The 288,358-nt window shown below is 45.5% G+C and overlaps 4 protein-coding genes and 1 non-coding gene across 12 annotated transcripts; 2 read left to right on the top strand and 3 right to left on the bottom strand.

Annotated features, from left to right (window-relative positions):
* Positions 1-59,710: 59,710 nt before the first annotated feature.
* Positions 59,711-59,782, bottom strand: TRNAP-CGG (transfer RNA proline (anticodon CGG)). The gene has a single exon. It is a non-coding gene; the product is annotated as a tRNA-Pro (tRNA).
* Positions 59,783-59,969: 187 nt separating this feature from the next.
* Positions 59,970-62,308, top strand: LOC119170079 (reactive oxygen species modulator 1). The gene is made up of 3 exons (XM_075880172.1): positions 59,970-60,080; positions 61,006-61,143; positions 61,980-62,308. Exons 2-3 carry the CDS (start codon positions 61,013-61,015, stop codon positions 62,086-62,088), a joined length of 240 nt encoding a protein of 79 aa, XP_075736287.1. The 5' UTR covers positions 59,970-60,080; positions 61,006-61,012; the 3' UTR covers positions 62,089-62,308.
* A 1,957-nt stretch (positions 62,309-64,265) lies between these two features.
* On the bottom strand, positions 64,266-70,217 carry LOC119170078 (tribbles homolog 2). Its single transcript, XM_037421114.2, has 4 exons — positions 70,034-70,217; positions 68,822-69,460; positions 65,582-65,874; positions 64,266-65,134 (listed from the first exon to the last, which is right to left on the bottom strand). The coding sequence occupies exons 2-4, from the start codon at positions 69,089-69,091 to the stop codon at positions 64,672-64,674; spliced, it is 1,026 nt and encodes a 341-aa protein (XP_037277011.1). The 5' UTR covers positions 69,092-69,460; positions 70,034-70,217; the 3' UTR covers positions 64,266-64,671.
* Positions 70,218-71,341: 1,124 nt separating this feature from the next.
* LOC119169263 (extracellular sulfatase Sulf-1-like) lies at positions 71,342-233,370 on the top strand. Of its 4 annotated transcripts, none has more exons than XM_075880159.1 (18): positions 71,342-71,481; positions 72,481-72,823; positions 73,503-73,742; positions 74,434-74,755; positions 77,979-78,129; positions 82,971-83,146; positions 83,814-83,942; positions 86,114-86,182; positions 88,720-88,831; positions 89,807-90,161; positions 100,374-100,507; positions 102,246-102,739; positions 108,603-108,772; positions 109,204-109,346; positions 109,965-110,082; positions 115,740-115,782; positions 118,884-118,954; positions 120,259-121,098. In XM_075880159.1, the coding sequence occupies exons 2-17, from the start codon at positions 72,490-72,492 to the stop codon at positions 118,909-118,911; spliced, it is 3,018 nt and encodes a 1,005-aa protein (XP_075736274.1). In that variant the 5' UTR covers positions 71,342-71,481; positions 72,481-72,489; the 3' UTR covers positions 118,912-118,954; positions 120,259-121,098. The 4 variants fall into 4 exon arrangements, with proteins under 4 accessions (XP_075736274.1, XP_075736268.1, XP_075736259.1 ...); XM_075880144.1 differs by lacking the exons at positions 71,342-71,481; positions 120,259-121,098 and adding exons at positions 71,685-71,968; positions 119,900-120,002; XM_075880139.1 differs by lacking the exon at positions 71,342-71,481 and adding an exon at positions 71,686-71,968.
* On the bottom strand, positions 153,385-169,417 carry LOC119169336 (inverted formin-2-like). Of its 5 annotated transcripts, none has more exons than XM_075880112.1 (13): positions 169,120-169,415; positions 165,150-165,396; positions 164,321-164,744; positions 163,810-163,944; positions 163,136-163,462; positions 162,513-162,673; positions 161,849-162,013; positions 160,513-160,770; positions 158,643-158,821; positions 157,826-157,946; positions 156,917-157,081; positions 156,125-156,206; positions 153,386-153,589 (listed from the first exon to the last, which is right to left on the bottom strand). In XM_075880112.1, exons 1-13 carry the CDS (start codon positions 169,164-169,166, stop codon positions 153,480-153,482), a joined length of 2,421 nt encoding a protein of 806 aa, XP_075736227.1. In that variant the 5' UTR covers positions 169,167-169,415; the 3' UTR covers positions 153,386-153,479. The 5 variants fall into 5 exon arrangements, 4 of the variants coding, with proteins under 4 accessions (XP_075736231.1, XP_075736227.1, XP_075736223.1 ...); XM_075880108.1 differs by having other exon boundaries at positions 165,150-165,421; XM_075880116.1 differs by lacking the exon at positions 160,513-160,770 and having other exon boundaries at positions 153,385-153,589; positions 165,150-165,421; positions 169,120-169,416.
* Positions 233,371-288,358: the final 54,988 nt, after the last annotated feature.

Here is a 288,358-nt window from a genome sequence, read left to right on the forward strand (position 1 = left end):
GGGGAGAGCGTGTTCGACTCGTAGTAAGCGTGCAGAAAGTAAAGAGAAAAAGAAAGTGTCCATCAGTGCAAGCCCTCAAGTTGCGACATGAGTACTCGAGACTGAAATGCGTCGTGCCTTATTAAAGGGCCACCCGGTGACAAATTGCACTTCTCTAAGAGGGTGCTGGAGAAATGGAGAGAGAACGGAGAGAGAAAGAAAAGGCGATCATTTGAACCCGCGAACGAGACACGAAGTAATGAGACGCTCGGAGTACGACGACTTAACTCGTCGGCCGTTTTTTTTCGGAGCAAATCGTTTTCGGATGTAGGTCGTTCTGTCGCGGAGTGTCAATTGGCTCTCCGGCGGCAGTACTGTCCAGACCGCGCTGAGGACAGCCGTGCGCGGTGAAATTGAAAATTGCCGCCAATGTGAACGGAGATCTGTCTCCTGTATGTAGGACAGAAGATGGAAATGAAACGCTTACGACGAGGGTTCTTGAAAACGGGGGACACCGGTGGCCCTACGGTTCTCGTTCGATAGAATCGAAATAGCCCTAACTGCGCGCGCCTCGAACGGTGTTCGCCTTTCGTTGACCGTCCGAGTATAAAAAGCTGCGTGGTTTATCAATAATGGCGGGCCGCGGAGGAGTTCGATTGCATGCGTCTGCATTGGACTTGCAGTTGCGTCAACAAAGACGCTCTCCGATCAGACAGGCGCCGGCCGTCGTTGAGCTAGCGCACTGGTCACGTGTTAAAAGATACGGAATCAGAATGCGCGCCTGGTTTCGTATGAGAAAATGTGTGCGTTTCTTCATCTGTGGAAGAATGAAGAAAGTCACTTGTGTGATGCAGCAGTGAAATATGAAGACAAAGAAATAGAAAACAATAGGTGCCACGCCGTGGTGGTCTAGTGGCTAAGATACTCGGCTGCTGACCCGCGTGTCACGGGATTGCATCCCGGCTGTAGCGGCTGCATTTTCGATGGAGGCGGAAATTTTGTAGGCCCGTTTGCTCAGATTTGGGTGTACGTTAAACAACCCCAGGTGGTCTAAATTTCCGGAGTTCTCCACTACGGCGTCTCTCATAATTATATGGTGGTTTTGGGACGTTAAACCCCACATACCAATCAATAGAAAACAATATGTGAGTGCTGTCCTCACCCATCCTCGTTATTCGTCTTTCAGCACTGCGTCAAACATGCTGACATTCCAACAGGCCCAGCTTTTCATACTACTGAACAACAGTAATGATTCATTGATCAATAGATCGATTTGTATATTTATTTATTTATTTTTTATTTATTTATTCATAAATACGTAGCACCCTAAGGTTCACCACTACACAGCCTCTGAATCGTTTTTAGCATCGAACATCAAGCTGGCTATCAAATGTTCATATACATGTACGAAAGCCTTTTGTGGGCTCAGCATGGCCCAAAACCTATACTATCGCTTTCTGAAATATATAGTAACATAACTGTAAATGCAGTACGGTGGTGCAAGGTTACACACGTTCTATTTGTTGAATGTTCTGCGCGCATCGCATAAGAAGAAGAAGAAAAACTGCAAGCGAGCTCGTTCGAAGAAGACAACGAGAGTTCCCTTTTACGTTCTGGGCTTATGCAGATGCTGATAAACGTCGGCTTCAGCTTTTCAGTCTGTGTCGGTGGTTCAGTTGGCCACATATTTTACACTATTCACGAAGCCTGGAAGAGCCTCGGTCCCTTAGGGGTCCTTAGATGCGACCTTTGTAGTGCGAAAGCGTAACTATCAAATGGTGTTGCTTGCTGCAATGACATCAATTATGCTCATGGTCGTAAGATAAAAAGCACTTATTAGGACGAAGACTTTGGATGCCCCATCAAACACCAAAATTTACCGTTGGTGGTGGTGTCAACATGCGCGATGCAGAAAAAAAATACCATCGTCACGGGATGGCATGACCATACGACATCATCATGACGACATTCACCGTCAAATTTTGTGGCTTCGTCCTGACGTCACATGATGATATCGTTGGATGACATCGTCACTCGATCAAAGGTTGACCATTCCTTCAGCAAGTGCAATATCAGCTGAGGTGCAAAAACTTGCAATTCCTACGATTTTGGAGGCAGTGCACTGCAAAACAACATGATTGATTGATTGATATGTGGTGTTTAACGTCCCAAAACCACCATATTATTATGAGAGACGCCATAGTGGAGGGCTCCGGAAATTTTGACCACCTGGTGTTCTTCAACGTGCACCCAAATCTGAGCACACGGGCCTACAACATTTCCGCCTCCATTGGAAATGCAGCCGCCGCAGCCGGGATTCGATCCCGCGACCTGCGGGTCAGCAGCCGAGTACCTTAGCCACTAGATCACCGCGGCGGGGCACTGCAAAACAACATTAGGTGCAGAAAATTACCAGGGGGGTGGGGAAGGAAGAACGGGTACATCGACTAAGAAGGCGAAAAAGACCGCTCTCACCTGCTAGTTGTCTTAGGCAAACTCGTAAGAGACTCCGTAATTTTGTGCTACTTCGCTTCACAAAATTTTCGATGGATACAGCGGAACGACACAATTTCTGTTTGCCATACCATTGACCCCACTGCAGTAACATCGGGTTGCACATTTGTGACAGATATGGGGCAACAAATAGCCACGGGAAACCGCCGTGTCAACCAACTGGACGCGCTGGCCGCACGTGCTTGACACCATTTGAATGCGGGCAATCAAACAAACAAAAAATATACCGAATCACGTAAAGGGGTTACCGACTCCAGCAACAATGCCGAGAACAGGAAAAAGACTACAGCATACAAGCGGAACTTCCGGAACCGGTTTTAAAACTGTCTACAGCCGCGCTTCCGCCATTGGCTCGCTTCCGCACATCACCCGTGATAGATCCGGAAGTGATAGCGCGAGCAGGCATCAGGCGAATCGTACCTCTCTGCAACGGACCGCTCCTGATTAATAAGCAGTAGAGCATGCGCTTACGTTTCCAAATGTAAGAGGCTTATTGCCGATTGCACTTTTATCTGTCTGTCTGTCCGTCTGTCCGTCCGTCTGTCTGTCTGTCCGTCTGTCCGTCCGTCCATCCGTCCGTCTGTCCGTCCGTCCGTCCGTCTGTCTGTCTGTCTGTCTGTCTGTCTATCTGTCTGTCTGTCTGTCTGTCTGTCTGTCTGTCTGTCTGTCTTCTCGGTGTATGGGTTGGTAGGTTAGTTTAAAACGAATGTCTTTATGCTTACCCCCCCCCCCCCATAATTCATGGGGCTGTTGCGTCTTGTAGTCAAAATACATATGCATATGTTGTTTATAGCCCTCGTAAATTTCAATGTTGACATTAACGCCGGGGCTTAACCAAAGGTGTCATTGACAATGTTAAGACACTGAGACCCTCAAAACCCACCCCTTAACTCACACGGGCTCACTGATTAGAGGAGTGAGCTCCCTTCTCTGCCTTTGCGCACCTGGCGCATGTTGTGGTCCATCAAAAAGTAGTACTCAATACCAGAAGGGTCCACCAGGGCAAGTATTTAACGCCATGCCTTCGTCTTCGAACTGCTCCTTTCCGGTGTCGGCGTCGGTGTCGGCGTCGGCATCGTTAGTTGTTATTTTCCGTGAGCGTAAATTTGAGACAGATGCAAATAAAATAAAAAAAGTTTGTTTGAGTGGGAAACAAACCCAGGTCATCTGCACTGCCCTGTTGTTACTTGGAACTGCTTGAGAAAAAAAACTATGTAAGAACGTCTTGTAATGCGAGGAGCCTCCTTTGCACATAATAATATTTCGTGGCAGAAACGTACAAGCGTGCCAGGTGCCCAGACATGTGAATCACCCAATGAGCGAGAAGTTTTGCAGGCCCATAGCATTCTCTCAGACAAATTTATTCATAGACTACAAAATTATCAACAAAGTGAGCGGCTGAGCAGAATTATTGTGTAGTGGGCATTGAACGACTGTATACTTGCAGTCGGAATTGTTGGATATACTATAGCTTGAAAATTGTAATGTTAAGCGTACCATTGTTCTCTTCCTTGCTGCGAGGTTGACGTGTTCGAGAAGCGAAGCGAGTCTATAGCGATTGAGAAGGCCATTCGAACGGGACCCGATTAGGCTGTGTCGTTCGTCCTATTGTGAGGTGGCCCAAGCGCCCTTCAATTATTTCTCACTCTGAACCAGGCCAAATGTTTTTAATTTATCTCTCTCTCTCTCTCTCTCTGAAACACAGCCAGCGCAAACAGCTACTTTGGTCTAAGGAAGCCGTCCATCGAAGGCGATGAAAGAACCCTTCGCGGTGTTTTCAGTTCATCTTGACTCACCCACCCCTTCCCGCTCTCTCGCTCTCTACTTCCATTCTTTCCATAGATCTACACTTTATGCAATGTGCACGTATACGCTGTGTTTTAGGGCTCTCATACGAACCTGGACCAACGATACCGACTCCATAGTCTCCTGCAATATCACGCTTGCCCATTCAGCCACCATTACATTGCGGCCATCGCAACGCGTGGAATGGAAGCTGCGACGTTGAGGGAGTCCACTCCGAAAATTTGCTTTAGGTACACTCCCTTTGTATTTACGACTTGACACTTCGCTGCTGCCTCATCAGATAAGTACGGCCCAGACTGGAAACGCATCAAACACGGCTGTCTACAATATGCGCTATTAAACGCTCGTGTGCCACAGACCAGCAGACTATTTATAGTAGCACAGTGTAACTCAATTACACTAAGAAGCATTAGGAAAAAAACATACGGAATCAGGTGATGATGACGACTCTCATTTGCATTTATATGAACTAGTGCAAAAATGTCTGACGGAACCTAAATTGTTTATTCCCGCTTCGCATGTGAACTGTGGATGGGCGTATACTGTTGATGCTAATATTGTCTGGAGTCGTCCCTTTGACTGTCATATTCAACGTGCATTGCTCTCGATTCTGAAGATAGTAGACCGGACACTAAGTAGATATGCTCCTGCTGGTCGCCATAATTTATTGGAGGCATATAAGCGAAAGTACCATGGGACGCCATTTTTTCCCGGCCTGATCTGAATGCAGACTTCAGAGGCTAACTGGACCAGACGCTTGACGTTACTGGCATAGAGTTTCCTAAAATAACTAGAGGGGGCTCTGTCGCTGCGATTGTTCAGCGACAATGGAATGATGGGTAGTACACACATTTGCCTAGTCTTCGTACTTGCGGGCGCCGAATCGTACTTGCGGCTTCGCTTGTTGCTGTGTTTCGGTTTTGTTTTGAAAGAAAGATTCAACCCTTTTGAACTTCGTGACCCCATTTGGAAAGGTAAGTTTTAAAAAAATAAGGCTGTGAAGCGCAAACGCTGACCACTTGCTGATTTTTGTTTCGTGAGAAAACAGCTCCAAGCTACACGAAGACACACGGAGCCCAAAGCAGGCCAGAAGTACAAAGATTAGGCATATGTGTGTACTACCCATCATTTCTATGCTCGCTGAAGCGCCGTAAGTTGCAGCTCCCATAAACACTAGCGCCAGAGTTCCCTCTAGTGTATATTAGGAAACTCTATGCGTTACTGGACCAGGAATTCACCCACCTGCTCCTCGAGGTTCACTGGATCATTGAATAAATAATAAGGTGAGAACCTGGAACGCCTCACCAAACAAAATTTACAGTCAGTGGTGTCGGCGTTCTACATCGGCGTCATCAACATGAGTGATTAAAAAAAGCACCAACAAGTGATGACCCAACCTTATGACGTAAGGAGGCTGTCACACATTCCAAACTTTGCGACAACATCATGATGCTATATAACGTGGCGTCACGTGATCAAAACTGCTGAACTGCACAAAGAGGATAGCAACTAAAGAGACAGACAACGGCACCGAGAGCACTGCTAACGAAAGAAGTTCATTTCCTTGAACACAGATATTATACAACCGCACAAACGTGAATACGCATGTACTAAAAATCAACGTCTTAAAAATTGGCTGCATGTCTGCGTGCTCCTCTGCAAATGTCGTTGAAAGACGAAAGTCTTTTTCTGGCCAAGTGGTCATTTATGTTTTGCCTTGCCTCAGACAGTGCTTCCAATTGTCTGCATCTGGCTGGCATTGATAAAATAGAGAAAGCGCTGCATGAGGCACGCCATCTGGCCGTGCCATTGGGAAACATGAGCTTGTGCAGAAGCCAGGGCCACTGGCAGGTGGTAGCACCGTATGGTCGGAAAAGCTCTTTTTCGTTCATAACGTCGCATTTTTAACGCAACGTAAGAAACATTGTAGGGCCTTTAGAATTACGCATCTATGTATTTTCAAGTAGGGAGCGCACAACCAAATACTTAAGTATTTATGTTGTGTCTCACATATGCGTAATATTTGCTTTTTAATGACCGCAGCGCCGATTATGACCGAGTATGACTGCAGCCGCCGATTCAAGAAGGCTGGACGTTGAGCAAGTGCTTAAATCTTGACCATGCTGCTGAATCGGGTGATAGACAGACAGCTAAATCAGAATTTCGGCATTCAAGTATCCCAAGAAAGACGGTAAGTTGGGCCAGTTGGTTAGGATCCATCGTGAACTTACTTACAGCGCAACACCAGAAAAAATACAGGACAGGGAAGGAGCAAAAGAGAAAGAAAAGACGGCGCCGTTTTTTTCTTCTTTCTCTTTTGCTCCTTCCCTGTCCTGTATTTTTTCTGGTGTTGCGCTGTAAGTAAGTTCACGATGTATCCCAAGAAAAGCTACCGTCTTTTAAAAAAAAGTTCTTTTCTAGATAAGTTAATAGACGGCGTGGTGACGCATTCAAGACCTAATCTGAAAATGTTTTCAGCTTCTATAACCTATCTCGTCAACTTATCATTTCTGATGAAACAACAGTACACACGCTGAAAGGAGGTTGATGGCTGCTGTATCTTACTGTGAACCACAAGCCATCCATACGTTCTGTTGGTAGTTTGCGCTCTGTGTGTCATCGTCTCTTCCTTTAGTCACTGTACCATTTGTGCAATTTGACACTTTTCATCTCGAAACAACCGTCAATCTAAAGGCCATGCTATGACGTCATCACATGACATCCTCGCTTTGTGAAAGGTGGGCCGATCACTGAGGCAATGCAAAACCAGATGATGAGAAGAAAGCTCCCAATGCCTCCAATCACAGAGGCCGTGCGAAACCACGCTATGCAATAAAGCTTTCGTAGGTGCACGGTAAAGGAACGGATACTTCAGCTAAAAAAAAATGGCTTGAACCTTTGAATCTTCTTACGCCAATGACGCACCGTTCACACGGTGACAACTCGACGACACCAACGTCAACAGCGAAGAAGTGCCTCCGGTTATGCCCGTGATGTTGCTACCGCAATAACGGTTAAGACGCCCCTTTTTCGATATCTCATCGGTTGCACTTGCATTACGGCAGCAATGTGATTCGAGGAAACAATGCTTCTTCGATTTCATGCCGCCCCCTCGAACGATCCATAGAGAGGAAAAAACGAAAACGACAGCAGTATAACCGTTACGTGCTAAATATAATTCTGGACGCCAGGGCAACGACCGTGTATTTGAGATCGTTGCGTGCACTGTGATGTTTGTGTGTTCGGTACGGTACGGGAGGTACCAACATCGAAGAAGTCACTGCACCAGGCTTTTTTCCTTTTTGTAAAGTAGGTGAGGGTAGGAAGGAGATGGGGACGACGAAAGACATTATTCAGCTAAGGTTGCGGCCGAAGTTTCATCACGCAACATAATAATGGCGTTGAGCAACTTCTTTTGCGTAAGAATCGATCACCGGGGCAAGGGAGACAGGGCACGTTTGGTTAAGTCCAGCGCACTTGTTGAGCAAGTACTGCTTCAAGTCGTTTAAAGCACACATAGCTGCCTGTAACGAGAGTTCGCCGCAAGTTCCCGCAACGTGTCTTTTCTCTAGGGCACGCTGCCTCTGTGACTCCATAACTCCAAAAGAAAGCAATAAATGTGGAGGAGTTAAGCAAAGCAGATGAAGTAAATAGAAACAAAAGACGGGGCATTGATTGCTTGCCCTCTCATCGCAGCAAAAGCGGAGCTTCGATGTAAAAAAAGAAATGTCCGTCTCACATAGTTTAAAGGAATGACCGACGCAACGCCTGGTTACTGTCGATGCCGCGCTGTGTCGTTATACTATATGTCCGAAATGCGAACGACGATACCTCTATCACCTGCTTCAAACGTAACCGACCTCCGCTATGGACTGATTTTCTTATACGAATATATTGCATTATATAGCAAGATAAGGGGGGAGGGTATAACCGTACGCTCGCCTCACCCTCTCCCGGAATTTTCTACCTCTTGGTACAATTCCACCCACTAAAATATAACTGAACGAGTCCCTCAGTGTCCATTCAGCCTTCTTGCTGCGCCTCTTCAATCGTGTGGCGGCACTGAGCACGCCCGGGTCACCATCTTTATAGCGTAGGTCAGAGAGCGAGACAGCAAGACGTTGTTGCAGCCCTGGAGTGCAATCCCAGCTGCTCTTTTTTATTATTCGTATTTCTTGTGGCCGAGAGTCGCCGCAGAACCACAGACCCCTCGCCTCTCGTGGCCTCGCGTTGTCATCGCGTTGATGTCAATGGCGCCACTGTGATACTCGAGTGTCTCCTATGCTTTTCCTTATTTTGAATTGTTGACATACTTCTAGTTGTGTTGCCATGCGAAAAGGAGTCGCCAGTGCCGATGACTATGCCAAGAATTTCCAAGAAAACTCTCTCTGAGCAGGGCTGCGTAAGGTCCATTTAGTAACGCCATTGTGCACACGTTACATATATATATATATATATATATATATATATATATATATATATATATATATATATATATATATATATATATATATATATATATATATATATATATATATATATATATACTGAAGAAGTTTTTTTCAATGAGCCAAACGTACTTGGGAAGGAAGAAACACAACTTAGCGGTTGTCTTAATTTTATTACCAACGGTTTCGACCGGTGGACCGGTCTACGTCAGGGTTTGCGAACAAGTGCATTTGTTCGCAAACCCTGACGAAGAGCGGTCCACTGGTTGAAACCGTTGGTAATAAAATTAAGACAACCGCTGAGTTGTGTTTCTTCTCTTGCCATATATGATGAAGGCCAGACTCTAGGCCGAAACGTCGAAATGAACCACGTTGTGACCGCTCACGGAGTATCTACTTGACTATATGCAACACTACGGCAACAACTCAATCCATGCCTGCATATATATATATATATATATATATATATATATATATATATATATATATATATATATATATATATATATAGTCTAGTAGATCCTCCGTGAGCGGTCACAACGTGGTTTATTTCGACGTTTCGGCCTAGAGTCTGGCCTTCATCAGGAATATATATATATATATATATATATATATATATATATATATATATATATATATATATATATATATATATATATATATATATATATATATATATATATATATATCAGTGTTTCTTTCAGGTTTTCTCAAAGACAAATGTCATCACAGAAAAGTGTTTTCCACCACACACGTTGTACAATCTGATATAAAGCAGCTTAAAAAAAACACCTGGCCTGTGCAGAACACGTGGTACATCCTAGAGAAAGCTGGAAGAGCGGCCTTTCATGCCCGTTCTTCTTCTTGACCTCCGCATGAGGCACGCGTCCACTAGAGGGGATTGGCCTAGTGTAAACTCTTCAGGATGCAACTAATACAAACGCACTTGCCAGCTATTCACTACGCCACAAATCATCATAATGTTAGGTGCGGAACACCTTACGCGAAACACCTTAAACAGGAAACGCTGACAACCGTCAGCGTCTCCTGTCATCGTAGCTCTTCGCGGTGTCTGCTGTCATCGCCTGTCGCGGTGAAGCAAGCGGCAAATGGGACGCCCAGGGCGTTCGCTAAGCAAGAGCTTGCGAAGACAGCTGCTCGCACGCGAGAGACAACACAACGTCGCTTTTCCGATTGGCAAATACGACGACGCGTTCACTCGAAAAAAAAACCCTGTTTCTGCGATGAATGCTGGCTGCGAAGCTGTCTGTCCTCTCTGGACAGACATGGACAAGCATGGCAGCACAAAGTGCTGATACAAAAGGTCGTTCCGCTACAGAGTATTTCATCGTATATGCAGCATATGCCAGAGTAGTAGTAGTAATAGACTTTTATTTAGCCAGAAAAATCTACCGACTTCAAGGGAGAAACACCAATATGGATGTGCATGTTGGGTGACCTGGTTTCTTAAAAGTGGTTTCAAATCTGTGACAGGTTCAGCGAGTCTAAACAGTGCTATCGTTATTGTGACTGTATTTTTTGCGTTAAATTTGTGTTTCTGACACAAAATTGAACGACACGAATTTCTGACACAAATTGATTATAAAGAGAGAGAGAGAGAGAAAATTCATCATTTTCACCCGTCCGAGAGTCTGGGTGATAGGTGAGAGACGCAGCTCCTTCTTCACTGTCTACTTCGCCCCTATAGATGGTTGATTGATTTGTGGGGTTTAACCAAGGAGGTTATACTAAATAACCTCCTTGGGTTTAACGTCTCAAAACCACCATTTGATTATGAGAGACGCCGTAGTGGAGGGCTCCGGAAATTTTGACCACTTGGGGCTCTTAAACGTGCCCCCAAATCTGAGTACACGGGCCTACAACATTTCCACCTCCATCGGAAATGCAGCCGCCACAGCCGGGAATCGAACCCGCCACCTGCGGGTCAGCAGCCGAGTACCTGCCCCTATAGACGGAATCAGTTGGCTGTTGACAAAAAAGAAGAAAAAATAATCCCCGCATTTCCAGGTAGTGAATTACGATGAGTAGAGAAGCAGTTGGGTAAATCGCCTACTTTACTAGAGTAAATCGCCTGCTCACGCTCGTAAATGAATGACAAAGCATTGTACAGTTATATACAATATTTTATTGGTCATATATATTATGTTGTGTGAGTCCGATTGGCGTTTTAGATGCGGAGCATCTAATACTCGAGGCTTGTAGTGCGGCGCCGTCCGCAAGCTTCCTCCTCCTTCTTCCATCATCTGTGCATCCCTTCCTCCTCCACACACCGCGCGCGCTTCACTCCTCCACCATCTGTGCACCCTTCCTCCTCTACACACCGCGTGCCGGCAGCTGACGCACGCGCATGCGCCGTCGCGCTTCGAGAACATCGGCAGCTGACGCGCGCGCATGCGCCGTTGCGCTTCTTCCCCTTCTCGAACATTCGACAGCTGACAGTGCATGCGCCGTCGCGCTGTATATATACTCCAGGTCGGTGCTCGCTCGCTCAGTTGCCGCTCGTCGGTTGGTTTGTACGGCGCGTCGACGTCCGAGGTCGCAATGATCGACGTCTCTTCGACCAGCGCCGGCCAAAGTGTTGGCGGAACCGCAACCAAGTCGTCGTCCGAAGACAAGGCAGCGCGGAGAAGAGCTCGCGACGCCGAACGTAAACGTCGGCGTCGAGCGGAAGATGCTCAACTTAGAGAACGTGAAGCCGCTAAGAGACGTCAGCGTCGAGCAGCAGCACCGGATTGGGCCGCTTTGAAACGTAAGCGTCGACAAGAGGACCCGGACTTTCGAAAACGGGAAGCCGAGTGCAAGCATCGGCGACGAGAGGCCGATCCCGATGCTGCCCGCGAGCGCAAGCGCGCCGAGGTAGCGGCGTGGCGCGCCAAGCAGTATGCCACGCCCAACGCTCGCTTCAAGCGCGACATCCTCGACCGAAGCTTCGGCCGCACCTGCAAGGTGTGTGATCGTCTTTGGTTCGATAACAACTTAACTCGGATCGGCAACATTCAGAACAACTCCAAAGCGTTGTCGGTTCTTTGCGATACGTTTGGAAAGGGCACCGACTATGCCGACTACGTCGTGTGTGCTACGTGCAAGCAGTCGTTGATTGCCGGTCGAGTTCCCTCGGCTAGCGTGAGTTACGCTCCGCATCCTCCTCAGTGTTCCCCCGAGGGAAGCTGCGGGCAATTTTTTTGCTGTTCAGCCACCTCTTGCCGAGCTCTCACCCCGGGGTAACAGCTTGTTGTCAGCGTTGCCATCGAGCCGCCGCTTCCAGCGCCCTCAACTATTAGGGCCGCTTGGCGCTTTTGTCGTCGATTAGCTTGTCGTCGACATTGCCGTTGAGCCGCTGCGCGCCTTACGTTCGTTTTTTATCTATGGCAGTAAGATATTGTTCTATGGGCATCATCATCCTCATCGGAATTGAGTCCTGGAAATTTGGGTTAACAGCCGAGTACCGCAATCACTGTACCATCATGGCAGCCACGGTGCAATTTGTCGGGTCAACGCACCCTCATGAGCTCTGAAGTGTGAAAGATACTCTCCATCAGGATCTGAACGGAATCCGCCTATTTGACGTCAGGGACATGCAAGTTGCTTCATGCGTCCACCACTGCAATAGTTGGAACTCGCTTATCGCTCATTGACTACAGAAAAGCGATGAAAGCGGATGCTCTGGCTTCTGCAATCGAATGGCAGTTCGATTGCACAAGCAAGATAGTTGGCACATCCCGATATCGTTTCCTAGTAATCTCTGCAAAAGGCGCAGCACCGAGCCTCGATAACTGCAGCTTTACATTTATATGCATAGCTGTTGCAAAATCTCCCATTCAAGAAGTTCCGGGAAAGTCCCAGATATCATTCTACTCTGTATCGCTGCAACAAGCGTCGAAGATGATGACGTTATATCTAGTGTATCAGTGGTAGCGATGAAATGCTATAGATGATTGAGCGAAAATGGGGTGTCTCAATGCAAGCAAGTGTGATATTGATAATGAAATACCAACCAATCACTAAAATCGGATCACCTTTGTCATCGTATATGTATCTCGCGTCCGAGTTTCGTCCTGTGTGATTTACGTTTTGTTACAAACATGTACTTCCACCTAATCTGCAAAATCGTCAACTTGTATTACAGTTTTCCGACTTTCGTGCGAAATTTTGCTTTGTACTCATTGTACATTGTTTCCAGCTGAGAAAGCGTGGACAAAGTACACCATAATTTCTCCAAGATCCCGCCGTATGCAAATTATCAGGGCAAGATGAATGCAGCCCTGTACAAAGCAGTCCTCCTAGCAGTAGAGGAGAGCCATTGTTTCGGTCAATAATGCGCGTGGAAAATCGAAGTCTCCGAGTGCTTCAGTGTGCTATAATTGGAAAGCGGCGAACGGGGCCAGCCTACTTTCGAGCGCCTTTTGAAGGTCTGGGCGCACTTATGTCAACATTCCCTAAACGCAAGCAATACCGGATGGTCAATGAGGACTTCTCTGGCAATTGTCTTCACAGCCAAAGAACAAAATAACGCTAAATATATGCTGAGGAGCGAGGGTTGTATGCTTAGCGCAGGTGCGGGAGTGCTGGTCCATAATGACATCTAGGGATATTAAAGAGGCAGTGCACTCACTGTCGCGGTTATATTGACGAGACACGTTCGATAAGCTTGGCTCAGAACATGTGGCACATACACTTAGCTTACAGTTGTGGCTATTCCCAACTGAAGTATCATTATATCTTTAGATCCGGTTGCCGACAGCTGGGCAATGCTTGCACGACCAGTACGCTACGTTGTTTCGCGATTGTGATAGTTAGACTATACCGTATGTGAGGCGCGTGGTTTTCATAATCACCCTTGAGCCGTCATATGCGCATCCTATCTTTATGCCTGCGGTACGTGGTAACTTGGTGAGTTCCAGAGGTTGGAAAGACCTAATGACCAAAAGCAGTAGATAACGAGCTATGATTAGATTAGGAAATATACCAGTGCAGAATGGACGTGGCTGACTCAACGTAGTCAATGGGTGAGTCTTTCGTATAGTACCGTGAGCAGGAAAGCAGAGATTATCAAGTAATGATCTCGTGATTACAGCATCATTAAGATAGAACGATTCAAGAAATGGGCTCTTTCATTTTCGCGGTCTACAGTAGCGTCACACAGCGTTGGCGTAATCATGTGATTATGAGGAAACTATACTCTTGATTTGCGCGTAAAATAAAATATAAGTGGAGGCAAGGCAAGGTAACTGAGAGACTGAACATTTTCCTCTGGCAGGATAAAAAGAAACGGGGAAAGAATTTTTCGATTTCACATGCACGGCAGCTTCGTATAGGCGTGAATTACTTCAACAGCAAAATATTTTAACAATACTGCTTATTAATTTATGATAACATTTACAATTACTAACTTCAAAAGTATACCCACCAATGTGTGGATGCGTCTACATCTAGGGCTGTGCATCATATTGGCACACACTCTGCTACGCTGGAGTTGCCAAGTTTTCACATTTCCCCCCCTTTGATGTATCCGCCAAGAATAGATCTTGAAAGGATAAAGGGACTCGCGGGGTGGACTAAACTGACAATGTTGCGCCCAGTAAACTCATGGTCATACCGACACTTACCACTCTGCGTGGATCTTCGAGTTAAGAAACCAGTGACGAAAAAAAAAGGACAATGATTCAACGAGAAGAACAGCGTTATTCGTGCTTGAACACAAGCCGGATCAAGAGGAGGACAGCGCGGACAAAGGTGGATAAAGGATGCCAGTGACAACCACGTCGCACCGCGATACCGACCGCTCCCCGTGGACATTTCAGTCAAGAGAATAAAAAAAGGAGTCAAATGGCATCCTATCCTGTGTTATTGCTTTTTTTCTTGTTTTTGAACTTCGCGCAGCGAATCTTTCTCTAAGGTGTGTCAAGATAAACAGATCAAATAAAGCTATATTATAATGCAGGCTGCACACCTTTCATATCAAGGCACAGAGTAAAGAGAAGCCTTGTTCTACATCTGCAGCATGAAAGTGAGGTGCCTGTTTGTGACAAGGTCTCTCAGAAGCTGCACGTTACGTTCAGAAGCCACAAGAAACACTATAGCCTGTAGTGATACAAGTTTAGATGTCTGCAGCCATTTCTTCCTCACAGTCGGATGCACACAAGCCTGTCCCATTGGGCACGCACTCCCAACTGCCGTTATGAGCCACATGGTTGGTAAACGCGCATTCAGAGAACGCTGCCTAGTGCCTGGGTGGGACTATCTCTTTATAGTCACTGAGGCGACCGGTTTCCACTCTCTGGTCACATGGATTTCTCCGGGCATCTTAAGTTGTGTCCTACTAGAGAAGCAAAATTCGCCAACGATTACAATAATCCCTAATGCGAATTCTGAGCATGGCTTCGTGTTTGGACTGAGGTTTTGGTTATTCGCAGTTGTAGCAATGATACATACGTTCCATATTGGCACCGAAAATGCCAGCGCAAGATACGCACGCCTTTTTGTGCATTACAGGCATCATGAACCAAGTGAAACGTCGATAGCCATGTTATGATTAGCGAAACCCAGCCGCAGTGCTCCTGCCAGCACTGCATGCCCACGAGCTGTGACCAGAGAACCAGCGTGCATAACGGAGGAACAAAGCGAGGTTAGGGTCTAGTGGCTCGTGATACCGGGAGACTCCGCGTTCGCTCTCTTTCACCCTAGCTCGCTCTATCAGTTACGCCAACGTCAACAACGCAAACGGTGACGCTGCTCAACGATGGATCGAGAGCTTATAAGAGCTGCGCTCCGAAACTGCGGAAGAAAATTTCGGAAGACTTGGTGCAAAATTAAAAAAAGAGAGAACGGCGACTTTGGTAGGTGGTATGAAGCAGCAGTTCAACACTATGAGAACTGGAGGAGGAGAGAGGCAGTGTCATAAGGGAGAGACAGTAAGGTTGGCTATGTCGATTTTGCACCTCCCCTTCTTAGGCGACTAAGGGAGGCGCCCTCCCCTTTCCCCCCTTGTGTACCCCTAAGGTCGTGAAGCTTATTACAAGAGGTCGAATGGTTTGCTTGATGCGTTTCAGGAATAGCTTCAGCGCTTTCGTACAACATAACACACCACAGACTCTAGAAGTCCTGGTAAGAAGTTCTGTTCTGTTAAGTGGTGGTCATCTATAAGCACACTGACGCTGTGCTAAAAGCAAGTCTCTCATCTTCGTGTGCTGTGCAGTCACATAAGATGCGTTTAATGGGTTTTTTTTTTCACGCTTCGACTGTCGCATTTAATTGTCACTGCCCGCCGTCCAAATCAGGAACCAGTAGGCATTCCTTAAACGCACCTATATACTAGTCGGAGGTATAGGTGGCGTATTAGCGTAATACTCGACAACATGGATAGTATTTCACAGCAAGGCCAATTGAGCAAGCGTGTTGCACTGAGATCTCAAAACAAGCGACAGCTAAATCAAGAACTCGCACAAGGTCTCTGTATAGAAGCAGGACAGATGAAGCAATTCGCCGCTTTCTAGGTCAAGTAAACAGGCACGCTGCCAATGAGCTCAAGCTCGAGAGAAATCTGGCGGACGGGTTTTAGAGAAAAGCAACTAAGTATAGTTGAACGCAGAAATAACAGCCCCATTATATCTGCGTTAAGTGCTCAACATGCAATGACGTTTTATTCACTACCATTGTTAACCGAGAAAAAAAAAATTGCGGGAATCTCCAGCAGAGGCTTCCGGCTGGAGTCGCGTCCAACGTGCTTTTATAATACGCGAAGGAAAAAAAAAACAGACGCCTTCTTTCTTATTGAAGTAGTTGAGAGACTCCTTTCGAAATACCTCCGTCAACGTTTAAACATTGCCAACGTTCCGATTAGCGGTTTGGCAAATTACTGGCAGTGCGCTCTACGTTTTTCAATAATGAGTTTTGCGTAACGATAAGGTTGGCGGAAAGATGGGCTTTCGAAGTTACCTGTAGTAGTTTGTGGTTCTGAGAGTTTTGCTGACGGCCTGACAGTAGTCAATAAACTGTCCTTTTGTGATGACATGATGACACATCGTGACAGGGTTTACCACAAGCTGGAAGCAAAAAAAAAATGTCAAAAGATTGATATTTATTTACAGTATTCGCACCCTTCCCTTTCGTCCTTTCATTCTAGTTTGCACAGTGCAGGTTTAAGATGCACAAACATTTGTCTTGGAACACCAAGACAATGTTTTGAAAAAGTGGTTAACGATTTAGAGTACTTGATACTCTACTGTGGGATGGCATAAAGCCGGCCGTTTTGACAAAAATTACGCAAGAACTTCTGTTATGTTCAAAAAATATGGTTGATTTGATATGTGGAATTTAACGTCTCAGAACCACCATATATATGATTATGAGAAACGCCGTAGTGGAGGGCTGCGGAAATTTTAACCACCTGGGGTTCTTTGACGTGTAGCCAAGTTTGAGCACATGGGTCTACAGCATTTTTACCTCCATTGAAAATGCAGCCGCCGCAGCCGGGATTTGATCCCGCGCCCAATGGGTCAACATCTTCAAAACCATAATCACCCATACACCAATAAAAAATTATGTTAAAAGCAGTAAAATAAACCTGTCACAAAATGTCTATAGCGTATAAGTTTTTTATCGTGTAAAGCACGACGAAGCATATTCGCCAAACTTAAATACATATGGATAGATAGATATTGCAACCCACATTTGTTGAACACGCACGCACTTCACTTCACACAAGCACTGTCATATGAACAATGACGATGCGTCCCTCTAGTATCAATACATTTATTAACGCGATAGTGTTAAATAGATTGTTTAGCTCAAGTTTGGTGTCGGCGCCAGCTTTGGTGTCAATGATTGAGAGTGTATATCAGCTTTATCCGTGAGCGACAATTCGAGGTGGATACAAATAAGGAAATTATAAAAGAACCCCGGTTGTAGTGGCAATTGAACAAAGAATTTTTTGTGCCAAGCAGGTGTTCTGTCACAGATCTACGCCCATGGTTGAAATATCTTATTTAAAATAAAAGAATATAAATGTTGTGTAGTGGGAAGATCGTCATTAAGTGACGTAATACTGAGCGGTCAAAGCGTATATAGAATCTTACCATGCGCCAAAACATGTGGCTGTCGCCACGAGTGGTTGGTTCAAAGGCCTGTCAATTACAAGGCTTACAGGCATAATTATTGTCATTAACAACAATGTGTGCTGCTGCGTGTTGTTGGACATGTTATTTCTGGCGCAAAGCTTAGAACATGAAGAAAAGAAAGGTAGTAAAACAGATGAGCGCGAACTATCAACTGTTCATTGCCAGCAAACGCTGCACGCCGAAAAAGCTTCCGAGGATGCGCAGCTGCGGGAAGACGGGACTTCATAAATGTCTACAGGAAAGCCATGTATGAAAAAGATGAAGTTCAAGCATGCTCAAGTTTTTTTAAAAGGAGTTTGCAGAGTACGCAGTATACTTGAAACCTAACGTTACTTCCTGTGTCTAGCAGCCGGTAAAACTTGTTCTCTCTGTAACTTTCCTGCAAACTTATTCAGCCGTTGCCGACGAGCTTCTGTTATGTGCATTTTACACGCATCTTAAAAATAAAATATTAGAACTGTCACCTAGGGGCGCTTCCGCGATACTAAGCTAGTGCACAAGGAAAATTTGATCGTTCAGAACAAGCCAGATTTTCCCGGATGCTGTCATTGTCATCTTACGCATATTGTAAGCGAAGGAAAGAGATATACGCGAGCTCCCATTAGAATTTGCAGCAAACTACAGTGTTGGGAGCCAGTATAAGTTACATCGTCATTGCACGTGTAGCCCAATTGAGAAAAAAATATACAGAAAAAGATTTCAATTGGGTAACATACGCGTGTAGACATTTCCTAACCACAGCCCTGCGAGGTTTGCCAACTGGTGCGTAATCTCGTCTTGCTCTTCTTACGTAACGAAAAAAAAAAAACCGTAACTGTAGAGTGTGCTTTCCAGCCAGCAAGGCTGGCATCGAGCCATTTCGCCGCAAATGAGGCGAAACCGCTGTTCTGGACCGAGCCGGTCGTAAAACACACCTCAAGAGCAAATGTCGCAAAGAATATTTGCATATGTGCAAGCTGTTACGGCGATCATCCCGTCACCTGAAGCGTTAGGGACACCTTCAAAAGCTTGCCCCCTCAAGTGGCGACTGTCGCAAGATATACGCGTGGCAAAACGCAGACTCAGCTATCATTTGCATCCCAGTGAGGTTATCTTTCTTTTTTTGCTTTCTTCAAAGCTTATCAAACGAGCGAATGTCTCAAGGGAGGCTCTTCTTGCTGCACTGTTATCTATAAGAATGACAACGTTCGTGCACACGCTATCTTCTGACGTCGCAAACCTTGCCGGGAAGGCAATGTCGATACGCTTGGAACTCAACGGAGCACAATCACGTCCCAGACCAGGTTTCAGCGATAATAATCTTAATTGTAGGGGTTTAACGTCCCAAGACAACCATATGATTATGAGAGACGCCGTAGTGCAGGGCTCCGGGAATTGAGACCAGCTGCGGTTCCTTAACGTGCACCTAAATCTAAGCACACCAGCATCAAGGATTTCCGCCTCGATCGAAAATGAGGCTACTGCGGTCGGGATTTAATCTCGCGACCTTCGGTTGAGTTGTCCAGAGTATTGGGCATTATTAAGTCAAGCAAGCAGGTGATCGATAAATTCTGCTGCACACAGAATCTATAAGGTGTACCTCAAGCCCGAGTAGTAGGATTGAAAGGTGCGTGAAAAGGTGCGAATGAAGGCATGCATGTTCGCATCATGTTTGCATTAAACCGAATGTTTACATACAACGTCCATGCTGTTTGTTTTCTTGTCTTTGGTTAATTGCCGCACTGGCTGAAGCATCAACAACCGAAGCACGCTAGACTGCATGTCAAACAAAACCCGCGGCCTTGTCTAAATATATATATATATATATATATATATATATATATATATATATATATATATATATATATATATATATATATATATATAGCTTGGTATTGTATGGCCGAATGCGTCATGCTAAAACGGTTACTGCATGATCGATACCCTATGCGCATATCGACATAGACGCGCGGGCTTTCATTCTTCTAGCACTATATTCTGTGCGCGCCCACCACGAGTATATGCCGCTGTCTGCGAAGAGACGCTCATGAAAAGCTGCCCTCTCTCACCCCTATAAATACTATGAAACCTGTTGGGACAGGTCTGTCGGTGACGCATTTCACTTTTCAGAAGTGTTCCAGACGCCCAACCATGACAGGTTTGCCTACATATTTCGCGTTCCGACGCATTGCATCTCCTTTCCGGTACATTGCATGTTCTCCAAATGCTGTAATTGTTTGACTCATCAGTGACATTTTGGCGCACTTGTTTTAAAGATATCGTGATTTGCAGTAGCACGGATAACTGGGCTAGTTGGTATTGGTTCATCTTTTAACTGAATAAGAGCACGCACTCAGACAAGAACACTATAGAACAGGAAATTGGACAGACCAAGAGTGCCTAAAGAGCTGTCGGTTAGTTAGACAGACTGAGGCGCTCTTGGTCTGTTCAATTTCCTGTTCTAGTGTCCTTGTCTGAGTGCGTGCCCTTATTCAGTCAAAAGATATCGTGATTTGATGAAATTAATGAGCCTATGCTCGTGAGATATATGTCGATAGTGTACGCCCTCATGTGTACAGGATGTCAAGTTATTGCATCTATTTTATAATTGTTGCGGCCCTTTGTCATAGGAGCTCTGCGGTTCATGCACGAGCGATAAGAGACGCCAGGTTGCATCTGAGCGGAAATGTGATATTGAAGATAAGACACCTCAAAAATGCAAAAGCCGCGTCAAATGCACATCGCGCTATAATACTTGATGTCCCACTGTTGTGAACTTGAATCTGACGCTGGACATTAAAACCTCGTGTTATGTATTAAGTGAAATAGCCGTGACTTACCCGGCCCATGTGCTTAGCATTGGACACCAGAGTTGAAGAATCATTCGACGTATATGACACTGAAGACCCCCTCGAGCGTCAACGTCACACTCTCCACTGTATGACCAGTTATTTGCGAAGACAAAGGTCGTCGTTCCATAACCACAACGTCACCTCGTTTATACACGTAACGGTAACCAACGCACCTTGCCCTAAGACATCGTCAGAATCAACACAAGCTGAGAGTTTGCTCCGCCACGGTGGTCTAGTGCCTAAGGCACTCGGCTGCTGACCCACAGGTCGCGGGATCGAATCCCGGCTGCGACAGCTGCATTTCCGATGGAGGTGGAAATGTTGTAGGCCCGTGTGCTGTCATAGGCACCGGACAGTTGATGGCGTCATTTTTCCTGGAGTACCCGCGGCAACTAGGAGGAACGTGCAACAAATTTTGTTGGTCTTCCTGCGAGACACTGGGCTGTCTGACACGTGGTGACAAATTCCAAATTCAGGCCGTGCAGGCAGGGCTAATCCCGCCTGCTGCAACAGCACCACCACCACCTAGGCCCGTGTGCTCAGATTTGGGTGCACGTAAAGAACCCCAGGTGGTCGAAATTTCCGGAGCTTTCCACTACGGTGTCTCTCATATACTACGGTCTCATCACTACGGTCTCTCTCATATATGGTGGTTTTGGGGTGTTAAACCTCGCATATTTATGAACACAAGCTGAGAAGCCATTGTTTATATGCGCGTAAGCTATGCTCCCTTCTTTACGACCGCTATCTAAGTTGCCGAAAGCTAACCAGCGGAAAGCGCGTGGTTAACCGAACACACACACACACACACACACACACACACACACACACACACACACACACACACACACGCACACGCACACACACGCACACACACACACACAGTAGAGAAACACAATCTCAGCAACAGCGCAGTACTAGTATTTTGCGATGGTCTAACAGCATTGGATGGTAGAAGGTAAGCAGACTGACAAGGCAGGCAGAGAGGTTAGCCAGAATAGCGTTCGGTTGGCTACGCTACTACACTGGAGGATTGGTAAATGCGAATATAAAAATGAAAGATAGAAAAAGATGACTGTGAGAGAGAGGGGCAGGTATCATTGAAGCATCACTTATCCCAATGGCCCTTACAGCCTTCTCATAACATTTCACAACAGTTATCATCGCAGGATATCCCGCTAGCGAACCTATAGCAAACATTGTTGGCAAGCGGGGTGCCAGGCACTTTGTCCATTTTCAGTATTTTATTATCCTTACATCACTTGTCCAAGGCGTTCCTCTGAAGCTAGACGGACCCAATTCAATATTATTTCTTTGGTCATTATTTTTTGGCGTGGTGACATCAACCGTGCCGTTGAAGGTGGATCTGATACGCAGATGCAGAATGGTGACCGACTCACGCGGCCCTAGAGATAAGCGTGCAAGCACATTAAGTTGCATGCGTAATAAGAGCCAGCGACACCCTTTAACGATGCTCTATACTGGACGCTTATCGACAAAGACGTGAAACGAACTTCCTCCATCCTTGCGCCAGACCGTACACGCTGTCCCTGGTTTTTCAAGGTGTTTTTCCGAAGGTGAAATTTCGAGATAGTCTTTCCAGTGACGAGAACAAATGCACAGGTGATAGCGCTGAAATGGTAGTCGCTGCTTATCTATATTACGTAATCGCGTACTTCTCATCCCACCAATGACGTCATATAAGCAACCGACGTGTTCCAGCGGGGATTCACACCGGAAGTTGGGGTGCACGCGCAAGCGCGCACCGTCGGCCAAGCTCTCCTGCGCAAGGACGATTTAACAAAGACATTGAAACAGCAGCCTGGCACCTGCGGCCGTTTTTCGAGTTTGTAGCACACCTTAAAAAATAAACGCTCACCAATTGTTCCAGATGTACAGCCCTCAGGGTTTACTTCGGCGACGAATCGTGACCTTCGCGGAAATTCACCTTCAATGTGTCTCCGTTAAACGAAATTTCAACATGCATACGTCACACACACGAGTTCACTTGGTAGCGTTCAGTTCGAAATCGTGTGTAGGAGTTAGAGTAAGTGGCGTGGGGAGCTGTAGTAGACGTGCGAACGCAAGGCAGAACCAGTAAGCGTGAATGGACGTGACTATATATGAACGTGACTGGGTGCCGGTTAGTGTGAATGGACGTGAGTATATATGAACGTGAGTGATGGCGGGTGTTAATGGGTGGGCGTATGAGTGTCACAAATACCCATTGTTTGTGAATAGACCAGTGACAGTGGGTGGATGTGATCATTAACTTAGTGAGAACCTATGAGTGACTGTACAAGTAAGAACAAACGTATGAAAAGTACGTACCTCGTGAATGCCCGCATGGGCAGGCATTTTTTTTTATCTCTGTTCGTGCCCGCCATGAAAACCTTAGTATAAAACCGCCATGGAGTACTCGAAACTTTGAAGTTTCCGATAAACGATTTAACTACGCCACCTTTATCGATGTCCCAGAAAACAGGCCGAACGCGGCGTATCTGAAATAAATATCCGCCACGTCGACCACGAACACAAACACCGACGAATCCCGGCGTTCGAGCCCCCGTTTGAAGAATGCCACGATTTCATCGATGTTTCATTTCAAGCGCTTCTCAATTTTCTGCCAGCAAGCCGGACGCAATTGGCTGCCCGATGTGACACACCGGAAAACCCGCACGATCCTTTCGCGAAGGAAAAAAAAAGTTGCGCGACTGCCTTTTTTTGTAAGAAAGCACGGCGCGCCATCGTGAGCGGTTCGTGTTTATTCGAACGCCGGTTGATATGTCCTCCCGCTGCCATCACGCTTCTGTAAAAAGCCGTGCCTAAGCTCTGTTGTTTTAAGTTTCTTTTATTTATTTTCTCCTTAAGGCGAAAACGATTGCTCTGACATTGCTGCTCTTGTGATAACAGCATGTTCACATACGCTTGGAAGAAAACTTTCAGTCGGATGCTTGAACCGAACTCTTGAGTTTTCTATTATAGTGTCCACCCTATAGGTTACGAATGAAGTGATTCGAATGAAGCCTGTTTGATTAACTATATCTGGTTTAACTATTTGATCTTGTAGAAGTCGTAAGTTTGGCTGGGAATGTCCCACACCTAGAAAAAATACCGGCTACGAAACGTTGATAATATGCAAGAGCCGGCACCGTCAACCAATAAAAAGTTTATCGTCCTTGTGACGCAGACGAGGGTGGATATTCTTAACGTTTCTGAAATACCATAGTCTCAATACAACTCCTTGAAAATAACACAACTCTTTGAAAATAAATCCGGCTAATTATCTTAAAGTTAACAGTCAGCGCCAAACACGAAATAAACATTGTCACACACTTGAGTATCCCTTCAAGAACAATGTTTTTGGCCACTCTTTTTTTTTTACGAGCCATACGCGCTTGAAATGCCCTGCACCCCACCGTATTGACACAGCCTACAGTTGATGAATTCGTTAATTGAGCGAGTGAATGTGTGCTGACTTTTATTTAGCCGTGATTTCCTGAATCGATGATGTCGCAAGTTTTAACTCTGTCTGTACAATTTCGTTTTGTATTTGTTTTTTGCTTGCCCCAGCATTTTATCTGATGTTTATATTCATAAAGACTCTTTGCCTATCGCTACGGCGAATTTCGCACTATGTTTGAGATATTCGCTTCAAATTTCAAGTGCTTGCAACATGTATTTTTAGTCTGTGTATTGATTGTTTTTACTATGTACAAAGTGACACCACTCCTGTAATAATCCCATCACGGGATTGACAGTATTCTGAGTAAATAAATACTATACGGCGCTCTATTTCTGCTGTCGCCAACCACCAATTGAGAATATAAATTGCCAGCTAGCTTACACCCACACTCTTCTAAGTAACTCTGACGAAACGCTGTTGTACAATACGGCTATTCCTGAGGTTTCTGAAATGGCATTGCATCAGTATTAAACGACGCTCTATTTCTGGAGTCTGCAACTACCAACTGAGTATGAATCGTCAACTGCCTTACATCTTCTAAGTAACTTTCACGAAACGCTGCAGTGGCATTCACGTAGTATACCGTCGCCTTTGTCCACGGCGTTTATGCTATCGTTCGCCCCACTTTACATACAGACGCCACTTAAGTATACAACCATGTGGAGGAGGTTTATACTTACACTAATGGGTTCGAAATGGGCCAACGCAGCCGTTCGGGGGGGGGGGGGGGGGGGCTGCACGCTCTGTAACGAGAACAGCTGCCAAAACAAATATTGTAATCGATAGTATCCTCAGGGCCGCAGTGACTGCATGCAACCATATATCTTCAACTTCGACGCCGAAGGCAAAACATTTCTTCAAAGCGAAAATAATGCAATGTCGACCTAAACATTAGTCCCACCGGAAATGGGTTGATGCAATACTGAGTTTTATACGCGTGTGGCCTGTTAGAGAGACTATAATTTTCCCATAACTCAACAGCTTGGGCTTTTATGCGAGGCTTCTGTAACTGACAGATTGCGGTGGCGTGGTATATACGCGAAAAACTCAATGCCGGTGAATGTGAAAGAGATTCGGCCATCAGAAGTGCGCCAGTCACAGGCGTAAATGTATGTGCCACTTTTCCAATAACGGGTACTCTCTCCATCATCGGCTTGTCGGTGATCGGGCGTTTTTGATATCACAGTCTGATGTCACTTGTCATTCCACGTAGCCGCTCTAGATTGTTGTCTGGATATGAACCGATGGCCGTCTTTGTTCCCCAAAGTAATTGAATTGCTGCGCTGCTAAGCACGTGGTTGATGGTAAATTCCTGTCATGGAGGAAGGGAACCAGCACAGCTCATTGCGCAATGTGAAAGAAAGAAAGAATGATTGAATGAATGAATGAATGAATGAAATTGGGCAATCTTTAGCTTCACTTTAAGAGTTTAACGCGGTAGCAATATCCTGTCCCAAGTCGCGTCCTTCAGATACTTCGTGAATTATATATTTTCAAACTTGCTACGCATCCTCTGCGTGGCCAATAGGCGCAGTAACGTGTGTATGCGTTTTGTAGGGGGTGATCGACTTTAAACCATGAAGTCTTATGATAATAACAGGTTCTCAGGCCCGATGGCAATTCACGCTTGTACCACGCATTATAACAGCTATATGTCATGTTGCACTGTGAAGCATGTATACAGGATGCAAGCAGAGGAAGTTGTCTTCGCTGTGTTCCCCAGCAAACGCGTGGCTGTTTGGTAGAACGCCCGCTTGCGTCACAAGCGACCCGGGTTCAATATCCTCTCAAACGCATAATTTTTTATTTGCATCTTTGTTGATTTTTCGGTCACGCACAAGATTATCATTTTTCGCTCAGAAGCGACAACGCCGACGCCGGAATTTTCGCGAAACAAGATTTTCAACGATGTACCGTTAGAATCCAAGTAAGAAGACGCGAAGCTTTGCTTGTCCCGATTTTCCCGACAGGGCAAGGGATGCCGAACCCTCTTTCGCACGCCTGCTCTTTATCGCCACTTTTCTTTCCCCCATATTGCTTCACCCTAATGCAAGGTAGCAAACCAGAAATTTGCATTTCAGTAAGAAGTTCGCATCTCTGCATTTCTCTCATTCATGTCCACGGCGGTGGTGTAGTGGTCACTATGCGCACAGCTTCTGGCCCGAAGGTCATAGGTTCGACCCCGACCTTGGCGGTCGCATTACGATTGAAGCACTATGCTAGAGGCTCGCGCGCTGTGCGATTTCAGGGCACGCTAAAGAACACCGGATGGACGAAACCTTTGCAGCAGTCCACTGAGGCAGTCTCTATCATATCGTGGTTCTAGCGCGTAAAACCCCAAATACAGTTTATTCTTCGTTGATCCCTCTTTCACCGAGGTGCTGTACTGACATTGTGCAAGAGGACTTTGACAAGGTGCCAGGTATACGGGGTGCCGGCTCAACGTCGCCAGGGCAGTCGTTTCGCCAGACATCCGCAGTGCATTCTCCGCTGCGGAGTTCCGGCACACGGCGATCGGTTTGCGCTACCGGCGGGATCTTTGTTCTCGTGAGGCGCCCTGTCATCTGCGGCGCGCGTGCGTCACTCGGGCGCCGGCACACGCAAGATCACGCATCAATAGTCGCCGCGGTGTGTGCTTGGCGCAATCGATTGACGTACATTACACGAATGGAGGTGCCGCACAGGCCGTCTCATTTCGAGGGGAGGGAGTGGCACGCTGGGATTGCGTGCCCCAAGTAAATGCCTGCGGGTAATAGGCAGGCTCCAACGTTACTGGTTGTGATAGATAGATAGATAGATAGATAGATAGATAGATAGATAGATAGATAGATAGATAGATAGATAGATAGATAGATAGATAGATAGATAGATAGATAGATAGATAGATAGATAGATAGATAGATAGATAGATAGATAGATAGATAGAAATGGTGCGCGTATGTGTGTGTCACTTTAGCGACAGCTCTGGCATGTAAGTTCAGGCAAGATGGTGATGAATGAAATAAATCGCATGCTACGAGAGACAGAGCACATACAAAGAAGCATTCAAAATGTAAGCTCATAATTTAACTAATCCAAGAGTTGATTGCCTTGTAAGTGCTTTGGAAGACCATGTAAGGTCTGTAAGTGAAAGATGTAAGGGCTTTATATAAGGGAGGGAAATAGGTATAGTTATTTTCAGGGCATGGACAGTCAAGACTGACAGCTAATAGCGTTGGCATACACTGATTGATTGATATGTGGGGTTTAACGTCCCGAAACCACCATATGATTATGAGAGACGCCGTAGTGGAGGGCTCCGGAAATTTTGACCACCTGGGGTTCTTTAACGTGCACCCGAATCTGAGCACACGGGCCTACAACATTTCCGCCTCCATCGGATATGCAGCCGCCGAAGCTGGGATTCGAACCCGCGACCTGCGGGTCAGCAGCCGAGTACCTTAGCCACTAGACCACCACGGCGGGGCCGTTGGCATACACTGCATTGAAGGTGACACTACCGGGTGAATTCGCTGCAATGCAGCTAAGATTGATTGATATGTGGGGTTTAACGCCCCAAAACCACCGTATGATTATGAGACACGTCGTAATGGAGGGCTGCAGAAATTTCGACCACCTGGCATTTTCGCCTGTATCGAAACTGCAGCCGCCGCAACCGAGATTCGATCCCACGACCTGCAGGTCAGCAATCGAGTACCTTAGCCACTAGACCACCGCGGTGGGGCGCAACGCATCTCAAAAACGTTGAAGTACGCCCGCGACACCGTTTTCTTTTTCTCTCCTCAACCGATACAATCTGATGAGTCATTCATAAGGCCGAATCCAGATGACGGCATCGGCCGCTTCCGGTGAGATCCGGACAAGAGCGCACGGATCAGCGAGCGCCTTCGTCCCGTGCACATGACTCGGTCCGTTAACTTGTATCCCACTGATTCACACATCGCCCGCGTGTCCGCGTCCTCGTCCAATTAACACGCTTGTGCTTCTATCGCGCGTCCTTCGCTCACGTGATGTACACAAAACGTAGGCAAATGCGGCGAGCCCCCTCTCCCCCTGCAATCGCCTTTGCCCGTCCTTGCCTCAGCCCTAACTTCCAATCGGTTCCGCTCCATCAATATGCGCATATACGCCGCAAGAGCGCGCCAACGTTCCGAAGGCTACCACCGGGCAGCTCCGCACGTTCCCTTCCCCGACGTTGGTGCGCCCCGTCTGGCAACCAATTGAATTGAAACTCGCGTGCGCGTGAGTGTATAACGAGCGCAATTCCTGCGCCGTTGCAAGGTTGCGTCGATACGCTGCCACCTGCTGCGGCGGCGGAGCGATGACTTTAGCGTGCCGCGTCGGCGACATTCGAAGCGCTCCTCTCTTGGGCGCCGCGAAACCTTGTCCTCGTTTCCGTGACGTCCTCGTCCTCCATTCCGCGTCGCGAACGCGAATCCAAGTTTTCGCACTCCTCTCCTCCCCCCTTTCTGCCATCCTACCTCCCTGCCTTTACCTTCTTTTGTTTCCCGCCAGTATGGGAGAGACACAATTAGCCGTCGACAAGTTTTCGGTGGCGTCACCCAGCCAGAAATGATTGCCAAACGAAGCTGTACGCTTCGCCAGCAGTATGTACCGCGTCAAGGCAGTCAGCCGATGATTCTTGTGTACACAGGCGTGCGTGTGTGCGTTGCCGCCCGGCGGAGGAGCTTCGAAGCGAGACACGAGCCAAGAGAGGAACGTCGCAATCAACGATTTGATATCGGCGAGCGCGACAGGAAGTCGGAGGAATCGCGTAAGCGCGGCTTCTGCGTCGGAGCCTTTATACTATACATGCAGACAGCGAGCGCATAGCGAGAAGCGCCCTGGAGATGAAAAGAGCTCCTTATATACGCCGAGCCCGGAAATAGCAATTTAGCTCTCGAAAGCCCGCGTGTACACAGTTGATAGTTGAGCAACTGAGAAAAAAACACAGCGGAGGATTATGTTGCTGGAGTGTTAAGTGTGGGCGAACTGCGGTATTTCCGAACTGCGGCGTGTCACGAATAAAAAAATATATCGGCAGATCTCACGTACACTGGAAATCGACGTTATGCGAAGCATGCGGAGGAAATGGGACTGTATTGTAAAATTTTATTGAGCGACACATTATATATGACGCTAGAGATAGGTGCAAATAATGCACGCACAGACATATGTTGAAAGTTGCAGATGTTTATATAACCAGTGGTTTGCACTTGCACAACGATGCCAACACGAACATGAGTATCAGCAACACCAGGGGTGACAATCTCACACATTATGAAGCTCTGGTTCTCACTAGGATGGCAGCCCTGGATACTGCTACGTAAATCAACTTCACCGGATGACACCTAACTACAATAGACGTTGACCCGACATGACAGCGGTGTCATAGGAATGCACATGTACTGTTTATGAAATTGGATAGCCAGCACTGCAACCACAATGGGCGTTTTATGAACATTAGCGTCTATTTGAAAAGTAGTTCCGAGACCTGTCATGGCTCTGTGGTACAATACATGATTGTTAGGCAGAATGCTGGGGTTCGATTCTTGCTGGGACCATGACATTTATTCTTTGAATTCGTCGGTCAATGCTGCCAATTTCAGCTTTTTTCTTAGTGCTCCAGCGTTAAAATTACCCCAGTGTGTTCTCGCCGTTCCTGGGTAGATACTAAGTGTCGATCACGTGTTGCACATACCCGCCCGTGGGTAGGTGTCACTGTCTGACGGAAAGTGTTTGACGACGTACGCGACGGGATTGTGAATTTATTCATGCCTAGACCAGCGTTCACGCGTAGTTAAGAAGGTGATCACGAGAGCACCCAGACGTAAGCGGATAGATAGATAGATAGATAGATAGATAGATAGATAGATAGATAGATAGATAGATAGATAGATAGATAGATAGATAGATAGATAGATAGATAGATAGATAGATAGATAGATAGATAGATAGATAGATAGATAGATAGATAGATAGATAGATAGATAGATAGATGCCAAAAGTGCTTGCGGTATACGCGAAAAAATGCCTCGCCTTTAGTAAGAGAAAAGACGACATCTATCATGCGTTTAAGTCGATTAGGTGATAAACTTCTACTAAACGGGCGGTGAGTTCGTAAGTGAGATGGAGTAGCTCGTTCCCCATTCCGCTCTTAACTGAAGTGTTGCTCACCGTCTGGCGCACTTTTTCTTTCTAGTTGAGTGGAACTATTCAATCAACGTTCCAGCGTACGGTATATTTTTGGCTTTTATGTAACATCCTGCCCTGTGTGATGATTCGTGCAAATGCCTGAGGGTTAACAAAGTTAAAGCATAAGAAGCACCCGCCTACACGACCTTCAACCTTCCGTTGCTGCTCCAGTCCCCTGTGTCCGATTGCAATGGCGGTGAAGTGCAGGAAACACTGGTGTACTTTGGCTTAAACGAATATGTTAATAAATTCCAGCTTGGTCACAATTACTTCCGGGTCCACTGCTACGGAGTACTTCATCATTATAAAACGCGTCGCAGAATCCCACTGAACTTCATTTCGTATTGGTACCAAACTCGACATTTATGCATATCATGCTAGAGGGACGGATACTGCTCAATATTAGTACGCGCTGAAGGACACTAGATTGTCAAAATTTCTGCAACCCTGCACTACGCCATGACTCCACATCACAACGCGGTTTTAACATGTGAAACCCAGGAGAGTGAAAGAGAGGAGAGGATGTATTGTGAGAGAAAATTGTTAGTTGAATCCCTTGATATGATTATGTATTCGTATCAAACGAGTTTCTTTTTTCTTTCTGATATTTCTTTTCCTTTTCCTACGGGAGAACAATGAAAACAGGAAGAAATGATTTATAATGTTTTTGTTTGTTTGTTTGTTTGTTTGTTTGTTTGTTTGTTTGTTTGTTTGTTCCTCTGTCAGTTATGCACACCTATTTCTCTCTGGAACATCATGAAGTTCACGATGAAAGAATTTAACCATCAAAACTTCTAGTAAATCTTTCTCGTCGACGCGGTAGACTTTTCTATCACTCTTTTGTTTTTGTTAAAATGCAGTTTCATTATTGACATACCGTATGAGTTATTGTATACCAGTTAAGCCTTCACGCAGTCCTGCGCCAGTTAAAAACATGCGGTCAGTAAATTACGCTCTAAAAAATGTGGCATTACACCTCGGCATATCTCGTTATTTCTTTTATAATGAACCCAAAGTTTTTCAAAATTTTTTTTCTCAAGTTTTGCTTTCTATACTTCGAAAACTCTGAGGCTCTACCCCGTATTCACAAACGCTCCTCGACTCAGCTTCCACCCTTCACTTGACAGAGTTGAGCAATGCGCCACCGCTTGGCTGAAAATGACGCTGCGCTACTTAAAAATCGCAGCGGACTATCACTGATATGTAGTGATTTGCCGTGCCTAGAGACGGCGCTCCCATCGGCTTTCTCAAGCGAAGGTGAAGGACGTTCTAGAATGTAGGGGTCTGTCTGTTATATTCAGGGTTGCCACGTTGGCCACAGGTCAGAGAAAAGTTGGAAAGCCGGTCTGTAAACGTATTAAATTGCTTAATGGGCAGCTCATTCACTCGTCGATTGATTATTAACAATAATAGGTGGTGGCGTTTAACGTCCCAAAATAATGATATAATCATGAGGCACACCGTAGTGGAGGGACGCTTAAACGAAATTTCACTATGTGGTGTTCTCTAATGTGCATCTAAGTACAAGAGCCTCAAGCATATTGCCGCCATGGAAGTACAGCCGCAACGACAAGAATCCGATTCTGCGACCTTCGGTCAGCAGTCAAGCTCCATAACCACCTGAACACAATGGTAGACTGATGGATTGTCTGATTGACTGATTGATCGATTGATTGACTGATTGATCAATTGACTGACTGATTGATTCAATGATTGGTTAATTGATCGAAAGATAGATTGATTGATCGAATGATAGATTGATTGACTGGTTAACTGAATGACTGATTGAATGATTGACTGATCTAGTGATTGATTAAATAATTGATCGATTGATTGATCAACTCATCGACTGACTGACTGATTGATTGATCGACTGATTGATTGATTTTTCTGGTTTGCTAACTAACCTTCGCAGAAAAATTCTTATGCATTGCGTGCAGAAGTTTGTGAGAACAGGTCGTATACGTAGCGAAGCAATCATCCGTCAGTTTAGTGTCGCCCCGTGGAATTTCGCAAGAGCCCTGCTTTTGAAAAGGGCAACTGCTTCAGAGGATGCTGCTCCCGCACCGCCACGTGTACCTCGAGGCGATGCGAGGTGCAGCAACGTCAAGCGGATTCTGCGCTCATGACTCGGTCGGAAAAAGATCGACATTGTTGCGACATTGACTGTGCGCAAAGTCGGTGACTCGGGTTTAACGTCATGCTCCTGTTCACTCGTTCGATGAGCACTCGGCTCCAGCTGTTTCCTCGCCGAGCTCCCTCTCGAAGTCGTTCCACCGTATAGAAACCTGTACATGCGTGCGCCGAGCGGTTGCTCAAGATGAAAATGCGACCGAGTTATCTGCCGGCGAACGATGAGGAAACTGCGCTCCTCGTGATCGTGTGGGAATTTTGTCCTCTCGGGCAATTGGCCCGGCCGTTCTAGTGGCATTTCCAAATTGTCCCCGCTGAAGCGCTATTCCGTAGAAGTCTAACCAAAGCGATCACTGCCGCTAAAACTGCCGTCATACTTGGTACGATATTATTTTGTTGCCCATACCATTGTTAAGAAACACCGATGTTGAAATAGTCTTTCTGCAACAGCTGTGTCCATATTAATAAAAATATGAAGTTTCGTTAAAACGCGATAACCTTAAATCAAAGCATACAGCGTACTTGCGTCGTACAGGCCGCCATGTTGTTGTGCCAACACAAGGGGAAAGCTAGGTTCGTAGCGTGACGTCAATATCATCAGCTCGCCTATGGATCGCTTTATGGAAGGCACGGGGGTTGCCCCAACATTAGGCTGTTAAATGAATGTCTTCTTTCTTTCTTTTTTTAGATGTCATGACGCGAAATAAAAAGGTCGTAAAATGTCTAATGCAACAACCCAAACGTAGCGTGTGGGTCTCCCGTATAGCACTGCTTGTTTAGCTGTTAAAATGCAAAACGGTCCTCCACGCCCAATATGGAGGTCCTGAAGCACATTCGTAAGAGTTTTATTCCGTACAACACAGTACCATTCCATTTGCTCTATGTCTGCACGCCTAGCTTGCCGTGTAGGAGGCCCTGGCGTATTTCGAAATCGCTAATCAGGAAAGGCCAACAGTGAACAGTAGCCTACGGTATGGTATAGGACAGTCACACGGGGGTGGGGCCCCCGAGATGGCGCCATTATCGGAGTGGCAGAGCGTTTATCTTAGCGGTCGCCGCGTATAGGCACATAACCACATTCTATCCGTACACATTACAGCGTCATACACACAGTAACGCACACAGCCTCTCATCGGCGCCCACCGTTTCGACAAAACCCGTAAAACCAGAGACCATCTGCGCCACCATGGACCGCAGAGATAGCGGCAGACGCCGCTATAGCGCCCCAATGAATGACGTCATTTGCAACCCTTCTATAGACCCGCAGTGCTTCACATGCAGATTGTGTACTTATTCTGACAAAGGTGTAAGAAAAAAATTCCCAGCCACGTCTTTATCGCATGATTCGCACCGCGAAACAGGCTAACCACAGCCGCGAATATTCTGCCTTCGCGTCATCGTGGCCACCACCTTGTGGTCTCAATACGTCAAGAAGTAGCGTCTGTAATGTTACGCATGCAAGTTATCAACATGGTTTCCTAGAGGTGCAACACACATGACTCAGCATTCGTTATAACGCCGCGTAGACTTCACACATCATTGATTCGCATAATTTGGTGGTTTTATATCAGCTTAGCTCGAGAACGGTCAGATCGGATCAAAGTACATACATAATCAACGTGCAAAATGGGCAAACGCTTTCGTGTCGGATCATCGGCATACTTGTGCACCACCTAATTTCTAGAGTATGGCTTCGTAGTACATTGTAGCGTGTGTGTTGAAGTTGTACAACTTTTTGCTGAACAAGCTTTTGGTGGAGCCCGCGCGGACAGAAGAATTGCACCAGTAACGCTTAATATGAATATTGATTAACAATATTTTCCCCATCAACTTCTCCATCTAATAATTTTGGAACGATATATCTCCTCTGCACTGTAACTCTCGCCTTCTAATTCCCTCACACAAGTCTGGTAATTATTTTGATCAACTGACGACACCAAGGTCACCGAATTGAATGCTGGCCTCGGCTGGGGAATTTTTGAGGACGTAAAATGCTACAGGCTCGTGTAATTGGAATTAGGTGCGCGTTCAAAAACAGCACGTGGTAGAAATTTCCGGATTCCTCCACTCTGGCGTCTCTCATGATCATATCCTGGTATTGGGACGCAATACTCCGACAATTATTATTATACCGTAAAGTTGGAACACTGTCTTTCAGCCCAATTTTCGCTGGGCTTGACGACGCGAAAACGATGTGTTATGCTGATTGACCTTTCGTTTCCTTGACGCCAATTTTAGGCCTGTCTTCTTTATGGCGGCGTCACTATACTTTGAGTGCCGCCTCGCTTACCGTGGTTGTTACGTTGGACGATGCACAGACGTGTCCACCTTGAAGTTTCCCGAAGGATGAAGAACGGGCAACTGTCGTTTACTGAGTACACCAACGAAAAGAGCGCAGGCAGTGACGTGAAAGACACTCACGTCACGTGCAAGTGATTCTTACTGAGACACGAATACTCCCTTTGATGTCGGTAGCGCATGCGCAAAGCTACGTTTTGACAAGATTATAGCCGGCAACAGATCTTCTGCGCATGACCCCACCGCAAGGAAAGTTGTGGAAGTTGATTTATGGCGATTGACACGTTCGTAGCAAAAAAAAAAGGGGGGGGGAGGGGGAGTGCGACGTAAACAAATAAGTACACCCTCTATATCATTTCTACAGGTAAGCACTTCCATAACTATTCCGCAGCGGAATGACTTATGCAGTGTCATACCATCACGTTCAAGTGATGTCGTTTCATCAACAAGTCTATGGCAAATTTTGTAGATAATAAAATGCGAAATTTCGCAACATATACTTATGACTGGCGTGTTCGGCAAGAATCGACCTGGAACAGCACGTGGATGCCGAGTTATGGCCAACAAGCGTGGGATTTGTTGTGTTATAGCGAAAAGACTACTATTCGCGTATTGAAAGTATTTTATGTACACTGCAATGCATCGTACCGTTAATGCCCTTCATGATGGGGCGTACTGGTACTAAAAGTGATAATCACTTCGATTGTTCTGCGCACCATGATGGTACTGTATATATGCAGACGAAAACTGTGGTCACGCTTTTTAGCGATCTTAATTAACCACCGCTCATACGGTCAAATCTGGGTTACAGTGAATGCCGTAGCCTGGGTGAGTGGGAGGGGGTAACCATTGCGGGGTCTGAACTTTTCGTCAAGCCACCTCCTTACATGAATTCTAGTGACGCCCCTGCTGAGTAGCGTGCTAACAAAAAAAATTGATCTCATTGATGTATAGGCATTGCCTTCTGTCTAGCACCGCTGACCACAGACACAGAACGCGTTGCTGATCGTTCGGTGAACATACTCGGCCTTGGTTTTGACAATTAACCTTGCGTAGCAATGTTTCGGTTACTTCCACCTGTCTCACCTAATTTATCAAGTTGTAACACGTTTTGATGTCACGTGTGAAGTACTTAAATGTTCGAAATGTAAGAGAAGAAAAAACACGTTTATGACAAGAGACCTTTCGGTCAAATAGGTCGGCTTCCTGTGTTTCCTAGAACACTGTTTATAGCAAGTCCTGATGTGGTTACACAAACTTACTATTAATAGCAACACCATTCATTCATTAATTGAGAGAGTGAGTGAGTGAGTGAGTGAGTGACAGTCTTCCTATAGCATGACCGTGAGTGGCCCTGGCTAACACTGACCGGACACTATAATACCCACGAATGCGTTGTGGGCGAGGGAGAAGCCTTTCAAATAGCTCAACTTTTAGTACAACGCACCTGTAGGTGATGCCCATACTACTTATGAGTTCGCCTCCCGCCGGCACCTGGTTGTTCTATCTCAACCATCCAGTTTGATCACCCGTTGTCTCGTTATTCTACAGTACAAGTAGAAACATCGAACAGCCTGTTCTATGCTTTCTTTGCCTTCGTTATCCACTCAATACCACTGTGACTGCGACGAAAGACGGGATTCATCGGTTACCACTCTCCTCATTCATTGCGAGTTGTTTCCGTTTCAAGAAGTCATGACTCACAGTACGCACACACGCTTGAGGCCATGCTATTAATGCTATACGAATATTGCGAAATCATTTTTGCAGGTGAGCGCATTCACCGGATGAGATCCAGTTGTACGGTCGACATTGCAGAACCAGCCGTAAAACACTTCATACCAACTTCTAGCGTCGCCATATGCCTATCATCCTTTTCGTGCTTCACACATGAGCACCGCTGCTGTACCTGCGGAAGCTGAGTCACATCTCACCGGAGGAACGCGCGTTGTCACAAATCGCGGCAACAGTCACGTTCGCATATGCGCCAAATGCGCTGCGAATAAGTAAGAAAACAGATGCAGCAGCAGTGTTTTTCAGATGTATCTGCAATGCGCGACCTTTCGCACGACGCACTGAGTCACGTACGAATTCAGCAATGATGCCGCTTAGAAGTGTTTGAGTGTAATTGCGGCGCACGGCTGTTTACTTTAAGCGCTCAGAGCAAACCGGCGTGAAAATTAAGGTCAAGGAGATCACAGAAAACAAATGATCTAGATAGATAGATAGATAGATAGATAGATAGATAGATAGATAGATAGATAGATAGATAGATAGATAGATAGATAGATAGATAGATAGATAGATAGATAGATAGATAGATAGATAGATAGATAGATAGATAGATAGATAGATAGATAGATAGATAGATAGATAGATAGATAGATAGATAGATAGATAGATAGATAGATAGATAGATAGATAGATAGATAGATAGATAGATAGATAGATAGATAGATAGATAGCGTCTACCATACCACCGCCATATCGAATCTCGGTCGAATCGATCCCACGACATTCAGTGGTCAAGCACCATAACCCCTATGCCAACACGGCAGATTAGTTAGTTAACTGGTAGTTAGTTAGTTAGTTAGTTTGTTTGTTAGTTAGGTAGTTACTTAGTTAGTTAGTTAGTTAGTTAGTTAGTTAGTTAGTTAGTTAGTTAGTTAGTTAGTTAGTTAGTTAGTTAGTTAGTTAGTTAGTTAGTTAGTTAGTTAGTTAGTTAGTTAGTTAGTTCCCACCATGTTTAACGTAGCAACATGCTCTCTGCGCGCAGCCACGTTACAAGTGGTATGAAATGAACGGCACTCCGGTCCGTTGTGCCAATGCAACTTCCTCGGCGAATTGAGTGCATGGACGGGCGCTCACGGCAACGTACTGCGAGTCCGGTGTTGTTGTCTATTGCAGTGGAAGCACGTCACTCACGCTTATCTTGAGAGAAGTTCTGAGTTTATTCAACACCAGCGGGAAAAGCTGAGAGCAGATATCAATTGACAAAAAAGATCAAATGTCATAACAATGATTGCCAAGGTTTTGCATGCCAGAACCACGATATGTTTGGGAGCCACGGCGTAGGGTGCAACAGTGGATTAGCCTCTGCCCTTTGGGGTCCTTTATCGTGCCACTCAATCTAAGAATATAGACGTTCTTTGAATTTCACCCCCATCACAACAGAAACCGGTGCCATCGAGCTACGCCGCCCGACATCTTACGTGCTAAGCTATCATGGTTGCTGGTGCAGCAGCTGCTGCAGATAGGGTGCGTATGCTGCTGATGATATAGGGTACTGCTACTGCTGTTGATGTTGTTCTTGTTCTTGTTAATTATGGTGATGACGATGAAATAGACACACCGGATGGCTTTTGTCTTCTTGTCATCTTCGACGAATTCCTAAAGGACCCGGTTGGTTTTTATTAAGGCGAAAAATTTAGATGCCTCATCAAGTGCGAAAACTGACCGTATGCGGCATCGGCGTCCACGCGAGCGACGGAATAAATAAATAATCGCCTGATTACTTCATAATAACGTTCCCTGGCGTCATAATTTGTGACATCATCATGACGTTACATGATGACGTTCTGACAAGGCATCGTCGATTGGGAAAGAAGTGCCGATAACGGAGGCAGTACAAAACTAGGGGACGGGCAGAAAGCTTGCAATGCTTCCGATATTGAAGGCTGTAGAAAACCACGTTGGTTGCAGATTGATTGATTGATCTGTAGCGTTTAACGTCCCAAAACCACCATATGATTATGAGAGACGCCGTAGTGGAGGGATCCGGAAATTTCGACCACCTGGAGTTTTTTAACGTGCACCCAAACCTGAGCACACGGGCCTACAACATTTCCGCCTCCATCAGAAATGCACCCGCCGCCGCCGGGATTCGATCCCGCGACCTGCGGGTCAGCAGCCGAGTACCTCAGCCACTGGACCACCGCGGCGGGGCGTTGGTTGCAGAAAGCTTTTGGAGGTGGGTGGGGGAGTACCACTATACTTCTACTGAGAAGAAAAAAAAAAGAACCTGCTTTTTGTCTACGAGTCGTGTTAGACGAATGCACACGGACCCTCGTGGGCTTTTAGTTGCTGTATTATCATGATTATTGATCGAACACCAAATGTGAAAAGCTTTGATTGATTTATATGTGAGGTTTAACTTCTCAAAACCACCATGTGATTGTGGGAGACGCCGTAGTAAAGGACCCTGGAAATTTCGACCACCTTTAGTTCTTTAACATCCACCCAAACCTGAACACACGGGCCTACAGCATTTTCACCTCCATCGAAATTGCAGGATTTAAAAAAATATATATAAAGATGTGATATAAAGAAAGGCAGGGAGGTTAATCAGAAAGCAAGTGTTTGGTTTGCTACCCTGCACTGGGGAAGGGGAAATAGGAGACAGAAAAGTAAGGAAAAGGGAATGAGAGAAAGAGAGCGGGACGGAACCGAAAACACACAAACACACTAAAACGTCACAAACGTTCGACGAGGCGGGTCGATGGCAGAAACTTCGGGAAAGCCTTCGTCTCTTTTCAGCATGAAGCTCGATCTTTCGGTCATTCCAAAATTAATTTTTCAGAAAGCAAGGTTGTGAAAAGTCGATAGGGGTATACGCGGGATGCCTACGTTGCGGCTAATCCCGTTGTCGTTGTCTATCAATTAAAGACCGAGCCCCACAACACTTAGTTGGAGTCAGTATACTTTGTTAGACAAATACTACTACTACTACTACTACTACTACTACTACTAATAATAATAATAATAATAATAAATTTGGGGTTTTACGTCCCAAAGTCACGACATGATTAGGAGAGACGCCGTATGGGAGGGCTCCGGAACTTTTGACCATCTGGTGTTTTTTTTTTTTTTTGAACGTGAATCGACATCGCGAAGTATGCGGGCCCCAAGCGTTTCGCCTCCATTGAACTGCGACCGCTACGGCCGGGATCAAATCTGCGGTCTTCGGGTCAGCTGCCGAGTAACCTATAGTCACTGTCCCACCAATGCGTACATTTGACAAACAAGACACTCGATGGCTCATGTTTCAATGCCATTACACTTCCGCTTGCCCTCGTGCTGTAATAAACTATGAGTACAGTTCACGACATCAGAAGGACTCGTACGGCGCAGCGCTGACAGATGCGTCCGGAGACAACAGACCCAACAGAATGACGGCCTCTCTTGGCATCCGGTCTTTCTGACGTCGTCGCTAAGCCATGAGCAGGCAACGTGCACGAACTTCCTCTTCGTTCGCAACTGCACATTCCTCTTCAATAGAGTTTCCCGGAAACAGCTCACATTTCTGCAGCGCCACGAAATACGTCCCAAATAGCGCAAGATGCCTGAGACAGTGGGACGCAGATAGTGAGCTAGCGTATCTTCTTTTCTATCTGACTTTCCTTTTTACTCGGCCTTTTGTAATAGCAGGCGTCATTTGCGTTATGGAGATCACAATACAGACATAAGAAGATAAAAACTACCCCCGTGCTACATGGCGATTTGTAGGACAGGGTATACTCATAGGTTACTCTATAGTTAAAACGTCTTAACACTTGTCAGATGGTTCACGACTGCAACAAAATCGACACTTGAGCTAGTTGGTTGAGATGAAGACTGCAGTTGAAACATTTTTTTTCTAGCAGTGAGTGAGTGAAAGAGTGAGTGAGTGAGTGAGTGAGTGAGTGACACCCTTTGGTTTTAACGTTGATCGACTGTGACGCAAACCACTGTTTTTCCTCCACCAAAACTTAAAAAAAATAGGCTATAAAACTACGTATTCAGAAGGGACGATTCATCCCATCCTTCAGGAAAGAGAAAATTCGCGTAGCATAAAAACGAAGTCAGCCTTGAACCTCCAAAAGTCTCACTTGACTCATCAACATGGGTCACTTCGCTCTGAGGCATGTGGGCTCCAGTCTACCTTCAAAGAAAAGAACCGCCCAACACACGGGGCTGATGACATCAAATGAAACAATAAATGAATCATGAGCTCTCGCTCGGCGTTTCTACCGGTTGACAGATAAACGACAACTTGCGCTCGGGGGTGGGTCTTTCAAATAAAAGACACCAGGCTTAATTTGAAGTGCGTGGTTCTTTGTTTCTTTAAATCTTCAACGAGGGGGGGGGGGGGCAGTAGATAATTCCTCTTCGCCTCTCGGTGCATTCCAGCTCATCGAATTTCCAGAGAAGCGCAAGCTCATGTTTCCGGGGAAAGCCGCAAAATACACGCCCAAATACCGCAAGAAGCCCGCGAAGGCGTGGCTGGCGGTCGTCGTGCGAGGCCGCTGTCTCTTCGTCCGTTTCTCATTCTTTTCTTTGTTCATTTGTTTCAAGCCTTTCTCCTCGAAGATCGGCGCATTGTACGTGCGGCAGGAAACGGTTCGCCGCATTCTTGCCTGCCCGGTCGGAAAACGCGAAACGCACCTCACAGCTTGTAGGTACATGCGCACACACGCACACACTCGTTCGTAAGTCTAAGAAAGAAGGGAGAAAGAAACCTTCGAGAAAGCGCGCGAAGCAACGAGACCGCGTGCAATCAGCTGTACAGAAGCGTGGGGGTCACCTCACTGTGCGAGGGCTTGCCCGTCTGTCTCCGACCTCCGACGTGGAAAGTTACCCCTGAGCAGGTGCTGCGTCAACGCTCGAAACGTACCAAGCGGAAGGCGGGGGCGAGGACGCACTTCTAAGCGGTCTCTCTCTCTCTCTCGCTTACTCCGCGGACGAGACGAGATGGAGCCTTTTGATGAGAGGGTGTGTGACGTATCCGCTACTCCGAGAGTTCAGTGACGCGTGTAAAGAGACGCAGTTTTTCTTCATAAGGTGCCGTATAATTTGCTACATACTCATCATCCTTTTTTTTTTGTTTCTACGCCGCAATCACCACGGTGTTCTTTTAAGATGTGTATGTAGGTGCAAGGTCTCAAAAGAAACTTGCGAGTCGTGGCATGGAAGTTCAGTTTCCATCGGCAATGCTCCTAGTCACAGAAAAACAGAGGGGTCGGAAGGGGGGAAGTCTTATTTACTGTTTTTTGTATTTTTTACGCGATAAAAACATGCAGAGAGCTTTGAAACATGCTCTTCCTACATACCTCCATACTCGCAGCCGACACTAAATATTCTCCGAAATTTATGCCACTTAGTGACATGTCAGTGAATATAGGCGGTCGGACAAGCCGACACGACGCGAATACGACGAAAAGACAAGAATTGGGCACAATACGAGTAATGTACTGTGTTATGGTACTGTGTTGTGCAGCGCTAGGACGTCCTTCTCGTCTAGTGTTTCCATGGTGCTCGCACAGTTTTTTTTTTCTAAGTATCCATCATTATAAACTCACTCACCTCTCTACCTTACTACAAAACTTCGATCTAGAAATCATAGATACAGTAGACCATGTAAAATAAATGGCTTTAGCGTCACCGTTGCTGATTGCTTGCCCTCTGTGGCGATTTCAGCAATGAGAAGACAGATGCTGAAGCAAAAACAGCTTTAAGCGATGTCTATCTTAACTATACGTATTGTATTAATAACAGACAGGAGTGCTCTGCTTTGTTGCTTCATACGAAACTCTGCATTGGTGCGCACTGAGCCCATCCAGGTTAACGCCGCAACAACGCCCAATACGTATATATGTACACAACTACTTTTCCAGACGGAAGCGATGTTATCAGCTACAACAGAGTCCGCGAAGTGGCTTTTCATGTACAGGATGCACTGCTATAGAGCGAGACACAACTGCGCCATTTGTATACGGGCAGCGCTTATGCCTATAACTATACACACTATAGCTTCGTGCCAATGGGTGCCTTCATTGTTCACAGTGCGCATAACTTGGTGAGTTAAGAATCATTGTTATAGTATATTCACGCACAAAGTAGTCTATTTTAGACTGAACTATATGTGCTTATTTAGGCTGGTTGGTACATGTGCATAGACTAAGCGACAGAGCTCAAACCGCAGGACAGAGCTGGACTGAGCACTGCATTGCAAACGAAAATTCATCGCGCACAATGCTGTACATATACGCACATTTATCATGACAGAATGGTAAGGATACGGCAGTTGTTCCAAGTGAGTACGCCAAACAAGGTATCGCTTAACTCGTCTCTGTCCTGTTGCAGATCTTGATGTTTCTCGTTTACTGTTGTAATGCGCTAATACTTCTTTCCACCTCATTCATCTACTCTATAATTTACATACACCCTTCAATATATCCGCGATGCGTCCCTTGGATCCTGAAGCTGCTTCTACTTAGAGATTTTCATGTGCTTCCAATTGCACCGCATACCGAGGTGCAAGCGAACCTGTGTCAAACGCGAGGGTCATTCGCAGTGGTTGCCTATGAGGTCAACGCGAACGTATACCGGCCGTCGTTTCGGTGAGACACCCACACAGGTGACACGTCACGCAAAAGTGAAAGAATTCCTGGACGTTGTCGAGAACACAGCTCCAGGATTTGGGCGCACGTTAAAGAACCCCAGGTGGTCGAAATTTCCGGAGCCCTCCACTACGGCGTCTCTCATAATCATATGGTGGTTTTGGGACGTTAAATCCCACAAATCAATCAACACAGCTCCAGGTTTCAGGCTTGCCAAAGTGCGATACCCATTTATTTATTTTTTTCCCTCGTAATCCAAAATGCGCCGAACGAATTGATAACGACGTGGCTGTGAGTGACGCTTCGTTTCGTGCACTTCTCATCGTTTTATGGGCAGTTTCGCGAGTTCCCAAGAACAAAGGACGCAATATGCAAAACTCTCGAGTGGAGCGAAGTTGCGAAGCCAGGACGACATCCCGACGCGCAACCACTCTTTTTTGTTTCGCCTACCTTCTTCGATCGAGGCCACCGCGCGAAATTTGTTGCCTATGGCGTCACTGTCTGGCCAGTCATATACGGGAGGTCCGCATTTCGACGGCGACGTCATAGAGAAACGCTAACGCTTCCCTCTAAGACCTTGGATATTGCACACAAATAAGAAACAATTGCGATGGCGCTCAGTGTACCCTGCTCCCGCAATCTAAATGCACGTGACATTGCTTCATGTGTCTGTGTTCCTTTCTTTCTTTTTCTTCGCATGCCTGCTTTTAGCTCTCAGATGTCCTTTTCTGTCTTTGTGTTCCTCTTTCGTTTTACCTCCTGCTGAAATGCAGCTTTTGGGGAATTACGCAGCAAACGCGAAGAGCGCTCTAGAAGATTAGAAATTTCACTACCTTCATTGCTTCTCCTTCAATTATATATCCCTCTCTCCTTCTCCACAGACTGTTCAATTTTCAAATAGTGACGTCACGCCTCTATACGCGGGGTCCTTCAATGCTTGTTGAGAGGTGTCGGTCATATATGCCAGAGTGCGATCCTGCGTAGTTCGCGATCATCAAGGCAATTATGAGAACATTTCAATTCTTGCAGCGCGCTATCCCTAACTAAGACAAGATAGAAAGGGACCAATCATAAGCGTATAGTCCCTCCATTACATTCTACTTCTTTTCCACCTTCCGTTTAAAGAGATATCTTTTTTTTTTTTTCTATTCGCTCGTTCGTTTTTTTTATTAAGACGCTCAGACAAAATAAGCGCGAAAACGACACTCGTTTTCGTCTCATGAAAGCTACATGAGGTCACATGCGCGCTAAGCGATTTCTTATGTGAAAATTCATCACTGCCGGTGATGTTTGTGCCCCCTCACCTGGCTTAGCAAGGACAGCGTGAAGGAATGAAGTAGCCGATGCGCTCTTAACCCTCACCAAGCAATTCATTTAAAAGAGGACATATAAAAACAACGTATAATAACCAACGTCAACTAACTGGCTCTTCCTGTATTGACGCAGCGCAATGGATCAATTCGAAGGAATCTTCTCCGTTTCTCTATGAAGCGGCTCTCTGTGGAACGCGAAGGAGGCGCGCATGTTTAGTGCAACAGAGCGCAATCCTGCGTATTTGCCGATCGTAAGGCCAATTCTGAGACAGGAAAAGGGGAGCCCCGCATCCGCGGCCCTTGCACGTGTGCGTTCGAGCGTGTCTCTCTGGTTGGGAGGAGCGAGCGATCCGCATCATCCGCTGGTCTTGCAAAACGTTTCGACGGAGGGGAGCGGCGCCGCCGGCGTGTCCCGTAAAGAAGAAAACGGAAGCCGATATCGGAGCTCCCGGCCGACACACGCAGCGGCATTCCTCCGGGGAAATATGCGCTCGGCTTCCCCCGTCGTCCGTCCTCTTCTTCTTCTTGCTCTCGTGAGCTGTTTCGCACGCGACCGGCAAGGTCAGGTAATCGGGCGAAATGGCGGGCCCCGCGGCGAGGAACGGCGCGCGTGTGTATGTACTGTGCATACGTGACCGATCGGATCATTCATCGGTGGTCTGTCGCGTATCGCCCGAGTGCTTACTCGATGACTACGCAGAGGATATGCCGTGAAAGTGAGAGGGATTGCGAGCTGAGAAGTAGAATTATAAGAAATGAAACGTAAACGGATTAGGGCGTTTTTTGGTGTACCCTTCCCGGAAGCCTTTCCGTAAGAAACAACAGCGAACACTGGGCGAGTAGAGAGAAAGATAGAGGGAGAGAAAAAAAAGGACAATAAGCTGTGATGATCAGAAACAAAAAAAAAAGCGATGCAAGTATAACCACATGAGACCATGGTTTCCTTAAGGTTCTCTAGTCTAGCCCAGCATAAAGGGTAGAAACTTGGGCATGACACAGCGCTGTCTCTGTGTTCTTTGGTAGTCCTTGTTTGTTGCGCTGGTCTTACACTTGATTGATATGTTGGGTTTAACGTCCCGAAACCACCATATGATTATGAGAGACGCCGTAGTGGAGGGCTCCGGAAATTTCGACCACCTGGGGTTCTTTAACGTGCACCCAAACCTGAGCACACGGGCCTACATCATTTCCGCCTCCGTCGGAAATGCAGCCGCCGCAGCCGCGATTTGAACCCGCGACCTGCGGGTCAGCAGCCGAGTACCTTAGCCACTAGACCACAGCGGCGGGGCTGGTTTTACACTTAATAGTCCGGTAATTTTTAAATAATGCTTGAAAAACTATCGTTGATAGTTCATGTTCGCACATTGCGTGTTGCAATCGGGTTTGTATTTAGGAATGATGTCACTGCTAGCAACACGGCGCAATCACCCTACCCATGTGCGCACGCGCACAAGAAGCGCGTCGTTTTCCCTCTTCCTATATTTTGAATTTTTTACATATATACCGTAGGTCAGGCTGGTGCTGCAAACGAGGATGACTCTCTCTTTCTTTATCATTCATTTCGTACTATCTCTCTTTCTTTATCATTCATTTCGTACTATCTATGAACTCCATTTTCCGTTATGTGTAAACGTGTGCGGTCAGCCGAGAAGGTCAAGATGGGGGCCTCTGCGGGGTTCCCGTATACCGACATGTCATCATCTTTATTTTCTATCACTCCTCGGCCGAGTGGCCGAGTAGTTCCTAATATAGCCACTTGCATCGTTTTCCGCCCCCACCCTCATTTTCTTTTTTCTCTCTCGCTCTCTCTCTCTTTCAAAAATGTAGTGAGAAAAAAAACGCGCGCTGCATACTCGACGTCAGTTTGTGGCCCAAGGGCGACGGGTGGCCTCCAGACTACATAGCGGTCATCGTTGCACAAACACCACTCGAGTATATACAAACCCGGCTTTGGCACGGGCTGAGCAATCACGCGGTGGTAATTTTCCCCGCTATACGAGAACCGTTTGGCCCCCGAACCGGTTCTATTGCTCTCCCTCTTTCCTTTACTTCTCTGATTCCTCCTTCTGGAGTGGCTCGGCTTAGGACGGTGTCATCGCACCTGTGGCTTTGAACAATGTCTGTAGCATTGTAACAACGCCTGTGCTTCCTTTTTACTTGTTTAGGCGCGCCGTAATATCCTTGGTTTGTACAAACGAGTACAAAAAACTGTCATCACCATCATCCCACTACTTTCCGCTGGTAAAAAAAATGGAGAAGGCAACAGACGGGTTATATGTGATACTGTTTCAGTTAGTCGGGTGTAGAGCACTCTGTATATATCATAACAAGGATTTGTTATTCTAGTAATGACGCGACACCAGCATGTCTTCCCCACAGTTAGCTCTGCTGAGATGCACATTCCAGTACCGCAGCCCCAAGTATATACAATACGCCCGTCTACGTTTAGGTTCGTAGCAGTGTGTTAATGATGACTATCTTTTATTTCGATTCATTGCAGCGCCAAAATGATATTGCTTAAGATGTCTAGTAAGGAAAAAAGAACCAATACGTTAGATATATCATGAGCAGGAGCACCTAGCCAAATGTCAAAGAACACTATCGAATGAAGATCTTCGTATAACCCCCTTTGTATATAAACATTTATTGAAGCTAAGTATCACCGCTCGTTAGCCTGCGCACTTTAGGGCAAGCTTCACACATGCTTTTCTAATAAAGCTGCGCATGTTTTGCAATCATCACCATCGAGCTGGACAGTACTGCTTGCTAAACTAACAATAAATGAACTGCCGATCCCACTGGGTGCAATGCGGCAGCGCAACGCCTTTTACATTTATGACGGCAAGGAATTCGCATAACGACTTGTTTTGATGTCGCGACCAAACACTTACTTAAGAAGATAGAGAGAGCAAAAAAGAAAATATTTTCTGTTATCTTGACGAGCTCCAGTTCATCAAGGTCTGCAATCCGGAACATTCCGGGTCGCCCATTGAGCGTCAATGCGTATCTCCGGGGATAGTATTAGCACGCATCTCAGGCAGATTTCAATGTAAAGATGTGTTAGAATGTTTCGAAAAACGAAAAGATCAGCAACTGGGAGTCTTCAAGGGAAAGTTGGTACATGATACTGCGAGTGAACAGTGCGAAGGCAGGACTAAGACGAAGGAACAAGCAACGCGAGTGCTGATGAACAACTGTGCGACAGCTTAAATCTATGAAGCGTTTCAGGTGAAGAAAAAAAGTAAACACGTGCGTCAGCGAACCTCCAATTACCCTCCTAAATAAGGAAGTAATGTTTTTGTCAAGTTAAATTGTTACATCGTGACTCGTGGTGGACGTACGTTTCATCACTATGACCATAGTGACAGTTAATATTGGCAGGTCGTGGGATCGAATCTCAGCTGCGGCGGCTGCATTTTCGATGGAGGCGAAAATTCTGTAGGCCCATGTGCTCAGATTTGGGTGCACGTTAAAGAACCCCAAGAGGTCGAAATTTCCGTAGCCCTCCACGACGATATTTGGGACGTGGAGCCCCACATATCAATAAATAAAAAAATAAATAAATAAATAAATAAATAAATCGACAGGTAATATTGCAGCGAAAGCTGTATATGACTAAGGGAAGCAAAAAAAAGCATTCAGCATGCCTGAATGGTCTCCATTGGACGTCTGCATTAGCACTCAGGCTTCGGCTGCGACGTCTATGTGTGGCATGTGAAAAAACACTGCTGTAAACCCAAGCCAGACGCGTGTCTAATTCCATAAAGAAGCACGAACTTGCAACTAATAATAGTGAATGGCTTCAGTGCAGCGTTGAGTTGAACCCACTACTGTACAACAGGGGCACGCGCTTCAGTTTTCACTGGTGAACCATTTGTACTGAGTGCGTGGGCGGTGACTTGTTTTTCTTTCTAGCTCTTATTTTTTATATGCATCTATCGAAATAAACTTGCACACAGTTGTCCGTCAGCACCTGTGTTGTCTGTTCCTTTGTCTCAGCCCCGTTTTCGCACTTTTCACTCGCAGAATCACCAACCGGACGTTTACATTGACCCAAGTGGACATGGGTGTGCCTGTCACACAGGCCACTGTGAAGAGTCAACTGTGCGCACCGAAGTTTGTTTTATCTTAAGACCTGTCTCACCTGTCAAGGTGCTCTATAATAGTGGTTACAGTGCTCGACAACTGGCCTGCAGGTCGCAGGAACGAATCCCGACCCCGGCGGTCACATTGCGATGGAGGCGAAACGCTCGGTCAGTGCACTTTTTAGTCGCACGTCAAGGTTGATGTTTCCTGAGCCCTGCGTTACGGATTCTCTCATAATCATGTCGTGGGAGGCAGAACCCCAACAATTATTATTACTAGAACAGCTGTTTCACATATCGAATGCTATACACGGCAACTTGTAGCTTCACTCTTTCTCTATTGATGCAAAGCATCCAGCCTGCTCAGAGAATTCGTAATTCACCTACGTTTTGACCTAATTTTTATCTCAACTTTAATTTTATTGTGAACAAAAGTAAAAACAATCATGAAACGTTGCGTAACCTTTTATTTTTATTTTTTGTTTTGGAACAGAATCGAAATGAAACTTTTATAGGTGGGACAAAATTAAAACCTAAACGAAAAACAATTCGTTCGGACAACCAGCCGGGAAGAAGACATCTCCTATTTAAAGTACGCTGTTACAGGAAGGTGCCTCTTGCCTAGCCGGATGTTAAGCCTCACTTAAATACGAAACGCCCCGAGTAAAAAAGGATTTCCTCATTGGCCTAGGTGCGAATGAAAGAAAATTTTCGCGAGGCGTGTCGTCGGCCTCTGAAGGGCGGAAAATTATGCTTCAGCCTTGTGAGAAAAAAAAATTTAAAAAAAACGTAAAATTAAAGTGAAACTGGAACAACGTATACACAAACTAAGGGTTTCAGCGAGTTCTTCACGTGATTATTTTCAAAAGCCAACAGATAAGCAGAGAAAAATATATATGAAAAAGCAGAATAGATGAAGGCGTTATTTCTTCGGAGACATGTTATTGGCGCCAGTGCACATAAGTAATAGCCAATTTTATATTGCGCTAAATATACGCTAACAATAATGCTTAACGAAATCAATGTTTATTCGTTGCTGTTGCACTTACTTGGCGTTTCCTCTTTGCAGAAGCCATAGTCCTACCGCCAAAGCTTTCAAAAATGTCCCTCCAAAATCTGCAATATACGTGTCTCGGTCCGTAATGCACAATGTAGCCTTCAAGAAGAAAAGAAAGAAAGAAAGAAAAAGAAATAAATAAATAAAGACAAGTGAAAAGTATGTGCATATTTCTCTATGGCGTTAGTTTAGTCCTATGACATCAATTTGCCATGCTTTTCTTTTTTTTTTCGTAAATAGTTTAGCTGCATATGTCATTGTTTTGATTATTATATATACGGTAAAGTGGTGCGTATGGCTCGTAAACCATGTCTAAGAGTGTAGGCATCATACCCTGTGTTTGCGTACATGCTACAACCTTCAAGGAGTTTGTCTGAAAAGTAATTAACCGCTGCAATCACTCCGCATTTCTCGGTCGTTTTACGCGTAATTGTTACGCTTTTCTATTTTGTTCTTGTGTATCGTACGTTCGTTGCTCGAAACCCCCAAAGTGGTTGCGACCAAAAAGTCATCTCGATTGTGAAACGCGAACGTATCAGGCTGCTCGCTCTGGTCAGTGACTTCTCATCGAGCGAGAGTTTCAAGGCTTCGAGCCTGCATTTGTGCAGCTCGACTGCTGTGAACAAATAGCTCGGAAGTTGAGTTGAGTTGAGTTGAATAAACTTTATTTGCCCAACGGTTGTTGCTATGCCCGGGGCTAGGCTGCCAGGGACACATCGTTCGAGGAACATCTTTTGAGGTCCTCAGTGACGGCCCTGGCCCGCTGGACGGCCCACACCTGGTCTTCGAGGGCCTCGCTGAGAAGGGCGGCTTGCCATCGCTCATCAAGGTGCCCCATTTCGGTGGGTTCCTCAGTAGACGTTATCCTTTCTCGTGGCCTATCTTCATCTCTTTCGCATTGCCAAAGTATATGTGCCATATCGGCCCTTTCGTGCGCGCACCACGGGCAAATAGCTCGGAAAAATTGCACCATATTGCGCTAAAGGCACGAAATTCGTTATCAGTGGAGTAGGCGGTGCGGTGCTTCTTTGAGAGCATGGAGCAAAACGTCACGCCAAATGTCGGTCGGCGAAGAAATTTTACGTAGCTCATTCGGGCACTAACCCGACACGTTAATTTTTAGTGCCACGCTTATTGTGTACGCACGTACTTCAGTAACGAATCCACATTTCGACAATTTTTCAGTACCGTCTGGTGTTTTAAGACACGCACTGACATCGCACACCAAGCAGGCTTCTGGCGTTCCGCCTCCGTAGAAACAAGACCGCCGCGTCCGGGATCGAAGCCGATGCCTTCGAGTCAGCAGCCGATCGCCGTAACCACTGCAGCACAATGGCAGACTATTCAAGGGAACTGTTCCTGAAAATATGGTCTCAAGAATATGCACAGCAAAAAAAATGATAGCATATCCACGGGGTGAATGATGGAGACTGAGGCGAAGCTGGGTCCGCACGCCACTGCCACGCCGCTTCGGCCTCCAGCTATTGTATGCCGGGATCTTCTCAGCGCCACCGCGCAGCTTCACGGCACGCTTCTGCCTCGCGTGCTCGCACATCAAGGTTCCGTCTTCGAGCGCAAGCCACCGCCGCCATGCGCGCACGCCGCTCTGCAGCCTTGTCCATACGCTGACCTTCTGAACACGCGCGCGCGTCAGAACGGATTTTATTTTACTACACTACTCCTCCTACCGTACGGCACCACCGACGAATTCGTGATCGCCATCTTCGTGAGACTTCATTCCTATTTTTTCGCGCGCAGGCACATCGGGGTTCCGTCTTCGAGCGCGAGCCACCGGCGCTTTGCGCGTATCATAATTTTTATCGCTAAATCGTAAATCGTCCACTGACCGCGTCCATCCATCGGCTGTCTGTTTGATGCATGGACGAATGAACGCATGAACCAATGCAGGGACAGACCGATGGACACACGGATGGATGGACATGCGGACGGACGCATGGACGAATGAAGGGGTGGATGCGCGGGCAGACGCACAGATGGACGTGCGGATAGACGCACGAGAGGATGGATGGACACACGGATGAACGGATGGACGTACGGATGGATGGATGCATGGATGGAAGGAAGCAAGAACGAACAAACGGACGGAAGCGCGGACGGACTAATGGACGCTTCGCCCCACTCATAATCATTCACTCCATGGATATGCTGTGATTTTTATTATTTATTACTACAAGTAACGACCTCTAGTATCATATCATTTGCTTTTTTTCGGCGTATATGAATTTCATTATATTGTCGCGGTACTGCGCGACCCAAAGGCAGATAAACGTTGACACAGTGACTCTCAGCACGCGAACAGCAAGATTACCTTTATCTTCGATCAGCCAGAGCTCCACTACCTGGTGTCCGCCACATTCCCTTATCGTCGTTTTGGTCCACCAGTACACACGTGCCATTTGCCCCCCTCTTAACGAGCATCGCCCCGATGCTAAACCAGTAGTGCAGTTTTTTGTTTGTTCTTTAAGAAGTGTCTTGCGCAGTCACTACCTTTCATAAGGCTTCATGCGCACAACGTGAACTAGTTCAGGACGGTGCTAGCGAAGCCTCGTACTACAAGAACTGTCGGGGACGACCTCAGTGACATCACTCAGTCGTCGCAGTATTAGGTATGGCCCAAAGTATCTCCTTAGGAGCTTTTCAGAGAGTCCTCGTTTCCGTATGGGCGTCCAAACCCATACTCTGTCACCGGTCTGGTAAACGACTGTTCTGCGGCGGGAATTGTAGCGGCTCGCGTCGTACTCTTGTTGTTGCTGGATTCGCAGGCGTGCTAGTTGCCTTGCTTCTTCCGCTCGTTCTGTAAACATCTCGGCGTCCGGTTCGATGTCGTCGAATTCGTGCGCTAGCATCGCATCTAACATGGTTCGTACTTCCCTTCCGTGAATTAGGCTGAACGGGGTCATCTGGGTTGTTTCTTGCTTGGCAGTGTTGTATGCAAACGTGATATATGGCAAGACTTCGTCCCAATTTTTGTGTTCGACGTCTACGTACATTGAAAGCATGTCTTCAATTGTTTTGCTCAGATGCTCTGTAAGCCCGTTCGTTTGCGGGTGGTAGGCGGTGGTATTACGATGGGTTGTTTCACTCAGTATGATGACTTGATCTAAAAGAGCTGTCGTAAATGCGGTTCCTCTGTCTGTGATTACGACACTTGGTGCACCATGCCGCAGGACAATGTTCTCGATGAAAAACTGTGCCACCTCCGCTGCTGTACCTCTCTGGACAGCCTTTGTTTCAGCATAACGGGTAAGGAATCTGTCGCGACCATATGTACAAGTACCGCCCTCTACGGCCGGTTCGAGAAGTGACGAAAGGTGGCTATACATACGATTGCTACGGGCTGCTCAGCCCACGCCTAAGGAGCTTCGCCCCTAAAAAAGCAAGCAGCATGTGTTGTAGGCTAATAGATTCGAATAATAATATTCTTTGGGAAGACGTGACAATGGTGAGAATAAGGAGGACCGTTATTTACGGTCGGCGAATATATTCCGTTGCGAAGGCAGGCCCCTATGGCCGATGTTCTGTATGCGTTAAGGCTTCGCATGAGATACAGCCTGCAAATATAAAAGTGACATTAGTTATAGGTGCGGTCAAATCAACAGTTCCTGAAATATTTTGATTGATAACTCACTATCTATTTACTGATACCGATTTCATAGTAGTTCATTTCTGGGAGATGATTTAGACTCTAACCAAAAGTCTTGAACAAACCCGACGTTTCGGAACCGACTTGGTTCCTTCCTCAGGTGTGACTGCGGAGGCTACGTAGGAGCGTCGTCTTCAAAGCCCTCGCGGTGTGACTAATGACCCCCCCCCCCCCCCGCCTCTCTCTCTCTCGTTTTGCCGTGGAGCGCAGCCCGTGTGAATACACTGGGGGAAGGGTTTCGAGAGAGCGGTTGATATTATGGGCTGTCCACTGTATGTGCCACGACTCGAGTAACAACATTCTCCTCTAGTTTGGCTCGCTTTCAAGGATGGCCGTTGCTTCAAAATTTATTTTGTGATCCAATGTCTCAGCATGTTCGGCGACTGCGCTGCGCTCTTTGTAGAACTTCCGCACATCGTTGGCGTGTTGCTTCAGTCGTTCCGGCAGGTTAATTCTTCGTAGCAACTTCATTAATTAATTTCTTCATAGCAACTTCGTTATGACTTGTTGAAGCACCGCTACTCTATCATGAGAAACACAAGGTTGGACAGCCGTGAGTAATGTATCATACTGAGAAGGGAATAGTTATACCGGATCTCCTTACTAATGTTAAGGTTATTTCAGCGCAAAAGCAAATAAATTCGAATACTCTAAGCACACACTCAATAAGAAATGACAACAGCCCGTTCAAATTTATTTCAAGATCGAAAGTTTACTCGTAGTTAACACACAATATAATAGCGCTTTATCGAAACCATCACTAGTACAGTCACTGAGCCCCATGTGTGTTTCTAGTCGAGTTCTTCTTTTTGACGTTTATTTTTTTTTCAATATTGAGTTTTCTCTTACACCGAAGGGTATTAGCATGAAATCCATACGCGTACACACGTAAGTACGTACACTATCCCATGTGTCGAGCTTTTAGTGCAGCAGGGGATCGCCATTGATTGAGATTTGTCGCTCCGTGATTGCCCTCCAGCGTGTATTTTGGAGTCCATATTTGCATTAACATGTCTTTATCAGCCTCTTTCTTTTACTTGTCCTCAATGCATGTATACCTGTGTGATGGTTTCTTATCTTCGACGGCGAAATCATTTCAGTATAGTTGTAAGGCAGAAACATAGCTTATCCGTTCTTGAATAAAACATTAATGAGCGCCACGTGGTCCCACTCGGCCCAGAGTCGTGCCTCTCATTACCAATACAACTCTGTAAGCCACGTATGCACCAGATAGCCGTTTATCAAAGTCCTTTAAGTACGTCACTCAAGGCAACGCCCCCTTTATTTATTTCAATGTGAGTGCAATCAAGCGCTTATCAAACGGGAGCCGTCGTTTCACCTTAGTTCAGGGAGTGGTTTGTTCCTTCGTGCTCCTTGTTCGTGGCCGCCACATCACGGCGCAGAGCATGTAGTAACGTTGTAGTGACGCTTCCCCATTGGTTGCCCGCATAGCGCCACGGACGGCGACACACCATCTCAAAACACCCGATCTTTTACAGAGGCTGCGTGACCGCCAGCATAGTGAACACGAAAAATTCAAAACGCCGCCCACGGATCTGTACACAGCTGAACAAAAATTACTTCGCATCATCTTCCTCGTGAGGCATTGCATGATAGGCTCTTTTCCCCATGACCGAAAAACACTCACGAAGGCTATAGGTGATGGACGAGAGCAGGGAAAGGCTATAGGAGAGAATGGGGAACGGCTGGATCGTGCGCATCTGGCTGGCATTGATCTGGCATTGATAAAATAGGAGGCGTTGCTCAGTGTGTCAAAATCATCCTGATCCTGCGAGATCAATATATATGGTAACTGCTGATTATATATATATATATATATATATATATATATATATATATATATATATATATATATATATATATATATATATATATATATATATATATATATATATATATATATATATATACAATATTATTGAGATCTAACATACAATAATGCCAAGCAATGTATAGGGAATGTATAAGTATATCCTGCTCACGGCTGGTTATTTTTTCACCCACTTTTCTTTCTTCTTATTTACATTTCATTTGTTCTAATACCTTTCCCTATACATTCCTTGTCATTATTGTCTGTTATATCTCAATAATATTGTGTCAAAACACGGAAAAACGAGCCCTTAGGTATACACTTCTTTCCCTTATCTATATATATATATATATATATATATATATATATATATATATATATATATATATATATATATATATATATATATATATATAGAGAGAGAGAGAGAGAGAGAGAGAGAGAGAAAGAGAGAGAGAGAGAGAGAATAAAGAAAAGGCAGCGAGGATACCCTGCCGCTCAAGCGAGCTGTTTTCATACGTTTGCTAGTCAGTAAAAGTTGCCTTGCTTGCGCTTCTAATTCGTGCTTTTGCCGCTTTTCAAGAAGACTAAAATTATGTAATGATGTCTTCGCTCAACCATAATGATTCACTTAGGAGAGAGGGTTAATTGGAAGTCATGATCACTGAACCCCATTCTATAGCTTACATGGTTGCAGGGAAGAGACACTTATTTGGTGGAACTTTTTTTGCGACTCCCGAAGCCCAGACGCCGAGATCGGTTTGGTGCTAGTGCCATTTCTCTTTTCCCACAAGTGTCCGAAGTCCATACAAGAGATTGAGGTTTTGTTTCTGTGACACAAGCATAACCGAATCCGCTGTACAGATGGTACAGAATATCCGTACCTACTGTTTTAGGCTGTTATGTACTGCCAGCTCACCGGAATGTCCCTTATGCTGATTCCGCAGTATGATGCATTTGCAGTTTTTTATTCTTATGCTTCATTTTTTTGGTGTGTAACACTTCTAAAAGTTTTCCTTCCTATTTCCTGTTATTTTATATTTGTTTTTTATTTTCAGGCACCACCTGGAAAATTGTGCAGAGGCATACAGTCGACAGGGAAGAACAGCATGCTCGAAAGCCTTGTTTTGGGGATGATTGCCAATTTGATGAAATGATCTCGTAGTAATTATAAATGTAATAAATATAATACACAACTCACTTCAACTGGATTTTTGTTTTGTTTTATGATGGTGCTGCTATGTTGCAGTCTTAACTGCTCATTATTTTAATACTCATACCCCGAGTTCTACAATTCTCAAAAAGAGTACTAATGGACAAATAGAATGCCAGTAGACATATACACGATTAATACACCAATAGACCAATATGCAATAGGTCAACAGAGCACCAATAGAGCAATACACTAATAGACAAACAGAGGTCTTATAGACACCAATGCCACCTAAAGGTTCATACGATACCAATAGAGCAATAGGTTCAATAATCCGATAGGCTATTGTTTTTCCTATAGGCGGTTTTTGCTAGGTACAACCCTTTCCTACATGTGATGAAAAAATTCAGTCTACGACGACTTTGGCCGCAGAACTGGGAATAGTAACCATTTTACCACGGCAGGGTCTGTAGTCGTACAAAAAAAAAAGACAAATCAGACAGCAAAGAGCAAGGGGAAGGAAGTCTTTCCCCCCCCCCCCCTTGCTGAAAGAAAAAAAGACAGTATTTCCAAAGCACCAGTTTTCACGTTTTGATCTAGCCGTGTCTCTTTATGGCGAAATTGTTGTACTCGACTGTTGAAAGGTCGAGTATAATTCAAAACTTGCTTTACCCTCGAATCTCGAATTCACATCTTATTGTAATCCGCCAGGTACTGTGGGGGGAGTGGTACTGCTGTGGGAGGTGGAAGACGAACACGAAAGTGCACTGTTCCTCTGCATGACGTTAGTGCAATATACTAAAACTACGAAAACAGGTTTCGCAAGCGCGAAAAGACGCATAAATCCAAACATACAAGCATGCACACACCCGCACAAACGAAAACCTAGGTGTGGCGGAGTTAACCTTGTAATTCCTCGCAAGTCGTCAGTGAAATGCCACTGATTTATTTATTTATTTATTTATTTATTTATTTATTTATTTATTTATTTATTTATTTATTTATTGAATGCTTAGAATGGTCTGGTTAAAATTTCTACTTCCAAAAGTACTGCGTTGATTCCGATAAGACAAATGCAAAGCGCTCAGAGGCTCGCATTCGCGCACCAAATTATTAGGCGCTTTGAAATCAGTCATGACAACTCTGCAAGCAGCCAAGCTCCAGTATAAAGACCAAAAAGAACAAAGAAGGATTGAGTAATACAGCACGCTCAAGATGTTGATTCGGATAAGAACTGGTTTATTGTGACAGCAGGATTACGCCGTTGTGAAGACTAATTTTTGTTTAACAATGTTTTTTTTGCTTTTCTTTTTCTTAGCCTGTCTGTCTTCTTTTAATTAATTACTTCGTGAAACTACAGTGGGATGTACAAGCTTGCTTAATACTTCTCTGCTTGTTTGTTGGAGTAGAATAGATGAATAATAACATGGCAGTGAGATTATTTCTTAAATTTGAATATAGCTTTGCAACAGCGAGCGCTTAGGTTAGCTGATTTAGAACTGCCCATCATGGTCCTCAAACGCTGCTTCGGTGATGTGTGGTAATATGCTTTCGTGGCTTTTTATGGTACGTTACCGAGACACCGTTACGATCTAGGTGGCTGCAAAATGAGCATTACTTCTCGTGCACCTAGAATCACCCATTTGTCGCATGATAAAAGCTATATAGGTTGCTCAATGTGTTACTAAGCCACCATAGCATTACGTTGAGCCCACGGCCAATCCAGTAGGACGTGGCGGCATGGTGTCTGGGTTTAATGACATCACTGCCGACCCAAGGTTGCGAAAGATGACCGCTAAGGGACGCAACACTCGTTAGTGTTGCTTCCATGCCAACCGCCCACCGCACACACACGCTTTTCTATTTTGTTCTTGTCTATCGTATGTTCGTTGCTCGAAACCCCCAAAGTGGTTGCGACCAAAAAGTCATCTCGATTGTGAAACGCAAACGTGCTATCAGGCTGCTCGCTCCGGTCAGCGACTTCTCATCGAGCGAGAGTTTCAAGACTTCGAGCCTGCGTTTGTGCAGCTCGACTGCTGTGAACAAATAGCTCGGAAAAATTGCGCTAAGCGCGAGCGACTACTACGTCACAGCTTGAGTAATATATACGCGCGTGGGCCTTTGCGCGTCAACTGCGATTTCCGCGGAGGCAATAATTGTCGCGCGACCACAGCTAACGAGGCTCTACGCCGCTCTTCAACTACCATGGGCCGATTCCATCACGCCGAGAGAGAGAATGATAAGAAAAGAAGGATATGAAGAGAGCGCGAATTTCATCGTTGGCTCGCCTGTCCTTTCTTGGGACTGCGATGCGCGTGTCTGTGAGTGCGTACGCAACGCTGGAAGCAACAGCGCTGCTGCGCACGGCGTCCGGAATTGCATCACAAACCAACGCCTCGGCCTCGCCTGCCGGGCAGCGGCGACGAAATAGCTCGAACGGTTGGTTCCCTTGAAAAACACGGCGAAAGCAAGCGAAAGAGAAGCCGTTGCAGCTCGCTTGTGCAAGCGGCGGCTCGGCAGCCGTCTACGTGGTGACGAAAGATTTCCGAAGACGACGACGCAACAACGTATGCCGACACGGGCTCTCGGTTGCGCATTGATCAGATACGCCGGAACTCTCCGCTCATTTCGATCGGATCGCGACAGCCCCAATGGGATACAGAGTCCACTTTTTCTAGACGCATCTGTCCCACCGACAGGTGTCTCGCGATTTTGTAGTTAGGCCTCACGCAACAGGTGTGCTTGCAGCCTTGCCTTCTTTGTAACCTGGCCTTCCGCGGATGGGCCACGTGGTTCAGAGCCTGGCATTTCAAAGCAAAAGGAATTCAGACCTTTTCGCTTATCAAACTAAAGGGGTAAACATGTCTCGTAATTAAGAAGGAATTTTGGCTTACTGGAACACGTTCATGATCGATCAGCGCAATGGCTCTATTTAGGTGAGAAAGAGAAAGGAACGAAGACAAGCGTGGCTGCAATCAACGTGCCCAAGGAACCTTCTAAAACGGCAGTGGACCACAAAAAAAAGTTTTTTTTTTTTTTTCGGTGGGGACGTACAGGGGGGGGGGGGGGGGCTCAAAAGTTTTCAAAGTCACTATCGCATGTATTCTTATGGGAGCGTGGTCTGGGAACTTATGAGCCCCGCTGTACTTACATGTACGTATGCCTTTTATTCTTAGCCGGTTCAAGCAGATATAACAGCTTACGTTTCCCACTGAGAAGTGTCGAAAACCCGTAGAACATAGAAGTGTGGCAGCTTTGGCTAGTTGGTATGGCATGACGATAGTTACAGCACGACAATAAAACGATGACACAGCGACATGAAGGACACTGTGCCATCGTTTTGTTCTCGCGATATGACTATCGTCATGCGTAGAGCAAACACGAACACGTTAAAATAAAAACCACATGCAATTAAAAAAAATGGGCTCAGCCGGGATTTGAACCCGGGACCTCTCGCACCCGAAGCGAGAATCATACCCCTAGACCACTGAGCCAGACGCTAGCAATGTTTGTTAATGTTTAATAAGACCATAATTGTATTTTGTAGTGCTTGTTTAAAGTTATGTTACGTATTTTGGAATAATATTTTGTAACTATTAAAAGGTTTCATACATAAAACTTTTTATGCGTAAACTTCACGTTGTTTAATGGTTGCTTTCTTTTCATAATAAGACACCATCGCGGGAGACATCACGCCATGGCTGAATGTTTACCAGCCATGGTTGTGTAGTAAAAAAATATCTTCGTTTCCTTAATCACGCTGTGCTAGACCTTCGGCTATCATCTAATAGGGTAAGTTTAACCTACGGAACGCCGCTTTACCTATATATTTGTTGTCGTTTCTTTTCGTAACTATTAATGCGTGCTTGAGCGCTGAGAATTTTGTGACCACCGCATGCTATGCCACATGGCTACTGAAGCATCCCGATTATTTCATACCGCCCCTTAAGCGTATAACACTCACTATTCTTAGATAGCTGTCAAAGTAGTTTAGGTATAGCGTTCGAGTAGCATGCTGTGAAACCAACTCATTCGCCTTTCATGGAACCACCGCGTTATGATGGGATGGTACTGTGTACCAATCTTGACGAGAGGTAAGAGAGTTGTGCTTGCACGCTGTGAAATGGCCGTTGATAGTTCACAACAGGTAGTTTACGAAAAGTTTGCTTACCCGCTAAGGTGGTCCACTGGTTATAATACCCGGTTGCTGACCGCAAGGTCGTGGGCTGCCGCATTTTGATGAAAGTGAAAGGCTAGAAAACCGCGCACCTGGATTTACGTGCACGTTAAATGAAGTGGTGTTGAAATTACCGAGGCCTTCCACTACGGCTTTTGTCATAATCATATCGTGGCTTTGGCTTGTATAACACAAGTAGTTATTACTAGCAGTATCTTTTATTGTTTCCAGTTGGCGTGTAGCGGTATACAGAACACTAACAAATCAATGGACACCAATTAGCCTTATTTATTGATGTTTTGAAGACAAATGTGTTATAGAGTGCAAGCGTTCATGACGGTACATTAAAGACATAGTGACTGCATCTGAAATCAACACTAAGCTTATTAATGAAAAGGAATGATGTTCTCCATAATCATGTCTTGGTTTTGGGACGTAAAACCATAGAAATTCTGTGCTGTGCGCTGAGCCTGTGTGTCGTGATGGCAGTCTTTCGCGAATCAAGGCGAGCTTGAGTTTTCGCTTTCTTCCATGTGGCAGCAACGAGATGCCCGTTCCGGTACAAGGCGGCTACCAGCGAGGTCCCAGCTGCTGGGATCGCGTGAAAATGGGCTTTACGATTGGTTTTTGCGTCGGAATGGCGTCAGGGGCGCTCTTCGGAGGTTTTTCCGCTCTCAGGTCAGAGGACCCTTGAACAGTTTGTTTCACTACCCATTTTCTGAGTTATATATGTGCAGTGCAAAGGGAGCACGGCGTAAGATACAATTCTTAACCATGCCATCTCCTTTGCTCGGTCCTCCAGCTTTTGATAATAGGCTAAAAGGAAGAAGTGTTCACGACCGTTACGTGTGGTTGTTTTGTGACAAACCAAAACACACAATCAGAATTCTCATTGCCACTCCTTGTTGTTTATCTTTTGTCCTCTCATTCATAATGCATTGATAAATTTTATATCCTATTTGATGCTTTACTATTGCTGTGGTGCTTCTCTAGATGCAACCTTCAACCAATATCCGACAGTCTCTTTACCTGTTGCTGATCTTATGTTTCAAGTGCATCACTGCCGAAAAGTTATTATGGTACAATCATATCATGGTGCCACATTGCCTCAACAGTTTCCATACGAATATGTTATAAGGTGCCACATAATGGAGGGGCGAAGAATGCTTGTCCAAACTAATGTGAAGTTTTCGCAATAGCTTACTGTGAGTTTAGGTCTGGTGCAAATAGATGCTCACGTGTCCTTTACAAATTGACAGTATACAAAAAACTCTAGTGCATATTGATATTTCAACAACCAGTGCTTTTTGGCTGCATAAGGAAGATAAGAGAATATGGCAAAATAGGGGTGTTCCATAACTATTTGGTTTGTAATATAGCACTACCAATCCTGATTCTCTTAACTTATGTACAAGTTATCTTTAGCCTAATAAGAGCGTAATGTAACATTTAAAGAAGTCTACTTGATTAAAATTATAGAATATTTTCTAAAATATGGTTTCTGTTGCTTTCAGATATGGCCTGAGGGGGCGAGAACTGATCCAGAGTGTTGGCAAAGTGATGCTACAGGGCGGTGGCACATTTGGAACATTCATGTCCATAGGAACTGCAATCAGATGCTGAAAGTCTATAGCCGTTTACCTACTCTATGTTTCGCCGATCTGCTCCGAGATGTATAATGAATCACAGCGTATAAAATTGTGTTTTCTTTTGCGACATAAAGTGGCCAACTTCCTTGTGGATAAAGGATTTCATACCCTTAATCAATACAGCCTTCATTCTTTTTTGGCATTTCTTAACGTTGCTTCTCAATAAACGAATAAAACTCTATATACTTCAATAAGCTCATCTTTGTATACATCTACAAACTGTTGATCTAGGGACAGGAGATATTCTTCTTCAATTATTTTGTAGCAAGCAGACATAGTAGCAGCATGGTGGTGTGCAAAGCTACTATGGAGTAGGTGAAGCAAAACCTTGTGCCTGGTATAGTGTGCAATGTTTAAATGAATATTAACCCGAATCATGATTGCTTCTTTGATATATTTGACAGATGTAAGTTTAATTAATTACCAGTTTTGGCGACTTAGAGGCAGTAGTGGCTTTGTGCGGCTGAGAGCAGTGGCCACAAAGGATCCTTAAACGTGCAGACTTGGTTTGGCACACAGCCTTGGCAGTGCATCTATTGTGGCCGGACCTCTCACGTATTTTGTAGCTGAACTTCCACAACTTGGAGCAGTGAATTAGTATATAATTGCACGTGTTACTGCTTATGAAACAAATGTTCTCATAATTACTATTGGAGAATTGCCAGAATTTTATTCTGCAACTATGGAATGGTTCACTTTGTGGCAGTAAAACTTAGGTGAATAAAAGCTGTTTTACAAGGCTTTGTTCAATAGGAAATTATCCGTGACAGCTTTATGTGCTACTATGATAACTAAGCGAGATACAAATATCTGTACTGCATGAACTTCACTTTTCAAGCATTTCTCTGTTTCTAGAAATGCTCACGAAGGCAAATGTGCTGGAATGCTTATTTTCCTGTGGATTAGAGCAGCGTACAGAATTTTCGTACATTGCTGCAGGGGCACTGTTTCAGGCAGATGCACCATTTCTTCAATTGAACATTGAGGTCTTTCAATAAACATGTGTGTAGTACAGCCTTTGGGACTGAGGTTGTGTGCCTAATGCCAGTGTTAATAGTGCCCATAAATGCACATTTTCATAATCGGCTCAAATAAAAGTACCAATACTGCTTTCAAGGGCCGAAATATTGAAACTCTGCGTTTGTATATGCTTTTTACAATCGAACAATGAAAAAGTTAGAATCATTCACAAGTCCTGCTAATCTTAATGCTAAAATTGTAGAAACAAACGCAGAACCTACGCATTTGCCTTTTTGATAGGTTTTAACAATTTGCGGCAGCACGCATTGCTTCCCAAAAAACTTCTTGTTGCTTCAATTATCATTTAAAACAGTGAATTAGCTTGTTTCTTTGAGTTGTACACGAGTAATAAGACTTTTCTGGTGTCTTCGCTTGCAGCGTGTTATTGAATGAGGTTTTTATACCTCATGGCAAAAAGTACTTATAAAAGAAAAGGTGTTTGAATTCAGCTGAAGACGTTTACTGGTAATGTAGGCTTTCCGAAACTTCAGGTTTTACTTTCTGTATTTCACCCTGCATCGACATCCAGGAGTCGAAAGAGCGGGCATCCACGAGAAGAGTATCGCGATGCTGCACCCACCAAGCCACTGCAGTAGCGAAATGGTGCCTAGCAACCATTTTAGAGTTGCTTGCTGCAGAAATGGAGAGAAAAATACTAGGAGACACGTTTTCTTGTGACGGAGGTACCAAGTTTATTTACATTCACAATGGATTCCCAACTACTACACGTCATTCAAGCCAGCATGAATCATTCACACATTGCATCCATAATGACGCTCCCCATTTCTTCGATGCACTAGCCTGTCACACGAAAGCATTAAATCCACAGGGGATTGCCAGTCCCCCTAGTATATTTAAATAAATTTAGTTGTCACAGACAAGACATAGAAGATCAGGAGAACCCACCCCCCCCCCCCTTCCCCTAAAAAAAAAAAAATCACGACAGTCACTTCGCACATTCAACAGCATTGATCATAGGCATGGGAGAGTCAGTCGTTGGTGGTTTCTGTCTGCCCCTCCCCCGACACTCACACAATTGCACGGTGCCGTAATTCTAAATTCCTGTCGGCTCTTTTTCCTTCTGCTCCGAGTTGGTGCATGAAGGCTTGTGTGTAGGAATGAATACATATCTATATTAATGAAGACGCGCTTTCTCCTCACCAAGTGAAACAACAGATGGGACAGTGGGAAGATAGCCTGTACAGTGAACGACTCGAAGCTCGAGGCTGCTGCTGCATCTGCAGCAACAAGTAATCATGAAACTGGTGAACATCCACCTCTGATGCAGCTTGGTTGCCTCTCTTTGGAAGTGCTTAGGAAGAGTCACCGGGAAAGCTAAAAGCTGCAGCTTAGGCAGTTTCGGGGGCAACGAAAAAAAAACAAACATAGCACGGCGGATGAATCAATAATGGTGCTGGTTGTAGGAATGGTCGGTGGCAACAGATGCTGCTTGCAGCAGTTTTGTTTGAGAAGTCCCCCAGGTGCAGCAGCACGGCAGTGAGATCCCCGGCCAGCAGTCGACTAGGCGGTGCGAGCATCAGTCGTGCGCAGCACTACAGGTTGGCACAATTTGGTCCACGTCGAGCCGCATAAGGCACCCATCGCGATGCGAGCTCGGAGACGATGATGTGAACCACGGGTGGGAGAGCAGCTCGTCGGCAGTGAGGCGCTCGGAAGGGTCGCGCCGGAGAAGCGACCGCACGAGGCATCGCGCTCGTGTACTCAACGATTCGGGCACGGTGAAGTGGCCCCGGCGGATCTTGGCGAACAGTATACTGGGGTCGCCGTCGTGGAACGGGTAGCGACCCACGAGCAGCGTGTACAGCATCACCCCAAGGCTCCAGCAATCGGCCGCACGGCCACTGTAGCGACCGCTCGTCGAGCTGCTGAGGATCTCTGGGCTGACATATGCGGGGCAGCCATGCTTGTCACTCAGAAGATCGTCGTCGAAGTCTTCCAAGACCACAGCATCTTCCAATGTTTCCAGCTTGATCCGTGTTCTGTAAATGAAAAGAACATACAAAAAAAAAAACATGAATAGATATGTCAGATTGTAACCAAGTAGTGTCTCAATCTCTGCTAATAGCGATTCAACTCATTCCTATAAATGTTTGCTATAAAAGCTCGCTGCCTGTCTGCTGGCAAGGCTAAACAATAGCTTCCGGTCACTGTTATGTGTTATTCACCAGCAGGAATGTCTGTTTGAAGAAATCACTACTAAGAATAAGACAGAAGTGGTGCTAGTTTATGATATGCAAGCGATTGATCCAACAGAGTTTACATAATGGGGCTGGAAGCCCTTAAGAGCTCATAACCAAACCTATTCAACATGCCCACTTCACACTAACAGTTCAGGTACGGAAAGCTTGTTTTTATACCCTCAAATGTCGTTAACAGACTCTGCAAGTGGCGAGAAGAAATATATGATCACTGTTCTCGACACTAACCGTTCAGGGTCCTCGAAGACAAACTTGCGGAGCTTGAGATCACGCAAGACGACCCCGGCGTTGTGGCAGGCTTGGACAGCCGATGCCACTTGCCGGAAGAGGCTCAGCGCCTCAGACTCCCGCAGTCGCCGCTTAGAGCGCACATACGAATGGAGATCACCGTACGACCGCTTGAAAAAGACGTAGCACTTGGACTCCCCCAAGAGCACCTCCTCAACTTGATTGACGTGGTCATGGCCATCGAGGCGTAAATGTGCTGCCAGGGCTTGTTGCCACCTATCGATAGGGATAACCTGAAAGCACAAGAAGAATTTTGCAAACAATTAGGTTTTTTTCTCTTTTTCCCACACTTTTAAGATCAAACATTCAGCAGCTTCAAAGATGTTGACAGAGGTTTGTGCAATACAATCGTAGCAATGATGATAATAAATATTACACAAGTAAAAAGCATGTTTACAGCTTCCGGCTGTTGGCAACCTAGACAGATCAGACGCTCAGACTTATTGCTAACTTGCAGAACAACGGCTCTAAAAGGCAAGCTGCCTTCCGTGAAACCGTGCTTGAAGAACGGAAAGGCTTGACAATGTTTAGATTAACTACACAACTCTGTACTACGTCATGCAAACAAAGCAAGATAATGCCAATAATAGTGAGAAATGTGTTAATATTTACATGCGCCAAGCCAATTATAAGTCATTTCAACATTAATAATTGTTGGGAGTTTTATGCCCCAAACCACGATACACTAGAAGAGTTCGAGACACCACAAACGTTGAGCAATAAGTGAATAAGTTGCAACATAGCAGTTGTGCGCCTTTCCAGTTTTGTTGTTGAGCTATTCCAGTTCATAGGCTGCGTTAATAGTGTCTTCACTTTGCACTTGTGTCCGTGTTTGCACTGTCAGCCTTGGCAAGACGGGCTTCTGGCAAATCGTCTCTATTGAAATGCGACCAGGATTCAATACCCTGACCGCATTTCAACATTGGCAAGTAATTTAGTGACACTGCAAGCTCCTAGACACCTCATGGTCAGAGTAGAGAATAAGAGATTCATCGCGCACAACGAACCGCTGTCCGTCGGCTAGCTATCCAGACGGGTCGTGTCAACCCAAGGTCGCGAGAACGTCACAGCTATAAGCCCGACAGAGCTCGAGCGAAGGTTATCGTGGAGGGGGCAGGGATATTGCGACAAAACAGCGGCGGCGCCTGTTTCCGATACTCGAGCGAGCGGACGGACGCGCAGATTGCGGCGAGCACGGTCGGCCGAATCCTGCGACTCCGGCTGCAGTGCCGCCGCCGAAGGGTAGCCAGGCTAGCACGGACGCGGCAAACGATAGCGGCGATAGGTGGATGCGGTTGCATCACTCGCCTGCAACGAAATAGCGCCAACGAAGTTGCCGCGTTTGGGCAACTCTCCGACGGCCAACGCTTTCCGTTCGGGATCTTTGGACACGTGTTCGGTTCGGCCGCACCGGTCGCTGCCAACGCGCCGCAAACAAGGTGCACGGTTTTTTTTTTTATTCTCCTTTCCGATTCCTTTTACCGTCTAATCGGTAACCGTCCCTTTTATTCTCGCCCGTTGTTGCTGCCACGCGTGGGAAACTGAAATATATAGTTTTTTTTTCTCTTTTTTTACTAAACGAAAAAGCCTTGTAGGAGTTTGTTTTATGTATTTATTGCAGGCCTGTCTCACCAAGTGCACAATAATTCGCACGCAATATAAAGTTGGGAACGAAAGTGAGCAGTGAGTGCCAATAATTGAGTACAACACCGCCACCGAGCACCAAAGGCAATCCTGGGCGCAATGAATGACGTAACGAGCGTGTCCTGTTGCGGACATCGAACTTTTCGTTTTTTTTTTTTTTTGAAGACATGGCGTAATCGCGTTACAACGTAGACGATGCCACGTTCTCCTTCATGTCGCGCCGTTGGCAACGCCACGTAGCACGGAGATGCAGACGCTTTTCGAAATATTTCGGGTCGCCAGCGTACCCAGCTGCGCCGCGGCGAAAGCCCACCAAAAAAAAACTGCGACTCGCGGACCGTGCTGCGCAGCGGTCTACCGCCGCAGCTGCGTCCGGGATTAAACCAGCTTTCCCATCGGACCTGGTGTAACGGGTTCCGCGATTTCAGTTCCGGGAGCGGCAGGCGGATTCGGCAGCGCTCTTTGTTCTCGAGACCTGGACCATTCGCGGCATTCCAACTGTCCTGAAATGACAGGCCGTCTGAGTAAGTCGAGCGACGAAAAAAGAAGCGCGCCCGAGTGAAACGCAGGTTGCGGCAAGACAGGATGCTACGTGTAAACACGCGGCGCGCGATTGGGCGCCCCGGGATGCAAGAAGCGCGCTGACGGAACGAGAAAAAAAAAAAAAAAAAAACAGAAGAAAACGTGGCTGGCGGCGCGCTCTTCCTGTCCCGATATAGTCGTGCCCGGGACTGAAAAACCAGCGGCCACGTCACAGTCGGGGTGCAACTGCGGTTCGCATTTAGCCGCTTTTCGCGAGGTCTGGAATCGGGCCAGGGGCCCTTGCTTGGCCTCTCTCGATTTATCCGGAGAAGCGCCCACACAGTCGCGGCGCGGCAAGCGACTGTCCCCACGAAATGAATCAGAGCAATGAGCAACATTCCCAAAACGACCCCGGCTTGAGCGTCTTTTAGCCCGTGGCACAACGACGCGAGCTCCGCCACTGAAAATAGCCGGCCCGGCGCGCCGGGTCGACAACCTGTTGCCTGCCTCTCAAAGGGGTTACCGCCGCCGCCATAGCGGCCAACTCGTCAATTCTTTTTCTTTCGCGCCGCCAAAGAAAAGCAAAACAAGGCGGAAGTGGCCGCTTGCCGGAGAGGTCGCCCGGGCCCCCCTTTACTTTTTTGGACAATAGAAGCCGTGCGTCGCTGTGCTGTCCGCCTGTGGCAGCCCGACACTATTTTGTGCAGCTACGGCGGAAGCTTTTCGCACTATGCGGGCTAGTTGTCTGGCGTGGTACGTATGCATGTACCGTTCGCCGCGCGGGATGGTAGTCCAGTTTTACAGCATACCTCATTCGAAGGTGCCTGGTTTTCGTAGCATGAATAACGGGCAAAAAGCGCACGGAGGCTTCGTTAAACGCTGTGATCAACAGGAAAACGGCAACAGCGCGCTCAGGGCCGGAAAGCGGGCGCCGAGTGTGAGAGGAAAAAATAACGATGTGTCGGGAGAGGAAAAAAGGCGAAAGAAGCGCGCGTGACGCAAAACGAAGCTTACCTTGCAGGAAAATTCCTCCTGCGTCAGTACATTGATGCTTCTGTACATGGCACTGCCCTCGAGTTGGTCCAGCAGAATGTACCGCCCTCCAACAAGGCTGGCGGAATAGGGCTCCCTGTTGCAGGGAAATACGGGCGGCGTAGGAGGCTGAAGGTTCGGGCTGAGGCCCCCGGCACTGCCCAGGCACGAACCATCGGGAGCCTTGTCGAAGCTATGGGGCCTTTTTTCCTGGGCCACTTGAATATCCACTGAGAGACGCGCCACACTCATTGTCGATCACCGAGTTTCACACAGGACGTTGGCACACAGCGAGGGGGAGAGAACACACGTCCGCTTTTCGATCACAAATCCGCCTTGCGTATCCGTGTGGCCACCAGCCGCTCACTGGCTCCGGCTTCAGTGCGTCGTAAGGTACATCGTTTCGGTAGCGAAAGAAACTAAATATCGACGGCTTGGCTACGCGCTGAGCGGCGCGAAGAATTCCAGCTGCTCTCTCCGAAGGGCAGCAGCGACTTGCGTCCCGATGCGGCAACCGCGCTCCCACGTCGGCGAACAATGACTCCTTGAACTAGTTTTGCGAGGTGCGGTTGGTCGCGTCGGTGGTCGTTTTTAGGCGTCTGCGTGTTGACTTCTTCAAAGCTGCGAAGAAAACGGAGAAAAGGGACACACATAAGCACGCTGCGAGTAGCGAGAATCGGGCGAACGCGAAGAACGTACACAAATACGCGGAGATGGCGGAAAAGCATACGCGTGGCAGGACCACGCAGTTTACAAAGCAGCACACGTGTCACCATACCCAAAAAGATGACCCAAACCCGGGAACGTACCGAAAAATACAGCGCTATCGTTCACAGGCTGGCGTACAACGCTTCTAACTGAGGCTGAATAACAACCGCCAAGCGAAGCCTTGTGCGCCGGACGAGAGCTTGTTTTCAAGGATGAGAGAAAGACTCGATAGAGCGCAGCAACGCGCTCGGCGCTATCTGTTTCGATCAATAACGCAATGTTTTCCCCGAGGCGCACGTTCAAAATATGGTTGATTCGACTCGCCCGAATCAGTTAACGCGACCGTGAACTGGTCACAGCAACACGGACCGATATTGTAGCACAAATGACGAACACACAACAGGAAAACGAAGCGGCAAAGGGAGGAAAAAAAATCTACTGCGACGAATTCGTCGGTAACGGGGAGGAAGACAAGAAATTACGCACCTTAATTTTCTTTGTTTCCTGGCCGGGTAGTAGCATATGATGGCTTGTAAAGTATTCCAGTGTGCAGTCCTCTTCGTCGTGTGTCGAGACCAACCGACGGATACGGCCTACGTGCCGGCCTACCCTACACAGGACCGGCTACAAACTATGGAAAGCCAACTTACGCACCGCCATTGTGCAACGCGAAGGCAGACGCGGAGTGATACAAAAAAGGAGGTGCAACGATGGTTCCCACCCCGGAAGAACCTGTGACGTCAATAAAATTTTTTAGGTATCTGTAAACTTAAGTGTAGCATTTTAGACATTGAAGTTTTAAATAAAACAGTTTTCATTACTTATTATGTGTTTATTTGTTGTAAAAAGTTACACAGCTCAAATTTTAAACGAACTATTTCTTGTAGCGCGTGACGTGTTTTGACGAATAGAGTGACGCATGTCTGATGTTACGAAATTTGGAAATCTCGAGCGTTGACGCAACTGCTTACCGGCGGTTGCCGCGCAATTTTTTCTGCGTGAGACCGTTCGAAGAAATCGTTGACTCCGTCTTCACGTTATTGACTATGAGTGTACACAAGCGGGTTGCTGACTAAAGGATCGCGCACGATGGTTTTGGTCACGCCTGTTGGCGCACGAAATGGCCCGAAAGGGATGTAAACAAGTTGTTATCACTTTTTGTTAACAAGTGTCAACTGTCCCAGTGATACGTGACTACTCATCCCGGGCAATATTTTTGCCTTTGAGCTTGCAAACATAAGATACAGGCCTTCTAAACGCCTTCTAAGTGCTGATTAAGAATAAAAGAAAGGTGAATTTTTGAAAAATGCGCTTCATGTAGTGCATGTCAAGAATGCCACTTGTCTTCTTTGTAGAAAGAGTATAAAAGTAATTTAAGGTGGTTACAATTGTGACCGTTGATGAAAAACAAATAATGAAAATTTTGTAATCAGCAGCTGCTGTTCGCAGTGTTTTATTTTTTCAGAATAAAACGGGGGTAATAAATACAACAACGTGCTACAGCTCGGTTTCGCAATCTGCAAATACGTCGATGTTTATTTAGCCTATTTAATATCTGGTGATTCAAAGTTCTAAGTGATAGCTTACACAGTAAAATATCCGCAAGTAGCAACTTCTAAAAACGAAACTTGCATACAATGGCGGCAACTTTTGAGTACCCAATCAGATTCTTCAAGGTGCCATCTCGCGAGCGTCTCTGCTCTTCACTACCATGTCCAAGTTGTATTTGGGGGATCTCATTGAATGAGGCGACCGTAGCCGTAACTTCGGGCCCACGCTTTGCGGTTATTATTGAGGTCCGCCCTTGCCTTAATAAGGGAAAGATGTCGCAATTCAAGTTATTTGTCAGAGATTACCAATAGATATTCCCTCCAGTGACTATACTCTTCACCAACATATCTAGTTCTTGTGCCCACATCCTTTGTTTAGGCCGGGTGAGTAAACAAGTAACAACCGGATAAAATTTGCGTACTCTGGGGCTGTAGGATGCCGTCGCATCACGCTTAGTAACAAAAGTGTCGCCACTGTTGTAGCTATGTGTTTGGCTTGAACATTTCGCTCAAGTGTTCATCTGTCAAAACCAAACGAAGAACTTGTAATGTCTGCTAAACTACGAGCATACTCAGCATTACACTAATGCGGTTTCATTGTTGACGCGCTTTGTAAGGGTCTCTTGGTGAATATTGTCCGGGCTTTTTGTGAGGATTTTAGATCGTTGTTTCCGATGATGGTCGCGGGATGGATCAGGGTGCTACCCTGAAAGCGTTTTTGAAATTTGCCCCTTCGCGCGCTTTCGGAGTTACTACGCCGCAGCCCTTTCCTTCCACAAACTGTTCCCTCTTTTTTTTTTCCAGTGACTTCCGCCACTTTTTTGCTAACCATTCTTCCTTGTCCAAGCACCTTGATGGTCATTACTTACTGGTCAGTCTTCGCTGTCGGCCTTTACTGTGAAGTTTCAGACCGCTCATGTGTGACCCATTCTTTCGGTGTACTGCGTAGGCGTGTCTGCCGTTGCAAACGGGTGTATGGAAGTTGCCGGTGTATTGCTTCTAACCACCGCGAATTATGGCTGATTTCTGTTCGTAAGAAAAGACAAGTCAGATGAGCGCTGAAATGTGTGGCGCTCCTGTAATGCGCAAGCGCTTCACTCATGTTTCCTTTGTAGCAAGCGTTACGTGCGCTCGCACATTTCATCCGTGCATAGTTGCTACTCGGACTCTGGCGTGGACATGCTTCACTGAAGGCAGGATGCAAACCTGCTGAACGCTTTAAATAATTGAGTGGTCGCGTCTTGCGTTCGCACAACTTGCACACCGTTGTGTGACGTCTATATCAAGGAGTTCTGTGCTGTTAGTTTTTTTCACTTGTGATAGCGTGCGACCCGTCTGTCTTTCAAGATAACTGAGCTGAAACTTATCATGGTCTCACTGCAGTTACCAATTATGACCATACCATGGACCAAGCAAGAAGCCTCAGTGATCATCATTTGCCTCGTCTCACTATTGACAAGGGCGTCATTAGGAAAGAAAACCTCGTTGCAATCTTCGAAGGGCCAAGAACCACCCATGGTCTCCGGAAGAGTTAGTCCATCGGGAAAAATCATGGCATCCGCGCCCTACGACAAGTCCTCATCTGCCTGGCGTGACACGTTTGCCATGCCCACGACACCTGCTCAACGTAGACGGGATCAACGGCTGCCAAAGCAAAATCTACTGCCCAGGGAGAAGAAGCCGAACATCATACTCATTTTGACTGACGACCAAGATGTGGAGCTTGGTGAGCAAGCTTTGCTGTGTTGTTGGCCTTGTGTTTTTTGCAACACAAAAGTGTGGGGCGAGAATATTGTAATAATTTCGTGTCTATGCTGTTTGTTCCCTTGGTTCGACTATTGTTCCATGCAAGATGGCTCAGTTGGTTTTAAATGGAGAGTAAGCAAAACAGTATTAAGCAATAAAAATATTTGAATTATACGAACTCTAGGCTGCTATATTATACTGTGCAGTACCTTCCAGCTGATTTCACTCTAGTCTGATAATCCTCTGTTCATGGCTGAAAAATACAGTTAGCGTCAGTGACCTTTCACTCTGATGCGTTTTTGAAAAGACATATAATCAGAAAAGGCATTAGTGAAATAGCAGCCAGGAATTGAATATTTTTAAATGCTTCATTTGACATTAGGTTAAATTTCTGATGGATTGCTCTGTTTATCATCTCATTGGCAAAAAGAACATTCCACAACTTCTATCATCATCTCCTTACTTTGACACAATTGTCAAAGGCTTCTGTAGCCTAGTGTGCTTTGCAACATTGTGAATGTTGCGGTTCTGCTTGACGCTACAGAATTTTTCATCTGTGAATGGGTAGCGATTATTCCCTTCAACTTTTTTTTCTTTCACAGGTTCGATGGGTTTCATGATTATTCCCTTTGTTTTTCTTGTTTTTGTTTTTTTCACAGGTTCAATGGGTTTTATGCCAAAGACGTTGCAGATCCTTGGCGAGGGGGGTGCTCATTTCCCACAGGCCTACGTTTCCACTCCAATGTGCTGCCCTTCGCGAAGCTCTATGCTCACTGGCCTTTATGCTCACAACCATCACGTGCTCACCAACAGTGATAATTGCTCCTCGCCCCAGTGGCAGCAGGAATTTGAGTCTCGCTCATTTGCTACGTACCTGAGTGCAGCAGGCTATCGAACAGGTGAGCATTTGTCTTGGCTCTTGCTTCTACTCGTAGCACTTCGAGATGCTCATAACAGCAGAACACTTATATGATGAATGGAGAAGCATATAACAAACTGGCATGAGCGATATTGTAACATAGTTGTGACGGTGAACAAGGCAGCCGCAAGTCTGGGAAGTATGCAACTCTATTTGGGCAGGGGTGTAGATGAACAGTGGTGTAGAACTTCCCTATGAAGACGATCGTGTTGGAGGCAGTTAATTCATTTAAACAGCAATTCCACTTTCTGAGAGTCTACTGTAGTTCTCTTCACTGCTTCTTCAAGCTGTTGCTATCAATTTGCTGGCCACTTCATAGCTGTGTTTTACTGCGTTTGTGTTGATGAAAACATCCCCGTTTTATAATTCTGTACAGCCTCTCGCGACACTCTCTCGATCTCTTATTCTTTTTCAGAGCTCCTGTAAGTAGTCTCCATCTGCTTTGTGGTAATGTGCTTATTTGGCTTTCAAGCTTATGATAAGGCCTTCAGGACTTCTTTTGCTCATGGAAGGGCGAAAGTGTATGGTTGTGGTGTGCAGTGCATGTTGATGGAACTTTCGAAGACGGAAACATTCAGCCATTTAATATATTTTCTGGCATCATAACAAAATATATTTGGCTACTTGTGAGTGGGTACCCTGATTGTTATTTTCTTCTTTCCCCCTTGCAGCCTACTTTGGCAAGTACCTGAATGAATACAATGGCAACCACATTCCTACCGGCTGGCGTGAATGGGCCGCTCTAGTCCGCAACTCTCGCTTTTACAACTACACTGTCAATGTCAACGGTCACAAACGCAAGCACGGTCTGGACTATGCTCGCGACTACTACCCTGACCTGGTGACCAACGACAGTGTAGCTTTTTTGCGCCAGTCCAAGCAACTGTTTCCAAATCGCCCGGTGATGATGGTTGTCTCGTATCCGTCCCCACACGGTCCAGAAGACTCTGCGCCCCAGTACCAACATCTTTTTCATAATGTCACGACGCACAGGTGAGCACTGATGCTAAAATCAAACCTGGTAATCATCATAATTGTTTCAAATTTCTTGGTTGTGCCATTCTTAAGAAATTGCCTCCAGTCCTCATTAAGTGCAACAGCTTTGATTTTGGCACAGCCTGAATGCTTTTTCGAGCTGCAACGGACATTTAAAAATTGTAAGCCACCTCATATCGTTTCACAGTCATGGGACCACAGCAACAGCATACAGCTACGCAATTCGCGTTGTGTGGGAATGAATGGGCAATAGCAAATAACCTTTTTTGAGCCAACACAATGGCTTCTTGATCGACGGATTATCCAGCTTGCAGTGCGACGTCATGCACAAGCACTAGTGATATCACTTATCTGCTAGGGATGTGAGGGCCTCTAGCACCGAATTAGAAGGTCCTTATTCATTGCACGACATGCACATGCCTTGTCAGGAAGAATACCATGCCGTTACAAATTTTTCCCCAGCAATCAATTGCATTTTCTCACAATGCTGACGGCCACTGCAAAAAAGTTTTGCGGCAGAATCGGTGTGTTGAGATGCTTCGTGCGTCTTCACAAAGCGGATGGAGTGCTAAGTAGCCATTAAGCCAGTATCATTAACAGTGATGAATGACATTGGACACTTCTGCTGTCATTTTTTTATATGCAGCGATGTATTTTATATTCTGGTTTCCTTCTTTGGGCTTGCGCGGGCTACCTCTCAAAAAAGAATGCTTTCTGAAAGCTAGAAAGAGAGCTTCGTATACACATCATTTCACAATACTGCTTTAGAGTTGCAAAGTACCAAAAATAGCATTTTCTCGACATGTAGTGCAAACTGCGATATGCTAGTTGAATAGTGTAGCCTGTGTGCTGCTGTTCCTAAACTCAGCATATGCCTTTAGAAGCAGTGAGAAGATGCGAAATCCTTTGTGACAATGCGGAGTTCTGACATTGTGCCTTGACTATGCCCTGTGTATAGTTGAGCTGACTATGCATATTGGTCACAGTGATGAACCACATGACTGTATGCGAGGCAACACAACATGACCAAGTTGAAGCAGTGCACATTGGCTAATCTCATTTAATTTCAATGATGATGATGGGCAGAAGTGTAGTCTCAGCATGATTTCTTAAAGCAGTTATGTTCCAGTGTGGAATGGAAGATGGTGGGAAAAAAATATTGGCTCAGGGTCGGTTGAAAATAGTATAGTGTTGAAAAGATTTTCAATCGCAAGTTTTGCTTGACACTATTGTTCGAAAACAGGAGAGCAAGCGTCACTTCCGGAAGCTATTCATGTTTAATGCGAAGAGACATTACTGGTGTGCTTGTTACAACTTTTGTTATGTCAGACATAAAGTGAGCTAGAAAAGGTAAATCAATTCTAACTTACTTTTCAGAACAATGTTATACAGATGAGTAGTATGCAAATAAAAATATTACAAGCGTTCACATGACTTTCACATGAAGTCTCATGTGAGCGGGTGCACTCATACAAGTTTAGAAACATTACATGTGTGCGCATAGAAGTCATTGATCCCATTGGGGGTTTGCAAAATATTGACGCAGCAGGTCACTGAATGAAGGACTAGTTCCAACTTAAGTTCATCAATGCCAGTGCTTTTGTATAAGTGCTATCTGTGTGTAGTTGCAGCTTTAAGCAGACTTAACAGCAGCAGAGTTAAAGCCACTAAATTATCTGCTGGTTAGATTAGCTGCTGTTGTGCGGCTACCTTGTTGGCCATCGACGGCAGTCGTCGTTCTACACAAAGCAACATTCCTAAGCTCGGTGTGGTGACTGTGAAGCAGTATTTCTGTGTAGTGTGAACAATAAAGCCCCGTGCACGTGCGCTGTTGCCTGTCCGACATTATGCTGATCTTGTCAGAACGGACTTGCTTCATCTAGGTGCAACAGGAACATGCAGCGAGCCATTGACTCCATAACAGGATCACTAGAGCAGTCAACAACCCACCACGTGGTCCTATGTAGACGACCGGGTATTGTCCCTTGGAAGCCCAGGGGTCGCCATCATTATGTGCCCGCAAGTGGCACTGGATTGGTAGAGAGAGAGACCAAAATAATAAGAAAGGCGAGGAGGTTAACCATGTCTGAGCCCCGGTAGGCTACCCTGCACTGAGGAAAGAAAGAGGGGAAGGAAAGTTATAGAGGAGGAGAAAAAAATCACTGACTGGGCCGATGGGTAACAGTTTCACGTTTCACATCACAAATGACGAAACAGGCAGGTGTCTTAGAGGCAACGCAACAGAGGAGCAGTCAGTTACTGTGTAATTTAGCCTATGCATTCCATAGTGTGGGCATGATGAAATATAGGCATGCAAGTGACTTTAGCTTTGATTGCAGACTTTTGTTTCTGTATACATTATCTTCATAATCATTGTATGTATGCTGTCCTTGTCATGAGGAATCAATTATAGCATGTAATGAAGAGCCATCACATTTAAAATATAACACCCACCTAACTCACAACATTTTACTGCGAGAAGATTCTAAGCTTGAATGCAAACGTGTAATGAACCTTTGACTATTAATAATGTTAAATGTCCAGTTTTAGAAAACAGAAGACAAGAATATTTTAAAGATTTTACAGAACACACACTTTTGCACCCAATGTTAATACCATCCGAAAATGCAATAGTCTACATTGAAGACGTTTTTCAGTTTCTAAAGGCCACATGCATTTTAAGCAAAATGTTTTTCGCACTCATCTTACCATCTCAATAAAATCACCTAGTATCTGGCGCATCATAGTCATTTCTGTCATTAAAATCACCTAGTATCTGGTGCATCATAGTCAATTCTACTTTTGTGCCATAAAAAACCAACATAGCTAACTACTAATTTGAATTATGAGCTGTGTTTTTGCATTTAGTTTCACTTCCAGTCAAGCTTCTGTGTGTGTTCTACATTGATGTAGAAAACATGTTGGGTAGCCTGGTTCTTGCATTCCTGTTGCAGGGGTCGTCTAAATGTTTATAGAACATTTTCAACTACATGTTTATTCAGAGTCTTGACCGTCCATTCAATATGATCAGCATGTATAATCTTTATTGAAGCAGGGAAAATTACAACAGAGCATCTTGATTTTCTTTTCACGACCTCTTTAATATGGTTATGTTGCACTTTTGCATATTTAAGAAATGAAAAAAAAAAAAATGCTTATGGCCCATATTTTTTAGCACTGCTTGTCTTGCAGATTTATCTTCTTTCTTTTTTCTCTGAAGGACACCAAGCTGGAATTACGCTCCAAACATGGACAAACAGTGGCTATTGCGGTACACCGGCCAGATGGAGCCTATTCATATTAAATTTACTGACATGCTTCACACAAAGCGACTCCAGACGTTGCAGACTGTTGATGATGCTGTGGAAAAGGTACTGGTTCTATGAGGAGATGTTGTTTGCTAGAGCTGTATTGTAGCAGAAATTTAATGCCCCACTTTTAGTGCTTCTCCACTAAGGCCATTGTATACATATCCTCACTGGAAGAGGATGAGGGCAGTGACAGCATAGCTGATTTGTTCTGCTCTGTGGTCAAGACCAAAACTGACGAGACACACTATCAGGGTTGCTGTTAGTGGCTACTTCGCAACAAATTAGCTACTTCACTATCCCTGCCGGAGTTGAAAGCTTCAGATAGGCGTTATGGCTACTTTATTGCTACATTGAACTTCTGTTTTGGCACATTTAGTAGCCATTTAATATTTGTAGATAAAATAGTACCCTTTGTTTTCTAGCTTCTATAACGTGCCAGCGGATGCGTGCACATGTCCTCCCCGTGCCAGCAGTGGTGCTCGTCGAGGCACTTCAACACAACGCCTGGTGCGCCTGCCAATATGGAACGACTATGTTTTCCTTTGCCTATTCAATGTCACTCACAGCCACTGTAAAGGATTAAACAAGAATTTGGTGGTGTTATAAACTTAAATTGTAATTAAAAAGGGGAAGCAATACAATATAACTTGAAAACTGGAGTTGGAATTTATGTGTACCTGTTTGCGAACAGCAAACTGGCAAAGTAGTGTGCATGTCGGCACACGCATGTTGGCAAACGTGGGGTTAGCATGCTGTTTACGCTGCCCATCCTCTATGCTCATTCAATGAGCCAGTTTCTAATGTTCACACTTAAACATGTACTCAGTGCGTTCTAGTGTAAACTTGATAAAAACAGAGACCTGCAAAAAGGTGAAGCTGGACTGACATTATGGCAGCTACTAATGATTTCTGGCCTGCAATTACAGTCGACGACCGATCATTCGAACTCCACAGGGAATGTAAATAAGTGTGAATTATTGGATGTCTGAAAAAACGAATGCGTCAAAAAAAAAAAAAAAACTTTAATTGATGCTTCAGTGAGCCGGAGGCGCGAAAAAGCTGTCAATGCGTTGCTGCAAGCACTTCCGCTTACGTGCGATGAAGTCTGTCGGCATGGTATTTCCCGCATGATATGCTCGCTATAGGACGACGAAAGAATTTTGAGGGCTCAATACAGGTCTGCATGCGCTGGCTCCAGAGCACATGGTGTGTCGTCATCGTCAGAGTCACTGTTGGGCGGTTGCAGAACCTGCTCAGTTATGTTGTCGTCATTTGATTCGGCACACGACACAGCGCTGCCAACGTTCGCGAAGTCTTCAAACGTAACTGCATCAGGAATCGGCACACCACTCTTTTGCATGTCGTTAATAATGTCCGCACTTGAGCTTGTTGCACTGGGCGGCAGGTCCTGGTCTTCAGTTACAGTGTTGGGTTCACTGCAAAACGAGAATCCAGCGTGCCGGAAACAGTTGCTAATCGGGCCTGCCGGCACTGCCTTCCAGGCATTGGCAAGCATGCTGACGACTGGCATCAAGTCGACGTTGTATTTCATCTGGCTCTCTAGGCGCAGCAACACGCGCTGTAGCATACGTGAACTATAGAGCACCTTCAAATTCTTTGACACCTTGATCTATCGGCTGTAAAATACTGGTAGTGTTCGGCAAGAGGTATTCCAGCTCGATGACTTTCAGGTTGCTGGTCGGCGCATGGGCAGTACAGTTGTCTACAAACAAAAGAACCTTGCGCTTCTGCAATTCAAACTTTCGGTCCAATCTTTGGACGTACTCTTCGAAGAACTTTTGCCCCGCCGCGGTGGTCTAGTGGCTAAGGTACTCGGCTGCTGACCCGCAGGGCGCGGGTTCGAATCCCGGCTGCGGCGGCTGCATTTCCGATGGTGGAAATGTTGTAGGCCCGTGTGCTCAGATTTGGGTGCACGTTAAAGAACCCCAGGTGGTCTAAATTTCCGGAGCCCTCCACTACGGCGTCTCTCATAATCATATAGTGGTTTTGGGACGTTAAACCCCACATATCAATCAATCAATCTTCGAAGAACTTTTGCATGACCCATGCCTTTGTATTGGCTATTTACAAGACAGGCAAGTTCTTTTTTCCTTTAAAACCACGAGGGTTTTTCGATTTTTCAATGACCAACAGCGAAAGCTTTTCTGTGCCGGTTGCATTGCTGCGACAATGATAGTGACTCGTTCTTTGCTGAGTTTACCGCCGTGGCAAGGTTCTCCGGAGCTGGAGAGTGTCTTCTCCGGTAGTAGCTTATAAAAAAGGCCAGTTTCATTGAGGTTGAAGGTGTCGTCCGCTGAGTAGCGCTGAAGCAGCTCCCCCAGCTTTCCGTAGCGGTAGTTCGCTGCCAGTGTGCTCTCCACGGCACCGCTCTCACCGCACATTTTCATGAAAGCGAGGTTGCATAGCTTTTTAAGTTTCGGAGCCATCGATTGCTGAACTTAAATCCATCAATGCTCAGCGCAGTGCCAAGGTCTCGGCCTTTTGCTTCAATAGGTGGCCGGAAACTGGAATTCGTTGAGCAACGGTAGTGTTAAGCCAGATGTTCAACGCTTCTTTTAACTGTGGATGAAAACCTTAGCGCACCCTTTTTGTTGACTCTGCCGTGACTAAAATTTTGTCTTATTTTTCATATAATCTGATATGGTTTGCTTTGAAATGTTGAACTCTTGGGCAACTTCGACTACCGGGCAATCACTGAGCACTTGCTGAATAATGGCAGCTTTCCTTGCCATGGTCAGCGTTGTGTATCTGCCGCGTTTTGTCATCGTCGGCGCTGCCTTTGGCGTTGACTGTGAGGGTACCATTGGTGCCATATGACGCAGATCTTTTGGGACAGCAGAGCACAGAATAAAGCGGGGTCTCGACACCAAACCGAACACGCTCAGAATTCAGCACACAGATGTGACAGAATGTTGGTGACCGCAGTACAGTGCCATAACAGCAAGGGGATACAGAAACTGGAATAGAGGATGTTTGCGATGTCGATAGGACCTCCCACAGATGAGCAGTACCTCCAAGATCGGCATTTTGTATTCGCAAATAACCAATTTTCTTTCGTTTTTCATCTTTGAGGCCATACATTGTATGGCATATGTACCGGAAAGTATAATGGCTGCCGATTCAGTGTGCGCGCATGTTTCGGAAATTGTCCGGATTATCTAATTCAGACCTAGTAGCTGTCCGAAATATCAGCCATTGCAACACATTAGTTCTATGGGGCCCTCGGGGGTGCTGCGCGGCTGTCCGAATTACCGAGCATGTCCAAATTATTGGTGTCAGATTTATCGGTCAGTGACTGTACAAGCACGACCTGCTTCTGGGATTGGTGTTCCTACTGACTGTATGACTGGAACGTCATGATCTTACTCTATCTCCTGCCACTACTCTATCTTTTCACATAGTTGTAATGTGGTCAATAAAACCTATGATTGTTCATTTACTTGCAACTAGCTTATGACTTGAAGGTTAGTTTTATTTCTGATTCTAATTGATATTATAATGGTCTTTCAATACCCTTTCTGGTCACAAAACTTCACCATCACGTTGTGAGGGAGCTTAAAAAGGCATGGACAGCTGCTGTGCCGTGGCGCTAATGTCGTTAAGAGACCATAGTTATCAGGCGTGTGGGGCTAATTCTGTAAAGGCAGCACATGTGCCCAGTGCTTGCTGGGAGTCTGCATGTGTACTCTGTATCTGATTTTTTTTTTTCGGATAAGGGCCGAGTTCAGCTTAAGCTGTACAGTTGCCTAATGATGCCATTCAGGTGTTGTTTACTAAGGTGTCATGCAAGGCTACTACTGAAAACATGTTTTTTTTTATGCCAAGTGTTCGTAGAAAGTTTGAGAACTCGAAGTGAATCATAACGCGGCAAGAAACAGATGACAGCCGCATTGATTCGAAGTATGTGCGTGTGTGTTGTGAAGCACTTTGATTTATCGGACATCATCCATGTGCACGATTTCAGGATAAACCGTGATGCCATGTCTTTGCCTCGAGACAAGCCGCACCTCAGACCTAATGCAATTTCTTGTGTGTGCGGTGGCCTACCAGCCTACCTCTCTAATTGCACGTCCTCAACACTGACTGTCTGAAAGCCACCGAAACAACTTTGAGAGTCATCGTCAGCAAGTGGAGTTTTCAGCCACGATAAAAGGGCTATTAACTACTTATTGCTGTAACAAAACAATAAGATGCAAGATTTTTGGATCAATATTTTTTAAAGCATTTTTTAAGCGTAGGCGAACATTATCTATTATATCTCTATCGTAAGCATTTGCACAGCTTTATTATCTTCAAGGAAAGATCGTGGTTACTATCTTATTAGGCATCCTAGATCACCAAGGAAGTACGGCCCTGAATGCAATGGCGCATGAATCCTTGTCACCCCGCATGTACGATATAAAAATTAAGATGTGCAATGTGAAATCAGGAGTACCTTATAATTCATTGTTTTCATTGGGGATGTTGACAGCACAAATATTTCAGACTTCCTGCGTAAATTTCAGTCCAAAACAGCATCAATTGAGCCTTCATCAATGCCACATCTTTCATCTTTATGTTGAAACCAGCATTTTTTTTTTTTCGGAGTCGATTCATTTGCGATTGTTGCAGAGTCTCAAAGGCAGCTTTGCCGCAATATGGGTGAGATGAGGTGAAACACATTGAAAATCGGAAGGTGTCACTGCCATTCGTACATTGACTGTACTTGTCTTTGGGAAGTTCGAATAGTAAAATTGTGGGGTAGAATTGAATCGAATAGCAAACACTATTAGACAACTATTCAAAAGCTAGATGATTCACTCACTCCTAATTAAATGTCATTGATGTCATTTATTCTCGTTTTACCACAGCTGTGTTTTCCCTCTGTCTTATATTTGCAGCTGTACAATGAACTGCTGAGTTTAGGTGAACTGAACAACACTTACATTTTCTACACATCTGACCATGGCTATCACCTTGGCCAGTTTGGGCTTGTAAAAGGAAAATCGATGCCTTTTGAATTTGACATTCGGGTGCCTTTCTATGTGAGGGGGCCGAAGGTTCCTCCAGGAACGAGGTACGTTGACTTTTTCACTCTTTCTTAGCAAGCGAAATGAGCTTGCATATTAGACATCTTTATAAAGGAGTACGCGATCATTGGTGTTGAGTGAGGTGGGGGAAATACAGTCTGTTAGCAGGCCCATGTGATTAAGAGTAAGGAATTTTGGCATATATCAAAGTGCATTTGTTTGTCGAGTAACCCTTTGGGGAATGGTGTGGCAATGGTATTCTGCTACTATAAACGCATAGGGTCATGATCTGGGAGCAACAGTTGCCGTCCATCTAAAGGCTCGGTGCAAATATATTCGCATGATTCAGTTTAGTTTAGTTTGAACAAGTTTAGATTGTCAAAATTATTCAAAAGTTCTACCGTGTGGTGTCATTCACCACTAACCTTTTGACGTGCAAAACCCGTAATGACAAAAAGCAGTAATGGAGGTTGGGTCCTTGCGATTCTCCGTAACATTGTAGAAATCTGAAATCGGCAAGAAAATTAGGAGGCACTTGCATGGGTGGGATCTTTTGGTCGGAATTTTACTGTAGTAGAATGTGGTAATCTGGCTGGTTTTCCCTAGCAGTGTAATTTTTTAGCATTGTGTTTAATTATGAAAGCTTTGTTGTACCTTGTGTCGTACTGCTTGCAAACCCTGCAAAGTAATTGTTTTCTCGGCTTGCACTTTCAGGTTAAAAGATATTGTACTGAATATTGATTTAGCACCAACCTTTCTAGATATTGCTGGCATTGATGTTCCGGAGCATATGGATGGCAAGTCTATATTTCCCATCTTGGAAGATGCCTACGATTCCATGAGGTTTGTTGTCTGTTGAGTGTTTAATGCATATATGATTATTTCTTTATTTTTATTCTAGTGAAGGAACAGCATGTTCAGTCATGATTCTCAGCAGAGAAGGCTTACCAAAAGTGATTGAATCATTTCAATGGGAAAGCATTTCGAAAGCATGCATTTCAGTTGTGGTCTGTCATTTTCACGTGCTTGCAATTTTAACTTCTATTAAATACTCACATCCCTGTGTTATGTATTAGTCATGCTGCAAATGCTATGCTATCTGGAATTATTAAAGAAGACACTTTAGACCGGTTGATGGTGAATCATGGGAGAGGCCTTTGCCCTGCAGTGGGCGTAGCCAGACTGATGATGATGATGAAAGTGCAACAATTAGTTTAGATTGATAAATTATACTCTGAAAATTTTAGTGTCATTAATTTAATTCCAATACTCTGAAAGCTCTAGTGTCAACAATGTCATTGCCATATTTTTGTTAATAGATGAGAAAATCACTGTAAAAAGTTTCATTTCTAAATTTCTCACCAGAAGCGTCGATGGTGACTTCGCTGATATAAAAGCGTTTTTTTTAGTATTCTGAGAACCATCGGACAGTAAAGCCAGGGCAAGTATCGGGCATTGTGCAACAAACTTGCTCAAGTGGCTGCTGACTGTGATGCCATATAGTACCACCGAAGACAGCTGCTTTCCGCTGTGACGTGCATGCTTGCTTTGTCCCCCTCTCTTTCTATCTCACTTTACACTTTCAATCTTTCCCATTTCTTTTCCCTGCGCAGGGTAGCGTACCGGTTATGCCAAACTGGTTAACATCTCTGCTTATTCTCTCACTCGTTTTCCTTCTTTCCTTCATACAATGGTATTGTTAAGAAGTAACGTGGACGAAAAGACAAATTTTCCCGTCCAGCGGCAAGTTGTCTTTTCGTCCACGTTGCTTTTTTTACACTTGCATCAAAATTACTCTAAATAACTTGCACTATGCTATCTTTTGCTTTATTTTATTGCCTGTTACTGCTTATTATTGTGTCAAACTAAAATGGAAAGGGGTCCTTAATGTTCGTCTTCTTTCATTTGAGTAATCTGGCCACATTGGACTATGGAATTTTTCGAAACTTCCTCTATCTTTCATTTCAGTAATCTGGCCACAATGGCTCCTCGAAATTTTTTGAAACTTGGTGTGTTGAGTCTCTGGCTGTTTCACAAGTACTGTGGGCTCTATAGAAATACGCGACATAACTGTGACTGTCAGAGTAACTTCAAGGAGGTGTTGCCAGCTGCATTTTCTTTTTGCACGTTGTCTTGCTTCTCACTGCAAACGGTAGTGCTTTTGGTATCTTTAAAAGTAATTTACTAATGTGAGAAAAATCGTTGTTCTTTTAGTGTCCCTTAATGTTGCATGGGCAGTGCTTTGAGCAGATTGCAGTAGCAGTTTAACCATTGATGACCCGAAGAAGAGGTCATAGTGGTCATGGCTTATTCAAAACAGCCAGCCATTACGTTAAGGGCCCAAAATAGACTTACACTTAGGCCTCATCATAACAAAGTTGCATCTTTCATGAAAGCATGTTCGTTATATCCGAAAATTGGTTACAAGTGTTTATTCCTGAACGCTGTATCTATTGCAAGACTACTTTCTATTTAGTTTGTTATAACCGGTATTTCGTTATATCGAGGTTTGAGTGTATGCATATGGCTGGCTATGCAAGGCACACCAGATTTTATTTTAGAGTTAGTGATGCATGGCGATAGTTATGGTCAGCGATATTGCATCTGAAACTGACTTGTGATGAAGCATCTCCTAATGTAAAGACGCCACATTGTTCGTAATGAATGTTTTGAAAGATTGGGAAGCTTTCATACTGGAGGGGAACCTTCATTGCACAAACTTTTTGAGGTGTGAACTCATTTCTATTGTAGCTTGCTGTTTATAACTGTAATGTAGGGACCATCTGTTAGCATCACTGCTCAAATTTTTGACAGTCTACTGTTCCTGACGGCTGTGTAAATGTGGCATTTTCTTGTAGTACTAGTACAGACACAAGTTGTAGCAAGGAAGAGTTGTTTAAAAGTAGTTCTTTTGGGCACTTGTTCATACCGTTGCTGCATTTAGGACTCATGTGTTCTGCTTATCACAAGGATCTAATTTCATCCTCTTTGCATGTTGTTGTTTATGGTAAAAGGAGTGGCCACAGGCGAGCTGAGATAAAACGGAGGAAGGCCTGGCGAGACAGTTTCCTCATAGAGAGAGGGTGAGTAGTGCGCATTGAATGTTTGATTGTAATCATGAATGCTCTAAGGCTATTTATGTTTGGTCATTTTTTGTATGTGTGTGTGTGCATTTCCTTTCTATATACGCTCCTTTACAGATCTAGCCGCTGACAGTGCTGTGAAAAAAATATAAGGACAATCTGGCCTATTTAACCAACAAGTTAATAAAAATTATAAGTTTACTCTTGCTTTATTGTGCCAGTGGCCATAAAAATTACTTTGCAGACTTCTGCTCACTAAAGTTCGCTTTTTATGCCCTTGTACTATGCAATGTCCACTTGAAAATTTAGGTTGACCATTGTAGTTGTATACAAGTCTTGCATTTGCCGATTTCTTGCATTTGCCGATTTCCCAGTCCTATGTGTATTGCATGTCGTGATGTACAGATCTCGCGTGCAAGCTTGTTGGAGGAATGCAAGGAGGCCGAGACTTCGAGTTTTCGAATAGGGGCCCCAAAGAAATAGCGCCAAAGCAACTGCGCATGCGCAAAACCCAAACTGCGTTTGGGTTTTGGTTTAGGGACGCTGTTTCTTGAATTTAGTGGGACACCAAAGCCTGCCCCAAAAGTTTTTGGTCAGACAAAGGTGACGACACCCACTGAATAGATGGCTCTCGGCCAAGACTAGAGTGACATAGGGCGAGTATCTGAAGCGCCGCAGACCCTATTCGAAAACTCTTCACTCCTGCTTAACTCAAAGCGTCCATATGCAAAGGGCTATTCGAAAACTCCCTTTTGCGTAAACTCAGCTGGCATTTTCTGCCAACGAGCGAGCTTAGCCATCCTTGTCCGATAGCCATTCAGGCTTGCTTGGTAACTTAAGGCTGCTTCTAATAAAGCGATCAATATAACCAGTGTCTGTTATCTCTAACTTGGTTACGAATAAGCCACTCATACAAACTTCTTAGTGCCAAGATACTTCATGGCAATTTGCGATTTACCGCCCCATAGGACAGGAGGGACTTTCTCACATTTACACTGGCCAGGGTCTCAGGCTTAATGATTAAGTCAATCAGCTGTTACGTGTAAATAACATTGAGTCATTGAGAAATGGTGGCTGAATATTAGTCAAGTTGTGAGCTACAATTAGATTGCGGTTCCATACACCTTGGAAGCAAATTAGAAAGGTTTTGCCTGCATAACAATTGTTGTTAAATGATACTGCCTCTCAATTCATGGTTGTCACTCGACCTGGTGTCGAAGTTTTAATAGTGCTGCACCGAATTTTCCAATTCATTGCAGTACAGTCGACGACCGATAATTCGGACTCCATGGGCAACGTAATTAGGTTGTAATTATATTGAATGTCCGAAAAAATGAAAGTGTCAGAAAGAAGCACTTTTTTCAACGCTTCAGTGACCTGGAGGCCGGAAAAAACTGTCATAATGTGTTGCTGCACGCACTTCTGCTTACATGCAACCAAGTCTGTCTGTGTATTTCGTCTGTATTTCTGCCAGTGGGGTATGCTCACTGTAGGATTACAGGTAGGACGATGGCTCCAGAGTACGTGGTGTGTTCTCATCATCAGAATCGGAATCACTTGGCAGTTGCAGAACCTGCTCAGTTATGTCGTCATCGTTCGATTTGGCACATGACGACACGGCACTGTCAACATTTGGGAAGTCTTCAAACGTAACTGCGTCAGGAATCAGCACACTGCAGCCTTGCAGCTCGTCAATAATGCCCACATTTGAGCTCGTTGCGCTGGGTGGCAGGTCCGACTCTTCAGTTGCAATGTTGGGTTCTTGAACTCTCGACCTCTCGGGCAACTTTGACCTGCGGGCGACCACTGAGCGCTTGCAGAATAATGGCAGCTTTCCTTGCCATGGTTAGCATTGTGTATGTCTGCCACATTTTGCCGTCACCGGGACGGTTTTCGGCGCTGGCTGTGAGGTTTTGGCACGGTTTTGGTGCAAAATGGCACCAATGGTGCCATTTAGCGCACATCTTTTGGGACAGCAAAGCGCAAAATAAAGCAGGGCCCAACACAAAATCGACTGCGCTCAGAATTCAGCGGTATCAAGTACCGCAGGCGCATATGACAGAATGGCGCCGATAGCAATACAGTGCCCCGCAACAGTGCGGGGATACTGGAACCAGAACATGGGGGGTTCGCGATGTCGATAAAATCTCTTACAGATGAGCAGTGCCTCCAAGATCGAAAAGCCTCACAAAAAATCGCCAGTTTGCTTTTGTTTTTCATCTCTGGGGCCATACTTTATGTTGTATGGGTACCAGAGGAGATAATGGCTGCGGATTCAGTTTGCGCTCTAGTTTCTTACATAGTCCGGAATAATGAATGCAGATCAGGGAACTGTCCGAAATATCGGTCGTCTTTACACAGTTCTATGGAGCTATTGGCGGTGCCATGTGGCTGTCCGAATTACGGAAGCATGTCAGAGTTATCGGTGTCCGATTTGTCGGTCGGCGACTGTATTATTCGCTTTTTGTGAGACTTTAGACTGCGCAAATCGCTTTGATTGCTGGCTACATTACCCATTCCTCTGCGTTTATGTTTAGCAAAGTCTCAAAGGACCATATGTTTGATGGAGCCTACAACTCGACTAAGGAACGCAACCTGCATGTCAAGTGCACGTCTGGAAGACATCCTTCACCATGTCAGCCGCATCAGGTATTAGTTTATTTAACCATGTCACTCACCTGAGAGTCACTGTATTTTGAATGGCATCATCCAATAAGGGACCCTCTGACACGAATTAAGCACGTCTTCTTCATCGCCTCTTCTGGAACCATGGAAGCACTAATGTCATTGTGCAAGTGGCAACGTAAAAAAAACACTGTTATGATAATATTTTTAGCAGATAAACCATATTAGTTTGTGATAAAAGTGGCACACAGCGGCTACTTTTAAGATCTGAAGTGTTTTCACTCCGACGTTTAATCACCTAGGAGTGTCGACATTGGCTGGTCGTTTTGATTGGTTTGACTTGACAAGTCGCATGTAATATTCATATAGTTCCTGCTAGGCCATGCTATTGCGTGCTATAAATATATAGGCACTCCTTATTTATACTTCCTCAGGCACAAAAGAATTTCCATTTTCAAATAGGAGATTTAAATCTCGTAAACGATTCCAAAGCAGTGCTAGGAGCACTGCATTACTGCCACCTTGAGGCGAGTCATCTGGTATGGAGCTCTAAGGCATTCATGGTGATTAGAAACGGCCTTTAATGTTACTGGCAGTGTGAAATGTGAAAGGGAACGTTTCTTGACGTGTTCTGCTCGAGTTCTAAAAAATAAGGATGGTTGCTTACTGGGCTAGTTGGTTCATTCAATACATGTAAGAGCACAGAACTCCAAAGGATGACAGAGACTCCGGCAGCACTCTTCACACTTTGTCTCTGTCATCCTCCCCAGTTTTGCCCCATGCTACATGGGTTGATACTTGAGAAATTTTAAAAAATGTCGGGCGAAGACAGTCATGTGGTGGTCGTGGGCCGCGGGTATTAGACCCCTGCCCTATGGCATCCCTTTGTGACCTGCTGTGCAGTTTTAACGGGTCAAATCCTCCAAGTATTTAATGTTTGCTTCCCTCATCCCTCTAGCATGAACACTGCATGTGCCAACTTTTCGTGCTATGTTTCAGAGATGGGAGTGCATTCATGATGGCTGGCATTGGCACATGCGTCGTTGTAAGCATCCCCGACTCCACCACCGTAAAAGCTGCGTCTGCAAGGCGGACAATGAGGACCACCTGCCTGAACCGGGCACTGGCGACATTCCAGTGCCAAGCGTGGTCAAGCTGAAGAAGCCCAAGGAACATCGCCGGCATCACCACCATGGCCAGCACTCCCACACAATGGAAGAGTTGCCTTCTGTGACATCATCTGCGAGTGAGACTATGCTTGCTTCCCATCGCCTGGAGCCATCTGTCAACTCTCAACTCACACTGGAGGAACGCAAGCAGCAGCGGAGGTTTCTTCGAGAGCACGTGAAGCAGTGTAAGCTGTCTGAAAACTGTGTTCTATACTGTATTTTGTGATGGCCACATTATCATGGATAATGATTCCTCAAGAACATGCTGCCGAGAAAATTTGTTCATAATGAATTTTTATGAACTAGATTGGCTTTACAACTGCAGCAGGGTACACATTTGGACAGGTTGGTTCCTGATTAGGAATGGAAAAACAGCACTAAACAAGACGGGACAAGAAAGGACACAAAAAGACGCAGACCACGGCACTACAATGCTGCAGCATTGTAGTCTGTGTCCCTTCGCGTCTCACGGTTTTTGCACTGCTTTTCCTTCTGACTTTCCTACTTTTATGTCGATACAAATACACATGTAGACACTTCAGGCAAATTTGAGCAGACAATCTCGGTGCTTCATAAGAATTTCAAAACGCGCTAAGAATGAGCAGAATGCGTATTGTATGCTTTGCGTCGGTCGAGAAGAATAATGGCTTGATGCCTGGTGTCTTCTGCCGTGCCCAACACACACATATTCAGCTCATCCCGGCCCATGTCATCCATGGCTTTTCACATGGCTGGGTGCTTTTGCAGCCTAGGCACTGTATGTTGGTCAGCTGTGGTGGATGCAGTGACCAAATGCTAGCCAGGGCAGCCGGTGACTTCATGTGTGCTGCCTGCCAGCATACCTTGTGTCTGAGATAATGCAGTTTAACTTAGATGTAGTGAAGCAAGCAGCAGTGCAAGATTATTGTGCTCCTACTTATGGCTGTCTTCATTGTGCCTGCATTACGACCTGTGTGTGTTTATAGCACGGAGTAAGATAAGAGAGGAGCACCTACTCCACTCGTCTGAAAGGGACACATCTTGCAACGCCGCTTCATGCTTTGCGATTCGTCTGCCAGGTGGCGCTACGAATGGAGGAAAGCGGCGGAGGTGAGCATGCTTTCTGCAGAGCCGCAAGTGGGGGCTCCATCTGTCATTGCCAACGGCATGGACCCGCGCTTGGCCGCGTTCATGGGTCTGCTCGCCTATCCGTTTTGTCGTTTGCTCCGCGCATGCATTACCTCTGCTACCATTTTTTTTCTGTAACGAGTGTGACTATTGCAGTTTGCGGATCGATGTTATGAGAAGAAATAACCCAAATGTATCGTTTTACTTCTCTTATTTGAAACAGGATAAATTCCTGACATCTTTAACGTGGACCACACAGAATTATTCAATGCCACTACCATGTACATACACATAATATATATATTAACCTAATACATGAAGTAACATTGCCGAAAGTGAGCTTCGATCGGGGCAGAGAGGGTCTCTGTTGTCGCCTATAGCAGTAGAGCTGTTTGCACCGCTTTCTGCCGCACATTGTTCGTTGGAAGGCGCGCTCAAGCTGTTGTCTTAGATCCTTGCTAGGCGGCCAACAAAGGAGTCCTCTCGTAGGCAAGTCTGAGAATTTTCATTATCTGGGCAAAAAAACGCGCCATCTCTGTATGCGGTTGTAGACAAATTGATGTCCCTTCTCTCTCTTCAGTACCGGTGTGTTGGTTCTTCCTGAAATTCAGCGTCATTGAGTGCAGCCACGCTTACCTCAAAGATAGAACGAATTGCTCCTTTTCGAAGTCGAGGCACTTTCTTTACGTCTAGTAGAACGTTTTCTTTGTGTTCGCTGAAGTACCTATCAAACATGAGTTGCTTCTCGAAGTGGCGAGCACATATTTTGTCCTTCGATTTCAGGTGTCGCATACTCACGGGTACTTTTTAATGCCACTGATGCAGTAGCAGCGGATCACATGGGGCCGCGAAGAGCGGTATCTTTCCCACCCTTTGTCATAACCAGACTTGCAGCAAACACTTCATCGCGCTCTGTCCAGTTACCAAAAGTCTTCACACACCAATACGAAGATATCTTGGCTTTTCGAGCATGAATAAGCTCATTCAAGATATTTTAAATGAAAATGTCCGGCCAACATTGCCGTCCAGGTGTGCAAAACAAGCGTTTGTCTGCTCTGCCGTTCTTTTACAGCAGAATTTTTCGTCTGCTTTGTCTAAAGATCAGTAACAGTGTTTCGCATATGTGTAAAAAAAGCGGTACGATGTTTATATTTCGCATTTCATTATGAGTATGCATATATACATTTCGTTTGGTTGTCATACTGAGGCAGCCAAGCAAACTGTTTTGTAGCAGACGACACGCTCCGCGCTCGCCGCTCCTTGCCGCCGCCACCGCAGATTGCCCCCAGTTCGTGCATGAGCTCATTAGCTGTACAGATGGTGCTATGCGTTGTGATACCTGTTGGGAGAGAAGGAAACATTACAAAAGCAGGGAGAGAAGCGGAACAGGAAAGCAAGGGAATGAGTTAGACCACCGTGTGCGCGTTGCATGGTGTGTCCTGCGTGAAAGCATGGGGCGGTGGCGGAGTCGGCACTCCTCCCTTATCTTACTCCGTGGTTTATAGATGCTGAGTGAGATCTTCTATTCTTTACTCGTGCATGTGTGGCACTCGCATGTTAATTAGTATGTGAATGTTTTCTGTGATTTAGTTATTAGAGCTGTGCGAATAATAAAATTCTGGATGTGAATCGAATAGGACATTTTTTGAATAGGTGCCAAATATTTGTTTAATATTTCTAGTTATCCAAAGTTTTCGAGTTTTCTAGCTACCTGAAGTGAAATTACAGAAAAAAGGTTGCAGAACACATTCTTATGAGATAGAAACATGGAAGTGTTTCTTTTGGCTGGGTTGGTTAAGTTTGGTGGCATGGTGTTTTCTTGTTGTTTTATCTAAGATGAGGCAACGCAGTGGTCAAAGTCTATTCATTTGCATGATTTGGTGCCACCAATGTGGTGTCACAACACTTTACACGTTGAAGGAAAAGACGCTATTTCCTTTGCCCCCTCCTCTCCAACTTTTGTGGAAGCCCAACTCTTGGAATTCAGAGTTGCAAATCTGGCTTGTTGATGTCGGTGTATAAAAACTCCTGAAATTCCGGATGCTGAAAATCTTCGCCAAATTTTCGTTTTACTTTCTAGCCTGAAACTGCAATAATCAAAGCGCCCCCGCCTCTGCCACCTAGGTTCAAACGAGCATTGACTCAATCTGTTTGTAGCCATAACAGAGCTCTAAAGTTGCTTTGCCACAATACCAGAGTGCGACGAGGTGAAGCGTGTGTATGGGACCAGGGATCAGCGTGACAGCAGGTGCGTGCGTCAGGCAGCTAGTGCTGCCCCGTTTATTCAGTCCGTCACATTTATAATACACTCTGGGCAACGCCCCTTTGATCAACACGGGATAGCATCAAGATCGGGCGAAGCCTCTTGAGCTTATCGTGCGTAGCGCACGAGTAAGGCGCGATACGATACATCCTTTTTCCTTAGGAAAACAAAGAAACTGTGCAGTTATTTACATATGCGGAAAACACAATAGCTTGAGGTGGCACTTCGTAACCAATGAAGAACATATAGAAACAAAGGGAGAGTTCAAGCAATTTGTTCAAAGTCTTGGTCATATTCTAGTCGTTGTGGTGGTGGTCTTTGCGTTCTCAGCGACCTTCTGAATGCTGGCGTTGGACTACTCTGTGTGCCCGCAGTAGTTGGGTCATTGCTTGGCGCTGTGTCTTCGACGTGCCGCGCAGCTGTCGAGGTGCTTGGCTCTACGTTGCTCCCGTTGGGAACAGAGTCCTGCTGGAAGGATTCTCCAGTCAGTAGCAAGTGCTTGCGGTTGCGCCGGAGGCAGCGCCCTTCCTGTGTGATTACGTGGTACGACCTTGGATATGTTGACGGCTTCAGAACCCGTGCTTTGGTGGCCCACGAGCCGCTCTGGACTCGCACAACGTCGCCTTCATGGAGTGGGGCTAGTGGGTGTGTGGACGGTCGAGACTGACGATGCTTGACGACTCGGTGGGAAGGGCCACACTGGTAGTCGGGTAGCTGCGTCCGCAGCCGGCGGCCCTGGAGGATCTCTGCAGGTGTCAGTCCACATTCCAAAGGAGAGGTCCTGTAGGCCAAAAGAGCCAACCAAAAATCCTGTTTAGCCTCGGTAGCCTTCTTAATAAGAAGTCTCCTCACTACCTGCACCCCCTTTTCAGATAGTCCATTAGAACGCGGGAACCCTGGACTTGAGGTAATGTGCTTGAAATCGTAAGTGTGCGCAAATGAAGCGAATTCACTGCTCGAAAATTGAGGACCATTGTCTGATAGCACCTCCATAGGAATGCCATAACGTGCAAAAATAGCACTAGTGGCGTTAACGACGGTCCTCGCAGTGGTGTCTCGGAGGCATTCGACTTCCGGGAAGTTTGATAATGCGTCATAGACACACAGGTAGGACTTCCCGCCATAGCAAAAGAGGTCTATGCCTACGTGATACCAGGGTTGGTCAGGCACGGACCGCATCAGAAGTGGTTCCTTCGGCTGGCTGTACGCGTATTTTTTTGCATGTTACACACCTCTCGGCGAATGCTTTAATTTCAGAGTTCATGCCAGGCCAGAGAACAAGGCGACGAGCCCTAGCTTTGCATTTGGCGATTCCCAAGTGCCCTTCATGGATCCTGTGCAACGTCTCACTTTTCACGATGTTCGGAATTACGACCTTGAGCCCCTTAAACAAGACTCCTTTAATGGAAGAGAGCTCGGTTTGAAAAGGCTCCAGCGGGCCTTCTATTGATTCACCCGTGGTCAACTTCTGCAGCACTACTTTCAGATAGCTGTCTTTGGCAGTTTCCTCGGCCAGATGCTTCCACGTTCCCTCGCTGATAAATGAGGATAACGTACTTACGGCATGCACTTCTGCGTCATTCGTGCTGACGTCATCCCTGCCTTCACTGCTGGGTGCTCTCGACAGCATATCTGCGAGCATGAGCTGCTTCTCTGGAACGAAATGCAGTTCAAAGTTATATCTAAGCAATCGCATGAAAAAACGTTGCAGTCTGGGTGGCATGTCGCCGATCGCTTTCTTTGATATAGCAATCAAAGGGTGGTGGTCCGTTTCAATGATGACCGTTCGGCCGTACACAAAATGGTCGAACTTCTCGCAACCGTATGCAATGGCGAGAACTTCTTTTTCTATTTGGGAATAGCGTGTCTCTGCTTCGGACAGCGTTCTTGACCCGTATGCCACAGGCTTCCACGAGCCGTTGTAGTTCTGCAACAGCGCGGCACCTACACCGCTGCGTGACGCGTCACATGAAATCTTCGTTTCTCTTGCCGGATCGAACACCGCCAGCAACGGTTGGCTACTCAAGCTGTGGCATATTGACGCCATTCCTGTGCGTGATTGGGAGTCCATTCGAACACCGCATCTTTCTTAATTATGCTGCGCAGTATCTTTGTCCTCTCAGCTAATGTGGGAATAAATTTGCCGAAGTAGTTCACAACCCCTAGCATTCGCTGTGCTGCTTGCTTGTCGCGTGGCTCAGGAATCTGCAGCATTGCCTGAGTGAGTGAAGGATTTGGCCTGATGCCTTCCGCAGAAATTACATGGCCTAGGAAGCTTATCTGATTGACGCCAACGATGCATTTAGCTGGGTTAAACGTTAGTCCTGCTTTTTCTGCCGCCTTCAGCACCTGCCTCAGTCGTTGGTCATGCTCTTGTCTTGATGATCCCCAGATAAGTATGTCATCGACATAGACTTTAGTTCCAGGCAAAGCCTCAAAGATGTCGGTAAGTGCTTTCTGAAAGACCTCAGAGGCTGCTGATATGCCAAAAGGCAATCGCAAAAAATGGTAACGACCGAAAGGCGTCGCGACGGTGCAGATTTTCGACGTTTCGTCATGCAGTGGAATTTGGTAGAATCCTGAATCGGCATCTAGTCGCGTGAACACCTTAGCCCCTACGAGCTCCGACTCGATATCTTCTCTCCTTGGCATTTCGAAGTGTTCCCGCTTTATGGCCTCGTTAATTTTACGTGGATCCATGCACACGCGCAGTTTCCCATCCTTCTTGCGCACTATGACGAGAGGGCTCACCCATTTTGTAGGTTCCGTGACCTTGACAATTATGCCTTCCCGCTCCATGCGATCCAGCTCCTTTCGAAGCGGCTCCCTCAAGGCCAGCGGTACTCGACGGGCTGTCTGGACGACTGGGAGCGCTCCTTCGCGTAGGACCATGCGGTAGTGGCGTTGGAGACAACCTGTGCCAGAAAAAAGATGGCAAAAGTCTTTCACTACTACTTCGGAACTGGTTTGCGAAACGGTATCCACCTGTCGCGCTATTATTCTGAGCATCTCGCATGCCTGCAGACCGAAAATCGCTTGAGTTCCCTTGCGGACAATGAAGAAGTCCTGAACGGAAGTACGGTCATGCAATGTCACTTCTTGCCTCACGATACCCATATGTTTGATCTCGTTTTTACCGTAGGAGCATAAGACAGCACTGGTGGGCTTTAACAGTGGCTTGGGGTTCATGCTTGCGTACAACGCAGCTGGGAGCAAATTAGCCTGAGACCCAGTGTCGACTTTGAAAGCAATAAGCTTTCCTCCCACTTTTGCCGTGACTATCCAGTCTGATCGACTGCTCTTACTACCAATAGTGAGAATTTCAAAATCATCATCGCTTCCTTGCAGTTCACCTACTTGCGGCTTTGTTTTGCAGCATACGGCAAAGTGATTTTTCTTATGACACGCGCGGCATGTCTGTCCGTACGCTGGGCATTTGCGCGGTGCGTGCGCCCGACCACACTTTCGGCATTTACCGCTCTTCTGCTGCTTAGCCTGTGAACTGCCACTTGTCTTGTGCACGGTATCTACTGGTTTCTGCTCTCGCGTCCAGATTTTTTGGTTTGCTGCCGTTATCTCAGCTGCCTTGCATACTTCTTCGGCCTTTTGTAACGTTAACTTGTTGTCGGACAAAAGCTTCTCTCGAGTCTTAGCTTCATTTGTGCCAAAAACAATTTGGTCTCTTATCGTTGAATCTGCTTGCTCTCCAAAATTGCACGCTCCTGCCTTCGTCTTCAAGTCTCGTAAAAAATGTTCAAAAGGCTCACATGGTTCTTGCTTTCGGGTACGGAACAGAGAACGCTGATGTACCTCATTGACTTGAGACGCACAATAGGCGTCGAACTTTTTGATTACCACGTCGTAGTCATTCTTGTCCTGGTCTTCAGTGAAACTGAAGGTGTTGTACACCTCTATGGCTTCTTCTCCAGCGATGCTCAACAGCAGCGCAGTTTTCGTCGAAGCACGTCGTGCTTTCGTAGGCTCTGTCGCTGTCAAAAAGAGCTCGAAGCGTTGCTTGAAAAGTACCCATCGCTTGTCTATATCACCTTCCAACCGCAGTGGCTCTGGAGGCTTCACTAATTCCATGCTGGCATTCCTCGGATGGGCGGCTGGGGGTATGGCCTAGATACTTCTGACACCATGTATGGGACCAGGGATCAGCGTGACAGCAGGTGCGTGCGTCAGGCAGCTAGTGCTGCCCCGTTTATTCAGTCCGTCACATTTATAATACACTCTGGGCAACGCCCCTTTGATCAACACGCGATAGCATCAAGATCGGGCCAAGCACCTTGAGCTTATCGTGCGTAGCGCACGAGTGAGGCGCGATACGATACAGCATGTGAAAACTCTAAGGGGGGCCACTTTTAAGCGGATGTTGACTATTTGTTTTCAGGAATTTCGAATACTTCGAATAGTAAAACTGTCATGCGAATCAAATCAAATAGTAAACGCTATTAGAAAAAAATTTAAAAGTTTGAATCGTCGCTCATCGCTAATTTTTATAGGTTTCAAACTTGTTTTTGCGTTCCAGACACTCTCACAGCACAGTTTTTCTTGGTGCGCTTACCCGCGCAGTTTGCGCTTGCAATAGAAATGCACACTGGTTTCTCTGCTGCAAATGAGTTTAGTGGCGATTCCTCCGAAGTGCCATTTGACTGCCGAATTGGAATATGATTTAGTAAATGTCGGCCCGTCATACGAAGAGTTATTCACGAATGAACTCATTTGTTGATGAGTGAGTGACATTTAAAAACCGTGCGCGGCAAGACGATACTGACTGGATCAGAAGTGGATTTTCTCCCGCTGCGTTTTCACCGCCTCTTCATGCACTCGTTGGTGCAAGTCTGTCGACTTCAGTCGCTTATTTTAGTACGTAATTATTTAACAGTCGTATAGATTCCTGCCCTGCCGTGGTGGTCTAGTGGCTAAGGTACTCAGCGGCTGACTTGCAGTTCGCGGGCTCGAGTCAAGGCTGCGGCGGCTGCATTTACAATGGGGGCGAAAATGTTGTAGGCCCGTGTGCTCAGATTTGGGTGCACGTTAAGAACCCCAGCTGGTCGAAATATCCGGAGCCCTCCACTGCGGCGTCTCTCATAATCATATGGTGGTTTTGGGACGTTAAACCTCACATATCAATCGTACAAGTTCCTTTTTAGAATATTTTTTGTTGCTTGCAAGTAAACCTTGTGTATGTAACTACACAAATTATTTTCTGATTACCTTACGGTCACCCAAAGATATTCTAGTAAAATTTGTTTACCTTATATTGCCGACTATAAGTCGATGTTTCCTTCATAAAATGGCCTTCCAAAGTTCGGGAGTCGACCTATAATCGGAGTCGACCTATACGCAAAATTTTGAAGTCACCTTGGAACCGTAAAGTCTACTTTTTTGAGGTGTTCGACGAGCAGTCATCGTCTTTGATTTACTGCTATTCGACACATTGATAACATCAGCTGAAGAGGCAATGAAGTCGCGGACACTGCTATCTCCCATTGCGTGCACGCCGCTTCCGGAGCCGGACATAGCTACGGTGGCTAGAGGAGGAGGTGTCGGCAACGGTACCGTTGGAGATACAGCATTTTTTTCATGACGCGTCGCTGATGGCATCATGGTTTTAATGGTACTGCCACCGCATCGGCGCGTCTGTAGAGCAAGATCAGCAACAAAACCGGCACTCGCCGCATATGGGTATGACAGTGCATTTCACTCGCGAAGAAATGGGACATGCGCTTATCCGTTGCTAAAAATGCAACATACGTTTATCTGTTGTGAAAAACTCGACATGCATCTCTTGCTCGCAAGAAACGTAATGTTTATTGTTCGCGAAAGACGTAACATGCCTTTCTCACTTTAGTGGACAGCGTTTCCTAACAGCGCTTGCTGACTAGAAAATTCAAAAATTCAGTTTTTTCTCAAAGCACCATGGGTGTTCCACTGAAAAGCTGGCAGCACTGTGTGGGCTGGCTACACTTTGCAGAGAAGTAAACCACATGACCAGCCACATGCACCTCATGCATGCGCCCACAAGCAACTTCACGTCTTATGCGGGCATTCTGTGTCTATGCACTCACGCCTGTTCGCCATTTCTGCATTTCACCTCGCTCACGAAGAGTGGTGTGCGTGATTTGTGAAGCTGCTCAGCAAACACCAAGATGCCTCCGCTACACCGGCAACAGTGCAGCGCTGTTTTCACGTGGCAAGGGATCCTCTACGCAGTGTCGGAAAGAAATGTTGAAACGTGGCGAAAGTTCGATGTGTCAAAAAGTGCGCGAGGGAGTGGAGAAACAAAGGACCAGGATCTTCGCGTGTGCTGCGACACGTCATTCTTTTCGCAGACCGAAGTATGGACGATACCCTGTTCTTGATGAGGTGGTTCAAGATTGGGTTCACGACCTGGAAAGCGAAAGCCTGAGTGTTTGTCACGATGATATTGAAGCAAAAGCATGTACTGTCACGAAGGATATGTGCATCCCGCTAACAGAGTTCTAACTGAGCTCTTTGTTTGAAGTGGTGCAATGGGTTAACGATGCCTGGTATAGACTGCCAACGGACATGGTCCGCACAGCATTTTGCACGTGCAGCATCTCAGTACCACGAGCACCCCTTCCGATGGCGAGCAGCAGCAGTGGCTCTCATGATGGCAATGACCGTGACTGCTGCATCATTTTCTCAAGTGACAAGTCATAAGCAATGTTTTTTGGTCAAATAAATCTTTTTTTTGCATCACTCGCTCTTATGAAAGTCTTACTGGTGTGCTATGACTGCAGCATGAGGCTGTGTATGGAGTCAACATTTTTTTTTTTGCAAGTTGGGGGGTTGACTTATAATCGGCAATATACGGTAAATGGATTTGTCAGAAGAATTTAATTCACCTATAATATACTTTACACACTTTTGGGGTGCATTTTGTGAGAAAAAAAAATCGACCCTCACTGAGTTAATAAGCCATTTGTTTCATTATTGAATATATTGTTTGTCTTATGCAAATAAAAAAAGGAAATACTTGTGACCTTTTTTATTCCAGCCTTCAGGCCCGTATTCATGGCAGTACGGTTGAAGCGACGTGCGGATGCAGTGGCTGAAGGCTTTGACCTGACTGATGACGAAGCTGTATCTGCTTTTTTGAGGGCAACAGCAGACGAGCTACTAGAAGAGGAGGTGAGTCAGAAGGCATCAACTAGTTAATAGTGTTACTTCAAAACAGCTCTAACTCAGTAGCAAGTCACAGCAAAGCTCCCACAAGAATGTCCATTTCTTCACTTTCCTCCCAGATACCTTTCAGGGTATTCTCACTTTGCACTGCCAATGTTGGTCAAAACCACCCAACGCAACCTCGTGGCAGCAAAAGCCTGAATGTCTATGGGGCCACAGCAGAAGGAGTGTGGTAACTGTTGAGCCTTGACACGTGGATGGCGTCGTGATTACAGGGCAGACGAGGTCATGGGCTTACCTGGAACAGTATCGGCCTGGTTGAGTTGCCTAGCACCACATGCACTTGGTTATGCACCCCTGAAAGATAGGTGGCCGTTACCATATTTACTCAAGTCTAATGCATTCTCAGATATACAGTCAACTGCCGATTTCTCGGACATGCTTGAAAGTCTAGACACTTTCTTGGCACTGTAGTAAGTCCTATAGGCGTCTGTATACCGTATTAACTCGCATAATAGGCACACTTTTTTTTTTTCAGGAAATCCGGTGCCAAGTTCACAGTGTGTCTATTACGCGGGGTAAAATTCCTGAAAATTTTATTTGAGACTGCAGCATAGACAGCTTATTTTGTAATTTGCGGAATTGATGAATATCCTCACTACAGCCGAAACGATTTTATTCATAAGCTACACAAGCACAAAACATGTTGAGCATGCAGTCTCACGTGTCCTAGAATCGAGGTATGCAATGCGATGTGCTTGCGGACATTCAAATTACAAAAAAAAAATTAGCATCGACAGGCATGTGTTTCCAACAAAATGAACGCAGAAAAGGAAAACTAATAAAAGAAAGTGCCATTGAGAAAATTCACTGATTACGTTTTGGCCACCTAGATTTTTGCGCCTTAATGCTACCGAGATTTCGTCTGCTGAATGGTACCAATTATTAACTTCACGGGCTCATCCTCTATATCCAAAGACACTGCTATCGAATCAGGAACCACCATTCGAGTGTTACAAGCTCAGCTCCTGCATCCTTTCCTTCAAGTAGAGCCACCGCAAAGAGTTACGTCAGTTACATTGGCTCCGTACAAAACCGTAGCTGACCTCCTGCGAAAATCATCATCGAAAAGCAACCAGCACTGATCAACCCTAGCCGACGGTTCGACATGTTGTTGCGAGAAGTTTGTGCAACAAAATTGGGCGCGAGCACTGATCCAAGAGTAGCGCGCGTGATACCATGTAGGTTCGCGGCCGAGAAATGAATGGTGACAAAAGTCTGCCAAGCTTGTGCAAGTCTGCGTAGTGGCAGCATAGGTGAAAGCTCGTGTCGTTAAGCTGAAAAGCTTTTAAATTTGCGGACAAGGTAGCAAACGTGATAATGACGACGCTTTTTCCAACAAAAAACTCAATGCACACTTGATGAGGATGCGGTTGCACGTCCCATGCGGAGCACACGCAGCCGGAGCCACGCCAGCGCAAAGGTCACTCTAATGCCCAGGCAACCACTCTTCCTTCTCACTTGGCGAGCCTATGTAGGGCTGTCCCGGTCTTTTTTATTTTTATTTTGCTCGCTCTAGTTAATGTAAGAAGGCGTCGAATCGCAGCTGTGCAAATACGTTACAGAACTACTGATCACGGCCGAGTTCAGGGTGCGCCTATTATGCCGGAACATAAAAACATTCTATTTCCGACTGTACGGCATTCACTTTAAATGCAGTATGTTCTTATTATTTCTCTTGCAGATGAAATCGCTAGAACACACCAATGGCAGTGGAGACCAGTCATGGGGAGGTGCTCTGGGCGATCAGCCATCTTCCAAGCACGATGGCGACAGCCCATGCGATCCCGATGATCGATGGTGTGTTGTTGCTGGGAGAGGAAGTGGTGCTGGTGATAAAAAAGATGGTAAGCCGGGGCGACCTAACCCCAATGCGAAGCGACTTTGGCGTCAGAAGAAGGAGCATATCGACGGACTTATTCGTCGGTTGCGGCAGAAGCTGGAGCAGCTCAAAGGGCTGCGAAGGACGCTCAAGAAGCACAAGACCAAGCACCGCCACCATAAGCACATGTTACCATTGCCGACCGAGGTTCCCCTGGAGACTGCAAGAGGAGGGAGGGCGAGGGACATTGAAGAAGATGTTGCAGCCGAAGTGGATGACAGAGAGTTTGAAGAAGTCTCCTCACCAAGGCAGTGCCACTGTGCTAACGGCCAGCGAGGAACACTCGTGAGAGACAGGTATTGTATACAATCGGCCATAACTTACTATGTCTATTGCGTTCATCAGCGGTGTAGGCAAAAATTTTTTTTCCCAGGAAGTTTGAATTAACGTATGTTTTGTGCACACCTTTGTATGTCTGTGGGTATATCCAAGTACAGAACTAAGAAGGTACAATAGTACAGCCCGCTAAAGCCCCTGAAACTTCATAAAGTAGTGACATACTTTAAAAAAAGTGCAGCTCCTCAGTCCTCTCAGCCTGGCACCACATCTCTGTGGGCCAACTGGTATCGCGTGGTATTGGATGCATACTTTGTGTACAGCAGCCCTCAATTGTAGTCCTTGTTCCATTCTTCTGCGCATGCTGGTGAAGAGCGTCGGTATCACATGCTTATGTAGTTGCTGCTCCATGCACGTTGTGTTGTGGCAAATTAGATTACACACATGTTGTCGTTTTTCATCGCCCTGGGTAGGTGCTGAGTTTACGGAACGCAAAACAGGTATAGCGGTGCTCAAAAGGTCCTTGGGACACTGTTCTGTAGGCGCGTGCAATGAGTTACAAAAAAAAAGACATGAATGCATGGAATTAGAATTAAAAGATTTTGTCCAATATGTTCCCCTTGAGTTTCTCAGTGCAGCATGTTTAGAGGTTTGTGCAATTTGCTGTGCACTATCACACTGTAAGCAGGTTTATATTTCACTTAGTATGTCGCTGGCTTGCTGCATCTGTTGGGCGCTCAGACACAGTTTGTGCAGGATCTTCACTTGGTATCAACAGTACACAGTCTACTGTTAGGGCTTTATGTGTTATGAGGCTCAATGTCCTGTTAGTACTTTGTGTGCCTAACATTAAAAATGCAGGCTGACTTGAACTGGTATAGCGCATTATGGGGAAGCAGAGCGCGCTTTTAGCGCTCTGTCCTCTTGTGTCGGTCTGCTCGGCCGTTTCTGCTTCCCCATAATGCGCTATACCAGTTCAAGTACGACGAACCAACTCGCCCAATCTTCAACACTGGCAGGCTGACTAATTTACAGGCACGCGTGGAAGCTTCATTACGGAAATAAAAAAATATAGCACACTTGTTTTGATGAAATATGTCTTTCAGCTGCAAAATCTTCCCTTAGGATTGCAATTTTTTTTACTTTTTGTTTGGTAATTCATTTTTACTGCAAATGGGGCTTTTTGACTGTTTATTCCTGATGGTCAGGCAGTGGACTTGAAAGATAAAGGCATGCTTTGTACAGTACTCATAGATTGAAAGAGGGCATTTTAGGGCTAAGTAATGCACATACTTTTATTTCCGCCGTTCTCAGTTTGAATCATATGGCATCATTTTAACTCGAGCAATTGTGCATGTCACCTGCTATTCAAAAATATATATTTATACATTGATGTTTGCATATGTAAAAACTGTACCTTTGCACTTGGTGCGGGTCAATGGGGTTACATGCACGGCATGCTTGTTGCTAGACTACGTTACGAGCCTTGGAAACGCATGTGCCATTTCGCAGAATATGCTGCTTTAGACCTTGACATACCACCAGTGCCGACCATTTCTGCTTTTGCATCTGCTTAGTATAAATGTTGGCATGCAAGCATTACTGCAGCTTTAACAACCCTTTGAACCATTAAAAGAGCTGCTGCTCATTCTTCCTGTCTCCTTTTGTGCATCATAACTGATACAGTCTACTCTTGCTATAACGTACCACCATAATCCGGCAAAATGAGTTCGTTTTATCTGAAGTCCGTAATATCCAATTTTCGCAGGGTTGGGGGAGGGAGGGATAGCATTGTTGTGTGACAAGCGTTCCCATTTCGCTCAGCAGTATGGGGCAGGCTAGTTCTGCTGGTGAATACTGAATGCATTCGCCAGCATGTTTACAAGAGACTTCATCATTACCAGCGGTTATGAATAAAATTGCAGCACAGTGCCATTACAGTAGATGCAGGGATGCCATGTGGCTCCTGCTCTGCAGCAAAGGTTATTCCGAGAATAAAACATACCCAGTAGGCTTTTTTATTCGCTCCTGTTGATCGGCTTTGAATGAACTCTTATTTGTGAGAACGGGAAGGCATATCGGCTGAAGTAGGGCCGGGCCGCCTTTTGCCGGGAGTGCAGCCTCTTTCCCCCTCCCCACCCTCTCCATTCCAAGGATCACCGGGCGACCCCAAGTTCATCTGAAAGTTATAAACTGAGCAGCACCAAGGCACCTCTTGCATTAATACTCATGATAATTCAAACTCTGATAGTTTGTGCTTTCGGTTAATTCAAACAAAATTCAACTTTATGGTTGGCCCTCTATTCTTTCAATACATTTAAGAGCCTCGATTCAAAGCCTCGATCATTCGGTTTGTTCATACTTTTTGGGGATCTATACCAGAAAATATCTGCTGCTTTCCCACTATTTTAAAATTTGCGTGCTCATACAACGCTAACCGTCTAAAAATGAAAAATAAGCAGCTCAGGCTTTCAAGGAAAAAGGCTTTGCTTGCAAACAAGTGTTTGAAACAAAGCACACGTATGGTACACCATGATGCTGCTGAACTGGTATAGAAGCTTTGTGCTGAAGGCACATGTATTGCAAAGAAGCAGTTAGCAATTCACGATTTCTTTAAAAGGTCTGGTCAGCAGTAAATGGCCAATAAACTTGTAGACCTTACATCTTTGCTTTCTGTTCAAAAATGCTTAAAAATTTTTATATCTGATAAAATCAATGCCTAATCATAATGCGGGGTGTCACCTCACCCAGTGTCGTATAATTGAGAACCTTTGGTAATTCAAACTTCCTGATGATTCAAACGAAATTTAGGTGTTCTTTCGAGTTTGAATTAACGAGAGTAGACTGTATTTTAATTTGAGAGTAGAACTCACCTGCTCGAAGCACCGGAACGTCTTGCTTTCAAAACATACGTCGCGATACCTAAGACATTACTGCAATGAGTGATGAACATCGAATGCAAAACACGAACTTTTTATTTACAGTTACTTCGAAAAAAAATTAGTGTTCAGCGATTGGCGAGCACCCTTGAGCGATGCTGTTATCACTTAGCACCGCATTTCATTCAGCTGCAGCTTTTCAACACTGAAAACACTGCAGTCGTCTTGCTGCAGCTGGAAGCATTCGTTCACCTCATAAATGCGGTCAATCACCTGCTGCGAAGTCAGCCTGACTGCAGGGGACTCGTCTTTGTGCTTATTGTCGTTGTCTGATGACAGCTCAGAACGGCTTTCGATTGTGACTCTCACCTCCTCGTCACTGAGCTCGTCATTATCGATGACATCATTGTCAAATGTCACGAAATCGTAGAAGCTGATGAGGTTGTCGTTCATCGAAATTTGCTTCCGCTTTCTGGAGACCATTACGGTGATTACCTCAAAATTTGCAAATAGACAGAACAGTCAAACACAGAAACACAACAAAATGGCGCCAACTCGCTATGTTCGTGCATGACTAACGTCACCAACGTGTTCTCAAGCTGGCTTGGCTTGGCCGCAAGCCAGCAATGTTGTTGGCTGCCATTTAAAATTACTGTGGCTTTAGTAGAGTGTACTAGAGTGGGGGAGTGGGTCCACACAGGGCTCCACGCTGAGGCATTTTTTTCTGAAAATTCTGGTGGCGCCTCCGTTGCCTTCAACTGAAGGTTACCATGGTTACTGCTGATGCTTTCATGGTTATGGCTATGCAGGGTGGCCAGCGGTGGCAGCTTTGCTGTCGCCAGCCGTCACGCGCATCAGTCGCATCTCAAGCATATCCCGCAGTGTTGCCATAGCAGTTTGTGCAAAGCCGTGGACGGCGTCGCACCTTGTGTCGCGAATAATTCAAGTAACGGGAGGCACTACATTAATTTCGTTTAACACCCTGCTCATAGCTAATAGCAGGGCTAGCTTCACTGTGTTCGATTCTTTTTTTCGTACTAACAAGGTTGAAAGTAGCTAGCAAATAAATGGTAAAAGTAACGCGACAGCGGCGGCGCGGCGTGCAGACGATGCTGCGCCGGACAGACTACAGCTCAGCGCTTTTGCAGTCACCACGGGCAGGGGTGTAGCCAGGAGGTGGCACACCAGGCATGTGCCTCCCCCAAAATATTTTTCCGCCATGGCATAGAAAGAGAAAGATGGCCATTTTAAAGGGGTGCCCCTCCCGAAATCAAAATGGTGCCCCCCCCCCCTCCCCCTGAGAAAAATTTCTGGCTACACACCTGACCACAGGTGCTGCCAGCCACTGTTCTAGTGTCCCAACAACCCGGAGAAGCTGTAGCTTTCGGTGAAGGCGACTGCAGCGCCGATGCAAATTTTCCAAAATTTTGCTTCACCCACGCTGCTTGTCGCTCGTTCTGTGGATCCGCTCACCCATGCTTTAGCTTGCAGAGAGCGGCGTGGTGAAGTCTGCTTTATAGGCCCAATTTTGACAAAAAGTGCCGCTAATTTCATCCGCTGTAGCCGATAGTCTGTTGTATCGCGGTCTGTTAAAAGCTAACTTTGCTTGATTAATTTAATACACAGACCAATCTTAGGCTGAACAATGGTTTGTTGTATTTGAAAGTCCGTTGTATGCGAGTCCATTAAAACTATCGTAGACTGTACATTCTGCGAATTCATGTAAGGAGATTGATGAGGACTATTTAGGTTTCAGTGAGTTCACTGTATACTGCTTCGTTAGTGTTCAATATCGAGCGTGTCACTTACAAGGATTCGCAGCAGCACCTGGCGATACAAAAGGCTCATTAAAAAAGTTGTGCGCTGTGTGGTAGTATGCAACTCTTGGACATATCATGGGCCACTGTTACAACACTAGTTTGGACACTTTCGTTTTGGAGTACTTAGCAACACAGTGGAAAAATTTGATTATTAATTTGTTTAACCCACGGGAGTTAGATCTCGCGCCGCAAATTAAAATGCTCGAGGCCAGACGACAAGCGTTAATGCTAATAGCGCTCCGCCTGACCGAGTATGCTCTAGCCCTACGAAATGTCGTCTGCCGTGCTGGAGCAGTGCTGCTGGTGCCTCAGTCGAGGAGATGAGGAGAAACGAGGAGGAATCAAAGTGGAGAAGGAGAGCGTCGCTACTTTATGAAAATTCGCGGGCTTTATGCCGACCTTCCTGCCACCTCACCCTGGTTATGCCAGTGGCCTTCATGCACTTGTTTTGCTAGAGTATGGTGCAACTAGCCAGCATAAGTTCATGTTGAAATTCTGTTAACATAATGAAAAGCAGGAACATAGTACCAGTTTTTTGTGCAGGGTACCTTGAGACATTTGCATCCCTTAATTCTTGATATAGCGAATGACATGCCACCTCTAAGTATTATTCGTTCTGTTGGAACAATGTTACATTCTGAACACCGAATTCTCATGAAAAGCTAAACTAAACAAGGGCAAACGCATCATGAGCCACAATGGATGTTTCCTCTCTCGGCTTGCAGAATTTTCAAATTGATTTCTATGCATGTGTTAGAAACTGCTCCTGTGCTGACGAGCATGAATTAATGCCGCTTCACGCGCACTGTCACTGCAGGTTTGTGGATTGCATAAGTTTGGTGGTCCAGCTGCATTTTTAAAATTCTCCTGCTAGGTAGTTCTGCTATGTGGGTTTCTTGCTGCTCGCAAGACTTCTGATGTGTAGAGATGTGGCATGTGGTGGCTTTGTAATATGCAAAATGTAATGGATGTTTTCCTTTAGGGGTTCGTCTTTGCGTGCAGGGTAGTTATGGAAAGTTCTATAAATGTGAGCCTAGCTTAAAGAACTTGCTTGCAGGTATGCAGCAGATGTCTAAGCTTGCCGTGCTGTACGAGTGTAGTTTTATGTAGTGGCATGCTATTTCATTTTCACAACTTGTGTCACATTATTGCGTGTTTAAAAATAGCGTCGGCTGCTTTTTCAGCCACGAAGAGCTCGGCAGCGAGTATGGAAGGACCAAGGAAGAGAAACTTAGGCGCAAGGAACGAAAGTTCCGCCGGAAGTCAAAGTTTGAAAACACGACATGCAATCTTGAGAAAATGAACTGCTTCACTCATGACAACAACCACTGGAAGACTGCACCCTTTTGGACATGTAAGCAGATGCTGAGATTTCAGACATGCACTTTCTGTGACTGTCAGTTCTGTTTGTAAATGCTGGTCATGTAAATTATATAGTAGTATAATGATCAATCATTACATCTCGAAGCTAATTCTGATCAGCAGTTGCATCTACATTTAATATTAACCATGCCGTTAGCCGAAAATGATTGCAAAACTCCACTTAACAGCCTTGCCCTGAAAACGAGGCTTGCATTGAAGTGCACTCGCTCAGGTGCCACTTTTCCACGCTGAGCAAATAGCTTAAAAACTACTATGCACTTGAATCAGCACTCGAGTCTTTTATACAGGATGCAGATAAGGTTCGCTTGTAAATGTGAGTCTGAGTGTTGTGAAGTTAAATTTAAAAAGTGTGATAATCCTGTAGAGTGAATTGTAACATTGCAGCTGTGGTTCTCTCTTCAGATGGCCCGTTTTGTTTCTGCCAAAATGCAAACAACAACACATTTTGGTGCCTTCGTACAATCAATGAGACGCACAATTTCCTTTACTGTGAATTCGTCACTGGCTTCATAACCTTCTATGACATGAGAACTGATCCTTACCAGGTAGGTGGATTGCATTACCTGTATACTGTGTGACATACGCAGTGTCAATGCTTTGCTAGAACAGGCCATATTGAAGTGGTTCGTCTAAGGCCCATTACAAAGTGATGTAGCTTCTCAACTTGAAAATTGTTTTATTATGAAAGTCTAATGTATTGAAGGGTTCATTATTTGCAAAAAGTGCGGGAGGGAGCTTGCGTGAGTTGTTTCTCCGCAGTTGCAGCTCCCCCTCACTCTAAGAAAGAAGTGAAGTACAAAGATAAAACACAAAAGCATTAAAGAAAATTTTGGGAAGAACTTGGAAGTGTTGCTTCCTCAAGAATTAAACCTAGGGGCCTTTTTTTTATATACACACCAGCACCAGTACATGGCATTCTTTGTTTGACCTGTTGTTTTGACCACTTCAAGCCTCTGTGTCGTAAATGTCTATCTTGATTGTACACCCCTTGCTAGTTCCATCTAAACATGCCTAGTTGCAAATTATAAGTCCACAAGCACTTGCTAGAAAAGCTGCCGAATCAGTTGTTGTTTTTTCCCCTCTCTTCGTTTTTCTGCGGTTTGTGTCGGGCTTTGCACTTTGTTCATTTCCACGGCTAACTGTAATCCTCTTGCTTCCTGCAGTTACGAAATGCAGTCCACGATTTGTCAACGCAGGAGGTTCTAGAGCTACACAACTCTCTTGAGAGATTAAAAAGGTGCCGGGGCTCTCGAGAGTGTCACTTGAAGTACAGGCCAGAGGGTGTGTATCTTTTTCCTATTTTCTTTTGCTTCGTCTTCAAGCACTACTGGGGCGTACATACTCGACATTATCAGTGTTTAGGGAGGGCAGGTCAATGTCGTACTGTGGGGTACGCCAGCATGTCTTTGCATTGATTTGTACTTCTGTGGGCTGCGATTCTTGTGTGAGTGAATAGAGGGTGTCTTTAAGAGAAGTGCAAGAACCTGTTCACAATGTTATGTTGCTTATACAACCTTCTCCCATGCCTAAGTCATTTGCTTTTATGTTTTAGAATACCGTATTTACTTGCATGAAAGGTGCACTTCTTTTTCAGAAAATCCAGCTTGAAGTTAGGGGTGCGCCAATTACGCGGGGTAAAATTTTCTAAAATTTTTTTGGTTCGGTTGTCGCCCTTTAGATCTGCACATTTGTCAAGTAAAAGGCGACTTTATCGTTTACCAATTAATTCTGAATAAAACAAACATACCTGCGTACCTTTAATGAACAAGCGAGAGCCGCCAACTGCACACACACACGTACAATTTATTTACACAAAAGTCATAGACGTTCCTCCTTTTCCCTATTCAGAGTTCGAGTTGGAGAGCACACATTCATCCTCGCTGAGCAAGGATTCCTTTTCAATATCCGAATCATCCGCACCCCACAACATGTCATCCTCACTCTCATCCAGTCCGTTCAAGATACCCGTTTTCTTGAAGCTTTTCCTGACCACTTCGTTGGAGATCGCCTGCCACGCTTCCACGATCCAAGCGCGCAGCATTTCCACAGGTGGCATCTTAATCTTACCACCTGGATTCAGCTGATGTTGTCCTCCAGCCATCCAGAAGGCGTACAGCCTTCGAATATTGTCCTTGAAAGGCTTATTCAAGGACACGTCCAAAGACTGCAGTATCGATGTGAGGTTGCCCGGAATCACTGCCAGATCTTTGCAGAGCTCCTTTAGCTCATCTCGTACGTGGTCTACTAGGTGCCCATGAAAGCTGTCCAGGACAAGTATGGATGGGAACAACAGACCACCCGGCTGCCGACCTCAGACTGTTTTTACCCAATCGCCATGAGTTCTGCGCTCGTCCAGCGTTTTTCCTGGACTCTGACATAGATGCCTTGAAGGAAATTTGCCTTTGGGAGTGCCTTACGTTTAGAAATAACGTAAGGCGGTAGCTTGCGCCCATCCGCTGTCACCACACACCAGCATTACGGTGCATCGTTGTTTATCAGCGCCCGCGTTCTGACAATGACGCTCCGTGCATTTTTCTTCTCCACTGTCGTGTTTCGCGGCATATCAAAGCAAAAGGGGGGGGGCTTGATCGGCGTTGCTCATCTGAGACAAAATGAAGTCTTTCTGCTGTCAGAGCTTTATAACGAAACAGTAGATGTCCACCACTTCATCCTCATATGGTGCGGCCAAGCGCTGGCACAAGGTCCTTCGCAGTGCGAGGCCATGGAGCCACATGATATGAGTTGACCATCTGGAGCTGTCTTTGAACTTTTTTGCTTCGATGCGCTGCGCTCAGGCTATTGTGTGCGCCTCAGTCTGCACATTATCTAATAACACAGCTGAGCCGTTTTGTCGTAGCTCCCATGTATGCCGGACCAGTTGGTCATCGACGTTCGGATACCTGCCGGTCTTGTCATCGCGGAAAGCCCGTCGTTTCTTCTTTGTCGCCTTAAGTTTTTTTTCTTGATCCCTCCAGTACCCAATACTGGTTTCTCCAACACCGAAATGCCTGCTTGCAGCCCAGTTGCCGCGCTCCAGCGCATACTGCACTGTCTTCAGTTTAAATCCAGCTGTGTAGCTTGCGAACTTCCCCATGGTGGAACCAAAGTTGAATACACGACCACAACATACGCACACCCCTTGCAAAATGGTGTTTTTTTTCTTTTTCTTTGATGGTAGTGATGGCGAGCGAGCCCCCGGCATTGTACACGTGACCTCCAAGGAGAACGGCGATTTGGGGGGTATCAGTAATTGATGGAACAGCCGTTTTTTTTTTTGCTCATGGACGCTTTCTTTTTCACGTTTTATTTTGACAAACACGTTGGTTAGGTCGTTGCACTTTGAAACTTTTTATTTGTTCGTCGATTTGTCATCCTTTTTTCTTTAGGGTACGGGGAGCGCGTTCCAACTGTACTGCTGGGGGGTAGAATCGTTTCTGATCACAGCCAAGTTCGGGGTGCACCTAATACGCGTGCAATTAAAAAAATCGAATTTTCCGCGACCAAACTAGGGGTGCGCTTATTATGTGAGTGCGTCGATTATGTGAGCAAATACGGTAGTTAGAAAGTGATTAGGTGACGAAGTTAAAGGGGAAACGCTCTCTGTTTGCGCACTCAGTAAAAGAGAAGAAAGTCTCTAGTGCATTTTGGTAACATTCCTAACTTTGAAAGCTATGTTTATGCGCAACAAAAAATAAACATTGCTGAGGAATTTGAGTGCTAGTCTCATGCTGATCACAGCGTACTCAGTTCTTCAAACAAATTGCAGTAGCTCGTAATAGTAGAAACTCTGCTTACGAAATAGAAAAATTACATACATATTTGAGGTATGTTATGTGCCTGAATTTATGGCATCATATGTGTATTTAATCTCATCAACAAGAGCTTGATTTTCGTAGCTGCTTATTTGACAGTGGTATTTGCTCTCGTGCAAATCTTCAGTGAAATATAACTGTCTGATTTAGCCATCTGAGGCAACTCCCATATTGTGACTTGAGCTGCCATGACCAAAAAGGAGCATTACCATGGCATTGTCTTAATATGTTGATGCTCCGCTAGTACACTGTAAAATGAATTAATTTGATACAACTTGTTTCAATGGCTAATATTGGGTCCCTTGGTTCATGGCTGCTATCATAGTTACACACAAAATTTAAGCCTACTGTATATGTCACAGTATTTATTACTGCTGGTTATGGTGTTGTAATCATTTTGATATTTGCATCAAGTGTTCTTTTTATGGGCAAAGCTCCTTAGGGCCTGGGTCTGTACATCCCATGGGGTTTGTCGTTGGTCCAATGGTGCCTATGTACATCACCTCTAAAGTGGGTATGTGCCACAGAGGATGCGAGATGGGAGATGGTGGTACTTGGAGTGTTCACTAGATGGATGCACGGACGGACGCATAGACGTTCCGACAGAAACTAGCAGACTGATATAAGGATGGATGGATGTGCGGATGTACGTGCGGACTCATAGATGAATCATGGACAGACGTACGGACGCATGGAAGGATGCATGGATGTATATCGTATGACCATATGAAACCAACCACGATCCGAAGAACATGCATTGACCTAGTATTTGCAAATTTTCCACTGCAACCTATACAGGAACCGCTCACCCTTCATTTCACACACCTTAAAGCCATCATAATGAAGGTACATCGCAAGCCATTCATTGTCTCTAATAACAAACAAAGGTTGCTTTCTATATATACACATACAGTGTTTCTCATGATGTCTTTATATGATGATCAACTGAACGAATTACACAAGGAAGATTCATGGTTTTACCGATGATTCTTTCTGGAGCTTCACCCACTCGTCATTGTTCGCCGCGTGGATATGCTGTGATTTTTTATAACTTCTTTTTCATGCCTCCTCTGGTTATTGCATTATTGGGGTATTAAAATTACTTATCTAGTTGGCAGCAGTTATCTTTTATTTTTATGCATAATAGTAAAAAAATGACTTTAAGGGGAGATGCGGGCAAAAAATGCGAGTTTTTTTGAAAATTTTCGATTTTTAATTTTTGCATGTTTTTATAAATTTAGTACCTCTACTGTTATAAAAAAAATAAAGGTCGAGAATTAACTGGAAATGCTTTAAAATTGCATCTAAGAGCACAAGGTGCCTGTTAAATGTCCAAAGTCGAGCACCTTGCCGCCAATAATGCGCCGCCGTTCGCCATTGTTAATCGCATTAGCCGAAGAGTCGAGCCTCACTCTTCAAGCAACAACAGTTTCCCTCGCTGATGCGGCACAAGAAATAATAAAAAGAAGCGCGCTTCTGTGCGTTTTTCGAGCGCCGTGACTGGCTTATCACATGGTACGGATCGGGGACCGCCATTGGCCGCTGCGCACCTGTATGTGCTTTAAAGCCTATGTTCGGGGTCCATTTCATGTCGAGCAGCGCAGCTGAACAATGTTTTTCTCGTGTAATTATCTCCGTTAGGAAGGAGAAAAGCATTGCTCGCAAGTGAAAGCCGTTGTGTGGCTTTGACTTGCGACCAATGCATCAAAATCAAACCATCTTGCGATCAATGCCAAACTTCCGATCAATGCATCAAAACCAAAACCAATGCATCAAAAGTCATTCACACCCGTTAGCCGGAAAGTTCGTGATGCGGCAATGGGTGACGTCGGCACCAATCTTGCGAGGTTGAAAGAACTCGCAGTGAGAGAACTTAGCAGGGACAACATTGCCATTATGTACGACGGTATGTGGCACAAAAATGGCCGCAAAATGGCATAAAGTTCGTGATGCGGCAATGGGTGACGTCGGCACCAATCTTGCGAGGTTGAAAGAACTCGCAGTGAGAGAACTTAGCAGGGACGACATTGCCATTATGTACGACGGTATGTGGCACAAAAATGGCCGCAAAATGGCATGACACTGGACTTAGTTTGGATTTCACAGTCGAACTTCTTCCTAGTTTGCAGTTGGCACAAGGCTCTGCCAGATGGAGCGGAAGTTTGGCAAGTGTTTCATGGCCCTGTCTGCGAGCGAAATGTCAGTGAGGAGTCAGCTCGAAAAAGCCGCGAGGGACAAACTAATGGGGCTGGCGTATTTTAGTCGCAGTGGCCACTACAAAAAGGATTGTTCTTTTTGGTGTGCAAATTTCATCAGATTTAATGATATCTTTCATAAATGAAAACTCAATTCTAACTTTAAAACTCGTTTTTCTCAAAACACAAATTTTGCCATTTTTTTTCAACGTGCCCCTTCTTTTTCGGGCACTTCTAGTGCTCGGATTGGCGTGAAATTTTGCCCAAATTTTTTCCGAGGTATGGCGAATGCAATTATGTAGCTAAAATTTCAATATTTTATTGTATAATAAAAAATCTATGTAAACCTTTACTAGGGTAGGTGAAATATGGACTTTTTACGTCTATTAATTTTCACGCCTATTACATATTTTGTATGTGCTTCCTAATTAGTTATTTACATTCTACACTTAATTTCAAAGATTATGAACTATGAATGGTAAAAAATTACGGAAGTTCAGGAATGAAATGAGGGGGGCAAAAGGGTTAAGGTTTTCACTTTGTCATTTGGTAGAGCTGAAAGTAAGCAACTTGCAAGAAAACTAATTATATGTTTGAAATCAGCATAAAAAGTTCCATAAACAGCTCAAGTTTCATTGCTCTAGGGTGAATATTAAAAAAAAAGTGTCTTCGAGTAGCACTTCCCCTTAATCTTACTTATTTGCATTTTACGCAGCACACCTACCTGTAATTGAGGCATTTCGAGGCTGTCACTGTGGCTAAGTTCATTGAATAGTGCCCCTAATCCTGTATAGTATGAGAGCTACATTTATAACCTGTCAAATTTGTTAATCTTGGTTCAAGTGCACTACTTCGAATTTTAAGTGTCACAATAAAGACTGTTTTTTGTTAGTGTAGTCTGTCGGATTTTATTATTATTATTTCTTTATAGGACGGCGAGATTTTTCTGGAGCAGTTCGTACGAGGCACGACAGGTGAGTTCATTGGTTCTGATTCATGCATATTACACCTGTTCGCTTGCTTGTGCAAAGACATACTGTATGAACATCTCAACACCTGTATGTAGGCAACTCGCTTTTGGTGCTAACTACGGATCACTGTGATTCTGAATGACAAGATTATAGGGTCCATGGTATATTTGTACGGGGTCTTGATTTTTTTCAGTGTGCGTCCTAGACTTTTGGCTTGTGAGTAGGGGTGCACGAATATTTGAACTTTCGAATATTTTTCAAATAGCACTTGTCATTCCATTTGATTTGTATCAAAATTTTACTATTAAATGTATTTGAACTTGAGAAAGATAAATATAATAAGGGAAAATAAATATGATGATAAAAAGTCAGCGGGAAGCATGCCTGGCCTTGCAATTTGAGGCGCCGATGTTCGAAACTGCTAGCTCTTTAGTTCTCCTAGTGGCCGCTGAGCAACAAGCTTGGCCAGTGGGTCACTGCCTATGCGTGAAATGCCTATCCATGTTTATGAGGAGCGAACGGGTGATGTGAGTCATTGTTTTCGACGAAGTACAGTGCCGCTTCGTTTTCGCATATCTGCCAGTGTGATGTCCTTGCCCACAAAGTTAGGATTCTTCTCGTACACTGGCACCCTGGGTGGAGTGAGGCCTAGACGCGAGTCGAACAGCATGATCGGTCGTAATGTGTGTGGGCAGGGTGCTTGATGTTTCAAAGTATGTTATGCTGATTGCACTTATGCATGTAGCTGATAAACTAAATCGTATATTATATTCTAAAATGCCAAACTAAAGCGTATATTATATTCTAAATGATATTCGACCCATAAACGTGGAGTGAATGCAAATATCACCAAGTAGCGTGAGTGTCAACGGCCGTGACCTCGTCAGTGCAAGCAATAGATACTCTCCCGGGGGAGGATCAGATCAATAGTGAGGTGGCTGGCACAACATTGCGGATGCAGCAGCTAGAGGCCTAGAAAAGAGCTTTAAACATTTTCTTTTTGAGCACCCGTTTCTGAATGGAAGACTTAGCTGAAGGGGGAAATTTGAAGACTTGTAAATGCTATTTATAACGAGCCCAAAATGGTGGCATCCAGTCGCAGCTGAGCTATTTACCTATTTATTAATAGCTCAGCTATTAAAATAGCTGAGCTATTTTACAGTGCCTTTTTTTTTATCGATTTCCTCAATAATTTTTGCAACCTCAGCAGGTGAAAGATATATTTTACTGTACTTCTTCTACCTAGTGAAGACATTTTGGGATAAAAAAAAAATTGCAGAAACTGAAAATTGCTTTTCAAGAAATCGATCTCGATTGTCTCTTTTCACGCTGTAAAATTCATTGGTGTCACCTGAAAAACTGCAAAATATGAAGTTATTGCGGCTCATGGCAATACTGTTGCACTTTAAGCCACTTGCGTCGCTTACAACAGTTTGCACAGTTTGATTTTCATACAGCGGACAATGCACTGCCGGGGTGTGCATGAGTCGTCATGCGAAAAAAATTTTTTCTTCGGCCATGTTTTTCACTACATCTTAATGTGAACATTTTACTTGGCCGTGTTTGCAAAAATACGCACTTGTCCAGTGTCCGCAAAAGCCATGCACAGTAATCACTGGACCTTTCTCTTCGGCACTGATGCCAGCCCCGACGTGTAGAGAGTTCTCAACATTATTTTGGTTGTACCAAATTATGTAAATGAACATAATTCAGCCATTGGATTTTCTCATTTTTTACAAGGCAGCTGAGGAATGTGGCTTAGCAGTACCCCTCCAGTGCTTCATCAGCCTTGCCAAAAAAAAGTTTTTCTGTTGCTATCTCGTAATAATATTCTTAAGAATCCTCTGCAACTTTTTTTCTGCAACTTATGGTTGATATATAGTGAAAATCGCATTTTCAGTTTCCATAGCCCATTTTATGACTACATAGTGTTTTCACTGAAAACTACATAGAACTGTCGTTAAAAATGTTTTGCGTGTGCTGAGGGGATTAAAATCATTGCAGAAGTCATGAAAAAGAGAAGGCGTTTAAAAAATTATAGCTGTGCCCACTGCCATTTTGAGCTCATCAGTGAGACCATTTCTCGGTCTTCAAATTTCTCCCATCAGCTAGGTCCTCCTTTCTGAAACAAGGGTACAATAAGTGAACGTCTGAGGTTCATTTCGAGGCTCCCGTGTGGCTAAGTCCACCATGTGCCTCCAGCATGCATTGACATTGGTCCGATCCTCACTTTGGGGCTACGCGAGTATTGTAAAGTCGCAGCTATCGAAAATCGTACTACTTAGTAACATGTTTGTTCTCATTTTATATTTATGGGGCAACGATTACTTAAATTATAATAATGGTTTAGTTTGACAGCTGCTAGTGAAAGCTGCGTAATCAAGTTGCAAGAGTGTGCCCCGCTCATCAGAAATAGGTAGGCATCCATCTTGGACTGACTGTTTTGTATATCGGCACATTGGACCTTGTGATGAGGACCATTGCGGGATGATTCTTTGTATTCATGATTGAGGATAATGTACTTTGAAATATCGGGCACCGGGACAGCATGCTGCTCAAAGTCATGGCTAGGCTTAACTCCACTACTCAGGGTGCCGCTCTATGAGACTAATCTGGACTGTGTGGGCGTGCTAGCAGAGATGAGAAGGCGAAAAAGCCACAATGTGCCTTGATCTAAGCAGCGAATCGGCCTTGGCACCTCTAAAGCATGATTGGGCATTTTAATGATCGGCCGTAGATAGCCCAACCAAGCTCGTCACGCAGTGACCGCTTGGAGCACTGGGGCAAATGGCCTGTGGTTTCATGGCGCCATGAAATGCAAGACCAAGCATGCTGCTCATCTTGTTATCGTCATTATATTTATTTTCCGGTAGTTCAATTACATCAAATGGTAATATTCCGGTGCAAATGGAATGGATTAACGAGCACAATTCGAAAAATGTTGCAGCGTTCGAATATTCGCACACCCCTACTTGTGCACTTTTTGCAGAACACCACAAACTCAATTCTGTAATACTAGACTGTGTTTGTTGACTGTTCAGGCTGTTTGTAAATGTATCAAAATGACATTTTATTATCCCTTTTTCTTTTCTCTATCATCGTAGACAATGGAAGGGTAGCCATCCTGAATGATCAAGCTGATCCCAACTGCTGCTTGACAGAATGTAGAATTCTTGTGAGTAGTTTTTTTCGGAGTTGTTCTTTTTATTCAATAGTGTATACTGTCGTCGAAAAATTTTTGGATGTGAAAAATTTGGACTTGCTAGATATTTCAGATTTCACTATTGTGTACCATCAAAGCCACCATAGAACTAATACACTTGCGCAACCAATTTTTCAGATGAACTCGCATCATTAAGTTTCAATTATTTTTTACTAAATTAGTTGTTTTCAGTCGTGCTGCTGGATTTCGACAGGGGCAGTGTTAAATTTTTTGAAGGCTAGATCAAGTTTAGCTTCCAGTAGCCACTTGTTTAGCTGCCAAGATTTGAAGCATGCACAATGTTCGGTTTTTGAGGCCATGCTCACTCTTCCTTGTCTGACAAAATGGTCTAGGGGCGCAACTTTTCTTTTCAGGTCAGTCTTGCCATAATATTTACTATGCTAGTAGGTTTTCTTTCGCACGTTTCTTTTTCCCGGTTGTAACTCTGCATGCAGTCATGTTGGTCTAGTGTCAGGCCTGTTTTTGAGATGTGTGTGCCATATGTTTTCTGCCATTGTGGTAGCGGGGCTTGGCTGCTGACCTGCAACAGGCAGATTTGATTGGGACTACTGGGGTCACATTTCGATACTGGTCAAAGGCTGAAGGCTCATGTACTGTGCGTTGTCAGTGTAGGCTAAAAGGAGCCGGCCCGCGTTGTTAAATTCCACCTACCGAGAGAGACTTTCTGTGTATCTTTCTGTGACTGGCTTCAAATTTTGTATGTTCAGTGCTATAGGCCCACCTCCTGGGCCATAGCACTGTAATGATCAGTAGCTGTGATACCCAAGGCAGTGATTTCACTGTAGCCCAAATACAATCAAATCTGCTTTTCAGCTAGTGTAGCATGAAGCAGTGTATTATAAGAAATTATTTCATGCTTCTTTATTGCAAATAAATTTTATTTTCATGTCTTACCAGGTTTTTCGAACTTGGAATTTTTGGATTATTTTGAAGTACCGCCAGGTCCGAAATATCGGTCAGTGACTTACATGGCATCAAGCATTCAAGCATAAGAAAAAGAAAAGCTCATCTCTCTGAATGAGGTCAAAAAACATTGTTCGTAATTTGAAAATGCCTATTTAATATTAGTCATGAAAATTTTTATAATTGTTTTAACGTGCAAGTGTCATACATTTAGAAGCTCTAATGTAGAGAAAGTTGTTTACACTGTATTTATCTTTTAAAAACTAGCTTTTTTGGGCATTTGATGGTCATCAGATAATGTAATCCTCAAGAAGGGATCACATGCATCTGCAAACATCTTTCTTCTGCTGCAGCTCTGCTTCTTCTGCCAAGGAAATGTGTACGAAAGACATCACAGGCCACCCGTAGATGGCACATCAGAAGTTCCTGCAGCTAATATTTGTCTTGCTGCCCTATTGTATGCATTTGTGTATTATGCGCATACTCAGCATTTACTGTGTTTTGTTAGTACGATGCGGAAGTTTGTGTGGATTCATGGCTTAAAAATTAGTACGTAAACAAAGGCGTAATTCTCTTACCTAATCCTTTGCTGGTTTGCGTGTTTATAGTATTGTTCTAGGTATACTTTTGTATATTTGAACAAACTCGATTACGGCTATCGCGTAGCATATGATTTCACTTCTGTAATGTGTGAAAGCCTGGTTGACTGTTCAGAAGTCATATCACTCAAGTTCAAGAGGGAAATCTTCTGGAGCACTGAAACTTTAGTGCAAGTTGGCTTCACCCTAGGTGAGCTGTAGAAGTTGTGAGAAGGGCCTTCTGCAAAACCAGCTATGACTCTCCAGGCAGGACATTAGGCAAACAGAGTGTCTGGTTGTCTTTTTCCTGCTGTTTCGAGCCGAATTACGGGAATGTTTTATGAAAAGAAAATGGACCTTGCAGAATTCACGATGTTGCTCAGTTTTGCTGGAGCTGGAAAGAAAACTCTGAACGAATTGTTTCATTAGTGTATAAATGCCTTACATCTGGAATTCACTTTTCTGGCCGTTCAGTTGTCACTTGGATGGACTAGGCGAGTTTCTGTGGTGTCAGTGTCGATATTTCTTGCTTCGTTCTTGTATGGTTTATGACTTGTTGGTTTTGTAAAAATAGTCAGCAGCTGCCATGGAAAAAGAATTATTTGGGTGGCAAAACGACACCTGCTCAGCTGTCCCGATAAAATCAGGGTGCTAATGTGCCAAGCGCTGTTGCGCATATTGGCTTACCGACACTGCGAAGCTCTTGCGACGTAGACTCCGCAGAGGCTCAGCGTTATGAGGTCATTTAGGCATCATTTCATTGACAAACATTGCTTGCTTCTTGTTCAGTACTTGTAGCTCATTTTAAGTGTAGTGCAGTATGTAATTAGGGCAATATTGAGTAAGCGCAACTACCTATAAAATGCACGTCACTTCTTCCTCTTCATATTACCAAATAAATGTGAGAAAGCTTGCAATGTAAGGGTCAGTATCACAACTTCATGCGTTGTGTCCACATAAAAGACGCGAAAATATGCGGGAACTGCCATCTGTCACATTGAGGTGAAAGCAGCATATCGTACTTGCCTGACAATGACCATCGCGTTGCCTGGTTTCGTGTCTGCAGCTTGACAGATTTTTTTTCAAATACTACTTTCTTCATGCCACCTGCTGTCCACACGAGACAGTAGTTGTTGTCGAATTGCTAATTACCATTTAACGTAAGACATTTTTTGTAAGGCACATTTGCTATTGCACTCTTGTTTGTGTAGCTATTTTAATTATTATGTAGGTATACAGTACTGTATGCATTAGTCAACCGCAATTCTTGTGAGCCAGCTTGAATGTATGGCAAGCATGAAACCACATTTTGTTAGGTGCTTTTCTATTTAATATATTTTCATGATTACTCCTGTACTATTGTTATATATTTCTTTTTTTAGTGTTTCACAGCCTTATTGCTGAATCTCACATTGTTTCCTTTCTAGAAGTTTTTTTTTATAGGCTGCACATCACGCTTTATATTTAGTATAGAGCTATTGCTCTGAAGTCTGTTATGCTATCTTTATTTAGGATTTCAACTTTTGATAGATGTATGTGCTCTAAATACGAACCGGCCGTGCTTAGCACTCTAAACGGTTTTTAATCTAATATTTACATTGCCGAACTCTCTACTCTACGATGGGTATTTATTGACGAGATATTTTATTATGTTATTTAGTTGCGTCTTTTGGTTTGTTGCATGTGGTACATTGCTTTAAGGACTCATTCAGTTGTGTGAAAAGTGTAAAGCATTGTTTGTTCTTCAACAGTGATTGCGAAGACATTCAGATGTAATGTTATATGAACCACAGTTGTCGCTATATAGGACGTCTACTTCACAGAAGTGTTTTCGTGAACAGGAATAGCCTGCATAAAAGTGCGACTGCCACGTTAGTTAGTCTCGTACCTAACTATGCACACCTACCTTGGCGCCAGTCTGAAGGTGTAGAATAGTGCACTCTACCTTTGCTAAACACTTTACACTTAGTTTTGGTTGTGTAACATAGTTTCGAGGTTGTGTCTGTTGTATGGTAATTAGAACTAGGGAATTGCACTGTGCTTAGCACATTGCCTAATTGTCTGTTGTGCTTGCTTTGTATGTTTGTGTCAATCTAGTTTTTTTCCATCTCTTCAAGAGAGCTGTGTGCTTGGTGTATTATGTAGTACATGCATTGTAAAAATGTCACTCTTTTGAAGATAATTTGTGATGCAACTGTTACGGTCACAAGCTGCACTTGTTGCTTTTTTGTATTGTGATCCAGATAAAAAACTGTTTTCTCTCCTTATCCTTTGATTGAAATTTCTTGTAGTGATAAAAACAATCGCCAGACCTGCATAAAACGCGCTCCACAGTCACAGCGAAAGCTCGAACAGCGGCCTTTTAAATACTTTTCTGAGCACTGTTTGGGTAACTGCAGCAGCACTCTGTATGCCATAAATAATCTTTATTTCTGTGTAGTAGGCCAACATTCACTATGCAATCTTTTGTCATTCTTTGGGAAAGCGCGGTATTCACTACACACTTGCAAGAAACTTTGTGGTAATTTTTAATGTAGTAGCTGACGGCGGTGAAGAATTAGGCCTGAAGTGAGTATGTGCCACAGTTAAAAGGTGAATGAGAACAAGATTTTGCAATGGGTTGAAGCATTGGACGACCAACTAGTTATGCCATTCGCATTGTGTGACGTGTGGTTGTTTCTTTAATGTTCTAGAACGCTTTGTTACTTATATTAATGCGATTCCTTTCCCGACATCAAGCCTGCCTAAGGCAACTTTGAAAGCTAGTTCCAAGCACCGGCGTGGCGCAGAGGTAGAATACTAGGCTCGCATGCAGGGGACCTGGGTTTCAAATCCTACTGTGTCCTTAGTGTTTTTTATTTACAGAGTTTTTTATTTCGCGCGATAGTTTTTGTGGACACCGGCAGCTGCAGACAACTACGGCTTCGCCATGACCCATATTGTGATCGCGTAACAGCTTTCGCTGTAGAAGCATCATTTTGAAGCTGCCTGGTAAGTTCGTGGTTATGCAACTTGTAATTGGCTGGCAGACTTCTATGTGAAGGGCTAGATCTGTTTGATTACTTTTTCTTATCAGTAGCACTAATGGTTCATACGTCCCTTGTTTACCGATCGATATTTAATTCAATTACATTGTTTAGGAAATAAGTTGTGAAGAGTGATGACTTCTGACATTGCATGAAGACATGGGCTCTTGATCAAGATGAATGCAAAGTCGTCCATGTAGTTTGTATTCTGACCGGTGTTGTGGAATTTACTGTGAAAGTTTTCATCAATTTATTTTAGAGCATGAAATTGGTGGAGTGGCGCAGCCAATGGTGCAAGATGATCAGTTTCTTTTATTCATCGACAACAGTCTGATAGTGTTGAACACAACTGGTGCTGTGTTGCACCTGGTAGTTGTGTAGAACCTCAATGATACAATAACAGGCTGAAATGTAAGGCTGTTTACACACATTAGCATAACATATATCTTGAATAATTGATGATGAGTCACTAATGCTTATAGCAATGCCCAAAGTTGTCTTAATAAGTACATAATTGAATAAAAGTCGAGTTCAGTTAAGAAGACATCCCTGCTTTTTGAATGTAAGGTTTGCTTTTAGTTGTAAAGAATATTGGCAACTGCAATTGGAATGGAATGCAGGTATGCTACAGCTATGCAGCTATGTCACCATCATCAGCCTGGCTACGCCCACTGCAGAACAAAGGCTTCTTTCATGTTTCGCAAAACAACCCGGTCCTGCCCTTTCTGCTGCCACGTTATACCTGCAAACTTCTTAACGTCGTCTGCCCACCTAATTTTCTGTCTCCCTCTCACGTATTTGCCTTCTCTTGGAATCCTGTTAGTTACCTTTTAAGGTACATTTCCGATGGAGGCAAGAATGCTGTAAGCCCGTGAGCTCAGATTTGGGTGCACATTGAAGAATCCCAGGTGGGCGAAATAGTCCTCCACTACGGCGCCTCTTATAATCATTATCATAATATGGTGGTTTTGGGGCGTTAAACCCCACATATCAATCTATCAGTAACCCTTTATGGGACACTAAAAAGCAAGAATCATTTGGTTTATACTGACAAACTGCACTCTGAGAACTTCAGTGCCATATGCGCCACTGTCGTAAGTTAATAACAAACAAAAAAAAATCGAGGTTGAACTGTTTTTAAATTTGGCGTTGAAATCTTCGCGCGTGACGTAAAAATTTCAAAATATATTTCTCGTATTTTCGCAACATTGGCTCGATCAAATTTTGCGAGCCTTCGTATGCTAGGTCTATGGCACCCACAGATAACAATGTATTTCTTTTTGTCGTTTGGAAGCTACGCAGAAACCACTGAACGGCTTCGAAAATTATGGCGCCATGGTGTCTGGGTTGGTAAATTTAAGGTGGTGCGCCTCCACCCGCGTTTTCCATTCGCACGTTTTTTTCGTTTACCGAGCCTCGCGTCCAGGTAAGATTGGTGTTTTTCGGATTGTTAAATTGTGCTTTACTAATTGGCGAAAAATCGTTTTGCTCTTATGTCCCTCTAATGACCAGCGGTTATCCGGCCTAGGGGCCATGTGTGCGGCCCATGTACATTTCTTCTTTATTTAAACCATGATATCGTTAACCCCCTGTTCGTTCCCTGACCCACTGTGCTCTCTTCCTGTCTTTTAAGGTTACACGTATCACTTTCCTGAAAGATAGGGGAAAGATTGTGTTAGAAAAATTGGCCACCCTCTCTACAAAGTGTCTCTTGACGGGGATGTTGCGAGACCTATGCAAGAACTCCAGCGTTGTAATCCACAAGGAAGGGGACTTGAAGGACGGGATATTTACAAAAAATAATAATAGAATTATGATGACCTTATAGTTCAATCAACCAAAGGACGTAGCAGTACTCAACGATAGATCATATCGTGTACTATCAGTCAGGTGATAGAGAAATGAGCGGAATACAACCAACCCCTATCCACAGCTTTCATAAATTACGAAAATGCATCTGACGCGGTCGAGATATCGGTAGTATTGCAGGCACTGCGGGATCAGGGCACCGAGGAATCCTTCAACTTACAGCGCAAGAATGCCGAGTGAATTTTATACGCTTATTTGTCCGCGCTCATCAGTGCTGTAAGTCGTTCCCGAGGGCAATCAAGGGAGTTCAAGCTTGCAAGAGCCCTCTGCAAGACGCGCGGGATGATCACGCGATCAAGCAAACGGTGCGAGCGAGCGAAAGAGAATAAAAAGAACGGATATTCTCAAATATTCAGATTTACTCTTATTTGTTTTCGTTCGCACAAGCAGTGAAATGAAAAATGGAGTGCGAGATCACTATTGTTATCACGGAAACCGTAAATTGCCCTCGCAGACGGCTGCTTTCACAATTAGCAAATACAAAAAACTACGCGAAAGGCTCCCCCCTTCCCACACACACAGGCACATATAGATAATGTGCTATTGTCTTGTTCCTGGGACAGCGTGTAGCTTTTGACCCGGCTGCTTTCAAAAGATATTGCAAGGAGGGTGGAAGGTGATAAATAGGCCCATAAAACAAGAGCCGTCGGGAGCCCCTTAACTTTATCCCGCTTGCCCCCCAAAAGACTCTGCTGGATGATGATGATGATGATGATGATGATGTGATGGCGGCCGGCCCCTTTGCAACGGGGGAACACACTCAGTGTCCTGGCCTCAAAAAGAAAAGTGGGAAAAGAAAAACAAAAAGCACAGAGAAAAAAGAAAGGACCAAGAAAAGGATCCACACTCTTGAACGACACAGGCAAGAGACGCGCACACAGTGGTCTAGGTCCTAAGTCCGCCGTATAGTTGCCCACCACTCAGTAAGCCGCCTTTTCGTGGCTGCGACCGCGTACCGTCCCCCCCCATTGTCGCTGCTTCCATCTTCATCAAGCCTTTGAAACCCGAGCGCCTGTGGGAGGGTTGCACCCTCCACCTGAGAAGTTGGGAGACTCCTGCAGTGAAGGACGAGATGCTCCTGTGTCTCACTCGCTACGCCGCAAACTCTGCACAGGTTGCTGACCACAGTGGCATCAAACTTTCTGCGGTACTCCAGAGTGCGAAGAGCCCCAGCTCTCGCCTCGAACAGGAGGCTGCTGCCAATGCTATTGTCATAGAGGCGCGACCCACAGATGCTGTCCTGGTGTTTCCTGTAGCACTCGAGAGTGGACTTCGCCTCCATAGCTTCTCGCCATCGGGTTTCTTCTGCTTCTCTGACTCGCATGCGGACCTCGACCGTCCACTTGGCTGCTGTTTCAATAGGACTGGCTTCTGCAAAGAAGCCATACTTCTTCTCCAGCTGGTAGAGTCGTCGTGTCCAGTCAGTCCTCATGCATGTTGCCGAAAGGTACTCGAACACGCGGCGCGCCCATCGAGTGCGTCGCATGAGCGTGAGACGACCCCGATAGGCAATCTTGCTGGCGGCTTCCCGAGCTTCAAAGCTGGACCATCCGACGTCTCCCTGAATCGCCTCGTTGGCCACTCGATAATGGCAACCGAGCGCTGCACGGCCGACCTCTCTCTGCTGACGCTCCAACCACTCCCGTGTCGTTGGCGATATGCACACTACCGCGTTTCCAAACGTCAGGCCCGGCACGTGAACCATCTTCCACAGGTCCCGGATCATCTGAAATCGGTTGCAACCCCATAGGCATCGGCGACGAAGGATTCGTTGAGCCTGCAACGCAGTCTGTCGAATCACAGTCTCGTGTAGACTATATTTTGCTGCATCCACACACAGGGTGACGCCCAGGTATCTGTAATCGTTGCGTGTGGCCAGCAGTTCTCCTCCTAAAGTCAACGCTGCTGCATCGGTACTCCCTCCAGTTAGACGGACAACCGCCGATTTCTTAGTGTTGAATCGAAGTCCAAGACTCGCGAGTTCCGTCTGGCAGATGTCGAGGAGGGATTGCAACTCCTGGTTACTCTCTGCCATAACCACCAGATCATCTGCAAATGCCAAACCAGGCAGGTGGAAGTTCTCTTCAGCACTAGTTGTGCTGAAACGCATGCTGAATCCGAGGTTGGAGTTCAACAAGGCCCGCTCTATTCTGGATGCGTATAGAATGTACAGCAATGGTGACAGTGGGCAGCCCTGCCTCAGACCCTTATTTACATGAATTGGGCCAGTAGTTATGGCACCCAACTGCACACTCACTACATTGTCCCTGTACAACCGTTGTATAGTGGAGATTAGCAGCCGGGGCAGTCCAAGGTCAGACAGGCATGCAAAGAGAGGACCGTGCGGCACGCTATCGTACGCTTTTTCAACATCGAGGAAGCAGCACAACAGCGTTCTCCCTTCCCTGCGAGCTATTTCTGCACACTGTGTGACGACGAACAGATTGTCATCCAGACGTCTGCCTGGCCTGAAGCCATTCTGAAGCTCGGTCAGTAGTCCCTTGGTTTCCGCCCAGCCACTCATCCATGCTTTGATGACCCCCGCGAACAAGCGATACATAACACTGGTGACCGTTATTGGTCTGTAGTCCTCTATGTTCCTCGCATCTCCGCCCCTTTTGGGGATAAGAATCACCTTCCCTTCATGCCATTCTTTAGGGATGGGCTCGCCTTCGATGATGGCCGTGAGGATCTCTGCGAGCTGTTCCCTCGAGTCTTCTCCCAAGCACTTTAGTACGCGCGCTGGCATGCCGTCCAGACCAGTGGCCGTTCCAGCCCTAATCCGCTTCAACGCCCGTTCAACTGTGAACCTTGAGAGGGCCCAGGGTGGTTCTGTTTGGCTTGGGGGGCGTTCGGTATTAGGACTGATTGCCTCCTCTTTACTAAGGGTGGTGTCTGTATTCAAGTCTGAGGTCCCGAAAATCCGGGAGAAGTGCTGTGCAATGTATTCACAGGGCTCTCCGACTGGTTGCCCCGTTGCCGCATCTATGAGAGGAGGTGGCGGGGGGGCGGCTCTGTCCAAGGACCTAATGTATGTCCAAAATTTGTGTGCTGCAGATCTTCCTTCCTGTCTGATGGACTGGATCAGCCTAAGGTTGTAGTCTGCTATCTTGCACTGAATCAGGGTCTGTACCTTGTGTTTACGGTCCAGATACACAGCCCACTTCTCTGCACATACCTCAGTGTCAAGGCCTTTGACAAATCTTCGATGTTCCCGATTTGCTTGGCGGCGCTCCTTCCACGCCACCTCCACTTCTTTGTCCCACCATGGGTTCTGTGGCCTGCGTCCCGGCCTCTCCTGGACCATCTGGGTACGCATTACAGCGTCCAGTGCGCGCATGAACTCACTGTACGAGCGGGATTCCCGCCGTTGAGGACTACTTTCAAAATCCTTGGCGACCCTCTCCACGGACTTGCTCGGCAAGTACATGCCACGCCTGGGTGGAGGTGACATGCAGCCTGTTCGAAAGCCGCCCTTAGAGAACAACAGCCGTATGCGATTATGGTCACTTCCAAGGCTGAACTGGCCCTCTTCATCAATATGCACTTGTGCTATGCGAGCGGCCAGTTTTGCAGTCACCAGAGCATAGTCTATGGTAGAGCGGCTGGTACGAGCGCACCATGTGAAGCATCCCTCACAGTCAGTGCGAAGGTTAACGATTTCCAAAGAGAGCTGCTCCGCACATTGCAACAACAGCTTCCCATTGTAATCCAAGTACCCGTCAGTGGCCGGGATGTGTCCGTTAAAGTCTCCCATCAACAACACCTCGCGGTCTGCACCCCACCGTTTCACATCTTCAATGATACACTGTAGGACTTTGTCGTTACCGTCATGTGGTCCACTAGCCACCGTTAAATACACCACACCAAAGAGAACTGGCTCACCAAGAATAGTCCCAGAAACCCAAATGTGCTCGGCACAAGGACCCTTCATTGGCATCCAGGCTGTATTGCTGCGCCACAGCACACCAGCGCCGCCTCCTTTGCGGCAATCCCCTGTACGATTGCAGCCCACCCACTGCCATTCGGGGTCAACTGGTGGCTCTTCCAACTCTCGTAGGTGAGTTTCCACCACACCATACAGAGCGATCTTTTCGCTATTCAACGTCTTATACAGCTCAGCCCACTTAGCTGCCTTTCTCGCCCCATGAAGATTGAGAAAACCAACGTTTACATTGGTGGTTGTGCGTTTGCGGTGGTGGTGTCTTCGACGGCTCTTCAGAATCATTGGGTGGTTTGACTCGGCATTATTATTTGGCGCATCATTTGCTGGCGGACCATTTCCCCAACCATTTGATACAGCTCGGGGCTTGCGCTGAGCCTGAATGCTTGCCACGGGGTCTTCGTAGGGTGTGCAGTGCCCAGATGTGGCCCCCATGTTGGCGGAGCCAAACTCGTCCCCGGTGGACGGGGTGTGCTCAAAGGTGCTAGCTGTGCCATGTTTGCTGCGTAAACCGGCTGGGTGTGTTCGCGGAGGGTTTGCCCTGGGGTGGTCCGTACATCGGCCCTGATTTCCCCCTGGTGGGTGGTCACGCTTGTGGTCTTGGGTGGTTCCGGGGATGGGGAATGTATCTCCAGGGCGGGCATGGGGACTCTCGATCCTATATTTGGAGGTGGTCTGCGAGTTGGCTTGCCCCTGTTCCCGTGAGGCTCGCGTAGTCCTAAAAAATTTCGTGTCTCCTGGACCAGCTGGGTCGCAACTTCACGTGTTGTATGTGCCAGGTAGTGAATGCCGTCCTGGGCTAGTCGTCCTTCTCCTGCCAGCATCCTAGAGAGGTCGACAAACTTTGCCTTTACGGCTCCACTCATCTTCCTTAGCTCTGCGTTTAGGAGCATTGCTCTTGCCTGCGTTGCCTTGCCTCTCGTGTTAACTTCAGGGACGGAGCAGATGACCAGCCTCTTCGCATACGGTGTCACCGCCTGCCGGATGTTCTGGGCAATATCTCCATGTTGCACTCCTTTGAGAACATCGTGGACCCCTACGTGCACGACCACCAGCTGTGCGCTGTGGCCTTCCCCTTCACTGCGGCTTTACGTCCAGGAACGCCACCTAGACGTAAAGCTAGCAGACGTAAAGCCAGCCGCCTAGAGTATTACGGCTAGGTGGCGTTAGACGCCGCCCGTTCTAAAGGGTACAGCCACATCCATCCATCCATCCCACTTTCTCAGTGACATCATGCCAAGCGAAGCGTGGCTTTAAGGAAGTGGAGGAGGAAGAAATTAGTGAGCAGGAGGCGAAAAGGGTGCTACGAATAAATGTTTGCCAGCCTGCTACGCAGCTTTCATCTTGGAGCCCGGACATTCGAAGCCAGGGTGTGAAGTTGCGCGTTAGCAAGTGGCCACTGCCACGCATAGTCCGTGTAATTAACTCCCCAGTTGTGATTTACAACAGCGCTGGTAATAGGGAATGAACTTTCTCCACGACACTACAGCGACCAAGTTCGTCCGTATAAAGTATATTTCTTGTATTTTTTTATTCCCCTGGAGAGTGCTGTAAATGTAGTTTTTTTTTCCTTATACGTTGTATTATATGTTGTACATGCTCCATCTCTTACCGGGATTATTACTTCGATGGGATTTAAAAATACCCGAGAAAACTTAAGCCGCAGAAAATATTTCTTTTCAAGATCTTTTTCTTCTCAAGACCTCTCGTGAACTCAGATTACGTGACGTCAAGAATCTATTACGCAACGATTCCAGTATCCGTTCACGTGAAACAAAAGACAGTGTACCTCGAACTTATGTACAAGAGAGAGAAAAGTCACAGTAATGAACGATAAATACCTCGAAGCTTGCAGCGCGCTGCTCAAGGACAAACGACGCATGAACAACGCATGCACAGGACGAGTGCGAACTAACAACTGTCGCAGCTCGTCACTTACAGCAGGCTGCCCAAACTGGAAAGACGCACGAAACTAACGCACAGCTGTATGTTCATAGGACGAGCATGAATAACTCACACAGTCGTTACTTCTTTGGATTTAAGTAGCGTGCTGCAAGTGTCGACTATGCACAACCAACTGCCCCTGCTTCGGCTCTTCTCGCAGGTAGCTCTCTCCTTTCGCGAACGCGACCGCTGCAGCGAGCAAATCGTGGGTCGGCAAAAAAATGTAGAGCTCATTCAGACTCACTAAAATATACCGCACGGGGGGACAGTAATTCGCGAAGTGCTAGCGGCATATCTGCCATCTTCTCGTGGTACACGTAAGCAAGGATGTGTGCATTATCTCCAGCGATCCCCGCAGTGATTTCTGTGACGTATATAGGCTGTATGCAGGACGCCAAGTACGCAAACTCAGTGGAACTGTGCTGACTCGTCTGGATAATGTCCGAAGTTTTGAGGATGATGGCTTGCTTATGGTCAGCGACAGAAACTTTAAAATAAAAGAAGATATTTTGTACGTGTTGGCTGACTCTGGCGTGCGGAGAGCGTCAATACTGCATAACAAGGAAACGAACAATGTCCCTTTTGTCATGTCTCAAAATAGTGACAGTACACCTTTAAGCTGAACTTGTCTAATTTTGAACCCAAGCGAGCGTAATACCCGAATATAGATCAAGATTATCATACCCAAATGAACATCAATAAAAACAGCTGAACTAAACAAAGAAAGGTCAATCTGTCGCATCCTCAAACACTGCCTTCAACAAGTGCAGAACAACAAATTGGTGAATCTTACGCATATGCATGAATCGGCGATTGTTGTGGTTTTCTAATGTTCACAGAAACTCCACCTTTATTTACCCCATCACTTTTTTTTCTCCATTCATTTCTCGGGGGTGTTGTACGCCGCGGTGGACTATTGTGCCCGGCTTCAGAGGTCGTGGGTTTGATTCCGGCCGCAGTGGTTGCATTTTGGCGGAGTCCTTCAAAACAGCGTCTCTCGTAATCATATTGTGGGTTTAGTACATGAAGCCCCAGATAATAATATTAGTAATAATAATAATAATAATAATAATAATAATAATAATAATAATAATAATAATAATAATAATAATAATAATAATAATAATAATAATAATAATAATAATAATAATAATAATAATAATAATAATAATAATAATAATAACTATTATTATTATATTCCTCGTCACTGCGTGCGCTGGCCCCGTAATATTTTTCTTAACTGCATTCTCCAAACTCGACTTTTCCGCTGATCACTTCTACTCTTCACAGCTGACAATTCTCCTATTTATTTTTCTGTCCACTCTTTGCTTATTGTTGTACGAGTCTATTGGAGTAGTACACATAGTGTCACACACGTCGCGTTGGTCATGGTGCATGTTTGCTGACCAGAATGTCGCGGGATGGAATCCCTGTCGCGTTGGTTGCCTTACGGTGGAAGCAAATTCTAGTTCTTCATGTTTGATTTGAAGTCACTATAAATAACCCCTGGGGGATTAAGTCGCTGGAGCCCCTTCATAATCTGATAACACATGTCTTATCTCATGGTCACATTGAGGGTTTGGTGCTAATACTTCCCGCATTATTGCTTAGTAGCACATGCCCTGTTGTATATGCCCTATAATCTACAAAAGAATGGCAAAGCGGAACCAATGACCTACGTTGTCTACTCTGGAACACATTTAATGGCTCATATGTAATGGCTAAAAAAAAACTCGCTCACTCACTCACTCAATCAATAAATCATCCAATCAATCAATCAATCATTTATTGTGCATAAAAATGGTAGTTACAATTGGGGATTCTACAGATACAGATGAAGATCCAAAGGTCAACATACTGTTCACAGGACCTCCCATAAGGAATGAGTAACAAAAGTATGCATAACACAGCTAAATATGAACACAAACTAAACACTGTAACAAAAGAATCATAACGCTTACCTGCTTTGATTATGAAAAGAAGGACTAAAAAATGCAATGCTGACGAAATACTTATGCTGATTGCAAATAAAATCGAAGGCTGAACATGAATGCGTTGAAATAATAGAGAGTCTAAATATCGCATGGTAATGAGTTCCAGAATTGTGCGGCTGAGAAAGTACCTTAATTATTTCTGGGTTCAAAAATAGATGACTATTGCTGGAAGCAAAACGGATAGACAAAGAGGGAGGATACAGGCTTTTGGTAATCATGCTGTAAAATTCATCAAACAGATCCCTTTCAAAGATTCGCTTTGAAAAATGTCCGAGCACTTAATTTTGTCTGTAGAACCATCCTAACACGAACGCGGCCATTTTCTTACGTCCTTGTTTGTGAACTGAGCGAGCAAAAAAAAAAAAAAGAAGTAAATGCTACTCTCAAGCACCTGCTTCCTTTTCGAGCTTGTGTGCACATGTGCTCGGGAATAATGACAGTGCAAATAATCTTAGTGTCCCTTGGTGCTTTATTCCAAGATAAACAGCGTAGACGGGACCTGAATCAACAGCTTGCGCCACCCACGAAAAAACAGCGTAATTCCTCCTGAGGGCCCTTCCTTCTTCTTCTAGTTCTTGTTTTTCTTTTTGTGCGTATGAGTTTCCTCACTCTTTTTCTTTCTTGCGACAATAAGATTGGAAGTGGTTCGCTCCATAAGCGTTGCCGCACTCAAGCCAACGTGCACCTACTTACGATGACTTGCACTGTCGTCAGGCACGTACTTAGTTTCTTTTCTTTTTCTTCTGCGGCTCGCTCGCACTTTAAACCGCTACACTCACGGCCATTGCCTCGTACGACTTTGGCAAGTGCTTTCCATCTTGGGAGAGAAATCACAACTATCTTCAATGTATACGCTGGGACGACACTTACGCTTGTAACTAATACAACGCTCAGTACCCTGAAGACGTTGAAAAGCTATTTTCAAGCGAAGCTTTTATCAATTAAAGGCTTTGGTGGTGGTGGCGTTTTACGTGATAAGCCAGGCTTTGGCGAGTGTTGAAAAATGCAGCCCGCCCTAGATTCTTTTACTGTTTTTATTTTATGTTTTCTAAACACCAGATGAGCATCTACGTGCAAAGAAACACGAATGTCGGTTCACTCAGCTCAAAGACACTGTCGAGAGGTCGGGATCAGGACCTCATTAAAGAACTTTTGCTCACATGATGACATAAAAAAAAAAACATGGTGCGATAGTCTACGAACTACAATGTTGATGGAGGCACAGCTGTGCATAGCAGTTGCAATAACACCTTTTAAATGCTTATCGACTGGAATGCATATCATGTGTGCATTCCTGGAGCTGTGTTTCAGATAGCCTTCGGTTATTCCCAATAAACGTTGAATAGAAACGGATGTTATCTTTCAGACCGTAAAATGACTTAATCGCCATTAAATGGAACGTAATGACCGTCAGCACTTAATGTAGCCAACGCCTGCGGCATAACTCGCTTTCACATTGGGGTGGTAAGTCCCTCGTAGTTCAGAGAAGTCTCCGCAAGAAGCGCTGGCAGCCGACCTTATTTCCAGTAGCGCCGGAAGCGACGTTATCACGACTGTTGGCACAGCGTCTAGAGCGGACGCTGCCTCTGGGATTGCAATAACCATTGCCTTGATCTAGAAAGAATAAAGGTTTGCGGCGGCCAAAGAAATGAGCGCTGGTAGCAAGCACTTCTTTTGAAGAGAGCCGGCTGGGAACAAGCTTTTCGGATCCCGTCGCAGGCATCGTCGCAGCGCTCTGAAGGAGGCATTGATGTAACGCTTGAATCGACCTCCGGTCCGGCCAGCGAGCTCTGTACGAGCTGCGGTGATCGAATTTCGATGGAGGCGAAACACGAGACGCATGTGTACAGTAAAAGCTGGTTATTTAGACTCCTGTCAATTCGGAAAATAAAAAAAAATCGGACGTTTTTTTTCTTCTTTTTGGTCCCGATGGTGATAGATATAGGGTTTAATTTATATGCACCATCATCCGAAGAGCTGTGGGAGCTAGGCCAAGTTATCGGTAATGTATAACTTCCTCTCAAGTTATCAGACTCAGACCTTAATGAGCGCTACAACCTGGTTCAACGGGCACGCCATGCAGATGATGATGGCTACTTGGAATAAGCAGGTCGCCCACCTCGGGCGCACAGTGCATTTGCTCACTAAGAACGTTTATTCTCTCCCTTCTGGTACTGCAGGAATATGTGCTGTTTAATGTCATTGAGTTCTCGTTAATTCTGTGATACCAGGCCGCAACCCTGTTAAATCGGATGATCCTCGGAGAGCACCTGGCACGAGGCGCCGTAAATGTGCGACGCAGTGGAGAGAAAATGGCCTTCGCGAGTAGCCGAAACGGTCGCGGGCCTTTGTAAAGGAGTGGTCGCCATCCAAAAGCTCATAAAAATGCCTTTGTCAGTGACCACGGGTTCAGTAGCTGCGGGAAACCTGTTTAGTTTTTGGTCTTAACTCGGTGCACGCGAGCTACGTGGATCTGTGAAGTCAAAGATGCGACAAGCAGTTTCGTTTTCGCCGCGTGCCTTCATACTGGCGTAGTTCCCATCCATGACTGCGCATTAGCGAGCAAGCAGCCGCTTCGTTTCGACCCCAGACGTAGGCGGCACCCGTGCCTTCAGAACTGCGTGGAAGCTATGATCGTGTCTTTAGCGGATGCGGCGCACAGTACAGCTTCGTCTTGACTTCGGGAAACGCCTCCAAAATTTCATAAAACCCAAACACGCTTGGTCAAATCCGTTGAGGATAAAGAGTTTCAGCAGTGGTCTGCATGCTGGCGTAAAACTCGCTCGCTATATACATTGCGATGGGCGAACGTATGATAGCCGGCCATTCTTCCGTCGAAAAGCTTTCGTCGTTTGCGCATGGTGGTGTCGGCAGTGAAGGTAGTACGTAATAAGATGCGTTCCGAGCACGTTTCGGCGGCACCTAAATCACACCGGGTTCAAAAGCGAGAATGCCTTTTTCTCTCTTTCATTGGCTTTCCTACAAGCGCTCCTCGTAATCAAACATCATCAATTATTGTCAATTAGCCGTGTTTTTGTTAGTTGCCTACAAAGTCCTTCTACCCCTCCTCCCCTCCCACCTCCAGCCCCACTGCCTCGGCCTTATGCAACATGGCCCTCCACCTAAAAAGATTGCCGAGTCCTATAATAGATATACTTTGCTTAAATACGCTGACAACCACTGCTTATTATCTGCACATCATCGAACGGTATGGTGCATTTAGTTGCGGTAAAACTTAGGTCATTTTTGGGGTGAGTTGGCACGTTACGTCGGACCACGAGCTGCTCTTTGCGCTCAAATGTATTTGTCGTGCCTGACAAGCCCGCGATGTATATGCGCACGATTACAAAATTTACGCAAATACGTCGATACATCACCCAAGACTTGGTTATAAGACTATACGGCGTACAGTATTTAGCCTGCTACTCGTTAGCTGCTTCGCGGGAAAGTGACTATTTCTACAATGCGTGGCATCTGGTCGATTTTTTTCTGGTTGACAGCTCTCCTCTCACCCAACACTCATGCACTGAAATAGAATCATTGTTAGGCGTCAGACACCTAATGCGTTCCTGCTGTCGAAAGTCATGAAGCTTCACAGAGCGCGAAGGAGATAGTGCACCGACTGTTCCGTTTAATTAAACTGTAGCTTCATCGCTTGAAACTGCTTAGATTGAGACTTATAGATGAGTGTGGGCTTTAGCTCCGAAGGGAGCTCGCTTATGAAAACGAGGCAACATGTGAACGCCTTTCACAATACTGGGCGAAAAGTTGCACAACCAGCCCCGCGCTACGTGTCATCACTTTCTTGCCTTCAAGATCTACTTCCGTCACCGACTACACGGCTCAGAAACAAACAGACAAAGAAAAAGCTACTTTGCAGTGTCGTCGTAGCTTTACAGTAACTCAAGCTTGTGGAAAGCAGGGGCCCCGCGGCTGAGGGATTTATAGTGCGCTCTAGGTCTTCTCGTCCCAGGCAGCCTTAATTATCCCAGAAATGTGGGAGCTTTGTAGATGCCGAGCACGCTACTGCAACCTCTCGCGTCCTCGGCAGCGCACCATCTGCGGCGCTGCAGATACGGCGGAGAATTGCGCGACGCCGTGTGCATTCGCGTCCGGGTTTTGGGCCGTCGCGGGCTATACCGAACCGGCCGGAACGTTCTCGTCGGCACACGTATAACTGTGAAGGACGGAGGGAGTTTTCGCTCCGTGTTAGAACTTTTCTTTCGTATTTCCGTATCAGCAAGAGCCCAACCCCGTATAATCACGCCCCTGCCGCATGCTCGTATATCAATTGAAAATGTTGACATGTGAGGTGTATATAAAGCGACAACGCCACTGTGTGGCCATCCTATAGGATGGCCACACAGTGGCGTTGTACCTATACGGCTCTACCTATATATAGGTATAGCCGTCGATTAGCTGCGTGCAGCAGGAGACACGCTACATCGTGCTTTCGGAAGTTTCGTTTACATTGCTATTAAATTAAGTTTCACGATAATCTCTCTTATCCATTATATCTTATTATTCTCTCATCGTTTTCGTTATTATTGTTTTTTCTGCTTTTTAATATATATTAGCCTAAAAAAAGAGTTGTTCGGCTACTAGAAGAAGTGGTTATTCTGTGATTGTAGTTTAGAAAACCAATAAGATAAAATTTCATAACAACGATAAACGCTGTCGAAACGAGTTCATGCATAAGTATGCGATAAGGCCTATAGGAACAGGCTGATGAATCACGAAGGAAAACAGAAGAGAAGGCCGAGGTTATTTGTGCACACTGCTAACTTTCTTCTGCTCAAGAAATAATCGTACTTTATGTCTCAGAGGCCCACTGGACGGTCTATTGCTCTCCCATAGTAGAGCGCCAAGTACTCTAAATCGTTCACCAGTTTTTTTTTTTAAACACAAGAATGTATATTCGGTGTACTCAAGCAGCAACGCTAACAAGACAATATTTCTGCTGTATTAGGCTATTTATTTCTGATCAGCGTGTGTGGTTTAACGTCCCACAACCACCACATGATTATGAGACACGCCGTAGTGGAAGACTCCAAAAATTTCGACCACTTGAGGTTCTTTAATGTGCACCCAAATCTGATCACACGGGCCTACGGAATTTTCGCCTCCTTCGAAAATGCAGCAGCCGCTGCCTAAATTTGATCTCGCGACATGCGGGTCAGCAGCCGAGTACCTTAGCCACTAGATCACCGTACCGGGGCACTATTTATTTCTGATATTCCTGACACCGTCCTTGCCAATGAGTGAGCTGAGCTATCTGTTTGCAATACAACCAAAGCTACTTTTAATGATAACGGTTTTAACAATGTGAAGCTGCTGCACCGTCCACTTTTGTATGTTTTGTATTATGAAATTACCCGCTTACAACAATGCCCGTATGCCACATTATCGGTTATAAAAATAAATTTTGTCTATTGGGTGTCTGTGCTGAAAGGTAATGTAACGCAAAACTTATGAAAATTAAGAAGAAAACAACAAATTTAAGCTGCTGAATGCCTGCCCACAACCCTAACGTCCCTTAGCGCCCCTTTGGACTCACATAACGCTTCACCGCATAGCAGTACGGCACTGCGGCGAAACTGACTTTTGAATTCCTTAACGGCACGGAAGCGGCGATGGCTTCTGGTAATGAACTTTCGCATTACAACTTGAGTAAAAAGTTGAGACTTCAGAAAGTTTCTGTGTGTAGGACTTCAAACATTGTCACACATTAATTCTATGGGATCTGTGGTGGTACGGTGAAAGCGTCCAAATTTTCAAGCATGTCCAGTAAATTGGAAGCCTTATCATCCTTATCACTGATGTTTGTTGGCATATCGCTCCCGATATTGTAGTTTTTTCACAGCAGCCTCCTGTCCTTCTATTTAGAAACTTTTGCGTGCAACAAGTGAACAGGAATTATCGGTTATAACTATAAAACTTTCCTGGCACTTGAGAATTGTTATTATATCTTAAAATAAAGTTCTACTGAAGACCTTTCATATACAGCTGTATTCTATGCTTGAACGTTTTACATCACGTTTTATGTTCAGACTCGTTACACCGCACAGCATACACGGCGCTCTTAGAGCAGAGTTCTTGAATGCTAGTAAAATAAGGGATTCATTATGCAAGCAATTCACGCTACGAAAAGAGCTATAAAAAAGCTTGTGTTCAGACATGATATCTTCGTCTTGCAGTCCAGCTGCTCGAGCTTATCTTCCTCGCAAAGCTCTTATTCACGCTCACGTTAGATGTGATGATATAGTGGTCGGCCATGCTATTCCCACGTATATAAGTGACGATGTGAGACTTGCCTGGACGTGGCAGCAACTAATTTTGATGTTCAACTAAGGCTAAATTACGAGCCACTCTCAACAATGTGCCGTTGGTGCCACAACATCAGAGACCACCTGATGTGGGAAAACTAATATTCCTGCCTCAGTGCAGCTGAATTCTGTCGAAATACACACAACATGTTGTCAGCACATTTTAGAACAGGCCGGAAATTCAAATTTAAGGCTGCTTGCACAAGCATCTGGGATATCCGTTTTTTGTGTGTGCGTGTATCGCGGCCCACATATTTTTCAGGCTAAATGAATGCCTGACTTAGCGAGACTACTGGTAAGCTCGCAGCAGCCGTTAAGTAAGGATTAAGTAATGCGTCGCTGAGGTGTTTATGAAAGCTCTATAACCTTCCAGGTGCGCGATGCGTGCGGGACGCACGTTCGTCGGTGCCTTGACGTTCACGGTGTACTGCACAGAACTGCTCAGCGAGGCCAGATACAAGTGAGGAAAAGACTCTTCGTTCCACCGACGCTGCTACGAAGAAAGAACACAAACACACATGACATTCCGGTCTCCCATTTCCCGTCGCAGCCTCCTTAATTTCTCCACCGGCAAAGCCTCGGCACGTCGACAGCGCCGGCCGCTTCTGCTGAGCAGCGTGGTTTCTGGAGCGAGTCGGTTGACTTCACGGTGATACGAGCGCGAGCACGGGGTGCTCTACGTGGAGTCTAATTAATATTTTGCACACCAAGGTGTTCCCGTCAGCTGCGCCGAGCGAGATTGCGATAACGCGGTCAACGCAGCGGTGCCTCTTCAGCAAATCTTGTCCTTCGAGCGCTCGCCTTCAGAGTTTCTGTATACGCTCGTCGGCGTCGCGGTGCTCCAGTGACGCACCGAGGTGGATATTAGAATCCCCTCCACTATCGCTAGCGCCGACAGGCAGACGGTAGACATATGAAGGTTCGTTATTCATTAGGTGTGGACTCCGACATGTTTTAACGCTATATCGTTGAAGAGCTCGTTTCGCGGAAATTCCGGTGTCGGCGTCGCTGGTTGTGAGTGAAAAATCGTCACCTTGTCCGTGACTAAAAAATAGAGAAAGAGGCAAATAAAATAAATAATAAAAGTGTTTGGTTCGAGGACGTCTGCGTGGCAACCAGGTGTTCTACCTCAGAGCCACGCTATTGGTCGAAACTGCTTCGAAAAACGCTATATAAATATCATATCGTGGAAGGAGTCTCCTATACACACACACATATATATATATACCGAACACAAACACACATGACATCCCTGTCTCCCATTTCCCGTCGCAGCCTCCTTAATTTCTCCACCGGCAAAGCCTCGGCTCTTTGACAGTGCCAGCTGCTTCTGCTGAGCAGCGTGGTTTCTGGAGCGAGTCGACACACACACACACACACACACACACACACACACACACACACACACACACACACACACACACACACACACACACACACACACACACACACACACACACACACACACGCACGCACGCACGCACGCACGCACGCACACACACACACACACACACACTTGTGTGTTTTTAATACTTTGATGCACTCTTGGTATGACGCTATAATAATAAGGCGGCTTACGAAATCTAAAAGGCTGACACTGTGTAACTTTCTGGTGTGATGATGAGATGATGCAGCAATATCAATGTACACCGACAGCTCTTTTGAAGACGTTTACGCTATATATATATATATATATATATATATATATATATATATATATATATATATATATATATATATATATATATATATATATATATATATATATATATATATATATAGTGTCAGCCTTTTAGATTTCGTAAGCCGCCTTATTATTATAGCGTCACACCTAAGAGTGCGTCACAGTATTAAAAACATTTACATCTCGTTAACATTACTAAGCTAAGCAGTGTCCGACTAAATTATCAAATGTCGAGAAGTCATTCCTACTGATTTCATAGCTTCTTTGTGAACGGCTTTTATGTCTGTGTTATATGGCACGAAATGTTCACGCTTAACTACAGTTAGGTTTCCTTTTCGGTGACTGCATACGCAGGAGTGGTAACAAACGCGTTAAAGAGAAAGCGAGAGAAAGAATGAAGCGGATTAGCAGCACCTTTCACGGCAAGAATTGCGAGACTGTTGGTTTCCTCTTGAATGACATAGTGTCGAGTGCATACTTCGCCAGCAATTGGGAATCAGTAAGCAGAGAGAGGATGCTAAGTCGGATACTCGCATGATGTGCTACCAGCAATTGCTGCGTAAGCTGTGGGTAAAAATAAATAGTGATAAAATAAGAGAAACTGCTCCTGACAGGCGCGAGCATGTCCACCTGTTGGTGCAGAGGCTTGTTGCGTTGCCATTCGCGAACGGGACGAGGAATTGCGAGGGAGGTCAGAAGCAGGAACACTTTCTTTCTTGTCACTGTAACATGGGCTTTCTTCATACGGCCTTCTTATTTCTTTCCTGACGTTCGCTTTTCCGATAGATGTGCTTTATCCGCTTTGCGTCTAAGCTTTGATTCGGACTCCCTTTTCCGCCTGATTAGGGAGCCTTTTACTGAACGTAGAAAACGTCCAGATGGGGCGGAGGGAAGGAGGGGGGGGGGTCTTTTATTGCATTTGTTGGAAAAGACATTCGTCCGTAGATGCCCAGCTGGCAAGTCATTTGCCGAAGGTCAGGAGATTTGCTTCCCTTCTCCCCTTCATTCCTTTCTCGCTTACAGCCATGGTGGTGAGTTGCACTGGAAGAAGTAGTTGAGCGTATGGTTAGAGTGTTTGCAGTTGCAGCAGTGAATTCGCGGCCTCCTCGGTTGCATTATGACAGTGTTAGCGACAGCACAATAGCAGCCGCAGACGTATTATGAATAAAATAGTGCTTCTGCAGGTGAGGACAAAAATGTGTGGCGAGGCAATGTTGGTAGCCGTTGGATACTTTGTAGAAGGAACACTTGTTCATGATGAATTATGGGTAATACAACTTAAAGTCGAAATAGAGACAGCACCTATGAAACTTCACGTGTAGAGAAAAGTTGCAGTTTCGCCTCAAAAGCGAATCAATGAAAGGGATAGGTAGAAATCGGAATGTCGCGGGAAAAACGGCAAGCAGCTAGAAACTTTCAGCGCACTGCTCAAACAAAAGGAAAGACGCACGAAAACAACGCACAAGTACACACAGAATAAGTGTGCACTGTCCCAGTTCTTACACCAACTAGTCCCTAATTTGGTTCTTCTGGCTATCAATTCACTCTTTTCGCAAACGTGGCCCCTGTAGCCAGCAAAGTAACTTCTGTGTGGTCTACATAACTTGACCGCAAACTCTGCGGTGATAGCACAAGAAATACAAAACTCCCCCTCAAGAAATAAGCGCGTAAATACGGGTGACCACGCCTGTATGTCAAACCAGAACTCGTAGGTGCACATCCCAGCTCCGCCGAATGGAGCTTTAAAATCGGGGGCCCAAGAAATTAGCAGTGGCACGTGAAGCTATGGCTCGCGTTCCCTGCTGGCTTATTCGGGTCGCTAAAACAATACTGCATTAGGGTCTAGGTGGTACATAATCCGTAGCCTGAAATTACAGCTCGAACGCCTTTCATTGTTTTGACCGCCATGGTAGATCAGTGGCTACGGTGCTCTGCTGCTGACCCAAACGTTGCGGGTTGGATCCCGGCCGTGACGGTCACATTTCGGTGGAAGCGAAATGGTTGAGACATGTGTGCTGTGCGATTCAGCGCACGTTGAAAAACACTATATGTTCGATATGTCCGAATTCCCCCACTACTGCGTCTCTCATAACCATCTCGTTGTTCTGGGACGCGAAACCCCAGATATTATTGTTAACCTGTTTTTTGTTCTTACTACTTCTTGTTCACTTATTTTCCCCTTTCACGCACCTCAATATGATTTCATGTCTTCGCGTATCTAATATGCTACCATCCTTGTTGCACCTTTTGGTTTAGAGCTGTTGTTATGTGCGCGTGAGCGTTAAGGTTGCGTGGGACTTATATATGAATTGGTGTACGTCACACCATCTTCCCAAAGGGAACCCTGACGGTATGCGAAGCAGCAGCGATGCGCACGGGTGGCGTCATCAGTGGCGTCACGAGTTGCGCCAACAAGGGTGCTGCGGTGAGCGTTGGAAGATTCGTTTGAGGCGATGGCTGGCCTAGGCTTTATCGTTTCTTTAGAGTGGACACGGCCGCTGGACCGGAGCTGGCGCGTGTTTCGCCTTGACCACCACGGCCTTGTGATCGGTGAAGTGCACGCTGAGAGGCTCCTGCTCACATTCGACGTCGATGCGCAGCTGCGGTGTGACCTACTTGGCACCGCTCCAACAGCTGCGGTGAGGGGAGCACAGTGCTGCGCGTTCGTAAGGATGCACGGTAGGACAGCGTTACATAGGCTAGTAAAAAGCTGCTTCGCATTTAATGAAGTGGTTGTTAGCGCTTGTGTCATACGTTTCTTTTCTTCGTGGGTGTCTTGTGCATTTGCGCTGGAATTTAAGCCCCAGGATTGTGGTCACAGTTTGACATGTAAACTGCGATTCTGGTCGAGCCGTGCTGTTTTTTTTTCTCATGTGGCATAATCATACATAAGCCAAAGCGTGCCCTCTAGCTTGTGACACCACGAGCCATTAGACGCTCATCTTTTTCTGTAGCCGACTTTCCACGAGTGGCATGGCGCTAACAACACCAAAATGGAGAACTAGCGTGAGTCGAACTGCAGCCAAGGCAACAATGCAGCACGGCCCGCGTCTCTTTTAATTTTGCCACGTGTGGCTTTCCGTGTGTTATACCTAACACAGCGCGTGTTTCTATTCTGCCATTAAAGTACTGAAAAACAAATGGCGCATGACGTAATTATCTTAGACAACGTGTTATGGTGAAAGGGGTCGCATACTTGAATCTCTCGTCATGCTCTTCGAAAAAAAAATTCTGAAATATTTTTAAACGTGGCTTTTACGCATATACACATAATATACATATAGGGGACAGGACGGTTCCAGAGACGGCAAAAATTGGCTGAGGGTGTCCGTAATCGCTATCGAAATAATAGTTAAGAATAAGCGCTTAACATTGCTGCTCCGCCATTTTTAGCTCTTTTGGTGTTACTCCCATCTATTTTCATCACACCCTTAATTATTTTTCCTTAGTGCAGAGTATAGTGAACTAGAATAGTGCAGAGTAACAAACCAGAGGCGCGTTTCGCTATCTTTCCCTCGCTTACCTTGCTGCTTTATTTTTCTAAACTTTTCCCCCTTTAATTTGGAATACAGTGCGAATTCATACGCGCACGCCACAATTTTCGTTCCATCCCCAAAGGGAATGAGAATGTCTGTGAATCAGCACTATTTGCCTGTCTTCTATTTCATTCTTCAAAGCAGAAACCCTTATTTTCCGGCTGGGCTCAACTTCACACGGTTATCGACGCTGGCTCCCACACGACAACCACGTCCCACTATTTTTCTATAGGACACCAGCGCGACAGCACAAAAAAAGGAAGCACAATTCGAGTGTTAAGATAAAATAAAAAATACCAAAAATACCCTCCGCTTTTGGTTACGGAGGCAACTTTGCCCCGGGGCCATACTTTTTAACAAACGTTTTTCATCTTGAGAACACCAAACACAAACATTCTTGTTGGATCTTGCGTTTTTAGGGGCGAAACTCCTTATAACGGCACGCGTTCGTCCCTCGTAGCCGTTGTAGTGTGTAACAAGTATAACATTTTGATCTCCAAGGTGGTGCCGGTGAGAGATTTCTTCTGTGCGTTGTTGAACAACAAAAAAATAGTGCTCAGTGTACATGCCAATGGCTGCTAATGAGGAATGAGAGACAGGAGCGTTCGGCTTTTAGTTAACGCGCACGCGTCGATCCCCATTAGCAGCCATTGGCATGTACATTAAGCACTATCTGACAAGAAAGGGTTGCTACGTTATACTCGCTGGGCGTAACCTCCTTGGTTTTAGAAAGGTTTAGCGAGCGTGGGGCCGCAATGCCATGAATAGAGTGAACTAGTATATACCATGAACTCGAGGTCGTTAAAGGTGGGAAGTAGACCCGAAGCGCAAGCCGCAAGAAAGTGTGCGTGTGCCCCTTCTCGTTTAGTCCTTGGAATGTCCGCTGGATGGCGGTGCTTCTATATGGGGAATATATGATGAAAAGATGCGAAATGGTGGTACTTGGAGTGCTGAAGAGATAGACGAACGGACACACAAACAGATGCATGGATGGACGCATGAACGGACGCAGGGGCGGATGCATAAACGAACGCAGGGACGGACGCACGACCAGACGCACGCACGGATGGGCGGATGGACGCATTGACGGTCACACAGACGGACGCATGGATGGACGGAAGCAAGAACGAATGGACGGACGAATGCTTCGCAACACTCTCCATCATTCACTCCGTAAATATGCTGCCAATTGTTTTCGTTGTGACAGTTCGCAATGTTGCCGGCTGTCACGTCAACCTGCATGGTGTTGGGATTCAGTTTATACCTTTTCCGTTGTCTTTTTACGTTTGTCATCACAAAAAAAAAAAACCTACGTCAAGAAGATGACTTTCCCAGTGTATTGTTGGCTTTAGATGTCAATGGTGTTATTTAAAAATAAACAAGCGACATGCATAACTTTTCTGCAAAGCAGTCTATAAACATGGAATCGAAAAGTGTTTTGTTATCGTTTGCGATATTACTTCTCTTTCTCTTTAATTCGCACTTCTCTCCTTACTTGACTTCTGGCAAAAAAAAAAAAAAAAACGGTGTGGCAGCGAGCCCCTGTTTGAAGCCGTACCTAACGCTCGCAGAACTTCGAGGTGAAAAGAAACTAGACAGTTCATCATCTCTTTTCAATAACCCACTCGCCAATAAAAAACAGAAACGTCGACGCGCCTTCTTGCCTGCGTACGCTAACATCCTTTCTTAGCGCGATAATTCCAGCCAAAGGAGCAAGATCACGGCACCAAGAGCAAAAAAAATACCTTTGTATCCAAATTGATGTTCAGATAAAGCAGAACGCTGGCTTTAAAATACCGCAATTCTTTTCAGCTAAGACAAATAATACCCACCTTAGTAAAAGAGTAAGTACATGCGAGGCTGGGCCTGAAAAGGCCATACAACGAACGAGATATTAAAATAGCATCAAAGCCGTGGTATGGGAGTAAAGCGACTTCCCTTAACACGTAATAAATACGGTAATGCGTGGAACGAGCAATGCGGCACGCCATTACGCGAACATACTAGATGCCACGGGTGACCTTTTCTACGGTCACCCGTGGCATTTACGGTCATGAGGGGGCCCCTCATGACCGTAAATTCGGCAATTTCTCTCACAGGCAATAAACTATACTGGTAATAACCACTGCCCAAGCTGTGAAATAACTTTCCAGCGTCATCACGATCTAGTTTTCATCTTTTCCCCTCTCTCCATCATTTTTTCTCAGAGCTGTTTGCTGTAGGCGTGATGAGGGAGAAAAACTGTTTAGCTTGCTCCTATAGTTCTTGTAGAGTGTTGGACTGAATCACTTCGTCATTATTTATTTCTTCTGCCAATAATCATCTGCCTGGTAGGCGCCGAAGCAATGCACACGGCCACGTTGCGGCGTTCATATAATGTCACTGTCTTAGTGCTTTGTCATTTACAACGCCAGATTTACGTTCCCTAACGTATTCTCGCATTCTGCCATGAAACTTTGTTTAGTTAGTGTCACCGGAAGGTTTTGTTGTTGTTATTATTATCGTCCTATCGCGAGAAACATCAACGAAAATTTTCCACCCTACTCGTTTCACCATTTTTTACGACCTTCCTATATCTCTTCTCACCAGACACGAAAGACGGTGGTTGAGTTTGTGCGTCGTGCAGAAAACGCGCCGATTGCCTCCTGCATATGCAGTTTACGACTGCAGTGAACACACAAGACCGGAAGTGCACGGTGGAAGGTTATTGCTCCACGGCCCACGCACGTCAGCCAATAGCGTGCTTCAACTTATATGTTATTTTGCCCGGGAGAAAGAATAGCGTTCCCTCACGCAACTTCTTATTGCCACATTGTACAAGCCATTCTGTCTGCCCACTTTTCTCTTATTTATGCGCTTATCCCTGCGCACTACTTAAAACACTGATCGTCACACTCGCATGTGGGACAGACGCGCGTGGTACTGCATTCATACATCCGGTGCTGCGGTGCGCAACTCGTCCTTGAAATTGGGAAAATATACGCTATATATCTACTGGCCCATCCAGCTGCTGTATTGAGTATATAATGCACCACCACAATCCGCGTCTCTTCAGCTCTTACTGTTCGTTTTCCAGCCGATCAGAAGAAACAATCCCCAAGCGGGCAAAACAACTCACGGGCGAAATAAGTGGTTGGCCGCGAACATACTGCGAATGTGGCTTGTTCGTAATAGAAAGCAAAATGCAATTTACATTTATATGGCATATTCCATGCGGTATTTGTAAGCACACTTCCTGTTTTGCATATGCGCTGTCGCGCCGAGTCGAGGCGCACGTTTCGTTGCACAACGGGAGCTCTTTACGAACACAGTGTGAAAACCCTTTACTCTTTTTTTCACCTTTCTGTCTCATATAAATGTCAGAACAATTTACATTTTCACGATTTTGCGCTATCGAGAAGTGCAACTCAATAGTATTCTCCACTTTAGCAGCCTTCTTGAAGATAATCGTGGCATCCTCGGCACTTCCCATTATAATTCTTCCATCCCCTCCAACCCCTACTGCTATTTTCTAGTTGACGTTGGTACGAAGGCAACTGAAGGAGCCTCCAGTGTTGCCGAATCGAACAACGGTTCTCAGTTTTCCTCTCTCTTCCTCTCTTCCCATCCGCCTCTCTCACCTTTCATGGAATGCATGGACGCGAGGTAGCCTACGAGGAAGCGAAGCGATTGCTCATGAATTATTTATTCAGCAGGAAAAGTGCATATTCATGGCATTACCCGAAAAGTTACGAACATTGAACATTGGTTTGCGAAGTTGGAATCGCACGGAACAATGGTTTTATAAAGCAGCACATACCTCGTCTAAACTAAGGTAGTTTGAAAGGTAGTGATGCTTGGGTTTGATGGCTCAGAGGTATAAGCAAGCAAACTAAATTTATTTTCAAAATTGAAATCAATTATGTCCTATATTTATTCGAAATATTGATCTAGCTCTTGCCATCAAACCTTTACTCGTTTCCATCTGCGCAGAAAAATGCCACTAGATGTACTTAGCTTTTGAAGAGTAATGTCTATAGTGAAGTCAAGTTTACTTTGCGAAAATTTTCGAACCTAGCACTGCTTGGTTTGTTAACCGCATTTTCCCTTCATTTCTCTCTCTCCCCCTCTCTCAGTTTCTGAGAACGCATGTGCCATGGGGTGATGTAATCTTTTTGTAGTTCTTTAAAACTTGCCTCCTACCCTTAACAGCGGGTAGTTTGTAAATATGAAAATGGTAGTGGTAAATCGTTCATTTCACTGAAATTACAGCATGGCGTCTTTGGTTGTGAGCCAAAAATTACTGTTCTTTGTGTGCGAAAATCTGAGAGATGCAAACAAACAAACAAACAAACAAACAAACAAACAAACAAACAAACAAACAAACAAACAAACAAACAAACAAACAAACAAACAAACAAGCAAACAAATAAATAAATAAACAAATAAATAATAAAAAAATAAATAAATAATAAAACATTTGTGGTCCGAATGGAAATTGAACACAGGACTTCATCTAGCCAAGCAGTTCTTCTACCTCAGAGCTACGGCCCTGCTAGCAATTGCTTTAAAAAAGCATTGCATGTATTTTATGTAGCACGAAGAGTGTCATTGACGCATGTAATATTGCGTACCAGAAGCGTGGAATCACACCAGTTTTCAAAACATGTGAATTTCGCAACGAGTGTTTAATTTAAAGAGCACTTCTAATTGCAAAGAACACAGGTATAAATAATAATCATTATCAATCACAGCATCAACAGCGTGTGCAGCTGCGCGTGTTGTCTGACGTATGCTTAGTGAACACCCAGCTGACTAACGAAAGGAAGAATTGTGTAGTGGGCAATTCACAACTGTACTTCTAGTGGGCATTCTAGGATAGTTTAAAAAGGACTGATTTCTGACCACACAGACATTACTTTCATGGCAGCATGGTTGAAGTGTCCATCGAGAAGCGAAGCGAGGCTAGTGATTGAGAAGGCGATATGAACGAGACCCTGTTATGCTATCGCGTTCTTCTTTTGAAGGTGAAGCTCAAGCGTACTTGAAGCGTTTTCACCGGCCAGTGTTTCATTTTTGACTAATTTATTTTTACCTTTTATATGTGAAGCGTCTTATGGTCAAGCTCAATCCGGTGTGCGGTGTGACCTCCCTTAATGCGTGTTTGCGTCCTCTCCCCCCTCTCTCCTCTCCCTTGCACTTTCTCCCTCGCCTGTAGGCATCCCTCGCCGCGGCGTTTACACGCCCATTGCGCAAGCTCGCCCCTTCCCTCTCTTCTCCTACGCATCCCCCACTCTCACCTCGCAACGCCTACGCAGGCAGCGTCTGCTGGTGAGGTTGTTTTTTTTTTTAACTGCTCGCGCTGCACAACCGTCCACTGGCGACCTCCAAAGTGGTGTCGGTGGGAGGTAGCTTCTGCGCATTGGTGAACGATAAAAATTCGCAGCTTGCGCGTTAACTCAAAGTGGACTGTGGGTTTCTGTGTACAATGAGAGTATTCGGTGTCTCATTGCCCATTAGCAGCGATTGGCATGCTACAGTAGAAAACAACGGTCCACCACTGCGTGCTTTTTTTCTCTCTGCCTATGAACTTTTTCGCACTCAGCGGCACTCACTGCGTGTCCGAGCATTTTAACAATAGTGCGACGTTCAATGATCACCTCTAATACAAAACCCCGCTTTAAATAAAATCAGAAGGTCGAGAGTTCGACATCTGATTATCTATCATCTCAAACGAGAAGGAAAGTTCCAAAGTAAGAAATATTAATTGCGCAAATGACGAAATCACGATTTTTTGTTAAATGCCATCAGCAGTAAGGAATATGGTCGACTAGGTAATGCGAAGGTGGCGATAAAATAGCAAACGCGTAAGAAAGAGAAAATAAAACGGGCATTAGATTTTCTGCGTGATTATGATGATGGTGATGATCATGACGACGACGATGATGATACTGTGCATATAGTGCCTAGAATATACTATACTATGGATGCTCTAAATGATGATGATAATGATGATTATTATGATGATTATGGTGATGGTGGTGGGATTATTGACGATCGGTCCCTACCCGCCCAGAGGCATTGGGGGCCAAGAGTTGGGCGATTCATATGATCCTGTTTTAAGGGCGAAGCTCCTTAGGGCGTGGGTCTGTCCATCCTCCGTCCTTGTCGTACGTAGCCACAGGGATGCGAAATGGGAGATGGCGGTACTTGGAGTGTTCACTCGATGCACGCACTGACGGACGCATGGGTGAAGGACAGACAAACTAGCCGACGGATGGACGTATGGACAGACGCGCGGAGTGGGTATGTGCCACAGGGGATGCGACATGGTGGTACTTAGAGTATTCACTAGGTGGACGCACGGACGGGCGGACAGACAGACTAGAAGAAAGACGGACAGATGGACGGACACGCGGACGTACGGACGGATGGACGTACGAACAGACGGACGGAAGCATGGATGGACGCACAGATGGTCGCGCGGACAACGGAAGCAAGAATGAATGGACGGACAGAAGCCCGGACTGACTGACGGATGCTTATCCCCATTCATCATCAATCACTCCGTGGATCTGCTGTGATTTTTTCTTGTTCATATCACACCAGAGATCACAGCTTCAATCAGAGAGTAAATTATACGAATAAACAGACTCTCTGGCAAGGTTTATTCTCGACTTTTTTAAATTAAATTTAAACACTGCCCATATACGTTTCGAGGCCTCGGTCTCTTCTTCAGGAGTAACTGTCCGGCTGGCTCCGTTAGTGGTTTTTGCCCTCTCCACCGTTGTTCTTCCCTCCGTTCTTATTACTGCGTTATTTTCTTCATTGGTTCCACATGCCCTGTACATACACACTCAGCAGGGTCCCAGTTGACTGGTTAGCATTTCCTGCTGTCGTTTGGATATGTCGAGAGTCTTTTGGTCCGGCTACCTTCCGTTTTGAAAACTCGGGCGGCGTCGAAACTGATGCGATGGTTTATCTTCTCGCTCTGTTCTGCGAGAGCGTTTCGTGCAGCGTTGAAGTTACCTAAGTCATGTATCCTTTGTGGAAAAATTCTTTGTCCCGCCGATGTAAGTGGCGTGACAATCGGTTTGTGGAACCTCGTAGACTATCCCGGGGAATTTTTCTTTTGGCAATTGGTCTTTCGACCGCGGTGAGAGTCGACCAATTTGTCTAGTCCGCATACAAATAAAAAAAGTGCTGCCGCAGTCTCTTGAAAATTTTTCTTTTTTATCACCCCTCTCGCCCTTACCGTTCTAAAAATTTACTTTCAAGGGCCCCGAGCATAAACATCTTTATTGATCCCACAACCTGCAACCTCTTCTCAACCATTGATGAGATCCTTGAACAAGTAATTTCTATATGTCTGTAAATTTTCCTACGCGCAAGCAAATTTTCTAACACAGCTACACATTGTACAGACAAAACACTGACGACGACGCCACTCACATATAGCACCGATCGTGCCGCACTGTATAACTGCGGTTACTTCGGAAATCCTACATTCCCAACCCAGGCTCACTGGGCAGCCCGTATGCACTTTCTGGCGCCAGCGTGGAACGCGCTTATGTTAGGACCATGTGGGACTTTCTCACGTGAACCTTAATTTGCCACGCTCATGCTGCTGAGAGCTACAGCCGGAAGCCTGCTCTTCGGTTCGTACTCTCACACCGTCTGCGCCACGCGCTGACAGCGTTGGAAACATAACGCTATGTGTGGCGCCGTGCTGCTGTCGACCCTGTCGAGACTCGGTCGACAGACGCGCAACCCATCTCTCCCAGTCTCATTAAGTCGGAGCCTCATTTTCCTGATGCCACCCTTGCGCCGTGGAGGAATGGCATTTTTAAAACGCCCAAGAAATGAGGGCTATTACAGGGGTAACGCCAAGAGTAAGCCTCAAATAACGAAAAAGGCGGCAGGAGGAGATCGCGAGCAGCTATATGTCAAGGAGAAAGTGTGTGTGTGTGTGTGTGTGTGCGTGTGTGTGTGCGTGTGTGTGTGTGAGTGATATACAGGGTGTTTTCTTTTTTTCAGGTAACATAGTTTTTTTTTGTTAAGCACTGTATATGTAAGCACTTTCCGTCTTCGCTGACAATTTATAGACCGATGCGGAAATATTTTGCGACTAATTAGAACACTCAAAATGATTAATAAAATATCTTTATTTGGTTCATTATCAATTTTAGTGTGGTCGTTTATATGGCGAAGTTGATCTTCGTCACAAATTATGACGAGTCACTCACTTAAAAATCTAAAATATCGCGCGTAGTTTCAGAGATCCGTCGTTGAATTTCCAGAACGCGATGATCGCACAAACGGAAACTGAACGCACCAGGTGCGCTGGAAGAGCGGTCCCTGCGCTGCGTTCCGTGCGAAGCACTTTGTGGTCAGACACACATAAGGTGCTTCGCACATAGGTCATGTTTACCATTATCCCCAATCGCTCGTTTTGCTTCCATATAGAGTTGTGGTTGACTGGTAAGCTTCAAATGTTTATAGGTGAAGATGATTAGCTCAAGAATATGAACAAAGGGAAGGCAGGGCAGAGATATCTTTGAGTGGCAACTTATGAATCCGGTGTTAAAGAGGCAGCCAAGTTTAAAATGAAAGATAAGGTTTATTCGTCAGGAACCATGGAGTGAAAAATAAATAAAATTTTGAGTCTGCTGTGCCCGGCGTCGTACGCGCTGCGTCAAGCCGGCGTCTTGCGTAGCTTAAAACTTCCCTGGCGTATTTCGGCGAGAAGGCGGTCAACGAGGCAGCCCTCTTCTACAGAGGAGGAATCCGGCTTCTTTGCGTGTCCTGTGAAAATGAAAATGCATCATGTTGCAGGAGTAGAGCAAAATTTTTGTTTTGGTCTCCGTTGACTCATGCACAATGTACAAAAAGCTTTGAATACGTCGTTGGTGGTCTGGCACATAGCCCTACATAACAGGATATTCTTTTTTAAACAGGCACTGAAATGAAACAATAAATCACTTTAGAGTGAATTCAATTTTTATGAAAGCTCTAAAGTAATTGTTATTGCGATTTAAGTCCTCATATTAGAAAGAATATATGGCGAGAACTTTAACTTTGGAATGACGCACCGAAATTGTAGCACCTACATGTATTTGAGTGACGCCACGAATGCCAAGCTTTTTTTTTTCGTGTTTCGGCAACACTGTCAATATGCACCTAAAAATCTACTTTGTCAAGTTTCTTGCTCTCTGAATAACGCAGTTCAATTAATTTTCAGAGAAAAAAAAAGATTATGACGTACGCCCCTATGGCGTCACGCCAAGTTCGTGCAGAAACTTGCAAGACAGTGCCCCCACTTCTTGCATTTTATTTTGTCCTTATTAAGTGTCATGTTGAAACAAGGGTGATGATTCTGGTATTGCAGTAGTCTAGTGTATTAATGCAAACGAATCTGTACATTTTCCGTTTGTCCATTCGGCAATATCTTCCAAATTCTTTGCTAATTCTTCTTCAGCTCCTAGCAGCAAAAGTGGACCACAGAATATCGTGCCTACAGTTGCGTCAATTTTTTGTTTTTGACGAGTGTGACTTTTGTCAGCAAGTAGCGTGAATAGATGCATCGCCGCATAGGCGTGAGTATAGGCCTCTGATTCAAGGTCCCCTCCTCTCCAGAGTTTCATCGAAGTGTGGCAAGACCGACAATTGGGCTAGTTGGTATGGTTCGATATTATTTAATGTAACAAGATGCCCACGCGGCGGCGATTGCGCAGGTCATCTGGGTCATTTTAGGGGCGAAGCTCCTTATAGCACCCATTCGTCCCTCGTAGTCGTAGTCGTAGTGTGTAACAAGTGTTACATTTTGACCTCCAAGGTGGCGATTGCGCAGGTCATCTGGGTCATTTTAGGGGCGAAGCTCCTTATAGCACCCATTCGTCCCTCGTAGTCGTAGTCGTAGTGTGTAACAAGTGTTACATTTTGACCTCCAAGGTGGTGCCGGTGGGAGACTTCACCTGTGCGTTGTTGAACAGCAACAAAAAAAAATTGGCAGCGTGCGCGTTAACTAAAAGCAGAATGCTCCTGTCTCTCATTCTCCATTAGCAGCCATTGGCATGTACAACTCGAGGTGGTTAAAGGTGGGAAGTAGACCCGAAGCGCAAGCCTTTAGAAAGTGTGCGTGTGCCACCTCTCGTTTAGTCCTTGGAACGTCCGCTGGATGGCGGTGCTTCTATATGGGAAATATATGATGAAAAGGTGCGAGATGGTGGTACTTGGAGTGTTGAATAGATGGACGAACGGACACAGACAGATGCGTGCATGGACGCATGAACGGACGCAGGGGCGGATGCATGGACGAACGCAGGGACGGACGCACGAACTGACGCATGCACGGACGGGCGTATGGACGCATGGATGGTCATACAGACGGACGCATGGACAGGCGGAAGCAAGAACGAATGAACGGACGAATGCTTCGCCCAACTCTCCATCATTCACTCCGTGGATATGCTCCTATTTTTTTGCTATGTTTCCCTTTCATGTTGTTTTAAAATAAAGTTGTCAGTTGCGAGTAAGTGTCACAAGCGTCTACTTGTTGTCCTGTAGTTTGCGCTGCTTTAAATAATATGGACTCACCGAAATGCGTCGTAGCGCTAACACACGTGGACGGGGAAAAGACGACAGGACTCGCGCAATTTAGTAACAGTGTAAATAGGTCCACACACCAGAAGTCCAATTATCGCGCATGAAACTGGCACATGATAGCGGTCGTCCTGCAGTCTCTGCTTGGTCCGTGCTACCGCTAGGCCACATTTCGAAGCAAATAACCAACTAATCCAAAAAGCCACCTTGACAAGCTCTTTCGCAGCGACCCCTTTTCTCCACTCCTCCTTTTGATCATGCGTGAAAGAAGACAAGTTCTGCCATAGAAAACGGCCTACGCAATATACGCAAAAAATGAAAATGAAACGATGACGCACTTCTCACGTTGGTTTGCTTGTTATCCGCGGTTTGAAGGCGGTATAGAGGAAAGTGAACAGTCCTAGGAATAAGTGGCGCACCTAATCCATGCCTTTCTCCTCTGAAATTTTTTTTCGTCATGGCATACAGAGCGAAAAACTACCATTAAAAAGATGTTCCCTCCTTCCCCACGAAATCGAGGAAGTACCCCACTCCCCCTGCGAAAAATTTTTTTTTCATGTCCCTGCAGAGAATGGAACATCAGGTGCGCACAGTCGTGAACATAGTCACTCCCCCTCCCCCTCCCCCAATATTGTCTCGTGTTATCTCATTCGATCATTGAAATGCAACATTCTTGGCAGGAGTGTCCTACTGCTGTCTTCGTGAGATGCGAGTAGAGTGTTCGGCGTGTGAACGTACTTGGCTTGCTCTGTTCCTCGCCCATCCGCGTGATCTTGAGCTTCTCGGCTCGTTCCTCCAGCTGCCGTCGCTCTTCATTCTCCTGCGGTATAAAATAGACATCACAAAATCAAGACAACTACTTTTATCATGTAGCCATTCCTACGAATGAAACATAAAAATGCAAGAAGTGATCCATTTTCAAACATTTATAAAACCCGCATTGAAACGAACATCATAGCTTGATCAAATGACTTGTAGCCGATCAAGTACTTTCCTATGTTTGAAGAGTACTGTCATTATTGTAGTCTATTTTTTTGTCAGCACAAACAAAATCTCAACCACAGCTTCTAATACACCAGCCAAAGACAACAATATGTCTTCCAACTGTGTTCAGTGAAATATAAGCATGGCGAAAGTCTGAGACCATTCAATTGACTACGCCACGTATTTTTTTTTACAATCTCAGTTGAATGACACACAAATGAAACGTGTGCGTGTTGTCTTTAATTTTTACCGTGAATTGTAGCGAGAAGTGAGGCTAATCTGCCTCCGTTTCGCATGCGTTGGTATTCTAGCGCTTTGCCCATCGTGCAACGCCATCCATGTTCCAGTGGTCATAAAGATCCTTTATCCTCCCAAATTAGGTGGAAATGCCAAAGCTGGCACCGTGCCAAGAGGCCAGACGGACACCGGTCAGGGCTAGTATGATACAGTAAAGGCTTTACCCTTAATATGACATGCTCGCTGAGTCACCGCATACCCTTAGATCGACCGGGTCTAGAGACTTTGCTCCACGCCACTATGACTCACCTTTTGCGCCAGCTTTACTTTTTCACAAAAATTGTTGAAGATGTGCAGGCACTCTTCGACTGAGAAGCGGCTCTCCTCCTCGCAAAAGTGCTCAGCAAGCCGTCGCGAGAGCTGTCCAATTTTGTCGAGGCTGGAAGAGAGTTCACCAAGCTGTGCCTTGGCCGTCTGAAAGTGAAGTACGTTGTAAACATGGGATAACGTGCATAGCCAGTGATGCGCTGGGTTAACAGAGAAGCCTGACGAAAGAAAAGAAAAATGACGAAGACAGAAACGGAGGAAAAGTAGGACCAGTACAACTCGAACATTATTTGGAGAAAAATGTTTTTTTTTGATAAATGCAGAAGGTTCGTTAGCCGAACCCTCATAAATAGAACCCGTAAGTAACCACTTATCGTGTTTAAATACACCGGCTGGTCTAAGTTTCCCGAGGCCTTCACTACAGCGTCCCTCATAATCACAGTATTAACCAACCTATCACTCATATTGTAGTTGTAAAATCTCCTTGGAACATTTTGAATATACCAACTATGCTATATGTCAAATTAACAACATATAGGAGGCTTTTGTTATCTCCTTTAGATTCGATTAGTCTGTGTTTGACAGCAGAATTTGCGAAAAGAATATGTATGCTGTAGAAAGAGAACACCTACTGTTCTGAAATACAAAATGTGCAAACTTAAACTTAAAATTGCTTGTGCATGGCTGTTGAGATCGTAAAAAGCAAGAGTCGCGTCCTTTTTTAAGAACGTTCAATTTCTACTCGAGTTGAAACCAAGCAATTTTTCTTTAATCCTCCTTGGTTGAAACCAAGGAGAGAAAAGTTTTTTTTTGCTACACGTAGTTTGACGACCTAAAAAAAAACAAAACAGTTTGTGCTTAATGCAACTTTCAAAGACTATGCCTTCTTACTGTGACGAAGGCACCAAAGTGCTGCTTGAACTCATCGTCGCCTTGTGGAAGATGCCTCTCGAGCTTCTCAATGCCTGTAGACAGCTGTTTCAGTTCTGTCCGCATGCCATCCAGTGACAGCCTGTAAGGAACAAACGATAGAACCACTGAACGCGGAAGGTTTGTCGTGATATTGTTAACAATAGGTTCTAATGAAATACGTTAACAAAACACTTTCTGACACCCAAACTTTCACATAATAAAGTAAGAGCCAAGAGAGGAGGAAGAAAAGCATAGAATTTGTGCCACAATGTAAGCGTTTTTGATTATACTTGTTTTGTTTTTCTATTTACCGTAATGTGCCTTTTGTGTGTGCAGGGGGGGGGGGGAGAGGGCAAACCATTCTCAAGCTCTCTTGCGTCCTTCTTCTCTTTACCCTCAATATACCCCATCTCAGCCTGTACCGAATGAGATAACGTGACGGGACAGAGTAAGTCTTGTTTTATCGGACGTGAAAAAAAGCACGACCGTGGTCAGAACATACGCACACTACACGTACGATAGAGCAGACAATTAATACAATGAATGCGTTCAGCGATTAATAGCAGGTTGTTCTAAAAAAGATACTGCGGCTGATTAAAGGCAGAAGCATCAGCAGAACTCTCCCTAGGCACAGAAATTAGGATTTTGTCAAGCTCGCCTTGTTTTTATGTGCTCACATAAATCGCATATAAATAATTAGTTGCTCAATTCTGTTCATTGTGCTCGTTTGCTCAGGTGACGAAAAGGCGTTTTAATTTCTCTTAGCCATAGCCACCGTCAGCTGTGCACTTTGTACCTGGAACACTCCGTCAGATGTCGGAGATCCTTGGTGAAAGACAGCGTTTCCGCTTGCTCCTTTTCAGCGATTTCGACTAGGAAATGAAGAAGTGTCATGCGTGGCTTGTTAGAGCGTATATCGAGCAGCTTTGGAAGGGTATTCAGCCGGAAACCGAATGCATTTCCCGCGTAGCTGCCCTGGAATGGAGAGGTTGATTCACAATGTCGACAAAGCAATATGCATCAATTTAGAATCTACCTCATCTGACAGCATCATCTAGGTTTCAGTAGCATACTATCCAGAGACGTAGCCAGAGATACCGTCCCCCCTCTCCCCAAGTTTTTATCGCTTTGGCATAGAGAGCGAAAAATCACTTCATCAAAGGGTGCCCCTCCCCCCTCTCCCCGAAAAAAAATTCTGGCTGTGGCCTTGGTAATATAGGTGCAGTATGGGCTTCAGTTCGTGAGTGAGTTTTGATACAATAGTGATCAATCAGCAGATTATTCACGAACACCGTGCTACAAGACGGCATTGAAGTCAACAGTTAAAGGTATACACTTGAGATATACTAGTGAGAATGGTTCTTTCATGCCTCAATGATGTTGCAGTATATCGCGAATTCAAGTTTTATAATTTTACAGTGGGGTTCGAATCCCGGCTAGGGCGGCTGCATTTTCGATGGAGGTGGAAGTGGTGTAGGCCCGTGTGCTCGGATTTGGGCGCACGTTAAAGAACCCCAGGTGGTCGAAATTTTCGGAGCTCTCCGCTACGGCGTCTCTCATAATCATATGGTGGTTTGGGGACGTTAAACCCCACATATCATCATGATTTTACAGTGGTTGCGTTACAGCCTTATCAAAATAAAATACGATAACTTGGTATAATGAATACGCTAAACATACTTCAATATCACAGCCAAAAGCATGAAATCGATAGAAAGAATGGTAGAAAATAGAAAGGCACTTTTTGCTCAAGAGTCGTATAGCCTTGATTCTGATAGCGATGTATCAGACTGAACACTTGGTAAGGTTCGTAGTTCAACTGCTCCTTTAAGATGGTGTATCCTTACGCTTACTAATTAAATTAAGCTGCGTGACAAGTGTGCGCGTAGGCGTAATACAGGCAACAGTCCGTGACCGCGAACATAGCGGCATGACATTGGTGTAACAAATTTAGGGTCATATTGCGTTAGAGCCGTATTAAAGTAAAAATGAAAAGAAAACACTCGATAACTTGGTATAATGAACAAGGTATACATACTTCAGTGTTGAAAAGGTGAGCAAACACTAGCGTTTCTTCTAGTTTTAGCTTGTTTAAAAAAAACTGAGTTAATGTAACTCCCACGAAGAGACGCACGAAAAAAAAAAAGCTCAAGAAGTCACCATGACTCGAAGACTGGGCAATAATTGCGGATTACCGTAAAATTAAGGCCCGCAGGCTTCTGATGTGGAAACGAATCAAACACCAAATGAATATATATATGCTCGTGGGCACTCGTCTTGTATGTCTATATTAAATTTTCTTATTAATATGAGTCCAAACACCGCTACTTATCCAGCGTAAGAGTACGACATATACGAGCGTTAACGTAATGGCCGTAAGCTTTAATTGATGACTTGGCACCAGCCACTCTTCCAGCTATAGACAAGGTGATGAAACACAAGTACATCGCAACCATACGTGGCTCGAGTCGCTAAGCCTGAACACATAACGAACGCTCCATACTCTGAAATGAGGGGAGAGACAGCGGACGCAGTCATGCGCTGTGATAGCTTCAGATATTGAAATTAAGTAGGTGTGTCACATACTATAAAACTGCAAACAATGAAAGCTACTTTGTCATCAGACATAGCAGCCTATAGCACGTAAAAATTATTCGCTTATTCACCGAGTTGATGAAGTTTCCGGTGATGAGAATGAGCTTGAGGAACTCCTTGAGGCTGCGATTGGTGAGAATCTCCTGGCAGACGCCAATGTAGTTGTCGAGCTGTGGCTTCAGCGCATCCACGCTCGGCCTAAACTCCTCCATCTGGAGCATGCCGTCCACGTAAAGGGCATACAGCCGCAAGTCGCCCAGCATCAGGAAGAACTGCTCCGCATGGCCCAGCTTGCTACGATCGCCAGTGTACGACCTCAGCATGCTCAACTGGAAAAACGATCAGCAAGAGCTCCCATCACTGAGGTAGCTTTTCTTCAGACTCTGAAAAACTCCAAACGTCTTCGAATGCATTGGGACTCAAGGTTGATATTGCTTTTTTTCGTAAATAACTCGGAAAGAGCGTATAAAACAGGACAGATGGAAAAGGCTAATCGTGTTGCTTCTGCAATTCCTGTTATTTTACAATTTATTGCCTTACTGAAGCCATGCGTACGTAATTCCCATTGAGTTTGTATATCACGCATTCATTTTGTATTATCATTTATTGTTATGGTTCTCCGCTCAAGTACAATGCTCCGCTATAATGCTTAATCATATGGTATGCCTTTGGGACGTTAAACCCCACGTATGATAACCTCTAACGCTTCTTACGAGGCTTCTAGGGAGCTTTATTTAGTTTATTGCGGTCATTTGTACGATGCAACAGAATGTATATACCATGTACAATGCAATGTTTGTAAAATACAATGTATGGTTTCTTCCATGTTATAACGACCTAATTGCATATAGAAGCGATATGATAGACTACTATGATAACTTTAGAATACATGTCATTCCTAAGAAGGCTGAGAACACCCGTTAATTTTGATAATGTTCGCTGATTGCCGAGGACGTGAAAGCACCACGTAATTTTTTTCGTTCTACGTGTTTCGAGCAGTTATTTGCAAGTTGATGAGGTGGTAAGTAGCCAATGCCGCTTCAAAAACTTCCTAGAGCAGCCTAAAAATGGCAGTGCTCGGCGGAAAATAGCATGTCTTTGATGCGGTTTCTTTCCCATTACGCCGAAAAGAACAATGCTAATAGCCAAGAAGATCGCGATTCAACCACTGAGTATTGAGGCGAGGCGTGCGAGTCTGAACTTGTGAAGTTCTAATGAATATTCAGAGCCAGTTAATTCAGGTTCAATATAAGTAAGAAATAATTATTCATTAGTGCTTGCAGGAATCTTCAGACCGAATTGAATTAACCGTAAAATTGGATCAGCTGGAGTAGAATTGAAAAACAAAACAAAAGTTCGTGAAAAAGGCATGCGGAATTGCAGACGCTGAAACTGTAGAAAACGTACCTCACCCGGGTCTGGTAGTATCTTCTGCAACATGCGCAAGCGTTCCGCGCCGATTTCCTTAGACTTGCAGGAGCGAATCATGTCGACAATTTGTTCGGGTCCGGACTTGAACTGCTTGAGGAAGATGCAGACATTGAGGCTTCTCTTTCCATCCAGGAGGCTGAGCTACGTGAAGAAATTGTAGCACTATAAGATAGTGGCTAAGCAAGGACATAATAAAGTGCCGGCATCATGTTTGCCTTCTTAATACATTTAATGGCATGCATCGTATTCGTCATACTCCCTGCCGAATTCCCTTGCTATCAGGTGTTACCGGCTCGTTTTCAAATACAGATTTGTTTTTTAGTGTTTCCTTCAGGAATTTACGGGGAGATGAGCTAAACCTTCTACAGTACTGCAATAGTTGTGTACTAGTGCCAAAGTCAAGAAAAATTCACAGAAAAGCGGAGCTTCACTCTACCAACAATGTTTGTTTGAAGCAAAGCTACAACGTCTTCTTACCTGAATATACTCTCGTGCTCTGTCGGCTTTGTTCAGTTGGGATTTAACTAGGATGAATTAAGGGCCTTCGTTTAAGACACCAAGCACGCAAAGAGAGTATTGAACACGAAGCATAATGTAGAATTGAGAGTCGAAATTCTGGAATCAGTCGACGCTGGCTTACAAATGCTGGCTCCCGTTTTTTCTTTTCTGGTGACACCTTCGGTTGCGCTGTAGTGGCCGTCCGTTGGCAGAAGAGCTCTTCGACTTGTTTGAAGTTGAGCTTTCGTTCAACGTGCTCTTCCTGGGCTTCCTTCGTGACGTCGCTCCAGATGCTGTTGCCTCCTGCAACAAGCAAAATGGGTCCTTCGTGCACATAGAGCGCAAGTATGCACTGTTTACCGCCAGTGCACATCTTTACCAAAAAAAAAGACTATGGTAGAAATATATGTCTGAGAAATTTAGGCACGACCTGTGCAACTATTTCTTCACATCGTAATCGAACCAACCAGGCTACCGATTCGTGCTGTTAGTTTTCCTCTATGGGTAGCTTGCAGCATAGCGCGACGTTGAGTCAGAAAAAAAAAGCTAATTCGAGTGCTAACTTTCAACTATGGCCAGTCTTGTGTCCCCTCGTCATTTACTGACCTTGTTACCTGTTGCGCAATGCTCAGTTTTTTGAAGGATTGGGCAACTTCTCAACTGCAGTGTAGTTTGCAGAAGGGGTGTGGTTGGTGGGGTAGAGAGAGTGGTAGATTGATTTGACGCAAAGATCTACGGAAGGAACTTGCCCGGCTTAATGCTCACCACAGACAAGGGTATCCGGCACTTTAGTCCAGTTGAAGGTCTTCATCTTCTGCCGAGGTTTAGGCAGCGTGTCGAAAGGCCCAGGAGAGACAGGTCCACGTGGCGCTGTTTGTTGTTGGGTCGCCTTGGATGGTGGGATTTTGGTCGCCAGGCCGTCACCATGTGGGCTCTGCATACCTGGCTGTGAAAAAGGTGGAGGTGGTGGAGGTGGTGGGGGTGGCGGTGGTGGTGGCGGTGGTAGCAGTAGTGGCGGCGGTGGTGGCAGAGGTGGTGGTGGTGGTGGAAGCGGTAGACTGGATGGTCTAGTCGGAGTTGCAAGAGCTGGTGCTATAAAGGGAACGGATATGTGGTATAACTTCCCACGAAAAGGGTTAATGCGAACGTTACATGAACAAAGATACTTATAATTTACGCGATGAAAGCTATTGCGCCTGATGGTGGGCGATGCAAACACTCTAGCATGATGCTTTTGGAGGATGCAAACACTCTTATGTGGCATTCTAAATTATAATGCAGTAACGTGGCGTGACGAACTGAAACACAGTTGAGATTTTTTTTTTGTACTGCAGCGGTGAAAAGCGATGCTCTGATGAGTAATATGCGGATCCTTTCTCTTCGCCGACGCAAAGCCCCTACTCCGATAGCTATCACATATGACATACGCGTCGCCTTACCGCCACTGGCAGATTGAATTCCCTTTACTCTTTGTGGCTCACTGGCAGCCGGAGACGCCGGTGGTGGCAGAGGTGGTGGTAGAGGTGGGGGTGGTGGTGGACCAGATGGTCCAGTGGGAGTCGCAAGAGCTGGTGCTACAGAGAGAATGGAAATGTGGTATAACTTCCACGAAAAAAAGTTAACGCGAACTTGACATTAACACAAAAACAGAAAATTCACGCTCTGAAAGCTATTGCACCTGATGGTGGGTGATGAAAACACTCTTGCACGATGCTTTTTGGGGGTGCAAACATTAAACATTCTTGCGTGGCATTCCAGATTATACGAATAGTGTGCTCCTGCAATAGCGTAGCGTGACAAGCTGAAGTTCACTTGAAATGTTTTTGTTTATTTTTGCACTGCAGTGGTCAAAAGCGATGCTCTGTCGATTCATATGCGGATCTCCTTAATTTGCCGAGGCAGTTTCCGTTACACGAATAACTATGACATATGACATGCGCGTCGCCTTACCACCACTGACGGATTGAATTCCCTTTAGTCCCTCTGGTTCACTGCGAGTAGGAGGCGTCTGTGGGTGTCCGATGTCCTTGACGTCCGGACGACGCCGAATCTCCGGCGACGTCTTGCACGCTGCCGCAACGACCGGCAGCTGGCCCTCGGCTGACGATCGGAGTACCGAGGAGCGGGTCAGCTGCGTCGAGCGCGGGGACGAGCGTTGCGTGGTAGAGCGTGGTGGCGATGCTTCGACGCTACGCCTGGTGACACGCGTCGAGTTAGGAGACCTCTTGATGCCGACTACCTCCTGATTCTGATGTACGGGTGATAATTGAGAAGACCTCTGCGACTGAGTAGATTTGGACCGACACGACGTTGACCGCGACAGACCAGACACGCGCGCGTCCGTGTCTCCACGTGTTGGACTTTTCTTCCAACCCTTTGAAGAGGAAAACGAAATGCGCAAGCATTAGCAGGACGTCGAGAAGGCTTCCCTAAGCGCCCCCATGGTACTCTCCGAACTTGAAGCACATAATTGGGAAATGTGCACGGCAATTAAGAGCAATGAAAACCCGCATAGCTCACATGACTTTTTCGGGACTGCTGTTTTATACCTTTTCAGTGCGACAAGGAAAAGGTGGGCTGGCATGTACATGCATGTAATTACACATGCAAGCAAACCTGTAGACCTAAATTCCCTTTTCCATAGACAAAGGCCTAATGAATCCTGCACAATTTGTCATGGTACCGTCGGCAAAGCAATGCAGGTAAACCAAAGTGAGGCAAGACACAGGCAACCAAAAAGCAAGGCAAGGCGAAGCAAGGCTAAAGTGCCTCTACGTACCTGAGTGATGAATTTGAAAATGTTGAGCCTGTTTTTAGGCGGCGGTGACGGAGACTGGTTGGTGAAGACCCCGGAGTCGCCTTCGCTTCCACCGCGGTAGCGGCTGCAGCCGTTGTCCAGCCGATCCATGGCTGCCCCTTTCGGAGGCGCCGAGGTCAGCTTGGGTCCCATCGCGTTACACAATGGCAGCACGGGTCCCGAGCTCAGCTGCTGCGACAGCCGCTCCAGCAGTTCCCAGGCAAGGCGGCTGCGATGGCGAGGGCTGCGGCCAGCTGCCCAGGGCCACGCACGGCGCGCCATCTCAGCGACCGTGCCACCCACACAAGTCGCGTATGCGCTGCACTATGCTTTGCGCCCCGACGTCAATTTCGGCATGGCGTCGCGTAACTTGTTGCAATATCCACGGAAACGTCTAAGCATGCTTACCAAAGTTAATCTGATAGCTTAAAGGTGAAATTCCTTAGATGCCTCATCAAACGCAAGAACTCATCATTGATATCGAGTTGGGGGGGGGTAACAGTATCACGTGCTGACGTTATCATACTACATCATTAGGACGTCACGTTTGCGCTATATTTGGGGCATAATTATGACAGAACTAAGATGCCACATCATGATATAAACACACGAGACCTTCCCTTGGTCAAGTGTGTGCCGATCGCGGAGATACTGCAGAACCGCATAAGGTGCACGAAGCTTCCCAATATTCGAATCTCGGAGGCCGTGTACTGCCACGTTGAATGCGGAAAGCTTCCGGAAAAGGTCAATATATTCGACTAAGGAAAAAAAGATGTTTTCAGTAAACGCATAAGGGTGCGTGCAGCTTTGTTTAGTATAAAATCATATTGCCTAAACTGGTGTTTATGAAGCGTTTTGCAATGGTAGCACCGTACGTAATTCTAGAACGATAAGTTTCACTTGATTTCTGCTATCGAGTTATAGGAGCCTTAGTTAGGTTTCCATTAGCTTTTTCACCGGTATTCAGTAACAATACAAGATACATGATTCCTAACAAAATATATCAATCAATACCGAAGCCAAGAATATCTAAGAGAGTGGCTCAATAATTATGGTCTTGCCTGACAGAGTGGTTGTTATCTAGATTACTGTGCTAGATATGCGTCTATTGAAAATGGTTAAATGATTGCTATTGTTAGCTGTTTGCTGTTACATAATTAGCCTTGCCTTCAGCCACTACTATTCGAATGGTTACACTGTCCTGTGGATGATTTCTAACTGCGCAAATCCCTTAACGGGACACCGCATGAAAGGTGACACACAGAAAGATTGGATGAGTGTCTTACTATCCTTTCACTCCCGATAGCAAATTTCTGTTTTTGTACCTTTGCTTGCACGGTGTCCTTTTTTTTCGCAACCTGTGTGCATTCATGAATGAGTCATTGCCCCACCGCAGTGGTCTAGTGGCTAAGGTACTCGGTTGCTGACCCGCAGGTCGCGGGATTGAATCCCGGCTGCGGCGGCTGCATTTCCAATGGAGGCGGTAATGTTGTAGGCCCTTGTGCTCAGATTTTGGGTGCACGTTAAAGTATCCCAGGTGCTCGAATTTTCCGGAGCCCTCCACTACGGCGTCTCTCATAATCATATCATGGTTGGGAACGTTAAACTCCACAAATCAATCAATCAATCAATCAATCAATCAATCAATCAATGCATGAGTCATAAGAAGTAACCAACATGCCCTTTAAGAAATTTGGCCTCATCCAGTTGTCTACCTTTGAAGAACCATCTTCCGATCTTACGTTTTACTGCGAAGCCGCGGTAATGATTTTACACTTAGGTGCGGAGTTAGTTTGAGAAGAGGACAGAGTGCTGACATTCATGGCATTTTTACAGGGAATCTGCGTTGTCTTAAAGAATATAAAACAAACCTGTAAGTATAAACTAAAGCACAGGCTCGTGATGGTACAATTTGTAATACTGAACGTGATGCCATAGCATTACATATACATAAAAGGGCCCGCCTTGTCAAGCATTACATTTCTGTTGTGATGGGGCTATGGGAAGGCCCCGTATAGAGAGAACTCTTGAAACGAAACTTGCGGACGATGAAAGCCGCCGAGAACAGAGACGACAATGTGAACAATGGCATCATGCTTGCGCCACGGATGAACATCGTGTCCAGGACGCTGAGCGACGGTAACCGAAGAAGTTACAGTGCTACCAATCGTTTGGCGGTTCAAGATTCCAAACAATTGATTTTTTTTATCCAGAGATCGCTGTACAAGTTCAACAACATTCGATTCAGCCCACAAGTTTTTGAGCGTCTACGAGACGAAGGGAAGATAGACGGGATCGAAAGACTGTTAGACGTTGCCGACTGGGATGACACAAAGCAATGCGTCATGGCTATGAACGCGTCGAGCCCAATGGTTGTGCACGTTGACACATTCAAGGCTCATTCACACCGAGGGCGGCACGGAAAAGCGGCGAAGCGGGATTTCCAAAGCGGTGAGGCGGTGAGTGCGTGAACCTGTTCAGGGCCGTTTCACGCGCTTCCCGCACAGCCGCAATGCACGTGCCGGGACCCCTACCGCACGCAAGCGGGGGACAAATAGGCCAATTGGCGATGCTGCAGAGGGTGAAAGAGCGTCGCCAATTGGCTTATTTGTACCCCGCTTGCGTGTGGTAGGGTTCCCGGCACGTGCGTTGTGGCTGTGCGGGAAGCGCGTGGAACGGCCCTCAGACCGCATGCCTCTTGTCTGGCCGCGCGACAGATGAGGCGGGCATCTCGCGATTTTGCGCACGTGTTGCTATGATGTGTCAGTGCTTCTCCCAAACGTACACCCGCGCCACTACCGCGCCTCCGCTGCGTGGCGTTTTGATTGGCTGTGGAAAAGCGGCGAGCCTCGGCAGGCGGCGAAAAATTGCTCCGAGAGCGATCGCCCTTGCCGCCTGGTTTTTCTCTCGCTTTCACCGCCTGTAGAGGACGTTTTTGCCGCTTCCCGCGTTGCTGCCTCACCGCTTTGGCAGCCCCACCTTCGGTGTGAACGAGCCTTCATGGCCGGTTTGAAAAATCAGTCGAGCTTCTTGGCCTTCGCTCTCGGTGATCGTCAGATGCCGAAATCCCTCTTAGATGATTCTAATGCAGAAAACTACTCAAGCGAAGTCGCAATCAGTAATTGTTTTGGGTGCCGTTTAAGCTTTGGTGTCCCAAACATCCTGGCAGTGCAAATTGGAGCCATAATTTTTTTACGAGTTAAATAATTTCTGTACGCATGTAGTGCATACTTGAGGATGCCATCAGAAATTACGCGCAAGAGCTGCATTTTGCCCCTGATGAAGTCTGTCACCAGCGCGAGGCACCACTAATTACCTTGCGCGAAAGCACCTGCTCACCCGCTGGTACCTGTATTGACTTGGTGAAACCTTTGCGGTAAACCAACAACCTTCTAGGATTTACGTGATGGTATTTAGCTTCGAATCGTTGACGGATGTCATATTCCGTGTGTTGGGAGACTTACAAATATTTGCCTATAAAAATGAACTTAGTGAGTGAGGTCATTTAGAGGTTCATATTAAAACAGACACGAGTCAGTAATGCTGTTACGAGTCAATCGTCAGATCGAGGTTAATGAGTTTGTTGGAGATTCAACGCCGGTGAGTTCTCGCATGTCCAATATTGTGTAAGTCGTAACAGTTTCAAGTGATGGGCCATGACTCTATTCAAAGGTGAGTGACTGAAGGGTTGTATTTGACGGCGAATGTTTGATCATCTAAATTGAACAAAATTTCAGTGTGAACTTGCAGAAAATATGAAATCTGCCAAGGCTATGAGGCTTTTTCGAAAGCTTACGATGACGTTTTCAAAACAATGTTGCCCACAGCCTTATATAGTCAATGGTGCAGGACACTAACGTGCACGGCATCACTTTTATTGAAGGAGCCTTGCGTGTTCATATCATAGAAAAAGACTGCTGAGAAACTATGGGCATCGTGTAGTTTCACTCACCTAGCCGTGTCATCGGGGTCGAGCTTCTCGAGATTTCGCAGGAGCATGAGGAAAACGATGGACTGCGGCTTGCCATATACCTGCACGAAAGGCGGGGCATACGTGTCTGGCAAAGGTACGATGGCGCGCCAGTTGAGTGTCGTCCGCCATGGCGGGTACCCGGACGCGACGACGGCCGGGACACAGCATCATCCGGGAGCATGACGTCCGTTCATTGGGTCCCTGCCACCGACCACGCAGCCGGAGTTCAGGGGCGATAACGATGATACTCCTACACTGCGTGGCACGTGACAGAGGACCCCTTCATCTTCTTTCCCGTTCATTGGCACCGCCTAGCACAAATTGAATAGGTGTGTTCGTTCCGCACCATTTTTGGCACAATGCAATTCATCGCACTCAACATGATCGTGAGAACGTCCTCATGGTCATAATGAACTAATTGCCGGGTGCTGTAAATGCAATTCATTATCATCATCGTTATAAAACACCGACCACTCGCAAGAGCAAAAGTGTCCTTAAAGAATACGGCATGAAAAATTCGCGCGTGGTTGTTTGTGATAGAATAAAAGCTTAACTGCTAGAAATGACCAATGCAACAAAGTGGCCCGAAAACGAACAAATTGAAAGAAAAAGACAAGGAACATCTTTCTAAAGGATAGATTTTTGAGGATGCCTAGCGCTCTAGCATTACCATGGCTCCTTCCGGTGGGAAAGAGCCGCGGTATCGTATGTCCGGACACACCGCGAGAAACATCCAACCGCGCACGCTACCGAATCCCAAAAGACTCGCTGCTGTTTTCAATGCACCCGCCTATCCTCGCAGACAAGGCAGCACAACTATGACTCCACTTAGGCACCACTAAGGGTCTTTAGGTACCACGCGTCCACAGCGCCATCTCTCGTTCAACAGCAAAAATAACCACGCTAACTACGATTAATTCGCTGGATGTGCATACCAAGCGGTAAAGATGACTGTACAAAAGGTGGCAGCTTTCCACCCTCCCTACCCGCATATAGGTTTGTTATCGCTTGTTCACCGAGTTAATGACGTTCCCAGTGATGTGAGTGAGTTCGAGCAACTCACTGGGGCAGTGATTGGTGAGCATCTTCTGGCAGATGCCTACGTAGTCGTCTAGCTGTGGCTTCAGTGTATAGGTGCTCGGCGTGAGCTCCTCAACCTGCAGTATGCCGTTTACGCAGAGTGCGTGGAGCCGCAAGTCGCTCAGCACCAGGAAGAACCGTTGCGCACGGCTCAGCTTGCTCCAATGGCCAGCATGAGACCGAAGCATGCTCATATGCGAAAACAATCAGGACGAACTTTCACAAACGTAATACTTTTTTTCTTTTTTCACCCAAGGAAACCACGTAAGTCATACAATGCGCAAGTGGAGTAGTGAATTCACTTTCGTTGTAATAAACAAAGCGAGAGCGTAGCAAACACGTCAGCCAAATAATACTTCATGAAACGGGCCAACGGGCGCACTTTGTCCTCTTTTTCTTGACTTTAGCATTTGTTTGTTTGTTCTTGTTTTACAGAATTTGGCACATATACACTTTGGTGGATTGGCCAGGATGTCATAGTTTTAAAGTTAGCAAATAAGTTGAGCAATGTTAAATATTTAGAGTTAGATAAATAATATGGCAAGACTGGGTAGTGTGTAAAAAAATTCTGATTTCACCGCGCAATTGTGCTAACATACCAGACTGCGGAATTAACTCGATCATGGACATCTCGAAAGGGTACACAATACAGGTGGTTGGTTGGTTGGTTGGTTGATTGGTTGGTTGATTGGTTGGTTGGTTAGCCCAATACGGTGATTCACAAAACATGCCAATGGGAGATGATGACGATGCCTCCACTATAGCTCTTGCCCACTCAGAATTGGCCAAGAATGGGTTAATCCCCATTAATGGGCAAGAGCCATAGTGCACCTCACCCCATTTTTCTTTTTTACCTTAGTATAATGGTTGGTACCCAATACAGGCGAAAACCTATGTACCGAGTGGAGTTTTATATTCAACAGTACTAGACTGCTCTAAATAAATTATGAAATGAGGTGGTCATGAATAAATAATCAATAATATATAATTCGTATCGCATATGCCTGTTAATTAAGCAGTTAAAGCGGGCTGCTTTTTGGACGGCATGTTTTTTTTTTGTTTTCATGAGCAGCGTTATGACAATCTTGACTGGTTAGAATAGTCCAAGTTAAGCTACACTGTCCACTGTTTACAAGTAATAAATAGACCTATTTCGTCATAACGTAACTGTAGAGACTAGGCAAGGACATGGGACCAGGGACCATCTAGCCTTTCTCACATCTTTGTTGAATGTGTCGTTTTGTGAACTGCACTCCGGAATACCATCTCAATTTTTTCTATCTCTATTAGCACAAACTTAAATTTCTATGATCTAATCGGCGTCTCTTTTATTCTTTTCCCGTTTACGTTTTCACTTGCATTCGAAAGTAATCTTTCTTATTTAAACATTCATACGTCAGCGGTAGCAGACATAGCTCGAGAGATTGCGGTCAACAACAAAAACTTTAATTAAGGTCTGTGTTTGGCATGTGCTTGAGAAAGACAAGACAAGGTGGCGCTTTCGTGTGTTGTTCTCTTTCTCATGTTTGCGGCTTTGGCGCTATAATGTTGTTAAGGACAACTGGTTTATACGAAGCGAGATGATGCATTAATATTGGGCGAAATTTTTTTGTTAGTCATAAAGAAATACTTTTAAATTATTCAAGTATTTATATATTAACGCTTGTCGATCCCTCATTCATGCCAAGTTAGTGTTTTATTCGATAATCAGCATTGCTCAAGGAAATACTACCGTCTCGCGCCATGACTGAACAAAATGATTTTTTTGTAGTGCCTGTAAAGCGTGCTTTTCTGTTAGGGAAACGTGTTTTGCAAATAAGTACGAGAACAAACCAGCGTCGGAACTTCGTTGTTTCAAGGAGGAATTTGTGGTTCGCTTATTTAGCCATCTTAGTGGCACTGTTACGAATAATGCTACTGAACAAATCAAAACGAGATAAATTCGGAAGATCCCACGTATCTGAGAATCAACTTTATGCGAAGCACGCGGAGGGAAGATGACCGTGTTGCATTTTTTTAGCGACACCTCATGAAATGACGCTAAATATATGTACAAATGTTGCACACAGAGGCATATGTTGAAAAGTTGCGGATGTTTAAACAGCCAAATTTCCCCTTGCACAACGATGTCAGCTGGAAATGTGTTTCAGCAACACCAGAAGCTGATATGAAGCGCTGATGCGTGCGAACATGCTGACCCTTGACACTGCTACCTAAATCGATTTCAGCACATGGCACCTCACTACAATTGACGTTAACTCGACGTGACGGCTGCATGAAAAGAGTGCACATGTAATGTTTGCAAAATTGAGCAGGCAGCACTGCAACCACTATTGACGTTTCACGAAGATTAGCAGAGAGGTAAACCAAGCTTGGCTCGGTTGGCTACCCTACACTTGGGGTGGGGTAAAAGGAGAATAATAGAACGGAAAGAAATAGAAAAGAAGATGAGTAAGAAAGAGAAGCATGAATAGTCAGCTCGAGACTACACAGCACGGTCTCACACAGTTCTTTAACAAACGGTCGTGAAGTCTGGTGGTCCTTAAAAAGTAGAAGAGGGTTTTCGTGGCTTTGCGCGTATGGGAAGCCGTCGGCCAAGGTCCCAGGATCTTCTCTTCTGTAAGCGGCCGTGAATCCAGCTGACAGAGCTTGGCTTCCATAATACGTCGTTCGGTCTGGTATGCTGGGCAATGACATAGAATGTGCTCAAGGGTTTCCTCGCGGGCGCAGATGTTGCATGCCGAAGTGCTCGCCATTCCAAGGAGACGAGAGTACGAATTCGTAAATGCCATGCCCAACCTCATGCGACACAGTAAAGTTTCAGCGCATTGTGGGAGCCCGGATGGCAAACGAAGTTGCAAGTTTGGGTCGATTGAATACAGGTGCGTGTTGGAGAAACCCTGCGTATTCAATTGTAGGAGAAATATACGGCGAGCAAGTGATTGTAGTAGCCTTGCAGAGTCCGTTCTCAAGAGTGGTATGGGCATGGTCTTGGTCATGAGCCGGTCGAGCAGCTTCATCCGCGCGGTCGTTGCCGACGATTCCGCAATGACTCGGCAACCACTGAAATACAATATCGTGACCTTCCTTGAGCGCTTCGTGGTAGTCGTGCCTTATCTGATATACTGATTGTTCGTGTAACCCGTGCTGCATAACAAGCCGTAGTGACTGTAAGGCTGACCTGGAGTCGCAAAAGATGGCCGATTGGTTAGGTTGCTGCCGAAAAATGTACTTTACTGCCCCTTGAAGTGCTGCGAGCTCTGCTGCTGTCGATGTCGTGGTGTGAGAAAACTTGTACTGAAGCAACACATTTTCAGAAGGAACAACCACTGCTCCTGTAGAGCTGTTGGAATTAGTGGAGCCATCGGTGTAAACATGTATGCGGTCGAAGTACCTTTCGTCCAACAGACGCAAAGTCAATTGCTTCAGGGCTAGCGCTCACATGCGCGCTTTTCTAAAGATTCTAGGAACTGATAAGAGCACGCGGGCGGACGAAGACTCTATAGCGCAGCTGCTGGATGCATCGCAAGTTTGAAGCCAGGCGTTAGTATCTCTTGATGTTTTGTCACAATACCGCAGTACGAAGAATGGGGCCTCCGAGCGGTCAAACACGCTAAATGATGTGGCGATAGCCGTGATAAATGCCGAATGTGCGCTCTCAGCGTCTCAGCGTGCAATAACAATAGTTGACACTGTCGATGAGCATCTTGGAAGGCCAAGGCATGTCCGAAGTGCTTGGGCTTGTGCGTTTTGCAGTGCACGGATGTTAGCCTTGCACGTGTTGGACAGGACAGGAAGGCTGTACCGGAGAGTTCCGAGAAAGAGGGCTGTGTAAAGCTGCAGCATGGAGTGCACGGATGGGCCCCATGATTTTCCGGCGACGAACTTGAATACATTCTCAATGCCAATGAGCTTTTTTTTCAGGTATGTGACATGCGGGCTCCAGGTTAGGTCACGATCTACGATGACACCTAAAAATCTATGAGTGCTCTTATATGGGATTAATCTGCCATCGATGCACAATGAGTAGAAAGACATCGGTTCGCGTGTAAACGCCACCGCTGCGCATTTTTCTGTGGTGATAGTCAAACCTTGCTGGCAAAGGTATGTCGATGTCATTGTTGCCGCTTTCTGTATTCTTGCGCGCACTCAAGGCCGTATCATGTCGGACGCCCAAATGCAGATATCGTCAGCGTAGAGAGATATATTAGCCGTCTGTGGCAGAATTTCGGTGAGCCCCACGAGAACCAGGTTGAAAACAGTCGGAATCAAAACACCGCCATGTGGCACCCCACGACTTGTGAAATACTCATTCGTAGACCCATCTTCAGTTAGAATGAACATGGATCTCTTTGTGAGGTAGCTTCTTACCCATCGAAAGACACGACCTCCAAGTTCAGCTGCTTCAAGAGCATTGAGAACAGCCTCGTGGGTCACGTTGTCATAGGCACCCTTCACGTCTAAGAACAGAGCTACCGACAGCCACTTCTGAGCTTTCTGATGCTTAACAGAGGTCACTAAGTCAATAATGCTATCAACTGAGGACCGACGTCGTCGAAAACCAGCCATAGAATCGGGATAGATGTTATAATGTTCCAGGTACCATTCCATGCGTGTAAGCAGCATCCTCTTCATGACCTTGCCAACGCAGCTTGCTAGTGCTATAGGCTGGTATGATGCCAAATCGAATGGAGACTTTCCGGGCTTCAGCAAAGGCACAAGGCGACTACACTTCCACTCATCAGGCACAATTCCATCATGCCAAGACTTATTGAAAATGTCCAGGAGACAGCGCTGTGCCTTCGGGCCTAGGTGACGTAGGTCAGTATAGGTCACTCCATCCGGACCCGGGGACGATGAGCGTCTGCATGTGTTCAATGCCGCATGAAGTTCTTCCATGGTTAATGCAATCTCCATTTGCTGATCTCGTCTATTTGAAAAGTAGTTCCGAGACCTGGCGTAGCTCTGTGGTAGAATGCTTGACTGCCACGCAGAATGCTTGGGTTCGATTCTTGCTGAGACCCTGACATTAAATTATTTGCATTCGCCGGGTGGCCAACGCTGCCTATGTCAGGTTTTTCTTAACACTGACATTCATTCCATGCCTTTGTTGTGTCGGCGCTACCGATGTCGGGTATTGCTTAACGCTCACGCGTTATAATTGCACAAGTGTGTTCTCGTCGCTCCTGGGTAGAAACCAAATGTCAATAATCTGTGGCACATACCCGCTAACCAACGGCACATACCCGCCTGTGAGTATGTGCCACTGTCTGACGGGAAGTGTTTGACGACGTACGCGACGGGATTGTGATATTATTCATGTCTTGACCAGCGCGTCGTATTCGTCAAACCCTCTTACCCTCCGATGCTACTTTTGGTTCACGCCAAGTTAAGGGGGTGACCATGAGAGCACCCAAACGTAAGCAGCTAGATAGATAGATAGATAGATAGATACGCTCAACGTCGTTGAAGTTCGCTAAGAAATACTTATTAAAATATTATTAAATATTATTAAAATATGAAGACGTGACACAAACCCACTCGGTGAAGATGGGTTAGCAGTGGAGCTGATGGGTCCAATATCTACTTTGCGAGCTGTTTAAATCATGTGCAAGCATAAAGTTTTACTGTGACACGCAGCCTTCTCGAGAACGCTGTGTTCGGGGGCGATCGTATTTTGTCTTTTCTCTGGCGTTAGTCAGCATTTTGCTGATTCATGTTACTTAGGCATCACGCTTACACAACATCATTGTTTAAACATCTTGACGCATGTTGCTGGACATCTTGCTTCAGCAGCGAATGTTCTGCATCAATTTTTTATAAAGACTTAATTTTATAACGTTTGCGCAATTCTCCATGCCAGCTTTAAATGTTGTCCAGCAGAGAAATTTTCCTTCATGGTCGTTTACCAACGGAGGGCAGCTACGACAGACGAGCAGCCGCAGAGGCTAATAAAATAGTGAGACGAAAAATCGCATGCATAGAAAACATCTGTGTGCATCTTCTAAGCACTCCCTCGACCCCCTCGAAACTGGCGTAAAACACATTTTCTACATGAGTTCAGTGTTCGTGCTCTAAAACCTTACTCAACTTCAACATGAAGCCTGGTAAATTAGTCAATGATTGTCAAGTGTACTTGTACGTTATGACGCTGTGAGTTTTCTTAACATGAAGGAAAGAAGGAAGGAACCAGAAGGAAAAGAAAGACAATGATGTTAACCAGTCTGAACGACCGGTAATCATCGTAATCGTAACCAGCCTGACTATATAGAGTTTCTTAATATACACTAGAGGGAAATCTGGCGCTAGTGTCTATAGGAGCTGCCACGCACGGCGCTTCAGCGAGCGTGGGAATGATGCATAGTACACACATTTGTCTGGTTTTTGTACTTATGGTCTGCTTCTGGCTTCATATGTGCTCGTGTGGCTTGGTGCTGTTTTTTTACGAAAAAAATTAGCAGATGTTCAGCATTCGTGCTTCGCAAGCTTATTATTTGAGGCTTACCATTTCGAATCAGGTCACAAACTTCAAAAGGGGTTGTTTTTTTCTTCAAAACAAAACCGTAACCAGCAATAAACGAAGCCGCAAGTACGAAGACTCAGCAAATGTGTGTACTACTCATCATTCTCTTGGTCGCTGAACGATCACAGCGCCAGAGTCCCCTCTAGTTAACTTTAGGAAACTCTATGCCCGACTACGCCTCTTGCAAAGTGAATCCCTATCACATGTTTCTCCAATGTATACGTACGTCCTGTAATTGCGGCGGCTCCGTTTTTTCCTGCAAGCTTCTTAATCTCGTCTGCTCACGCAACTTTAACTAGATATAGAAGAATAGATAAATATTGAGGAGGCAGTCAAGGACTACCAAGGAGGTGATTTTCCTAGAAGCTATTGTGTACACAGCTAGATGCACTCATTGTGAACACCTAACAAGTATACAAGGCCAGATTTCGTGAAAAGTTCCGCTCGGCTGTAAGGGATCTTTGCTACTTATAAATCGGACTTGATAGACATATGACTAGCATGCGGATTGGCTGAAGCTTTTTGTTACAGAATGGGTAGCGTAAAGTGTCTCTCTGTGAATCGCAGTCAAGGTTTTCAGTAATAATAACTGTTGTTGTTTACTTTTCCAAAACAGCGATAGGACGGTGAGAGACGCTGTAGTGCAGGGCACCGGAAATTTCGATCACCTCGGGTTCCTTAACGTGCACCTGAGTGTATGTACGCTAGTCTTAAGCATTGTGGCTTCCATCGAAAGTGTGGCCATCACGGCCAGGACTCGATCCCGCAACCTGGCAGTCAGCAATCGAACACCATAGCCACTAGACCATCGCGGCAGGACGAAGTTTGCAGTTGAATTCAGACACCTGAATTTACGTACGTAAGCTGGTTTTTGTTTATTGGTCAGCGCGCTGACCGGAGGTGCACCGACTGAAATACAATTTAGGTGTCCGCGCTCTAAACAGGGTGCGTTACGACAGGTGGTGTCTCTTCCACTTTAAGAAAAGTGCGCGAGGCTTAGCTGGAATTGTAAGTGATCAAGCACACGTGTGCAGACTTCCCAGTTGACTGGAGAGACGTAAGCCGGGTGATAACACGTATAGATGGTTAAGACCATTACTTATCAGATTCGAAGGTTAGCACAGCGTCCAGTTTAAAAAGGGCGTCCATTTAAAATAAAAAAAAAAGATTTGTGCAGAATACAGATGACTTCCGTTTTCCGCTTTTCGAGCACCGGAAATGACTGCCCCTTATCCATGGCCTCGCGTATTTGAGCAAGACTTACAACGTGAAGTAGAGAGCAGGGAGCGGGGATAAACAAGCTTTTGCGACAATGCTTTGAGATTCTCTTAACGATTGTTTTCATAGCTCCCATATTTTTTTTCCTCTTTACGTGAACCGCTACACTTGAGACGACGTACCAGAATTCAGTTCTTCCTGCCTGTTATGGGCCTGTCCACATCATCTTGACTTGTTCAGAGTTTTTTTGCACTAAGATTGATCATGAAACAGAAAGAGAAGCAAACACAAATGCAGTTGCGCATTATGCATGGTGGTAGCGTCGTGTTCTTTAGTGAAGATAGATCGCCCACTGACGGAAGATCGCGGTCGTGCAGCACCGCATTACGAGAACCCCCAAACAACTGCATGGTTGTGTATTGCACATGGCAAATTGATGCCTTGAAATATTGTCCGTGTACACCCAGACAATGTTGTTTTGCCTCCGAAGATGATGTTCGCACAAAGTGGTGAAGCTGAAACATGCGTTGTTTTTTTTTTTGGTATGAAGGAAAGATATATTGAAGAATTGCTGACAGTGTGCATTTAAGTCTCCCTGAGTATTAATCTTTTCCTTGACCTGTTTGCTTCTCGAACTTAGGGTTTGTCCTCTGTATCAATAGTTTGAGTGGGAATGTTTATTTTCGATCATCTACTTGTTCAATATATGTGAAACTATTTTTAATCTATTCTGCAGCATCATATTTGTTTCCTCTACGTTATAGCCATCACATGTGTGATAACTTCCGATATTTTGCTCAAACTTCTCTATTAAGTTGGACCAGAATTCACAAACGCACTAATGTATTCACTGAGCCCTCATTTACGTTTTCAAGTTGCACTCGGACTCTTCAGCCATGAAACCACACCTGTGTGCCGCCTTTATATTGACTAACGCTATAGAGTTCGTCGCCAATGTAGCTACCTAGGAAGGCCTCATATCACTAGTAGGAATGCAAATGAAACTAGATACCATGTTTTGAGTCATTATATAACTTTGAAAGTATACCATGCTTGCTAACTTTCGTAGCTTTGATTTCAGGGTGTCTTTGAAGGCAAGGTTCACTGTAGTATGACCTAGTATAGAGTATAGTACTAACAAAGCCACTAAAGCTCTAACGCACTTCCTAGAGGTTTATATTTAAAAAAATTTACTAACCAATGTACGTCTCTTTACTTAAGCGCATAGTAGCGAATCGGGTGCTATCTTTACACCCCAGCAGACTTCAGAAAAAAAGAAAAAGAAGAGACACTGAAACCTCCTGTAAGATCTTGAGTTCGTTTTCAGCGCGCTGCTGTAGCATTCAGCTATATGAACGCTTATGCACGTTCCATTGTTTGCGCGCCATACTCGTAAGGCAGCGTAACCCAGCTCTAACCATAAATCCTAACCCTGCCCGAGAGGATCGGAGGAAAGCTCCTAATGGGCGCTCATACCTTCAGGCCCAGAAAGCATTAGCCTAAAGAGCCTGGCTGTCGGCTCCGACCAATGAAATTACGGATAGGGGAACCAACCCTCCGAGCATGTAGACCGTACTTGGGGGCTCATACTTCTTAATAACCCCAGAGGACACGAGCTAGAGTGAAACTCTAGACCTTTTGCTGAACAGATGGACAGTAATGCATCGAAATACGGTGTATGTCATAATTGTGAGCGCTGCTATGGAGACGGAACATAGCTGCTCCTACAACGGAAAATTGATAGAGAAACGTGAACATCCTGTCTTGTTGTAAATGCAGAGTTTATTCGTGGACATAAAAGAAGAAACGTGGACATTGCATGCGTTCATGAACACTGCTTTCTCCGAGCACAATGATGGCATAAGAAAAAGAGAACGCCAAAATATCGCTTAGATGCAGCCCGGCCTGCATCCAAGCGATAGTTTGGTCACTACCGAAATAACAAACGTTATTTCGGTAGGGAGTTAAGTACTTCTTCCTGTTTTTTTCGCAACTATTCCCGTTTTTTTTCGATGCTTACGGAACTTGGGTACATCGGTCATGTCGTGTTCTAAGCAAAAGTATGATCGCGTACTAAAGAAGCACCGCCAGACACGTCTTATATCGATGCGATCGCAAATAAGCATAAAAGCGACGCCCACAAACACGCTAGCGAATCACGCGATGCGCTACGCTCACCTGCTGCCGCGCACATTGCGCAATGTCCAACAGACAAGCACACTTAGCGAGTCTGCGGTGTAAAACATTGTACAAGTGCTCATGTTGTTCACAAATAACCGTGTTCCGAAGTCTATATTCGAGAAGAGAATGCTATCTCCTGGCATGTCCCAATAAAGCAAGTCACTTGCATCTGCTTAACTGAATTCGTTATGTAGTCAAGGCGCAAAACCATCTTGTCTTAAGCGTGAGCGTGAACTGGGAAGATGACGGTGGTTTTTGTAACGCATGTTCTCACTAAGTAAGAACCACTCGTCGAGCAAAGAAGCTGCTGCCGTGCTCTTTGCTAAACAATAATAAGACTGTGCCACTGTTAGGAAGAGGGTGAAATGCATTTTCCTTCCTTTTCTCCCCTTTTTAAACTACATTGTGGATTTTACTAAAATATAAAGGGACCATGACGTAGTCACCCAACGACGTGTGGTTTTCAACGAAAACTAGTACTAGAGGGTTCATTATGCCTATACAGGTTGGAAAAGCGGACCGTACAAGATTATTTCTATGCAATGCAAACACTAGACATTGCTGGCTGCAACACCCATCCATCGCCGACGACTGGCATTTTGCGGTGGCGCGTGTGATGCCATGTGCGGGAGCAGCGGATCCGTCACCTTCTAACGAGGTTTCGATCACTGCAAATCGTTCAATTGCAGTGCCTAGCTGAAAAAAAAACGCTACATTGTTTCAATTTAACGCGCAGCTGACCACAGAATAATATCGCTCACTGGAATGCAGACGCTCCAAGAGCCAGTTGCTTGTTACATCACGACTCGCCAGTGCGCCAGTATTGCTCGACTCTTAGGCATATCACATGTCTATAAAGCTATTCAATTATAAGTTAATTGCATGATGCAGTGCACTAAATATTTGTCAGCCTACTTGTGAAGAGGTTTTGACAGAAGCGACAGCGATTATGGTTAAAAGTCATTCTCATGACCTAATAAGAAAGTCGTTGACGCCCGTTTCCAGTGGGGTGTTAGATTTGAGCACTTAAAACTGAATGACCCTGTGCAGAAGGAATGGTCACCCACACTTTAGAATTTAGGACTCACTTCCTATGTTAGGAAGAGAATAAGGAAAGTTTGCATGCCTAAAAAAAGGGGGGGGGGGGGGCATGGATAAGGTGATTGAGGCAGAATAAAGAAATCCTAAAGCAATGACTCGGGGATGGGAGCGGAAGTTAGTGCTTGGTGACATTAAGGGTGGAGGGAGAGGGGTTTGATGAAACGGTGTCAATGCAAACGTAGGTGCTAAGATGGTACTTTGATGATGAAGAAAGCAGGTGGCCTCTTTAGTCGTTTCCAGTATAGTACTTCGGCAATACCACTCTGAAGAGGGAACTCCGAAACCTTCAATGCGTACGAGCGGAATGCCGTCACCAGTGCACTTAACGAAAGAAAATTTTTCGTAGGCAGCTTCAACGTAATCACACCCAATTTTGCTGTTCCTAGTTTTTCGTTTATTATAGTTGTAAAGGTAGAAATAAAGTGCCAGTTTTAAATGTAGCCGATGTGTCTTGCCTTCCTTCCTCCTACCGCTATTTGAATCACCTTTCCTTTTCACTAGCCCGCCACGGTGGTCTAGTGGCTAAGTCACTCGGCTGCTGATTCGCAGGTAGGGGGATCGAATCCCGTCCGCGGTGGCCGCATTGTCAGAGGAGGCGAAAATGCCTGAGGTCCGTGTGCTCAGATGTGGGAGCACGTTAAAGAACACTAGGTTGTCGAAATCTCCTTAGCCCTCATTTACGTCGTCTTTCATAACAATATGGTGATTTTGGGATGTCGAAGCCCAACATTTATTATTATTTCTTGAGCTGCATCGCATTTAATGCACATGCTCCCACCATTTACCCATTTCATGCCATGTCATTCCAACTTCATTCATTCCACTTCATTCAACCTCACTGCACGTGACCAGCTTCGCTGTTTTATCAGTGCCCGCCAAGTGGAGCGGGCTGAATTTTCATATCACTCGATATACGCTGACGGTAATCGTTGACGTGGGACGCCGGTAAAATGAAATTTCTGATATGCATCCAAATATTTCGCCCTAATAACGATCCCATTTGAGAAATAAAAGTTACATTTTCAATGAACCACTGTAAGCTGACGGGCATAATCACACATTCCTTACAGTTTACGTCACTGAGTGCTTACTAGCGGAAAATTCACTGAGTTAGCAAGAAACTACGAAGTAAAGAGTTACATAAATTTGCATGAGCCTGGATACTGAGAAAACTCTCAGATATGCAGCAAATTCGTCCAGGGGCTAATGGGATCTGTTATAAAGTGTCCAGAGATTCATAATTGACGATAGCTAGTCCGCACTAAAGAAGTATTTCTCTTGCTGCTTCGCACGGCCGGACAAGTACCTGCAACGAGAATGTACCTCCGAATGAACTTCTTAATGGGTTCAGCTAAGCGAAAGTTCATAAAAAATGACGAATAATTATTTCATGCCCAGGTGACCATCACTGTGTCATCTATTGCGCGCTGTCTGAGAAAGCTATAAAAAAAGGGTTCTATAGTTATGCGAAGTACGCTAAAGTGTTCTCTGTGTGTTTTTTCTTCTTCTATAGGCGACCTGTCCTTTGTGAGTAGAGCGTGGATCGCAATGGGGATCTGAATAATTGATTCCGAATCAACATAAACTTATCATCTCATAGTGCCCGCCATGCAAGTCCATGATTCTGAGCCGAGTTAGTAATTTTGGATCTCCAGTTGAGTGCGTAATCCGGCTGCAATAATGAATGAGTCTGAAACCGTGATTTCGTAAGCTTGACTGAGTCCACTGCGAACTACGAGGGTGGCTGAGAGATTTAGAAATTGGTAAGACGGAGCAAGTAGTAGGTCTAAAGGAAAAATGGTTACTTTTTTACGGAATGCTTAATAACGTACGTCTCACATTAATGACATGCTTTAGCCACAAATAACACAAACACAAATAGAGGAACACAAGCACAAGCACAAGCCGCTTGCGCTTGTCCTTGCGTGTTTCTTTACTTGTGTTTGTGTTATTTGTGGCCAAAGCATGTGATTAATCAACTACCAACTAGGCCAACAATTAGTATTGTCTCACATTAACTTGTGTTTAGTTCGTTGGTGTCATAACAAAGGAATGCGGCTTAGCGGGTCCCTGTACTAGCCTTAAGTCTAGGATACACATTGTCTACAATAGTCTATTTTATGCTCCCTTAAGTCTTCGCATCGCTGCTCCACCCTGTCGAGAAATTAAGCGACGTTTTGCTCCAGATACTTCATGCGTGGCCAGCGGCTCTTTGAGTTCATTCTTTTTTTTTATTCCAAGCTCATAGGAGAAAGAGGCGACTTGGCTTCCGAAGAGCCAGTGTGCTCGAGTGAAACTCTCAGATGAAACTCTATGCCTTGGGAGTCAGCGAAGCTTGTAGACTCTATTTTAAGCTTGCATACATCGTGGCTATCGCTCACTCGCCTGGCTCATTCAGTCTTATAATCAATCTCCCAAACTATCTCACAACCTCATGCATTTTCTGCTCCCCGTCTTCGTATTTATTTTGTTGTGCTCGACCGGCACTCTGTGCGAGATCTGAGAGACATGGGCCGACTGAACGCAGGCGGCGGCTAGCACGTGTCACGTATCGCGTTCTGATTACAGCCATTTCACATACCGCGAAAGACAAGACTAGACTATGACTGAGTGTGCGCGCGTGTGCTGCCGAATGTGCTGTGTTTATCTCTCTTCCCTCTCTGCTCTCTATCTTTCATCTCCCCCAACCTCCTCTCATGCGTAGGGTAGCAAACCAGCTGCTTATGGGCTGGTTAGCCTCCCTGCCGTTCTTTTCCTCCCATTTTCCTTCCTTCCTTCTTCTCGACACAAACTGCCACGCTCGTTGTACATAGTTCAATTGCAGCGCGATTTTCTAACACTTGGGGAAGCACAAACTGGCGGTTCCAGCACCACCTTAGCTTGATGCAGCTGCCGGCTTCGAATCCAATTTGACGAGAAGGCACATATGCTCCGAACTGCTTTCTCTGAATGCGAAGCAAGGGGCGGAAAGAGATTGTTGAATGAGGGAGGGAGGTGGGTGATAGAGGGGTACATCAAATGAACATCAAAGGTCTGCTAGTGTCACTGTTTTCCTGTCAAACGAGCCGTGTGGAACATCTGTGTAATCTATACAGAATAACCGCTTTCGGAACATTTGCAATTACCCAACTTACCCTTTCTCCCAGCTGCGTTTCTTCTTCACCTCTCACCAACCGGTTTAACTGGAGGCCGTGCATAAAGCTATTTCACGCTTATGTTTCACAGCATTCGCTCTCAATCTCCTCTTCGCCATTTCGCGGCTCCCCTTTTTAATGTAGCCTGTACAAGGGGCTTTTTTGTCGTACACACCGTCATTTGGGGGCAGCCGAAGCGCGATGAAAGTGCGTAGTGCAGGCAAAGGCAAGACTCAAACTGTTTCCCAAACCTGTACGCCTGCGTGCACCAGTGACCAGTTTCTATTTAACGGCCGCGCGCATTCGCGTAGATGAAACGTCTTTGATTCAAGTTTTTATTCTCTCCTCCTTCTTCAAGAAGCCTCTCGCACCGGGCGAGGAATTTAATAGGGTGTTGACGGAGAGCTGGAATTTTCCCCCGTTCTAAATCACCGCGGTGATAGTATGGTACGCACGCCGAGCGAGACAAGTTTTCTAGCGAATGATGCAGTGACTGCCATGTAGCTGTGTTGAGCTCGGCTGGCTCGAGCCTGCCGCGTCCTGGGTAGGCAGGACGACGTGTTTTGGTTGGGTGGAAAGGAGGCGCCAGTGAGCCGTCTGCACAGCGTCAGTACACGTATGACAGCGAGCGGAGCGTTCATAAGCTGCACCGGCTGCCGTAGTGGACTGGGAGTCGCGATGCGAACTGGCAACGCGACATGCACGCGTTGACTGCGTTGGCGCCTGGCTTTACGCTGAAAATCCTCGGAGGCCTCGCTATGATGCGTTCTTGGCTGCTCGAGTCAGCAGCCCGCGACTAGAAGTGCCGCAGAGATTATTTTCATTTGTATATTTGATTTTTTTTAGGATGGTGACAATTATATGGGTTGTAGACATTTTTAGAAGCACCGTCTAACCACACTCGGTGATTAACTATGTCTATTATGATGGTTTAGGTAATAAAAGAAACATGCGTTGTGCATGCACGGTGGAATCACTACGTAATTAATTGGAGTTGGCTTCGACAGTGATTCCCAGCTTTTGTTGAATCGAGTATTACAATACTCAGCATCAACTTTTAGGTTTGGGCAAGTCGGTTCACAATGCGAATAACGTACAGCAGCGTGAAAAAAACAACGACATCGAAGTAGGAACGCACAAAACGCTATTCCGGCTGTGTGTCAGCGCTAGTACGGCCGTGTGTGTTCCTTCTCTGCCATAGTTTTCTCGCGTTGCTCAAAGTTACTCTCTTGATTACTCAATACACGTTTATATATTGGACAAGAGGCCTAAAACTGCTAAATATGTATGAATTTTAAATGCGAAGCATTTCTTAGCAAACATCGGCGACTTTAAGCATATCTATTTATCTATCAATCAATCTATCTATCTATCTATCCGCTTACGTTTGGGTTCTCTCGTGGTCACCCCATTTACTTGGCATGAACCAAAATTAGTGTGAGAGGGTAAGATGGTTTGACAAATACGACGCGCTTGTCAAGACATGAATATTGTCACAATCCCGTCGCGTACGTCGTCAAACACTTCGCGTCAGACAGTGGCACATACCTACGGGCGGGTATGTGCCGCTGGTATGCGGGTATGTGCCACAGGTGATAAACACTTTTTATCTACCCAGGAACGACGAGAACACACATGGGCAATTTTAACGCGCGAGTGTTGAGAAATACCAGACGGCGGTAGTGTTGACCCGACGAGTCCCAGCTGGAATCGAACCCAAGCATTCTGGGTGCCAATGAAGCATTTTACCACAGAGCTACTCCAGGTCTCGGAACTACTTTTCAAATAGACACTAATCTTCGTGAAACGTTAATAGTGGTTGCACTGCTGCCTATTATAAACATCACATATGTACTATTTTGATACAGCCGTTACGTCGGGTTAACGTCAGATGTGGTTAGTTGCCATGCGCTGACATTGATTTATGTAGCAGTGTCCGGGGCCAGCATCTTCGCAAGCATAAACGCTTCATATCAGCCTCTGGTGTTGCTTATGCGCATGTTCCAGTTGACATCGTTGTGCAAGTGCAAACAACTGGTTATATAAACATCTGCAACTCTTCAACATATGTCTGTGCGTGCAACATTTGTACATATATTTACCCCCGTATTCACAAACGCTCCTTGACTCGACTTTCACCCTTCACTTGACAGAGTTGCGCACTGCACCGCTGCTCGGATGAAAATGACACTGTGCTATTAAAGAATAGCAGCAAATTATCACTGATATGCAATGACTTTCCCTGCCTAGAGATGGCACTCCCATCGGCTTTCTCAAGTGAAGGTGGAGCATTAAGTGAAGGGGCGTTCTAGAATACGGGGGTTAGCGTCATTTCATGACGTGTCGCTTAATAAAAAATTGCAACATGTCACCTTTCCTCCGTAAGCTTCGCATAACATGGATTCCCAGGAACGTGGGCTCTGCCGAATTTTTTCTTCTAATTTGTTGTCTAAATATTGAAGTGCTATTTCCTTAATAAAACCATGTGATGTTTAGTCAACTCAGGAATAACAGACGGCTGACTTCTTGAGTTGAAGAAATGCGCTTACGCTCGCACGTTAAACAAAGTGGCCCGAAAGAAACGTCTGCCATCAATGGACGCGTCTGGCAGGGCGTTATCATTGAGTAAAGATGATTCAGAGCTGCAGCTATTACTAAACCTCGATGAGATCTATTGATGCAAAGTAATAGTACATATCTTTCTGTCGAAATAAGTTCCTGGCGACCGCACCTCTTCGTCATTTTTTTTTTGTGGCATATGAGATCAAACCCTTGTGCCTTCCTTCATTAATCTTCTTTTACCAGCTCACGCGATTAGTGGTGGCTCAGCGGGGCGTGCGGTTGATGGCTCGGCAAGGCAAACTAAGGAGAGACTAATCAGGTTTGCGTAATTGGATATCGCACAAACACACACGCACCGCTACACGGAAGAGTGCCCGCGTGGAGGACAACAAAGTTGCCGCAGGCCACAAACAAGCCGGAAGCGGGGCTCGCGTCCTTATTTTTTTGCAGAAACCATGGCTTTAAGAACGTTATCATCCCCAGTCTGTCGCCTACCCTTCTTTCTTTCCGCTCCCATATGGCCTGGTTTTATCAATTAGGCTCTGTCCGCTGTACGTGGGGGAAGATAGTCATTAGGAGGGCCAGGACGGCATCATTCGAAGCCCAGCTTTCTTGCAGATGTCCCATTTTTACTGAAGCTGTTTTTTTTCTCTCTCGCTTACCTTTATTTCTTCTCACACCATTATTTATTTCATATACCGCAGTTAACATGATGATAAACAGCCGGGTCTTAAGGCGCAGACGTTTTCCTTTGACCGAGACTTCCTGTTCTTAACACCCCCCTCCCGCCACCCCCTGCTTCTCTCCTGAAAACTTCATCCTTTCTGGTCCGATGTCTCCCCGCGCTTCCTGTTTTCTCAGTAGGGTGTTAGTTCCACTCTAGTTTCTGCGACAACAGAATGCAACGAAGTAGAGGTAATAAAAACCACTGAAGAAGGAGGGCGAGGCGAATAGCGAAAGAGAGAAAGAGGGAGACATGTAGGAGGAAAGAGAAAATTAAAGATACGAGCGTCTCCTTAATATGGTTCCTAGACTGCCGTGATACATGGGGAGCGCTGATAATTTGAGCCCAAAGCACGCGCGTGCCTGTGAGCGCGCGTATGCACGTATATATGTTTGTCTCGCACCCACAGTGGCATCTACCTAATGGCGTCGGTTTTAGTAAAAGTGAAAAACGCACCCTCACGTACACAACATGGTAGGTGGAGCAGCCACCACAACTGAGTTTAATATTTTTATTTATTTATTTACGATTAGGTGTTTCCGTGAATAATGTCACTTGGCGCCTTCACCCAGTGGCCTCTTGCGCCTGGAACATGCCTCCCATATTCGGCATTGCTTCTGCTTTTCCTACACCCACTCGCAACTCGTTTCACAGTTTTCTTTGGTCGTCACAAAAAGAGAGTGACGACGCCTCTCGCTGCGAGAGCGCGATGCGGAAAAGGGAGGATGACCGTGAGCCCTTAGCTGGAAGTGACGTAGAACAGGCCGTTGAAAAGTTTGCCCGTCTAATTAAACGGCCACTCGCTTGATTCACTTCTTCGGTCCAGAGTAATGAGAAAGCGAGTGGCCTAGAAAGGTTGAAAATTACTGACGCGTCCAACACTGTTTAAGTCAAGTCATGAGATATTATTCAACGTCGCTGAAGCACATACAAATGCGAAAAGAAGTTGCGAGAATTAAGCTCTTAATTGCAAGACGAAGCAAACAAAAAAAAGTTAGAATTTGTTTCCATCCTTAAGCTACCTTAATAATAATCGTTGGTGTTTAACGTCCCAAAACCACCATATGATTATAAGAGACGCCGTAGTAGAGAGCTTCAGAAATTTCGACCACCTGCATGGTGTTTTTTCATGGGCCCCTAAATCTAAGCACACGAGCCTCAAGCATTTTTGCCTTCATCGAATATGCGGCCGCCGTGGCCGGGATTCGATCCCGCAACCTATAGGTCAGTAGCCGGGTGCCTTAGCCACTAGACCACCGTGGCGAGTTCTTAAGCTACCTTGCTACTCAGCTTCCGAGGAAGATTTTGGTGGGTTAGCTGCTGAGTTATTGCTGTTCAAGAAGCACGATGCGCTGTTTCAAGGACACACAATGGCGAGCGCACAGATATGTTTCTTTACTTTTGTGTTCGTCAATACCAATATGAATGCACTGCTTTTAGAAAAAAAAAACAATTGCCACATAACAAACGGTACATTTGCACTGTTTTTTCACGTAACACAAGTGCACAAGCGTACAGCTAACGCCATTTATAACAGTACCAGAATTGGCAACCAAAAGCAGGCATACACATAGAGAGCGGCCTATATGCGTCGCGTTTGTCTTTACGACGTTGAACCGAGTGAAGCGTAAACCGGTCTCCAAGCCGCATGTCATTTCAGCACCAGCGCGCAGCTAGTGCAGAACATGTATCCGGGAACCTAGAGGGAGTCTTATAACGTCATTTTAACGCGATAGCCTTAAAGAGCTCATTTCGCAGAAATTACGGTGTCGGCGTCGTTAGTTGTGAGCCAAAAAATCATCATATTGTTACGCACAAGGAGGACCAGGACGTATACGGCTGAAGGGGCCGTTTATTTTGGTCGCGAAGAGAAGCGCCGGAGCGGCCAACAGGTTGACGATTGCAGTGTCGTCGTCTTCCTTCTTTCCCCAGCTTGGGGCAGCCAGCATATTCACCTATCTTCGTTTTCTTCCCAGGCATGCGCAACATTCCTCCCCTCGCAGACGAAGCCCGCCGGCGAGGTGATTGATTCACCTCTGTGTGTACAACTTCAGTCGAGCGACATGGACTGCTTGGGTTTTAGCGGCTCTTTTACCACTTCTCGTGAGGCGAGCTATTGTGTACGTGACTTCAGTGATTTTGTTGAGAACAACAAACGGTCCGTCATATGTGGCCAAGAACTTTTGGCATAACCCGCGTCTTCGTACCGGAGTGCAGAGCCACACTAAGTCGCCTGGATGGTAAGTTACAGGCCGGTGGCGGACGTCGTAGCGTGCCTTCGATTTTTCCTGTGATGCCAAAGTGCGTAGACGAGCAATACGACGTGCCTTTTCTGCAAGGCAGAGGATTTGAGCGACTGAGAGGTTCTCGTGCGCGGAGAATGGCAAAACTGTGTCGAGTGTGTGCCGTGGCGGTCGTGCGTACATCAAGAAAAAGGGGCTATAGCCTGTTGTCTCGTGCTTAGTGGTGTTGAATGCGTACGTTATAAATGGTAGCACGTCCTCCCAGTTCTTGTGGTCAGATGCCACATACATAGAGATCATGTTTACAATTGTGCGGTTGGTGCGCTCCGTGAGCCCATTTGTTTGCGGATGGTATGGCGACGAGTGACGAAGGCGGGACTCACTCAATCGAAGCAGCTCTTCTACTATATCTGCCGTAAATTGTCGCCCATGATCACTGATGATCACGTGAGGTGGGCCATGTCGGAGGATAACGTGCTGCAGCAGGAGCACAGAAACGTCGCTGTCAGTTGCGGTTGGTATGGCGGCCGTCTCGCAGTAACGCGTGAGGTAATCGACGCATACAATTATCCAGCGATTGCCCTTAGCCGACTTTGGAAAAAGGCCCACGAGGTCAATGCCCACTTGTTGGAAAGGTGTGCTTGGAGGTGGCAAGGGCTGTAGAAAACCAGCTGGAGCAGTAGATGGGCGTTTGTGGCGTTGACACTGCGTGCAGCTGGCCACATACACCTCGACTGATTGTCGCATTCCCGGCCAATAAAAGCGTTCCTTAGCACGGTAAAGTGTCCGCGCAGAACCTAAATGTCCGGACGTAGGATCTTCGTGCATAGCACTTAAAATCGCTGTCCGAAGGCTTTCCGGCACTACCAGGAGGAAACGTGCGCCAGTGCTGGAAAAGTTCTTATACAGGAGTCCGTCGCGTACACAGAAATGGCATGCCGTAGGAGCTGTGCAGAGCGATGATAGCCTGGTGTCCTTTCACTGTTCATCTTTGAAAGTACTGAGGTCGGGAAAATTTGGTGACACAGAAGCTACGAGGTGGTCGAGGTCATCGGCATCACACTCTGTAGAGCTCAGTGGCATGCGTGAAAGGCAATCTGCGTCGGCGTGTCGTCGACCACTTTTGTACGAGACTATAAAGTTATACTCTTGGAGCTGAAGTGCCCAGCGCGCTAGGCGGCCGCAAGGGTCCCGAAGGTTGACGAGCCAACACAATGAGTGGTGGTCGGTGACGACTGTAAAAGGGCGTCCATATAGGTAAGGCCGAAACCGCTGAATCGCAAATACTACCGCGAGGTATTCTTGTTCTGTGACAGTGTAATTCTGCTCGGGCCTACTCAAGGAACGACTAGCGTATGCTATCACGTGCTTTCGGTTACCATAACGTTGAACTAGGACGGCACCAATTCCTATGCCGCTGGCATCCGTGTGCAGTTCTGTTGGAGCTGATGGATTGAAGTGTTGTAGAACAGGCCGCGACGTCAGGAGGAACTTCAGTTGACGAAAAGAGGAGTCGCACTCCGGAGTCCACTCGAAGGGAGTATTCTTCCGTAGCAAACATGTCAGCGGATACGCGACATCGGCAAATTTAGGTATAAAGCGGCGAAAATAGGATCAAAGCCCAAGAAAACTGCGGAGCTCCTTAACTGAGCGCGGCGCACTGAACGTTTCAACGGCTGCTGTCTTCTGGGGATCTGGACGGATGCCATCCTGATCGACTAGGTGTCCGAGAGCAAGGGTTTGTCGGTCTCCGAAGTGGCATTTCTTTGAGTTAAGAACAAGGCCAGCGTTTCTTATGCAAGTCAGTACAGTATCCAGACGTGAATTGTGTTCGTTGAATGTGTGGACAAAGATGACGACGTCGTCGAAATAGCACATGCAAATGCTCCACTTCAAGCCACGAAGAACAGTGTCCATAAATCGCTCGAACGTCGCCGGTGCGTTGCACAGTCCAAATGGCATCACGTTGAATTCGAAAAGGCCGTCAGGGGTTACAAAGGCTGTCTTTTCTTTATCTTCAGGATGCATGGGAATTTGCCAGTAGCCCGATCTTAAGTCTACAGAGGAAAAGTAAGAGGTCGAATGTAGACAGTCTATGGCATCATCAATACGTGGAAGTGGGTACACGTCTTTTTTTGTTACAGCATTCAATCGGCGATAATCGACGCAAAATCTCCAGGATCCGTCTTTCTTTTTAACGAGAATTACTGGGGCTGCCAATGGACTCGCCGACTCTTCAATGACACCGTTTTGAATCATTTCGTTCACTTGCTCATTAATTATCCGCCGCTCGGATGTCGAAACACGGTATGACTTTTGTCTAATCGGATTGGCCAAACCAGTGTTGATGGTGTGACATGTCCGAGAAGCAGGGATTAAGGGCGCTTTGTCTTTCTGCGCTAAGTCGAATGCAGAAACGTGCTTTGAAAGTACATTCACTCATGTTCGGCGTTCCCTTGCGGTCAGCGGCTTATTAACCACTGACAGAAGAGCCGTTTCCAAACTGTGACTTCGATGCTCTTCCGGCGCATCTCCAAGCTCGGTCATCAGTAGGGCCTCGTGTTGTCCACTGACGACGGCTAACTTTAGACTATCTGGTAATACCACGGGTTCTGTGGAGCAATTGACAGTCCATAAACCAGTGCGTCCACGTCTGATCGACACCACACAATGTGGGATCAACACATTCTTTTTCATTCAGTTCGTGTACACTGGTTCAACGTTGGCATCAAAGTTGGCGGAATAGCTGTCGCTGCAACCAACAGGTACACGAACGGTTGATAACGGTGGTATGATAGTGTCGCCACAGACACGCAATGCCGTCTCACCACCCACAGGGTTTTCCAAGAGTGCTGGCGTAACGTGATCACTCAAAAATATTGTCCCTGTGCGGCAGTCGACAGTCGCAGCACATTCCCCCAAAAAGTCCATACCCAAAATAACATCATGTGTTGCCTGCGGAATAATCACGAACTCCGTTGGGATAACGTGGCCTCCGAGAAACACGTCAGCTTGACACACACCAACAGGATGCAGTGGCTCACCACTCACTCCGCAAAACTTCGAAGCTTGATTCCACTTAAATAAAACCTTTCGTCCCAAGGTATCTTTAAAACACGCACTCATGACAGAAATTGTTGCCCCCGTATCCACCAAAGCCATCACAGGCACATCTTCAACAAAAACACGTACTTTGTTCTTGAGCATCAACACAGGAGGTATTTCTGATATTAGCACGTCTCAGGCGACCTCACCTCCATCGGCAGCGCTTGCTAGTTTTCCTGTGGCAAAGGAGACGTGTTGCGACGCTGCGGTGAAGGAGAACGGGGAACACGAGGCGGTGGAGGCGTCAAGCTCCTGTCAGATGTAGGGGAGTGGTTCCGGAAGCTGCGTGTCCAGTAGTCGTCGCGAGGCAGCAGATGTGTTGCCCTAGGGTCGTCGTACGGTCGATCAGACGATCGTGTGAAGTGTTGTGGTGGGCCATAGTACGTTGCTTGCGGGTCATCGCGAAGTCGTTCGGAAGGCCGTGCAAAGTGTGGTGGGTAGCCATACCGTGGGGCTACACGTCGACGGTTGCAAAATCGCGAAATATGTCCTGGTACACCACAGGAGTAGCAAACTGTGAGAGGTCGAAACTCTCTTTGTTCGTCGATGAATCGAACATCGTCTTCCCTGGCGTAGTGGGTCGGTTCGTTCCGTATATCATAGGGATAGGCCGGGCGTCGCGAAGAAGGCGGATGCTGGGGGCGCCGGTCATGTCGAGGAGCTGGCAAGCGTGGTGCTCTCCTTGGCTGTGGGGGTGCGCTGTACTCAACAGCTGCTGCACTAACCATCGATTGCCAAGGGGTCGTAGAATGCGGCGGCGCAGTCACAGCCTCACGTGGCACATATACCGAATGTTGATCGTTTACAGAATGGTGATCAACTGCTGAATGCGTCTGTTCTCTATAGCGGAAAAGTTCTTCGCGAACAATCTCTCGAATTGTCGAGGACAGGTCTGGGCAGGTGCTCGTGTCGATGCTGGCAACCGTTGTAACATGTGTGAGCCGGCCGAACTTTGGAGCAATCCTGCGCATTTTTAGCTGTTTGAAAGTTCGGCAATGCCGAATGACGTCGGACACCGAGCTCAGGTGCTCTTTTCCAATGAGAAAATTATAGACATCCTCGGCTATGCCTTTCAGAAAATGTCCTACTTTGTCGTCTTCTGACATCTGAACATTGACCACCTTGCAGAGCTTCAGCACATCCTCTATATACGTGGTACATGTCTCACCTGGAAGCTGCGCGCGTTGAGACAATGTCTGCTCTGCCCGCTTCCTTTTGACGCTCGAGTCGCCGAAACACGCTTTCAGCTCTGCAACAAAAACGTCCCACGTCGTCAGTGTGTCCTCGTGCTTTTCGTACCACACGAGCGCAGTATCCGTAAGGCAAAAGACCGCATTGCTGAGCTGAGCGGCGGCATCCCAGCCGTTGGACTTGCTGACTCGCTTGTACTGGACGAGCCACGCGTCGACATCTTTCCCGATTTTCCTCCGAAGGTTCGCGGAACTCGGTAGTAGGGCACGGAACCCCTTGGAGTTGGCCTTGAAGAATTAGATGGCTGATCTTGGGCCATTACGATCGGCGCAGGCGGGAGTCCGGCAAGGCGGCGGCTGCGGCGTAGTCCAGGTAGTGAAGCTCCCGTCGTTGGGCTTGTCTTACCCAGCACGCTTCCACCAATCTGTTACGCACAAGGAGGACTAGGACGTATACGGCTGAAGGGGCCGTTTATTTTGGTCGCGAACAGAAGCGCCGGAGTGGCCAACAGGTTGACGATTGCAGTGTCGTCGTCTTCCTTCTTTCCCCAGCTTGGGGCAGCCAGCATGTTCACCTATCTTCGTTTTCTTCCCAGGCATGCGCAACAATATTATGCGTTACCTATAAATCGAGAATGATGCAAAGAATAAATGTTAAAAAAATCCTGGGTCGAAATCGGGACCGGACCTGGCTCATTTGGGTCCGAGTAAGGCGCGGCAGGCGGATGTTCTACCACAAGGTCACGCGTCTGCTTGTGAATACCTTGCAAAGAACGTCCTCTCCTCTGAAATGCAGTGAAAGTAGTTTTCATGCTTTACAAACACGCGCGTCCTGTGTACATGCATCACAAAGCGACATAAATGATTGCAGTAACGATGCGTCTTACGAGCGCCCACTGCCAGTGGGCGTCAGAACATGGAATCATAATAATGGTTTCGTGGTTTAAAGCCAGTCACCCGCCTTTAAAAGCACACATGCTACTGCACCCTTAAGGTTAAGTAGTCGGTGTACAGCAAGTCCAAAAAGGGTTCGTGCACTAAGTGTTAGAAATATGCATTAGGAACAAGATATCGCTATCACGTTCAACCCCTGAAGATTAAGGATTAATGTGCCTTAATTTTTTATCGATCGTAATACATAAGCATCGTGGCGTCGTACTGAATTTCTCTGCGTTGAGAATCGATACAAAAAGCACGTTTTGGGAGATTACGTCATCCCTATGCACTGTTCAGTGTTACGGCGTTCACCAAAATAAGAGGTCTGCACAGGTGTGTTGGACCTATATTACCCAACGCAGTAAGCGCTTCGATTCACGTGCTCGAGTTTCCCAGTATGTTAGCGTACGCACACGTATACGGCTAGGCTCCAGATCTGCATTATCAGAATACTTATCAGAACAGTCCGTGCTCGAACTCCGGCCTGATATGTCTTCGCACAGAAAATTAGCCAAAACCTTATTGAACTTCTTACGTGGTAGTGGCCTATTGAATAGGCTATATCACCACCGTTTTTGTAACTTTTCTCTCTTTCTTTCGCTTTTCTTCTCTTTCTTTCCCCTCCCCTTAGTCCAGGATAGCGAACGGGATGCTATAGTTCAAGTTAACCTCCCTGCCTTTCTTTGAATTTACTATCTCTCTCTCTCTCTCACTCTCTGCGTTGAGCGAACTGAGATAGCGTGATCTCCGCAACACATTGAGACAGAGTGAAATCAAAGGAAAGCGGTGACTCAATCACGAGAGTAGTTGTGTTCTCCTGAGCTTTACATTAGTACACGTGATATTAACACATTGTTAATAAAACTCACACCCTAAATTAGGTATGCTGCAATGGCAACCGACACACAAATTTGATGAGAGAATATGTAAAAAATTTGATTTACATTGGTTTGTCATTCCCCCTTTGTTTGCCTTACGATGAATCCTCCGGGATAAAAAAATCTCGCAAATAAATTGGCCTTAATTATTCGTCTTTATGGACCTACACATGTATTTTTTCTGCTTAAACCCAAAAGATTCGCAGAGAAAACAGCCCTGCTAAGAACATGTGTTCCAAGGAAAAATTCCTCCCTGTAAACACCTTCCAGAAATACACGTTTTTCATCATCGTCATCGTCCACAGGTTGTCTACAAACACCGTGTGTCTTGATTTCTTGCGCAAATGAAAATGACGGAAATGGGAATAATGAAGACAAGAAAAAATTACGCTCACACGCACAAGCGTGCGCCCACTTGTACATTTTATAATATTAGTGTTAAAGAATATATCGTGGTGCTGTAATTCAGAATGACACTGCCACCATAAACGGAGCGACCTCCGTGGTCACACCAATGTCTCACTATCACCACGCCTGCAAGTGCTCATGCGTAACACCATCACATTTACGAGTCGTTAGAAGTTGTAGCTAGCAGAAATAACTTAAGAAAAAAATATGACTTGATTCAATGGTCTGTTTTACACAATCCCACAGATGCTTTCGTTTCAGTCCCCCTTTCTTCTTTGGTCCGAGTTCAACCATTAACCTCCTTGTATACGACTTCATCAGGAAACCAAGGCAAACGAGAGAAGGCAGGACGAGAGAGGGACTACATTTGCGAATGAGAGTGAAAAAGTAGATTTTCAAAGCCCGACGAACACCGTTTTATGATCCCGTGTCCATCGTCTGTATTCTGGGTAAAGGTGCTGCAGCCATTCGCAGAAAAAAATTGTCTCGCTGCTTTTTCAGGAGGATGAGAGATGGTCTCATTCCATTGCATGGTCGTCACTGACTCGTCTTTTTATGGCGCCGTAAAGAGAGCTCCTTCGACGGTCTCCAGGTCGTGTGGTAACCCCGGAAACAGGCATCCCCTTTAGGGCATTAGGTACCACACATCAAGCCCGAAATTTAAGGTGCTCTTTTGTTTCTATCTTTACAGGCCGTATTCGCCGTCTTTGAAGGGTGCTTAACAGAGGCTTAGGACGCAAGTACGCTGAAGGTGTCGCTTCTAAAGCTCATTAAGAAACTTTAGCGCCTCGGAACAAATAGAAAACATAGGCGGTAAGGAAGTTTAGCGAGATAAATGCGGGTTTCGGACGAAAGTGCACATATAAATTCACGCGCGAGTGGTTGGGCTTCGTTATGAAAGGTCCATGAACGTTGATGGCCATTTGAGCTCGGTCACGTTTATGGGCAAGCTGTTAAACGTGTGGACGTTGATGATAAAGTACGCTAGTTGCTCAAAAAAAATTGGCAGACACCACGTATCATGAGAATCGATCTTATACGAAGCATGCGCAAGGAAGCAACTGTGGCGTAACTTTTTTTATGGAATGAAACGTTACCAAATGATGCTAAACGTATATACAAAGTTGTAAGCACAGACATGTGAACAGTCACATATGCTATATATAAATAGCCAGTTCTTTCGTTGCGGTAACTACGCCAAGAGTAACGTGCGTATTACCAACACCAGAAGTGGCAAACTGACATGTGGTGCTGACTAGTGCCACGTGAAAGATCTTCAGTAAATGGTGCTTAAGTACAGAAATAACATTAACGCAACGTGAGGTCTGTATCATAGGGGTACATTTGTAATGTTTATACAATTAAATAGCTGGCACTGCAACAACATTTCTTGTTTCACCAACATTAAGCCTGCATTTGGCCTTTTTCAAAAATGTTCGGAGACTTGGCGTGGCTCTGTGGTACAATACATGATTACCACGCAGAATGGAGGGATCAGGTTTTTCTGGGACCTTGCAGTCGTCATATCGAAGGTGCGGATGTAAGTTTTTCTCAGAGTTTTCGAATTTAAACCACAGATGTCAGTTCTTGTCATTTCTGGGTAGATATATACAGACTCCACATTGCAAATACATAGCAGAATTGGGCAGAACTTTATTATTTCGCCATTATTACTAGATGCCGCTTTCCCGATATATCACAGCTTCAATTGGTTCTTAGCATAAAAAACTTAAACTCTACCATTTGACTTAACTGTCTAACTACGCTAATTAAACCATTACTTAATTTAACTTTTTTGATTATGGTTCCAAGTGATGCCTCCAACCCTCCTAACATGCCTGCCGCTACTGTGGTGACAAAGAGCTAACAGACGTTTTTAATGATTTTAAGAATATTGGACACATTTCTAAAAATACTCTGTATATGAGAAAATTGGCGTGATCCAATAGGCGAGAGGCGTAAGTTTCCCAGCAGCTCCACCCTCCCCCTTATTATTGTCTTATTATTCGTGTCTGAAAAAAAAAACAGGTTCGCGATAGGTGCAAAAATGAAAGTGGCAGCGAATACTTGCTTCTTACTACGAGCTGCTTTTGGTATCCCACTTTGCGTGGGCAAAGGTGAGGAGACTAAGCTGTACTAAGAATGCAACATAGTCAAAACCAGCTGGGCTATAACTTTACACGTCAAAAAATGTGCGAGCAGGTACGGTTGAATATATGCTTCATCAAAAGGGGCATTCTGGGCATACTTCCCTCCGCTTTCGGTTATTGGGGGGATCTTGGCTCACGCATGTGATTTCGCTTATATGGATATGCCAAAACATGAATAAAAAAGAAGCCGGTATCTTCGTTCTCGTGTCTGTTTAAAACTGCACCTTCATCATATTTAGGTGGATAACGTTATCCCTGCTATAGACCCACACGTGTGCCTTACGGTTGGGACTGCCATTTCTGGGCTTGCGCACATTACCTTTGCGTCCATATATCATCTTTTTTTTTCTGCGCCACGCTATCTTTCAATGACAGTCGTTCATGTTGTATTTTTTTTAATCTGTTGCATTCTTGCTAGTACACTTAACCGATGTTACTTTTTGGAAAGATGAATATTGACGACGCTTCAAACCGGCCGGCAGCTCGCCGCAGCGCGCCATCGTTGCCTCAGCTCATTTTACTTGAAACTTGTCCCGTCTTAAGAACATTATAAGCCGTAGTTTTTATGTGTTCCGAAAAGGAAGCCAGCCGGCTGTTTTGCAGCGTGCGGGAAGGAAGCCACAGTCATTTCTATGAGGGAAAGATGACAGCACGTGGTGCATCTTCGCCCCCATTCATCTCAAGATCCTTTTTGGCCAACGTCGGAAACCTGTAAGAATCCTTCTATTGTTGAACAGTTGTGTAACCGTTATTCCTCGATTATTGTTACCTCGAACCGGGTGTTCTAAGGCCTTTAGCGCCACAATTTGTACCTATTCATTCGAAATATTTTCTTTTGTGCAAGGACGCACTACTGAGCTCGCTTCATCTATGCAAACAATGCACCGTGTTCTGTTCCGATAAGAGCAAGAACTCGAAATGTCTCAGTGACAACATAGTCTTGAAAATATCACTGTACATGTACCGGAGACTATTGTAATTTCAGAGGACATAGAATGACAGATACATAGTTAGTTTGTATGTAACAGTATGCAGTTGACGTTACCCTACGCTGAGATGCTCACCCATTGAACACGTATTTAGATAGCCATTGTGTAAAGGACACACAACGATCGTATTTACTCATAATAGTTATCATTGCTTGCCTGGGCTTATTACTTTGACTGGTGTAGTTCACTATATAGTAGAAACCTTAATTGCTGCCATTTCAGTATCTTCACGTCAACTGTCTAAGGCTACACGAATTTTACTTACTGCCGAAGCTAATGCACGTTAATATAGGAACGCTATAAGCCAAGTGCGTTGTGTTCGAAAACGTTACTAAGCTTGAAAAAAATAGGGACTAATAAGTGCGTTTAAAAAAAAGCAGGTAACTATTTATAGTACTTGGTATTCTACTATAGAACAGCGTAAAACCGTTCCGGGGGCCTCACAATTGATGAGGCCGTGTTAACAAAAGTTACGCCATGAACGCGTTCCCGACTTCGTTCGGAAAGCTGCACCAGCATTTACTTAAAGCCCGTCGCTCTTTCTAACGAAACTATACATCACCATCGTTAGTGAGCGCGCGTTCGATATGGGAAAGGGACCGTGAACACGGGCAAGTCCCTGACCGTCAACGGGGTATATTGTAGTGCAAACTTGGAAGATACAGATCAAAGAAAAGAAGTGGTGGTGGTAGTGGTTAGAAGAGGAAGAAGGCGCCTGATTTCTGCAGGCCGGTAGAGAGCATGGTGCAGCGCCTAAGAAGTAGGAGGGAACAGAAAGGCCGAGCGCTCTTACTTTTTTTCGCTGATCTGTTTTCCATGTTAGCGCTACTGTGTACTTCATTGACGTTAACTAACTCGCCCAACAACAAACCTTACTCATCCCTGACTGCATTACTGCTTGCCGGGGTGTACAGAGCGTGGCTGACGTATAAAGGTAATGTCGCAAGATAACCCCGAAAGCTGCAAGGGTAACCTGACATTGTAGACAAAATCACTGGTTGCACGATGGATACGCCATGGTTAGAAATTATGGGTGCTGCCTTGTCACCGCACCGGTGCTGGGTTTTTTTCGTACCCAGAGGATAACAGACCTTAATGTGTGCGCCGCCGCGCGCATGAAGGCTTCATACACGAGAACAATATTCATACCCATCTATCGCATAGCAAAGGTGGCCGCGATACAAGCACCTCGCGCTAGTCAACCCATTTGCTGTCTTCTTTTGTGACTTATTTGTTTTTTGCCGTGCCAGTCTGCGTGTGACACTAACTCGGCCCAAAATTCTTCCTTTCATGCATCGTCGTTCTGTCACTTCTCACTGCACGTCACGGGCAGCATATTCGCGAGAACGTGCGAAAAACTGGTGGTGGGTGAAATACAAGAAACAAGAAATAAAAAAAACAAGTAAAAAATGGCCCCGTATCTCCATGTTACACCGCAAATGTCGTCGAAAGACGCTAGTTTTGCCTCTGGGGAGAGGTTACAAAATATTTATTTGATGTTCTGCGCAAGAAAATCGGTGAATGGTATTCTGGAGGCGCTGCGTTAAAGTGCCTCGAGCATGCAGCGGAGGCAAACAAGTGCACCAAGTCACGTCACACGTGAGGCATGAGCGCTATCTGGCAGTTATCCTGAAAAACGGGGCGCGCGCCGTGCGCGCCCGTCTCTGAGAGGATAAGATGTAGAACGCAATGTGACGGGTAGGTGCCACTACAATGTCGTCTTAGCAAAGTGTTGGAAACACTTGCTGTTTCATGCAAGCGTTGCACGGCCAGCACAGCGTTATAAAGGCTACGATCCTTTAAATTATGTATGCCTTTTCTAGTAAAAAATACACATACATAATATTGATGCGTTGTTATGGTGCCTCAGATAGGCGCAATAATTGCGTTTTAATTGACACTCGCACAAGTATGAACGCTGAACTTTGAGCAATATTGATGGGCGCTGCGGATGGGGTCGGCTGTTTGGAGTACCATTTGGTCACTTTGATGCCGTTTAGGATACCGTTAAGGGTGGACAAACAGACAAATGCACATACAGAAAAATGCACACATAGACAGACAGACCAATATTTTTGCGTCGAAGGTCCCCAAGAAAGACTATCGTGTTTAAAATAAAGTATATAAGCAGTAGTGGGCAGGAGAGGGCTACTTTTCTAGTTCTGAGCTTGACCGAGGGCTCATCGAAAGATATAGGAGTTCTAGCGAACGTGTTGGCCATGAGGGATCGTTAGCGCGTAAGCGCCGTCTTCCCTGCCCTCTGTCTGCAGGACTACATGCTACGAGGCTCCAAATGCCAGCGCGAGCCGAGGGTGGACGGAGCGAGCGCTCCCATACAAATCTCCTAGGTGCGACGTGAACGGTGCAACGGACTATAGCTCGAAATTGCCCTGGCGTTTCTACTGAAGTGGCGCATTTCGAAAAGGAAAGGCATTTGCGTCAGCCGTCGGTGCCGCTAATCATCGCCGCCGCTGGTGAAGTTGACGCGAGAGTTTGCTCTGCTCTGTCGCCCTTCTGGCGGGGCACGCGTTCTCACGTCTCCCGTGGGAGGAGGAGGGGATCTGTGCGATAATTAGCAGATTAGGCTGATCATTACGGGCCTTGACTTCTTCTCTTTTACGTCCTTGCCCTACCGTCAGTAGTGCCTTGTGTATGTTTCTCGCATTGATCCTACTGTTCCTCGTGCACGGACGAAAGATCGCTCGCCGCCCCCTAAGGCCCAGCTGGTTCCCGCTTGAAGCTGAGCTAACGTTTTCATGCAATATGTTGTCTTCTTCTCCCTCCCCTTTCCCTGCGCTTATTCGAATGCGCTTGGGACTGCGCGTTCACTGTACGCATACCAATAGAGGTGAGCGGGGGTTTGCTCTCCGGCTGAATGCGCAGATATGGGTGCTCTGATAAGGAGACATGACTGGCGGAATAAGAGAGGTAGCACCCTTGACTAAAACACGGACATCGTTACGCTGGTGGCAGCTTCATTTTAGGGGCGAAGCTTTTTAAAACAGCACCCGTTCGTCCTTCGTCGTAGTACGAAACATGTCTTACGCTTTCATGTGCAAGGTGGGGCCGGTGGGAGATTTCTCCTGTGTGTTGTTGAACAATAAACAAAATTCGCAGCGAGCGCATAACTATAAGTCGAATCCTCCTGTCTCTCATTCCCCATTAGCAGTCATTGATATGTACATTGAGCACTATCTGATAAGAAAGGGTTGCTACGTTATACTCGCTGTGCATAACCTCCTAGGTTTTAGAAAGGTTTAGCGAGCGTAGGGCCGCAGTGCCATGAATACAGTGAACTAATATATACCATGAACTCGAGGTGGTTAAAGGTGGGAAGTAGACACGAAGCGCAAGCCGTAAGAAAGTGTGCGTGTGCCTCCTCTCGATCAGTCCTTGGAATGTCCGCTGGATGGCGGTGCTTCTCTACGCGGAATATATGAAAAAATGGGAGATGGTGGTACTTCGACTGTTGACTAGATAGATGAACAGACATACAGACAGATGCATGGACGGACACACGGATGGCTGCACGGACGGATGGACGCAGGGTCGCATGCGTGGACAAACGCAGGAATGGACGCATGAATGGACGTGCGGACGCATGGACAGACGCACGCACGGACTGGCGAATGGACGCAAGAACGGTCACACAGACAGACGCATGGACGCACGGAAGCAAGAACGAAAGGACGGACGGATGCTTCGCCCCACTCTCCATCATTCACCCCGTGGATACACTGCCAGTTTTTCTTATCTCTTTTCCCTTCTTATTTTTAGGCCATCACTGCACTGTAGCCACAGAAAATGTACGCAGCTAACCGAGAGTCAAGTGCTACGCTATTTCGAAAAAAAAAAGCAACAAGGGGAAAGCTTTTGTCAAGATGGAGGGCAAAAGTGCTTAGCGCGGGGAGATTTTTTTGTGGTGTGGGAATTCATAATTCGTTTTAGAGGTCACCGTCAATTGGTAACACGATATATAACCCCGGGAAAACTGAGAAGGGTGTTACGTGTGTATCTGGTCGTGTGATGAGTTTTGAAAGCTGCGGCAAAGTAGCCCGGACAACGGGACGAAGAAAATGCAGGACACAGTACTGTGTCCTGTATGTTTTTCGTCCCGTAGTCTGCGCTGTTTCCCCTCAATGTTCATAAAACAAATAGCCCGCCCAAGAACCCTTGTAATAAGGAAAGCTTCACATGCTCATTTCCAAGTAAATTGTCTCGGATACCAGAAATGACATTTTTCTTGCAGAAGCCACAGGTCAAGCGCATAGCATCAGCGTCACAGGACAAGCATAGCATAGCAGCGTCACAAGCCAATTGCATAGCATCTTCTTTTGACTTCCTAGTGGTTTCTTCGTTTGCAGCAGAACGTTTCGCCTGCCTCAATAGCACGTACAAAGTTGTAAAAGAAGAAATAAATTAATCCAAAAGTGCCTAGTTTTTTGTTTTTTAGTTTCAAATCTTCAACTTGTCTTTTCCCAACTAATATTTACTGCATAGTAAACAACCTTGCGTGTTGAAAAATAAATAGCAAAAAAGTGTGATAGCACAGAGACAAAAATAACGTATGAATTTAACATGGCGCGCTAAGTATAGCTACAGGGTCAGCGCAGATGTATCGGAAGAAACCTAATTATTTATTCTAATGCATTCCAATATATGCCGCTATTGATCTCTCGGTGCTGACTTCTTTCCTAGCGTGCACTGTTTCATTCAGTCTTATCGCTGACTGCTTTCGTTCTCGCGTTTCGCTGGCTGTTATATTACGAAGGAGCCTTGTTAGTTGTGCGGGACATGGTGCTTAGATTTATAATCAATGCTTGTTGCACGCACACACCGTAATGTAATTGCAAACGGTCGTAGAGCATACAAAGAAAGTGCTCTAGCTCAAAGCAAAATAAGGAGTGAGGTTAACGAAAGCGAGAACTGCGTGGTCATTGTGATTCATAACGTGCTGCAGCCCCGGGAAGAAAAGAGGGATGCCCGCGCATTGTTTCATAATGTTTTATAGTCTCGTACTTGCCGCGTCCCTTGAAACGACACGCACGGCTAATCAGAAACGCCGAGGCCCGCGAGGCGCAGTAAGCACTGGGACGGCGTCCTTCGCATTGCTTTGTGCGTTGATTCGCGAGGAGTTTCGATAGCTGTGGTGCTCTTCGCTTTCGAGTGACGACGCCGATGGGACCTTGTGATTGAAAATAGGGAATAAGAGAGAGCTGGAGGGAAACGGTGAAGGAAGAACGTGAAAACAGCGACGGCGTCGCGACCTGAGTTCTTGACCAGGTTTTCATGATCTTCGTGCTTAATGCGGAGAAATCAAGGCGATCCGTTTCCGCTATTCGGAGTTTTGGTTTTGGAGGCCAGTGTTATATACACTTCGGGCGACTTTCTCCGTACCTTCAATCCTGCTTTTTGAAAAGTTACGAGATCTTCTGCTATATGATGTGGCTATAGCAGTTACAGTGCCCGGCTGCTGACCTGGAGGCTGTTCGTTCGATCCCAGCCGTGGTGGTCGCGTTTTGATGGAGATGAGGCGCTAGAGGCCTGTGTACGGTGTTATCTCAGTGCACGTTAAGGAACACCAGATCGTTGAAGTTGCCGGAGCCCTCCCCTACGACATACCTTTTAATCGCATTGTGGTTCTCGTATGTAAAACCTCGGATATTCTTGTTAACAACAACGACGGCGGCGACGGCGGCGACGGCGGCGGCGGCGAAAAAGAAGGCGGCGGCGGCGACGGCGGCGGCGGCGAAAGAGAAGACGGTGGCGGCGGCGGCGGTGAAAATGAAGACGGCGGCGGCGGCGGCGGAGAAAAAGAAGACGGCGGCGGCGGTGGCGGCGGCGGCGGCGAAAAAGAAGACGGCGGCGGCGGCGGCGGCGAAAAAGAAGGCGGCGGCGGCGGCGGCGGCGAAAAAGAAGACGGCGGCGGCGGCGGCGGTGAAAAAGAAGACGGCGGCGGCGGCGGCGAAAAAGAAGACGGCGGCGGCGGCAGCGGCGGCGAAAAAGAAGACGGCGGCGGCGAAAAAGAAGACGACGGCGACAAAAAAGAAGACGACGGCGACAAAAAAGAAGACGGCGGCGGCGACGGCGACGGCGACGAAAAAGAAGACGGCGGCGGCGGCGGCGACGGCGACGGCGGCGGCGAAAAAGAAGACGGCGGCGGCGGCGGCGAAAAAGAAGACGGCGGCGGCGACGGCGAAAAAGAAGACGGCGACGGCGGCGGCGAAAAAGACGACTAGTGATGCCGTCTCCAACAACAATTAAGAATGTGACGACGACGCGAGGGCCCACGATATACAGAATTCTGTTTGTGCCGGTCGATGCGGCTCATAGTCTCAACCGGCTCAATCGTCAAGTCACGTCTAGGTGTCTTGAGGAACTCGCCCAGGGAGAGATCGCGGACGTGCGGATCAATGGCCGTAAGAATATCCTCGCCGTAGACGTCACTCAACGAAGCACATTGGAAGTGCTGAGCAACGTCAAGATGTTGGATAACATCAATGTTCGCTCATATATACCTGATGGCCGCGACTCTACGGCAGGCGTCATTTACGACGTCGACATTTCCATCAGCGAAAGTGACTTTGCTGCTCTCATCAAACCGGTGTCTGCAGAACCTACTAAGCTGCAAGCTCGTCGCCTTGGCAAATCACGCTGCGTGAAGCTCGTGTTCAAGGGTGACAGCCTTCCATCGCAAGTCAAGGTCGGCCATTTTCGACACACAGTGCGACCCTTCGTACCGAAGCCCCTTCAATGCCGGAAATGTTATAGATTGGGACATGTCAGTGCTGTTTGTACAAACCTGGCTGTGTGCTCGCTATGCTCAGAATCACATAGCGCAGACGCTTGCCAGGCAGAACTTCGAAAATGTCGAAACTGTCATGGCCCTCACGAAGCATCGTCGAAAGATTGCCCAATCATGAAAAAGGAAATGCAAGTGTTGAGACAAATGGTCCGGGATGGCTCAACTCACAGGTAGGCCGCTTCCCAGGTACGACGCCGGCGGTCTCGTCGCCGGAGGCCCCTGAGGAGACCCAGTGCTGAAGCAAGGATTGAACCTCACCAAACGACCACCGGCATACCACCTCAAGCGTCCAGACACGCCGACAACAAATCCTCCAAGCAAGACAAGAGCATCACCGGCTCGCCTGAAGCATGGCCAGCGCTGCCAACGATAGACCCACCGTCTGAGCCACCGCATCGCTCGTCTACAATCACTTCGGAACGAGAATGCGGTGATAGTCGCGACAAAGAAATCGTAGCCATGGTAAAGGCCCTTATGAATACCATTCGTATGCTCCTCACTAGCATTGACAGTCCGGCTGCAAAGAGTGCACTTCAGTTGGTGGATGCGCTGAAGCCGGTGCTATCAAGTCTGGAAAGGCACCATGGCTCCGCCTCTGCAAGCCTTTCGTAAAGAGGTCAAAGGAGCTTCGATATTTCAGTGGAATGCCCGAGGCCTCAAGCCCCGCATTTCTCATATACGACAATTTGTGTTCAAAAACCAGTTTCCAATTATTGTTATCTGTGAGCCAAGGCTACACAATTCAATACGACTATCCAGGTACGAAGCCTTCTAGTCCGCTACCTGCAACGAACAGAGTAAAGTCATTGTATATATCAGATGCGACCTTACCTATATCGAGCACCGTGTAGCACCTCACGATGACAACCAGTATGTCTGCTTGACAGTTAAACGTAGAGACCTCAATTTCACGCTCGTAGGCGCATATATATTACCTTCGAACCGTTTTGAACCTGAAAGACTACGTGCACTGTTAACAGCCACACCTGGACCATGGATCATCACCGGAGATTTCAACGCTCACCACCCACTATGGGGAAGTCAGAAGACAGACATTCGCGGAAGGCAAGTATTCTCCTTTGCTCTGGAGCAGCAGCTGCTTTGTGTAAACGACGGAAGCCCAACGTTTCTACGGGGAACGACATACAGCAGCTGCCTTGGCTTGACATTTGTGTCACGAAGCCTAAATGAAAAGGTCAAGTGGTTCGCAGACTATGAAACTCATGGAAGCGACCACATACCAACTTATTTGAAGATCAAGGGCCTGGAAAAATCGCCTAACTACGACACTTCGACTCACATCGACTGGACAAAGTTCAGGTCACTGACGGAAAAAAGGTGTCAAGAAAATAAAACGCCTCCTCTTGACACCCTCGAGGATATGATTAGAGGTGCTACTCAAGAAGCGACCTATCATATTCAACATACTTCAGATTATTGTCAATATCAAGCGGAATTGGAACGGCTCAAAGCGATCCGTCGTCGCGCAGAAAGAAGATATAGGCACACTAAGTCCATTCACGACTTGAGGGAGGCAAGGCGCCTACAGAAAAAAATTCAGCGGCGAATCATTTCACTTCAATCCTTTCGCTGGAAACATCTGTGCGAATCTTTGGATCCACACAAGCCTTTGACGCAGACATGGAGGATTGTCCGTGGCCTAGCCTACGAACATCGCCACATCAACATCGCCCCTTCAGGTGTCTTTCTCTCCACCAAGGACGCACCGAAATTGAAGTAGCAGAAGATTTCTGCATGAAAGTTGCCGGTCATGCGTCCACGTGCACCACGCGCCACCTAGAAAACGCTCCAGTTTCCAGAGATTCAAGAATGGACACCTTTTTCTCTCTAAAGGAACTACAAGCGGCCTTGACGGCATGCAAACGATCTTCATCGCCTGGTCCGGATGGGATCACGTACATGGCTCTTTGCAACCTCGGAGAAGCAGCTCGACGGGCCCTTCTATCCGTGTACAACGACTCGTGGAGCACCGGATTTATCCCTCATTCATGGAAATCCAGCCGCTTCGTCCCTGTGCTTAAACCAGGTAAATCTCCTCTGCACTTGACCTCTTATCGCCCCATCGCGCTTACCAGCTGTTTCGGGAAAGTGATGGAGAGGATAATTTTGACTCGTCTAGAGTGGTACCTGGAGCGCCACGAGGAATACCCTCATGCTATGACGGGCTTTCGGCGTGGGAGGTCCGCAATTGATAACGTTATAGACCTGGTCTCATCTGTTCAGCATTAAAAAAGACTGAAACGTTTATCTGCGGCGTTGTTCTTGGACGTGAAAGGTGCATACGATAACGTATCACATGAAGCCATTCTGGATGTCATGGAAAATGTTGGATTAGGGGGTCGGGTTTACCAATGGATCCACAGCTATCTGAAAGGCAGAACTTCCTTTGTACAGACGGAGAATGGTACAACAACGCACCATTGCAACTGTCGAGGTGTGCCTCAAGGCGGCTGTAAGGAAAGGACTTGAAGACGCCGAGGAGCATCAAACCAGAACTGAAGAAGACGAGCGGAGAGCAGGTGGCACGAAGGCGACAACAAGAAATGAAGAAGAGAAGAAGAAGGCACGTGCGATTACGAGTCAACTGTGCGCCAATCAGCTCATGACCAGTGGTGGCCCATAGAGGTGGCGTGCCACGATTGGGCCACGTGCGACCATTACGTGGCAGTAGGCTGTGTGGCTGGGGACGAGCCCGAGCAGCGGCAGACGGGAGACAGCGGGCCGAAGCGTCGGACGCAGGCGAGCCAGGTTCCGGCCAGGGAACGCGGCCGTCCGCGCTGTGGCCGTCCAACCACCAGCTGGGGCGGCATTTCCGGCACGAGTGCTGCATCTCGGGGCGCGGCCTGGCCTGCTGTTCTCTTCCTTGCCGAGGGCATCGCGGATCTCGGCGAGGCGTCTCCGCGGTCAGCCGTTCAACACAGCGATGAACGTGGCCTGGCTAATGGTCACGGTTGCGTCGAGCATCGCGTCTCGGCGCACGCTCTTCGCTGGACGGGCTGGCCATTCCCCGCATGGAGCATAGCGTCTCCGATGCGGGTTCACTGCTCAGTAGTCGCACCCATGCCATCAAGCGCCAGTGTCACCAGAGCGTCGCACTTCGGCAAGGGACGAGCGAGATGTTCTGCTGGGCGAGACGCGGGCGTGTGTACGGAGGACCATGGAGCCGGGCGAGGTTCAGGGTGGCCGAGGATTCAGATGCCAGGAGAGTTGCTGCCTGAATCGAGGATCGCCGAGTGGTGCCGAGCCGTACCGAGCGACGCGCCAGCCTCGGAAGTGGGCCGCGAGCTCACGAGGTGCGCACCCGAGGGTACCTGGCTGTGCCCTGGCCAAGGCGACGAACGCCGGTGAGTGAGCTGCCGCACCGCAGCTGTAGTGAGCAGCATTTCAGCACGGCACAGACGGTGCTGTGCTGGCCAGAACCCGCACGTGGAACCGCTACGCCCGGAAGGTGATCAAAAGCTTGGAAACGAGGTCCGAGGTCGCGCTGGTCAAGGCATCTCCGCCACTGCAGCTCGAGAGTTGAGGCCACGAAGGCAGACGAAACGGTGCGCCGCTCGAGAGGACGAGTTCCTGGCAGCGTTCCTGAGCCGGACGTGAGACCCGTACGTGTCGGCCAGGTCGAGCTCTGGTGTGTCTGTTCAAGGTCCAAGGCCGAGATCTGCCGAACGGCTCCTGCCTGGGTGCAGTGGCCGGGAGCAGGTTCGTGGACGAGGCCTACCGGGTGTGGTCGTCGTGAGCCGTGGCCTGATCCAGGACCTCCGGAGTTGCGACCCTAACTGCTGGGTTGGCCGCGACGTCCGACTCAACGGCGCTGCACACGGTAGCGTATCCGTGCGTCGTCAGCCGTTCCACCCATGCCATGAAATATAAAGTTCATGTTAATCCTTTCTCGTCCGCTATCAACAAACATAGTGACGAACGTCCGTTAACCATCACAGCGGCGTTCTTGGCCCCACACTTTTCAATCGAGCGCTACTCGGCCTGGTTGATGCACTTCCAGAATCTGTCTATCTATCAATATATGCAGATGACATCTGCATCTGGGCGTCAGGCGTAACACGCCTTCATTTGCGTGCCCGGCTTCAGAGAGCGGCAAAAATAGCGACAAAGTACCTGGAAGAACGGGGACTAGAGCTGTGATCAGAGAAATGCTCGCTTATAGCATTCACGCGTAAGGCTATGAGCCCATATGTTATTAAAATCAACGGACACACGATCAACTACGTCAAGACCCACCGATTCCTCGGAGTCATAGTTGATCGCGACTTCTCCTGGAGCCCTCACATCGCCCACATGAAAACTAAACTCACCATGATCACCCACGTACTGAGGTTTCTTGCTGGAAAAACGTGGGGTGCATCGGTACAAGCAATGCTCCAACTCTACACTGTTTTGTTCCTCGGTTATATGCGATACAGCTTACCCGTGCTTTGCGGGATCCGAAGAACAAACTTGCGCGTCCTCCAGTCGATCCAAGCCCAAGACCTGAGGATATGCCTTGGTCTCCCGAGATGCGCGTCTACAGCAGCGACAGTCATCATTGGGCGTGATTATCCAGTCAACGCATACATCCGCGTGGACGCTTTGAGAATGCACATAAGACATTTCGCTCGGCTTCCATCTCGTCACCTAGCCTCACTTCGAACTTCCAGGCCCCACTCAGCGTTCAGCGCAACTGTAGCTCAGCATTGCGCAGTGCTTCCATTGCACTTCAGGCATGCAGCACAGCCGCCGATACCATTATGGTGCCTACACCCACTCAAAGCCCTTCTTACAATTCCTGGCATCCAAAATAAGAAAAAGTCGTCGCATCTAGCCCTGAAACAGGCCACATTACTTTTCCTGCAAGAGAAGCACAACGGACGCCTTCACATTTACACGGATAGTTCGGTGTCTTCAGTAAGCTCTGCAGGGGCGGTGGTTATTCCCGCGAGGAACATCACAATTAAATTCATGACATCGCATTTGACGTCGTCGACAGCTGCAGAACTTGCAGCCATTCGTGCAGCTCTGGAGTTTATAGTGAAAGAACCTTCGGGAATTTGGTCGATCTTCTCGGACTCGAAGGCATCTCTTCAATGTCTTATATCACCCTTTCGCCATGGACATAATGAACAGTTAGTTGCTGAAATAAGGCTTCTTCATCACGAAGCAACCGAAAAACAGCACAGCATAATGTATCAGTGGATACCAGGTCATTGCGGTATATATGGCAATGACCGCGCAGATGAGGCCGCTAGATCTGCACATGATGGTACCCAATACACAGCCATCCCGTTCTCAAGAACCGATGCAGCTACAAGACTTCGTTCGCTTGCACGTGACCTCACACTGGTACAGTGGAACTCGACAGACTTCACAAACGCGCGCCTGCATAACTTGGATCCCGATCTGCAGCTTCGTCTTCCCCCAAGGATATCTCGAGCTGAGGAGGCTCTTCTATGCCGCCTGTGGCTTGGAGTGGCCTTCACGAACGCATACTCTTATCTCAACGGGATAGCCAGCTCACCTACATGCACTTACTGCAGTTGCGAAAAAACCATCGCGCACCTTCTGTGTGAGTGCACCTATTTCAACGTGCAAAGACGAGAACTCACTGCAGCTCTGGATAGACTAGACAATCGGCCTTTATCGGAACAAAGGATTCTGGCTCATTGGCCAAGCCCATCCTCAGCCCAGAAGGCTTTGAAAGCTTTGCTGCGCTTTTTGCGGACAACTGGCCTCAGAGACAGACTTTAGTGTCTTATACTCTTTGTTGTTGCCTTTCCTCTGTCGCAATTGTTTTGTAATTTCTCCCTCTCTTCGCAACATTTCTTTTTAACATCTATCATTCCCGTCACCCCTTTCCCCAGCACAGGGTAGCCAGCCGGTCTAAGAACTGGCTTACGTCCCTGTCTTTCCGCTTAAACTTTCTTCCTCCTCTAATAGTAATAATATTATTATTATATTTTAATAGTAATAATATTATTATTATATTATATTAATAATAATAATATTGTTATTTGGAAAGTACTGAGCATGCCTGTCTTCATATAATAGAATATCGCAGCTCGTACCACATTTTCTATGCCATTCAGACTATGCAGGTGTTAGAGTAACCTGAGCTGTTCATTTTGTTGTTGTTAAAACATTTTCATGGCCATTATTATTTGTTCAACTTGCTCCTGCTCTTTCTTTCTTTCTTTCTTTCTTTCTTTCTTTCTTCGTAGAAAAAAAAAGCAATCTGTGTTCGCTGACACTAGCTTCAATGCTTCAGTGGCAGCAAAAAAAAAAAACAAACTTCAGTACCTGTTGGCACTTACTGAGTTCTCGTTTATTATTCCAATTCTTTTCTTAAGACTCATGCGTCGCCGTTCTCGCTTAACATCCAAACAACGACTTTATCTTGCCCTTCATCTTGTTGTTTTCATTGCGATATGTTGGCGCTGTGACGACATCGCGATCAGCCAGACACCACGACAGTGACCCTCATAAGCTAGGTGTTCATCGAAGTACATGCAGGCATAACACCCATCGCACCACGCTCTACGCTTCACTTGGAAATCATGCTGAATGAAAAGGCGCCGGTCGCCGTGTGTCGTGCAGGCGTTACCCGTCATGTCGTGGCGAAATCTCGAGTGTTCCGGCTAACAGACGCAGAGTGAGAAGTTATATCTAGGCCGAGAGACATCGGGCGGTGACAGTGAGAATAATACGTGCGTAAGCATATGAATGTATGCTTACGCACGCACGGCATGCGACAATCTCGAACTATCTCGCCACGCAAGGTAGCACGTTTAACTTGCTTTGCGCACTAACAAAACGAAGGTGGCGATTGCGAAGCTTGTTTTCAAATGGATTTCGTCAGCCATACCGAGGCAGCCATTCCGACGGCAACCATGCCGAGGCAGCAGAAGCAACAGTCCCGTTTATACGTGTATGAATGTACGTTTAAATGGTATGAATGTACGCTTAAATGGTATGTGGGGTTTAACGTCCCAAAACCATCATACGATTTTGAAAGACGCCATAGTGGAGGGGCCGGAAAAGTTTTTTAACGTACACCCAAATCTGAGCACACGGGCCTACAGCATTCTCGCCTCCATCGAAAATGCAGCGCCGCAGCCGGGATTCGATCCCGTGACCTGCGTATCAGCAACCTTAGCCACAGATCACTGCATGAACATTTAAATGCGGTAATCGTTGGCGGCCTTCCTCCTCTCTATTTTTTTTTCTTTTTTTCAATATGGTGGTGGTGGTAGTGGTTACAATGAAGAGGAAAAAGGCACCTAATTTCTGTCTGCCTTCAGGCGACACGGCGCAGTGCCTTATAGGGGTGGGGGGAAGGAGGGATAAAAAGAATAGAAGGAAAGTAGAAGCAGAAGAAGACAGCCAACGAGAGGAAAAAAGAAGGAGATAGGAAAGTGGGGATCCGGTCGAAGCAGTCCAAGGGCGGGGTGCCACAAAGCGAGAGCTACACGGCGTCAGGAGACCGCGGAGGGCGAACCAGTCGGCGGGAGCTACGCTGAAGTCGGAGATCGCGAGGGCACAACCGTCCAGCTTGAAATCCTGCAAGCGAATCTTTTCAATATGCTTTTGTCATCTGATGGTTGCTTGGGCAAACAAAAAATAGCGAGGGAATGGCATCTTAAAAAAAAAAAACTTGGCCCCGTATCTGCATGTTTCACTGCAAATTTCGTCAAAAGACGATAATATTGCGTCTGGAGAGAGTGAAAAAAAAAACGTTTATCTGATGTTCTGCGCGAACAAATTGGTGAATTGTGTTCTGGAAGCGCTGCGATAGCGAGTCCCGATCGTGCAGCGAAGGCGCACGAGCGCATCGAGGCACGTTAGACACGAGCGCTTTCTGGCGGTCATCTTGGAAAACGATGGAAGGCGTGCGCGCCCATCTTGGAGGCGATAAGTTATAGAACGCAAAGCGACGGGCAAATGCCACCACCGTGTCATCTTAGCAAAGCGTTCGAAACACTTGCCTTTTTTAACATCGCGTTGCATTGTCTGCGCAGCGTGATAAACGCTATGATCCTTGGAATTACTTATGTATGCCTTCTCTAGTGTAATGACACACATACAAAATATTGACGGGTTGTTAATGTGCCTCATATATGCGCAATAAATGCTTTTTATTTCACAATCGCAAAAGTATGAACGCTGAAAATTGAGCAATATTGGTGGGCGCTGCGGAGGGGGTTGGCCGTTCGGAGTATCGTTTGGTTCCGTTTGGGGTATCGTTACAGCGGATGGACGGACGGACGGACAGACGGACAGACAGATCAAAATTTTTGCGTTGAAGTACCCGAAGAAATACTATCGTCTTGAAAATCAACTCTCAACGCAAAATACAAAATGGGAGGCTGGTCTTCTTGCTCAACACGGCCCCTGAGGACCAACTCATGACCACCCAGCAGGCCCAAGGGCTTCCCAAGAGCCCAAGGGCTTCAGATCATTGTCTAGGCGGGGTTGGATCCGCATCAATCTGCCAGGCCAAAATAAAAGTTATTTCCCTCCCTCTTTCCTGCAACGCCGTCTTACTTGCCGCCAGCGTTTTCCTTCGGAGGGAGTATTTCACGCTGCGTTACGAATTCGATTGGCTCCTCCAACTGCACTTCATAACAGGGCGCCAGCGGTCCATGAGTGACGGGAGTATAATATACTGACAGTACGTACACATACCCGGACGCTATTGAAGCAGTGCTCAATATATGTTGGTGTTTGTTTGTGTAAGGTGTTTGAGTGTGGGTTTTTCACCACAGAGGAACGCGGGGTTTTCGGAACCCAGAATTTTGAAACGGCGCCGGCGGCAGTTCAGAGACGACGGCAGCTGGCGAGTTTGTTGTGGAGAAGCGAGCAGCGACGTATTTTGCAAGCTCTTAGGAATATAAAGTGAACGCACCATTTCTGGCTGTCCAGCTGTTGGTGTTTGGAGACGTCGCGGAATGCGATCTTTCTTGCACAACTGGTGGGACTCGATGCATGCACGCTTAGCCATTTTTAATGTAAACTTTTTTTTGTTTCCAAGTCGAGGCGGCCACGGACTCGGACGCGGTATTTACGACGCAGTTATTGTAGCCCCGCCGCATCGCGATGTAAAATTTCAGGAATGCGAAGTTTTGTTTTTACGCCACGGCTATAAATAGTTGAAATCCAAGACAGCCGCCAGCTGTATTTCTCGGTTATTTATGGTTGTCAGCTCACATAAAGTGTGAATCTATACAAGAAAACGACACTTTGTATGCAATAGAAAAGTAAGATGACCAAGAATGTCTTCCCACATTTGAACACATAAGGAAACATTCGAAGGTGCAAGAAATGATTATTTACGTATATTTTAGAGTTCTAGAAATGACACCGAAATTAAATATACCTAGGAAATGCTCAGTGGTAAGCGTCAATAAGCATGTTTGGTAAATTTACATGGAGTGCCATTCAGGCATGAATAATGACGCTGATGGTGCTCAAACTGCACTACGACGCACACCAACGCCGTACGTGCGACTGAAATACGCCTTGTAATATTATTACCTAAAGCCATTCAAAATGCATAAAAACAATGTCGAACATGAATAAGAATGAATAAGAGTGAGCCTTTTCAGAACTCAAGAAGAAGGGGTGTATGATCAGGTAATTTCTTTCTCCAGAAATAATGTCTTCGAAGCCACCAGCAATTGTTTAAAAAGGTTTCCATTGAATATCAAACTGCTGCCAAATATTTTTGAATTTCCAGAGAGAACACGTTTTCTTTTAGTTCCAGGTTAAACGTGTTTAATTAACAAGTGTTAATGCTATGGGAAATGGAGTTTAGTTCATGTCTAGCAGTGCGACACGAAGCAGTTTTTAATTTTTTTGCCAATAAAAAGCTAACGTGCTCCTTTGCTCAACAATGATGGTTTCGTGAAGATTTCCTCACAGTTGTAGGGTCTATTTCCTGTAATCGCAGGGAAGTTTCGTTGAAAGTCATCAAGGTGTTTATTGCACAAAGTCTCCATCATAGTGCTGATTTCGAATCTAGGGACGGCTTACTGCTATCTCATAGTTGAGTACCTAGTACTTTAAATCAGTAACCAATCTAAACAGACAGTACGAGTTTCCGAGTTTGTGCCGTTTAGTCAAGGCCTATGCAGCTATAAATGGAATGGTTCCTAATATTTTTGTCGACAGGGCCTCATCGAGTATGAAGTCCACGGGATGACTAGATGCTGTCCCCTAATAAAGTACCAAGTACTCTAAATGTCGCTCGCTTTGAACCTCGCTTTGAACGATGTCGCTTGCTTTGAACCCCGCGGAGTACTGCATGTACTTATAGGTACAGACGTACTCAATTGGTGTAAAAAAGACACCATTGCAAAGAATACGAACCACCGAAGACATCGCCTTCTGGTGGCGATATCAGAAAAAGCAAAACTTCTGCCCTCGTGCGTGCAGTCTACTCATCGGGTAATTATTAGGTATTCCAGCGTTGACCATAGGTCCCACACTTGGTGCCGGAATTCTTTTCGTTCCGCCGGCGAGGCAACGAAGCCTGTTGCTCGTTGCTCGAACAGAAACGGAAGATAGAAAACTTGGGGAAGGGATACGGTGTGAGAAAAGGAACAAAAAAACTAAAAAAGGATGCCTGTTTGTTCCACTACGCGCAATAATTACCTATTTAATTAAGAGATAGACGAAATAAGCTCGGTTATCGTATTCTTCCTTGTTCAGCCTATATAATGCAAGTTCCGGCCGGTGGTCGAAACGAATGCACCTGTCAGCTCTGCTTAACTGCGGTATTTCTTATTTTGTCGTGCTTGCAGAGCACGAGAAAGAAGACGGTATGACTTGTAAGTTGTTACGATGCTCGACTGACGTTTGAAGCAGTCACGTTTGCTGACAAATGCGCGTTCATTGCGTCGCAACGCAACGTTGAGATTGGTTCGTACCTGCGAGTACTCTCGATGAAAACGTCGTCACGATGAGTGCGTAGCGTTTTTGGAAGGCAGCAAGAGTGTCCTTATGGGCAATTACAAAGATAAGGGACATTCATTGAAGATCTGATGATTACAACTTATACTGTTGGTGATTACTTCTCTACTGGCTTATCAAATATAGAAAAGCATGCAGATATTGAAAAATGCCCCATGAATGTACCGAAAATTGACAATGTGGAGGATAGTGATTAAATCAAAACTATGTGCCAGCATTAGCGGTGTGTGATTATCAAATATTCTGCTTCGAATGGATTCTAACATTTCGTATATTTCCGAATGCGAAGTAGCATCTGCATTTGTTTGTGCTTTTTGCTCTTGCAACAATTGAATTTTGCGTTACAATCCTTTTCGCCAACCTGAGACTCAAGAAGCAAGGTTATCGTTCAGCAAATGACGCGCAGAAAATTGATGCTGCACTGTCATTTCCCAGGGATAACAGTGTCACATCTGTAGGTGTTCTGGTGAACGAGGGATAAGTTCTGGATGTGTTCAGTGGGCAATGACGCCGTTGTTCAAGCTACATTTCCTCTAAATAACAATAATGAACGCCTTTAGACGCACTAGTGGTCAATAAACTATTTTGTATAAACGGCCCGAAAATTTGCCTAAATAAATGAAATGCCTAAATACTCAAGTTGGCGAAACCTAAAGTGAATGCAGGTTTGATCGGTGGCAATTGGAGCTTGTTAGTAAGGTAGCATGATGATTAAGAGCAGCACATGCTTCAGACACGGACAAAACAAGGGAAATTTAACGTTGGTTGTCTTCAATGTGGATCTTTTGTCGGCGTCCTAAGCCTTCCCTACCCTCACTTATCTAGCAATAAACATGCATATGAGAAAAATAAAGAAAACTCAGCCTTATCAAGTTAACTGTGGCTACTCTTCATAAAATCCCATAGAACTGCGTAAAATATTGACAGAGATGTCACTTGCTCGCCTTTTATGTCTATTGTGAATACGTTATATCACCATGAGAAGTAAACAAAAAAACCCACAATAACTTAGTTTGGATTTTCACTCTTGAAATTTACCAGATCTCTACCAAAGTAAGGCAGCGAAAGCACAGGAGTAACACAATGTTTCTTTACAACAATATAACAAAAAAGATACTTATCTTCTGATTCCTCTGCTTTAAAATTGAATTCCGGGTCCTTGGGAATCATAATCGCATCTCGTAAATTGACTCTCCTAGTGTCGTTCAAACTTGCTCCGAGTGACGAACTCCTTTGAAGACTAAACGGAAAGTAACACAAGCTCGATAGGTCGAACGACAGGCCTGTGCAAATAAGCACCAAGTCTTGGCTTCTTTACCTTCCCATCAACTTAGCTGTATTGTGTGCGCACACCGTCGAATAACGTCGGAAGTTTGTATTTCACGATATTTTCTGTCAACGGCACCATTTTTTAGTTAACAGGCTCTGCGGGTGGCAGGCTAGCGTTGCTTGTATTGCTGTCCCCCTTTCTTCTTCTGAGTTTTTTTTTGCTTTTTTATAGTCTTCTTACGATACCTTTTCCCAGTTGCACATTCAATGACGCTCTAGCTGAGTGCTTTGGCGTGTGGCTTTGGGTCGAAGTTAGCTACTGAAATTCTTCGCGGCTCTGTGCAGCTCCCTTTCTCCCATCCTTCCTTATTCCAGCAGTCATTGTGTAAATTTTTTTTCTCTTTTTTCTTTCTGAAAAGAACACCATTCGTTTCAGTTCAGGCTGAAGATGGCGAATAAAAAACTGTTGCCGACAGGGGAAACGGCACCGTATAATCTAGAACTCTGAGTTTTACAATACCCCCACACCGTTTGTTTGCACCGTCCCCTATTGGAGGTAAGGTGCCAGCAGAGGCGCGGTTAGAGGGAGAGATGGGGCGAAGGGGATCACGTTTCGACAAAAAGCATGGCAGAGTATAGTATAGAAAATATAACGGTATTTAAAAGAACGACATTACCGAACAGCGTCGGCTGCTCGAGACATCAGTGAGACACAAAATCGAGAACACACAAACAAGAAAAACTTTCATCAGATGGTTCAAAAAAGCTCATGTTCCAACTGAGAACTTTTCACACCCGAAATTTGTTCTCATCTTTTCAAGATGCCGAGGCTCGTGTTTCCATTCTGAGGAGAGTACCACCTGTGTTGTTTTTACTGTAAATACAAGAATTTTTAGAATGAGGGAATTTATTCGTCATTTTTTTAGGGGACTTGGAATGATCACCCAGCAATTTGTGGCTTTCAGCGTAAACTAGAAGTAGGGAGAGTATTATGCCCATGGCGATATGAAAAATGAGCTGTGAATGAATACTTCAGCGCGAAACAAGCCCTATAATGCGCTGGCCGTAAATCCTGCCCATATTCGGCAACCACTGTTTGGCATGGCGCGTGTGACGAGACGCGCAGAAAGGATTGGTAGTGTCATCTTCTACCAAAGTTTCAGCCGCTTAAAATTTTTCTGTTTCAGTTCCAAGCTGATAAAAGCTAAAATATTCTGTTTTCAGCACGGCACAACATTATTAACTGAAGTTAAGGTGCTCGAACAGCTAGCTGCTTGTTACGTTGCAGCTCGCCAGTACACTATAGTGCTGCCCGACTATCAGGCTGTTACCCGTTTACAAAAACATTCATTTAGAAATCTCAGGTTTGACCAAATGCGCTAACTTTTTGCCAGATTTATTTGCGAATGCACAGGAATTAACCCACACAATTTCAATTATGACGCAGGTAGCATGCGTGTATTTCAGCGAAGGAACAGATGCCTACTCTTAATTGCATTGGATTGGCCATATTTTTATGGGTCCTTCTCATTTGAAGAATAAAATGAAGTGAGACTTCTCATTCGTATAGTTTTTAAATGCGGAGCACATTAGGGACCCCTACCGTCGTATGCTGTCGTCGTATCTTATCGTAACGCCGACAAAACCACTTAAAAATACAAAGAGACAGAAAGAAAGTGAGAAATACAAACAGAGAAAGGAATGAAAACGATATGTAGTCCATGGTTTAGCGAATGCTCGACTAATCAGGTATCACATGAGAATGTAGGTACGATCACTCACCCCAACAAGGTGAAAAAAACGCAGAAGCGTCTCGTGACCCATACGGGTTCCTTGTTCAGACGTTTTGAGAGCCATACAGGTTCCTCGTCCCAATTATTAAGTGACCCGTATCGGTCCTGAAAGATCTCTGCGTTTTTTCACCTTTACTTGGTCAGTAACCGCATCGACATTTTCCAAAGAAAACAATTGGGAGAAATAGAAATAGAAATAAACGAAGAATGAAATACGAGAAGGAAATTGATTAATATGTGTGGTTTAACGTCCCAAAACAATCATATAATTATGAGAGGCGCCGTAGTGGAGGGCAACGAAAATTTCGACCACCTGGGGTTCTTTATCGTGCGCCAAAATCTGAGCACACAGGACTACAGCCTTTTCGCCTCCATCAAAAATGCATAATAAAGAAGAAAAGAAACCAAAAACCGAAGAGGAGCAATGACGGCTTCCGGACACCGCACTTTTTTGAGGCTTCGCACCACTAGCCCGAAGCTGCCTTAATTTTTACTTGGAAGGCTGGCTGGTTTGGCTTGTTTTTCATATGTCTAATTGAAAAGAAAAAAAAAACCTTTATATTTTACGAAGACGAATTCTTCAGGTGCGTCAGTAAGCGGGAATATAGACTGTTGCCTGTGACAACAAAAATGATGGGAAAGAATTATGGCGTGGCAACGTCACTGCGTGCCGTCATCGTGGCATCATAAGTTAGCAAACTGTAACGTCATAAATCCCCAAACTTACACTATATCAAAAACTTGGTTTTTGTAGGTTTCTGTGCTGCTTGCACAGACTTCAGACACTGTCAAAAAGAATAAAAGCACTAGTCATAGACGGTCGTTTTTTTCTATAGGGAATCCTGCAAGCGTAACATCTTCCTGAAACCCAAATAAAAAAGGACACAAATTACACTAAGTCGCCCAATGCTCGGTGCACCACGAATCTGATTGGTCTCATTGTTATTGATTACTGTATTTAGCCAGAACTTTTACTGGAACTTTTACTTGAAACAGTACGTGGCCTTGGATTGAATTCACCACAACGACATCCATTCAGCACAGTGGCTCTCCAACAAGGCCACCTGCAAGTTGACATTGCCGAATATTTCTGCGGGAGAATTGCGGGTGATGGGGTCACCATGAGTGATGAGGTTTTCGGCGATGCTCCTGTAGCACGTTTCCTTGAACTAAATCTGCTTTCCTCACTCGAGGAACTGGACGCGGCCCTAGTCACCTGCAGGCGTCGTTCATCGTCACTTGGACCGGGTGGCATCACGTATGCTGATTTATGCCATCTTGGAGGACGGTGCCGGGATACTGGAATGCTACAACCAGTCATGGACTGACGGCGTAGTTCCTAGTAGGCGGGAATTCAGCCGCTTGGTACCGATCGTCAAGCCTGGAAAATCGCCACTGGACCTCGCATCATACCGACCTATTGCGCTGTATAGCTCAGAGGGAAAAGTAATGAAAAATGGTCCTCACACGCCTCGAGTGGTACCTAGAGCGCTACAATATATATCCAGAGGCTATGGATGGTTTTTGATAAGGCCGTTCTTCTACAGACAATGTTATTGACCTTGTGACCTCTGTGCAACAACAGAATTTCCTCAAGCGCATATCCGTTGCTATGTTCGTCGACGTGAAAGGAGCCTACGACAACGTACTGCACGACGCCATTCTCGATTCCTTAGAAAGTATTGGAAACGGTGGAGAAACGTTTAAATGGCTTCGGAGTTATTTATTGAAGAGATCCTTTTTCATGCACACTGCAGAAGGCTGCACCATAGACCAATACACCTCTCGTGGGGTACTACAGGGTGGGGTTTTCAACCCTATTTTGTTTAATCTCACTATTATTGGACTTGCCCGAGTTCTACCTCGATCATTCAACCTTCCTGTGTACGCTGATGACATCTTTATCTGGGCTTCAGCAGTGATGTGACCCCAGGTACGGGCAAGGCTCCAAAGTGCAGCGACTACAACATTGAAATATCTCCGTGCTCGAGGGCAGAGAATCTCCCCAGAGAAATGCGCCTTAGTTCCTTTCACTCGCAAGGCGATGTTCTGGTATCCCGTTTCCATCGAGAATGTGGGAATTTTCTATATGAAATGTCATCGATTCCTGGGCATAATTAGAGACAGAAATATTTCATGGAGTGCTCACATCGCGCACTTGAAGAAGATGCTCAGCTCTTTCACCCATGTAATGGAATGTCTCGCCGGTAAAACTTGCGAAACATCCGTGTCAGCCATGCTTGAACTGTACAGAGCACCCTTAATAAGGTATTTTCGGTATAGCACACCCGTGCTTTCAAATGCCAGAAAAACCAACATGCGGGTCCTGCAAAGCATTTAAGGCCAAGTTCTTTGCACATGCTTTTGATTGCCGAGGGGACGCAACTATTGTCATTGCCAAAGACCACCAGATTACGACCTATATAACTGTCGACACACTCCAGGTGCATATTCGCCATATATCCTGATTGCCTAACCACCACCTTGCCAGCCTGTCACTGGAAAGACCGAAGGCAGAGTTTTCCAGAGTGGCAGTGGCTAACCAGCATTCCGTCGTCTGGACATTCTCACCCGCAACCATACCACTATGCCCGGAGTAGTGCCTGCAAAGACCCTTGTACACCTTGAAGTGCCGGGGATAACCAAAAAGGCTAGCCTGTAATCTGCAGCCCTCAAGCAGATGTCATTGAACCTTTTGTATGTACCATATGAAAACCTAACTCATAATTTATACGGACGGTTCAGTCTCGGGAAGTTTAACGAGCGCTTTTGCGATTACATCGCTGTCAATCACCGCCAAGTTCAAGATTTTGCACGTCACAACATCTACGGGATCCGAGCTCACCTCCCTTCTAGCCGCAATCAGATTTCTTATGCGAGAATCTCCTGCTAAGTGGGCCATCTTCTGTGACTCTAAGGTGGCCCTTCAATGTATGCGAACTCTACGACGCGGGAACTACCATCAGATGGTATTTGAAATCGATGAGATCTGTCATCGCGCCACTAACAATGAACATGACATAATCTTTCAATGGCTGCCTGGTGACTGTCGGATTGGTTGGAACCACCTCGCGGACAACGCTTCCTGTTTTGCCCATGGCGGAGCTGTCAAGGGTCGATGCCGCAAAATAAGTTCGCCACATCGCGCATAATACCACACTTAAGCATACTAATTTTCAACCGAACTCTACTCGACGCCCACAGAACTTCGCTTCATTACTCCAATTACAGCTTCCATCAAAGACTTCCTGACGGGACGCTACAATGCTGTGTCGATTGTGAGTCGGTGTTGCCTTCACAATTCATCAAGTGATCGCATCGGTATGGCTGACTCCCCCAAATGTGATAACTGCCATTGTGTAGAAACTCTCAACCATGTGCTGTGCCATTGTCCAGATTTTGAAGATCGCCGGACTCTCCAGTGTGCCTTAAAGAGGCTGGATTATCGACCCTTCACTCTGGATGGAAAAGATCTTGGAAGCGTGGCCTTCACGTACTTCAGTCCAGAAAGCCACACGAGCCCTCCGACAATTCTTGAGGGCAACATCACTGTGCGACCGCAATGTGTATCTCCTTCTTCCTCTTCTTCTCCCTCATTCTCCTCTTCCCCGTGTAGGGTAGCAATCTGGAATTGGTCTAGTTAACCTTCCTACCTTTCTAATATATTTTATTCTCTCTCTTTTGCTTTGACATGGCTTGAACTAGCGTACAGGTGGCACGGCGCTGTAAGATAGTCATGCCGCTAAGGCACACTATATGTGCATAATTCTCAGGTCAGTTCAGGCTTTACCATGATTAATTGTTCGGGAAAGTTTAGAAGGTGGCCCTGCAGTGTGAACGGAATCTATTATTTTGAGAGTTAGTCTTTGGTGGTGGCTGCCCCGTTTCCTTCTTCCTTTGCGGGCACGAAAGCTGCACAGGATATGGTGCAAAGTGCTATGGTCATGCATGGACAGCCGGTGGGTAATTGGCATTCATCAACGTTGCTTCAGAGTGACCCCGCTCATCATTCGAAAAACGCGGTCAGTACATAGTGCTTATCACAACGTTTGGCACGAACTTCAATGAATTGATGATTTTTTTCCCGAGCGCCACCCACTTTGCGACCTCACAGTGGATCATTTAACACATTATAAAATGAGAAACGGTGAGTTTTTATTGGGTCGTGAGTTTTCGATACGTTCTGCACGAACACCACCTATGAACTGCTGTGCACGTTCCACCATTGATGTTAATGACGCATGTAATTACAGTCTTTCCCATGTCAAGCTCTTGGTTCGTGTTAAGCGCATCTTAACTTTAGCTGAAAGACCGGGTTTCAATAATATCTCATACATTATGTGTTTATTTAATAGCGTGTTTTAAGTAGTAGAAGTTTCCTAAAAGCTAGTCCAGTACGTCGGCTTTCCTGACCAGCCTTCTAAGAAAACAGTGATACCCCCAACTTGCGTGTATTGATGAGACACTTGCGATTCTCAATAGGGCAAGCTATTTTTTGCCGAACTAGAAACAAACGTGTCACCTACCTTCTCCTATCGTGCCTCCTCTCTCTTTCCCCCTCGGGTGAAATGCAAACAAAACTGTCTTTCTCGGCCTTACTGCCACTGTCCGAACTGCACAAGCTATATATAAATAAATTGCCTTGAAATTAACCGTTTACCTCCCATCGTCGCTATATAATAGGTCGCAAAAGTTGACAGTTTTTTAAAAAAACTGCAAGGCCAAAAATTCGGCCAGAGAAGTTAGCATTGTTATTGAATTTCTTTTAAAAACTTACTCGTATACAGACAGAGATTAACAAAAAATAAACAAAAATCAAGATGAGAACAGGCTGATAGCTGCTACCTGCAATGTCATGACCTTGGTGCTTGTTGGGAAGGAGGGCATACAAACTCGGAAGGTGAAACTGGAAGGACTAATTAAGAAGCTAAAAAAATAAAAAGTTGAAGGTGACTGCAAAGACGGCAGAGAAAGCGCTAAATTGTGAGAAATGAGAAAATGAAGTAACCTTAAACCATTTCTCACTTCTATCTGTAGCGTACATGTTTTGCTCGCCAGAACTACGATATGGTTCTGAGGCACACCTTAATGGAAGGCTCTAGCAATTTAAACGGACTGATCTTTTTTAACGTGCGCCGACAGCGTACAGTGAACGGGCCTTTTATGGAATTTCTTCTCCTCCAATATGCAACCGCAGCAGCCCGTATCGAACCTACAAACAGCAGCCGAACACTGTAACAGCAACACACCTCGCTGGATGATCTAGCGTAAAGTTGATCAATAGAAACAATATCGCACTTTGTTCTTGTCTCGTGTTAGTTGGTAGTAAAGGAACAAAGTGAAAACTTTCCGAGAGAAAATGTTCAGAAGAAAGGAGTATCTCGTGGCAGAAAACTTCGCACTTTGCGCCGTCGATGTGATGACGCGTCCTCGTATCAATTCACGTATTCGTATGCTTGTACGTATGCCGGCGCTGTAGAAGTGTTCACCCATTTCTCACACCAGGCCTCACCTTTTCACCACCTACGCGGTCGTACTCTTGCGCAGTGCACTAGATCAATACTGCTTATACGACGTGTACCCTACCTGACAAGCAAACCCAATAACCACGTGTATGCATTTCCCCAGACAAGCACGCTCTTGCGGACAACATTAGTTGTGCGATTGCCCGAACACGCTTAGATACTTGCGGCTCGACAGATACACAACTCGGGTCCTAGCCCTCACACACACACACCTTGTCGTTATGCTGTGGCTGAGGGGTCATTGGGGCCACTGATTGATTCCCTTTGATGCAAGAAAGGGGGCTACCTTGTCCATGTATGGCTGAAATCTGACTAGCCCTTGCCCTTTTTAAACTTTGGAAACTTCTCTTTTTTTTCCTTTGTTCTCGGCCCGCTGCCCTTCCACGTGCTGCTCCGCTTCTCAGAAACAGTGGTGTAGCGCTTGTACCATCTTTGTCTCGCACATGAAATGGACACCGGTGCTATTGTGTGGAGCTATGTATTCTTCGCAACGTCGTTTGTTTTGGGTATCTGCAGCAAGGGAAAGAGGAAAAGAACATAGACGCTGAAGGAAGTGTGTTCGGGTGCTGGTCGATATGCCGCCCCTGGTTGTGGTGTGCCCGGACAACTTCCTTCCCGTTGTCGGAGAATAAAAAAAACAAAGAATGGTATCAAGGTGAATATGAGTGAATGATTGTAAAGGTGGAGGACGGGAGGATGTTGTTCAGTGCTTTGTTCAGTCTTGATGTGCAAGTCTTTTTTTTTCTTTTGGTAGTGAGGTGGGCAGCACAACGGAGTCATTGTGTTTCGCTTCTTTTTCTGAGGTTGATGACCAAGGCCCGTATTCACAAATGCTCCTCGACTCGTAACTAGACCTCAAGGGGCCCTTGAGTCTTTTCACGTTGCGGAAATTGCAACGCGAAACTGTCCTAAAAGATCTCTTGAGTTCGAGTTTCGAGTCGAGGAGCGTTTGTGAATACGGGCCCAAGAAAACGAATCAAATTTCTCTTGTTGCACATGCACTTCTATGTTAGTTTTTTTTGCTCGTATGATTTGTATTATCGAAAGAGGAATGTCTGCGTGTCCATAATCTCTATTTGCGCAGGTAGCTGAAGGACGCAATACACATAGAGAATAAAAAAAGTGAGCATGATAATTTGCATTCACCTGAACAAGTACATTCTCACGTGAGCATGTCATCACCTAAGTTAAAATTTGCCAGCATTAGGTGTAGATTAAGCTAGAAAGCAGTCTCCGTTTATTTAATTAGTAATTTCTTTTGCTAAATTATTTGAACATATATACACTAAAAAGAGAATATTTTTGCTTTGACGTCGATAGCCGGCTGCACTCATTTTAACAGCCGATTTCTGGGTCCTTGCGTTTCAAAATCGCCACATAATCATGAGACATGGCGTAGTGATGGACACTGAATGAATATTTATCATCTGTGTTTCTTAAACGCACACATAATCCTAAGTGTGTCTAGGAGCTTCATTTTTTTTCACAAAATTGTCCCCTGTCTAAAATTTTGGTCATATATTTTTTTGATGTCCTTTGCTCCGTCTTGGTGATTGTTCGTGTACCCGAATTCTCGTGGCCTCCTTTACTTCACTGGTGTTTTTTTTCGTAAAATTGTTGACCTACTAATGGGCACTCTGTGAGGTGACTCCAACAACTAATTGTGCAGTCACAGATTATTGGGTCGGATTACAAAGCAAGTAGCACTGGCACGGCTCAATTTTTACGTCCCCATTCAAAAGCTTCAAAATACAACGAATTCTGCGAGAAAAATAAAGAACATGAAATAATTCCATGCGCTGGCATTTTACGTAACGTTCCAATAGTGCTTCGAGTACAGAAGCAGTGTCTTATATGCTTCAGACGCCCGTTCGTAACTGCCAAAAACGAGCTAAAAAAATTGGCCCCGTATATGCATGTTAATGTGCAAATGTCGTCGAAAGACGATAGTCTTGCGTGAGAAGAAAGTGAACAAAGTATTTATTTGATGACAACACCACATGTAAAGACACCGCGGTGATTTTCACTGACTCGCAAACCGCTTGCAGAAATTATGTGAAGGGCGGCATCTCAGCCGACGCAATTAACATTTTGCCATGGCGAAGCTCTCCACTTCCATATACCTGCGTAATCTGGGTTCCTGGACAAGAGGATCTACAGAAAAATGAAGCGGCTCATGGTGCTGCCCATGAGCACGCCAGCAGGGCTGCCCTGGGACCAAAGGATACCCGATCCGCGGCTGCAGAGGTGGAGGTAGTAGAAAACACCTACTCGTCGCTACTTCAACACTACAAACTAGAGCGGTGGGTGTACCCTCCACCACATCCAAGAGTAATCAAAGAAGAGAGCGTGATTTTCAGACATGACCTACAAAGCAACACTTACATACATGACCTATTAATGCACCGCCTCTACCAAACGACACATGGCTACATATGTCCGCTCTGCAGCGTACCAGATACCCAGGCACACTTTTTCCTGAAGTGCCAGTGCCATGCAAACCACGACGTGCAACTGGAGCGGGACCAAGCCCCAAGAATAAACGACGACCACCTAATGGAACCGTGGGAGGCCAAGCTCGTCCTCGAGGACCTGGAAGACCAGCGACAACTCGTCGGCAGGGCCAAGAGGGCAGTCGAAGCCACTTTAGGGTGACACCGGGCTTCGCTCGGGACACTGTTTCTAAATGAACGTTTATTTCTCCCTCTCTCTCTTTCTGCGCAAGAAAATCAGTGAATGGTATTCTGGAGGCGCTGTGTTCGAGCGTGCAGCGGAGTCGAACGAGCGCATCAAGTCACGTCACACGTGAGACATGAACGCCATCTGGCTCTTTTCTTGGAAAACAAAGCCCGCGGATCTGAGACGGGTGTGCGCCCGTCTCAGAGGTGATAAGGTGTAGAATGCAAGGCGACGGGTAGGTGCCACCACCGTCTCGTCTTAGCAAAGCGTTGAAAACACTCGCCTTTTCGTGCAAGCGTTGCATGGTCATCACAGCGTGAGAAACGCTACGGTCCTTAGAATTACTTATGTACGCCTTTTCTAGTAAAAGACGCACTTGCAGAATATATACGTGTTGCTATGATGCCTCAGACATGCGCAATAATTGATTTTTAATTGACAATCACACAAGTATGAACGCTGAATCTTGAACAACATTTGCGGGAGCTGCGGATGGAGTCGGCCATTTTGGGTATCGGCTGATGCCGTTTAGAGTACCCGGTACCGTTAAGGGAGGAAAAACTGACAAATGTGCAGGCAGACAGACAGACAGACCAAAATTTTTGCGTCGAAGGTCCTCAAGAAAGACTATCGTCTTTAAGATGTGAGTGACCACCGGGTATAGCGCGCCTATACGAAGCTTTTTATACGCCAATGAGAAGGCTAGCTCTAGCCATCTATTGTAACACGCGAAGTTCCAAAAGGTGACGACCGCGAATGATCGAGTTGCGATTCAGCGACTCCATAGGGACGATAAAAGATCGCCCCACTTTATTTCTCGTTGAGTGGTACCCATGTTATAGAACAATGCATTTTCGTCTTTCGTGCACGCGGCATGCACTTCGGGCAATGGCATAAACTTCTGGAAAATGGCCAGATTGCTTGCGCAGAGACTTTTGTAACTATACATTGACGATAGATGCGGTGACACGAGCCTTCTGTACAGCACAAAGTTTTCGAGGAACGCAAGGCATGCTCTATCTGGTTGGCATAAACTATACGATGCATGCTGTCCCATACGAAGACTCTAAGGAAGTGTATGCTGTATGGAGGAGAAAGAGAGAATAAAGAGGATGAGAAAGAGGGACTCGGAAGAGAGAAACTGACATTTTTGTATTTTAACGCATCGGAGGGGCAGCGATTGCACTCGCCTGTGGCAATTCTTTTTCTTTGCACTTGTTTTACCTCATTCTCGCTTTTAACAGTGGCTATAGGTGTTTGGCTGCTGACTCGAAGGTTTTCGGTTCAATCCCGATCATGGCGGTTTCATTTCGATGGAAGTGAAATGGTAGAGGCCAGTGTACTGTGTGACGTGAGTGCCCTTTAAAAAAAAAAAAAACACCAGACGGTTTGAATTTCCGGAGCCATTCACTACGACGTCTATGACAATATTATCGTGGTTTTCGGACGTAAACTGCAGATAAAAATATTATCATTCTCGCTTTTCATCAACGCTCATGATAAAAAGTAGACTGTACACGACGACGAAGAGTGTACACGTTTCAAGTGTTCCTGAGATGAATATTCGCAGCGCTGCGCGAACACGAATTGAGACAAAAGGAGTAGCCGAGGCGTAACTAAACTTCACCCGCGTGGCGTCAGAACAATGTCTGATCGCGCAGTGTCTGGTGCTGCTTTGCGCGAGACAATGGAGCGTTCTTGAGAGGCGAATCCGACTCTCTGGACTCTTCTCCCTTTCCCACCTCTTCGTAGCTTGTAAACGTGTTGTCTTCTCGCTCAGCTCTTTGAGTGAGTGAGTAAAACACGCTAGCAAGCCGTTTTCACTGAGGATAGTGGCTTGAGACAGTCTTGGATCAAAACGAAAAGGCTGGAAACTCCCTCCGCCGCTGTTTCTTGCCACCGTCGAGTTCCGTGCACTGCCTCCTTCTTTGAGTTCGAAGGCAGCCTGGGGTCCTTCGACTAAATTTTTGGGGCCGCACACTGCCTGGTCAAGCGGAAAATTTCGGCTAGTGCGTGCATGCGTGGTTCGACCGATGTCACGAGCTTTCCCACCGGAGCTTAGAACTTTGCAGAGCGACCCTTCACTGTCTCCAACAATGTGGCAGGAGTGGAGATAAATGATGGCTACAATCCTTGTCATTTTGTTTTTGTGTTTTTTTAAACATATTTTTTAGAAAATTGCTCCACGAATATGTATATTTGTGTAGGACTGGTATATAAAGAGGACAACGATTGCGTAGAAGACGAACACGAGTGCTAACTTTCAACTACGGAATTTTATTTTCAAGGTTAGTCATACGCCGGTATAAGCACACAATAACGCGTCACTGTAACAATCTAATCTTTTGTATTGCAGCTCATAGCACATAAAAAAGCAACCTTCTCTTCGATCTGACTGCAGCTGAACACACCAGCTTATACACTAAGAAGAAAAATGTTTTTTTTTTTGCGGCATGCATCAATATTTAATTTCTTTAGTGACAGGGTCAATAGCAGCAATGAATTGCTTACAGAGTCGTTGGCTGCAGAAAGTATGCGATGAGTATTTTCATTCAATCTTCCGAATTACATGGCTATCTTCCGATTCGGTCATACGACAGCTTCCACATTGAAGTTCTCCATTGCCGTCAATGCAAAACTTCAAATAATATTTTCTTCGATAAACAAATGAAGTAATGGAAATATTTGCCATATAAAAGAATTGTTCATTTGCTTTTCTTTCAGGCATAACGATTATTTTAATTGGAGCACCACGTGGTGCTAATTGCGCCTCAATATAGACCAAAATGTCAATCTGGTAAAATTTATCCCTTTTTCTCGTAATGTTGAACAGATTGAGATGTGTAAAAGTATTTTTTTCTGCAAAATATCCTTTTGTGCAATAAGTATTCATTGTTCAGACATTCATACTAAGCACAGTATTTGAAGCACAGTAGCTGCCTAAATTCTTGTACGCGTATAGGACAGAAAAATTGCACTAATATTATTGAGCTTCAAGCACCTTACAGAGGCATCTTTACTTCTCACGTAGACGAAATTTGGTATAGAAAGGAGTGGTACATTTAAAATGTTTTTTTCTGAAACATCACCCAAACTAAATTCTGGGAATCTCAAAAGGCACCCACGTGACCAAAATATTTTCGCTCCGAAATATTTATGGAATTAACTGTTTTAAATGCGGTAAATAAGCACAATATTGTAAAATACATTTCAGGTAGTCGCCAAAATGACGGGAGCGTTTGGCGTTGAGTGACATAATGAGATCGTGGTAACACTGCAAAAATTTTGGCTTCGTGCACTGAGTACACGAGCAGGTCTCTAAAGTTTTACTGTTGTTTCTAAATACTGATATAAAGCTGTCGCTGGATAGAAGAGCCGCAAGTCGCCATGAAATGCACCAGATTATCTATCGATAAGACAGTGTTCGTAGCCACTGACTCCTCACTCACGGCCTGCTTCCTGATTTGATTTTTCCCATTTAGTACATAATACTTCAAAATTAATCTAGCTAGATAACCTGTCAGAAATGTTTTCAGACTAGTCAATTTTGATATCAATACACATTTTCTCTTTCCAACCTTTAACATTTACTCAGTCACTTCTATTCTTTAGCAACATTTATCAGTGTACGCTAACCAGTGCTCGTACCATGAGCAAAACGGACCTGGTGTACGGCCCTCAAAAGGCCAGACACAGTGCAGAGTAATAACCACGGAGAAGAATCCTTCACAAGACATCGCTTTGGCGATTGCCGCATCAGTCACGACTAACCCATCGCCTCCCGCAACCCTATCCGCTATGCACATGCTCACATACACGAAAGCTTCTAGGGAGCGCGACTGCGTTCTGTATAACTCAGAAAACGTCAGGTAATGAGTCAGGAATAATTCGGCAATAACTCCGGGGAGTAATATGTATTATACAAGCAATTATAGCAGGGCATACAACAGGATACAAGGCACCGCGTAAGCACTACCACAAGAAAGACAACGTAAGCCGTCCCCTACCCCGGCTTGCCTGCCATACGAACATTGCGTGCGGCTGTATTTTGGCCCAAGTCGATGTACTGGTAGAGTCATCCAAGCCGACTATTACACAAGAAACGCAGCCATCCTCGAGAAGCGAGGCATCCTGACCGCCATTCTTCACCAGCGGGAGCAATCACGCGTGGTGCAGGAAGCACCCGTTACTCTCTGCCTCAACACAACGAACCGACCTGAGCACGGCTGGTCTTCCTTTATCGCTGCCTCTGCCATGCTTCGCTTTTTCTCGTGGCAAGAATCCAAACAGCATCATCTTCCATAGTAAGACGTTCATGATTTATATGTAAGATGATGCTGACTGCTTCCAAGATTTGTATCTTTTTTGCCTTATGAGACGCTCTCTGTCGCCTTACTTTCAGCGTTCTTTCACGACGCGTCCTTGTCGGTGGTGGCTTGGATTTCTTGCGTTAGCCTTCGCTATTTTTTCAATACAACATTTATTTTTTGCATTGTCCTGTTCTGACATACCTCATATCGCATCGGTCTGTGGCACGCGTTTGATTACGTGGGAGAAATCATTTCGCGACGAGGGAATCAAACAGTGGTCGTGTCATCCTCTTACGCCTAAGGGATGGTAGGAACATGATGTGGCAAATAGTTGAGGCGCATCTGCTTTTTTCATCTTTTTTTGTTGTTTCACCGTACATTCCAGGAATGATAAAATTGGTTCACGTATTTGGCACTGGAAAATCTCTGTGAAGGCAACGAGAAGGAAGAGAGTTGAAGGTGAGAGAGGAAAATGTGAACTAGGCATGCTACGGACCGTTAAATTAAGGTATAAAATGTGCTGCAATGTTAAAGCGAAAAAGCTAGAAGCGTATTTTGTGCCCGTTAAAATTCTGCAGAACTTTTTCTGTCACTTCAGCTTTCTCGACTATGTTCAGATGTTGTGGCACGCTTTTCTATAGCTCTACATCGACTAAATAATAACTGTTTTGCTAGTTTGGTGTCTTACTGCAATCGAACGCAAAATCTAACTACCACGAGATGTAGGCAACGACAATTTTAATAGTTGCACGTATATTTCATTGCAAATACAAAGGGGAATTCCGCACGTAAAACAAGCCAGCTTGTCTTCTTTTCATGTAATTAGGCATATAAGCACAGTATATTTGTACTTCTTCTATGTCTCACTCTTTTTTCGTCCTCCCACTTCATACATTTCCGCTTACCGAGTGTTTGCAGGCATAAAATTTTTGTTCTTGCTTACTTTACAGTTTTCCTAACAAAAATTTTTTTCATCTTCTTGTTTACAGTTTTCCAAACACCTGGATAATGGGTTGGATTACGGACTTAAGGGAGGGTTTTTCGCTACACGGACACATAAAAAATAACTTCAAAATATTCACTTGTGAAAAGTAAAAATAAAACGGAAAGCAAGCTCGAGGATCAAGTGAACTCTCTCGGTGACCCCGATAACTCGTGGAATGACGCTCGCGTAAGGCTTTAGGAGTCGTGCGGCTTGTAATGGTGCTCTAGAGTGCAGGTAAGCTGTGAATCCCATTCTTATAATACTTCACAAAATAAAAACCCACCGCTGACAGTTCGAAACTCTCACGGAAACAAGAGGTCTTGGACTGGAATGACGAAGACGAATTGTCTCGATATACGAGCTATATCTTATATATTTGTGTAGAGAGCGAAAGCGCAACATTTCATTTGCAGATAAAGAATGATGTAAGTCTGGTCAGATGGGCCCACTCTCCAGAGAAGTCGAAAAATTCAATTTCCTCGTAGCAATGGAAGGACGTGAATACCTGAAAATCGGAATGCGCAATGCTCTCGTTCGTCCAGCGAACAATAATCGTGCTCGGCGCGTCATATCTTTTTTTTTCATACGTGGAATCATTTCGTTTATTTTCTTTGCGCAATAAATTTATTGAAACTTTTATCATTTCCTTGTGTTGTGCTTATCTCGGGGGCCGTGCTTTTTTTATTCGAAATCCTATTTATCTTACGGCAGTACCCCTGTCAAACTCAACATCTGGCGCGTTTCTCACAGCTAGGATGTGTGAACACACGTACTTCTTGTTAAGTGCACTCTGAAGGATTTGCAGCTTAGTGGCGGTGAAGTGTAATTAAGGTCGGGCGTAATCCAGTTCGAGACCAAAAGCAGCTTTCGCTGTAGAGGAGCGCTGCTGCTTGGTCAAACCTAAGTACAATGAATGATTTAATCCCCCAACGTCGTTTAAGGAGCTGCTAAAACCGTTGTCTAGCTTCCGTTTGCTGAGGCTTGCATATTTGTGCGCGGAGAAGTTTTTCTTACTACGATGCAAGCCTTGTTGCAAAGCTTAGCTTATCTCAACAAAATTTATTAGACAATCAAAATGAAAAAAGAGAGCAAAATAAATATAATGTGTTCAAAAGTTTAATTCTTGGCTTATTTAGCGTTCGAGAACAGAGAATCGTTCCCACTTTTCATCCTTTAGAGCCACGTTCTTTCAAGCTTCTTTTTCAGTTTTTTTTACTCGCGTTCACACTAATGTATGCAGACAATTTACAAGCTTTGATAATTAGCGAAAAGGCGATTAAGGTGTTTTTGCACCAAAAGCAATCTTTAGTGCAGCCTGCTGAGCGTACGAGGGAACGTGTTTTAAATGGGCGGAAATTCGCTTGTTGCGAAAGTGAGGGTTTGCACACAGAAAATTAATACCACTGAAGCATTTCTGATATAGAAAAATGAGCCTGATGAAAAATGCTTAATTAAAAATACATCTTCGGTAATCACTTCGAAAAAAGTATGGTCTTTTACTTAAGCATTTCTGTTTATTGATTGGACTTCAGTGCGTTGTCGATGAAGTCACACACACAGGAAAAGAAAGTGGCAGTAACTTAAAGATTCTGGCAAATTTACCTAGTGGGAACAACCTTAGTCAACGCAACTGGTGAAGCACACGTATGTGCATCACACACGCACACGTATATATATATATATATATATATATATATATATACATATATATATATATATATATATATATATATATATATATATAGTGTAGAGGCTAACGTGACTCCTGCAGTCACTGTGTGCATGTCAAATTTTTGTCAGAGCAATATATAAAATTGAAATAGTTTTGTAGCTTGAACATAAACTATGTGTTGTAAAAGCCCAGCGCAACAAACTGAACCGAACACACATCTTTTTGTTCACCCGGCTTTTCCTCCCAGAAGAGCCATTTGTGATTCCAAACTATGTGGCACTCTACTCATACACAACAATTTATTTTCGTACCCTTAACCTAGTGACATTGCTGACCACCGAATTTTCGGAGAAATGTTCGCGCCGTATATTTTATTTGCACGGCATGCCATGCAGTGTAAGCGTGTGCATAAAGACAAGCCTGGGCGCCTATATGAAGTGGAGTATGTTTATATCTAACTCGAGTGACAGGAGGCTTTGTATCTAACTTGAGCTATAAGAGACTGTCCTTTACGCAGAATGAAGAAGTTAGCAAATACTCCAAAGAACACGTGTTTGACCGCTTTTAAAGTTTTGCCAGCTACACTAAGACCAATTGGGTGCCTGGAGTGAATATATTTTTTTTCAGTGCCAAAGTCGATCCATGCCAGATCATACTTCCGAGGCTCGAAGGAGCTTCTTACAAGACAGGTGTCGCCGTGATGTCGATTGCCTCTGACGGCAAGATCTGTCGGAAACTTATCACTTGCGGCTCTACATAAATATCTTTAATCGCCACCGCACATATTGGTTTCGTGGCATGACGGCGTGCATAATACTGCATCTTGAAATATTCCCTGTCTGTGCTAATCCGTTGGCGTAACAATGCTGAAACGCGTCCTGAGTTTCACCAGAAAACTGGTGAGTGGACTGATCTATCCACTTGCACGAAATTTATCGGTCTCATTCTTTAATTGATGTTCAGTCCCACAGGTGTCGCTACTTAAACGATAGAGGAGTGCGCTTTATCTAAGACTGACCAGCGCTGCCGGAGCATTTCGGAGCTCCCTTCGGGGCTGCTGCCAAGCGAAGATTCTGTTTGATTTTTACGAAGCGCCCCTTCTCCCTCCCCCCCCTCCTCCAAATAAACGGGACCAACTTTGCGAAAAGAGCTAAATTCGCCAAACGCAGTGAAAACTGTGACAATAATTCGGAACAAATAGGGAAGAAAGCAGTTAACCCTTCTTTTACGAATGCCTTCTAAATTCAAACTTCACTACCGCAGATACACCTCTTGCCAACCTGTGACTTCCCAGTTTTGCCTCTCCGACTGCTATACTCCTCCAACCTTCCTCACTTATGAATCATTAGTATGACCGTTGTGGATCCTGTTGAGTTATGAAGTCGGACTTTTCGTTGCGCCGAGCCTGGCACCGCCGCTAAATGTGTAACGATCGCAAAGCTCAACGACAAGCACCGTTTGGTGCTTTATTTATACTCATCGAAAATGTGACTCGCAAGGACCTCTGTGAAACGGCTCGTAAATGATTTATACCGCTGACCTAAAACCAAAAACGGCACGGCTGCTTTGATAGCGTCGGCGGCACTTGCGCCTGTGCGCATAAATTACGCTTCTCAGAAGTACATATATTAACTTTTTGTTAATGTATGTATGCGTAACCAGTAGAACGAAAACGACATTTGCGCTAGTGCGACGGCTGATGAAAGGGCCGGCTGGCATCTTGCTTCGTCTATCATTATCTTAAGACTCTTGCTTCTTCTGTATCTCTTTATGTTATTCGTGTCCAAGAGCCATGTCGTGGTTTCGGTTTTGCCTATAGCTACACGTAAAACAAAAAACGCGAAGAGATGTTTGCCTGTCTCTAATGGGAAGCCGTTGCTCCACATTAACTGCTACGCAACCGTGACATTTTCGGCTTGCAGCTGTGTATTCTTATTTTTTTACGGTTTGCGTTGCGTTAAGGGGCTATTAGATGCTACGTCTTCCTTCTAAACCAGAATATTTTCCCTTGGAATTTCAAGATTTATCTGCATTATGTATATTTCCCTACCTGCACTCGTCGTCTAACCTATCAGAAGTATGGCATTCCACTCCGGATGAAGCGGTGCTTCTGCTTTGGGAGCGAAGCAGAAAATTGACATGACGACGATGAAGAAGACGACAAAGATGGTGCGTGCTTGCTCATGATGTTTGTCGGATGACGCCATACACGAACTGCGGCGAGTTACGACAGTTTTCCCGTTAAAAAGTGCTTAGAATTCATGCTTATGCTTCGCCTCCATACGTGTGTCCCAACATGTTGCGTGGCAACATTGAATCACGTTCATAATATGAACGAGCATGGAAGAACACCTACAAGTAGTATCCAAAGTTGTGATGGCAGAAAAGGAGTTGTGTAGAATTCAACCCGTTTATGCAGTATGGGAAAGTGACTGCACTGCATTAATTTTTTTTACCAAGTGGTGGAGCGAAGCCATCTCTGGAGTGGCGTACGTTGGTTTCTCATATTTTCTTACGTTTGAATTGGGCGCAAATTGTAATGTAGTGTGTTTATCATGAGCTCTGGTACAACTATAGGTTAAGTGAAATAAAAAACGTTGCCTGTTATGGAAATCCCAGACAGCCAATTTATTATTCTCTGAGAGTAGTAGGAGAGGAAACGTTGCTTCAGCATCATATACATTCTGCTGAAGTTTAGTGTGCAAGACAACGCCGTTGGTCCTGTGGTTTGAAGACCTTGAGCCCTGGCGACTTCCCTCGCCAGCTCCATATTCCGGATTTGTACTTCTGGGTCGGACATTTAGGAAGTGTGGTGGCGAAGCACTTACCAACGTTGCCATACTAGCATGAGAGGCCAAGCCTATTTTATTTCTGCTCTGTCTTCTCCAAGTTCATATATTTTTATATGCTTGCACGTAGCAATGTGTAGCTACTGCAGGGCCTGCAATGTAAAAGCCCGATCGGAACATGGGCTTAATGGGGGCCCCTGCAAGTTCAACTTTACCGCAGCTAATTTTTCTTGAAGTCAACGTAGCGAACGTGGGCATAGGTAACTCGAAGTTGTCGACCACGTTGGGGGCTGATGGAAAATAGGGAACAGTCGCTAACCACTGCGATTTCTCCTTCGTATCGCGTGTGCCAGCTGCTGACGATATGTACCGGGTAATTAGGAACACAAGAACTCCTAGAAGGTGGCGTTAATTAGAGTAGAGCCGACTCTTACAAAGTGGTGCCTAACTTCCAGCCCAGTATTCCTGGCTTTTTTTTATTACTTCGAAAAGAGCTTCCACGTAAAGTTTATTTTCGTCTTCCATCTTCGCTTTTTCACTAAACTTTCTTCAGTTCTCTTTTATTGAACGCCAACTGCAACGACGAAGTTTGCATGCGGAATCCCATAAAAACGTGGTGAAATCCAAGAAAGCATGGTGTGAGAAGATGTCGTTAAAAAGAAATTAGGAGCGCGAACGAAGAAGTTGCGAGATTAACCTAAAAGAGAGAGAGAGAGAAAAAAGCAGCAAAGACTAAACTGACTCGACGAGAAGGAGCTCCAGAGTGTGTATAAAGCAAAGGAGCAGCGAACATCTTTAGGCTTCACATTTAACCACCGGCACTTTAAATTTAAGAACGAGTATTTAATAGTTCATTGGTGGTGCTAGCTGCGCGGTGCCTCATTTTACAACCACCATGTTGTCTCTCACGTGTGTATCCAGCTGAGAGGCATCTTTTTTCTTCATTTAGTTGGTGTATGTACTACGAAAATATGCGCCCATTGTAAGTTGCTCTCGTATTTTGAGCCGTTAGTGCGGGTGGCAGATTTGGGTGACAGTCCCCCTTTGTGTTCGATTTCCTCTGCCTGATTATGAAACATTATTGACTGGCTTTGGTCACGCTGTAACCGGTTACTCAAAGTGCGCACTTTTTAATAAATTTTGGTCATTTATACACTTCGCGAAAATATGGGGATTATAAAGAACGTCTTGAAACAAAGTTTTGAGGTTGTGAGTTTTAAACGCAACGCTGTTGGAGTGCAGGTAATCTACAAGAAGTGAAAAAGTATGGTCACCATTTCAGCAGGCGTGTGTTTGGGTACGTGTTTGTATACGTATGGACAAGCGTACGAGCACACTTACTCTCTTCACGGCAAATAAAGTCGAAGACAGCTCTCTGTACAATGCTGAAGCGTTTTAGCGTGGTTCTTGGCCTTCGCCCTTTGCCTGACAGAGGTGTTTAAAACGCGGATGGAGAGAAAAGAGCACACGTTGTGAGAAACAGCTTGCCTTCTGCAGGGTTCATATTTCAGTGGTGTTTTCGGTCGTTTGGAGAAGCTTCTAATGACTTTCTTCCGCAGTTGAGGTTAGGCGGCTCGGAACGAGAGGAAATGACTGGCACGCTTTCTCACAAACAGCCCCCGACGCCATGGCGGTATGCTTGCACTGCTCCTAACGTAGGCATTACTTTGCCATGCCAAGACGCCAGAACGCTGCGTCATGCTGAGCGGAAGTAACCACTTCCGATGGCACCACCACGTTTTTGTTCAGGCTCGGGAGGCTTGACGTGGTACCGAGAAAAAGAAATGAAGGTTGCAGTACAGAAGTTAGTAGCAGGGGGGGGGGGGTATGTTATTACGGAAGGAATGTATCTTTGTCGCTGTTGTATTGGTCATCGTGCACTTTGTCCTTCCGCTCACCTAATTGCTGTACTGAAGTGGTGGCGGTGGTCTATATAAACTACAGCAGAAACTGAGAAATGACTTGTGACTAAGGACATTACTAGCCCGTATTCAGAAATATTGGTTGATAAAAGCGCAGCGGTAAAACGCTTTACCGCCATGGTAGTCTAGTGGCTAAGGCAATCGGCTGCTGACCCTCAGGTCATGGGATTGAACCCCGGCCGTGGCAGCCTCATTTTCGATGGAGGCGAAAATGGTTTGGGCCCATGTGTTCAGATTTGGGTGCACGTTAAAGAACTCCAGGTGGTCGAAATTTCCGGAGCCCTCCACTACGGCGTCTCTCTTACTCGTAGAGTGGTTTTGGGATGGTAAACGCTAACAAATTATTATTATTATTATTATTATTATTATTATTATTATTATTATTATTATTATTATTATTATTATTATTATTAAAACGCCTTATTAGGCAGATTGAGCGGGATCCGTGGACGCTCAACTAAGTCTGTCTATTAACGTGCCGCGTGATGACACACGTAGGTTCGGGCACCGTAAGCTATGCAGTGGTGAACTGTGTTCATCACTAAGAAGTCAAGCATAATGGTTGTTATTTCACCCTGAGTCAGCATGTACAGCTTTTACGTGCATGGGCATACATGTAAATGAAGGCGCTCATTCGATGAAAACCCATCGTCATAAGCTTAACAACAAGAGGTCATTGTCATGTACATTGTGATGCTAGCGAATCGTTCAACTGGCACTTCTGGCATATTATTTAAAAAACTTCCAGTTAGGACATCTGTAAATCGTGCTTTACCATTTCAAAGGTCTTTTTGAAGTTAAAACAACCCAGAAAATCTCTGGAAGAGAGATTGTAGTAAACGTGCGTGCATAAAGGGGTGCAAAATGCATGAAACATGTCCATATACATCCAAGTATATGCCTTGAATGGAAGCACTGGCTCAAGCAACAAAAGTTTGTTGCCAAGTATTTTGTCATGCTAGCCAATCGTACATCTGGTACTTAAGGCATATTACCCTAACGACTTCGTGAGGGCGCCTGTAAAGCATGCTTTATCATTTCAAAGGTGTTGCTTAGTTGAAGGAAACTTCGATTGATTTGTGGAATTTAACGTCCCAAAACCACCATATGATTATGAGAGACGCCGTAGTGGAGGGCTCCGGAAATTTTGACCACCTGGGGTTCTTTAACGTGCACCTAAATCTGAGCACACGGGCCTCGACATTTCCGCCTCCATCGGAAATGCAGCCGCCGCAGCCAGGATATGAACCCGCGACCTGCGGGTCAGCAGCCGTGTACCTTAGCCACTAGACCACCGCGGCGGGGCTTGAAGGAAACTTCGAAAATGCTTGAAAAAGAGGAATTTTAGTTAACCTACGAGAAAGGGGTGCCAAAAAGTTTAAAACATGTCTGAATACACCGAAGTACATGTTTTGAATGACAAACAGCAAAAGGTCGTTGCCATGTGTTTGTCATGCTAGCTAATTGTTCAGCTGGTACTTCTGGCATATTACCTAAAAACTTCTATGTAAGATGCATGTAAAGTGCGCTTTGCCATTTCAAAGGTATTTTTGAGGTGAATACTACTTCCTAAAAACTCCCGGAAAAGATAGATTTTAGTTAACTTACGACCATAAAGGGGTGCAAAAAAGTTTGAAACGTGTCCGAGTACATCCAAGTACATGCTTTAAATGGCAATATTAGCTGTAACAAGAAAAATGGACAGATGTCACGTACCTGGGAATTGACGTTATGCGAAGCATGCAGAGGGAAGGTGACCGTCTTGATTTCTTTTATTGAGTGACACTTCATAAAATGACGCTAAATAGATGTACAAATGTTGCACGCACAGACATATGTTGAAGAGTTGAAGATGTTATATAACCTGTTTGCACTTGCGCAAGGATGCCAACTGGAACATGCGTATTAGCACACAAGAAGTTGATATGAAGTGCTGATGCTCGCAAGCATGCTTGCCCTAGACATTGCTGCATAAATCAACTTCAGTGCATGGCAAGTAACCATAATGGACGTTAACCCGACGTTACGTCTGTATCAAAAAAGTACATATGTAATATTTATAAAAGTGAGTAGGCAGCACTGCAACCAATATTAGCGTTTCACGAAAATTACTGTTTATTTGAAAAGTAGTTCAAAGACCTGGCGTAGCTCTGTGGTAAAAAGTTTCATTACAACGCAGAATGCTTGGGTTGGATTCCAGCTGGGACACTGACTTTATTAATTGCATTCGTTGGGTAGACGCTAGTGATGTCGGGTATATCTGAACGCTAGTGCGCTGAAGTTGCCAATGGGTGTTCTCATCGTTCCTGGGTAGATACTAAGTGTCTATCACCTGTGGCACATGCCCGCATACCGGCCACACAAATCCGCCCGTGGGTATGTGCCACTGTCTGGCGAAAGTGTTTGACGATGTACGCGACAGGATTCTCACAGTATTCATGCCTTGAACTGCGCGTCATTTTTGTCAAATCATCTTACCTTCCCATGCTAATTTTGGTACACGCCAAGTTAAGCGGCTGACTACGAGAGCACCCAAACGTAAGTGGATAGTAGATAGATAGATAGATAGATGGATAGATGGATAGATGGATAGATGGATAGATGGATAGATGGATAGATAGATGGATAGATGGATAGATGGATAGATAGATAGATAGATAGATAGATAGATACGTTCAGAATCGCCGAAGTTTGCTAAGAAATGCTTCGCATTTAAAAGGTCGTTGCCACCTATTTTGTCATGCTATCCAATCGTTCAGCTGGTTCTTTTAGAATATTACCCAAAGACGTCCAATTAGAACGCCTGTAAAGCGTGCTTTATCATTTGAGAAATGTATTTGAGGCGAATACAACTTCAAAAACGTTTGGAAAATAGGGATTTCAGTTAACTTACGACCATAAAGGTGTGCATAAAAGATTTAAACATGGCCGAATACATCCAAGTAGATGCTTGAAATGGCAGTATTAGCTCTAACAACCAAAGGTTGTTGCCACGTATTTTGACATGCTAGCCAATAATTCAGCTGGTACTTATGGCATATTACCCCAAAAAAACTTCTTTTTAGGATGCCTGTAAAGCGGTGTTTATCCTTTCAAAGTTATTTTTGAGGTGAACTCAACTTAAAAATTGCATAATAAAGAGAGATTTCAGTTAACTTATGACCATAAAGAAGTGAATAAAACTTTAAAACATGTCAGAATACATCCAAGTACTATTGGCGTCACATGAAACCCGAATAGCGGCAAGACTTCGTGATAGCGTAGTCTGTGCCATCCAGTTATCACCGTTCACAGGAGTGCGCATCCTATTGGCCATCTCTGGGTATAACTGTGTGCCTGTTTATGATAAGTGGAGGGCACGCACTATACCATCTCGAAAACTTTCCTAAGTGCGGGTTTCAATTGACGCCAATGGTACATGCTTTTAATGGCTGTAATAGCTCAAACAACAAAAGATTGTTCCCACGTAATTTGTCATGCTGACCAATCATTCAGTGGGTACTTCTGGCATAATACCAAAAAACATTTCATTCAGGACACCTGTAAAGCGTGCTTTACCATTTAGAGATATTTTTGAGGTGAAGACAACTTTAAAACTGCATAATAAACAGGGATTACAGTTAACTTACGACCATAAAGGATTGCATAAATGTTTAAAACATATCAGAATACACCCAAGTACTATTGGCATCAGATGAAAGCCGAATAGTGGCAAGCGTTCACGATAGTATAGTGCGTGCCATCCAGTTATCGCTGTTCACAGGAACGCGCATCCTGTTGGCCATCTCTGTGTATAAATGCGTGCCTGTGTATGATGATAATTGGAGGGCACGCACTAAGGGACAAAGAAGGCAATATACTACAAATATGAATAGGATAGATAAAATAGCGGAGGAGTTTTACAGAGATCTGTACAGTAGCCGAGACAACCACGACCTTAATACTATAAGAACTAGAAGTAACTTAGATGACACCCCACCAGTAATGATAGAAGAAGTCAGAAAAGCTTTGGAGAGCATGCAAAGAGGCAAAGCTGCTGGTGAGGATCAGGTAACATCAGATCTGCTGAAAGATGGAGGACTGATTGTGTTAGAAAAACTAGCCACCCTGTTTACGAGGTGTCTCCTGACGGGAAGGGTACCAGAATCTTGGAAGAACGCTAACATCATCTTAATACATAAGAAAGGAGATGACAAGGACTTGAAGAATTACAGGCCGATCAGCTTGCTCTCTGTAGTATACAAGCTATTTACAAAGGTAATTGCTAACAGAGTAAAGAAAACATTAGAATTCAATCAACCAAAGGAACAAGCAGGATTTCGAACAGGCTACTCAACAATTGACCACATTCATACTATCAATCAGATAATAGAGAAATGCTCAGAGCATGACCAACCACTATACATAGCCTTCATAGATTACGAGAAGGCGTTTGATTCAGTAGAAATATCAGCCGTCATGCAGACACTGCGGAATCAGGGCGTAGATGAAGTATATATAAACATTCTGGAAGAAATCTACAGGGGATCAGCTGCTACCATAGTGCTTCATAAAGAAAGCAACAGAATACCAATCAAGAAGGGTGTAAAGCAGGGGGACACAATCTCCCCAATGCTATTTACCGCGTGCTTACAGGAGGTTTTCAGAAACCTAGAATGGGAACAGTTAGAGATAAGAGTTAATGGAGAATACCTTAGTAACCTGCGCTTCGCCGATGACATTGCATTGCTGAGTAACTCAGGGGACGAATTGCAACTCATGATTACGGAGTTAGACAAGGAGAGCAGAAAGGTGGGTCTTAAAATTATTCTGCAGAAAACGAAAGTAATGTACAACAACCTCGGAAAGGAGCAGCGCTTCGAGATAGGTAATAGTGCACTTACAGAGCCTAACCACGAGATTGAAGTAACTAAAAGAATAAGAATGGGGTGGAGTACATTCGGCAAGCACTCTCAGATTATGACCGGTAGATTGCCACTATCCCTCAAGAGGAAGGTATATAATAGCTGTATCTTGCCGGTACTTAGCTACAGAGCAGAAACCTGGAGACTTACAAAGAGGGTTCAGCTTAAATTGAGGACGACGCAGCGAGCAATGGAAAGAAAAATGGTAGGTGTAACCTTAAGAGACAAGAAGAGAGCAGAGTGGATTAGGGGACAAACGGGGGGTAAGGATATCATAGTTGAAATAAAGAAGAGGTAATGGACATGGGCCGGGCATGTAGCGCGTAGACAGGATAACCGCTGGTCATTAAGGGTAACTAACTGGATTCTCAGAGAAGGAAGCGGGTTAGGGGGAGACAGAAGGTTAGGTGGGCAGACGAGATTAAGAAGTTTGCGGGTATAAATTGGCAGCAGCAAGCACAGGACCGGGTTAACTGGCGGAACATGGGAGAGGCCTTTGTCCTGCAGTGGACGTAGTCAGGCTGATGATGATGATGATGACGCACTATACCATCACAAAAACTTGCCGCTGTTCGGGTTTCATTTGACGCCGATGGCACATGCTTTTAATGGCAGTGTTAGCTCAAACAACGAAAGATTGCTCCCACGTAATTTGTCATGCTAGCCAAACGTTCAGTTGGTACTGTAGCGGCCGGAAATGTCGGCTGCCGGAGGCAGCGAGAAAGGAGACGTGAAGCAGGTTTGGAGTTGCAGGGCAAGACTGTTTATTTCCACTCCGTGCGAGTGACGAGAGCTCCCCTCGACGAGGGAGAGAATGAGGCACCCCCGCGTTCTTCTACAAGAAAGAGGAAAAGGGGGCCACCGAGCGAGCAGACGTAGCATACCGCCGGTCTAATCCCCGGAGCCGGCCCCGACAACACGTTGTTCCCCGAACACGGAGGAGGAGGAGCTGGCGCCGCGAGTAGGCGCGCTGTCGACGGCCGGCTGCAGACGGGATAGAAAAGAATGCGGTGGTGCTTAGCAGCTTCCGCTACAAAGGCTCCCCCCCTAGATTGCGGAGCTTTTAAAGAAGGACAGCAGTTACGGGCTGAATAGTGAAAGGTCACAGTCCAACGGTTAGCACTGAAATCGTACGTGAGAGGCTGCTTGAATGGAAACTTCAATATGAGCAGGCTTGGCGCGGTCAACGGCGACGACTTCTCGTTTCCCCCGCACGTCGATTGCGATGGTTTTGTTAGTACGTCCCAAAACTTTGAATGGGCCATCGTACGGCGGAGTAAGGGGTGGCTTCGTTGCGTCGTGTCGCACGAACACATGGGTAGCAGAGTCCATGTCAGGAAAAGTGAAAACTTTCCTGTTGCGGGCGATGCGAGGGGCTGTTGGCCTGAGTTGCGCGAGCCATGCGCGCAGCTTCTCGATGTGATCGGAAGCTGTTGGGGCGGAAGGTGTCTGGTCGGAGAAGAATTCTCCCGGGAGGCGCACTGTTGAGCCGTAGACCATTTCCGCTGCGCTGAAGCCGAGGTCTTCCTTCACCGTTGAGCGTAGGCCAAGAAGAACGAGCGGGAGCTTCTGCACCCAGTGCTGGCGGTCGAGTTTCGCTGCCAGTGCGGCTTTGAGTTGCCGGTGGAAGCGCTCAACCATTCCGTTGCTGGCGGGGTGGTAGGCGGTTGTATGCTGCAGCTTCGTGCCGAGGAGCGTTGAAAGTGCGGAAAAGAGGTTGCTCTGGAATTGCCGTCCCCGGTCAGTTGTTATGCGGGCGGGGCAGCCAAAGCGGGACACCCATGTTTGAATGAAGGCCTGCGCGACGGTCTCAGCTGATATGTCCGCAATTGGTATAGCTTCGGGCCACCGGCTGTACCTGTCGATGCATGTGAGCAGGTACCTAAATCCTTGGCAGGGCGGTAGTGGTCCCACGAGGTCAAGGTGAACGTGGTCAAACCGCGACTCAGGAGTCCGAAATTCCTGTAGTGCAGCCCGATTGTGGCGAGTCACTTTCACTTGCTGACACGTTTCACATGTCCGAGCCCATCGTCGCACGTCCGCGTTGACTCCGGGCCAAACGAAGCGTTGCGTTATCAGCCGCTGGGTGGCACGGACACCTGGGTGGCTGATGGAGTGGAAAGTGTTGAATACCACTCGGCGAAAGTTCAGTGGGACAAAAGGTCGTGGTGCTGCCTGGGAGGTATCGCAGGTTATCGTGCTCTGGACGTAGGGAAGTGCAACCTCCGAGAGCACGAGTGAAGATCCCCCTCCCTTCAGTCTTGTCAACTCGGGGTCGTCCCGCTGAGCTGCGGCCATAGCTTCGAAGTCCAGGACTTCTGTGCTGGAAGCATTGACGCGAGACAAGGCGTCAGCTGCTTCGTTGTCGACCCCGGGAACGTGGCGGATATCTGTAGAAAACTCGGAGATGAATGAGAGCTGACGGATCTCTCGTTCTGAGTAGGAGGAACTGTTGTTTTTGAATACGTAGGTGAGGGGCTTGTGGTCTGTCAATATGTAGAACTCACGGCCTTCGAGGAAGTAGCGGAAATGCTTAATGGAACAATATATTGCGAGCATCTCCCTTCCAAAAGTGCTGTACCGTGCTTCTGCAGGCTTCAGACGTTTCGAAAAGAAGCCCAGTGGCTTCCACTGGGCGCCCTCCTGTTGCTGCAGCACTGCTCCGACCTATGTGGAGGAAGCGTCCACCATGAGGCGTGTAGGAGCTTCAGGACGTGGATGAATGAGAAGGGTAGCCGCGGCTAGCTCGTCCTTAGCTTTCTGGAAAGCGTTCTGGTGTTCGTCAGACCAACAAAATTCTGGTGCCTTTTGGTCATCTCGGCGCAGCAGGTCGGTCAATGGCTGGAGCACTCGAGCACAAGACGGAATGAAGCGCCGGTGGAAGTTTAAGAGCCCGAGGAACTCCCTCAGCTTGCGAAAAGATGTTGGAGCTGGAAACTTCTTGACGGATTCCACCCTCGATTCCAATGGCATAATGCCTTCAGCAGTGATGTGGTGGCCGAGGAAGTTGAGCGCCTCTACTCCAAACACGCACTTTTGAGGTTTCAACACCAGACCGTGCTCATCCAAACGCTGAAAGAGCTGGCGGAGGTGCTCTTCGTGCTCCGCAGGCGTTCTGCTGGCCACCAAAATGTCATCCAGGTAGACAAAGATGAAAGGAAGACCCCGGGTGACCTCATCCATGAACCTTTGAAAGGTCTGTGCGGCATTTTTCAAGCCGTAGGGCATGCGGACAAACTCAAACAGGCCGAACGGAGTTGTTATGGCTGTTTTTGGTATGTCCTGCGGTTCGACGGGGATTTGGTGGTATGCCGCTACAAGGTCGATCTTGCTGTATATTTTCGTACCTGCCAGCCGCGCGCTGAAATCGTGAATGTGTGGCAGAGGATACTGGTCCGGCGTTGTCGATGCGTTCAAGGCTCTGTAATCACCACACGGGCGCCAATCGTCGTCCTTAGGCACCATGTGTAGCGGCGATGAATAGTTGCTAGACGAAGGGCGAACAATTCCCAGCTGCAGCATATGCTCGAACTCCCTGCGTGCAGCTTGAAGCCTTTTGCTGGACAGCCGTCGTGGCCGGGCGGTGACTGGCGGCCCGGTGGTGACGATGTGGTGAGTCACGTTATGTTTCACCGGCTGTTCCGTGTTGCGGGGCTTGGTGAGCGAGGGGAATTCGGCCAGGACGTGGTGGTAGGCTGATACTGGCTGGAAGGCGCAGATGCCAGATGAGCAGATGTTTGACTCCAAACCACGTACTTTGAGGGATGTGTTGTTATCCTTGAGGCAACGGTCACGTACGCTCACATCCAGGTTGAAGTGGCTGAGAAAATCTGCTCCGAGTATGGCGAAATTAACATCCGCCACCACGAAGACCCAGCGAAACAGGCGCCTGAGTCCGACGTCTATTGTCAGCGAACGGAAGCCGTACGTAGCGATGGCAGTGTTGTTCACTGCCTGCAGCGACGATGTGTTCTTGCTACGTCGGCGATCCTCGGGGGTTGCCGGGACAATAGAGATTTCGGCTCCCGTGTCGACTAGCAGGCGCGAGTTGCTTACGCGGTCGACTACGAAAAACAGGCGGCTGGGTGGAGGGCCGATGTCGTAAGCCGCCATTAACGACTGGCCGGAGCGTTTCCCGGAAACGAGCAAGGTTGAGTGCAGCGGCTAGCACCCGTGCCGAAACGACGGTGGTACCAGCAAACTCCGTCCTGTGTATCTCGTGCATGGCTTCTCCGCGAAGAGCTTGGGTGTCTTGAAGGAGATCGGTTGCGTCGTTGCTCGTCCTGTTGGGGAGCGCCAGATAGCACAAGTTTCTGCATGGTCTCGGTAAGGTGTTGCAGTTTCTCCTCAAGGCGCGACAGTCGATCTGGTTGCTCATGTGTTCTTGCAGCAGCTATGGGCGCAAAGGTTGGAGTTGAGTATTCCGTGATGCGATCGGCAAGTTGCGCTAGTCGATCAAGGGACGTCTCATTTGAACCCGCGAGAACCACGCGCACCGACTGGGGGAGCCGTTGCAGGAAAAGTTCACGAAGAAGTGGGAGCTGGCCGTCCTGACGCGCGTGCACACCGAGTAGTTGCCGCATACGGTGCAGCAGTTGGGAAGGTCGTTGGTCGCCCAGCTCTTCGCGACACAAGAGCTGCTGCAGTCTGCTTTCTTCAGGCGCCTCGAGGCGGTCCAGCACCGTCTTTTTGAGGGTGTCATATTCTTCTTGCGCGGGGGGTGAAACCAAAATGTCGTCGATAGCGTCGGCGATTTCGGGGGGCAGGGCTGCGACGACGTGAAGGTATTTTGTCGACTGCGAGGTGATGTGCCGGAGTTGAAAACGGGCCTCCACTTGGCTGAACCAAACTCTTGGATTTTTCGGCCAAAAATTTGGTAGCTTCAGTTCTGTGGCGATGACCGCAGGCGTGGAGGCAGCAGCGTTGTCGTCGGAGCTCATCGCGGCGTGTTCGTTGAAGCGTTCGGGTCACCAATTTTGTAGCGGCCGGAAATGTCGGCTGCCGGAGGCAGCGAGAAAGGAGACGTGAAGCAGGTTTGGAGTTGCAGGGCAAGACTGTTTATTTCCACTCCGTGCGAGTGACGAGAGCTCCCCTCGACGAGGGAGAGAATGAGGCACCCCCGCGTTCTTCTACAAGAAAGAGGAAAAGGGGGCCACCGAGCGAGCAGACGTAGCATACCGCCGGTCTAATCCCCGGAGCCGGCCCCGACAACACGTTGTTCCCCGAACACGGAGGAGGAGGAGCTGGCGCCGCGAGTAGGCGCGCTGTCGACGGCCGGCTGCAGACGGGATAGAAAAGAATGCGGTGGTGCTTAGCAGCTTCCGCTACAGTACTTCTGGCATATTACCAAAAAAAATATTTTATTTAGGACACCTGTAAAGCGTGCTTTACCATTTAAAGGTACTTTTGAGGTGAAGACAGCTTTCAAAATGAATAAAGAGGGATTTTAGTCAACTTACGACCATAAAGGGGCGCATAAAAGTTTGGAGCGTGTCAGAATACATCCAAGTACTATTGGCGTCAAATGAAACCCGAACAGCAGCAAGCCTTCACGATAGTGTAGTGGGTGCCGTTCAGTTATCACCGTTGACCAGCGCACGCATCCTGTTCGGAATCTCTGCGCATAAATGTGTGCATGTTCATGGTGATGAGTGGAGGGCACGCACTATACCATCACGAAGGCTTACCGCTGTTCGGATTTCATTTGACGCCGCTGGTACATGCTTCCAACTCTTTAGTTACCACGCATATCCAAATCGACCACTGGTGATTGACGCATTTAGATCATCAATTTAGGCATGCTAGCTTTGTATCTTATGCACCCAAGACGTTTTAGTAGTTAGTCCAGCCAATGACCCTTCAGAATCAATTTGATTTTGCCTGTTTCAGGAATATAGTGATTTTTGACAGACCTTTTCACCAACCAATGTGGGCGTATTTTTCGAAAAGTGCACTAGGCCGGCGAACTTGACAGAAGTACAATACCCTCGTGATTCAGGTACAGTAACATCGAATTTGTGCAATGAAAAAAAAAACGCTTTACAAGCAACATATTGAATCAAAGTGTCAGCTTCGCAATTTGGCTATGTTGAGCAGTAATGATAGGCGGAAATTTATGTCATATATTCAATAGAAAGCTCTTCCTTGGAGCCAGAAAAAAGTTGTTCCACAAAAACTATTTGCGAAGGTCCATCGCATGTTCAAAGTGTTGAGGTGGCCTTCTATGGCAGGTGCATCCGTATATCAGACAAAGGGTCCTCTATAGTCACTAGTGGCTCCTATGGTGTTGTCGTCACGCAAGCATGGGTGCTTATAGCACTAAAAAACGAATGCGTTGCTTTAAACTATCTCGCAACCATACCCGAATTGAGTGACGACGAGCTTGGCATTCGAAGAGCAGAGCACCTTAGCTTCAAATTTTATGGTGACGATGTTTTGCGTCCGCCTGATACACCCACAACCGTTCTTCGGTTACTTTTGTTTACATTCTTTTGATGCAAGTGTGCACAGCTTCTGAACTTTGCGCATAATCTTATAGCTACTTGGGCTACGTGCGTGGTACACACTTCGCTGGGGTGCAGTGTGCTGGCGCTGGCTGCAGAGCTTCGCCTATGAACAAGACGGCCCACGAAGCACATCTTGGTCCCGACTACGCAGAAGTGCGAAACATTTTAGAACTGCGCGCGAGAGTGTCTTTTTTACAAAATATGCGTGAAAATTAAAAACAATATGCTGCGATGCATATATTGGAACGCCAACCTGTGTGGGGTAAGGTGATTCATGGAAAGTGGTCACGCGAGATGAAATTGTGAAGACCACTGGACATCTCAGTTATAGAGGGATTGTTCACATCACGGGTATCCATCTACGTAATATAGAACTTCAAGAGACTCTTATCGCAACACAACAAAAATTTGCTGAAAAAAAAGTGTACGAGTACACTTGTGTTTCACGAAAAACTATGAAATGCTTCACCGCGTGGCACCAGCAGCGAAGCAGCACCTCTGTTCTCATTTTCTTTGTCTATGTGACGACAAACATTTTTGTACAACATTCATTATTTTGTACTGTTCCTCGGTCTTCAAAAAATGTATATTATAAATTTTCTTTGTTTTGAATATTTTTGCATATATAGTGTTTTTCATTGCACTGTTTACCAGCGCATGCGAAAAATTCTTCACTGTTCTCACTTTTATTCATTTAAAATACTTTTGTTGCTCTACAACATACTTTTTTGGAAAGGGCATTTTGTCATGCAAAGTTTGGAAAGCTGCAATAAGTGCTGGAGTACTTTTCCAAGAGGAAGAAAAAACGATATTCCAGAGACATATGATAAACAACCATTCTCGTGTGGTAACGAAAGGGTCAATGGCAGTATTAGCTCTAACAACAAATGGTTGTTGCCACGTATTTTGTCATGCTGGCAAATTGTTCAGCTTGTACTTCTGGCATGATAAAAGAAAAAAACTTTCGTTAGGACGCCTGTAAACCATGCTTTACCATTTGAAATCAATTTTTGAGGTGAAGACAGCTTCAAAATTTCCCGAGAAAGAGGAATTTCAGTTACATTACGAACATAAAGGAGTGCAAAAAAGATTAAAAACCTGTCCGAATACTTCCAAGCATATGCCTTAAATAACAATATTAGCTCTAACAACAAAAGGTCATTGCCACGTATTCTGTCATGCTAGTAAATTGTTCAACTGGTTCTTCTGAGATATCACCCAAAGAACGCCTATTCAGGCCAACTGTAAATCAAGGTTTGCCAATTTAAAGGTGTTTTTGAGGTGAATACTACTTCTTAAATGCCTGGGAAACACATATTTTAGTCAACGTATAATCATAAAAGGGCGCAAAAAAGTTTAAAACATGTCCTAATACACCCAAACACATGCTTTAATTGACAATATTAGCTATAACAACAAAGGATCGTTGCCACATATTTTGTCATGCTAGCCAATCGTTCACTTGTTTCTTCTGGCACATCACAAAAAAAAACTTCCATTTAGAAGGCCCCTTAAGCGTCCTTTACCGTTTGATAGATGCTTTTCAGGTAAAGGCAACTTCAGAAATGCCTGGGATAGACAGATTTTAGTTAAATTACGACCACAATGGGAAGCAAAAAAGTTTGAAACATGTGCGAATATATCGATTTACAGGCTTTATATGGCAGTTTTAGCTCTAACAACAAAAAATCGGCAGTTCCCGCGTACCTCGGAATTGACATGCGAAGCATGTGGAGGGAATGTGACCGTGTTGCATAATTTTAAATCAGTGGCACGTCATGAAATGACGCTAAATATATGTACAAATGTTGCACGCACTGACATATGTTGAAGAGTTGCAGATGTTTATATAACCACTTGTTTGCACTTGCGCAAGGATGCGAACTAGAACACGCGTATGAAACATGCGAACACAAGAAGCTGACATGAAGAGGTGATGCTCGCGAGCATGCTGGCCCTAGACATTGCTACATAAATAGACTTCAGTGGATGGCAGGTAAACACAATGAACGTTAACCCGACGTGACGTCTATATCAAAGGAGTACATATGTAATGTTTATAAATTTGGGTATGCAGCACTGCAAGCAATATTAGCCTTTCACGTACATTAACGTCTATTTGAAATGTAGTTGCGAGACCTGGCGTAGCTCTGTGGTAAAAAAGCTTCATTGCAACGCAGAATGCTTGGGTTTCATTACAGCTTGGACACAGACTTTATATTTTGCAATCGTTGGGTCGACGCTACTGATGCCGGGTATTCCTAATGCTAGTGCGCTAAAAATGCCCATGTGTGTTTTCATCATTCCTGAATAAATACTAAGTGTCAATCGCTTGCGGATCATACCCGCGTACCAGCTGCGCATATCTGCCCGTGGGTATGTGCCACTGTCTGGCGGGAAGTGTTTGACTACGTACGCGACAGGATTGTGACATTATTCATGTCTTGACGAAGGCAAAAAGTTTGAAACATTCGTGAAACATTTTCCGTCCCATACTAATTTTTGTTCATGCCAAATTAAGCAGTTGGCAACGGGAGCACCCAAATGTAAGTGGCTAGATAGATAGACTGATATATAGATAGATAGATTCAAAGTTGCCGACGTTTGTTAAGAAACTCTTTGCATTTAAAAGGTCGTCGCCACCTTTTTGTCATGCTGGCCAATCGTTCAGCTAGTTCTTCTGTCATATTACCCAAAAACTTCTCTTTAGGACACCTGTAAAGCGTGCTTTACTATTTGAGTCATTTCTTTGAGGTGACGAAGCTTCGAAAATGCCTGTGAAAGAGGGATTTTATTTAACTTACGATTATAAATGGGTGCATAAAAAGTTTCAACATGACAGATGCATCCAAGTACATGCCTTCAGTGGCAGTATTAGCTGTAACAACAAAAGGCCGTTGCCACGTATTTTGGCATGCTAGCCAATTGTTCAGCTGGTACTTCTGGCATATTACCCCAGAAACCTCTTTGTAGGTTGCTTGTAAAGCGTGCTTTGCCATGTCAATTGTGTTTCTGAGGTGAAGACACATTCGAAAATGCCCGATAAAGAGAGTTTTGAGTCAACTTACGACCATGATAGTGTGCATAAAACTTTAAAACAAGTCCGAATACATTCAAACACATGCTTTCAATAGCAGTATTAGCTCTAACCACGAAATGGTCTATGCGTAGTATTTTCTCATGCTAGTCAATCGTTCAGCTGGTACTTTTGACATATTACCCAAAAAACCCTCATTTAGGACGCCTGTAGAGCGTGCTTTACCACATTTGGAGTCATGCTGAGGTGAAGAACACTTCAAAAATAACCTGAGAAAGAGGGATAACAGTTAACCTACGAATTTAAAAGGGTGCAAAAAAGTTTGAAACATGTCCGAATACATCCAAGTATATGCTCTTAGTATGACAGTATTAGTTTTAACAACAAAACGTCGTTGCCGTGTATTTTGTGGTGCTAACGAATCATTTGATTGGTCCTTCTGGCATATTACCCCCAAAAATTCCAGCTAGGACACCTGTAGAGCGCGCTTTACCATTTTAAAAGTCTTTTTGAGGTGAAGACAACTTCAAAAATACCTTCGAAAGAGGGTTTACACTTAATTTACGACCATAAAGGTGTTCCAAATTTTTTGAAATATGTCCGAATACATCCAAGTACATGCTTTAAATGGCAGTATCAGCTTTAACTGAAAACGTGCTCGCGATGTATTTTGTTATGCTAGCCAAGTGATCACCTGATTCGTCTAGCATATCACCAAAAAAAAAACCTCCATTTAGAACTGATTAGAAAGCGTCCTTTATCATTTCAAAGGTTGATTTGAGGTGAAGACACCTTCGAAAATGCATTGGAAAGAGAGATTTTAGTTAGGTTACGATCATGAAGGGGTGCATAAAAGTTTAAAAAATGTCCGAATGCATACATGTATATGCTTTAAATTGAAGTAATGTTTCTAACAATAAAAAATAGTCAGATCTCACGTACCAGGAAATCGACATTATGCGAAGCATGCGGAGAGAAGGTGACCGTTTTCGAATTCTTTTCTTAGGCGACACGTCATGAAATGAAGCTAAATATATGTACAAATGTTGCATGCACAGACATATGTTGAAGTGTTGCAGATGTTTATATAACCAGTTGTTTGCACTTGCACAAGGATGCCAAACGGAACATGCGTATTAGCATACAAGAAGCTGATGTGAAGCGCTGATGCTCGCGAGTATGCTGGCCCTGGGCACTACTACATAAATCAACTTGAGTGCATGGGAAGTAATTACAATTGATATTAACCTGACGTGACGTATGTATCAAAGGAGTACATATGTAATATTTATAAAATTGAGGAGACAGCATTTCAACCAATATTAGCGTGTAACGAAGATTACCGTCTATTTAAAAAGTAGTTCTGAGACTTGGTGTAGCTCTGTGGTAGAAAGCTTCATTGCAACACAGGCTGGTTGGGTTCGATTCCTGCTGGCGCACTGACAATATTATTTGCATTCGTTCGGTCGACGCTACTGATATCGGTTATTTCTTATTGGTAGCACGCTAAATTTACCGATGTGTGTTCTCGTCGTTCCTTGGCAGATACTATGTGTCAATCACCTGTGAATCATACCCGCATAGCAGCGGCACATATCTGCCCGTTGGTTTGTACCCCTGTCTGGCGGAAAGTGTTTAATGATGTACGCGACGGGGTTGTGATATTATTCATGTCTTGACCAGCGCGCCATATTTGTCAAACATCCCACCATTCCGAGCTAATTTTGGTTCATGCCAAGTTTAGGGGTTGATCACGAGAGCACCCAAACGTAAGCGGCTAGATAGATAGATAGATAGATAGATAGATAGATAGATAGATAGATAGATAGATAGATAGATAGATAGATAGATAGATACGTTCAGAGTCGCCGAAGTTCGCTAAGAAACGCTTCGCATTTAGAAGGTCGTTGCCACCTATTTTGTCATGCTAGCCAGTCGTTCAGCTGGTTCTTCTAGCATTTCACCCAAAAAAATCTTCTATTTAGAATGCCTGTAAAGCGTGCTTTGTTGTTTGAGAAATATTTTTGAGGTGAAGACAACTTCAAAAATGTTTGGGAAAGAGGGATATCAGTTAACTTAAGACCACAAAGGGATGTATCAAAGGTTTAAACATGTCCGAAAAAATCCGAGCAGATGCTTTAAATGGCAGTATTAGCTGTAACAACAACAGGTCGTTGCCACGTTTTTTCTCATGTTAGCCAATTGTTCAGCTGGTACTTCTGGCATATTACAAAAAAAAAACATGTCATTTAGGAAACATGTAAAGCGTGCTTTATAATTTAAAAGGTATTTTGAGGCGAAGACAGCTTTAAAAATACACAATAAATTCACAGAGAGAGAGAAAGAGAGGGCTGAAGATGCAAGAAAAAGCAGGGAGGTTAATCAGGCACATATTCGGTTTGCTACCTTACACTGGGGAAGCGATGAAGGGGAGAAAAGAGGTTGCAGAGAGATAACAAAGGTACACACATTCACGAGTACATTCAGAGGAGCACACATAATCTGCAGGCGGTCGCTCAGGTTTGTTGTCTTCAAGTACTGTAGAAGTGCTTTAGTCGCTTTCTGCGCAGTTGAGGCAGACACACAAGGTCCCAGAATCTTCTGCACAGAGAATGGTCTATAGTCCAGTTGCTTCAAAACCATCCGGAGCTGGCATCGCTTTGTGTCGTAGCAAGCGCAGCTGTACAAGACGAGTTTGATGGTCTCTTTAGCTCCGCAGTATTCGCATGTAGAGGTGTCTGCCATACCGATTTGAAAGGAGTACACCTTTGTGAATGCAACACCCAACCAAAGGCGGCATAACAGTGTCGCATCGGAGCGGCAAAGTTGTGATGGTAGCTGTATCTTGAGCGAAGGATCCAGTTCATATAAGTGACACCTTCGGAAGCGGGTAGACGACCAAAACGTGTGTGTAAGATCTTGAGCCAGCAAGTAAAGTTGTCTTGCTTCATCAGTCCTTGACTGAGGAATCGGGACAACATCTGTTTCTTCACGGGCTGAGCGGGCTGCATGATGGACTAACTGATTTCCCGTAATACCGATATGTTCAGGCAACCATTGATATATATTATCAAGCCCTCGTCCAAGAGCTTGATGGTGGCAGTCTTATTTCATGTACCAATTGTTCATGATTTTTCTTTTGCATGGCACACTGCTAACCCTGAAGTGCTGCCTTCGAATCATAGAATATGACCCTTTTTTTGGATGCTCTGGAAGGAGATATTGTAAAGCGGCTCTTACAGCAGCAAGCTGTGATGTCGTAGACGTAGTCTGATGCGACAACTTAAATTTGGTTGTCAATGCTGCAGCTGTATATACAGCGGCATCTGATGAGCTTCTGGACGAGACCAACCCATCAGTGTAGTGTATATGTGCGTTTGGTCCAAGTAGAACTCATATAATAATAGCAGTGTTGCTTGCTTTATTGCTACTCTAGACTGAATGCTTTTCTTTTTGATACCCGGAATTTCCAGATGTACCCGTGACTGGTCGAGGCACCACAAGGGACGTGCAATTCTTGTAGCTGGCGTATATCCTGATGGAATGCTGTTTAGGTGTTTGGTTACGGCGTCTGAAAACGTAGCATGCGGCCTTTCGGAGGGTGGAAGGGCCAAGTGGTGGTCGGGGACACGGCTAGTATGTCGAATGTGCGATCTGAGGCAATCCACAACTCTGTGTCCTGACTGGATGATACTTGGCAAGCACGAATGTGGCATAGGTAGGAGCGCATCGGGGCAGTCCTAGGCAGATATGCAGTGCCTGACCCTACAAACTCTCCAAAAAATTAGTATTGAATTCGCAAGTGTTCGTCAGTACAGGCGAGCTGTAGCGCAATAGACCCAGAAATAGGGCCCTGTACAGCTGTAGCATGGAGGCCACAGAAGATCCTCATGCTTTCCTGCACATGAATTTCATTATACGCACAATAGATAGCACTCTGTTCTTCAAGTGCGCACAATGCGGGCTCCACGAAATACTACTGTCGATTATTATGCCAAGGAAACGATGCGTCCGTGCAGATTTGACACTCTACCCATTGATGTAAACAGGGTATGGCGTCATTGGTTTGCGTGTAAACGCAATCAACGCGCACTGCACAGTTCATATAGTCAGGCCTTGTTTCCGAAGGTAGGCTGTTGTGCGGGTTGCTGCCCGCTGTATTCATGCATGTACCTCAGAGTGAGTAACTGCGGCACTCCAGAGGAAATTATTATAGGCGTAAATGAATAGGCACACCGACTTTGGCAGAACCTTCGCCAGGCCAATGAGGGCAACATTGAACAAGGTGGGGCTTAAAACACCTCCCTGAAGTACTCCACGGTAGGTGTAATGTTCAGTAGTTTTACCCTTATCTGTTTGTATAAAAAAAACTCCTGCCAGTTATGTAGTCTTTTATCCATTGAAGCATTCCTCCATCATTGCCCATTGCTGCGAGAGAAGTGAGGATGTCATCGTGAGCTACATTATCATTTGCACCCTTCACGTCAAGAAAGAATGCCACCGATACATGCTTGCGACTTTTTTCTTGCTGAAAAAATGTCGATAAGTCAAGGACACAGTTGATGAAGGAGCGGCCCGGACGAAAGCCTGTCACGCAGGAAGGGTAGTTGGTGTATCGTTTCAAGAACTACTCGAGACGAAATAGAACCATTCTTTCCATCACTTTTCCGAGGTAGCATGCGAGGGCAATAGGGCGATACGCTGTCAAGTCCAATGTTGGTGTTCCCGATTTCAGAAGGGGTATTATTAGACTTATTTTCTTTTCTCGGGGAACACTGCCGCTGAGCCAGGAATTATATAAGCACTTTAAAAGTTCTCTTCTGGCTTTTCGTCCAAGATTTACCAACGCAATATAAGTAATACCACCAGGACCAGGCGACGACGTGCGCTTAGAAGCGACTAACGCATGACGAAGGCTTGCCGCTTTTTGGGTTTCATTGGACTCCGATGGTACATGCTTCGAATGGCAGTATTAGCTTTAACAACAAAATGCCGTTGCCATGTATTTGGCATGCTAGCCAATCATTCATCTGGTTTTATGGCATATTACCCTAAAAACTTCCAGTTAGGATATCTGTAAAGCGTGCTTTACCATTTTAAATGTAGTTTAGAGGTGCAGAAAACGTCAAAAATGCCTGGAAAATAGGAATTTTAGTTAACTTATAGCCATAAAAGGGTGCAAAAAAGTTTGAAACATGTCCAAATACATATAGGTAAATGTTGAAGGACAGTAGTAGCTCTAAAAACAAAAGATCGTTGCCATGTGTTTTGTCATACTAGCCAATTGTTCAGCTGGTACGTCTGACATAATAACCAACAAAATTCTATTTAGAACGCTTGTAAAGCGTGATTTACCATTTCAAAGGTATTTTTTGAGTTAGAATACTACTTCTAAAATACCTTAGAAATAGAGATTTAAGTTAACTTACGACCATAGAGGGGTGCAAAATAGTTTGAAACGTGTCCAAATACATCCAAGTACCTGCTTTAATTGGCAGTATTAGCTCTAACACAAAAAGCGGTTGCCGTGTATTTTGTCATGCTAGCCAATCGTTCAGCTGGTACTTCTGGCATACTATCCAAAAACCTGCGAGTTAGTACGCCTCTAAAGCGCGCTTTACCATTTGTAAGAAGTGGTAGAGGTGAATAAAACTTCAAAAGGGCTCGAGAAAGGGGGATTTCAGTTTACGACCATGAGCGGTGAAAAAAAGTTTAAAACATGTATGAATACAGCCAAGTACATGCTTTAAATGGCAGTATTAGCTCTAACAAAAAAAAACGTTGTTGACACGTATTTTGTCATGTAAGTACTTTGCAATTCGAAGTGGACATACAAACAAGTACGAGTTTACACAACTGAGGTGTGATTAAAAATACATAGCACCAGAGGCTCTTCTAGCTTTCCCTTGGAGTTGAATGTTAGTTTTCGTTTGTTTTACAGGTACAGCGCACCTTTTAAGGCAGCAGCTAACAACAACTGGCCAAACAGACAGGAAATTAGTGTAAAGCCGTTTGCAGTAAATTGTCGCGTGCGTCCTTCTTGCATGTCGCTAGGGATCACCTCCTCATATGACAATAATAAATAACTAAATAAGTAAATAACTAAATCAATTTAGCCGCGAAGTTTTTTCTAATAGAAGTCTCCTTACACAAAGAGCGTCATGGCACACCGTGTCATGGCCGGGCTGCCAACAAGAGTGGGATATTTAAGGAAAGTAATTAGCCGTGTTGGATACACTTAGCGGAAGTAATTGCGCCAATGTTGCGCTCAGGATACACCGGTAGTTTTTTTTAAGTACGCACTCATGTGTTCGAGAGGGAAGAAAGGAACATGCAGAAAAATATAAAACGACGAAAAATGTCCGCCGTGTCTGACATTAACGACGTCGCAATGCACCACTTCGAGCCATAGTAGGAGGCCCTGCGTTGGGAAAATAAATTTTAACATAGGCATCCCGATGCACGGGATTACTGTGTCTGTCTGCTTGTTTGGGAAAGCATGTAGAAAAGCTATAGGCATTGCCCCTGTGACTAAGCATGCCAGTAAGCTGCCTAATCCTAACGTGAACAGCTAAAGCAACGTCAACGTCAGCTAAGTGATCTCTGTAGTGATGTGCGCTAACGTTTGCTGCCGCAAATAGAGCAGCTTGTGTTGAAAGGTGAAGTTTACCGCGACTGCCAATATATATATATATATATATATATATATATATATATATATATATATATATAACGTAAGAAGGTAGCGATAGTTGGTAGAAGCCAAAGAAGGAAGAAGTGAGATGGAAAAAACATGGCGTATGAGCCAAGCCACGTCTCCCATTCATCATAGCGTCACACGAGTCGACAGGATGAAGACCTGCCAGCCCCTTCATCAGTCGCTCATCATCAACGCAGTTCTCCGCATTACACCCTGAGCATACATGGACTACCGTACAAGTGCCTAGCATTACGCATCGACCGGCATCATGTCAGAAGCATCTACTGACCTTCCCATCCCCAAGTACACCGGAGCAGTGGACGATGGACCCGTACAAGACTGGTTCGACGTGTTCGAGCTCCACGCTACCGCTGCATCTTGGTCGGAACGGGAGATGGTTACGAACTTCAGTGACAACGTCACCGGTGAGGCCTTTAAATTTTACCTTACGCACATATTCGAGAACGACGAGTCTCGGCAAAAGATAAAACAAGAAATGATCGTTTGGTTTAAAGAATACAATGACGACTTTGACGAAGACTTGTTTATAACCCACCATCCACAGGCAATCGCACTCGGTCGTCAAAGTCAAAAGCAGCCTTCACGCATTTACCAACATCCTGCTTTTTCATCGCGTGGACCTTTGGTCGCTCACAACACCCACCTCACGTCTCACACGCCCACTACGGCCGGGATAGAGCTGTGGAACTCCGAATATACTCAGCCAAGCCCAGGGCCAACCGCCCACATTCATGCGCCAGAACAGCTTATCTCCAAAGTTGCGGACACAGAGAAACAGCCCAATGTAAAACCTAACCAAACCAAGCCTTTCGCATTGTCCCCGTCGAGTTCCCAGCCACCCGAGAGCCCAACCAACACAGGAGGCTCAGAAGGATCAACTCTAAAGCTCTGCCCAGTACCAGGAACGTCCATTAAGAATGTCGTTGCAAAAGCCTCAGCAAAATTTTCTGTCAATTCTGGCACACTATCTTCATTGCCTGACACGAATCATGGCACCCTAACAAGCATCAACTATTTGCTGGTCACATCAAACTACAAAGAATAGCGGGCTCAAGTTTCTAAAGCAAGTTCACCTCGTCAGATAGTGCAACATAAGCAATGCCAACAGAAGCAACAAGAAGAGGCCCAACAGCTCTGTCATGAACAACGACCACAAAAGAAAAGACTGATTCCGCATCTGAGCCAGCTTCGCAGAAAGAAAAGCCAAGGAACTTTTCTGCACCAGCGTTCAAGACTGCGCCGTCGGTCTCAACATCTGCACCATCGCCGTAGGAAACTTCCTAAACGCCACAAAACAACCACTTGTACTCGGCAAGAACACAAGCAGCGCTCAATCAGCCATGATCAACGGGCACGCAAACTGCATGCACGGCGTTTGTATCACTCACGACAAAAAATGCGACGCCAACAAAACTTTAGAATCTGCAAGGCGTTCCAACCTCTTTCATTTCTTGCAAAAACGCCCACTGCGTTTTCATCTGTTTCCACAATCAAAGCATGCTTATATTATCGAGAACGTAACAGCCAGCCTCGCCCACCAGAGCCGTACTTGATAACCAAGGATTGCTGCCCTCTCCGGTGAGGTCTGCGTGGTCTTACGAAACTTCAATGTGATGTGGAACTACAGCCCATTTGGACTTTTTTTGTGTTCTAAGACTGCTTGTTCATCATGTATTGTAATATGTAACGCGCGCCATTCCTTCGGGGGAGGGGGAATCCTGTAACGTAAGAAGGTAGCGAAGGTTGGTAGAAGCCGGAGAAGGAAGAAGTGAGATGGCATAAACATGGCGTATGAGCCAGGCCACGTCTCCCATTCATCATTGCGACACACACACCCACACGCGCACGCACACGCACACGCACGCACACGCGCACGCACACACACGCACACGCGCATGCACGCACACGCACACGCACACGCACACGCGCACGTCACAAAGACACAGACACAGACACAGACACAGAGACACAGACACAGAGACACAGACACAGAGACACAGACACAGAGACACAGACACAGAGACACAGACACAGAGACACAGACACAGAGACACAGACACAGAGACACAGACACACACACAGACAGACACACACAGACAGACACACACAGACAGACACACACAGACAGACACAGACACAGACGCACACACACAGACGCAGACACACACACACGCAGACACACACACACGCAGACACACACAGACGCAGACACACACAGACGCAGACACACACAGACGCAGACACACACAGACGCAGACACACACAGACGCAGACACACACAGACGCAGACACACACAGACACACACAGACACAGACACAGACACACACAGACACACACACGCACACACACACACACACATATATATATATATATATATATATATATATATATATATATATATATATATATATATATATATATATATTAGTTTTGATAATATTGATGAACTTTACAAATAAAACAGTTTACTTGCACTAACAAGATTTACCTAGTGCCTATGCATGTTTGTGAAAGTTTTTTTGTTTCTTATGCGTTACGTGAAATACTTTTGCGAGATCCTTAATCGTGCAGAACAGGGTATTTGTAATAGAGTCGTCCCACCCTGCCCGAGGTTACTCATGCATCGTAGGCCAAATAACAAAGAGAACACAAGCTGACATTATTAGTCGATGTAGAAAAAGCACGGTGAATAGACAGTGCTGCCATTATGTGCAGAATATCAAGACCTGTGGTTATTTATGCTAATAATCTAATTTAATTTGCATACCTTCTACATCAATCGGTTTCGGGTATATAGTTTGATATATAGACTCGATTTCCAACTTCGCAGGTCAAGTTTTTTGGCTCCCCTAATTGTCGTCTTTTACAGTTGTATCAGGTATACATGCAAGAATACGGATAAGTGCTTTTTCGTTTCAATTTTTTGCGCTGATACCCGTTTTCATTACATTATGCCAGCATGCGTGTGCGTCTGAATCGGACGTCCTTTCTCCATTCAGAGTAAGTGCAGAGCAATATATTTCAGGCCCACGTTCAGAACCAGGAGTGCCCTGTCATGGTGGTCCAGTGGCTAAAGTACTCGGCTGCTGACCCGCAGGTCGCGGATTCGAACCCCGACTGCGGCGGCTGCATTTGTGATGGAGGCGGAGATGTTGTTGGCCCGTGTGCTCAGATTTGGGTGCACGTTAAAGAACCCCAGGTGGTCAAAATTTCCAGAGCCCTCCACTACGGCGTCTCTCATAATCATATGGTGGTTTTGGGACGTTAAACCCCACATATCAATCAATCAAAAACCAGGAGTGCCCCAGGAAAACAAGAACCTTAGCAAAAATGGGGAGAGGGGAGATTGTGTTAATTACTTTGCTTGGACATAGTGCATAATTTTATCATTTACCTGCACATTATGCGGTCTGCAGTCCAGTTGGTACAAAACGATCCGAAATGAATATTGCTGGGCGTTACAGCGAGGGCAGTTGTGCAGGACGTGTTCAGTGGTCTCTTCACTTCCGCAGGAGTCTCATGTAGACGTATCCGTCATACCGATGCGAAACAAGTATGCCCTTTATGAATGCAACACCCAACTAAAAGTGACATAACAGCGTCGCATCAGAGTGAGAAAGTTGCGATGGTAGCGGCAGCTTGAGCAAATATTCAAATTTGTATAGGTAACCCTTTTCGATGCTTCTAGGAACTTGGACGTGTGCTCAATAGTGAAGGAATGCAACGAAAGCACTACTGAAGTCTCTGAACAAGACAAATCTGAACAACATCCTGTAGACTGGATGTGCTCCCCCAAGTGTGCTCGTGATTTTGTGCGTCTTTCTTTTCTCTCTTATTCTATCTCTTCCTCCTTTATCTCTTCGAACAGTGTGGAGTAGCAAACCGGGCGTCTGTCTGGCTAACCTCCCTGTCTTTCCTTGCATCTCTATTTCTCTATTATTTACTTTGTATACACCCCCCAACAATCCAATGCATTGATCTCAGAAACAGCGTCCGCTTAAAAATTACAAGGGCTGTTATGAATCACATTGCCGTCTTTCAACCCGGAATGGTCGCTGGAGCGGGCACGCAGGCGACCCTTTTTCCCTGAGGCACCAACGGGAGTGGCGTCTTATAAAGAAGGCTGAATTATCTTGAAATCAAAGCAAGGAAAACATTATACTCGTGCAGTAGTAGCGACATGACGCAGCGCATCCTATTACCGCATTAGGTGAGTCATTTGGTACAATGAGAGCGCTTGAAGAGCAGCAATATAGACACGCACACAGAAAAAGTTTAAAAAGAAAAGGGCAAGGCTGGAGCGATGTTCAGAACGCACGTATTCCAAAGCCGCAAAACGCATGCCGAGCACGTTGGTTACACTACTCGCTGGCATACTTTTCGTTTTCCTTAGTTGTTTTGTCGATTGTTCACTGGAAAACCGTGAAAACACATCCGGCTTTGGCGCACCTTGCAAATCCGTTTGTATATATGTAAAACAGAAATGCTTATTTGAGAATGCGAGTAAAGTGTTTTTGGTGTCACCCTTGGTCGTATTTCTCCGTTTAACCTCGTTACGCTTCCGAACGCTGCTGCAAGTGGAGCTTAAGGTGGAGTGAAGGAGGGAAGAATGCGTAAGAATGAAAAATGAGAAGGAACAAGTAATGGCACGGAAAGCACAATGCGAAGCATTCTACACAGAAGAAAGCCTGTGCATTGGACTCGCCACTTTAGACAATGTCCTCCTATTTTGCGTTCGAGAGCGAGAAACAAGCAATATTTTAATCAAACAGTGCAGATGTTTGCTTGTTAAGTCACCTGACATGCTACAACAGGTGCTGGGTGATGAATCATGATAAACAGATTGCGCATACATCCGCACACACATAGAATACACTATTCGCAATGTTTCGATCAGGCTCGTGGCCTGCAAGAAAGTTAACAGCGCTTTTGTTGCGAGGGAAAAATTGGTGCTGATTTGCATTGAACCCTTAATATGTCTCCACTTCAAGTAAGAGTCCCGTTGAAGTTGTAAAGCTACCTTCAGAGTCTGTCTCTCTGATGCGTGCAGGCTTGCATTCTCAAAGAACATAATTCAAACCTTCTGGCAGGAATCCGTGTGCCGCATTACGAGCTATCGTCGCATGGTAGTAATCTAACTTTATTATTTTCTGCTATATCCCCTCTACTAAACTGTAAGTTTGTTGTTTTTTGGAACGTAATGATTTATCGGGACAAGCAATTACACACTAAGCGCGGTAACGTGTCACGTTGTCGTATGCCCATCTGTCGCATATGTGCATGGTTGGTATAGTTAGAGTTTGCCTTGCAAAGAAAACTGTTCAACGTACATCGACTGGACGCAGTAGCTAACGTTCATCGTTCAAATTGCCTTAATTTTTATCACGATGCAGTGTTCGCTGTGATTGTCATCGTTGGAAAGCGATTCAGCTTCGACCTTCTGCCCTATTTGCTGTGCTCACATGAAAGTAACAGTACCTCAGAAATCGATATGGTACTCAACGTGTTGTTCGAAAATTCCGGGTGACTTCAATTGTGACTGTATTAGAAAAAATAACATATTGAAACACGCCTGCGCCATTTCTTCTGAAGATGATTAAATGGCTGCACATGGAACTCTGTTTCCTTCAGTTCTGTTTGAAAATGCCTATTGGTTTGAAATTTTCCTTCCATCATCCTTGAAGGAACCTAGACAGAGACAGTAATGGTATAATGAAAGGCAGGGCGATTAACTTGGAAAACAAGTATCTGATCTGCTACCCTGCACTGAAGAAGAGCTTGAAAGCAGATACACGATGCTTCCGCATCTCTAATATGGTTTATTTATATGTATGTTTTGTTGTAATAAAGTTTAGCGTTTTAAAATGACAACAGGTTCTTCGAAAAACACGGAGGTGATGCTCCCTGTCTTCCAAGCGATCGCTGTTGGGCTGATAAAATAGATTATTGGCGACGCACTTGTGTCGCCTGTGACGCTCATGAATTTCTCCCGACAAAATGCTCCAACTTTGGTTCATTTGTTCTTAATTTTCCCAGGCCCACATGCACTCGACGTGTACATATTATGCGGCTTTGCAAAGTGTGAAGGTAGTCACGACATTTCCATGGCTCTAGCTTAGAAAAACATTATTTTATCACGCTAGTATAGCCATTATCTTTTTGCATGTAAGAGGTGCATTTAGACGAATCATCTATGGGCTGTGAAATTTAGTGCAATTAAATACGAGGACACAGCGTTACTAACAAGTAATAGTGTATTGCACAAGGTCATAGCATGCATACCATAGTGGAAGAAGGAAGAATGAGGAAGGAGGAAGTAGAGAAAGGAAAGGCAGGAAGGTCAACCAGGCGCGCATCCGGTTTGCTATCCTACACCGGGGGAAGGGGATTGAGGGCTGAAAAGAGAGAGATAGAAAGAAGAGAGAAAAGAAAACAGGTGAGCTTAAACTAGACTGTTGCGTTCGATGGTATTGGGCGCAGGACTTTAGGCATATCACGCTCCACCGTAGGTCATCGGTTCATGATACCTATTGAAGGCTTGCAAGCACTGGGAGTAGAACGTCCAGTACCTCTTGTGCGGCCTCAGTGTGGGGTGATTTCAGCCTGCCGACGAACACTTGAGGTGTGTCGAGCAGTGAATGAAGTACTATTAGGATAGGTTTGTCTTCTGGCAATGCCGAGGTGCGCTGTGAATCAGCATGGCGCTGCGACTTTGGCAACAGAGGCGAAACTGTGGCAGTTGTGTCTATGGTATTCTTGTTGATATCGACCATTGTTGATCTGTTTGACTGCGGCTTTGGCAATGTAGGCTAAGTGGAGTCTGCGGTAACCATGCTTTTGACAGCGTTCTGCTTCATAGCAGCCGAGTATGATCCGGGTGGAGAAGGAGATCGTGAAGCAGGGCGCCGAGTGGGCACTGCGGATGCAGATACATTGAATTTTTCTGAAGAACTTCGACGCCGATGGCACAACTTTATAACGGGGGCGGCGGCATCGAGATGCGATGAATGGTCTCTCGCCATTTGCCACAGTAATACACAATACTTAACAGCAACATAACCTACGCTACCGTATTTCAAGACTATTATTTAACAAAGTCAAAATAACGAAAATGAAGTCTGCCATACAACTACGACGCAGACAAAGACAGGTGCTTCCTCGTCTGCCTGTATTTTCAGCAGCAACACTTCACATATCGTCTTGTATTATGTACAAAGACCAGGCACATAAGTGTTAGCACAAGCTTAGGTGTGACATACGACACTTTCATTTGTTTATTTACATATTTTTTGCGTTTGCCTGTTTCTAGGCGGAAGAACTAATTTTATGGCATGTCTCGGCTTTTGTTATGCCAAAGTCAACTCCAGCCCACTCGTCTTTTAAGCGCCACTTTTCCTGACTCGGGTACACAATGTTAGAGAGGCGTTGTTTCCTCTAGCATTGCGTCCTTCACAACTAAATGCGGCTTCGTCTTTGGTTTTGGGACGTTAAACCCCACGAATCAATCAAATCAATCGGCTTCGTCTTAAGCTGTCGTGGCTATGAATCGTGCGCTCGAGGGTGTTGTCCTACGAAGACAAACTCGATAATAAAAAAAATGTTTTCTCTATTCACTCGCATTTAAAAGTGGTGGTCGAGCAAACATATCAACTTTTGCTCTCACCAGTCCGCCGTAAAGAAGTATACATAGACAGCACACACACCAAGGAATATATATTTTTGTAGCGTCAACTACACTGGCCTCGCTGAGCCAATTTCGCGTGGCATTGGTCTGCGCATGCGCAATGATACTCCGCCGCCGTCGCGCACGGCTAGCCGCCGGTGTGCGCGCAATTTGATGCACTGCGCAGACGATGAGTGGTGTGCACCGGAGCCAGCACCTCGCTCGCACTCGGCCGCGGCCGCACGCGACTCGCCGCCGCCGGTGTGCGCTTTCCAGAAGAGTGCCGTCATAGCCTTGGTAGACATATGGACGCCGACGCGCGCGCCTTCCCTGTGCGGTCGCCATCTGACACTGCGCTGGAGCCGCTTGATAGCACCTCTGACTGGCGTTTGCCACTGTGGTATAGCCATGGAGAAGGAGAGTGCAAATGCTGCTCAGCGGTGCAGTAGAGCGGAGAAGCTTAACTCATCGGATCCCGAAGTAGTTGCCCGGCAAAATAAATATACATGTGCCACATAATACGAATACCATGTGTGTGTCATTGGAACAGCTGTAAGCATATCTGGAAAGCTAAGAATAATCAGCTAAACCTTTGCTAACGCTACGTATATCTTGGCATAGCTGAGCTAAGCCACTGTCATTGTTTTCTTTTGTTTTTTTTTATTCCTACTTGCTCGTAGCGTATGCAGCTGTTGCAGAGCCTAGAATAATAATTCCTGGGCTGGCAAATTATTGCCGTGGCAGGGAAGCGCTTCGAGCTTGCTTTAGTACCGGACGCAGATACACTGAAATAGTGAAGTAAGCAGCGTGAAATCTCAGAAAAACCAACCTTAGAAAAAAAAAAAGCATTTCACTGCAACCACGGCCTCTCCTGGCGTCTGATCTCAGCCCTTTTGAGCCACCATCCACTGTCAACCCGCGATTACAGAGGAACCAAACCGTGCCCAAAATTGTGTTCAGCCCCGATTAGCACGCCGCAAGCTACTTTGTGTTGTTATTGTTTTTTTGCTATTCTGCTCTGCTTTCTAAATACTTTTATAATAATATAGCCCAGATTTACAGAAAATTTCGCGAGTGGTGAAAAGCGGTGTTTGGGCAGGAAGCGTGGCCCGCCAATAGCAACACCAGTGCCGCGAATACACACCGTAGTTGGTGAGTCGTTGCCAGAGGCCGCGTGTTCTGTGTCCCCGGTTGAATAGCCTATTGCCTACCAGGCCAGCGGCGTGCCGCCATGGTGGTGTAGTGGCTAAGGCCTTCGGCTACTGACCCGCAGGTCGCAGGATCGCATCCCGGCTGCACTGGCTGCATTTTCGATGGAGGCGGAAATGTTGTAGGCCCGTGCGCTCAGATTTGGGTGCACGTTAAAGAACCCCAGGTGGTCGAAATTTCTGGAGCCCTCCACTACGTTGTCTCTCATAATCATATGGTGGTTTTGGGACGTTAAACTCTACATATCAATCAATCAATCAATCAATCAATCAATCAATCAATCGATCAATCAAACCTAGATCAATGCAGTGTGAAACGCATTTAACCGCTCATTAGATTCCTCCATATCGGTTATCATGCGAGACACAATGCGGAATAAACATTCTGGTAAACCCGAGCGAAAGATGTGTTTAATCTCGTAAAACATCACGAACATGTAACCATTGAGGGTGATAGGGTTAAGTGCCAAATCGGGTTGAACCCACTGCTAAAGACGTGTCAGATTTCACTGATTAGCCACCCGTAGGGAGTGCTTGGATGGTGATCTTTTTAAAATGAAATGTTTGTTTTCTCTCTTTTTGCAATCCATGAACACCATTACACTCGCTCCTGTCCTCTTTTGAGCTGTGAATTTGAATGCGTAGTTTGGTGGCCTGTTTCGGCGAGCCGTCGTGAGGACATATGTGTATTCGTTTTGATTGTCAGCTGTAGCGAAAAATAAAGGGTTGCTTGGGTGTGTAGTGGCTGTTCACAAGTGCATCGACAGCTAATAAGACGAACTGTAATCACGATTGATTGACCTTGTTTTTCTGAACATAATCAGCCCTTGTCAGACAGCCATCTAAGTGTATAACGCCACATTCAATAATGTTCTTTTGATTTCATTTTCATCAAATGTACTCATGAGTTTTGGTTGGAGGCAAAAGAAAGTTGAGTCTGGGAAAGCTCAATGCTCTCCCATAGCATAATATATTGTGCACTGAATTATCGAACATTTGTTCCAAACAGACCATAATACGCCTACCTTAATCTATTAGGTATTTTTGTATTTGTTCACATGTCTTTTACTCTATGTAGTCAGTAAAAAGTTTTAAAAAGTTAAAGACATTTAGAATAATAAAATCACAGTGATCGTGCATACAGGTATGGGAGAGACGTTGTAGGTGCGAAAAATAGTCGCGAAGCAACAGGATGCAAGCTGTGGGCCTAATTAACTACGACATATTGTTACCTCGTTTATTGGTACATGCCATCTCATGTTAAAAGAACGACGGCCTTCCCGGGAGGCTATATAATTTCAGGTAGCGAGATCGCTTGTTAAGCACTTCATGTTTCTAATTAGAGTATTCGTTCCAGGAAGAATCAGATTTTGACGTCCCATTCGCGTTTAGGACTTAGTCACTCGCTTCGATACACCACACGCCTGAAGAAGACACCTGCTTTCTTTTTATACTGGTGACAGTGATTCACGAGAAGGTTGATGTGACATCTCGCGGCACTTTCATCGCCGTAAAAGCCGAGAAACTACGCAACAGCTTCCAGTCCCGTCGAAAGAAGCGCTTCACGCACCAAAGGCACGCTAATGGAGCTATTGCTGTGCCTTAGAACGCATCTTGTACGATCAAGGCGAAATGAAAGAAAGCAAACAAAACAAGGCCATAGAACTATGCTAAGGAAGAACTTAAGCCCGTATACAGCTGGAAGAGGTCAGTTAAGTATAGTAAGAAGACGAAGAATGAGTGGGTGGGGTGGGGAGGGGGAGTGGCACTTATTTGTTTCGCAAGCTTACGTGCTTCATTCCAAAAGAAGCAGACACACTTGCGTCACCACTCAGCCGAAACAATCTATAAGGTGCGTGCGTGGAGCCGAAGTGTCTCTGCTCTTCTCGGGTGCCGTGGCAAGCCGACACGGGAAAGCTGCCTTACAGGGCGATTCTTGAGATGTCGGCTTCCCAAGCACCGTCACGAAGAGGTAATCGAAAGAAGGCTGAAACTACAATAAGAGGCTGATGCAAGTAAAGAAAAACGCCGGAACAGGTACTGCAGAAGCTGTACTGGAAATAAACACCGAATCGAGTACGGCGTCGAGCTGCAAGCTAAGTGACAAGCTACAGTTTCTTTTTCCCGCGATTCACTGTCATCGTGAGGCGCAAAGTTACCTGTCGAAAACACTGCACACGTACTTTGAACGAAAAAAAAAATGCTCCTTGGCTTCTTCTCCTAAGGAAACCTTAACTTTTCTAAACCTCCTCCGCCTTTATTTATCCCACTCCCATGCACATCATGTTGTTTAATTTTCCTTGGTAATATGTTTATTTCTACCTCCATAGCATTTCTGTAATTTTTGTTCTCTCTCTTTTGGGATTAGCCCTGGCAAGGCTTGTGTACGGCTCAGCTAGTACCATGTTTCGACTTGCGTGTACGTCCGCACCGCATTGGCGTCCAGTTTCTTCGGTAAACTTTATTTAGAGATAGTTTTTGCAAAACTTTTGGTGGTCGTTGCCATGAAAATTTTACTCTTGAGCACTCCAAGCTTTATACATGTACTTCTGACCTTCTACTTCCTAGCAAGTCACGGGACCTCCTTCAGAAATCACTCAGTTCGCAAAAGTTGATTGATGCTTGCTGATTGACTAATTGCTGAGCTACTGACACGTGGAGAAACAGAAAGCCTCGGCAGCAAGCAAATTGACAGTGATTGCGCATTTGTCTGAGAAGACCATGTTTTCTTTTTTTTGGTCTCCTGGTCAAGTTTAGTTTTCATGCAATGCTGTGTAAGTATACAGTCATAAATACAATTTCAAACAGTTCAGTTTCATTATTTCTTTTTTATTGTTAATTGACAATGTGACGCATACTTACCTATAAACGTAAAAACGAGTGAACAATAAATGAAGAGCAAACCCTATAATTGTAGCCCTAAATGACGTAGCATATTTGCGCATTTTATTTTCGGTCTGTGTTCATTCTATCCAGAAAGCTATGCAAAAAAAGAGAACTGTATTTAGTTTTAAAACAGTTGCACCTTGTCACAGTTACTCTAATTCGACTGAAAAAGTGTAGAAATAAACAATCTTTATTAATTGCGTTAGTATAATATTTCCTGAAAAATAACTTACTTTTTAAAACAACACGCAATAGTAAGTCCCACAAAGGTACAATCAAGTTTGCCGTATTGTAAGCTAATACATTCTTTCCAGCACTGTTCTTTAGCTCTACGAGACAATAAGTAGGTGATGAAGGAGAGACCATAAAGAGTGGAGATTTATTCTAACTTTGGACATCACTTCTGCGCCTTATGAGAGAAAGAAGAGAGAGATGATTTATTAGAAGTCAGAGGGATTGGCCTGAGCGAGTTCACTCTAGCCTGCTACTCAGCGTAGGGGAAGAGAGAGAGGCGAACAAAAAAGTTATGAACATCGATGATGGAGACAGAAACAAGTTATGCGTATATAGAATAACGACGCTCCACTGCGGCTTCGCTATAGTCTAGTGTGGTTGAAGAAGCGCAATATAGAATGTCGAAGGAAGAGAACACGGGGATGCAGTTGAAGATGGACGCCCAGACTAAAGTGGCCGAGGACGGAAGCGAGGACGGGGGTAGCAAATAGCAAGCTCTAGGGTCGACCGAGAGCACTTTCCTAAAAGACACCCCTGAGAGCACTTCGTTGGTGTCGAGGTGAATAGCGTGATTATCGCTGCAGGACTGTCGGAGCAGGCCACGCGCGGGCTCTAAGATATATATATAAATATAAAAAGGGGGGCTCTTATGGCTCTTGTATGGCAAAGACATGCGCAAACTTTTCCCGCGCGGGCCATCTGAGAAGAAAAGAAGGAATAAAGAAATAAAAAGGAATGTACTTACTATAGTCGTGAAGAATCAGCAAGAGGTCGTAATTACGTTTTATCCGGTACTCTAAAGCGTTGCGAAGTTGTGTTATTAGAGAAAAGTATTCCCTCATTACAATTGGGATCACTCTGTGTGAACTTTATGGTGCTTTTAAAGCTTTGCATCATTCAGGTCAGAACAGAATTAAAGTTACTATTTTCAACGTTTTTCACAATATTTAAAAACACTGAAAAAGACATGTGTGGATAAATGCCATATTTGCTGCACCGCATTAGTGGTTGAGGAGAAGAAAAATGAATTGAAAAGAAAGAATGGGGAGAGAAGGGGATAGTTTATAACTGAAAAGAGGGAGAGAGAGAGAGTTACAACATGCATGTGTAACGTGTGGTCGTAAATGGACACTACTGGATTGCTAATTCAAAAGTGTTGTTCAATTCGACTTTACAGGGAACTTGATGGTATTATTTGAAATGCACAAAAAATATTTTACCTATGACAAGCCACATACAAAAACAAGGGGTTCCAGAATACTATCTCGACAAAGCTTTTTTTACGTGAAATTGCTTCGCCATATAACTGAGATCTCCTCTATCGTACGGTTAGTCTCTTTGAATCACACTTGCAAGCCGTCTAGGAGGCACATTTGAATAAGTTGAAGTTATCCTGAGGCCAGGATCCAGTGGTCTACAACCAGCACAAAAACTCCTATCATTTTGACCTCTCGGTAGCAGATGTCCGACTTGCAAGCTCAAAACATTACATCTTCTGGCACACAAAGCACAAAGCAGAGTCAATGAAGAGCTTGGCAATATCAGGCGGCGACTGTACTATTGCATTAGCAATTATATGAGCAAGCTCGACTGATTTTCGCCATCGCAGTTATGTCAAGTATATATATATATATATATATATATATATATATATATATATATATATATATATATATATATATATTGTGAAGAATTTTGTACGTAAATCAACACCGCTACGTGTGACTTGCGAATTGCAGCCACTTCCGTGCCCTGCCAAGCCATTTGATCGCGTTGGCGTTGACCTCTACGGCACCCTTCCATTGACACCAGATGGCAATCGGTGAATTATAGTGGCGGTCGATCATCTAACACGCTACGCCGAAACAGCCACTTTGCCGAGCGCTACCGATCAGGATGTCGCCTCTTTCATTTTACGTCGCTTTATCCTTCGACATGGTGCACCTCGAGAGCTCCTTAGTGACAGAGGCCGCGCTTTTCTCTCCGAGGTCGTCGAAGCTCTGCTTTCGGAATGCCACGTCATTCATCGGAAAACGACAGCGTACCACCTGCAGACTAATGGGCTAACGGAACGGTTTAGCCGCACGCTGGGTGATATGCTCTCAATGTACGTGGCATTTGATCATAGCAACTGGGACCATGTTCTCCCGTACGTCACATTCGCATATAATACTGAAATACAAACAACCACGGGATTTTCACCTTTCTTTCTTCTTAATGGACGTGACCCTTCCTATACAATTGATACTCTACTTCCCTACCGTCCTGATGTTTCCGAATGTCCACCTATCTCCAATGCTGCTCGACAAGCCGAAGAAAGCCGTGAGCTCGCCCGTGCGTTCACTTCGGACGAGCAGCAACGCCAGAAAGAAAACCGTTGCACCTCTCTTCCGGATCCCAGCTATGCCCCAGGGTCTCTCGTGTGGCTTGCCATCCCATACCAAACCCCGGCACCTCCACCAAATGTGAGGAGGTTTAATAGCCGTTAAAGACAGTGACGAGACAGCGTGAAGAACCGTCCAGCGATCGGCACAACAACGAACCGAAGCACGAGCCGAAAGAGACAGGCGTTGGTGATGCTGCTTGCTGCAAGCACATCTTCTTCACAATATATAAATAAATATATATATATATATATATATATATATATATATATATATATATATATATATATATATATATATATATATATATATATATATATATATATAGAGAGAGAGAGAGAGAGAGAGAGAGAGGGCACAAGAAAAAATAAAATGAAAAGAATTCAAGGTACCCTACCGAGGATTTGAACCCGTGAACCCTCGCTCATCAACGCGCTGCGTAACACAACCAGGCCGCGCTGCTTTTTTTCTTTCTTTCGTGGTATTCATTTAAGTTAAAACATGGCTATAACGCAAATACACACAAAAAACTAATATGTTCTTTCTTCTTCTGTCGTGACACAATGGTGAGAACACAATACCCAAGAGTTCACCATCTCTAGAACGAACATCCAGCAACGGCCTTTTCCGAACATTCCTAGAAGGGGGGTAAAGATAGACACTTCACCAGCATAACATATCGTTCTTGGTGAAACAGAGTTTCCTCGTAAACATCGCATAGTTAAGTTACCATTCGAATAAAGTGAGTTGCAGAGGAAATCATTGGCTCAGTATTTTCTGCAAAATGCGCATCTTCCACAGGCTATGCATTGCAACAAATACAAACATGTCCAATGGCACATCATTGTAACTGATTGCTTGATATGTGTGGTTTAACGTCCCCAAACCACCATATCATTATGAGAGACGCCGTAGTGGAGGGCTCCGCATATTTCGACCACCTGGGGTTTTTTAACGTGCTCTTAAATCTGAGCGCACGGGCCTTCAAGGTTTCTGCCTCCATCGGAAATGCAGCCGCCGCAGCCGAGATTTTATCCCACGACCTGCGGGTAAGCAGCCGAGTACCTTAGCCACTTGACCACCACGGCGGGGCATCTTTGTAACTGGATGGCAGCAGATATTGCGTGTAATGCGAATTTAGCGCAACGGCTTTCTTTTGTAAACTTGACTGGAGCACATCCCAAAATAAGATTGCATATTTGGAGCTTGTAAAACAATGTTCAATTCTTTAAGGCACGTCACAAAGCGGACAATTACCAGACGACACAAAATTTCTCTTGAAAATGCCAAATATTCACAGTCAAGAAATCAGAGTGCACTTTAATAAAGAACGTTTTTGTCGATGGTGACAGAAGCATTTCGCGCACTCGATCTAAGACGTCATGTCCTGGCCGACCCAAATATTTCCCATAATAAAGTGGCGGTGGAAACAGCATTGACATTAAATCTGTGTAAATATACAGCACAGATATTCAATTGTAAACGTAATACACTTCACCCATAAATCCCCACCGACAAAGCCATTCAGAAAAATTTGATGAAACTATTCGGTCAGGTAACACATTTACCATGTTTACCTGTAAGAAGGCACAAACAATAGGGTGAGTACTGTGAGAAAAAAGAAGTAGCGAGAGACATTGTGTCACACGTAAAAATGCTTTAGACCTCACCCACCTGCACTAACTGACCTGGACGGATTGTCTTGTTGCATGAATTCATGAGCTGAGGACCATATAAATGTAGCAAATTTGTGGTGAAAGCTCTGTATGTACGCCCTAACACAATGCAGCACTTGATATAGATAGAAAAGTCTTGTTGAAAAAATTTGTAAAGTTTTCACTTTAACGAAAATTGACAGGTTGTGTGGTATAAAGGATCAGGCTTAGCGCACAAGACCTGCCATCTTCTCTCTCCATTAGTGTGAACTTGGCTTGTGTGCACTGAGTGGAACACGAAGATATTTTTGTGGCGCCACAGGCCACACAATACCGGCAAATTTTTCAGGGGTAGAAGATGCCCATGAGCCAAAGCATAGACCCAAACTCCTAGAATAGTTCATCTGCACACCGGAGACACTACCTAATGGTCTACTACCTCAATAATTTTTCCCGTGCTGGGATCGTCAGTGAAAAAAAAGGCAATGTCAACTGCATATGCTAAAATTATAACTACATTTTGCATCAGTCTGAAGCCACGAATATAATTGGGTGGTATAATATGAAAGCACAATGATTATAAGTACAGAGAAAACTAGAGCCATTACTTAGGACATTCCAGCTTGACAGAAGGGCTAATAGATATAAAGTGCGAGAGATGACTGTTAACTATAAGGTGAGTAAAACCTTGATCATAACAAAGTTTCACTCCTTTTAGCAAAGTTGAGCCTACATTCACTCTCTCTAGAAAAAAAGACAAAGACGAGTGAAAAAACTTGGTCAAATACTTTTGCGAGGTCAACTTGCAGTGAGGCTTGCTGGCCAAAAGATTTTGAGCAAAAATCGCGAATAATACGAGCGATGTTTATGTTAGTCTGTGCAGAAAGGCCTCTCAGTCGACAGATTTGATAAAGACCAACAATGATTGACATCATTACATGCAACCTATTAGCTAAAATATTGTCAAATGTTTTATAGTCTATGTTGCATAACGTTATCGGTCTGTACCCATCAACATGACGTAATGTTTCTTTATCAGTACTCTTGGGTATCATACCTCTAGTACCCAAGTGACTACTGGTGGAACTTTTGGTAAAGGGCTGCAGAAGAGCCTCCATCTCTGACGCCTCTGAAAAACTTGTCATTAGAATGGGACAAAGGCGGCCCTTAAATGCTTTACAAAATTCACCTTATATTCCACCGAAACCCGGCGTTCTTGACAGTGGTAGTTGATCGATGGCAAGCTCTATTTCTGAGTAATGGGACTGTTTACCCATCAACATTCCTCGGCTTAAAAAAGGACACGAAATGGTCCATAAGCTAAGTAATATTAGGTAGATGCGGTAGCACTAAACAACATTTGGTAATTATTCTCAAATTCTGCCCTAATGCCGCCTGTGTTTGTCACCAAAGTGCTGTTTGAGCATACTACGCATATCGTTCTCGACACTCCATGACGATGCTCGTTAAGCAGAGCCTGATGAGTCGGTTTTACGGAATATAAAGCTCGATTATTGCGCGAGTGAATATGAACACCTCTGTAGTGTTCTGCTTTATACTTCATAATACACACCTAATGCTATGATTTTTTCAGCTCACGAATCGGTACTTCGCAATGTATCTTAAAAAGGCTTCTGATACTAGTACTTACGTACTTTTTTTCGTTCTTTTTTCATAAAACGACCTTACAGAACTCTCTACTATAGCACAATAACGCATATTTTGCTTGAGCACCTCCTAGACAGCAAATAAAGGTAAATCAATGTTAAAACAAGTAGTCAATGAACTACACAACCGGGTAGTAAATTCTTTATCTCTTAAAAGGGTGGAATGAAGTTTCCGAAAAGCCCAACGGGGGCGGAACTTTACGTTAGAATTTTCGCATTGTCTAGCAATGGCGATGCAGTGGGCTGAAAACGATACCAGTTCAGCAGCCTAAGACTCGAAGGGAACTGTGCGAGTGAAGTCAGTCAGGAAGGACTGTTACGTGTACAGGAAGCTAACTTCAGCAGCGTCTACTTGGAGCTCTAACCATATTGATCATTGCAGAGACAATAAAGGAAAGACAATGGACGTGAAAACAAACACCAAAACTTTAATAAATCACTCCGTACGGGTGGTGCACTCCGAAGAGCAGTAGAAGAACGTACACCATGTGTAATACTCCGAGCAGAAAAAAAGAGAGAGAGCTATCGCAATGGTTTGTTCGCTTCCTAATATGCATTAAGGAACACATATGGAGCTTCCGTCTTCCCAGGAACCTGCGCCGCTACGTTTGCTGGGACCTGTCCCCAAAGTATCGCCAGAGTGGCGCCTTGGGTGCTCGCCAGCAGACGAGGAGGGAGTGAGAATTCGAGGGGGAGAGTGGGCGGCGCACTAACACTCCCAACAGTCGCGATCAGCGCGTGAGACTTAAGTTCTTTCACGTTGGCTCACTGACTCTGGACGTGGTTTGGAATTCACGCTTTGCGATCGTTTTCACCGGGGACGCAAAAGCTGAATCGTAAAATGGTGGGAATGCAGTTGTGTCTGCTGCTGTTACCAAACAGGCTGCAGTGCTCGTTCGTCCACACACGTAAGAGAAACAGGACTGCAGCCTTGCAGAGCTGGAGGTACCACGCTGAAGATCCCTCCAAGCAAGTGGTTGCTGTTAGCGTCCTCACGGTTTTGTCTTCACCGCCCATTTCCATTCTCATGATTTTCTTCACACGCTGCCGAAGCCTTGCTGCTTTAGCGAGCGTTATTGATTTTACCGGCTGTCAAACCTCACATGAATGCAGGCAGGCGTGCCCACTTGTTCGTTTTTGCAGGGAGTGAGGCCTTGGGATCATGCGTGAATGGAGCAAAGACGCCCGGCTTCTACAACTTTGACGACAGAGGAGAGCGTTGGGAGCGGAGAGATAGTTGTGGCATTCAGAGGAGAGCGAGTGATGCCACCACCCCTCTCACCGCTTCTTCGACGACGGCACCACTGTCCCAGCAATGACGATGCGATCAGCGGCAGCGTGGTCGCCGCCACCACAGCTCAATAGAGAGGCTCCGGGTCGGAAAGAGGAGGGCATCGGTGCGCACGCGATTTGTGACTTCGAGCACTGGTCGGTTCGCCCGACGATGCCGGGGGCTTCGCTCCGAACCGCTGCTCTGGCAGCGACACGTTCCATCGACTCGCGTGGTCACAGGAGTAGGAGGAGAGTAGGTTGAGAAGGAGAATGGTGATAGCCATGCCACGTGCGCGTCCCTAGCGATAGGGAGTAGCGAGTGATCACGGCTTCATCGAAGATTTTCTGGGGAACACGAGAGTTCCTGGGGAACGATCCTGGGGATCAATGTGACCAATATTAGGGAACGCTCGCAAGGACTGTTGGCCTCCTCTCCCCATTCGTGGGTCCCTCTCCTTATACTCGGGTACCAATGACTATTCTCCGACCAGTGATACCACCACCACCCTTCTCTCGTACTCCTGAACTTGTGGGTTATTGGCTGCGTCCTGTTAAGGAATTTCGAGTTATAGGGCTGGTTTAGCAGAGGCCTTATCTCCTATACTTTTGTAGACCCAAGTTCGCCCACAATGATGTCACCTTTGTGTGTTATCTTTTCCATCGACGAATTTCAAAGGAGGTATATATCAGCGGTGACTGGAGCTGCTAAGATAGTTACTTTAAATTAGAGCTGAAGAAAAGTATAAATGACAACAATACTGGGGTAGCTAGTATGGTGCGGGCCAATAAATCAAGCAGCAGTATTGTTTTCGGAGGTAACGCTTCATTGAGGAGGGAATTGAGGTGCGCATTCGCACTCCTCAAGTAGCCTTGAAATAGCAGTAACTCAGTGTGACCTCGGAGACTATTTTGGTAACATGGGAGGTACCGATGTTTTCTATCAACTAAATAAATAAACAAATAAACAAATAAATAATTAGATAAATAAATATATGTCTCTTTGTACGTAGAACGGGATATTACTTGTGAACCATCTTTCAGTGCTTTTTAGGTGTTCCGCTTTAGGGCGTGCTGTTACAGAAGACCCCCAGAAGCAACATCTTCTGCTTTCAAGTATAACAAATAAAAGTTCACTCCACACATTGCCTTTTTTTTCTTCTGCTGATGATCGTTTGGCTGACGAGAAGCCTTTATGGCTTCGGGTCAGCAGAATGACCTAGTGGTTTGGGTAAGTATTTTTTGTAATGTTGTGTATTATCACTGAAAAAACACGTTTGTGAAAATATATAATAAAGTGGCACGATAGGAGCTCGAGAAACAAAACAGGAATTCACCTGACTTGATTGATTGATTTGTGGGGTTTAACGTCCCAAAAACCACCATATGATTATGAGAGACGCCGTAGTGAAGGGCTCCGGAAATTTCGACCACCTGGGGTTCTTTAACGTGCACCCAAATCTGAGCACATCAGCCTACAACATTTCCGCCTCCATCGTAAATGCAGCCGCCACAGCCGGGATTTGATCCCGCGACCTGCGGGTCAGCAGCCGAGTACCTTAGCCACTAAACCACCGTGGCGGGGCAACAGGTATTCACCTAAAATCTGGTCTCTGGTTATAAGTTTCTCTGTAAACATCTACCACTTTTATACAGATGGACAGTGGTTTTCACGTAATGAATGAATGTGATGAAGAAGTAAATAGATGAGAATGGAGGAAAGCATGGCACGGGAAAGGGAAAAACGGGTAGATGCAGTTGCCGGCAAGCTGCCATCAAGCTGCCCCCGTCACACCGCCGTTGCCACAACGTGGTTAAAGACAGAGTACAATAGAAATCAACAATGGGATGGCCTCTTATTACGCTGGCATTGCTTATTCAGGTTCAATGAAGGGAAAATGATGATGCGAATACCCCCCAAGACTAGATATGAATAAGCATACTTCAAAGAAAGTTGTCATTGCGCAGTAAACAGATATAATACACCTCTTTTCAGTGCATCGCCTTCATTTCGGCCTGTTTACAAGTACGCTTGTATGACAAACATGTAGACATCTTAGCATGGTCCCATCACAAGGCTATCATTTAACTTATAAGAGTTATTCTGTGATAGCTTCTACCAAAACGCCATCATCAGCGCGCCTCCCTCAGCATTTTACAGAACACAACAGTACGAGCTCAAAAGCTTTGCGATGGTCTCTCATGTCCATGTTCTAAAAGGAAGGCGTTTAGCATATCTATCATATCAGACACAATCGACTCGTGCAGTAGCGTCTGCAATGACCAAGCGAGACGAAAACTAGAAACCAAGAGGATACAAAGAGTGTAAGAAGAAACAAAAGAACGGTGGCACAACGCTGAGGCAGTTTCGAAGCGGCGGCGGCGGCCCATGAAAACATCCTCCCAGACGTTTCGGAGCCAGTGGCGAGACAATCTCTGCTGCCTGCCCGACGGCTAGGACAAAGACGTCAAAGCCAGAAATGATGGGAGATTACAGAAAACGCTATAAATCACCGAGTTCCGCCGCGCCGCTGCCACGCCATGGCTTTAGTATACATCTGCTGAAACCCTAGCGCTGTGGAAGATCGAGGAACAAGGGAGCATAGAAATCAATATCCGCTTTGTGCGGACCCATTCTTCTGTGTACGCCTTTTCGGAGGCCCTTGAGCTTGTTTCCAGTTAAATGCAACGTGGAAGAGACAAATCTAAGAAAAAAAATTTTCATCTATATATGATTATTTTATTCTGTCTCTAAGTCGCGCAGTCAATCCAAGCCATGCCAAAAACTGATCCAACGCGAGTGCAAGCTGCAGTTTCGTACCGTTCTCTTCGTCGCCTCCTTTTAACATCTTGGAAATTGATGCCTTCTCCGTTGTTTTTGCTCTTAGTACGGGTAGTTCATGCGCAAGTAACTGGGAAAACGTGAGTGAAAGGACGAATCATTCAATTTGACGGTTGCCCTTTGTGTTCACTTTTACTCCGATTCTCTTTTCTAGAATTCGGGAAGCAGACTGGTCCTTCTTTTCATACGCACAAGCCGGCTTGTCGGGCTGATGACTTTGCTTCGCGTGCGCACTTTCACGCTGGAATGCATGAAAATTATAGGATGAAGTAAAGAAAGAAAAAAAAGAAGGAAATTGCGAGAAAGTAAAGGAGAGAAGTCGGGATACGTCGTTATGCTCTTGTTGCGCGCCTCCACTTGTTCTGAAATAGAGCTTCCGGTTGATGACGGTTGAAGTGAGACGTTAAAGGCAGTATCGTGGCTTTGAAAGAAACAAATAGAAGATACATAGAAAGTGTAGCAGAGATGCGGCCGATTCTCCACGAGGTGACACTTTTGGTTCCGTTCTCTCTGGTTGTGATTACGAAAATTTTTATTGAGCCACACTGACGGAAAGGGAGATCGCAATTAGAAAGATCATTTGTGAGGAATGTGGCAAATTCACTTCTGGTCATCATAAAGTGAGCCAGTCGAAAACAAACTGAATATCATACATTGGGATGTATCTAGTTAGCCTGATAGTTCGTAAAGAAATCACTAATTGAACAGACACGATATACAGTTCAGTTGATCTTACTTCCTTTTTTCTTCCAGGTAAAGACCATGGGCACAAATCTACGTTGGCAGAAAATCTGTCTCTATGTATCGTTAAGGTTTTCAATTGAACTTTAATTAAAGATAAATCAATTATTATTATTCACATAAATAATAAGTTTTATTTGTTTTGCGTGATACATGATACCGAAATCAAAGGTAATTGTGTAAAAAATGCTGTGAGACCTAGCATTAGATTAGGTGCCGCACATTTATTACATAAAGTAGTAGTTATAAACAAGTATGTTGTTCAATGTCATTGTTTGGAAATAACAAGTACAAACAAAAACAATTTTTAGAGGGCGAAACTGTCTTGCTTGTGCAAAAAGCACCGAGAACAAGTACATCATACTGCACATAAAAAAGAAGGCCAGAAAAATAAATTGGAAACTCATCAATCTGAATATACTTATTATTACGTGCTATACACATTTCAAAACGCGTTATAATATAGGAGATACATAGTACAAGGAATTATGTATGCTGTTGAGCGGGCTACGAGTCAAAAAGATTTAGTGGATAAATGTCAAATATTGTACGTAAGGAAGGCAAGCGAAGTACACGCCAGAAATATAGCATCAAAACCCATATTAGTGCAAAGAATGGTTTATGAAATGAGCTCTAGAACTTGTGACAAATGCGCTGGATATTTGTACAGCACCAGTGCTAGCTTAATAAGTGTGCTAGCTTAATCTGGATGCCTTGATGAGCCTCTCGTTCAAGCGGTAGCAAGTACGCCGCCGAATATGATGAAGCACCCAAGCACAAAAGAATGTAATCAGAAGTGCACGGAAGCCCGCTGATAACCCAACAACAAGTAAACATCGTTATTTCATTTCACGCCATATTTTTTCCCCTCTGATTGGTTTTCTTAATGAGTCTTTCGTGTTCGTCACAATGCAAGTTATAGGGCTCGACTGCAGCAACTCAACGTGGTTATGACTGCATCGTTAAGGAACCATTGCTTACGATCGCTGTGGCCACATATAATTTTTAGTTTTGCTAAAAACTTGTTGCCTGAATTTCGATTACGACCCATAATGATATTAAATCTTTCTTTTTGAACTTTTTGCGTGGTAGTGGCCTATATTGAATAGGCTATAGCACATCTACTCTCTTTGTTTTCTTTTGCGCGTCTGCTTTTCTCTTCGCTATCGTTATCATCTTCCTTCCATCTTCCCCCTAATCTTCCTTGTTATTAGGTTAGTTATTGCACATATTTGAACTCTGAGGTGTTCTTTGTAAATAGCAATAATGCATGCGTTATTTCAACCAGGAACACGTCAAAAAAATGATCTAGTTAACAACTGAATTCACCTTCAAAAGTTGCCAAGGTTTATTTTATATTTTTGTATTAATTCTGACCCCCTCCCACCCCCTGTACAAAATCTTGTCTGACCTTGTGCGGACAAAATATCTTGGAAGAACGACAAGCAAAGACTCGATCCAAAAGGTGAGGTCACAAAGGTTTTTGCAGAAAGCCATACACGAAAGCTCGTTTCGGCGTGAGCTGATCAAAATATTAACGTTGCACGATAATTTACCATTATTATTTTTTCACTTTATCGATGTTCCTACAGAGCTTATTCTGCGAGATTGAGCTTGGAGTTACCTGCAGTAATCATGTTATCTGAAAGGTTTAAAAATTCATATATACTTATTTACAGTTTGTCAGAATTTAGCAAAGCCAGATTGAATTTGAGCAAACAGATAGTTCTGGCAACAGTTAATCTCGCAGAGTGTAGATATAAAAACGTAATATATTGGACCCCTAAAATAGTGAAGAAAACTTACAGCACAGACGGTAAAATAAGCTGATACCAGAGTAAAAAAAACATAAGCAAAACACGAACACACACGTTCTAAAGAGATTCGCCGTAGTAAAAATGACATGTGACTACTTTTGATTCAAAAACCTTTGTAGACACCATTCGAAAGACTAACTGGAACGAAATATATTGTCACGTGCTTGCCCAAGAAAGACGATGATAGTTGTGCATGTGCCACGAAGGAATACGAAATGGACGAAGAAGAAGAACTCGCTTGCGCGTTCTAATTAAAAAAGATCGACCTGCTTCTGGTGTCTCAGTCTCTACGGCAAGACCTCTGTTTTGACGTCGTGACACTGGTGGAGGTGCTGGAGCCTACAACCGTATACACGACAGTCTTGCTCGGACCCGTTCACCCAGTCCAGAGACCCAGCCCCTCGTCACGACTCCGGTGCACCGATTCAGTCGGCGCCTACTAGTCCTAAGTCCGGAGTCCGTACCTGTTCCGCCTCTAACCAGCATGGCAGCTTCTACCACATCCACGGCTACCCTTCCATCGCAGACCACTCTTCCCTCCCAGGTGACTCTTGAACGTCCTCGCGTTCCTGAAGTTTTCCATGGGGAAGAGTACGAAGATGTCGAAGACTGGCTCGAACAGTTCGAACAGGTCGCTGTATCTAACCACTGAAACGAACAGCACAAACTTGGTCGTGCATATTTCGCCCTGGAAGATAGCACTCGCACGTGGTACGAGAACCACGAGGCTACTTTCCAATCTTGGGAAGATTTCCGTCGAAAGCTCCTCGCCACATTTTTGAACACGGACCGACGGGATCGCGCACAGCAACTGATTGAGGCTCGCGCAAAAAAACCCAACGAAACAGCCGCCATGTACGCAGAGGGTATGATCCGTCTGTTTCGACGAGCTGACCCTGACATGCCCGAGGCGAAGAAGGTGCGTCACCTAATGCAGGGTGTCAAAGAACCAGTGTTTGCGGGCCTCGTACGAAATCCACCTACAACAGTAGATGAATTCATAAGAGAGGCGACTGTCATCGAGCGCGCACTGCTACAACGATACCGACACTTTGACCGCCTGCCGAACCACACGGCAGTAAGTGCTGCAGCTCAGAACACTGCAGTGTGTGAAAGTTCCCTGCGACAAATGATTAGGGAAATACTGCGTGAGGAACTTCGGGCCCTCTGCGTCCCTCCTACCCAACCGCCCGTCGCATCTGTTGCCGAAATCGTCCGCCAGGAGTTGAGGCAAGCCGTTAACCACCGGCGCCAAGTCCTGAGCCACATCCAGCGAGCTACGCTGATGTGGTCCGTCGTCCTCCACCGTCATTTGTGGCGATACCCTTCCAGCCACGACCCGCGACCGTACCTTGGTGGCAACGAGATTCCATGAGACGACCACCAGTTCGCCGAACTGACTTGTGGCGCATGGCCGACCGTCGACCTATTTGCTTCCGCTGCGGAGAACCAGGTCACATTGCTCGCTATTGCCGTCATAGTGATTCCGGCTTCAGGAACTTTTCTCGTCCCGCTTCTTCCCACTCTGAAGACCGTCGTGCCCACGATGCAGATCAACTGTCGACTGGCCAAGCAACTACACCGCGTCGCTGGCGATCTCCATCTCCTGCGCGTCACCGTGACTTTCCTCAAAGCTACGCGGACGTCACCAGAGGCCGTTCGCCTAGCCCGCGCCGGGGAAACTAACTTCTGCGACCTCCGGGGGCAAGGTTGCCAATCGTCGAGACACCGAAAAGTTCCCCCTATCATCGCAAGAAGATATGACGACAACCACGATGAATACGACGACGAATACTAATGCCAGTGAAGTTGTACGTGCTGATCTTGGCGTTTTCATTGACGGACATTACGTTACAGCGCTGGTCGACACTGGCGCCGACTTTTCAATCATGCGACAAGAACTCGCCCACTGCCTTAGAAAGGTCAAGACACCGTGGACAGGGCCACACATATGGAGTGCTGGTGGTCAGCTGCTGATTCCCACGGGTAAATGCACCGCTCGACTTTGCATTGGGGATTCTAGCTTCGTGGCCACTTTCGTCCTGTTGCCAGACTGCTGTAAAGAGCTAATTTTGGGCATGGATTTTCTTCGAGACCACGGCGCTGTTATCAACATCACTCAACGTATGGTGACGTTTTGCGCACATCCGTATGTCGACGACAGCAGCGACGAACTACGCAGCAGTTTGCGAATAGCCGACGATGTGACGCTCCCACCGAGATCCTGCTGCCTTGTGTCTGTGTCCAGTGGGTGGCCTTCCTATAAGGATGTGATAGTAGAGCACATAGTCGCTCTTTTGCTCACGCAAGGCATTTCCATCGCGAGAGGCATCCTAACGCTTACTGGTGGACAGGCAGGAGTGCTCCTTACAAACTTCAGCAACGAGCGCCGTCAAATCCAGAAGGGTACCGCAATTGCCTACTTCGACGATATAGACCAGGCCGGGGATTGCTGTGCTTTGCAACCAGATGACGCGACAGTCCCTGCCTCGACAACTTTGTCGGTGGACATTTGCTCCACGATACCGCCCT

Source organism: Rhipicephalus microplus, chromosome 2, assembly GCF_043290135.1.
Source record: "Rhipicephalus microplus isolate Deutch F79 chromosome 2, USDA_Rmic, whole genome shotgun sequence".
NCBI lineage: Eukaryota > Metazoa > Arthropoda > Arachnida > Ixodida > Ixodidae > Rhipicephalus > Rhipicephalus microplus.

Coding starts and splice junctions, on each gene's coding strand:
- LOC119170079 (XM_075880172.1), top strand. CDS start 61,013: ATGCCCGTTCCGGTACAAGGCGGCTACCAGCGAGGTCCCAGCTGCTGG. Junction 61,144..61,979: donor GGAGGTTTTTCCGCTCTCAG/GTCAGAGGACCC, acceptor TGTTGCTTTCAG/ATATGGCCTGAGGGGGCGAG.
- LOC119170078 (XM_037421114.2), bottom strand. CDS start 69,091: ATGAGTGTGGCGCGTCTCTCAGTGGATATTCAAGTGGCCCAGGAAAAA. Junction 65,875..68,821: donor AGGAGGAATTTTCCTGCAAG/GTAAGCTTCGTT, acceptor TTGTGCTTTCAG/GTTATCCCTATCGATAGGTG. Junction 65,135..65,581: donor GTCTTCGAGGACCCTGAACG/GTTAGTGTCGAG, acceptor TTTCATTTACAG/AACACGGATCAAGCTGGAAA.
- LOC119169263 (XM_075880144.1), top strand. CDS start 71,786: ATGGATCAGGGTGCTACCCTGAAAGCGTTTTTGAAATTTGCCCCTTCG. Junction 73,743..74,433: donor TGCAGCAGGCTATCGAACAG/GTGAGCATTTGT, acceptor TCCCCCTTGCAG/CCTACTTTGGCAAGTACCTG. Junction 88,832..89,806: donor CACCATGTCAGCCGCATCAG/GTATTAGTTTAT, acceptor GCTATGTTTCAG/AGATGGGAGTGCATTCATGA.
- LOC119169336 (XM_075880108.1), bottom strand. CDS start 169,321: ATGCTCCCGGATGATGCTGTGTCCCGGCCGTCGTCGCGTCCGGGTACC. Junction 157,082..157,825: donor ACTTTGGTGCCTTCGTCACA/GTAAGAAGGCAT, acceptor CTTCACTTTCAG/ACGGCCAAGGCACAGCTTGG. Junction 156,207..156,916: donor AAGTAAAGCTGGCGCAAAAG/GTGAGTCATAGT, acceptor TTTATACCGCAG/GAGAATGAAGAGCGACGGCA.